The sequence below is a fragment of the Arvicola amphibius genome, chromosome 11, assembly GCF_903992535.2.
Source record: "Arvicola amphibius chromosome 11, mArvAmp1.2, whole genome shotgun sequence".
NCBI classification, from domain to species: domain Eukaryota; kingdom Metazoa; phylum Chordata; class Mammalia; order Rodentia; family Cricetidae; genus Arvicola; species Arvicola amphibius.
Window position 1 is genome coordinate 75,924,991 of NC_052057.2, and position 288,358 is coordinate 76,213,348.

The following is a 288,358-nucleotide window of genomic DNA, read 5'->3' on the forward strand; positions in this document are numbered from 1 at the left end:
TAATTTGTTTTCTGTGGCTCATCTTTCTGAGAAATCTTTACTTTCACATGATACAATAATCTACTCAAAGTGAATCCTAGACCCCACTCCCTGAAAAAAAAAAAAAAAAAGCTCTCTGAAACTGTATAGGGGAAAACATTTCAAGATACAGACATAGGCAATAATTGCTTTTAAAAAGGGCTCCAATAGCTCAGGAGATTTCAAAAGTTGATAAAAAGAATTCTATGAAATTATGTTCTGTTGTTTTAAACAGCACAGTGTAAAGACCAGAGAATGGTAGAAAATATTCTTCAGCTGTATATCTGACAGAGAAAGGATATCTATAGGATACAAAAAACTCAAAAAATTAAACACTAAAATGATTCAATCAGTAAATATGTAAAGGAAACCAGAAGCCAGTTTATCAAAGAGAAAGTAAAGTTTGCAACAAAACAAATGAAAACACACAAACAAACAAAAACTGGCCACATCCTTAGCTAGCAAGGAAATACAAATCAAAATGACACTGAGATCATCACACCTCTGTCACAATGGCTACTGTTTTTAAAAAAAAAGAAAACAAGCAAGCAAAAACAAATGCTACCCTGCTCTGCCTCCCTAGGTGGGCACCACGATGCTGAACAAATATGCGATAGGGAGGCAAAGATAGAAAGAAGGAGTGATCTGTGTGTGGAGAAAGGCAGGGCAGGAGACTAGCTGTCAGTGACAGGCGTGAGAGAGGGCTGAGGTCGACAGGGGAGCATGTGGGGTCAGTGGGTTATATGTAGCAAGCAGGTTGATGCTTAGGCAGATTGAACACACTGCCAGCAGGATTGTCCTGGCTCTGGACAGCAGCGGAGACCTGAGATGTGGTACAGTTCACTTTCCGAATCAGAGCTCCTAGAAGGACCACCATGGTCAGTGATGCCACGGTAGGCCACATTGGTGTCTGTAGTCCATGATGCTACCCAAGGCTGTGAAGAAGATCAACATCCAAGTGGGTGTTCACAGTCTGTGCCATGGACTGAAACCATGTTGATGTCATGGGCCTTGCTGCCACCGAGGGCCATATCTGGGTCCAAGGTCCTACTGCAGCCAGGGACTGTGTTGATGTCCATAGTCCAGGCTGACTCCAATGACCTCGTCTGGGTCTGTGGCACCACTGCAGCTGATGACCATGTTCATGGTCTGTGCTCTTACCAGAAACCATGAGGAAGTCCACCATCTGTGCTTCTGGTAACTGTGAAGAGCAAGGAAGATATCTGTGCCATGATATTAATGACTGCAGACACACAGTTGAGAAAGAGGAACATGGCAGGCTTCTGTGACAACCTGTACCCCTCTCTCCACTCCACCCACAAGTCACAGCCTAACCAGGATGCCACAGAAGAGAACTCTAAAGAGTGACAAGAATGCTGAGATGTGACTCTCCACAACTGATGGCCTCTGGTGCAGGTGCGGGGAGGGAACAAAGGACTCAGTCCCATTTAAGGGGAAGGCCATTGAGAGTTTGACCATGTTCCAGTGAGTATACAGATAACATAAATTGGATTTTTTCCTTTATTTTTCTATTTTTAAAATTATTTGTATTTTGGGGGGTCACAAGGGGAGGTGAACACAGAAAGACTAGGAAGTGATTGTGATCAGGATTCATGATGTGAAATTTTCAAATAATTAATAAAAGTACTATGTTAATAAACCAAAAACAAAAAAACAAAAAACTTTTGGAGGTGATGCCCAGGTTAGGAGTACTTGCTGTTTTTCTGGAAGGCTAGAGTTTGGCTCCTAACACCGACATTTGGTATATGCACACATATAGCTTTCACTCATTAACACACAATTAGCATACTGCACACACACACACACACACACACACACACACACACACGCACACACACACGAGAAAACAGGAAGAGGAAGAAACTTGGAGAAGTGTAGAAAGAACAAAAGAGGGTCATGAGGAGAGAATATGGTCAAAACCTTAAAAAATGCCATTGTAAAATACCTAATTTTGCATAATGAATGTACACTATAAAAGCATTTTAAATGGGAAAATTGAACTGTAGACATTGACATCTATTATTAACTTTTAATTTTCAAAGGTTGTTTAGATTTAATCTGGTGTACTGCACGCAAACCTGGAAATACCACAGTAAGCCCGATTAATATGTGCAATTAGGACTTGTTAGTAAATATTTTTTTTCTCATTTTTTTATTAAAGATTTCCATCTCCTTCCCTCCTCCTCCCCCTTCCTTCCCCTCCCTTCCACTCATACCCCCACTCCCTCCCTCTCCAGGTCAAAGAGCCATCAGGGCTCCCTTCACTATGTTAAGTCCAAGGTCCTCCCATCTCCCCCTAAGTCCAGGAAGGTGAGCAACCAAACTGACAAGGCTCACAGTGAGCCCGTCCATGCTGTAGAGTTCATGCTCATCGCCATTGTCCTTGGTTTCTCAGTCCTCCTCCACCATCAGCCACTTTCAGAGAGTCCGGTTTGGTCCCCAGTTCCATCAGTCCCATTCCAACTGGACTTGGTGGTCTCCCGTTAGATCTGTCCCACCGTCTCAACGGGTAAACGCACTCCTCACGATCCTGACTTCCTTGCTCATGATCTCCCTCCTTTTGCTCTTCATCAGGACCTTGGGAGCTCAGTCCGGTGCTCCTATGTGGGGCTCTGTCATTTTCTCCATCCAACGCCAAGTGAAGGTTCTATGGTGATATGCAAGATATTCATGAGTATGGCAATAGGATCTGTACATTTCTGGCACCCTCTCCTCAGCTGCCCAAGGACCTAGCTGGGGGCATCTTCCTGGACACCTGGGAACCCCTCTAGAGTCAAGTCTCTGCCAACCCTAGAATGGCTCCCTTCACTAAGATATATAATTCCTTGTTCCCATATCCACCCTTCCTATATCCCAACCATCCTATTCCCCCAAGCTCTCCCCATCCTCCACTTCACACTTTTCTCTCCCCATCTCCCCATCCCCCCATCCCACCCCACCCCCAAGTTCCCATTTTTTGTCCGGCAATCTTGTCTGCTTCCAATATCCAGGAGGATAACTATATGTTTTTCTTTGGATTAACCTTCTTATTTAGCTTCTCTAGGATCACGAATTATAGGCTCGATGTCCTTTATTTATGGCTAGAAACCAATTATGAGTGAGTACATCCCATGTTCATCTTTTTTGGGCCTGGGTTACCTCAATGGCCAAAAGACACTTAAGGGCATGCTCAACCTCCTTAGCAATCAGGGAAATGCAAATCAAAACAACGCTGAGATACCATCTTACTCCTGTCAGATTGGCTAAAATCAAAAACACCAATGATAGCCTTTGCTGGAGAGGTTGTGGAGTAAGGGGTACACTCATCCATTGCTGGTGGGAATGCAAACTTGTGCGACCGCTTTGGAATGCAGTGTGGTGGTTTCTCAGGAAATTCGGGATCAACCTACCCCAGGACCCAGCAATCCCACTCTTGGGAATTTACCCAAGAGATGCCCAATCATATTACAAAAGCATTTGTTCAACTATGTTTATAGCAGCATTATTTGTAATAGCCAGAACCTGGAAACAACCTAGATGCCCTTCAGTGGAAGAATGGATGAAGAAAGTGTGGAATATATACATATTAGAGTACTACTCGGCGGTAAAAAACAATGACATCTTGAATTTTGCATGCAAATGGAAGGAAATAGTAAATATTTTTTAAGTAAAAAATTTCCTTTAAGTCCTTTAGGATACTATCATGCATAATTTAATGATAGAGACACATTCTGAGAAAGGCAGGCTTGGATGATTAAATCACACCATGTATTACACAGACTGGGTAGGCTATGCCGACTGTATGACATAGTCTCATGATACAATCCAGTGAATCGACAAATGGCCATGTTGTTAGAATCTTTCCCTGTACAGGGTGGGGAACATAAACAGTATTTACTCCTGCCTCATAATATTTCAACAATAAATCAAAATATGACTCTGTCCTGGGGAACCAGTGCCCCCAAAGAAGTCACATTCGATAGGATTTACATAGCATAGATAATGGCTTTCCCATAGCTGTATAGACGAAGCCTTTCTTCAGTAAACTTCCCCCCAGCCCATATACTCTATCAATTTCTAGGAGATTCCAAGGTCATATGTAATTAGGACAGAAATTAGGATGGGCAGGAATCTCAAGTGAGGATCCAATGACCTCCCCTACTACCTCCTTTTATGAGGGAATGTCAACAGTCCATAGGCCTAATCTTGAGGACCTCCTGCAAGCAAACACAGGTGCCCTGGTAAAGGTGTTGGGCTGTTATGTTTGGAGGATCATATTCAACACCACTCTGTTCCTTCCTGTGCTCTTTCTGCCTACTCCATCTACAATGCTCTCTAAGTCTTGGAGGGCATGGTGTAAATGTCTATTTTCCTCCAGCTCCAGGAGGGTACGGGGAACCCTAATGTCTTCTTGTTGATCTATCTGTAGAGAATGGTGATGAGTCTCATTGGTATTCCTTCTTCCACAGAACTCAAGTGAGAAAGGGGACGGTAAGTAGAGATGGAAAACAGGAAAACACCTGAATGGACCCCGACAGCTGTAATAACCCACAGAAGTAAACACAAACGCTTAGAAAACATATTAGCTGCACATCACATCCATTTAGCCAAACAATTACAATTGCCCCATGAGTTTCCCAACCACATCTTTTTTTGTGAGCTCACAGCTCCAGCTGCCAGATATCATTTTCTCCCTGTAGAAAGGGCCTAATGTCCAATCAGAAAATTGGTTGTATCCATAATCATTTATGCCACTGATGCATTAGTGGGCACAACTTGCCCGACACTTCTACAGTTTAGCATGCAGGGTCCATAGATTCTTAGAACTCTTGGCATAATTCTCAGCAGGTTTCCAAGCACCTTTTGTCACTAATGTAGTGACCAGGGAGAGGAAACTTTCATCTCAGTCCCTGCTCAAATCCTCCAAGTCCTGCAACAACACAGTGTCTCAGCAATAGAGCCTTACCACCTAGTTCTTACATGTAGCCAACAGTGGCATTGCCCTTTGTTATTTTAGGGGCCTCTAGGACATCAGAGCCTAACAACTGGTAGGGAAAGGACATGCTCCCAGCACTAGGATTTGCAATCAATAAACTAACCCTTGAAGAGCTTGTTAGGCAATTGGCTGTCACAGTTCTCACTGACAAGTATTTCTTTCCCCACAGAGGCTGACCCAGTAAGACTCACTGTTACATTTCCAGGAGTCTGTCTCTGCCTCTCCACTACTAGGATTACAAGTGCTCTCAATCATGATGAACATTTTTTTTTAAATGAATGTGATCAGGTCACTGTGCTTATTCGCTGAACTATCTCCACAGACCTAGTTTATTTGTTCGGCTGTTGAAGGGTATTTAGGCTGGTTCCATACCTTGCTGTTATGAATAGTACAGCAATAGGCATGGTATATAGGTACACCTCTGGTATATTCCTTCAAGTCTTTTGAGTCCAACACTCAGAGCTATGTAGTTGTTTAGTTTTCTGGTTTGTTGAAGAGCTCTGATTCTGACTTACATGAACTTACATGATGGCTGTTATGACGGCATCAGTCCCCAGGGTTCTTTTTATCCAGACTCTGGCCAGCATTTGTGGTATTTTTGTTTCCTTGACAACAGTCATTCTTACTGGAATGATGGGGCATGGGGCCCATATGCTCACAGATAGCACTAGAGAGTGTTTAGTCGGACTTGTTAAACCCATGGGTTTTGTTCTTCAACAGAAGAAACTGGCAGGCTGGAGTGGATGTTGTTAAAACACCTAATGATCATTTGTTATTCTGTGGAGCCAGCCTCACCTAAACTCCCTGTATTCTGAGCATTGTTTCTCAGTCTATATATACAGCTCATCCTTATGTTAGAGGTCCCAAGTACTTTGCACAAGAGTTTGCTATTATGCTTACTGCAAACCCTTCCTCCATAGACTCTTATCCTGAACACTGTATTGCAGTCAATTGAACCCATCCTTATGCCTCTCCCTGAGCCCTTGTCCTGAGCATTGTTCCTTGGTCACCAAAACTCATTCTTGTGGAAGAGGCCACAAGATGTCCTTAGCAAAGGATACATGGAGTTTCGATGTAGTCTTTTCTCCAAAGTATTATTCTATTTAAATGTGTAAAAGCTAAATTGCTCAGCATCACACTCCAGAAGTCTGAAAAAGCCCAGCTAAGTCACGTTGATGCAGGTTTCCTTCTTATTCCAGTGCAGAACTCCGCCCCCCCCCAGCCCATGTCCACAAAGCTTGCAGGGACACCCACAGAGCGAGATGGAATTTCAATGTGGTTTTGAGTTTCTTTGTCAGTTAAAGATGTTGATCATGTTTTTATATATTATTGACCATTTCTCTTTGTTCTTTTGCGAGTTGTCAATAAAATTCACTTGAGCATTTATGGATTAAATTTTTCTTATGTTTAGTTTTTGAGTTGTTTACATATTCTAGATGTTCCCTGCCAGTGTATAGTATGAGTAGTATGTGTAGATGTAGTTTTTTCCCATTTCTCAAGCTGTTTTTTTTAAACTGCATATTATTTGATTTTACATACTGACAGTAATAGTGAATTTTACAAAAATAAAGGGGAATAGTGAAACATCCTGAGAGAATGTTTTTTTTTGTTGTTGTTGTTGGGGGTGCTTTGTTTTGTTTCTTTTATGCCTACCATTAATAAGAAATTTTGAGCAAAATCCAGGACACCTAAGGAATTTCCCTGGCATCTTTCAATTTGTAAACTTCTTTTTGTTTACTGCTCTAGCAGCGGTAAAACCCAGGAGAATAGAGCCAGAAAATGAGGCAGACTAAAGTCTTATGCAATAGCTGACTTTATTCTGAGCTTCAGACTCTGAGGATTAAGAAGACTCACCTGAGTAAAGTGTCTATTCACAAGGACAAATCGCATGGGCAAAAACATGTTTCTCCATAGAGACAGAAAAATAACTACAGCCAATTATAATGAATAATCTGAAGTAAACCCACTCCTATCCGCTCCTCCTGAGAAGAACATGAAAGCATGCTCTAAGAACAATTTCCTGTTCTGAAGAAACTGGGGTCACAAGAATCATTTCTTGCCTTTTTTTTGTTGAGTTTTCTCACAAGCACTCAGAAATCTCCTCACACAACTCGATCTTGGAACATGTTCCCACATTTTCTTCCGTGCCAAGCATTTTCTGGGTTATGTTCTTTTAAGCCAGAGTAACTTTCAAGCGTCCTCTGGTCACCAACACTGTAATGAAGTTCTGCTGTAATATGACACTTCTCAAATTTTTCTTCACCCAGTGAGAGGCAGGAAGTTTCAATGCGTGTCCCTTCCAAGACTTACATGGGGATTTAACTGCCAACGTAGCAGAACTAAAAGATAAAACATTTACCAGGTAGTTTCATCATGAGGGCTCTGCTCTCAGGTGCCAGCTAGTGCCCTTTAAAGTGGGCTTTCAACTTTAGTCATGTGAGATGCAGTTCCCTCCACTGTGAAGAACACAGCATTCAGGGTTACATCTAGAAGCCTGAGTCACCATGGCTTCTGCTAACTTGCTTTGGAGTTTCTCAAGTTCCAGAATCACAGAAGATACTTTTCTATTTAAAGTAAGTGATCTTTATTACTCTGTTATAACCACACAGAAGGACAAGATAGGGAAAGAGGTTGTCTTGTCAAGGAAATATTCACAGTATGCTCCCAGTTCTGGCGTGCAGAGAACTCAGAGTAAATGAAGAAGCTTCAGAGACTTGAGTGACATGTGAGATGTTATATACCAAAAAAGTTATGTGTGTTATACCACAGCCCATTAAAACAGAACGGTGGGTTTTCCACCATATTTTGAATGGTTCTATAATGGTTTTAAAAACCAAAGTGAAAGTTTTGACCCAAGGGTCTTCTCAAAAGAGAACCTAGACCAGAGTGGAGACAGGCATGCTCTGACATAGCACCTCATGGCAAGGGCTGACAGCGAGGGCCAGTCATGTTCTGGAGCAGCTGGAAGGAAGTGTGGCCCGCTGTTCATGTGACCGCAGAGCTGGACAGACTGGTGTAGAGGGTAAAGTGTCAACCTGAGGCAACATTGACTATTGATCAGAATGTGTATCAATTACGCCATGTATCATAAATTGCCAAGGACTGAGAAAGGAAAACAGGGTTTCAACAGAGGGCTTTGAACTGTGGAATGTGACACAAGTTCAGGGCCTGATGAGCCTGGAGAGTAAGGAATGAGTACACAGCTCCCAGTGAAAGTCTCTTTCTGCATTTCCAGAATGACTAAAATGGTTGCTGAGAGGAATCCTTGCTCCACCCCACCAAAGTGCATAGATACAACCCGAAAACTAAACATCAAAAAAGAAGACATTGAATCATAAAATGCCACCCACGGGGCTCAGTCGAAGAAAGCGAGGGTTTATATGGTGGGTCTCACCAATTCCCTAGACCACCCTTCCTCTTTCAAACATTCACAGGTACTCCAGTGATGTGGGAGGGTCTTCTGTTTGAGTTGATTTAATTGGTTAATAAAGAAACTGCCTGGCCTATTTGATAGGCCGGCCCTTAGGTGGGTGGAGTAGACAGATAGGAAGAAGGAAGTGAGGTAGATGGCTCAGTCAGATGCCCCACCTCTCCTAAGTGATACAGATGCCATGTCTCTCCTCTCTGAGCCAGACATGATGAAGCTCCAGCCTAAGATGGATGTACGCTAGAATCTTCCTGGTAAGGCACCACTTTGTGGCGCTACACAGATTATTAGATATGGGTTAGTCAAGATGTGAGTAAGAGGCTGAAACTAATGGGCCAGGCAGTGTTTAAATGAATAGAGTTTGTGTGTTGTTATTTTGGGGCATAAGCTAGCAGGCAGCCGGGAGTGGGATGGTGGGAATGCAGCCCGCAGCTCCCCACTACACTCCAGACCATTTTATCAAGCTTAGCCACTTTAAGAAGCAGTGGTAGATGCTATAAATGACCAGACCGGATTAATAACTGGATGCTGTCCTGTATAACGTACTTCACAGTGAGACTATCACATAGATATGTACCAGACAGTAAATGATAGCTGTTTAGAGGTAGAGGTGAAAAACAGTGTTTTTAAAAATAATTTTGAAAATTGTTGTAACTATATAACATTTTGCATGTGGGTATATTTTATGTGAAGGTGGCCATGCATTATGGAGATTTTTTCTTGGAAAGCTGGACAATATGAGAAGCTACAATATAAGAGAGTAACAAAAAGGAAGAAGATAGAAAAGGACTGCTACAAAGCAACACTGGAAGGGGTTAGGTCGGGGTTAAGAAAGTCAAACTAATAGAAGCAAAGTCATGATTCTCAGAAGAAGATGAATCAGATTCAGATGTCAATGGATAGTACAAACCTGCCACGGATATTGTCACCTTCAAAGAACTCCCCTTTTTCTTATGGTAGAAAAAACTCTTTTGCTCCATGGACCAACATTATTACTTAGACGTATGGAAGAGATACTGGTAACAGCAACATTCACACTCCCAAAGAGCGATCCATGCTACTTAACTGGTTGCATCTTCTTTCAGAGCAATTTGGAGCAAAGGCACAAACACAGGAAGTGTTAGTGGCTGGATCATCCAATGGGCATGGAGATACAACTGTATGGGTAAATTAAGTATAACAAAATTGCTAAAAATTCAACTTGTATTTAGTTTTTAAAATGTACTTTTTTATTGGATCTAAAAGCTGATCCCCAGGATGGAATCCACACCTAGTAGTAAAATTCTTGGCAAGAGTTCATTATTTGGGAGCTCATAGGCCGAGAGAGAAAACTACTACCACTATTTTATACATAGCCATGCTGGCATACAGCCTTCTAAATATTTGGATTCATATTCACAGATTTCTCTTGCTCTCTCCTTTGGCTTGACAATCATCTTCTAAGGTGGGCAACAGTTAATAGAGAGACTTATAACTGGTCAGAGTACTGAGAATGAAATGACCAATGGATGCTCCACCCTAAATGGGACATCTGTATGAGCCCACAACCCAAGGCTTAGGAAATGCTGTGGGAAAAGAGGCAGAAAGGTTGTGAGAGTCAGAGGATGGGGAAGAGTGCTCTGCTGTGTTCTGGACATAGCACGGCTGTTACACCCCACAGCAGTTGTGGTTACTTGCTCAAGATGAAGCCAGCTAGATCTATAAACATTCCAGCAGAAAGCACCAGTTGAATTCCAACTGGACTTAGTGGATGTAAAAAAATTAGAGGAAATCACAGTGGGAAGAGAATAAGTTGGGAAGATGCCTGAGGGAACAGGAAAGGGAAATTTGAAGTGGGTATGATCAATTTATACAAGTATAGAATTTGTCAGACAATTAAAGATAAGTAAAGTAGGTCTTTAATTTAAGTAAAAGAGATGATTTCATTAGTATAGAAAAGATGAAACATTGGATTTAAGAAATAAAAAATGAAAACGGAAAATTTTGAAAATGGCCTAATTTTCTAATGTATGTTTTTCTATCTTATCAGTGTGACTTACTGATTTGCATTAGTAAATAGCATTTAAACATTTTTTATCTCCATCCATCCATTCTCATTTTCTTTTTTTGCATAATTGGGTCCAGGAGTTTGTAGACAAGAGAGAGGAAACTACCCCAACAGCCCCAGCAGCAAGCACAGAAGTCTGCATAAACAGTATGAGACAGCACCTGCATATTTGCCCTGTGCTGTGGGAGAGTCCACTGGGAAGAATGGGGCTGTGGAGTCACTAGAGATGGGAACTGGCTACATAGATACATAACTGATCCAATGCAAATGTACTGATGAAGGAATCCGTTTCCTCATGTCAGGGAAGGCTGACACATATAAGCACACATGCATATGTATGAACATTAAAATCTTCCTTGCTAACTGACCTTAACTCTTGAGGTTTGCTTATCAATCTCTATAATACATTTACATTTATTTGATAAATTATGTATTGATTGTAGTTATAAAGATACCTTTAACCAGATAAGATGATAATAGGTCATATGGTAACAGAGAATATAAAAATTAATTTCAATTTATATACAAAACTTCATTACATAAAGATATAAAATGCTATCAATAAAACCCTCCAAGTACAAAACTATATTATGGGGCTGGAGAGATGGCTCAGCAGTTAAGAGCATTTGCCTGTTCTTCCAAAGGTCCTGAGTTCAATTCCCAGCAACCACATTGTGGCTCACAACCATCTGTAATGAGGTCTTCTGGCTTGCAGGCATACATGTAGACAGAATATTGTATACATAATAAATAAATAAATATTAAAAAAACAAAACTATTTTATGCTAGGACAAAGGTTTTTGGGTAAAATGGAAAGAAGATATGCAAATAATCCCTAAAGATTGTTGTTTCAACTATATTTAGAGCTTCATGAAAGCAAGTTCCTGAAACCACATAATGAAATCAGTGATGGAACTGGTAGATTGTCTGGCTCTAATTACATAAACTCCCCTCTGTGTCCTGACTTGCCCAGTGTCTTAGTTAAGGTTTCTATTGCTTTTATAAAACACAATGACAGGCCGGGCAGTGGTGGCGCACGCCTTTAATCCCAGCACTCGGGAGGCAGAGGCAGGCGGATCTCTGTGAGTTCGAGGCCAGCCTGGTCTACAAGAGCTAGGTCCAGGACAGGCTCTAAAAAAGCTGCAGAGAAACCCTGTCTCGAAAAACCAAAAAAAAAAAAAAAAAAAAAAAAAAAAAAAAAACACAATGACAAAAATATTCTTGGGAGAAAAGAGTTTATGCAGTTTGTGATCCATCATCCAGAAAAGTCAGGGCAGGACACACACACACACACACACACACACACACACACACACTTCTGAAAGCATGGCTATATAAATGTGTAATCTTCTCATGGCATCACCTTTGTTATTAATTGTTGTAGCCAAAGATTATTGTTTGCAGTATTTTATTTAATCCTCAGCATAGTCCACTATGACATATGGACTCATCTTGCAATGCTCTGATATCTTCTGATAAATTACCTCTCTTGAGAGAGTCTCTGTACATTGGTTAAGTTGACACTTTTCAGAGAATCGGCTAAGCCCAATCCAAAGAAAATATTTGCAATCTCTAAAATGTTCCTGTAGTGAACAGAGGTGGACAGGGAGCAGGATTAAAAGGAGAGGTGCTCATTGAGAGAAATATGTAAGAGCCTCATAATGTCACTTCTCAGAAATCCAGGTTCAGAGACACACTGGGACATGAACTGCTGGGAAATCCAATGTAAGCCAGGAACAGAGAGCATGGATTCCAGGACTTGGCGTGGAAGTTGGGTCAACCGTGAGAATGAATTGTTAGCCTGCGATTGTGAATTTATAAACCAGAGTATTCAAACCTCAACTGTGTACAATCAATGCCAAACTGTTAAACAAGAAACAAAAGCTCTCCAAGCCTTCCCTTCCTAGGGAGATAATCAGAGCCATCTGTTCTACCATTTTAAAAGATGTTTCAAAATAATATATGCAGATCTTACTAAAATTGTTCCTTATATTCAAGAAAGAGGTTTAAATGGAACTATCCTCTATTGTTGGGTCACTTTGCTTGTCCATCAGTCTTTTACTTGTTATGTCATTAATTTATTTAGAGCCAAGAATTCAGTTAGCATATTAGGCTTGTCTTGAACTCAAAAACGCTCCAGTCTCTGCCTCCGAAGGCCTGGTGAACACCACCACAGCCAGCCAACATTATATTTAATGAAGATTACTGTCTATACTGTCTCTATGTGACCTGCCAAAACTGGACTTTCAGTTTATAAATTATTACTCTATAGGAGAAAAGAGAACAAAAGAAAAGGAAATAAATAATATTGCCTAAGGTGTAAATGGCAAGCCAAACAGTGGTACTGCTGTTTAAGATACTTTCAGTCAGTTTTGGTTTATGCATTTACAGTGTCCCACCATTTGCTGGGTAATAACATTCAGGCTTAGCTGTTGTATTTCATATGGCTGTGGCTAACTCAGTGGAGATCAGAACCTTTGAGAAAGAAGAAAACAACAAAACTTACCTTTCATGGGGCAAAGTAATTAATCAAAATGGTAACACCTCAGCTAGGCTGAAAACATCTGGAGAACTTATTTGTACCCTTGTCCAGTGCAGCAGGAAGTGCCTGATTCTGAAAGCAGGAGTTCTGTCATTTCCACTGCTACAAGTTACCTGTGGCAGGCTAATGTTCATGTACCTGTTAGGAAGGGCAATTTCACACCTTTTTGTGTTTTCAGAAGAAAAAGGTCAGACTAGCCTCACAGCTTCCTAAAGGCCAAGGAAGGGCAGCTTAGAAAGCAGAAGCTCACGGTCCCCATGGGCTGTTCCAGTTATGAACAACACGGGGAAAAAACTGGACCCAGACAAACAGAGGCAAGAATGATGAAACTAATTTAGTTAAGGATTTGTGAAAGTTTTGAGGACAGGATGGGACAGTCTTAGACAGGTAACTTCACATTCAAAAATACAAGCTCTATAGTGTTGGTGTCTTGAAACTCTTAGTCTTGAGTTTCTTTATATAGAGGATAATTTATAATGGATATTCCCAATATGAAAAAATGAAAATTGAAATATTTAAACCCTAATGGATGCCACAATGGAAAATTCTACATTTGCCCTCATGTGACAAGTCACAACTAAAAATGTATTGCACTGGAGAACCAAGTGTTGACATCTGTCTCAAATTGAAGTAATAATAATTACAAAATTCAGAAAGGAAGAAATAAAAGTAGGTGAACCAAAAATACTGTGATGTCTTGTGAAGTTACCCTTGGGGTATGTGGATACACATATGAACCTTATTAGAGTAATCCCCCAAGATAGCTCCCTACACAATACAAATATTACAAAATCCGAAAAAGTCCAAACTTTAAAACATATCTTCTCCCAACTCACTGAACATTTCAGTTATAGAGCCTGTAGTAAGAAGATGCTAACCTGAGCTTTGAGAAGGAGCTGGAACTGTGTGTGTGAAGCCGGCAACCCATTTTTTCTTTGTCTCCTTTCCCAGCTTCAGAAGTTTGCCCAGTCTTCTTTCCAACAGGAAACAGAAAACCAAAGTTACTGCAGGAAGAAGAAAAAGGAAGAGGAAAAAAGATCACAGAAAGTCATACTTTGTCATCACAGAGAAGTGTGATTTGATAGAATTTTATATCAAAAGTTGTTAAGACTTTCCATGCTTACTAGTCAACTCTGATTTTAGATGCTTTGCTGTATCAGGAAAAGAATGGGTGGTATTCCTCTTAGACTTTTCCAAGCCCACTGTGAGGCCTTTGAATGTTTCTTTTCCTTCCTTTCTTTCTTCTTCCTCCCTCCTTCCCTCCCTCCCTCCCCCCTCCCCCGAGTCTTTTTTTCTTAATTCTTCTCTCATATCGTAAATCCCTACTGCAGTTTTCCCTCCTTCCAGCCCTCGCAGCCCTGCCACCTAAGATCCATTCCTCCTGTTGCCATTCAGAAAAGAGCAGGCCTCTCCGGGCTATCAACAGAACACTGCATAACAAGTTACAATAAGACTAGGCACAATCCTCATATCGAGGCTGAGAGAAGCAACTCAGTAGGAGGAAAAGGGTCTCAAGAAAAGGCAAAGAGTCAGAGATAATCCAACTCAACTGTTAGGAGTTTTACAAGAACACCAAGCTAGACAACCATACCTGTATGTACAGAGGAACTAGCTCAGACCCATACAGTCTCCCTGATTGTAGCTTCAGTCTCTGTAAGCCCCTATGAGTCCTGAGTAGTTGATTTTGTGGGTTGTGTTTTCCTGGTGTCTTGACCACTCTAGCTCCTATAATTGTTCCTCCCCTTCTTTTGTGGGGTTCCTTGAGCTCAGCCTAACATTTGACTGTGGGTTTCTGCATCTGTTCCCATGAGTTGCCAGATGAAGCTTCTCTGATGGTGATTATGCTAAGCTGTGGCCTGTAAGAGTAACAGAGTATCATTAGCACTCATTTAATTGACTTCCACACCCCCCAGAGAAATGTTTGGGTCTCTGGGCTCTCCTGCATCTGGTTTCTGGCCCTCCACACAGGGTCAGGCATGGGCTCCCTCTTGTGGTATGGGTCTTAAGTTGGATTGGTTATTAGCTGGCCAGTTCCACAAGTTCTGCGCCACTAGCAGCTCAGCACATTTTTCATAGAGCACAAATTGTAAGTTAAAGGTTTCGTGGCTGGGTTGTGTCCCAGTGTCCCAGTCCCTCCACTCGAAGACATGCTTGGTTACAGAAGATGGCCAATTCAGGCTGTGTCCTCCAATACTAGGAGTCTCTTCTAGGGTCACCCTCATAGAGTCCAGGGAGTTTCCATTGCACTAGGTTTCCACACTGCCCCAGAATCTGTCATGTAACAGATCCCTACCATATCATCTGCTTGGAAGAAAACTCAAGCGATTGAAACCATATTGGTGCATGCTGTTGAATTCCCCCATTGTTACTTCACAATCACGTGGTAACTAATTTCTTTTCTTACCTTTATTTACTATTAATTTCTGTTCACTTCATCTCATCTTTTTTGAAAGAAGAAAGACACTGTGTTTATATTCCACAGAGCCTGCAAACCAAATGTAGTCCTTGGACTAGGCTTACACTTATGAAATTACCCACAGAGGTAGGCTTAGTCCAATGCAACAGAATCTCTGAGTCTGAACAGGAAAATTAGATATACAAAATTGAAAAGTAGGAGGAAATATCCATTATTCATTTATCAGATAGGTCCCTGAGAAACAAAAGAGAAGTTCTGAAGGAAAGGAGGGACAGAATTAGTCTTTTTTTTGTTTTGTTTTTTTTTTTGTTTTGTTTTGTTTTTCAAGACAGGGTTTCCCTGTAGTTTCTAGGGCCTGTCCTGGAACTAGCTCTTGTAGACCAGGCTGGCCTCGAACTCAGAGATCTGCCTGCCTCTGCCTCCCGAATGCTGGGATTAAAGGCGTGCGCCACCACCGCCCGGCTTCAGAATTACAGTCTTAATATTCCATTTGAAAGAGAGAGAAAGGGCTAGAAAGTGGATCCTTATTAGTACATCTGGCCCCAGATTCAATGACTAGCAAAGAGAGAAAGAAACGGCTACCTTTATTTGCCCATTTTTGTTAGTGTAACAAAATAACTTGAGGCTAGATCCTTCATTAAGAAAAAAAACTATTTAGCTCAATTTTAAAGGCTGGAGTTTCAAACTAGATTACACCCATTGACTGAACTCTGTCTAGTAGGGGCCCAACTACAGATGGCAACATTATTGTTTAGGGGTCTTGATGAGATTCGTTTTCTCCTACCAATTAAGAGATTAAAACACCAAATCAGTAAAGCTAGCATATCCAGTTTAGGATCAGAGTAGGTCCTACTGGGTTTTTATTTCTAACCAGAGGCACCTGTATCTCATTTTGAGCATCAGAGCTTGGCCTCATAGTCTTACCTTAGTGGCTACAGCAACCTAGATGATAAGCATAGAGCATAATGCAATGTTTGCCAGGAAGTATGCCTTAAATGCATCTTTTATTTAAAAAGAACTGACTCTGGAAGAATTTCTGCTAAGTGTTTTTGTTTTGTGTTTTTACATTTTAAATCAAAATAAAATTACATCACTTCCTCCTTTCTCTTACCTCCCTGTGTCCCCTCCCTCAAACCCCTCCCATGTCCATCACACTAACTCAAATTAAAAGCCTCTTTTTCTTTGGTTGTTTTGTATGTGTGTGTATACATATATATCCTACATTGAAGCAATTGTTTATAGAGACAATATTGTTATATATATATGTACATATATAAAATTGTATAAATATATGCAACCTTAGTCATTGTGCACACACATGAGCATACACAGAAATATAAACACAAACATGCTGAGTCCATATGCAATTTTTAAATAAAATTTTCTCTAATGGAAAAAGCAGTACATTTTGTTTACATTTGCCACAAGCCCACAATGCCCCATTTCTCAACAATCTTACTATCACACTGAAGACTAAGTCTCTAGCACATGGGCCCTTCACGATGAACCACTACAGTACCATTATAGTGATGTGATAGATAAGGGAGACCTGCACAGCATGCTGATTTCCATGGCTCTTCTGAGACTCAAATGTATTGCCCTTCCTTTGACAGTCTCTGCTTTTACTTCAGTTATTGCTTCTCCTTGTCCCCACCCACTCGGCGTGAAAATGATCTGGTAATATATGCTTGTCACCTAATTCTGAAGATATTTCCAATTTTGGAGACCTCAGATCTTAAAGCCAAGCTATGATGACTTTTTGAGATTTGGCTGTTGATTGTGGTCAAATTTGAGTGTCCAAAGTACACAAGATAGTAATGCTGAAAACCAATGTTGAAATATTTGTGGCTGGCTTTTGAAGGGAACCGACAGGCGGCCATAGTCACAGAGTTCTCATAGCTCTTTGTACCTTGGAATTAAATGAGATTTTTCAGATTTAACAAATGAAAATCATTGATTTTCCATTTTAAATATAAATTGTGACTAGACAACAAATATTATTGAAAGAATTATTTGGCATCTATTGTTTTCCTTGTGTGTTTAGTTGTGGTAAAATGATTCTTTTGATTCTGACATAGTATCCCCCTATTATAGAAAGAGAAACAGACATAGAAATAGCAGATGTAATGGAAAATGAATTTGATTGGATGAAAATGGCAACAATGTACTGGAAGAAATAATTGGCAACAAAACTAGACTTTTGAATGATTTTGTGAGGAAAGAGGGATTTAAACTAGGCGAACATCTGTAACTCCAGCACGCAGAAAGCAGAGACAGGAGTTATCACCACAAGTTTGGGCCTAGCCTGCTCTACATATGGAGTTCCAAACAAACTTGTATTGCATGATAAGACACAGTCTCAAAAAACGAAATAGAAACAAACAATCAAACAACACCAACAACCCCTTAAACAGGGAAACTGGAGCTGGACCTGGATGAGGGAGGTAATGTGAACATTTAGAGGAGAGGGCACATTTTGTTTTCAGGAACAAGGAACTCTTAATCACAGGCATGTGTGGGTGGGATGTGAGGACGGAATGAACCAGGAATGAGTTTCAAGGAGACAAATTGTGGAGGACTTCTGACGAACTAGCCTGACTCCATCTTATGCTTGAAAAACATCTTGTAGTAAAGACAAACTCGATTCATTCTTGTTTATGATTTAATCTCTGTTCCTCAAGGATTGAGTTATGCCCTACCTGTAACCTTAACTACAAATGGTTCTCTGTACTACGTGTTCCAGGAAACAACAACCATGCCTTTGTTTCAAAAGGTTACATGACCACCTGTTCTTATGACCACCCATTGTTATGACTACCTTATGAGCACCTTGCAATCACGGCTTTGTTCCAAAAAGCTGTAATGACTGTCTTGAAACCCTACCATTGTTTCAAAAAGTTATGACTATCTTGTTCTAACTGTATTATTATGGCCACCTTGCAATATTCTGCTTCTATAACTCTGTCTATTTTGCCCACCACCCCGCCCCATTTGGAAACCCCACTACCTTGAGCTATAAAAACCTTGTCTTTCTTATGTCCAATGTTGATCTCTGAAACCCACCATAAGGGGAGGCAGCTCCTGTACAGGAATAAAAAAACTTGATTTAACTAATTTTGGGGGGGTTGGTGATATTTCTCCTCAAATCTTTGGGATTAACACTTTTCATTGTACATGGAGTATTTATGACTTTCTTTCAGAGTTTGGGACAGGGTAAAAGCAGGTCTGTGTAAAAAGGTGAGAGGCATAGAAACCAGTTTTGAAGCTGTTAATAGCGATTGTTCAGAGACAGGGTGAGGGCATAAACTGTGTTTTGCTCAGAGGAGACAATAAAGAGGATATGGAATAGGATTTAGATAGAAGGGTAAATACTCATCAACTGAGTCCACAGGACAACTTGATATCCTTGATATCCTGATATTTTCTATTAAATACTGCTAAAACAAGTTTTGGGAGTAAACTTGAATATCTGCTGTATAGTCATTACTCAGGAAAAAAGGTGTGTGTGTGTGGGGGGGGTCTATACTTGTGTTTGGAGTTAACATCAGTGAAGATGGACACTTAAAAGAAATCTGGCTCAGATTTGAGAATAATGGAGGGTTATTTAGTTAGGGGTAGACTCACAAATCAATATATCCTCTGCTAAAACGGAGAACAGCAACTGAATCCCACACCTGGAAAAGAGGCCTGAGGTGCACATTGCATTGGCATAAATAGTATAAGAGGCCACACTCCAGTGGACGGGTAACTTAACGGCTACTGGCAGTAGGAATTCCTACAGCAGCTTCTCCTTTTCTGTAAATAAGAGAATTCTAAGTCTAATACACAATTATATGCAATAAGAACAAATATATCAAGCAAGAAACGTGATAAATGTTTCAATAATTATCCTATTCTAATGAGTTTAAGTCTTGTATAATAAATAACTTGGCCAAGACATGAGAAGAAAGTCACTACAACTATCTAGTTTTCAACCCCATCGAAAATCCGAGAAGAGAAATAATATTACTTGAGTAAGCAGAACTTTCAAAAATGTACAACAAACGACAGAGACAACAGGCTACCTTGGCAATCACCCAAAGTCACATTTGCAACGTTGAAGCAACCAGCTTTGGCTAAAGCCTAGAATAACTGACAGACCATTTTCAGAGGCAAGAAATTTTTCAGAACCGTCTTACCCTGTCTTGGCAAGATTTGACAGTCTTTTTCCTTGTGTCCTGCTTACTATTTCTGGATACCATGTACCTTGTCAGTGGTTGAGGAATGGGCAGTTCCTTACCCAAAGGCCAATCGTGTCAAGAAGAAAAGAAACTCCGAGTGGACTGTCTTCGGTGCTCAACATTCTCTCTGGAATAGATAGGTGTTGCCAGGAGCAATCGTGTCTCACTTCAACAGAAGTTATTTAAATGCTATATTGTATGGCTCTTTGAAGTGGTTGAACATTACCTATCTATGCAGAATACAATCTCTATATATCTAAAGAACCTGATTAGTCTAACTGTAAGTATGACAAACATAGATGATTATTGATCTATAATTCTTAATACCTATATAACTTAAAGTCTAAGACTTCATATTAGAATATTATACAATACACAACTGTGTAACAAATGAAGACAATGACCTCAAAATGTAAACAATGCATAAGTATCTTGATCAGAGGTAGAAGTGTACATTGCAATATGATAAAAATGTCCTAAAATTGTATTAATATACAAAAATGTTTTAAGTAGACGTAGAAGCATGCATGCATGCAATCTGACAAAACATCAGGTCTCTTTCTCAGTCAGTCTCACTTTATGTATTAAGACAGGGTTTGACAGCCATAAGTAGCTAGTATCTACTAAACCATCATCCACCTCCCACCCCTCACCCCCACAAGTGTCTTCTTTCTCTGCCTTGTATAATGTGCTGTACACCTCTGCTTGGGGGCTTGGTGCCATTGCTTACTTTTACCTGTGGCCTCTTGCTGAGTTGTGCACCTCAGCATCCTTCTGGAAGATGGCCTGACCTCCTTATCCCAGTCTATGCTGTGAGCTTTTCCATTTATTATGCCCTTCACCTCAGTCTAAGCACGATAGGATGTTGGTGATGAGGGAGGTGGGGAGCCCATCCTGCAGTGTGCCCCGGCAGCTTAGGAAGACCCAAGCCACAGGGCCAAGTCCCTAAGGTGGTGAGGAGAGGCAAAAGGCAGGGTCCCTCCTGTGGGCTCACTGCTGACTCAGAAACAAAACCCCCCTCCTCCAGGACTTCGTGGCTCCTTCTGGGGAAATCCTAATCCTTTCCCTCTTCCTTGGCAGGGTTCCTGCCGCTGGAGCGGGAGGCGGTGAGAGGCGGTGCGCTTGGGTCAGGGGGAGGCGGGGGGAGGGGACTCCACTAACTTTGTAGTTCAGCTTCAGGGACCGTGGTGACATTCTGCTCGGCGCCGCGGGCAGGCCAGAGCCTCGGGTGAGAAAGAGAGGGCACCGTGCAGAAGCCATCGCCCCCTGCAGAGCCGCCAGCGCGTCTGGATGGAAGGAGCTGCGACCCCAGACACAGGCTCGATGGAGGCTTTCGCCCTCCCGGGCCTGCTCTTCACCATCACCCTGCTGCTCCTGGCCCTGTGCCTCCTCACCCAGCGCACCAGGTAAACACCAACACTGACACGGCCACGCATGCGCGGGGTCGTGGCCGCACGACCTCGTGGGCACCCGAGCCCCTTCGGGATGGCGGCTGCAGGCAGACCTTGCTCCGAGAGCCTCTGGGTGTCCTAACAAAGGCTCTGCACGCACCTCTGCACGCGCTCACGCCCAGGTTGCAGCTGTTCTGTCCAATCTTACTTGCTGCGCAGCAAAGTCTCAGGCTTTCCAGGTTTGGTTAAGCATCTTGCCATGGCCTTTGCCTGGGCCCATGCATGTTTTATGACCCAGAATTCCCCGCATTTCAAGGATTGAATTTTATTTGGTTCAGAGAGAAATGTTTTAAGAAAATGCTGGTGCGCAGTGTGGGTGCTGCTCAGTGCCTCAGTTTATCTAATTGTACCTCACCTGGAAAATTAGAAACAACAGAACCTACCGATCACGATCATGGGACTTTTGTGAGAAGCAAAGGTGTTAATAGTATTTATGCCTTCGACCTATTTATTTTTCTCAGGACAACAAATAGGAGCGACAGGGAAACTCAGAAGTGCGCAACTATCTGGCTGGAAATGTGGAAGCAGAGAAATGGGAATAAAATTATTCACTTCCCATTTATTTTGTTTTTCCCATTAGTGCCTTATCTTTTTCATGCAGTTTTCATGACTTTTGAAAACGAAACAGGTTAATTTAAGGAGAAGAGTATTACTAATTAAATATCTATCAATGTTTTGGGGACAATGACACAATTGTACCTCATACAAATAAATATCCGTGGGAGTTTCTGAAGTACCAGTTGAAAAATATTTAAAGTAATAGTGTTTGGATTTTCTGATATGAGAGTTTTCAGAGAACTTTCTGGAACTTTGCCTTTCTTCTTCTGTAGTCTTCTACACTCCTACAGCTGCAGAGCTCAGGGTATTAGGTCTTTAACTTCAGGCACATGGGACTCTACATGGTGTCAGGTCACAATTCTAGGAATATAGATGCCAAGGCTGTGTGTTCTAATGTCCATTTTCATGCAGAGCAGGAATAGTCAAAGCAAACCAGTTCATTCAAGAGCACTGAGGGTAACTGGATGAGAATGTGGAACTCAGGAGGTCCATGGGGAGGTAAAAAAGCAAGGCAAGCTTTCCTTGGGACGATTGGAGAATAGGCCAGTTTTTCTCTGTTCACTAAGTATTATTTGCTATAATGTGCATGTCATCAATTGCCAGTTTCTTCACACCAGGAAGACTAATGCAGGTCTGTGAGGAACTGCGTTCTAGATCAGTTCATAGGTTATAGTTCAGTATGGAAAGATATGAGAAGATACTGGGAAGACCCACATTTCTGATGGCTTCTCTTTTCTGTGTCTGGACAATTTATTCTATTACCGTAGGAAAGTCCTGTCTGATGTCACCTGTAAAAGAGAAACTATGGCTATAACAAAGCATTCTCAATGTTTTGTGTATAATCATATGTTTGAACACCTATTAGTGAAAATGTACAAATAGAAGGAAAACACTCTATTACAACTTGCCTTTCCCACTGTATGGTATTCTTAGGGGCCATTGATAAGGAACAGAGAGAGTAACTCTCTCTCTCTCTCTCTCTCTCTCTCTCTCTCTCTCTCACACACACACACACACACACACACATACACACACACACACACACACACAGAGAGAGAGAGAGAGAGAGAGAGAGAGAGATACATACACACACCTTTGGGATGTTGTAGATAATGGAGTTGTGATAGTTATGCAACTTCTCTCAGTTATAATTAATTTATGCCACTACTGATGATCTATTAAGTCCCTGTCATATCACAATTGATTTTGCTTCTGCTAGTCTGGTAAAGAAAAATAAAGCTTTGCCCCCCTCCCCTCTGTGTGTGTGCGCATATGTGTGTGTGTAGACATATACATAAGAGCCATTGAAGCTCAAATCCAAGGCCTTGGACATGCCAGGAAAGTACTCTACCACTGAACTACTCCACAAGGAAAGCTTCCTTTAAAATGTAAAAATCCCAATTTCTATTTACTTTTGATGGCGTTATCGCTGAGAGTTTCTTTAGTAACTTATTCTCTTTTAGTTATTTCTTTTCAGACTCAAAACTGACCCAGGGCCTTGTATGTGCTAGGTAAGCACTCACCTCTAAGTCACACCCTCAGCCCTTTCTTATAACGCTCACAACTTCGCGCCCTTCCGACTCTACTGCAATTATTTCACATTCTACTTCATAGAGTTTCTGCATACGCATCTTATTTAGAAAACGTTTAAAGTCATAACATGCTACAAATCCCTACCGGCGTTGTCCCTCATCACCAACTGATGTCTAAGGAGATGGTATACATATGGTGGATATATTCAGTTTTTACCCTGTGAGCAATTTTTTTTTCTGGAATGCTTGTAATACAGTGTTTTACAGGAACATGGTTTACCTACAAAACGGCTAAGATTAGGAGAGAACAGGGCAAGCCAGAGGTCGGTTGTTGCTCTTACCCGTTTATCAGATGTCTTCCATTTTGTTCCCCTCATCCCCTGCCTCACTCCCACACCTTTCTATCTCTGTTTCTTTTTTGAGACTGGATCTCAGGTTAGTCTGAACTGCTGGGACCAAGTGATCCTTCCACTTTAGTATCTGAGACTAGAGGGCATGTCTCTGCTTTCAGGCCACCTGGATTTTTTGAGGGGGTGGGGAGGGATTCCTTTTCCTTTCCAGGAAGATGATGACTAGTGAGAGTGTCAGCCACAGATACCATCACGGGGAGAGAGGAAGAGGGGTAGTAGTGGCGTAATGTCGAGCTATCACTCTAGCAAGGATGGGAAATGCTTAGAATCACCGTATATTTTGGATAATAGAATTAACAGGATTTCCTAGTGGCAGATGAGAAAAGAATCAAGAGTGAAGTTTACACTTTTCAGGTCCTTTTCTCTCTAGTTCTCAAGGTGGAAACGGAGATGGAAAATTATTACTTGTCCAAGGTAATTACATCACTTTAACCCTTTCAGCAGTAATATATTATACTTGACTCAATCAATAGCATCACCAAAATATGAGACTTTCTCCGTAAGCCATAGCAAGAAAACAGCTGCCTATTGACCAGAAAACAGGCCCTCATGAGATACTGGTATATAATTTTTATAGTCATCTATGGTGATGCCAATTTCCAGGCAACTTCACATTTCTAGAACCCAAGTACTATTTACCAGATATTCAGTGATAGTTCTAACCAGGTAATGTGGAATGTGAAAGCCTGTGCACATGCATGTTTTGTTTCTCTTTATTTCCAAGATTTATTTCTATTTACTTTATGTGTATGAGTATATTGCTTACACATATTTTTTCAGGCTTCAAATTTTTAATTAAGATCTTTGATCCACTTGGGGTTTATTTTTGAGCAGGTATAGAGAAAGGGAGGGATTTACTTTTATACACATGGATAGATAGTTTAAAAATCAATTTTTAAGTACATGGTTACTTGTTAAACTTTAACTCCCTAACCTTTTGGAATCATTGACCTTTTCCTTGACTTCTTAGCTTTGATTATTTTGGCATGATCATGTATGTAGCATAGCAACATCAATTCAAGGTCCTACGTAATTACTCTTCTTTCTCACTCATTAATATTCCTGTATATGAATGTGTACAGCAGGTTCTTCTACCCACTGAAGAACATCTTAATGGTTTCTAATTTTGGACATTTGTGAAGAAGGTTGCTAAAAATATTCATGTGAAGAATTTTGTGTAGGCTTAGGTTTTCAACTTTTTGGTAAACACCAAAAGCACCGTCTCAGTGGGTGAGCACAGTCCTCGCGGTCCTGACTTCCTTGCTCATGTTCTCCCTCCTTCAGCTCCTCATTTGGGCCTTAGGAGCTCAGTCCTGCGCTCCAATGTGGGTTTCTGTTTCTATCTCCATCCATCACCAGATGAAGCTTCTATGGTGATATGCAAGATATTCATCAGTATGGCTATAGGATCTGGCCATTTCAGGCTCCCTCTTCTCAGCTGCCCAAGGAACTAGCTGTGGACAGCTCCATGGATACCTGGGAACTCCTCTAGAGTGAAGTCTCTTGCTAAACCTAAAATGGCTCCCTTAATTAAGATATCTTCTTCCCTGCTCCCCTATCCACCCTTCCTCCATCCCAACCATCCCATTCCCCCAGGATCTCCCCATTCTCCCCTCCTTTTCTCTCCACATCTCCCCATCACCCCTTACCGCCACCCCATCCCCACCCCCAAGATCCCAATTTTGCCTGGCAATCTAGTCTACTTCCAATATCCAGGAGGATAACTATATGTTTTTCTTTGGGTTTACCTTGTTAATTAGCTTCTCTAGGATCAGGAATTAAAGGCTCACTGACCTTTATTTATGTCTAGAATCCACTTATGAGTAAGTACATACCAAACTCATCTTTTTGGGTCTGGATTACCTCACTCAGAATAGTGTTTTCTATTTCCATCCATTTGCATGCAAAAAGTTCAAGATCTCATTTTTTTTTTGTTTTTTTTTGTTTTTTTTTTCCGCTGAGTAGTACTCTAATGTGTATATATTCCACACTTTCTTTATCCATTCTTCCATTGAAGGGCATCTAGGTTGTTTCCAGGTTCTGGCAACTGTTTGGCTGACATTACTGTTTCATACAAGGAAGTTATTTCTCTTTTTAATGACAGTTGTCCTTTGCTTATCTTAAGAGTGTTTGTTACAGAGGGGTTCCTTTTACTATCAAAAGCTGCTATGTTCAAGTACCTTCTACAGAAAAATGTAAATTTTAATTGTCTCAAGGTTTCTTTAATACCTGATGCTATCTAAGTATCTAACAAGAGAAAAAGTCCATTCGGTACAGTGACTGTTTCTTCCGGGATTTTCACAATCTGCAACTGATTGAATATACAGTTTAGAAATCAGGAAATAAGGAACATTACCGATGTTTAATCCCTCCCAAATAAAGTTTATAAAGCTCTGGATTCATCCATTGCTATTACTAATCAGTGAAGAAGAACTGCGACCATCAACAGGGGTTATTTTACTTTCGTCTCTCCCATTTCTCATAAGAGTAGGAAAAGGTTCTGTGGCACTGCACCAAGGCTCTCAGGTGGAGTTTTATGTTTTCACCATACGCAAGAGATGTTGGGGAGCTCTCCATCCATGCCAGTGGCTCTTGGCAGCAGAGCTGAGCAGTGGCTATGCCGTGCTGTTGTCGTTCCTCCTCTGAAGCCCCAACTTTGGACTGGTCTCACCACCGTCCAAAACAAATCACCAGAGTTTGGAAGATGCTTAGTCGTGAAGTGCTTTCAGTATAAGCTTGAGCACTGAATTTTGGATCCCCAGTAACCATGTAAAAGCCAGAAAAGCTTGATGGTCTGCCTTGGAAGAAAGACATGGGAAATCCATGGAGCTAGCTGGTTAGCTAGACCAAGAGCCGCGGGTTCAGTGAGAAATCCTGTCTCAATATAGAAAATGGATACTATGGTGGTTTGCATGAGAATGGCCCCCACAGGTTAGTAAGTTTGAATGATTGATCCCCATTTAGTGGAACTGTTCGGGAAGGATTAGAGTGTGACCTTGTTGAAGTAACATGGCATTGAAAAGAGACGTGTTAGACATGTTACTGGGGTTACAAGTTTCAAAAGGTCACACCCAGGCCAGTGTCTCTTGCTCTGCCTGATCTGCTCTGTAGATCAGATGTGGGCTCTCAGCTAATGCTTCAGTAGCATGTCTGTGTGCCTGCCTGCCTCCCTGCCAACATGCTCCTACCATGATAATGATGGACTAACGTGTAAGCAAGGCCCCAAATACCTGCTTTTATCTTTAAGTTGCCTTAGTCATAGGGTTTTGTTAAGGCTAAAAAACAGTGACTAAGACAGAAAGTGAGGGAGAATAGCACTCAGTGTCTATCTCTGGCCTTTGTGCACACACACACATACACACACACACACACACACACACACACACACACGAATATGCCCACCAACACATTTGTACCCAAACCTCACACACATATAATTATATATATATATATGTATATATATATATATACATATATATATATATGAATATGTGTATAATCTCCATACCATACACATGTATGTATACAAATACTGGGGAAGAAAGGCAGAAACAAAAGAGTAATGGTTAGGATTCAAGAAGTAAAAAAGACTTCACTGTGGCTGACTTGTTTTTGTTTTTGAAAAGTTAGTTAGGTTTGGAATTTGGATCCAGGAATTTCCTTTTGACTTTACAGATGGATGAAGAATGAAGGAATCTATGGCCAAAGACTGCAGATAGCCTCTACCAGTTGGGACAGACAAGGAAACATTTCTTTTTAGAGTCTCCTAGAGACGACCTAGACTCTCCTGCCCTCTCAACACCATGATAACTCACTGAGAACCATGTTGGTCTTCTGGGCTCACAATCTTCCAGATTATAAATCTGCAGTTATTTGCTCTGGTGTTCATTGGGAAACAACCTATTTCCTGTGCTTCCTTCATTAACTATAATGCCTCTTCAAAGAAAACTCCCAAAGGGGAACAGGATTGGATTGTGGCTGACTGTACTGGTTTCCCCTGAGAAGCAGTGTTAGATACTCATAAATTCCATTTATTTTCTACCGTGGTCATTTGAAAACTCTCCATCTTACGCTTCCCAGGTGGTGATAAATTATCCATCATAATCCTCTTCCCTATCTAATAATTCACTATATTGAGTGTTTGTTAAGTATCTTGTACCTCAATACATCTTCCAAATATTTGAAAATGGGACCTAGGCTATAGGCATTGGCCCTTAGATGTGACTCAACCTGGAAGCTTCTTCTAGCAGCCATGATGTGCATCTATGCTGGCTGCCGAGAGAGAGAGAGAGAGAGAGAGAGAGAGAGAGAGAGAGAGAGAGAGAGAGAGAGAGAGAGAGAGAGAGGGGGAGAGAGGAGAGGGAGGGGGAGGGGAGGGAGAGGGAGGGAGAGAGGGAGGGAGGGAGGGAGGGAGGGAGGGAGGGAGGGAGGGAGGAAGGAAGGGAGGGAGCAAGCAGGCTGGGATGACTGAATATTAAAGGGGCCCTGAGGGACTACATTGCACTGTTTTTCCAAATGTAAGAGTAGAGGAGGCTTCATGCTGTGAAGAAAGGATTGACAGCTTCTTGCAAGAGAATGGCTCTCTGCTTCATCCAATGTAAAATCCCATTGAAACTGCTCCAGGTTACTGTTCTGTGAAAGGCAAAGGACAAAACCGTGGAGCTACCTTGCTGAATAAGAGAAAGGGACATCAATTTCATGCTGCGCTTTATAGCTGAAGGGCTCACTTTATGGTGTGGCTTTTTTTTAAACGCAGAAGTATGTGGAGTGGATATTTTGTCTACAGAAAAGTAAAAAGGATTAATTAATTCTTTAATTGCTGAATATAAAAATTAATAGAATTTCTACCAAAAGCATAGCTATAATATGATTTAAATCCATTGTCATTTCTTCCTGCAACTTCATCGTAAATAGTTAATGAACAAAAATTTACAAGTTTTACTGGATTAAGCACCTAGTGGAATGTGGGGCACTGAGTACCAAGTGTTCAGTCAGTTATTGTTCTTCAAGTATGACTATTTGAGGGTATCACAACATCACAATGTACAAATCATACAAAGTGATGTTCAAAGCCATGCAGTTGGTTTCTTCTTATTCAACATGTGAAGATGCCTTAAGCAAGTTCTTATCAACCAAGAATGTTTGTAAAGGAGACTATATTGGTGCAGTGATAATTCTTCAGCATAGACCCACTTAAAAACTCAGTAACTGAGTGCAGCCAACACCTAAAATTCCTGATCTTGCAAATTTAGTTTTAAAATCTGTCTAGTTAATTTTCAGTTTTAGGTACAAAATTTTTATGCCATATTCCCCTCCCTCATATACATGGATAGATGATTTATTTAACAAAATAGAATTTCTCTGTGACAAGGTTAGACCTGTTTTTGGTAATCATACTTGATCATTCATAAATGTTTGTCACTAAGAACATGGCCATGTAAATGGTTATAGAATGCTAAAGAGACCAGATGTTATCATTGAAAACCAAAGTTGTCTTGGAGAAAGCAACGCTTGGTAGTGTCTGTAACTTAGGACTCAAACCATTTTAGCCTGAGAAAACAAGTGGCTTATTACTTGATCACACTCATCAAGGGCCAAGTGTTGTTGAACTGTATTTTAGTCATGCTGGTCTTTGGGGACAGGATGTGAAGGAATAAACTACTTTGGATGCTAGACATCAATTTTAGAGTTGGCATTTGTATAACTGTTTCTCAAATAAAATAATGACAGGAAAAACATTTTGCCTAATAAGCTTAATGCAAATTCTTTGTTGTCTTTATTATGTTGCATTTTACTAAATCCTCTCTTTTAAGAACATTCTTCATCTTATACAGGCATAAAATAAATCTCAATTAAATAACGCTTCCAAAGTGTAGCTTCATTTGTTCATAGCTGTAATGTTAACATGGAAGGTTCTAAGTCGCAGTATTTGAGTAGCTGGGGAGACACCGCAGATGGTAAATAAAGTACCTGATATGCTGATTTCAAAGCCCCAGCCCTACAGAAGTCAGGCAGAACAGCGTGAGCCTGAAACTCCAGCACTGTTGGAATGGGAGGAGTGGGTGGAGACAAGAAGACCCATGAGGCTCATTGGCCAACCATGCTAGCCAAATCTATTGATTTGAGGTTCAGTGACAGACTTGTCTCAAAAATAAAGCAACGATTTTGATGAGCTTTGGACTCCACACACATGTATAAGTGCACGCACCCACACTAACAAGTATACACCACGTACATGACACATAATAGTGCACACACCCATATATACACACTCATGCACTGTTTGTGTTAAGCCCTTTATGCCATTATCTCTTCCTTTTTTACTGCTACTTTGTGACATAAGCACTTTCCCTTTATGAAAAATGAACAAATTAAGACTTGATACAACTTGAAAGCCTTTCTAATAGAAACCTGGCTAACATATGCATATATGGGTTAAAAATTTTCAAACCAACAGCATATTGCTAAAGAAAGCAAGCGGCCTGCAGTTTTCGTTAACACTAGACCATGTAGCTGAGATGTGTATGGTAAGATGGGAGGAGTGGGTCTCCTTTTTCTTGTCGCATCCCCTGTCTGACTCAGCAGAGCATTTGGGGTTCTCCATGTGTCCAGTTTGTTTCACATTTACATGACCTAGAGAACAGGACCCATAATTCTAGAATCTGTAATGCGGGGGGAATGTCCAAGATGAGAATCACAATTTTACCTTTTGAAAACTTTTGGAAATTTGCTTTGCAACCCATTGGTTTCCAATATTGCCTCTTGAAGAAACTAGAGCCAAAGGAGAAGGGCCTTTTCATCCTCTGACAATTTGTAAAAGATAGTTTTCGTCTCTCCTCTCCTAACCATGCTCCCTGAGTGGTCTGTGTGAGTGCTTGCATGTGACATCACTCTAGTTACTATTGCCCTTGAAAAGTGGCAGTAAACACTGAGTGAGGAAGCAGTACACAGTTCACTTATTTCTTGACGGGGCACAGCATAATAGCTGATGCGATATCTATGGAATACCTTGAGGTGAGTGAGAGACTTTTCATGTTGTTTCGTATTTTTAATGACATTTTATACCTGGGCAAAGATTCACAGGAACATATTGTATAGAGAATTCATAGCTTGATCTAAGTATCTTTGTACTTATACATGCTGCATCTTTCACCATACATGCAGTATACATCCATGTGTTTGCATGTGTGCATGCACACACACATATGCAGGTATGTATGTATATATCTCAGACTACTTCTACCCTTTTTGCTTGGCACTGTGTTGTCCCACATGGTGTAGGGCATTGTGTCAAAAAGATAACAATATTCCCAGAACATATGAGATCATCAGTCAGCTGAAGAAAGGTAATGACTTTTATCCAAGTCATTTGCAACTCTGATATCCACATAGGCAATAATGCTTGCCTCTAATACCCACAATCCTAAGCAGAGCAGATATTTTAAACTTAAAACGACTATGGCTTTCTAAGAGAGAGAATCCAAATGTGTTGTCCTTGTCCTTTTCTAGAGAAATGGACTAAAACATCTTCTATAGACACATGTGGAACTTGTCTCTTTTCTTTGATCTCTGGAGTAGCACACTCTTCTCTGGCTGCAGAAGCAGAGGCCTTCCAGTTGAAACTCACTGCAGGTAGATGGACTCCAAGATCAGAGACATGAGGATTGCAGCTTTCCCAACCTATTCCGGGGCGAGATGTTTCCGCTAATAAAAAGAGTCCAGAAGCTCAGTGTACAACCGCAATGTGCACAGGCATACCTTTGTGCAATCTAGTCCCATGTACAAACAGTATCCATAATGACATTTCAGATCAAAAGAAAGAAAGGTTCAGAATGCTTGAGTTCACAGCATTTCTTGGGTCTGTCTTTTTTCTTCTGTAAGGAACGAAAGGTCAGAGGTCACCTGTGCTTTGTCTTTTATTGCTTCCCAGAATTTCCTCATTTGAAATCTCAGATAGATACATCTGTGTCTAATTGTGCTATACTGAATGTTCTGTTCAACTACTTGATTAAACAAGAAACTTAAGTAGTTATTTCCTAGTAAAACATTGAAGATTTGCGATGGTGTCCCCTGAGCTTTCTTACTCTCTAGGGTATATCTTCCTAGTGCTGTTCTCATTGCATGATTGAATTATGGTGCATTCAACTTCTGCTGTTATCGTTCATATTTAAGCAGTGGTTGCTTCATCTTGAGAGTCATGCAGGTCTAAAGGCTGTCCAAGCAACAGTGTAACTCCAGAAATAACTTTCTTTTGATTATCAGAGATGTAGCACATAGCAGATTATTTGTCCCCAAATGTAATGAATAAAATTAAATTGATTGGGTAAAGATCCCTTTAATTATATTTTATTGAAAAAGACATGTATAAACTGTGTTCCGTCTTGAATGTGGTGCATATAAATGTAATATATACATATATGTAATATATATATATATATATGAGAGAGAGTATACAAATGTGCTCTCTATATTATATATGTTCAGTATGTTCACTTGGTTAGTCCATCTCTTTTAGACACTGCAGTGATCAATTTTGTCATTGCCATCAGTCTGCCTTACTGTGAGTAATCAAGTCAATTTTTTTTGAAACTCTGTACTTGGTCTCTAGTCTTTCTTGAAGAGAAAAGCTCAGTCACATGCGACGTCAAATAGAACCCAAAGCCAGTGCCTGCTTGGGGGTCATCAGAACTATTATTTAATTGCTAAAAGCATGGGATGAAATAGTTTATAGAACCATGCTCAGAGCTATAGGGTGTTCTGAGTCATGTGATAAATTTATAGTGTTGCTTATGTTATCTGATCCTGAAAAATTAGTTATTCTTTATTTGTCAAATGAATCAACGTTTTCTTCTTTTTAAACGTTATTTAAGATATGCATACATTTATTTGCAGATTTCTCTCTCTCCTCAAAGCAGGTAAGTATCCCTTGATGAAAGGGCAAAGGCATGTGCAAGCCCATTGTTTTGTTACAGGGTCACTCTAATAAGGAAGGAATTTTGGCTATGGCCAGAGCATACTCATTTCAGACTCGCTGGCACTCTTGTAAGATTAGCTGAAGCAGGACCTATGACAGGAAGTGCTTTTGTTCTCCTGTGTTTGTTTGCTAACATTCACAGAGATGCTATCAGAATAGCCAGGTCAAAAATACTTATCCCTACTGAGAAGGAAAAATGAGAGTAATGTTATTCCTGAAATAGCGGTAGTAAAACTTTCACAGGAGAGGAAAAGGCATGATGGCCCTTGTCACTTTCTATGACCTTTAATTTTCTCCTCTAAAAATGAGGGAGTTGGGCTGATGAGCCACTTTTGAAGACAAGGTCATTGCTATTTGTAAGCTGACCCCAACACGTGTATTTTAGCAAGGTGAATTTTACCAGACAGCAGACTGCACATGCCTCTTTATGCCTCTTACAGTCTGTACTTCTTGAGTCATAACAATGGTCTCTGTCTGTGGGATTTTCCCAGCTCTCTTAGGAAATGAGACTGTCCTCTTCCCAGAACCTCAAAATTCACATCACAAAAATGATTATTTAATGCCTGTCTCCACCCAGCTACTGTGTCTGAAATTTGATGTGAATCAATTTTTTTTTATTCCTTGCTATGACTGCAGGATTTAGAGAAATGCCTGGCACTTTGTAACTCATTGGCAAGCAATACAATCATAGACAAGCCTAGTTCTTAAATAGAATTTGGTATCCAAACCTTTGGACAATTTACACAGTCATTGTTACTTTAAAAAATGTTGATAAAGCTGGCAAACATAGTTTATTACCAGGAATGTGACTCATGACTCCACGTGTTAGTGAGAAGTCAGTTTTTGGAGATTTCTTTCGACTGCTTTTAACAGCAGTTTCAGGATTCTGTGTATCAAAAACCCAAGGCTCCAGATCCTGTAGTAAATGGAGGAGCAAGAGAAATGCCTAGTTCCTCAAGATGGGAGCAGAACTGGTTCTGAGAAACAGAGTGAGTATTTTATTGCTGCCCTTTGATGGAACTGACTAAGAATATTTGAAAGTCAAAATCAGGAACAAGAACTCAGATATGACTGAATTCACTTTGGAATCAAGACAGCCCGGAATTCAGATTAGTGATGAGAAGACCATTTACAAAATTAAGCTGACAGGTGTCACTCACATCTGTAATTTCAGCACTTAGGAAGCCGAGGCAGGAAGATCTGAAGTTTAGGTCAGTCTTGTCTACATCACAATATCCTGTCTGGGAAACGACAACAACAAGAAGAACAGCAACTAGCAACGCATTTTAATACATAACATATAAGATGGATGAACCCCGTGTTACTAAAGGGAGTAGAGGGTGAGGTATTTGAACTTCCCCACTTTTACTTGTACAGAATAAGCCAGAGAGCCATTGTCAGAGTGGATGAGAACAGAGTGTTCACACCACAGAAAATGGGGTTTGAATACTAGCCCCTCTATTAATTGGAAGTAAGGCTTTCAACAAGATATTTTACTCTGAGGACAGTTGTGGAGAGTCATGGATGAGCTTAAAAATAGTTCATGGCTTCGCCTACATGGAAAGCAGGCAGAACTTAACTTACTGTTCTCCAACAATGTAGGAAATACTGAGCGGAATGCAAAGCGAATGCACTCTAGAGCCTGTCTTTCAGAACTTTACAGTTGAGTTAGGAGCAAAGGCAACACACTGAGTCTTCCAACTTCACCCTTCCCTGCGCTATGAATTCAAGATTGCTTATGGCCTGTATTCCCCAGCTTAACACACTTGTTCCATTCATACAATCTCTTAAGGTTAGGCTTTGTATTGAAAGGAGAACCGAAACTATTAGTGCCGATTACCATAGGAACTCCCATCCCATTCCTTATCTCTCTCAATCTCCAGTCTCCTCATTCTGAGCAACAAATACTAATTGCCTGACTAATGTACGAGTGTGTTGTTAGCTTCTGACTATGCATCAAGAAAAGTCATAAGGAATCCAACTCTACAGAGACATAAACAGCCCAGCAATTCCACCCCACAAAAGGGTATGTTAGCAGGATGGTGCTATTAGGATAGACACTAAAGAAAATGAAGTATTAATAGTGGGACTAGATTGGAAAATTCTTAGAGTAGTAGCTGTTGATTGTGGTTGACGGAGGAGGAGGGAATAAAGAAAAGAGAGACTCAAATTTCTGTTTTAAATGGAAGGTTTTATTTCAGTTCAAGGATGAGCCTACTTTATTGGATGTGCTACATGTTCAGTACTTATGAGATACATGTCTTTGTATTCTCTCTGGAAGTGCAATGTATGGACATTAACTTTTATATTCAGTTCTGTCTTAGTGATTTTGAAGTAGGGAAGTAGAAATGAATTGGAGCAGTTGTCAGCTCAGGACAGGTCTCTCAGGTGCCACACCTTCCCTGCATCACATGAAATGTTATCCACTATTGCTTCTCAAGATTATATCTTCAGGATCAAAGTAATTGGCTAATAGATGAATAGCTAGATGATAGATAGATAGATAGATAGATAGATAGATAGATAGATAGATAGATAGAAAGATACATAGCACATGACCTTTGAGTATTTGCTTTGGAGGCTTCACAAAATGCTGTTGTTAGAAAAGTTCCTTTTCCTCCAAGTGCCAGAGTTATAAAGATGTAGGCCTTTGAACATCGATTAGCTATTAACTCTGCCTTGAGCGAAAAGAGAATGTGTGCAAGTGGAGGATTTTAGATAAAGTTTGTCTGATTCTGGGCTGACTTCAGTATTGTCCCGGGTTTGTGGCTATTGCATTAAAGCAAGGCCTCCCATCAGGTTCATACATTTCCCTCCATCCATCATCCATTGCCTGGATATGTGTGAGCTCAAGGCTATCTATCAGTGGCGTTTCTATTGCATCGAACTGAAGGGTTATGCTGATTCGGGTAGATGATAAAAAGGAAACCAGCAGGTGCTGAGCTAATGGCAAACATTCCAGTCTCCAAACAGGAGACCCTCAGGTCTCACGGTGTGTCATGGTTATTACTGAAGCATATCTGATTTTCTAAATACTCCTGTCTATGTTCCAGTCCTGAGACTGTGATTCAGTTTGTAGAGAACATGGTTTTATTTCCAAAACTTCAGCTGAGTTGAGACGAGCAGAGCAAAACCCTTAACTAAAATTATTAACCCCTCTGAAATTATTTAGAAGCTTTGAGCTAGATGACCAATAAATGTTTAGATTATCCCTGAATACTACTGTATGGGGAGGGAAGGAGAAGATATTCATCTTTTTCCAGGGCATCTTTTCTAGCTCCCGTGCCCATGCTTCCACAGAGTATAAAGAGGCAGACATACAGGCTGTGGGTTCATCCACTGTGGCAGGTTTTGATGCTGGTATACAAGTCACCATGAACACACTGAGGCATGGCTGCCACCTTGGAGAGACGTGGGACTTGTATTTGTGTTATTGTTTGTTTAATGTTTATAATGGTTGGTATATTGTTTTTCAGTTTATGGTTCAATAGTTTTATTCTATATAGTACATGAACATTTTATTGCAAATTAAGGCACCTAAAATAATAAGTGTATAGAGTATGACTTAATAGGCATTTAAAGTGTAGCTGTGGACTCTAATGTATAGAACTTTGCTCCATGTGTCAAAGTCACTATGTCTTTTTCCCCCCACTTCCTAACTCTGGTATTCAAAGTCAGTTCCTCACCCTCTTTATGCACTGAATCTCAAGTGGAAGGATTGGGGGGCCTTGTTCTGAAATTCTAAGATTCACTACAATTCCCAAACTCTGCAGCTTCAACACCACTCCCCCCTCAATTATTTTTCAGATAAGTGAGGTTAAAAATTATATTAAAAACATATTAATTGTATTAAGATCATTTCTATTAAGAATTAATTAATTGGGAGAGCTGAGCAGAAAAAGATGAAATGAAAATAAATGGTAAGAACGCTGGCTTGTCAGCTGCACTGCCGGCTGAATTTGCTAGGAAATCTCAAGGGAGGAGGTGATGCCTGACCCAGGGCTTTCAGGACAAGCCTCGGAACAAAGGATGTTCTGATAGAGCATGGTTGGCTGGAGGTAGGGAATGGAATTGGAAGCAGTCAGAGGTGTGGGAGTAGGAAATCGAAGAAAATGTGAAAAAATTATAAGTTTAACATTTGAAAAGCAAATTGCAAAGGATTTGCTCCTTTAAAACAAATAATTCCTTCTTATATGACCTTTTTGGTTTAGCTATTGGGCCTGTCTCTCTACCACTAGAGAAATGTGTAAAGAACAAATACTCTCCATCAATAATTGTAACAAATAAGGATGAAACAGAAAAATACTATGTTTAGGGAGCAGAAATACTACAGGATCCTTGGGCTAATTTTATTTATAAGATTGATACATAAAACACTTATCTGAAAGGTGACCTGGCGAAGCTGAATATTCATATATGGTACCATAAGAAATGGTTTCTTCTTTTAAAAAAGTGGACTATTCTGAAGTCTGCTTCTAATCTGCAGCATTGAGCTCTAGAAAACACAGGGTCACTGCATGAGTTAACTAATGAAGTGCACGAAAAGTTGTTGAAGTAGCTTAGTTTCTTACTCATGTATACTTTGTTGTCCTAAACTAATTTGACATAAGTGGCAATGACTCACTGGTTTCATTCCCTTGCATGTAAGTTATTATTGGTGTTTTAGAAGGTCTAGAGTTTGGGGAAGGGATGACAATTGTTTGGTCAGCATAATTAAAATTGATCACTAAACCTATTACTGTAGAGAAGGCAAGTTAGAAAAGTGCAGTATGGGCTCTTATTATCGGGTGAGCTTATTTTTACGTTACATAAACATAATTTGTATATAGCCCAACTTCGATTTAGACTTAGGAGCTTAGTAAGTGATTATCTGGGATAAGATAAAATTGCAATTATGATATTGCTAGTGTACGAAAACAACAGCAACAGCAACAGCAACAGCAACAGCAACAAAACACAATGGTAGGCTTCAGAATCCCAATTAGGATAACTGCCATCCTAGAGAGCATTGCATAAGCTGAGTGTGTATGCTCTGTGTTATCATTTATAACACTTTTATCAAGCTAAAGACGTTTCTCACATTTGAGAATTTGGGAAGTAGCTCAGAATCTCAATTTTGGAACGGACCTGCCTCTCTTATTTCCTGCTTCCTCATGTGGCCTGCATCCCCCAGCACCGTGGGTTATCACCACGAGCAGTCTGAAGACTGCGCTGGGTACAGTTCACACAAGGTCTTGGTAAGAAGATGGGACTCACATCTTCAACCATATGGAGTGCTGAAATTTGGGGGAACAAACCAAAATGTTAATCTGAAATCTTATTTAGGAAACAAAACTTGTGTGACTAGAAATAGACTGCGTCCTAAATAGACTCTGGTATGGGTGCATTCCGGTGCCTAACAAATGTCACTGAGTAAGACTTTAGGGGTCAGCAGAGAGATCATGGTGTGTTTCTCCAGAGAATGTGTCTACCATTCAGGGAAACTATTAGACTTTTCATAGTGCTAGAATTTCAAATCTTTTCTACCTGAGTCACAAAATATATATGTTCAATTCTTTGAGGAAGTGGGTATTCATTTTAAGATAACCCTCCACATTTATTTATGATTGATGAATAAAATTACACGTTTGTGGGAGCTGGAGAGATGGCCTGGCAGTTTAGATTGCTGACTGTTCTGACAGATGACCAAGGTTTGGTTCTAAACATTCACATGGCAGCTCCTTTTATCCAGTATTCCTATTTATGATTTCTTTTATATTTTAAATTCTTTTCTTAAAGTTTAAGTTAGTTTCAGAGCTAGAAAGATAGATCAGTGGTGACAGCACTTCCTATTCTTGCTGAGGACCTGGGTTCTGCTCCTTGGACCCTTATAGCAACTCATAACCATCTGTAACTTCAGTTCCGTGTGATCTTAGGCCCTCTTCTGGTCTGTGGCCATAGGATATGCATGTCATGCACATACATACATGCAGACAAACATTCATATATGTAAAACAAATAAATGATTTTAAAGCATCGTATATTTTATTTCACACAATGATACTACATTTGTGTAATCATTTTGACAACCATGCTAATTAACATGTCCATTGTCTTATAATGATGCTTTAGATTTTTAATTTAATAATTAGAATTTCCACAATGAGTTTCAAGTATATATAATTCACTATTACTAAATATTGCTAATAAGTTATATATTACACGTGTAGAAATCACTTGTTTTGTAATGAAAGTTTGTACTCTTTGGCCACCATCTCCCACTTTTTCACCTTCTAGCCCCTGGCAATCTTCATTCTACCGTCTCTTTACGTACAGTTATTTAAAATGTTATACACCTTTGCTGTTGAGCAGTGTTTGTCTTTCGGTCTCTGTCTTTTTGCACTTAGTCTATAATGTTCTCCAAATTCATGTAAGCGATGTGCACAAGAGTTCTTTTTTAAAATAAAAGATCAATGTTTTGCTGTTTGTGTAAACTGTGTGTTGTGAATTGTGTTGCAGGGAATGGAGAGACATGTTTATCTTTTTTGTTGGTTTGTATGTATTGGCTTAAATTTTTTATACAATATATTCTGACCATCTTCTTTCCCCTCCCCAGCTTCCCCAAGATCTATTCCCCTCCCTGCCTTCCCAATTTTATGTACTCTCTCTCTTTCTTTTTCCTTCAGTCTGTCTTTCTCTCTCTCTAAAGAAAAAGAAAGGAAAGAAGAAAAAGTAAGGAAATATCAAAATGATTAAGTTTTTCCATTTTTCATTATTTAATGAGTGTATGTGGTATATAAATGTGGCACAGGCACATAGGTCTATGTGCAGTCAGAGGTAAACGTCAGATATTTCTAAACAGCATTTCTCATTGAACCCGGAGCTCACCAATTCCTAGAGTAGCCGAGGAGCAACGCCCAGGAATGCAGTCCACCTCCCAGTGCTGGGGTTAGACGCTTATGCTGCCGTGACTCCTTCACGTGTTTGGGGAGATCTAAACTCAGCTCTCCAACCTTGCATGAATAATTTACCGACTGAAGAATCCCCACAACCCCATCTCCGCCACAGTTTTATCAAAAGGTTGGACCTGTTAATCATAAATCTTTGGGAACAAACACACTGAGCATTAGTAGTCCTGTTTTATTGATTATTGAGTATGTGTCAGCCTGTGTTCAAGGTCTCACTCTTAATTCAATATCCTCTGGATAGCTGGTTTCATTCTCTTGCCCTCACAGAGGGAACTTGTATAGGTAGCCGGTCTTTGGTGTTTAAGACCACTCCCACGGAGCAGCTGAGCCAGGATTTAAAGTCTCCAACATATTCGTAAACCCATATTCTTTTCACTTCTCAGGCTGTTTGACTGGTAAAGACAGAATGGCTTGGCTCTTGTTGGGCCAATGCTTCAGGCTCCGCCTGGAACTATAAAATGTGCTCACTTCTGGGACTCAGGCTTGTCAACATCCTGCAAGTGAGTGAACTGGAGGCCTGGCCGGTCTCCCACAGAAAGTGCTGGAAATCCCCATGGCACTTCTGACTCAGAATTGCAGTTCTGAACCTATGAATTTTTAAACACAACGTCAGCAAAGCTGACTCTGAAAGTTCCTCGAAACTGCGCCGTCCTCCATCTCAGCAAGTGCTGGGAAACCACGTTTTCTCTGGTGTTCAGAAGCACGAAGAGAAGGTACAGAGAAAAGGAGCGCCGAGGTCTCTGTGTCGTAGTGTTTTCATTTTTGAAATAAGGATGTGAGTTTGCAGTCTTGGAGGTCCCTTCCCAGCTGTATTTTATTAAGCAGAGCCCACAACAGAAGCAGACCGTGAAATGCTGTGGTAGGGTGTGCTTCCCACATTTCTCTTTCTTTAGCACCCGGACGGCTCTGTGTTTACCACGTGATGGTGGGATACAGGAACCAAGGCATTCATCCTGCTTCCCCCCCCCCCCCTCATAGATTTCCAACCTACCCTAGCACCTAGACATTCTGCTTCCAAAACAAATCCTGATTTTAAACAATGGCTGAGTGTTTACTCTAAGTTTTGGATGAAGGACTTATAGGTGGTATTTTTGTTTTTTGTTAGCTATCTTTCTATGTTGAAGTTTCTTCCTAATTGCGAAATTTAAAAGTGTGCCCTACTAATGACAATTTAACAAGTATTTTTCTTACGGTGCTTCACTCTCTTTGGACACTGGGGTTATTGTCCTGAGATTATAATAGTCTTCAGATTATCAGAAGAAAGTACTCAGACGAGGTTAGATACAGAGTTTAGGAGGAAAGACCTTCAGAAGTCTGTTATACAATGCTGAGATTATAACACACACAGAGTTGACAATATTTCATGCATAAATATTACACTAAATATCATACATCTATTCTACGATGACCTCTATATGAAAACAAAGGATGTTTTCTGCTTTGTTTTATTGAACTAGTGTGTGATAATTGAATCTGGTTACTCTCTGTCGTCCCCCACCCCTTTAGCTCTCTCTCACCTCTATCAACATTCCCTTCCCTATTTGTCCTTTTTCAAAGTTCCTAACTTTCGGGTTTGTTTTACCACCCACTTAGTTTAACCCGGGCCAGCTATATGATTATTGGATTGGGATTATCAGTTCGAACCTGGTGAGGTTACTCGTGCTAATACAATCAAAATGACCACACTCTTGAGGGGTCCCTGGGCCCTCCCTCCATCCGTATCTGGTTGTTGATGGTCCTATTCTCGTGCAGACCCAGCACAATTACATTGCTGAGAATTCTGCCTTATTTTTAAAGAACAGAGCATGTCTCACGCTCTAAATTTGTCATCTTGAAAAGAAAACTGAATTTACCTACACTTAACTAAGAAAGAGGGTTTTTTTTTTTCCATTTAGGTTAAAAAAAATGAAACTTGCAAATCTGGACATTTATGGAAATACAATTCCCTGTGAGATACCACGGAAGCCGGGCGGTCTTTTCTTAGTTATCTGCTTTGAAGTTACCAGATATCCAAATACATAGAGTGGCTGAATTGTGTAGCTGCGTAGAGCCGGAGTCAGTGCAAGGAGCAGAGGACCAGCGGTGCGAGGTTTTTGTGGACACCATGACACTGAAATGGGCGGCCAAGAGGAGTCAGCTAGAGCATGGCTGACACCAAACAGCCAGGATGCCGTGAGTCAACTCACAATGTACAGGAAAACCTAAACAGTCACGTTGTCGATTATATAACTACTTCTGACCACTGTGTGTGTGTCTGTCAAGCCATAAGTCCCAAACCTTTTCCTTTGTCTTTTTCTCTAGGTCTGCCTGTAGGCAGGAATCACATATTCTTCAGCCTTGCAGCTTCCCCCGACCCTCTTCCTTTCATGGCTTCAGGGTTTGGACCTTACAACCAGCAAATCATAACCTATGGGTCTGCTCAGCCCACCTTCTGTGCCTCATTTTGTTCAGTGTGCAGTCCAGGAATAGTGTTTTGTTACATGTAAATATTTGCAACTAATTTGATGACCAAGGGTACCGTACTCAAAGTTAGGCAAGCCACTGAAAGAATCTTATTCTCCTAATCTTTTTAATTTCGGGTATATTAATTAAGCCTGGAGCATAAAATAAAGAATTGTACTCAATTATTATACTGCAAATGTCATCAATGACAGATATATGACTTGTATATATGATCTATATACAAGTATCAACATACTGTGATCACTTTCGTTTCTTGGTTTGCAAACCCAGAAATATGCAATGTCCAAATGTTTGCCAGTTCCTGTTTAAAAGGGAAAGCTATCAGGCAATGGGAGGGCTTATAGGAGAATAGGAGAGGGTAAGGGAAGCCAAGTAAAAATGATGTGCTTTTGCTAGTGAGTGGGAAGAAACGGGTTGTTCTTTCACTAGCTATGTGAATGGAATCCTTCGGAATTGGACAATTTTCCTATACTCCAGCAAAACGTCATTTCTGCTCAAATGAAGCAAGAAGTTATCACATGCATTAAAGCATGACAAGTATATGCACACAGACAGACATGCACACAACACAAGCATACACCCGGTAGCTGGCCTTTTCTGAGGGAAACATGTCTGAGCCCAAATCCGAGGTAGACTGTGAGCTGATTCCTGCAGGTCTTCCCTGCAGTGTTGACTGCTCCCTGAATTGCTGGTGAAAGGCCTCATAAAGAAAGCTAATGAGTTTCATTCCTCATTCTCCCAGAAACTGCACTGTTCTCCATGTGCCTCTCATGGTTTGTCCTAACTCCTCCATTGTTCTAGAATCATCTACAGAAAAGCAAGCTTTGCCGAGGTTCATTCATTGGCTCTTTCTCCCCTTAACTTCTAGAAAATTTGACTTCTAGAATCTGATAACATCCCTTGGCTCTTCCACTTAAAACATTGCAGGATGTCAGGATGTCATAATACTGTTGCAAAGGGTTGATACCTGTAGATATACTGGGCCTGAGCTCCTTCCCCTCTGTCGCCAGCAACCCTCAGCAGCTTCTCGGCTTGCCACTTTCTGTCTGTGTTGTGGCTGGATTCACATTCTCCAGTTCTTCAGGACTGATTCAACTCCTACCTGTTATCCACTTTATCTTAAGCATTTAAATATGTTTATAAATTTAATGGCTTCTTATTTTCAACAGCTTGCATTGCTGTTAGGCTAAAAATTCCAGTATTAAAACATTCCCACACTCTGAGACCCATGTGACTTTTTTTGTGAAGATCTTAAAAACCCAGTTTATGGGTGTAGCTCATCAAGTTAGCACAGCTATTACAATGCTAAAAACGTGTTTATTATATCCACACTTTAGACAAGCTATTTGTAGCTTATTCAATATCCCACTCCAATTGCAGACACTCATGGATGGCTTCCTGTTGCTCTTAGAAGAGAATGATCACCCTAGGCTGGGATACAGGTGCTTTCAGAAGTCTCAGTTCTTCCTTTGCCCTCTCTTTTTCTAGGGCTCTAGCTATAATGACCGCTTTGTTCCTTGCATGCACTCAGCTGACCTTGCCCTCCACTTGTGACTGGGATTCGGTTGCCACTTTTTCAGGACTCGTTCACACTTGGAATCCAGAGAGACATTTAAATGTCGCCACAATTATTCATTATTCATCACCCTTTCTCAAATTCTCTCCTCTGTCTGCAAAATGAACCCTCCTCATTTTTCTTTAGAATTTAGCTTTCTGGAGTTTGTGTTTTCGTACTAGATCTTGTCTGTTTTTACTGACAAGCTTTAAGAAGGCAAGAGTCTTAATTCTAATGCTGCCATCTCCTATGATGTCCAGACATTGTTCATTTATTTCGAATAAATGATCAAATGTAACCATGAAGAGTCTGGTTCATTTTATGTGGGGGAAGCTCACTTTCTTTCCCTCTAAGTGAGCATCTTACGTGTGCTTGGGTTCAGAGAACTCTGGTTAATATGTAGAGGAAGTCATTTTTTGTATGTAAAATAACAGGACCTTATGTGATACTCAATACTGTTAGATAACTGTTTCAGACTGAAGCAGAGCAAGAAGATAATCTGTTTGTCATAAATAAATTAGAAATTTCACAAATCCATTCACAGTGATAATTGAGACATTATTCTCTTAAAAATCATTATTATTAATTTTAGGAGAAGTTCTTATCAGGATTTTGAAATTACAACTATTGTCTTCATTTTTAAAAGGATGTTAAACATTTAAAATGTTTACTACTGATGTTAAGATGTTAAACTACTGAACTCTGATATAGTTTCATTAAAATTCATTTCTCTAAAATTTGAATAAAATTTAGCATTTCTAATGCTTAAAGACCTTAATAATATCTGGATATCATTTTCTGTACTCTCCTTAAATTTCTGACTACTCATTGTATGTGTACTTTCTCTCTTATTTACTTAATCATTCATATTTACTTATAAATTTATATTTCTAAAAATAACAAAATAAAAAGGGGAAACAAAATAAAAAATTTATATTTCTAGATAGGTTCTTGAGCCTAGGCTAACCACAGGCTACCTGAGTAGTCAGGGATGAGCTTTTTGTCTTCAATCCTTGACTGATTAAAGGTGTGTGTTGCCATACCAAGTTTATAAACTCTTGGGAGTTGAACTCAGGCTTTCTGCATGATAGCTAAGTGCTCTACCAGCTGAACTATATCAAGAGCCATTCTTCTCACCCAGTCCTTTGTTTTTGTGTTTTTATCTATGTGTATGGAGGCCAGAAATTGATGTTGTGTATCCTCCTCATTTTTTTCCTCCACATTATTATTATTTTTTTTGAGACAGAATCTTCTCTTACTCTACCAACATCTAAAGGATCTGGCTGGCCATCAAGGCACAAGGATTATCCTGTCTCTGTTTTCCCAATGCTAGGATTGCAGGCACATGCCACTACACTATATACATACATACATACATACATACATATACGCACACACATATATATATATATGTGTGTGTGTGTGTTTGTGTGTGTATCCCTATGGGGTCAGTGTTTTAGACATATGTGTGTGTGTGTGTGTGTGTGTGTGTGGTGTGTATCCCCATTGGGGTCAGTGTTTTAGAATATATATATATATATGTATATATATACACATATATATATTTACTTATATAGAGAAAAGTACATAATGTTTAATAACTTCAAATACACACAGCAAACACTAGAAAACTATCCATTCCTTTAATCTCATTCTGTATCTCTTACACCATATCCCATCTGTCTTCCCTCATTACAAGCATATCTTTAAGTCATCAGAACTCAGTGGGTGGCAGAGATACACTGGGAAGCACCTCATAATTAATATAAGCCTCTTGGGAAAACCTTAGGATTTAACTTGACTCACACACACACACACACACACACACACACACACACACGCACGCACGCACGCACACACACACACACACACTTTATTTTAACAGAAATTGGACAAGGTATTTAATGATGAAGACTCATTCCAAAGTTTGGAAGAACTTCCTATCTGTAATTTTTACATATTTCAGGTGTCTTCTGCTAATGACCCAACTAGAACGCTGATTCTTCTTAGAGTATCTGGAACTTTACATTTAAGCTCCCTTTTCTCCTGTGGAGTATACATCATGGATCAGGTAGTGGCATCTGCTGGCAATGAATGATATTGCCTTCTAATTCTATAGGTGGCCTGGCTGTTCATCACAATTCATCCCAGGTGGCAGAATACTCCCACCCTCCCAAACAAATGTGTACATAAAACAATAAATAGCAATATGGGGTGGCAATGATGTTGTGTGGTATGCCACACGAGGAAAGGGGAGAATGAACTTGAAATGATTGTGAGTCTCCATGTTACTGTGATGTTTTGCACACTGTCAGTAGTGAAAATATCAGGGAGGTTCACACACTTGGCAAGGTCCCCAAACTGGTGTAGGTGAGGCTCAAAGTAAACCTCAATTCTAGAAACTAGTTAGGATGACTTCATGCTTGACACAGATAAACTATTTAGAAAGGAATTTAAATAGCAATGAACACTTTTATGTTCTGCCACTTGTATATAGCATCAGTTCTTCTGAAGAACAATTTTTCTGTAAGCATCAAAAGATTGAGTGTAGGTTACAAAGACCAATAATCCTAGGACTCACAAGATGAAGCTGGAGAATTATGAGTTCAAGGCTGTCTGGTCTACATGAGGCTGTTTCAAAACATCAGGATCAGAGAAAAAACAAATGAATAAAAACCTTAAAAACATGCATGCTCTTTGACTAAGCAGTGTTAATGTTGGTAACTTATCCTTGGAAAATAATCATAGATGCTCATGAGATTTATTAAAATATAGTTATTTCATCTCTCTATAGGTAAATGATGTCTATTATAGTATTTATTGCATAATGAAATATAAGTTATCTAAAATACTAACTAGTAGCAAGTGGTTTTCATATTATGACTTGTCCTTAAAATGAAATTATATTCGTCCACTAAAAGTACAACAGTATATGGTGGAATGGATAAATGTTTATGTCATGTTATTAAGGAAAAGATGAATTAACAGTACCATATGTCATTGTGGGGGGGGGGGTAACACTCTTTACATACATACATAGTTGTCTGTTTACAGAAGATGTACCCAAATGATTATCTCACATTGATTTTTTTCACATATCTATTTTTATGTATTGTCTACAATAAAAATACACTACTATTCAATTTTAAACTGATTTGTATATTGTAATGATTTGTTTTTGCTTTATATATATGTGTGTGTTGCCTAAATCTGTGCAGTAGGTACATGCCTGTGCCCGTGGAGGCCAGAAGTCAACATTGGAACCACTAGAACTGGAATTGCAGATGGTTGTACTGACATGTGGGTACTGGGGAACTGAACTCAACAGAATATTCTCTTAACCACCAAGTCATCTTTATAGCCCCCCCCCAACTAATTTATCTTTTAAGGAAAAATATATATTTTAAAGCAATCACTATCAGAAATTCTGAATAAAAAGGGACCTGTGGGAACAAACTGGATGGAACAGGTCTCTGCAATGTGTAATCTGAAGGAAGCTACTGTAAGGTAGTGAGAAGATGAAGCCTTTGGCATAAGGGAGCCATGTGACATGCTGCATGGGGACAGTCTGGAAGCATGCGAGCCAACTTGTGTCAGACTTGTCTGAATGAAGGATTCAGACATGCTATCTCTAAAGTAGCAGCAGAATTTAAATCACCTTTGTACTCCAGAAAAGAACATTAAAACAGAAATAAGGTTTGGTTCTAAAAGGCATACTAACCCCGGAAAGAGAGATGGTCAGGTTCAAATAGGAGTAAGTCATGGAACCCCCTGGATTTTTCCTCTTCCATTGATGAGATTCCAGCCTTCATCCCCTCACCTGCCACTGCACTGAGAAGTTAGAGAATCATTTGTCTAATAGCTGAAATTCCCAGTATATTAAGCATTGCTTAAGGGTACTCATGTCCTTGGAACAAGATGGAAAACAAACAAAACTAAACCAACAGATGGAACCAAGATCTTATTTACCCTATTTTCCTTTGGGAAGCAAAGGACTGTTGAAGGGGACAGGAGGCCATATGGGGCCAGGTTTTGTCAGTGTGGCACTGATAAGGATCTCTGGTACGAATCAACTAAAACATGACAGACACTGGACATCTGGGGAACCTGGAGCAAGTGGTGATGTAATCTGATATCAAACTATTTTTGGCACAATGCCACTTTTTAAGGGTTTTTTATCAATATGGCCTTTGCCTTGTTCAGTCTTCCTGTGTGTGTCTGCTTGTTGGCCTGTGTGCACACCACTGTGTGGCCTCTACGTGGGTCTGCATCTGCCCCTATGCCTATGTGTGTGTATCGTGTGTGACAACGTGTGCTTGGGTGTCTGGTGGAATCTGCCTGTCTGCTGGTCTACATCAGTAGCGTGTATTTATTACGTGCCCACAGATTCTCTTCAACTCTTGATTGGCCAAGTCTGTCATGAGCCTCTTCCTTGCCTAGCTTCAGAACTTGGACCTCACTACTATGACTACCATGACTTCAAGTAACCCTCTAAATCGAGACTGTTTACAAGATACAAGTGTTTTCAGCCTTGTGAAAGTGTTGAGGTTGAAAAGCTTGGAAAGAAAAACCAGTGGACTAGCAACGGTTATTATGCACACTGGTACTCTTGGATCCTTGGTGTCACTAACTAGAGTGAGACAAAGATAGGATGTCCATAACAACATCCTCTCCACACTGAAGTTTGCTCTTAGTTTAAAGGTTATGTCTCCCTTTGTACTTGCACACCCACCCATCCATCCCTAATAAGGAGCTATGGAGGGGAACAAAAAACCACAGTGAACCTGACTGAGGGTGATCTGGCTCTTTTCTTATTCCACAGAGCATCTCTCTGTACATATAGTATGCTTAAAAGTCTAGGAAGAATTCAAGAACTGTTAAGTAAGTGGTTTTGTGATTGGCACTTTGCAAAGACTCCGGTAAATAAAATTTAAAATTCCCTGCTGTCACAAAATGTTACACAAACAAAAAATGTCCATTATTTTAAATTCCTGTACATGGCATTTTTTCATTTTCCCTTCATTTTCCAATTTGTTTTTAAGAAAAAATACCTTGATGAAAGTATATGTGTGTGTGTGTGTGTGTGTGTGTGATATGATGATATATATGACATAAAATATATATTCATATATACACACACATATATGTAATATAATGATCTATATATGGCATAAAATGCTAGAAACCACTGGACTGGTGTAGGCCATAGAATTTTGTCCACATGGCAGTTAAAAACTGTCAACTTTTTTTTTCTGTTTCCATTGCCTCCACTTTAATCCAGTTTGCCAATGTTGTTTACTTGGATTATTATAACCCACTTTTTCTTATTTTCTCCTTGGGTGTTCTAGCAACTGATCTATTTAAAGTACAAGTTAGAGAATGTTTTTTTCTGAATTTGTATGCCTAAGTCTAACTAAAATAAGTTAGATCTGTCTTCTCCATGTCTCCAAATCCATGTAACTCAGTATTGTAATTGCCTGTGTAGTTATCCTTCTCACTGGCTTTATTGGAGCCTGCAGCTTATTCCTTAATAATCAAGTAAGATTAGCACTAGGGCTGCAGAGATTAGCTCTTCAACAGCACTTGTTGGAAAAACAAATATTGTCATTTTGGAGGTCTCATATAATTGGTGTGATAAGCAGAGATAAAATTTAGATATGGAAGGTGCTCAGTGAGTGATTTATTGAGTGAGCGAAATAAAAGACACATGTAAGGAAGGCAGATGGAACAAACAGCACCATGCTAGTGAGAACTGGCGGGGAAGCTAGGGGAGACTGTGGCCTAGGAGGTTTCTTGAAAAGGGTAGCTGAATGAATGCTTCCTTGGATTCCCAGGACCTAGGAGGTAAGAGTGGGGGCATGACTGGCAGTCAACAGATTTCTATTCTTCAGGAAAGTCAAATACCCAAAGCACCAATAAGTGCTCATTGGGGTCAACAGGTGTCAGTTTCAGTGGAAAGTTTTATACAAAGGAACTAAGGAAAGAGATGGGGAGTACAGACCACTCCCAAAAGCAGAAGGAAGAAGGATAGATGAGGTGTATAGGAAGGCATGATTGACCGTATCCAAAGCGAGAGTGATGTTAAGATCCAATCACTCCTTGAGAAAAACTCCACCTCCTGCTTTGCTGCCCATCTGCAATGAAGCAGACTCTTTGGTCTTGGAGAGATGGATGAAGTGGGTAAACTCCAAATCGAGGAGGTTGCTGTAGAGTATTTGTTTACACTGTGTGAAGAGGAGTCACTGTGGTTGATTTAATAAAGAGCGCAATGGCCAATAGCTGGAGAGAATAGGTGAGACTTCTGGAGAGAGAAAGGAAGTGAGAGGGGGGTATCTAGGTGAGTGGATTTTGTCATCAACCTGAGAGCAAGTTAGACACGCCATACCGAGGAGAGGTAACCAAGCTATGTGGCGAAATGCAGATTTAAAAATTATGAGTTAATTAAGTAATAAGAGCTAGTTAAAAACAAGCCTAAACTAAAGGCCAAGCTTTCATAATTAATAAGTCTGTGTCATTATTTTGGGTGCTGGCGATCCAAAGATAGTCTGGCAGGAAAGCTTGCTACAGGGAGTCCAGGTCTCTCATAGGACTAGGACTTGAGGAGATGCAGATGAAAATTGCATCAACACTGTTCCTCATTAGTATAGCTGTCATCTCTGGGTCCCCAGAAGAGTGTAGGTAAGACTATCAGACACGGATGCTATTTGCAAAGTGCTACCTATGCCCAAGGACTGCTTGCCAGGCTAGACCATGACCTCCATTCATCCTTTGGCAGGTTTTCGGCTTGACCTTTTGGGTGTCTTTGCATGCCTTCCTGTTCTGATTTTCTTTTTATTTCTCTAGTACTTGACGATGCATGTTTAGCTCCTTAAATACCTTTTTAAGCAATATCCAGTTTATTTCTATGAAACTTAATGAAACAGATAAAATTTATATTCAAATGTTATAGGACAAATATGTTAATATAATGCTGTGTATACTATAAAGATCATATACTGAAAATAAATAATAAAACACATAATTTAATATGTAACCCTCTATATTACCTAATTGTTATAACTCTATTTATAGTAAATCATGTACTGTTGTGTTAATTTAACCTAGCATACCTTACATTGATTTATTATAGTAAGCTATGAGAAAACTGTAGCAATAGAAACTTCATAAACTTATTGCAAAATCAGATTTTAATGTAGATTTACAATTGTAGATTGGGGTTGAAGACACAAAAAAGGACATTATTTACATATACTTATATGCATGCCCATTTTTTCTTCTGTGTGTTCCTAGAGTTGTGGTAAACACAACTTAGAGAAATATATGACATTGGTTCTTTTAGGGTCCTTTTCTAAATTCTTATGCTCTAAGTAATATTAATGCAATAAATAATCATAACTTCTTTACTCCCGCATTTCTAGGAATCTGTATTTGGAATACAAACATTTATCCTGACTCATAGTTAAAAGTTCTTGCTCTTAAGACTGACTGCAAAAATGCAGTTTAATTGGAAGGATAGCCCAAATATTTGGGCTACAGTTTGTTTTAAATTATCAAATACAAATACACTTGAGCCTTCACAGCCATTAGAAGCAAGTGATTATAAAATACATTTAACAAGTTTTCTAAAGGAGTAAGTGTATAGTGTAAGGAATTGACAGTGTCTCTTGCCTTATTCCCAATGCAGCCCTCTGGACTGATTTTTCTTGAGACTAAAGAAACTAGGAGAAAAATGCTCTTATCTCTGGAGACAAGCACTCTGAAGCCTCAACTACATTATCATTGCTGGGATTGTGTTTCAGGAATGCTACACGTATCATACAAGAGGATCTACATCAGGGATTTAACAAAAGACCTAGCTTTATGCACTTATTAAAGAAATTTTATTCTCACCTCCAAAACACTTCCTTTCTTTTTAATTTAGCATAGACTGAACAAGAGAATTTAAATACATTTGGACTTTTTAGTTGAGAGAAGTAGCCCTTAATATCAAATAGATTAAAAACCACGCATTGAATAGTTGACTCAAGGGCTTTCACTAAACTGGCCATGAATGCTGAAACCATCTGTTTTTCTGGACGTTGTCGGGGTGAGTGTGACAGAGGCAGCTGTTTGCAAAGGGACGCTTTGGATGATGAACCAGCCCATTGTTTCTAAGCAATTCACTTGCATTCAGAGGCTCTACCCAAGCGTACTATCAAGCAATCAAAATCAAACTATTGTTTGTACCAATCATATTGATCTGAAAAGAACGTGGTGGGGTGACCCCATTGTAGATGCAAAGAGTTGTTTCGAGCAGCTGCATGCTGGCCAATATGTACCTCAGTAGGAAACAGGCTTGGAAGCTAGAGGGCTCTCCGCACCCTACTGGGGGGAGGAAAAAAAGATTATACCAGATTGTACTGCAGTTCAAGGAGACTAGAGGGAAGGAAGACACAGGTCTGTTGGTATTAGTGCTAATTTTCTTTCACACACAAAAGATGTCAATATTTACTCCATGATGCAAAGCTATTTTTATATAAAAGCTTTCTGCAAACTATTATTACAGACTTCCTATAAAATTAATGGCCCAAAACTATCACAAAGTAGTAATTTGCTTTAGTTTCAAATATCAAGTCCTGACTAGATTTATAAATTAAAAAAAAAACACACACAATCCTAGCTTATCTGAAAATTTTCATGCACTACTTAAAGTTTTATAATTACATACAACTCTGAAAATGTAGAAAGCAATCTTGATATTGCAATATTTGCATGAATATTAAAAAGGACACTTTTGCCTATGCAGAGAGCAAATGGAAGCAGACTATTGAAAATTACACAGTTTAGTTTTTTAAGTAATCGGAACGCAGTGTTCTCTCCATTAACATTTCAGACTTCAGGTTGTCCTTGTCACTTCCTTGCGTGCATGCGAATATCTCCTCATGTAAAATTTAATCTGTTGAACTAAATGAAGGAATTAGTATTTGAAAGACATCTTTCATTAAGCAATTAACGAATCTCTCCAACAAATCTACAAAAGCATATGTGTTTATATTTAACAATTACTTGTATGACCAACCTGTTATTACATGCATACCTTTTGTGTTTCTTAGGGTATTACTATATCTCAACGTATTGCTTGCATTATAGAGTGCAATGAAGAGCTCATTTAAGGCTGTTTCTTTGCTAAAATTACAGCCAATTGTAGACTTTCCAACTCCTTCATGGTTCAGTTTTGAAAATGAAAAATCCTCAAGTAGAGGCATTTGGCTGTGAATGGAATTTTGTTTTATATTACAGTGAGATTCAGACATCTGAGTGGAGGTGAGACATTCATAGACTTCAGTTGTATGCATAGAAAAAGGTTGACAGCAAACATGAAGAGGCCTACTGCTTTTGTCAAGTATTTGGGGCCATGATAAGATTTTAGTTTGTGTGGTTTTAAAGAAGACATCTAGTTTAGCTTATTTCTGTGGTTTTCTTAATTATTTCTGGGGCAGTTTAATTAGCTGCCTGCATCTCTTTGTTTGAATACAGTTACCTCAGGGCCATTGTGATCTCAGTGTGGGGCAGAGTCTGAAATAGAGAACATTAGACTTTGGGCTGGATTATGAGACCCTGTTTTTAAAAACAAAAGAAAGTAAGCAGAAAGAAGCAGGCAACAGAAAAGGCAACAAAATAACTTTGTTAATTGGAGCTAACATTACATATTCATGGTTTCCTTTCAGTAACTCTTTTCTGAGTTAATTTATTCTGAAAACCACTTGTATTGATCTTTAAACATAGTTGTTCATATTTCTCTAAGTGCTAATAGTAAGAATTTAAGATTCTAATGAAAATATGTTAGACTATTAAAATGATTTAGGAAATTAATCATCTCATCTTAATGTACCAAATAGGGAAGCGTAACTTATTTGTACAGAAGAGATGAGTTACTACTCTAATGAAATATGTATATGTATTCCAAGGCTATGTTGTTTACTCATATGCACATACACACATATTATGCTTAGCTATGTGATTCAGAGAGTGGTTAGAAGTCAAGAGAGGAAACAGTAACTATACATTGGTGATGTAGAACATATGGCAAGGATCTCATAGAGGAGCAAACTGCTCACATTAAGCCAGTTTGGTGTAGAGAGCATAAGAAAGGTCTCAGATCTCAGTATACCCTTTGCCTCCAATGACCCAACTTCCACCACTAAGCCCATATCTTGAAGTTTCTATTCTCTCCCCAAAGCATCATAATCGGAGAGTCGTACTCAAAGAAATATAGGTAACCTAGGGCAGCTGAGACTTGGAGAGGTGGTCTTCCCCAGAGAAGAGCACCCCAATTGTTTGCTCAGTGCCAAATAATCAGCCCTGAAAACATACATACAAGTAACATTATACAGACTGAGCAGGCTATATTTAGAAATATATATGTATATAAGTATACATATATGCATACAATAACACTTAATGAGAAAAGAGGCCATGGATTTGTGGGAGAGCAAGAAAGGGTGTATGAGAAGACTTGGAGGGAGGAAAGAAAAGGGAGAAATGCAATTATAATCTTAGAAATAAAAAAGTAAAAAGTTTAATTCCAGAATATATTATATGAAATTCACTTTAAATTAAAAAAATTAAGAAGTTATCTGTGGGCATGGAACTATTTTAAAGGACTAGTGAAGTTTATAAATGTGTACAGTATGCCTTTTTGTAAGAGCAAATATTTAGTCCCACAAAATAACAGTGCACAAATATTTGGAATTGTAACATCCAATAGGTGAATTCTATTCTTTAATGAGTATGTAGTGTTCTTCCCCAACTCTGCTCATTAGTTTTGGCTTGAACTCTATTTGATCAGATATTAAACTACCTATATCTGTTTTCTTCTTGGTTTCATTTGCTTGGAACACCTTTTTACCACTTCTTTATGCTAAGGTTGTGTCTGTCCTTAATGTTGATGTATGTTTCTTAGAGGCAGCAGAAATGTGGATCCTGTTTTCTCCTTCCTTCCTTCCTTCCTTCCTTCCTTCCTTCCTTCCTTCCTTCCTTCCTTCCTTCCTTCCTTCCTTCCTCCCATCTTTCCTATACTTCTGAGACAGAGTTTCTCTATTATGCAGCATTGACTGTCCCAGGGTTCACTGTATACATCAGACAGGCCTTGAATTCCCAGAGATATACCTGACTCTGCCCACAAAGTGCTGGAATTAATGGTATGGGCTACCATGCCCAGCTGGATTTTGTTTTCTAATACAGTCTGTTAGCCTGCATCTGTTTGTTAGGGAACATATTCACTGCACAAACCCCAAAGCAGAACTACTCTAAGTATTAAAATATAGGAAATAAATATGAAACATGAAAAACATGCTTGAGAGAAATGCATTAATCTGTAATACTTTAAAATACCTAAATATTCAAATATCATTAGCTATTTTTTTTTTTTTTGGTTTTTCGAGACAGGGTTTCCCTGTAGTTTCTAGAGCCTGTCCTGGAACTAGCTCTTGTAGACCAGGCTGGCCTCGAACTCAGAGATCCGCCTGCCTCTGCCTCCCGAGTGCTGGGATTAAAGGCGTGCACCACTGCTGCCCGGCTATCATTAGCTAATTTAAGTCAATTATTTAAAGGTTTGAAGGTTACTAATGTTCTTAAAAATATATTTTAAGTAACATAATACATGTCAATCATAATTTCTATGATAGCAAATTAGTATAGTTTTAATTCAGTTTAGTTGAGCACCTAATCTATTTTTCGCAATAAGCTCTTATGTGAGAACGATGATAATCTATCTGATCAGGACATCTGTTTAAGATTGAAAAGTTTCTACTAATCAGCCTCTTTATTAAATGCTTACTGGGATTTGGTTACAGATTTTCTTGGGAGTGTAGAAAACTAACCTCTTAATATTATTGACGTGAAATACTTTTTTTCATTTTTTCATTTATTTAACTTTTTATTCTCTTCTATCAGAATCTTACAGACTTGTAAACAGCTTCTAGAAATATTTTGTTAGGTTTAATAGATGTCTCATTTGGGGTACCTGTTTATTGTGTTCTTCAATTAAAATTCCAATTTCATTTATTTGTTGAAAATTAGTTGACTTTTACATAGTAATGTTATATCCTATAATTGACTACAAGCTTCAGGAGTTTTTATTCATTTTTTTTGGGAGATCTTTGTAGTCATGACCTCTTAAATATTGGCCTTCAGTCCTAATATTCTTAGACTTTATCATGATAGATATTGGGTTTTTGCAAGTGTTTTAGTTCATCAACTGATGCTGTATTGTGATTTGGAGGATGAATTAGACTTTTTACTAATAAAACTTATACATTGACAATTTCATCGAGTTAATAAAGCATTCTATGACTCTCACTCCAACCCCTCTTATCTTCTCCCCATGTTCTCAATGATTTCTCCTCCTAATAAATCCTCTTCCCACATTTGTTTTCGTGACCTCTGCCATGTTTTAATCAAGGCCATCTCTGTGACCATGGGTTTGGTAGTATCCATTAGAGTGTGCTAGGATCACCAACGAATTTGAAACTGAAGGTGATGACTCCTTCGTTCCCAGAATCTATCCGTAGCCAATAGTTGAGAAAGGGTATAGGGCCCCATGAAGTCTTTCCTGGACATAATAGTCTTATGTAGGTTCAGTACAAGCAACTACAGCCTCTAGGAGTTCATTATTGTAATAGCTGTGTCATTCCCAGAAGATCCTCCCAGTGAATCATTTTAGGGTTGGCAAGAGTCTGGACTCTAGACGGGTTCCCAGGTGTCTAAGGAGATATCCCCAGCTTGTTTATTGGGCAGCAGAGGAAAGAGTGCCTAAACTGGCCTTGTCCTATAGCCACACTGAAGATTATCTTCCATATTACCATAGAACCTTCATCTGGTGATGGATGGAGATAGAGACAGAGCCCCACATTGGAGCACTGGACTGAGCTCCCAAGGTCCTGATGAGGAGCAGAAGGAGGGAGAACATGAGCAAGAAAGTCAGGACTGTGAGGGGTGCGTTCACCCACTGAGACAGTGGGACAGAACTAATGGGAGATCACCAAGACCAGTTGGAATGGGACTGATGGAACATGAGATCAAACCGGACTCTTTGAATGTGGCTGACGGTGGAGGCTGACTGAGAAGCCAAGGACATGGCATGGATGGGCTCTGTGTGAGCCTTGTCAGTTTGGTTGCTCACCTTCCTGGACCTGGGGAGAGTTGGGAGGACCTTGGACTTAACATAGTATAGGGAACCCTGATGAGTCTTTGGCCTAGAGAGGGAGGGAATGGAGGTATGGGTGGAGGGGAGGGGAGGGAAGTGGGAGGAGAGGAGGAGATGGAAATTTTTAATTAAAAAAATGAAAAAAAAAGATTCCTCCCAGTCATTCAGCTCTTACTTACTCCTGTGCATATCATTCCTTACTCTTCAGTTCCATGATATTTCCCGAGCCTTAGAGAAACTGGTTTAAATCTCTTATTTAGGGATGAGTATTTAGTTCTCACTAATTCTCTACTCCTAGAGCAACAAGGAATCTCTGAATTCATTGCTTTTCATTACAGAGAAAGTTTTTTTTTAAATTAAAGTTGAGAATAGAATTTGTCTGTGGGTATAATTATAGATCTGTAGAAGGCAGTTTGATTCTGTCAGTTTAGCTAAACAATAATAATATGCTCCCTTACCAAGACTCATGACATCCCCAGCCATATGTTTTTGTCTGGGTTTATAGTACCAGGCATGAATAATCATAATTTCCTGTGGGGTTAACCTTGAATCCAAGCAGAAAGTGGTTGGTTTCACCCATAATAGTCATGTTATTATTATACAAGGAGGTTTATAGTTCATAGTCCTTACAGCTTGGAAAATGGCTGTTGCCTTTTCTTCCCTGACATCTTCCATAACACCTTCCATCGCTATGACAGCCAGCAGGGATGTATATGGTGTATATGTGTGCATGTATATGTGTGTATGTATATGTGTGCATGTATATGGGTGTGCACATTCATCTGAGGTCAGAGACCAGAGAAGGACACTGGTGGTCCTGCTTGCTCTAACACTTTTAGCCTTATTAGTTTGAGACAAGGTTACTCACTAAACTGGGAAAGATGACAGCCAGGAAATACTAGTGAACCTCCCGTTTCCACCCAGAGTAGCACTGGGCTTCCTGACGTGTGTGTGGCCACACCCAGGTTTTTAGAAAGACACTGTGGATTTGAATTCAAGTCCTCATGCGTTCATAGCAAATGTTCTTATTTACTGAGACATTTCCCCATCACATTTCATGAGTTTGTGATTAACCTATTTAATGTAAATCATCAAATTTCTGGGAATGTGGGTGCCAGTAAAATGATTTAGCTGGCCACAGCATTTTCCCCTCAACCTGGTGACATGAGTTCAACCCCAGGGACACGTACAAAAGTGGAAGAGGAGAAATGGCTCCGCAATATGCCCTCTGACCTCCGCAATATGCCCTCTGACCTCCAGATGAGTTCTTTGGCGTTTGCCATCACACACGCACACATAATACATGTGAACAGTAATCATTGTCAGAACACAGTCTAAGAATGGAGCTGTGGAAGAGGAATTCTGAGTGCTTCTCAGTAAACTTCAAGAAAACAAGACATCAGTCTTGAGGCCTCCGTTTCTTCAGAAACACAGAAATGCTCTTGAAATGTGTTTTGTGCTCTTCCTAGTTGTAGTGGATAGGAGTGTATTTACTTTAGATTGTTCAGCTGGCTATTGCTATTTATGTCCCTCTATGGGGGGAAAATGTGTTTTTGTGACATGTGGCTTGTCTTTGTTATTATAGACTTTCCTCATGTGGCACTTCTTAACCCTCCATGTACAAATTAGCCGATGCTCTGAATAAAGTTAGCTGTTGCATGAGACTTTAGTTAAACTCATTTTTAGGCTCCATTCTCCTACATCCCACTGCCTTAGAGCAATAAACAGTAGTAATTATGATTTAGACCATTGTGTGAATTAATAATATTTCTATATCATTTTTTTCATGGATTTGTTCTTCATGGAGCTGTAGTGATGACTTCTTTTCACTTTTTAATGAAAAAAAATCTTCATTTTTTATTTAAAAACATTTTTTTATTTTATATACCAACCCCAAATCCCCCACCCTCCTCACCCACTCCTCAGAGGGGGTAAATCTTGTAACCTAGGTAAATTTTAATTAACTCTCATGTTTCTGGAAATATATAAAATTTATTTGTACTTCTAACCTGCCAGTTTTTTTATCTTATTAGTTGTTTTTTTATTATTACCCCATTTTAGATTTAATCCATTGTTGCTACAAATGATATTTTCTGTTTGTTTTGTGTATCAATTCTGTAACTCCTCTTCTAGCTCCCTGGCAATTAATATTTTTGATAAAAAGTTTTCTTTTGGAATATATGCTTTTGTTTGGTTGGTTGGTTTTGTTTTTGGAGACCAGAGTGCTCCTATATAGCCCTGTCTGTCTTGATGCTCACTATGCAGATTAGACAAGCTTCAAACTTACAGAATTCAATCTGCCTCTGCCTCCCAAGTGCTAGGATTTAAGGCATGCGTCATAACAAATAGCTTGGGATATATGTTTTATAGCTATATTTTTTCTACAAAGTAATGTATTTCCAAAAATTTTGATGAATTGTATTTTTTTTTCTTTCAGTTCAGTAGTGTAGGTGGGCCCTAACATCTTCGTCAGCAGAGGGAGTGAGAAGGCGTGTTGTCACTGACATAGATGCTGGAGGTCTGTTGCAAGTGGCACAGCAGACTCGTTGATTTAACAATGGGGAAAACTATATATCCTCTGAGTATCCAGGATTCCATGATGCTGATATCTCATGGTCGCCTCTCATTGGCCAGGCACGATCAGGACCTCTGACAGGACCAGGCAGACTCCAGGTTGGCTCCTCTTAGTCTGGTAGGCCTTAATTTTCTACACAGTGTATTTATGATTTTATTTTGTTCATCTGTTTTTTGTTGTTTTTGAGACAGGCTTTTTCTATGTTACAGCTTTGTTTGTCCTGAAACTCACTTTGTAGACCAGGCTGGCTTTGAACTCACAGAGATCCTCCTATCTCTGCCTCCTGAGTGCTGGGGTCAAAGGCGTGCGCCACCATGTTTATGATGTGTCAAGACTTCCTCCTAAAGTAGTTCCTCCTGTTCCACTGCACTATTGAAGTCTGTTTACATCTCAGACAGGCAGGGCATCTTCTGGCCTCCTTTATGATATTCATTTTTGTTAACTGAATGGTAGGATGGCAACATATGAGGTTTTAAAAATTCGTTGAGGCATATTTTATGGCTCATTGTGGGATCCATCTTGGTTTGTTTACCTTGCGACCTTGAGAGGAGTATTCTACTGTTTCTTCTTATCACTTTTTTTTGTGGAGTTCTTTGGGGTTCATCTTTTCTTTTATTACATATGTTATTCATATAAAATAACTAGAAAAGCACAGTACTAGTGCTTCTTATGTAGATTTAAGCTAATTTCTTTCTTTTCTTTCTTTTTTTTGTGGTTTTCAAGACAGGGTTTCTCAGCCGGCTTTGAACTCACTTTGTAGGCCAGCCTGGGATTTAAGGCATTCACCGTGCATTTAGTTAGGTTTCTGTTGCTGTGATAAAATACCATAAACAAAGAATCTTGCTCCGCTAGAAGCTGTGTCCTATGAAGAAGACAGACTACACACATTATCATACAATTGCCTGTGAAAAGCATTTCAGATGCTGCCAAGTATGGTGTGCTGTGAGGCATGCAACTTGGGGTATGTGGCATTGGCGGTGTGTGTTGGGGGGGAGGTAGGTATGCATGTATATGGTGTGCATGTGGTACACAAAACTATGACTATAATCTTGTGCATGTTTTTAAGTGGAGAATTTCTTTGTAGATCAAAAAAGTAATTTCTAGTATATCTTCTGAGCTTCCCTTGGACTTTCAAAGTAATTGATTTAAAGTAAAACTTTGCCAAATATAGGTATTTGGGGATAGAATATTTTGGTCTCCTACAGTACTGCTTATTACTCTAAAAATAAATATGCAAATGAGATGGTATCACAGACTTTAACCCTGGCACTCAGGAGGCAGAAGCAAGCAGTTCTCTGGGAGTTCATAGTCAGCATGGTTTACATAATGAGCACCAGACCAGCCAAGGGATACATAAACCCTGCCTCCAAAACAAGTAAATATGTGGATATTGGGGCAATATGAAAGTTTTATAAGTCAGCAGTTTACTGATAAATTTAGAGAGACTGTTTCGAGAATCTATTGCCCTAAAATAGTTCTCATTCTTTGTCTTGGTAGAAACAGATTTAAGCTTTGATACTGATCAAATTAATGACCAGGCAACCTATGATTATATAAGATAAAAATTGCTGTGACAACAGTTCATGCTTTTCTGTAGTGAAGAGGGAATGAAGAGATCGTGAGAACCAGAGGAGTGGGATGTTTTCTGTGAGAGTATGCCCCCATAAGTGTAAGAGAAGCTACACCCGTGATGTCTCCTCACCATGGTTGCCTAAACATGAGCTGAACCAGGATGATGTCAATAGACATGCTACTGTGGGTGGCAGGAAGCTCAAAAGATCTCGTGCATAGACAACAACTACAGGCAACTAAGAAATGCTGAGAGTGGGAGAAATAGTCTTCCCCGGGGAAGAGCAACTGAATTGGCCATTCAATACAAATGACATTCTTGAGAACGTATATATCAAGCAATATTATACAGACTGAGCAAGGTATATTTATATATGTAAGAATATACACACACATAATACCAATTAAAGAAAAAGATGCCATGAGACCAAGGTGAGGGTGTGCGTAGAAAGTTTGGAGGAAGGAAAGGGAAGAGGGGAAATGATGTCGGAGAATCTTCTATCTATCTGTTGTTTCATTGATAAATTAATAAAGAAAACTGCTTGGCCTGATAGGTAAGAACATAGGTAGGCGGGGAAGACAGAACAGAATGCTGGGAGAAAGAAAGCAGAGTCAGGCAACCACCATGAAGCTCCGGCCCGAGATGGATATAAGTTAGAATCTTCCCGGTAGGCCATGACCCCATGATGATACACAGATTACTAGATATGTGTTAAAACAAGATGTGAGAGTTAGCCAAGAAGAGGCTAGAGCTAATGGGCCAGGCGGTGTTTAAATGAATACAATTTGTTCATTGTTATTTCAGGTGTAAAGCTAGCCATGCGGAAGCCGGGCGAGACGAAAAGCAGGCCTTCTTGCCTCATCACTACAGGGAAATAATGCAATTAAGATCTCAAAAAATAAGGATGTATTTAAAAATAAAATAAAATATATATTTATCCAATAATTCAATACTATGTCATCAGAATGCTCTAAAAAACCCTGTCATAATAGAAAAAGATATGTAAAATATATATTTTAATTGAATTGAATTTGTATTTAATATTGAATATTCATAGGCACTGGGGCTCTGCAACAATGTGAATGCTTGTGTGTCTTCCAGAATTTATGTTGTAACTTAATCCTTGTTACATTGTTAAGTGTCCATTCAGGGGTGACAAAGTCATGGGTAGCCAAAACAGTCCTGTACAATAAAAGAACTTCTGGAGGCATCACAACTCCTGACTTCAAACTCTACTACAGAGCTACAGTACTGAAAACAGCCTGGTATTGGCATAAAAACAGACAGGAGGACCAATGCAACCAAATTGAAGACCCGCGCATTAATCCACACACCTTCAAACACCCGATTTCTGAGAAAGAAGCAAAAAATATCAAATGGGAAAAAAAGCATATTTAACAAATGGTACTGACATAACTGGATATCAACATGTAGAAGAATGAAAATGACCCATATCTATCACCATGCACAAAACTCAAGTCCAAATGGATCAAAGACCTTAATATAAGACCTGCCACCCTGAACCTCATAAAAAAGAAAGTGGGAAGTACACTTGAACACATTGGCACAGGAGACCATTTCTTGAACATAACCCCAGCAGCACAGACACTGAGAGAAAAAATAATAAATGAGACCTCCTGAAACTGAAAAGCTTCTGTAAAGCAAAGGACAACATCAACAAGACAAAATGACAGCCTACAGAATGGGAAAATATCTTCACTAACCCTACATCAGACAGAAGCCTGTTCTCCAAAATATACAAAGAACTCAAGAAATTGGTCATCAAAAGAACAAATAATCCAATAAAAAAATGGAATACAGACTTAAACAGAGAACTCTCAACAGAGGAATCTAAAATGGCTGAAAGACACTTAAGGAAATGCTCAACATCCTTAGTCATCAGAGAAATGCAAATCAAAACAACTCTGAGATTCTATCCTCTACCTGTAAGAATGGCTAAGATCAAAAACACTTATGACAACTTATGCTGGAGAGGTTGTAGGGTAAAGACAACACTCCTGCATTTCTGGAGGGAGTGCAAGCTGGTATAGCCCCTTTTGATGTCAATGTGGTGATTTCTCAGAAAATTAGGAAACAACCTTCCTCAAAGACCCAGTAATACCACTTTGGAGTAGATATCCAAAGGATGCTCAATCATGCCACAAGGACATGTGCTCAACTATGTTCATAGCAGCATTGTTTGTCATAGCCAGAACCTGGAAACAACCTAAACGCCCTTTGACTGAAGAATAGATAAGGAAAATATTGTACATTTACACAATGGAGTACTAAACAGCAGAAAGAAAAATGAGAACATCTTGAATTTTGAAGGCAAATAGATGGAGCTAGGAAACATCATTTTGAGTGAGATTACCCAGACCCAGAAAGACAATTATCACATGTACTCACTCATAAGTGGTTTTTAAAAATAAAGCAAAGAAAACCAGCCTACAAATCACAATCGCAGAGAATTTAGACAACAATGAGGACACTAAGAGAGACATACATAGATCTAATCTACATGAAAAGTAGAAAAATATAAGACCTCCTGAGTAAATTGGGAGCAAGGGGACCTTGGGAGAGGGTTGAAGGGGAAGGGAGAGGTAGGGAGGGGAGCAGAGAAAAATACAGAGCTCAATAAAAATAATTTAAAAATACATAAATAAAATAAACAAAATATATTTTAAGATAGGAAAACTTAAAAATGTATTGTGTTCTAAGAAAATATTAGCTTTAATTTACTTTAACTTCCCTTACGTTGATAAAGATAAAGGAGTTTCAATATCATTTTAGGACATTTTATTGAAAAAAAAAAGTCTTCATACAATATATTCTGATCTCGGATTTCCCTCCTCAAAAGTCTCCCAGAGGCTTTCCAAATCCTCACCCACCCAACTCTATGTTCCTTCTTTCTGTCTCTAGAAAGCAAACAGGCAAACAAAACCCAAACAAACCTGAACTTAAAAAGAAGAAAAAAAAAGCACAAGAAACATAATAGTTTATAAATCCAACGTAACCGTTCCCATCATTTACACATCATTAAGTTACAGCTTAAGTAATTTCATAGGGTCTGCAATGTCTGTTTGTAAGACTGTGTTTATGTGAATATGTTAGTATGTGGTGTGTGTGTGTGTGTGTCATGTGTCTGTGTGTCTGTGTCCGTGTGTGTCTCTGCGTGTCTTTGTGTGTGTGTGTATGCCTATGGCACATGCACATATCTGTGCATATGCATATGGTGTGTGTGTCCATGTGAGTGTTTCTACGCATCCTCAAGTCAAGTACTGATGACAGTAAATCCTGGGTTAACATGTTGCTGTACCGAATGACAAGACCTGCTGTACATTCATCTTCACAGCTGCAGATGTTTTTCAGCTTTTCGTTACTTTGTGACAAACTTTTGTTTCCTTGGCCTCCGACTATTATTATGCAGCATTTCCTTTCGTGAAAAGTCCTTGACAACTTAAGTATGTCATAAGAATTGTAGGAAGCAGGGAACTCCCTGAAAATTTTCAAATTCAGGTTCAGTTATCTTGCTGAGTGTTTCAGAGAAAGGTGTGATGATCCTTTGGAGCTTTTCACCAAAGATGATGATAATCACAGCGCTCAGAGCAGTTAACATTTACTGCACCTTTAGTCCATGTGATTCCTTCATGGGACATTCCATTCATATTTTTCTTCTACTTAACAAGTATAATAACTTAACTTTGGAGTATATATCTAGAATAAATTTCCTATTAATGAGTGTGAATATAATTTATACCTTAGAAATGCTCCAAATTGAGACAAAGCTTGGACAGAGCACAGAGAATGATCTGGTAGTAATTGTTCACAGCCTGCAATCAAGTGGCTCAGGAATCCTAAGATATCCTGAGAAGATCTGCAAGATGAGCCCTGACATCACCAAGGGGAACAGACAGGCGCAATCACCTTAGATTTACTAGCAATGTACCTGGCCATTTGGTTGTGTGATATAAAGAACGTAAGCGTGAAAACAAACCAACCTAGTGCCCGGAGATACAGACGGTGGCTGATAATTAAACTCTCCTAATATTCCCATAGAAAACTCAATGGGCTGTATTTACTTCTCATGGCATTATAAAAATTATATATCCTTTTATATGCAGAGTGAGTTTTGTGTGGGATAAAGACTTATGCAGGCTCATTAACAGAAGTACAGAGCAGGTGCTGCATGCTAAACCCAAGACTGAACACAGTAGAGAAGCAGCAAGCACTACTCCTGTTTCGTGGTGAAAGAGATTATGAAGCACTAAGGAGAAGGATGCGTGGGTGGATTTAAATGGTCCTGATCCAGCATGTGGCTAAATATTCCTATTGTTTTCAAATGAGCCAAGCTTCTTCATTGATTGGAATCAGGGTGTGGCGGAAGTGTCATCTTCTTTGCTCAGTTCTCTATTTTGTAATGTGAGCTATCTTTGGGAATCTGTCCGAACTGGCAAAAGACATTACTCTAGCCCCAAATCTTGAGTACTGGTTTTAAATCTTTGAGTGTAATTGATTACTCTTATTGGTTTTTCTAGTTTGACTTCCTGTATGAGCATAACCTTTCCTTAAAGGTTCCCACCTTGTCATCTGTAGTCCCTTTAGTTCAGAAGAACGGAGTAGTGGGGCAGATGCAGCAATGTGGTACTGCAATCTTTGCATAACTGTTCTTTACAGGAACTTACGTTCTCTGTTTTACTTACTATTTTGAATAATGTATATATTTTGTTGAATATCTAACGCATAAGAATTATCAGGAAAATTTGTTCCTTGGCTCCATATATATTTAAAGAAACTTAAGTGAGTAAAAACTAATTAGTTTCAAGGAAATATCAATGAAAGCAATAGATGCTCAGAATTATGCCATTCAGAAACATAGCAAAAACAAACAGTAAACTATTGAACGATAAAATTAATGAAACAACAAGTATGTGATTCTGTTCATAAGCTATGGGTTCAATAAACAGGGTTACGTCCAGATGGCTCTAGAGTCCCGGGTGCTTTACTGATTTCTGTTAATGTCTTTCCAAAAGAAAACTGTTGCAGTTGTTTGTCTCTGTGACCTGAGTTGTAGTGATAACTTGCTGTTGGCAACCACAGTGCACACTGCATCCTCACATTCTTTCTCTCAGGTAGTCTCTATTATAATTTAATAATATGCAATAATCATCCTTATGGATCAGGGAGCTAATGGTAAGAGTATGACTTGTTCAAAGATGTAAAGCCCAAAGTACAGAAATCCTGGGCTTTTGAGTGTGGCTCAGTTGGAAGAGCTCTTGCATAGCATACACAAAGTCCCGGGGCTGATATAATTTGGGGGTGATGTCACATGCCTGCAGTCCTAGCACTTGTGAGGTGGAGGCAGGGAGATCAGAAGTTTAAAGTCATTCTAGAATATATATCAAATTTAATACCACCCTAGGGCAGATGAAACTTGGTCTTAAAAAATATTCACAGTATATTTTAGAGCTTGTATCTCACACAGTACCAGTACCTGTGATCAAGTCTGGTCTAAGGGAGGGATGAGGGATTATATGAGAAGGGTCAAGATCATGGTGAGGAAACCCACCGAGACAGCTAACCTGAGCTAGTGGGAGCTCATGGACTCTGGAGTGACCATTGGGGAGTCTGCATGGGACCAAACTAGGCCCTCTGAATGTGAGTGACAGTGTGTGATTTGGTCAGTTTATGGGACCCCTGGTAGTGGGACCAGGATTTATCCCTGGTGCATGAACTGGCTTTTTCCTGGAGCCCAAGGCCTATGGTGGGATACCTTGCTCAGTTTGATGCAGTGGGGAGGGACTTGGTCCTGCTTAAACTCCCCATACCAGTCTTAGTTGACTCCCAGTGGGAGGCCTTATCCTCTGTGAGGAGTGGGTAGGGGTGTGGGGGGCAGGACTAGGGGAAAGAGGAGAGACTGTGATTGATATGTGAAATAAATAAAAATTTACAATAAGAATAATTTTTAAAAAAGAACTTGCATCAGTACCAGCTGCTCACATAGTAGGTTTTGTTTTCTGCAGTTTTGGTTACCTGTGATTAAGTCTGGTCTAAAAATATTAAATGGAAAATTCCAGAAACAACTTTAGAGGCTTGGATTACATTATTCTGGGTAGTGCTGTTCTGGGCCCTCTATTATCACAGTGTAGTGTTAGAATTGTTCTACTTTATTATTAGCAACTGTTCATCTTTGGAATATATTCATGGGAAAAAGCACGTGTTTGACGTGTATGTGTGTTTGGTATTCTCTGACGTCCCGGGTATCCACTGAGGTTTGTAGTTGCTGACTTCTGGCACACTGAACTGAAATGAAGGGCTTCTGATTCTACTGTAAGGTTCATAGCCAGACTTGAGTTTCTCAGAAACATGGAACTTTATGGGGCTAGCCTGCAGGTCATTTAAAGTTACCCCTGAAGGGGCTTTCCAAGTATAAAGATGAAAACATTTGGGGAAAAGGATTCTCAAGTTCTAACAATCAGGGAGTTGAAAGAAGCAAACTCTTAGCTTATGTGTCTGTGCTTGCTCCATAAAAGGGGCCCAGTTTCTGCTAGTTTCACCTCAAGCCAACTACACCTTAATTAAACTCCAGTGGGCCAGTTTAATTAAAATGTGTCACTCAGATTCTCACAAGGGGACCTGATACCCATGAAGCGTGCCTTCTGCTTCTTCTGGGATTGTTTATATATCTCAAACCTTGCTCATACTAGGGCCAGGTGTGGTAGCTACAGGCTGTGAACAGGCTCAGTTCTTGCTGAAGGAAGCATAGGCTTTGCCTGGCCTACCAGTGGAGTTGGCCTGTCAGACAGACCATTAGGACTCAGATTTTGAATCAGCACAAACTTTCTTCTCTAACGCTATATTCGCCAGAAGATCCCTGTCATTTCTGTTCGTCTCATAACCAAGAAGACATTGAAAAAGTGTTTCAAGCCTTCTCCTTTTCACCTGTTTTTCTCTCTCCATGCCCTGCTTCCTTTGTCTTACCTCAATATTTATGTATATATCTAAAAACCTTCTGAAAGCTGCTTTCCCGGAGGCTGCAAGGAAAGATGGGAGAAACTGGGGAGACGATTAGAAATTCTGATGTTCTGAGGGTTCGACACTTCTCTGCCCTCTCGTTCTCTAAATACATTTTAATTTTTTATTAGATTTTTTTAAAAAAGTACCCATCCAAATTCCCACTCCGTCCCCTCCTCCCATTCCCTCCACAACCATCTCACCCCCATCTAATCCTAAGAGAGGGTAAGGCACATTGCTTTGTGGAAGGTCCAAGGCCCTCCCTACTACATCTGGGCTGATCAAGGTATACATCCAAACCTGGCTCTAGAAAAATACATTTTATTTTATGCCCAGATGTTAAAAGAAATGCAGCTAGATCTTGCAGATTATAAAGGTCACAAAAAGAGAAGCTGAGAATTGACCTCCAAAACTTCTAAGCAAACTGACTTCTAAGCCAGCTCGTCTTTTTTATTTATGAAACTAGCTTTATGGTTTCTCTATGTAAATGTGAAATATTTGTTGATAAATTCGGAGATGACACAATAATATGATGCTTTAATTAAAGGCCTTTAGGTGAGAAAATCCTTTTGTTTACCAACCCACGTTCCTCATCTATCCCCTTCCTCCTTGCCATTTGCCTCCCATGCTCAGTATTGTATTAACACCTTGTTTTGTGGTCTTAGGCCCCTTCTCCACGAGTACACAATGACAGTAAATCTGTCTGTACACATGAATGCATAGGTGTTATGTTATCTTTTTATTTTTTTTAAATCTGTCTTCCCTAGCATCTTTCCATTAAAAACTTTTAGGGAAAAAATTTCCCAGCCAACTGGTAATATATAAATTTCCACACTTTCAATGGTCCACATGTTTCTCTTAGTTTCTTTTCTGGATTTATTTCTGTTGTCTCATTGTTATGCCCTTTTCTTGCACAGCTCCATGAAACAATTCTGATCTGACTGCCTTTGCTTCCATATGGTTTCATATTGCTGTTTTCATGTATGTGTAATTTGCGAAGTTTGGGGGGTTGAAGAGTGTGCATATTAAGGAATTTGTGTAATTGTGCTTTCATCAAAAGTTGCTCTTAGCCAAATATTTTTTTCCAAAATGCCTGGGAAATATTCATCTTGGCTTATGGTTTCTGAGAGTTCACGACCACTTGGCTAGAACCTGCCCTGAGAAGATGGGAACATATAGTAGAGAAAAGCAGATTGTGTTATAGCAGCCAGGAAGGAGGAAGGGAGGGAGGGAGACCTAAACACACACACACACACACACACACACACACACACACACACACAAAGTGTAGGGGGGGATCCTAACATCCCTTCCAGGCATACCCCTAGTTATCTAAAATCCATCCAGGAGGTCTCACCTCCAAAAGTTCTAGCACCTTCCAATAGCCTCACAAGCTGGGGACCAAACCTTAGCAAGGACCTAACATTTGGGGGACATTGAGGATCCAAACCAGCCAGGTTTAGGGGTACTCTTTTTCCTTGTTGTTGTGTTTTGAGATAGGGTTTCTCTGTGTATCTTTGGCTGTTCTGTAACTCACTCTGTAGACAAGGCTGGCTTCAAACTCACAGAAATCCACGTGCCTCTGTCTCCCGAGTGATTAGATTAAAGGTGTGCTCCACCACCTCCCAGTTTGGTGCTGCTTTTAAAATCTCAGTATTCAGAAGACTGAGGCCCAATTATCCTGACTTCAAGACCAGAAGGGGTTGTCAAGTGAAACATGAACAAACAAATCTTAGCCAAAATCAACGTTTTTCAGTCCTTAGTTTTGGTTCAATGTTTTTGTAGGTATTTAAAACTTGTATTAGGTACAAACTAGGTACAAATTAGGTATAAGAAGAGCCATGAATTCTCTAGAATCTGTGTATCATTGTCCTGATGAGCTGTGTTCATGGAGCATGCTGCAAAGGTGTTTCATGTGGTGCTATGATCAAACCTGTCTCCAAAAGGTTTTAAACACATGCATATTTTTAAACAGAAGAGAATTATTTAAGTTTAAAGACACCGATTGAGGGTTAATGATTGTATAGTTTATTAATCAAATGTGTTTATCAGGGAAAAAACAGCTACAATTCACTTACAACTGAGATTTTACTCCATTTTAACATTATTTTAATGAGCTACAGATTTGAATGTGGGCTTTGTTCATCTGTTGCTTCCGCTCAATTGCAGTTTCGCCCCAAGAAGACACAGGACAGATTGATCAGGCTTCTAGTCATTGTGAGGCGTAAATGGAGTGAACAGGGCCGTATGTTTCTAAACCAAATGAGAGGATTAAGGCAAAAAGGAAAAAGAAAAAAAAGGCCAAAAAAGCACCCCTCCCAAAAGAAAACCAACTATTCTACACCACAAGCTATTTGAGTCTGTATGCCGATGCTGAATTCACTACTACAGTATCCCGGGTTTCCTGGGCGAGCAACAGAGGAAAAAGTCATGCAAGTAAAAATCACACATGTCCCGCACAAACCCTGAACATGTCATGGACAGAGAAAGGCTCTGGCTTTTCAAATTTCGCTGAGCTAAAAATTTCAGTGTCAAAGGAATAGTAGTATAATTATACTGGGTATTTTTCTTAGAACATAATGCTTTATATCTGAATGTAGAAACATATTTAGCAGCTGATGGTTTGTTAAAGATTTTTCTACATGGATGTGACTTATGTTAAAGCTTATTTTAATGGTTTCTGTGGCTGATATTCATAACTACACTGGTGTCTAGGTAAAGTTCTTTAGTGGGAAACAGAGGCCAGACAGGTTTGGGCTGCTTTTGTTACCATCTCACATATGTGAGTTAGAAAGCCCATGGCTTCTAGCATGCAATTTTTCTTTGTAATTATATGCAAGCCATGCTGATAACCATGGACGGGGCCTTTAGAAGCAGGAACAAAACTGACGCTGATTATATTAAAATGGATTCTCTAAAGCAACTTTAGTCAACTTTATTAAGTGATAAATTCATTATTCTTTCTGAGTTTCCATGGCTCAAACTTCTGATAACAAGAAAATCACTTACATTATGTTGTCTTCTAAACTTATTAATGATTTGCAATTAATTAAATTAATTAATTTAAAGCTAACATTTAAAAAATATCCAGTCTTCTATGAGGAATATTCATATTCTTATAAATCAATACATTTGGAGGAATAGATGGTGTAATAGGTCCTGTGGACTTGTTTGAATGAAACATCAATAAAAATATTTGTAGTTGATAATGTTGTATATGCATAAAACAATTACATATTTCATTTTGAAGTATGATATAATTTATTTCATTATTTCAGTTACATTAAGATATGTTAAGTCTGCATTTGAAAGTGTTTTCATTTGTATGGAATTTTATTTTGTGTGTTAGATATTACCTGTCACAGTTATAAATAGTAAACCTTTGAAAGACTGGGCATTTATTTCCATAGGAGAGCAACTTATTACTGCAGAAGTCTTTTGTTACTATCATGGATTAGGATGTTTTGCTGTTGTGTGTTTGGGTTTTTTTTGTTGTTGTTGTTTGTTTGAGACATGTGGACCTGGAATTACTATGTGGTTCAGGCTGGCCTCGAACTCAGGACAATCTTCTGGTTCTGCCTTTTGAGTGCTGGGATTACCAATATGAGAGCAAGTTGAGCACTGTATTATATATTTTAATCTTTTTTCATTGTCTCCTCCTACTTTGTATGTTGATTTTGCTTAAAATGTGGTAGACCTATTTTAATTTTCTCTGATTCTTGTTTTATTTATCATATTAATTTGTTTGGATGTCCTAAGGAATATGTGTGCCAAGACCAAACCAATATCAAATAAGATATAGAAATTAAGGAATTAGCAAAATCTATGTGAATGAAGTCAAGGAAACGCTTAGTACTTTCTGTCAGTGAGAGCTGGTCCTGAACTGTCCCGGAGCTGCTGTATGACTTGATGAGTGACAAGATTATCATTGCAAATGATGGTAGTTTTGATTCTTTAGTTGCTTTTCAGTTTAGATTAATGCCAACTTTCAAATGTATCTCATATTAAAAAATTGACAAAAATCCCTCAAAGAATGAGACAAAAATAAAGAAGGAAGTTGAGTTTGATTTTATTGTTAGCAATTAGGTAAGGATCAAGAGTTCCTATTGCTTGTCATTTGTAATTATGTTTGATTGTAATAATTTTGGGTTCTGTCCTTCAGTTTTGTTTTTAAATGATAGATTTTGTTTACTGCAAGAATGTTTTATTTATGTATTCAGTTTTTGATAGACTTTTGCATAAAGAGAAATAACCCTTGGAAGCAATTTACAAATAGATTAAATTCGAAATGTAATTGGGAAGCTTTTACTAAACTCTTCTGAAGATTTATGTAGTGTATTCCTTACACAGAGATCATTATGCTAGCTATTAATTATAATAAAACTTAAAATGAATCCCTAATACTTTTATAATTACATATTTTAAAGAAAAGTTTTAACAGAAGATATTTATGCTTGTTTAACTAATGTCTTTCAGAATCTGCACATGACAGACATGTGGGTGTCACACAAAGAAATGCATTAAAGCTATGCAATGCCATAGCCCATCTTTAAGGGCTTATCTTCATTTTCTTGATGTGTATACACAGCCATTACAGGAATGTTTTTGTCTTGCTTTGAATATTAAAATTTTCTCTGAATATTCTATGGTCTAAACATCCATAATTATGGTTCATTTCACTTAATGACCATTCATATAAAATTAAAATCTAAAATATTACTATTTGCTTCAGCTAATGCTATTTATGTAACTTTTTATAGGTTAGCTGATGTTTACACAGAGCACAGAGTTTTCCAAGCCTCCTGACTTTTTCATTTTAATGAGTTTTTCCTTTTATTGATATTGTCCTCCAAATTATTTCAAGGTGAAGGTTTTGGGCTCAAAGCTGTACGTCATTTATGAAATTGTTGTTTATCCGGAAATAAGCATCTTTGACATTATTCTTTCCTTAGTCAGCCTTGTTTTCTCTTAACGTAAAAGACCATACCTGTGTGCTTTTAAAAATCACTATTTCTAATGGGCACGTTAAAAAATCCTTAGCTATTCAGTGCTTTTCTTCAAATAAATGTAAAGTGGGTGCATTGTGCCTTAGATTAAAGGCCAGTGAGGCAGACAAAAGGGACACCATTGCAAATTAAACCATAAAAGTCTGAAGTATTATTAAGCGGTTCACAGATACTATGTTCCAATCAGGTTCAATAAGGACTGAATTCCTATTATGTTCCCAAAGCCTCCAAAAAGACATGGGAAGGCACCAGAGCTAAAGTCCTCAAAGGGAAAGCACTGGGGCCAAGAACACATGAATGTATGGCTGGGTAATGGGCTTTTCATCTTTGAAATAAAAACAGTGTGGTTCAATTGGAACCGAAGTTTCCCCTTTGAGAAAGTTTATTTTAATGAGTTTCCATTTTATGCGTGGGTTGCTCTTTAATCGAGGCTGTTCCATTGAAGTCGCACCCGATGAAGACGCAAGACAGATTGTCCAAGCTTGCGGCTATTGTCAGGGGTTGATGAAGTGTGTGGGCCCTTATGGTTGATAACAGAAGTAGATGGTCAAAGCCAATAAATAAAACGTTAACTCTGATTGTTGGGTGCTTTATGCAGAAAGGCTTCCGTTAGCATGGACCTTTGGTTTTGAAGGACTTGTGAACCCAAAGGCAGCGTGTAGCTCTGTCACATAAACTAAGTCCCTTGGACATGTAACAATATGTCTCGCTGGATAAACTCAGTGTAGTTTATATAATTCCGAACGATTTGTTTTTAATTTGGAAGCCACTACTGTAAATATCTTGACAGGCAATTAATGCCGTGTAAATCTGCAATATTCTTTACTGATTTACAAAAGATGGCTCCAGAAGGAATTGGTTTGTGCTTTGCATTCTGGGGTTTTTAATGGTACTCCTTTTAGAATTAACAGTTTGATGTGCTTTAGTAGTTAGTACTTGAGTGTGTGGAAAGGATGAAGAGACTCTATAAACAGTTTAGGCCACAGAACTACCTTGGGTTTTATAAGTGAAGTTTCCTTACCCAAATGATATTCACATCCTCTCAAATGGGTTTTTATTCTTTAATATTCCATCTAATTTAATTTGGGGGGCAATAAATACTATGCTGCATATAGATACTTATCCTAAAATAATATAATAAATAAGTTGGAACTTCTTGTCAGGAGCTGAGGTTTCTTAAAAATGGTTTCTTATGACCGCTTAATTACACTGTAAGAATTTAGAAGTTGCTGTATAACATGTCAGTTTAAATCATGGTTTTGATAGTAGACTGTGCCCAACTTTGATAGGTGATCCTAAAGAGGCAGCCTTACTCTGTAATCACCTTAAACCTGAAACATTCCCTCTACCTTATATCCCCTTCTCCAGCTACTTTGAACACTTTAGCTATAGATACAAGTGCATCTTTCAGCCAACTTATTGTTCCAAGCTTTCTATAAAACCATTTCCTCTTGCATGCCTTCCTATCTCCAGGAAGTTTTATCAGACTTTCATCCTAATAATGACTTTTGGGTAAACTTGAGTGTTCAGGGGATCATGATTGATTTCATGACTAAACCAGGGACGATGGATATAGGAGACCCACATTTGTACAAGAGGGGCTATTTTGTTGAGGCAACCAATGCTGATATATGACCACCTAAGCATTTGACCCTAAAGAGGACTCTTGAGGGAGCCTGAAACATCAATATCATACCTCACACTCAGAACCATGATAAACAGGCTGCTAATAGCTCTCACTTTCAATCTGTAACAGTGGGAAAAAAACCAAGCACTCCTCATTCTGCTCTGGTGTAAGAGGTCTGCTTTACATATATGAAGCCAGGTATACATATAGATATGCAACATAAAAACTTAAGTCAGTGGCTTAAACTTTATCTAGGCCTTTGAAATTATTTATCTTAAAATGTTGATATTTTCATATATAAGTGGCCTGAGTTGTATCCCTAATGCTCTTACATGGCCATGCAGGAAGTACGTGAACATTTGTCTGTATAGTAATTTACACTAATACCTGGTAAGGTTAGCTGTTTCCTAACTCTATGGTACTATTACAATGATTTGATTGATTTTATGCCATCATGTTACAGCGTTACAGTGATTTGCTAGAACATTCTAACTTCTTTATTCTGAAGAGTTAAGACTCTTCAAGATCACGTGAGTCAAGACGGACGTGATAAACTGGTAAGGTGTCAACATGTTATTTCATACTTGCAGACTTCCTAATGGTAGAAAAAATATGGCTTGAAGGGTTATTCGATTTTGCTCCATTATGCAAGTACATCTTAGTGTCTCTCACAAATGCAGAGGTTGCAAGTTGAGCAGTTTGCACAGCATTATAGAATATTCAGTGAATATGGTTGCAGGATTATGTATACTGCTTAACAGTAACAACATGGCACTCCTCAACCCCCTTTGAACACCAGAGAGTAGTTTAAATTCCTGTTCCAAGACAGTGATATATCACTTTTTCCTCCTAAAGATTGCTGTTATTTTTAGTCTCTAATGTATATGTCAGACAAATTTTAAGATTAACAAAAACTGAGGCTGGAGCAATGACTTAGTGGTTGAGAGAGCTTGTACTGCTCTTACAGAGGATCCACATTCTGTTCCCAAAACTCATGTCCAATTGCTCACAATCAACTGTATCTCCAGCTCTAAGGAGATACAGTGCCTTAGGCATTCTAGGGCACCAGTATTCACATGCACACATCTCTAAACACACGGGGACACACACACACACACACACACACACACACACCTTAACATAAATCTTAAAAACTAAATTTGAAAATAACCAAATGAATTGTGTGTATCTGCCACATGTGTTCCATGTGTGCCATCAGAATCAGAAGGAAGGCACAAATGCTGTGCTATGAAGTTAGAGTTAAAGGTAGGAGTGAATTACTGTCTATGGAGGCAGGGAACAAAACTGGGATCCCCTGGAAAAGCGGCAAGCACACTTAACAGCTAAGCTGTCTCTCTACCTCCTAGAATATTAATTGAAACACCGTAGGTTCAAAAAGGAACGACCAGTAATGAACTGTCTTTGGAATTTTTCTGCTTCATGGAAATGTCTGCTGGATACTGTGGGCCTGAAGCCCGAAGATGGATGCCCCAACGGTACAGAGGAACTTTGGGTGACTGTCCAGGCAGCGAGTTGTCTCTGTCATTTCTAGAGTTTTATAAGTTACTTATTTCTTGTTTACTTAGGTAGCATTGTATCCTTCTGGAGTCTTTGATGGAGTTGAAGAATAAATAGATAGTTATAGCTTTCCTTAGTTATGATAAAAGATAAAATAGATTTAAATATTGTAACTGTAATACTTGCTTGGTAACTGTTTTGTTATATGTAATTTTGCTATGTTAAAGTTGAAGCCTTTCTTTTTTTGTTTAAACAGAAAAAGGGGAAATGATGGAGGAGAGTTATCTGTCTATGTTTATTTCATTGGTTAATTAATAAAGAAAACTGCCTTGGCCCTTTAAGAACAGAAAATTAGGTAGGTGGAGTAGACAGAACAGAATTGTGGGAACAAGGAAGTAGAGTTAGGGAGACGCTTCAGGCAGGCGCGATAGGAGTCTCCATGCTGCTCCTCTCCGAGATGGACGCAGGTTAAGATCTCTCCTGGTAAGCCACACCTCGTGGTGCTACCCAGATTACTAAATATGGGTTAAAGGAAGATGTGAGAATTAGCCAATAAGAGGCTACAGATAATGGGCCAGGCAGTGTTTTAAAAGAATACAGTTTCCGTGTAATTATTTTGGGTAAAGCTAGCCAGCGGCGGGTGGCGGGACACAGCCCCGCCGCTTCACACTACACAGTAATGCTGATAAAATTGTGAGGCAGCCTATAGTCATTAATGGTAGGAACATACATCAGTTGAGTCACTGTGGAAACAATGTGAGACTTGTCAAACACTTGAAAACAGAGCCACCAAAGGGCCCAGTGATACTACTCCTCGGCATATCCCCAAAGACTTCTGCCTCCTACCACACATTGCTTGTCCATGTTCGTTGCTGTCCTATTCACAATAGCAAGGAAGTGTACATCAACAGATGACTGGGTCATGGGGGTGGGGTACATATACACAATGGAATTGTGTTTAGTTGTGAAGGAGAATGGAAATATGGAATTTGCAAGAAAATAGATGGAACTGGAAGCTGTTGTGGTAAGGGAGTTCCTAGGCTCGGAAAGACAAATCTGTCTGTTTTCTTGCCATATACAAATCTTTCTAAAAGTGTGGAAACAAGTGTGGGGTGGAGGTAGGGGCCCATGAGATGGCAGAAAGGGGCTTTAAGGAAAGGGCTACATAATAGGGTGCCTGAGATAAGAAAGAGGAAGGGGGAAATCACTGGGGAGGGAAGAATACAGTGGTGGAAGGGGCGGAGAGAGGGGTGAGTGGGAGAATAGTGTGTGTTGAGTGTGCACGTTTCACATCACGATTTCCTCAAGTTGGTATTTATATAATATTTATACTGTACTAGATATTACAAATTTTAAAGTTAAATTTAAAAAATCAAGAAGCTAGCAATATAGTTCAGGAACAGAATGCTTACCTGACATGTGCAAAGTCCTGGAATCAACCTCCAACACTGAAAAAAATGCAATCCATAAATAAAACAAAAATTTAAATAAGATAATAAAGTATTTTCTCTTTATCTGTTAGAAATACATACCAAGACCCCCCAATGAAGTGTCTGGAGCTCTAAATAGTACTGAACATTGCATATACTATGTTTTATCTCGTATATACACATTTGCAATAAACTTTAATTCATGAAATTAGGCCCAGTGAAAAATTAAGAATAACGGTAGCAAGATGGGATCACTGTAACAATATACTGTAATGAAAGCTATGTGGATATGGTCTGTTTTGTTCACAACATCTGACTGTAACACCCTGCTGGAGATGATACAGTTCCTGATGTGATGGGTGAGCTGATTCCTGCAGCCGCTGTGACGTAGTGTTATCCTATCAAAAGAGGATTCCTTGAACATAAGTATTGCAATTCCTCAGTTTATCTAAGAACTGGGGTGGTTAATGGGCAGGTGTGTAGGCTATACCATGTGGATACACAGGACAGCCAGGAGGAACTGAGTGAGTGTAGAATGTCAGAGTGTGAGATTTCATCAAGTTTCTTAGAACAGTATATACTTGAAAATTCATGAATTATTCCTGTAATTTTCCTTTCCATATTTTCAGATCATAGTTAACCACTGGTGGTTGAGACAGTGCAAATTGTAGAACTTGGGGGGGCGGGGGGGACTAATGTAATAATATTTCTGGTATGTTAAACAGTAGAAGTTCTAAAGTGTAACACAACCCTAACTTCTAATACATTTCAACAAGGATGTTTCCAGATATCCAACCTTTAAACTACTGGCTGGAAACCTTCAGCACATCAGAGCCACAGGTCATTTACCAGAAATGCCCCCTTTCTCTATTCCTTCATTAGGAGGTTTAATTCTCAACTAGGAGTGTGACAGTTTATTCATAACATGGTGAGAAGGGATTCTACATCAGTTTTCAGTATCCATTCTCTCTCCAACATTAGACTAACAATTGTTTAAAGTCGTTAAGTATTGAGTTTATCTGATTTTTTTTTTTACATTCAGAAACTTACATCATCTTTGTGTGCATCCATCCATCCTGAGAGCAGGGTGATAGGGACATCAGTTTTCATACGGTATGTGACACAGGACCAGAAATGGGACACGGTTGTGTCGAGACCAGTCTGTCACTGAGAGATGACCTACAACTTCCTGATCAATTCTGACAAGTCACTGGCAGTTTTCAGGGGAAGCACATATGTGACAAAGGACAAGCAGGATTTCATGTTGTCAGCAAGAACCCTCCGGTCCCAAATAAAATTCAGATTGCTGACAATTTGGGTTTGTGGGTACACTTGATTTTCATCTGAAGTAAAACCAGAAAATCCCACATGCACATCCCTCCACAGTTGCAGTATATTCTTCAACTTTTTGCCAGTTGGCTTACGCATTTTCTCATATTTACTCACTGGTGTTGGAAGTCCTTTTGTATATGCACTGCTTTTATTGGTTAATGAATAAAGCTGATTCAGCCAGTGGATTAACAGAATAGAGCGAAGCAGGAAAACTAAACTGAATGCTGGGAGAAAGAAGGCAGAGTCAATGGGACACCATGTTACCACTGCAGGAGACAGATGCGCCAGAACCTTACCACAAGTCTTGTGGTAAAATATAAAATAATGGAAATGAGTTAATTTAACATATAAACGTCAGAAATACGCTTAAGCTATTGGCCAAATAGTATTGCAATAATATAGTTTCTATGTGGTTATTTCAAGTTTGGGTGACCAGAAACAAACAAGCAGCCTCTGCCAACAATTTACATCATCCTGGATCCTGAATGATGAGAATTCAGGAATATTATTAGTTAAATTAGTGTGTTTAGGTGTATGTGCACAATATGTCCACGTGTGTGTGTGTGTGTGTGTGTGTGTGTGTGTGTGTGTGTAGATATGTCTGTAGAGGCCAGAGGTCAACCTGGAGTGTCATTCTTCAGGAACTGTTTTTGTTAGTTTCAGACACAGGGTCTCTCACTCTCACAGTAACCTGGGCCTTGCTGATTAGACTAGGATGCCTGCTCAGTAAACTCCAGGGATCTTTGCCTTCTCCACTTACAGCTAACACAAGTGACTCCTTATATAGAGATTGTGAACTAAACTGATGTCCTTAGACTTGTGTGGCCAGCACTGTACTGGCTGCTAGCTCTATAACCTCTCAGTTGATATTCTCTCCAACATCCCAGGAAATATCTTTGTATTTAAAAATTATTGTTAGCATAAAAAGGGACATTTCTGGATCCTGTCTTGGTTTTGAGCGTTAATACCTTGTGCATTGCATTGATTATAAAGAGATCATGTGATGTGATTGTGTGACTGCTGAAGCCAGACCACATGGATTTGAATTTTGGTTCCTCATAGGACTCTGGTGGAGTTGAGCACAGCACCACTAAATGTCCCTGGAAAGAAGTGGCCTCATATGTAAAAAATGGATAACAAAAGCTCCTGTCGCTTTATTTTCTATGTTTAGTATTTGAACATGGCATCAAGTAGGCGTTGCTACAGTAAGTGCGGAGGAGATGGGAGGAGAGTTTGCAGGCATCAGTTTTCTTCATGCATCTTGTAGGTCTTGGGGATGGAACGCAGGTCATCAGGCCTGGTGATTGGTTCTTTTACCTGCTGAGCTATCTTGCTGGCTCCTGAGGTTTTACAGCTCCAGAATGCAATTTTGGTGGGATACTATATTGCATTAAAAAAGAGATATGAGATTATAGCCCTAATCACATTTGAACAAACATTTCCTGAAAATTTTTCTGCCTACTCATACTCTCTCCTTTTGGGTTTCTAGTTACTTGTATTGCTTATATTATTGTTCTGATTTTCCCACTGTGTTGTAGTAAGGCCACTTGTTGGTTTTCCGGCCACCCAGACTCCCAAAATAATCACATAGAAACTATATTAATTAAAACACTGATTGGCTTATTAGATCTAGCTTTTTGTTGACTAGCTCTTTCATCTTAATTTAACCCATCTCCATTAATTTGTGCATCACCACGAGATCATAGCCTACCAAGCAATGCTTCAGCATGTCTGTCTCTGGAGGCAGCTCCGTGGCTTCTCCTGACTCCGCCTCCTTTCTTCCAGCATTCAGTTTAGTTTTCGCTACCTAGCTCTACTGTACCCTACCACAGGCCTAAGACAGTTTCTTTATTAACCAACGTTATTCACAGCATACAGAGGGGAATCTGACATCACCACTGGATAGTATCACTCTTATTCTAAGTTTTTAAAAATCATTTTCTTCTCTTTTGGTAATTTCTATTACTATTTCATCAAATCCATTCATTTTCTGCAGCATCTGGTATGATCTGTTCCTAATCCCGCCCAGTCCCCTCTTCACCTTCCATTTTAAAAAAATTTCCACTTCTTTGTGTCCACCACTTTGGGGATAAATGGAAAGCATTTGAACAAATGCTGTATAAACCTCTCCATCTACTCATTCCGTGCTCTCTCATTTGGAAGTGTGTTTAATTGACTGCTTTTTTGAGCACCTGATAATATTTGATTGGAGACTGATTATCAAACATTTCATGTTAGGCCATGTTGCCCTTCATTATATTTCTTTTAAAAGTGTGAGACTTTGTTCTAACATTCAGCTAAAACGTCTGGATATTAATGTGACTCATTTGAAATTTAAGTTTAAACTGTGGAAGGCTGTATCTGGCCTTGGATCATGGGACAAGTATCACATACTACCCTGGCAATTTGTTCAGTAGTACCAGTTATTAACTAACTCACTATCTATCCATTATTCAATAGATATTATATCCAATTTATTGGGTATTATCAATTAATGATGAATAAAAATCCTCCAGGCAATTATAGTTGAGAAAGCCCAATCCACACAAGCATAAACGTTATCAGATAGTAATATGTATTAATAGAATAATATGAAAAGTGCCGTAGATCTATCTGCATATTACTTTCCCATGTGTGTATGTTAAAACATAGTCATCAAATTTTACTTCCTGTTTAATATTCTCTTTTATACCTAAGGTCTAGAAAATTATTTATATAATTTTTTGTATTTATAGATACACACACGGAGTGATGTGTAATGTAAATACATGTATATGTGTGTATATAAGTATATATGGAGAAATGTATGTAGATATGTATACATATTTATGTAATTGCATATTAACAAATAACAATATATTTACTTCCATAAACATTCAAAACTCAAGTCATTCAACATATATATATATATATATATATATATATATATATATATATATATTAAGCTGTTATTGGAATTCAGGAATTGGAGCCACCGTCATGAACAAAATCAAGGCCTTTCAAAACACAAAAACAAAACCAGAAAATGAAGTGGCAATAACACATGAAACATTATCAAAGAAGACTACGTTTATCTTCCAGCAAGGGATGTGGCGACACTTGCATCCTGTTAATGGCAGAAAACTTGCCCCAGGCAGGCCAGCTTGTTTGTGTTCTGGGATCCGGATTCCACATGCTAACATTGCAAGTTCCAGATAAGTGTTTTCTTTTAAAGGACTACAAATGTATTGATATTTTTGTCCTTTTGGTGCTATTTCTGTAGAATAGTGAATTTCTAATTTTGGAGTCTTAGAGTTTGGATTTCCAGAAGATTCTACATTGCAGAAGAGAAGCCAGCCGGAGTAGCTACACATGCTGCTACTGCTTTCTGGTGCCTCTGGTTGCCGCTTTCGGCTATGATTCCTTAACTGTCATTCCTTGCCAGTCCTGTGCTGCAGGCTCTTTGTTCTAATCCCTGAAAGAACAGTGATGTGAAGGGCAACTACAGCACAGAAGAGGAAACTGAGGACTGGCCATGAAGTCAGTTTATGAAAATGAAACATAACCACCAAGACAGAAATAATTCTTAACCTGCTGTATTGAAAGTGCTACAATAAGACAATTAGCACGTGCTACATTGCACATTGCAAATTGCAATGAGCATTGTTGATTTGACGACTGAGTTGATGGCCTTCTGAGAAAGACGTATTTGGAAAATTCAGATCAAGTTCAACATTATTTTCTAAACAAAAGAATATCACAAGAATATTTAGAAATTAGAATGAGTGTCTCATTTCTGTCCAACTGAAAGGCAATAAAGCATTCAAGTTGAGTAAGGGAAAGATGGGCTGGGTGGGGCCAACAGCTGCTGGGAAGAACCTCAGCTTCCACGGGCTTTTGGAGGGCTGAGTTTCCATCAGAACTTCAGTGATGGGGAACTGAAATATTGGGGGCCAGAGTCTAGTTAGAACTTGTCCTGAACTGTCTTCATCCCTCCTAATAGTAACATTTTGTTCATCTCTGTATGTGACCAACACCTTTCTGACTAACAAGTGAATTCTTTTGGAATTATTAATTTAATGGACCACTGATGTCCAGCAACAAAAGCTAAGAATGTATTAAAGTAGTATCTAAAGGCCTTTAAAAGAGATGTAACCACTTAGTTGTAACCCATGTCCCTGATGCTTCCACCAACATATTTGAAAAATGGCTTGATTTATGACTGCCATTTCTCTGTCACAGTGAAAGCTTCATCACACTGCTACCACACTGGACATGCAATTGGAAGTGATGTGATTCTGTGTGTCCGGGCGTGGTGACTCTTATTTCTCTCCTGAGCAAACTGCTTCCTATCCCCTTTGTGATGAGAGCTATGTGACTTTCCTTGACAGTGCTCAATGTAGCTGGGCCTGGAAGAACCTTTTTTCTTTGACTACCTTCTCTAAGACAGGGTCTCATTTCAGGAAGGGACTGATGATAAAACCAACCTGGCCAGGTGGTCTTTCCTTGGACCCTTATCTTCTCTGTGAGTGCCCTGATGGTGGCTGTGGTGACTGTATTAGATAATGGGCCCACCAGCTAGGACCAGTGCCCGGAAGTTTACGCCGTGAGATCCTTTCTCAGCCCAGTAGGCTGTGTAGAGTAAGAGATGCTTGGGTTTCAATGGTTGCTATCCCAGATGTTCTAAAAATCTCTGTGCCGAGCTGGTAGAAGCGACGATGGGTGGTAGCCTCTCCACAGTTGTTCTGAGGAGTAAACTTTGAATAATTTGAAAACGGGACTTTGTCTCATTCCTTTGCTTCAATCAGTCATGAAGATAATTTAACCTCTTAAAAGAATGGAATAAAAGTGAGTGGTCTGTCATGTACTCGCCTCTCTATGTGCAGCTTGTGGTAATGGTGGAAAACAGGCTTGATGACGGCAGGAAAGATTTTGCAGATTTGTTCTTTAAGATCATGTAATTTTCCGGTTTTAAATTAGAAATTAGATGCTTCTAGAAATTAGATACTTCTAAAATTTAGATACTTCCTTCTAGTTGAACTCCTTTGGAGATTTAAATGATTTTAAACATGAAAGTAAGATTTCATCTTTTTATGTGCCTTTATGTATTTATTATATTATGCAGATTAATTTAATATAGAATTACATGAATTAAAATGTGCTTGCAAGTTTTACCTACACTTTTAAAGCATTTGTCTTTAAATGTATAAAGTACAGTAAAACTTACTGCATTGCTGTTATGGTCATTCACTGTAGATCTATAGTTATATATCAGTAGGTTTCTGAAAGTAAAGTAGTCATTGTCCTAACAAATATAAAGCACTATCAGGGTTGACAGAAAAGAAAGATTGCCTCTGAGGTGGGAGAAACTGAGACTGTGTGGGGCGTGGATGATAGAAAGAAACTGATGTTCACGTGCTCCCCGGCAGTATTTCCTCCATGAGTGTGAAATGACGGGCATTTGACCCTGCGAGATGAGCCTGTTGAAAATGACCCAAACCAAAGGCAGCTAAGGGGTCAAAGGACTAGGGAAGTTAAAAGTCAAAGCGAGTTCAGGAGTTTAGGAATACTTGGTTGCTACTGGACTTTGAGGATTAATATTTGAAAATTACAGTTGGTTCTCCATATCTACTGTTTTGCACTCAGGAATACAAACTGAAAATATTGTTTAAAACACTATATGTGTGAAAACGTTGTAATGAAATCTCTTCTTTTGTACAACTAACATATTACTTCTTATTTTTAAACTTTATTTTTACTAAGCATATACATTTTCCTTCTCGGCGTTCCCCAAACAAAATACGGCATAACAACTTTTTGCATTGTATTAGGTATTATAATTGATTTGGGAATTATTTAACTTCTGTAGCTAGATATGCTAGGTTATATAGAAATAGTACACGATCACACTAGTCATTTGGACATCCACGCGTCTTGGTACTTGTGTTGTGGTCTTTGGCAAAATGCCCCACTGACATTCAAAGAATAGAGGGACTCCGACTCGGCTCCAGAGAATCTGAGTTTGTTTGTAAGGTGATTAATTGCAGAGTTTCTGACCTGGCTGAAGTTTCCCTGAGACTGCCTTCCCTGGGGACAGCTAGTAGAAGGAAATGGTGTGATTCCAGAGTCACAAGGGCTGGTTCCCAGAGCAGAGCAACCCGGGAGGTGCGATCTATACAAATGCCCTGTGTTGAAATGTCACCCCCAGCAAAATGAACTGGGACCGAGCTTGATGCCTCCCACACAAAAAATGTCTGCTGAATACTGTGGCCTGACACAACCAGTCATGAATGCAGACATATAAATATCTCAAATAGTGTAATATGAGATGAAGCTGTGCTTGAGAAATAAAAGTCAGCCCAGTGAAAATAACTCAGGAGTGAATTTGCGGTTACTCCTGTTTTATTTTCACCTGTCTCAAAGGCTTCTGGGAGAGAACTAAGTTCATGTTGCCTTTTTCTGGTTTCGTCTTTGAAGGGCTATACATTATTCATTATCTTTATGTCTTTTCTTAAGCTTGTTACCTGAATTATGGTCACATCTAAATTAGCTCTGAGGAATCTCAGTTTTATTATGTTTGAGAGTGGCTTAAGTCTTTATAAGATATCAGGATAATAATTATAAGAAATATCCCATACTTTTATAAAAAATCCTAATCATTCTAGATGTCTAGATGTCAATAATTTTCATCATACTACTAGTATATTTATTTACATTTTGAATATAAATGTAGACATAAGCAACTAGACGTAATATAAACAATATATTTGATTCTACATTTCTATACATATATCCATATGATTATGAGATTTTTTTTCAGTTTCTTATCTTCTCTTTCAAATCCATATAATTCAGAAATATCTAATAAATAAGACACAAGGTAGAAATATGGAGATCTAAATATCAAATGTATTGTTGTTCCAACTGGTCAGGAAAATGAGGTGTGGCATTTGAAAGGGCTTATGGGATATTCACCAAGTTGGGCTCTTGCTCACCAAACAAGCAAGTGATGGTCCACCCAAGCCAATATCTTTGCTGTATACACAGCTACCATACCTTTCCTGATCTGTAGTTGAGAGGGAATCCCCAATGTCTTACTTTTTGGAGATCAGCTTTAGCTTGTGAAATGACATGAACCATGTATGTTGGATCACTCTGGTCCAGGATTAGATGAGTCACGTCTTTCTGTGGAGGGAGGCAAAGGAAGTGGCAAGGGATAAAACAACTGATTATGTGAGATCAATGTATGTCTAAGGCTTCATTGGAGGATAAAATATCTTTTCTGTGATTTTAGTATGTATGATTGAGACTTTTACTAGTAATTTCAGTGTTTTAACATTGGATAGAATCTGAATGCATATAGTATGTGGTGGGTTGGATGAGAAACGTCTGTCATAGTCTTTTGTATTTGAACACATGGTCCTAGGTTAGTGATGCTCATTAGGGAGGTTGAGTCTCTAGGAGGTGGAATCTTGCTGGAGGAAGTAGGTCCCTGGGGGTGGGCTTTGAGGATTTAACGACCCCCTTCCTTCCAATTCTCTCTTTCTACTTGTGGATAAGAATGTGATCTTTCAGTTTCATGCCCCACTCACCTGCCATCTTGTCCACTTCTCTCATGGACTCTCTTCTGGAACTACAAGTCAAATAAATGCTTCCATAAGTGGCTTTGATCTGGGTCATGATATTTTATTATAGCAACAGAAAACAAACTAGGACATCGTATATATACATGTACCTTCAATAATAGAGAATGCTTTCTTATTTTAAAATACTATGAATTTCCACTAGAAAATTAATTCAGAAAAATAATGTTTAGTTTAAATGTTATTATGGCAGTTCCTACAGCCATAGACAAGAAAGGAAAAATAGCTTTATGACAACATGAAATGTGAACTTGTCAAACTCTCTCAGAAACGCTAGCTAAGCTTATTATTGCCAGTTTAAAAGTATCATGTCAGTGGCTCCCAATAACCACAAAATATTTGGCTCGTTTGACTGTGTTTACATATATTTTGCTCTTTTTTATCTTTCATGGAAGCTTTGAAAATGAACCAGCATTTTATTATATTGATAATCATGTTATTAGTAATATTATTATATTTGAATTATAAATTATTACTGTTATAATTAATAACAGCATGTTATATATTACTTTATTATGTTATTATTTATTATCATTTTATTGTATTATTATTGCAAATATTTTAACTTACTGCGAAGCACTCAATATACATCACTGGATGGCTAACTGGGAGGACATTATAGGGCATAAAGAATGAACTCAGAGGACCAGGAATTCTGATACCAACATTATAATGCTAAATATTTTATTACTGTCTTGATGGATTCTCATGGGAGACTACTTTCCTTAACTGTTTCATGTACAAACAAAAGTATATTTGCTTTTGCAGAATACCAAAGGAAAGCAGCCAGGTGTAGTCTGTATGTGAGAATGTAACAAGTGTCGTGTCGCATAGGGTTCCTGGTAGCTACAGTGAAGACGAAGTAGAGAGAGGAAAATGCTATGGTTTTACTCTTTTTTAAGTTTAATTTTGAAAATCTTTAGAAAAAAATCAAAACCTAGAACAATGTAAAACAAGTATGTTAATAAAATATCAGTTAAGTGACTCTCCAGTGTAACCTGCTATGCTAGTTATTTGAGAAACTTTATTTGAGATGACAGGTGAGTTTCTATCCCCAGTGTGAGCTTTTGATTATAAGTTATATTTGCAACTGAATTTATTAAGTTTGAGAGTGGCAATAGTCAATAAAGTATATAAGGTCTTTGTTTACTTAAAAGAAAGGACCATGGGATGAATTGATTTTGACACTCTGGACCCAGATGGTAACCTCTGACCTTCATATGTGATTTTAAAATTCAGAAAGAAAACAAAAGGAAGTGAGGGAATGAAGGAGAGATGAAACAGAAGTCTAGTTTAATGTCTGCACTATGTAGTAAGTCCTCCCAAGTAAGTTTGGCCTGCAGTTTTAAATGAGAAGGAACCTGGACATGACCTGTACAAATCAGAGATCTGATTGACTTTTAGTGGTCACAGTCAGTGGCCATCAGCTAAGCAAGCATACCGGGACATATTAGATCCTAGAATTTGGAAAATACTGTTAGCTCCCATATCCCATCTTGTTGACTTCCCTAGCAACCGTCAGGACAGAAGGAAAATGAACTTCATCAAGAGTGGGAGTTTCTTTATGCCACTTCTAGACTCTTTTATCCCTGGAAAATTTGTTAGCTGTACAGATATGCAGTGCAGCTATAAAGATACTCAGTACAGCTGTACAGATACACAGTGCAGCTGTGCAGAAATACAGTGCAGGTGTAGTTATGTAGTGCAGCTGTACAGATATACAGTGCAGCTGTGAAGATGGATGTGCAGTGCAGCTGTGCAGATATGCAGTGCAACTACACAGATACACAGTGCAGCTGTACAGATATGCAGTGCAACTACACAGATACACAGTGCAGCTGTACAGATATGCAGTGCAGCTGTACATATACACAGTGCAGCTGTATAGATATACACTGCAGCTGTGCAGATCGATATGCAGTGCAGCTGTACAGATATGCAGCACAACTGTGCAGATAGGTATACAGAGCAGCTGTACAGACATGTACTGCAAATATGTTTTGAGTTCTTTAGCTGCAGGGTTTTTTTTTGAGACAGGGTTTCTCTGTGGCTTTGGAGCCTGTCCTGGAACTAGCTCTTGTAGACCAGGCTGGCCTCAAACTCACAGAGATCCGCCATAACTGCAGTTTTTAAATGGATGCTAATATGGTCTTAGTTTCTTTTCTATGTTATGATAAAATACCATGATCAGGGCAACGCATATAAGAAAACATTTAATTTAAGGCTCAAAGTTCCAGAGAATTGTAGTCCATGACCATCATCCCGGGGAGCATGGCAACAGGCAAGCAGGCATGGTCTGGAATGGTAACTGAGAGTTCACACTTTTACCCACAAGCAGGTGAGAGAGACGCTGTGGGAATGGCACTGGTCTCTGAGAACCTCAAAGCCCAGCCCCAGTCACACACCTCCTCTAAAAAGGCCCCACCTCCCAATCCTTCTTAAATAGGTCCATCATCTGGGTACCAAATATTCAAACAAATGAGCATGCAGAAAAAGTTTCATTCAAATCACTACAAATGTGTTAATGTTTAAAGCTGAGCTCTTGAGATTTTCTATTAGCAATTCTGTAAGCTACAGGAGGACATGGATGGACTGGCTGATTACCCCCTTTCAATGATTACATGGTATTCCTGTTTCTGCTTTTAATAGCAATATAAATTTCCTCTGTAAGCAAATTTTCCCAGTAACAGTGGCCTTGGCTCTTGTTTTCTGTGTGCCGGAGAGAGCTCTTCCTGTGTTACCCAAGGGATGGAATTCAGAGGAAAGCCCTGACCTAGCACGGACAGCTTGAGAAACGACTCGGGTTTTTCTACTCTTGCCGGTGATGCAGGATAGACTCTTTTATTGTAACGACCAAGTTGTCATTGTTTTACTGGTCTGGTGGGGATGTCACAGCCCTCACTAACGGCAAATGATAGCAGCATGAGGGCCCTTGTTTGTCTCCGTGGTCTTGAAGCGCCCACAGGTTTGTGCTAGAGTTTTCATGTCGGAAAGCAGACAAGGGGGGAACTGTACCTGTTAAACCTTTGACAACTAATTCTACCACATTACAATAAGGGACCTGATTTCCGAGGTCCATTATATGAGGAGATATATGCTTAAATTGTGAATAACTTCTCAAGGACATTGGGGGAAATGGTGCTTTGAAGATCGCTTCCTAGAGTGGGTATAAGAAAAGCGCCTAAAGTTCAAACTTTCCTTCAGTCTGATTCGCCTTCAGCATGTTTCACTCAGGGTTTTGTATTTACCTTTACCATGAACCCTAACTTCAGCTTCGACCCTACACCCCCAAATTTTCCTTAACTAAGGGAAATGTTACAGCTTAACATGATCTATTGGCTTTAAAGGCAATTTTTACAGAATGTTAGTTCAGAAAGAAATCTGCCTCCTAAAAACATTCACAGAGGAGTCTGCAAAGGATGCTTGGGAATGGCTGAGCACTGCAAGCATGTGCTGGAGACGATCACCTAAGACAGTCAGAAGCAATCCGTTGCTGCAAAGATCAGTCGCAAAGGCAGCCTCTGTCTGGGATTCGGCAAATGGGTGTGGAGCAACTGTCTTTGCTGTAGCGTTTAGAGTGCGGCTGGGGTAGCCTCTGCACAGAGTTGTGATTCTATCGGAGACCATTGTGAACTGTTCTTAGCACACACAGTCATTCACAAGAACCCTCTCTCATTGCGTTTCAGTTCTTTCTTTGTGTTAAGATTGGCACAAGACTCCATTTTAAATCTGCTACATTTCCTACGTGTTATAGGCTAAGATCTAATAACATTTAATTAGAGGGGGTCTTAATGCTGTTTTCATTTCTTTTGTCAGCAATGCATCCTTGTCAGTGCCTAATAAAATGATTCTTATGTAAATAAAAGTGTTAGGCTCAGTGTATGCCTTTTGGCTGTTGTGAAATGCAGAGAGTTTATTTATACATGTCAGAGTTAAGTTCTCAAAATATTAAAATACCATGTTCCTGACTTTGACTGTTCTGGCTGAATTGCTTTATCATCTTGATACTTTCTAGCATTTTCTGAGCAATTATTGAAACAGTTATGATGGCTCTAAAAGGATGTAATTGGAAAAGAACGATGGCCTGTACTGGATGAAATTCTTAATTAATCTTTCACTGTTAAATTGTCCCAAATTAATCAAGTATATTGCCTACACCGAAGGCAACTACACTTACATATCTCACTCTTATCGCTCACCAAGCCATATATTAAAAATTAATTTCTAATTTAAACATATATTTAACTGTGAAACCATCCATTCTAGATAACTTTATTAACTCTTTCCCCCAAAATATCTTACAAGATTTCATGTTAAAGAAAGGGCTTTGTGCTTAGTATTTTGAGATTTTTGGGGGGAGGGGTAGGCATGGATGCTGAAACAGCAAATTAGAATATATATTTTCTTCTTATGGATAATCTTCTTTGACAGATACTATTCATTTACTTACTGGTTGATTTCATTCATTTGTTCATTACATATTCATCTTAAAATGATATCTTAGGTGCTGAGAATGAATGTGAAAAAAAACCACAATAGCAATGTTCTGGTATGTGAGTAAGCAGTCGGCAAAGTAGATTCTAATCATTTTGTACATAAATATTCTTAGAGCATTCAAGAAATTGTGGAAGGTGATCACTCCCCTTCTCCAAACTGTTTTGAATAGTGCATTACACTTGCCCCTTGTTCTTGCTCTATTATTTATTACCATCACACACCAAAGCAGTGACATACAGTCTCCCAAACACACTCATTCATGCTGTGCTTCTCCGCTGGAAGGTTGTCGCTTTTACCTCTGCAAGAACTGTATGTGAGTTAGGGTCCCTTAGCTTTCTGCCCGATTTCTAGGTTGTGAACCATCAACCTGTCTATGATATTTAGTTACTGATGAGGGCCTGGAGATAAATGTCATATTTAGTTCAATGCAAGGTGCTTAATGGGTTTAATACAGTCAGTACACCTATGTAGTTAATTCCTCTGCCCGCCCCCCACACATAGTCAACAAACTATTGATTCAATCAGTTAAGTAGAAGTTGTATGACATACATAGACCGTATGGTAACATAAAATGAGTTTATTATTTAGTCAGATATTTTGTTAAGGTGAGATCACTGAGCTGTGGAACACTTGAAGATAAGCATGTAATAGATCTTCCTTACAGTTACAAGATGGTGAAAACCTGTATCTCCTTGAGTATAAGAGCTGAATAAGACCCTTTGGTAATATAATGCGGGGACCCTGTTTATCTTACTGCTTGGCATCCTGAGAATATAAGAAGCTTTTCAATAATATTAAAAATGCACCAATGACATACCCTTCTTAGACTTAATGCAATAAGGTTATATCACTTCCTGAAAGTTGTCTGTGTTCCCGGAAGTACTGTATTCTTAAGCCCTCAGGAAAAATACATGCAATGTTACTCATCAAGAAAGACAAGTTGTTCAGACAAACAGTATCATGTGGATCAAACGAAAGCCACTGGGATGAGTGAGATAAATATCTGTAGTCTGTAGGTGTTAATGATATATCCGATTTAAATAATAGGCTAAATTTCTGGCTTTGGTTGAGTGAGTAAATTTGGCTAAAATCTTTCCCAGAACAGGCTGACAATTCAATCAAGGTGGCTGTGGCAGAGTCAGGAGATAATCTGTTTAATGTCTTGATATAACAAACTTAAATAAGTTTCATTTCTTCATGTTAAAGATAACCTCTGACTTTCTTCTTTTAAATAGAAGTGTATCTTTGAGCTCTAACATATCATATTCCAACTTATTTTTTCCCCTGACCAGAAATAAAGAAAGAGAAGCCCATAAAACATAAAGGAGAACACCACAAGACTTGAGTCCTCAGAAACTGAGAAGGTCCTTCTATAATCAAAACCATTCACTTCTGTAAATTTTTGACAGGAAATGTTGCCCAATCAATAAAAACTCCTTTTCCCCCTTTAGGAAATAGACTTTGCAATAATCTTTCATATTTACCTAAAGTTTCCAAAATATGCTCTTTTGTTATAGAGAGCAGAACTTGACCAATTAAAATGACGACCCATGCTAATTAGATTTGTTTTCTGATTGTTTGTCAGTCTCTTTCCCTTTCTGGATGTAGCTAGTAATCTAGCAGCTGCTTCTGCAGGTCGTTTGGGATGCTGTGTTTCCAGGTGTTTGGCTTCTACCTGGCAGGTTGTAACATTAATCCTGGAGAGAGCTGCCGGTCATGATGGCCTCTTGGCTACCTGCATGTTGTTGATTCCTTTTACAGGGTCCTAAAAATAGGATTTCACAGTGTCATTAGATGAAATTTACATTAAAGAAGATTAAAACAATCTGACGCGCGAGAGCTGGCCAGCTTTATGAGAGTTGAGTATGTGCCCGTGCTGAAGATGGCTGTGCTTTGGTTGCGTTGTTAAGGAATTCAAGTAAACGAAGATAATTTATCTTAGAAACTGGGTTGTTTGTCTCTTTTTCATTGGAAGCTGCTTTGTTCAGAACGTACTCTAACCTTCTGTTTCAGAACAGAATGAGAGTTTTAAGAGATGGATGTTGTTACTGTTGGAAAAAATAGGAGGTAAAGCTGCTGACCCTTCTCGAGGCCTCTTCCACCCGTCTCCAGACACAGTGACATTGGCACAGACAGGGGTTGTCACCCAGAAATTTACAGCTTATTCCCGTCTCTTCATAAATTGACTAAGATTTTTGAAAGAAAAAAAAATATATAGGTGTATTAAATAGCCAGTTACAGGTCGTGTTCTATTTAGCCCTTGATTGAAATGTATTGCTCCGTAGTATCTTTTAGCAATGAAAATTATAATATGGAAGAGAGATTAGAATGAAATTATCATGGCTAGGAGGCATTTACTCAGTGGTGGCAGCCACATAAACCTGGGTCCCGAGAATGATGATAATGCATTAGGTTCTGCATGCCCGATATTATTGCCACACATTATGTATGTTTCATTTATACTATTTCGCACACACCAGCAACGCTGACAGATAGGTAATTACTCTCTGCGCCAATGAGCAGTTATCAGCACCGCCGCTGTTTATTGCTGGAGTGAAGTGCGCTTGTCAGTCAAGGTCACTTGTTTCTGTGTCCTCCTTCATAGTTCATTCACAGTTGCTGAACTTTGCACACGGATCTCCCTGCACGGCCCCTGGAGGTTACTTTACCATATTTCTACCGCAAGCGGGCTCTGACTTGTGTTTATCACCCTAATTGGTAAACAAGGAACTCAAAGAAAGCAGAGCCAAAGATGTGGGAAAAAAACGCATTTGTCTAGGCAGCTGGTCCCAGGAGAAATGTCATAATGAGTGACCCAAAGGAGGCGCCTTCAGCACCAGCCCTGTTGGGCTGGCACCTGCCAACAGCCTAAGTAAAAATTCCTAGGAAGATTTCATTTTATAACGTTAGCCTTAACTTCGGCCATGGATGGATACAGACACGGTGTCACAAAGAGGGCCGGTGGTGCATTTGCTCCCCTAGAGGGGCTGCCGTCTGTACGCTTCCTGTGCTGCACACACAGGTTATTTTCATTCCTTGTACTGACGCAATGGACAAAATCCATTTGGCTTGACTTCCAGACCGTCGCGTTTATTTTTTAGATATGTGCCATTAACTCTTCCCTGACTATAAAAATACTATTCGTCTAATGCTGGCCCTCCTCTTTGTGTGGAAACATTAGCCATCTTCCAAAATGAACACTGTACAGTCTAGTCCTGAGACTTTAAACACATTCAGTGTCATTGTGCTGATCCCATGCAGCCTGTAATTTCATCTGTTACAGAATGAAGAGAATGGCTGATCTTTTTTATATTTGTTTGTTAGCTACAGTGCTTTATTAGAAACTGGAATAACCTTTAGGGTATAATAATTTATCCAGTCAAGATAACTGGAGCTATTTCCTTAAGCCTGTGATCAGCTTGAGTTTGTGTGTTGAGAGATTTATATTGCCGTTGCTTATTACCAAAGAACCAGTTAAAAGGGATTTATGGCAGCGCGCTATGTATGTGTCTGGAATTTTTGTGTGTTTAACTTCTCTCCTTGCCTATCTCTGTTTCTTCCCCCCCACCTCTTAACATTATTGTCAAACAGAGAGACTATCTATACCTACAATTAAATGCAAATTTATTCAGGCATTTAAGCAGAATCACATTCATTCATTAAACCAAATGATTCCTTTATTTGAAAAAATATATCAGCACATGGCAATATGACACCCCGCTTACAAGAGACTCTAGTTCTCTGTCAGTGCAGGAGTTTACTATTTTATTATTAAAAGATTAAACTGTTGCAAAAGGTGCCTGGTGACTGTGAAGGCTTTAGTTAATTTGATTATGCTCATAAAAGTGGAATTTAATTCCGTAGCAGCCACCGAATCTTACGCCTGGCAGAGTGGTTCCAATATATGTCTGGCCTGATCTTGTCCTGGGAGAGACTGGATTTGGCTTTTGGGTCAGGCTAGGAAGGAAGAGATGAGCCATGCAGATCAGCGGTGAACTCAGGTTAACACCATGCCACGACATTTTCAAAACGCTTCCCCTTCTTAGTTCTTAGTTACCAGAATGTTACAAAGAAAGGGTTTTGATCTCATGTAGATAGCATAGCATTAATTACCCGGACACTAATTAAACTGCATCAAACAAATACCACCGTGTTCCTCAGGGGGACAACAGAAGGCAGTTTAAAATAATTACTGAAGCTTCATGCATGTGTGAAGTTTTCATTACTCTTAGGACATAAGCAAAAGAGATTTGATATCATTAAAATAGCCACCCTTTAGTGATTGCAACACCACCACCAAAAACAGCGACTAAAATTTCCTTAGAGCATATTGATGTCTAAATAGGAGTGGCTTCACTTCTTGTGAGTGGTAAGTTTTTCTTAAGAATTGGAAGTCTGTGAAGCAAGAACAGGTGTTGCAGTCACATTCTGGTATGATTATGTATTAGCTTATGTTTGTCAGACCGTTTCATTAACCACCCACTGCTATCACATATACATATACTTTGTTCTTTCTGAACCATGAAATGAAAAGCGTCTATCTTCCCCAATGCTGGCTATCAATGTAAATGAGGGAAAAAAGGCTTATCACCAATCATGGCGGCCGTAAGGCCCACACCTCTGTGCCCCTACAGGTAATAAACATCTTTCCTAAGTAGGAAAGAAAATGCATTGAGTTCTCCCTCCAGGAAGGCATGCTGTTCTCGCCCCAATATCATAATCCTAGATGGCCCTTGCCTCACACTGTCGATGCATTGCAGGGGACCATTGTCCCCTCTCTTGAAACCAGATGTGGTTGTTATCTTTTAAATATTTTGCCCTTGTTGAGGTAAGCCACCTGTTCTGGTCATAGAATGTTTTGAGCCACCTGGTCTCTAAGAGATTGTGGTAGAAAGGGCTGACGTCAAATTACAAAACCTCGGGTAAATGAAAGGCCAAAGAGATATTGCAAGGGACATTGTCACTATATCAGGGACGGTTGTAGTGACTGCAAAAACTGTCACTGTGTGTGTGTGTGTGTGTGTGTGTGTGTGTGTGTTTGGGCATGTATATATGTATGTGTTATATTCTCTACTCACAAGCCCAGCACAACCCCAGACTTGTCCTCACAAGGTCATATGTCAAGCAGCAGGAATCGGGCTACCTGGGTTCTAGCACCAGGTGCCAACCAGTGACCAGTGGTCACTTCCAGACTTCTGTAGTATATATCTCATCCAGTGAATGACTCTGAATGCAGTTGTGCAGGCTGCTGAAAGTGCTGTGTGTTATAAGCCATTTCTTTTTTTTACTTAAATTATGCAATTTAAGAAAATTATGCATCATAGGGGTTTTCCATTGATTTTTTTCAAAAAATTAAAATAATACCAAATATTTTAGGAAACTAATGCTGAATTGATGTTTTATAATTATTATACTAAGCAAATGGGTAAAAATTCAAAGCTGAGTATAACAGAATAAGAAGTAATGAATCCAGTTGTAAGATTTGATGTGTGAATACTTTTGTTCTGTGATAGCCAGATGGTTTGTCCTATTTTGGGAAGATAGTATCTTCATAATTCTTTCTTGAATGTCAGTGGTTTTAACTGGCAGACAGTAATGACTATTAGAATTTTCCTTCTTTCTGGATGATCTAAAGTATATTTTTGAACATTTGGATGATCATACTGTACAACAAGAAATTTTTTTCATTACGCTTAGCTCATACTCAAAAAAGTGTTTATATAATTTTTAACAAACCTCTAAAAATGAACAGTTCTTTTGACATGATGTTGACAGAAGTCACTTTGATCTAGTTTAGAGTCATGAATTCTCTGTCTGTTCCATTCTTCCTGGGGCTTCGTCAACTCAGACGTCCTGGTCTGTCATTTTGAAACGCCCTGTGAAAGCTTTGACAGATAGAGGTTTTGACAGGCGCTGGACATTGGCAGCGATTCCGAATAAGCCGTGTACATTTCTCCAGGTGAAGTGACAAGACGTCTCAAAGCGTCAGAGGAGCCGAGCGGGCTTCGATCATATCGAATATTCCAAAGCAAGTCTCTATTTATGTTCTGTAGTTCAGCATGATGGGGTGGCTAAGATGGAAAACCCTGTCAGAATCTGAGAGGAGCGAGTGTTGGCTAATTTATGAGTGGCCATGATACTGAGAACACGGGAGCCGGTGACAATCCTGATATTTGTATCCAGTGAATAGTGGCAATGACCATGTCATGCATGAGTCCCTAAAACTACAAAATCGTATCCCGCGTTTACTGTTTGAGAAATTCTGCTTGTTGCAAAGCCGCTTTCTCTTGCTATCTTTTGAATCCATGCTTAGAGTTCCAATAAAAGACACTTGGTTGGTTCTAATTTCTCCTGCTTACAAGCCCTTCATTTTTCAGACACGACAACTGCCTGTCCTTTGTGTACCCTCTCAAGGGCCAAAGACCACATAGACATTGTCTGCGTCTTGAGTTTGTTGTTCTTCTCATATAATTATTTGAGGTCTGCACTCACTCAAGAAACAGCTGTTGAGAGTGGAGTGGGATGGAAATGGCACAGCCTGGAGACGTTCTTGTTCACTCCGTCAGCTCCCTGCTGATGTGATCCCAACTGGCAGGGTAGGGTGGTAAATTCAGCTTCTTTGACAGCTATCGGCACTACTGACCAGTGGTTTGGGGTTTTTTTTAGCGAGGGAAAGGAAGGGTAGGAAAGAATTCCATTAGTTCACGGTTTTTCCCCTGCTGCTGGAGAAGCTTCTGCCAACAGCCATCGAAATCAACACCATGTCCCCGTGCTCTGCTGACCGAGGTCACACCAACATCTGGCCCCACTGTCTGCTACTTTCAGGCTCTTTGTTGGGATTTATCTGCTGTGAATTCTTTCTCAAGGTCTCTTTGATTTGTCTGAAAGTAAAAAGACGCTCCTTTTACTCAATGAATGTTGAGATTATTTTTAAAATATTATTTCAGAAGAGGACACTGGAACTGCTCAGATTTCTTTACTGTCTTCCTTCCTCATTTTATCCTGTAAGTGGCATGGAAGATGGGCTGAGGTGGAACCTGTCTACACACACACGCACACACAAACACTTGCACAGGCAATCCATGACACACACGCAAATACACACGGAATCCACTTATGTAGAAGCACCTAGCCCAGCAAGCCTGGACCTGTCTTTCTTGGCCAGATGTTAAAGGCTTAAGAATGAAACACCATTCTTCTTATGTTTCTACTTGCTTTATGTTCACTTGAGAGTCCATGTTGCTGTCCCTTGCCTCTTTTTCTGTCACACAAATCAATGACAGGGATTTCATGCATCTTCTTTCATCCAATTTGGAAACTACAAGGCATTTGAGGAATGCTGAGTAACTTCAGGACGTGTGTTGGAAAATTCAACCAACCACCTTTACCCAGTTGGGACCCTGGAATGCAGCCAGGAGTTGATCAGCCTGTCTTCAAGAGGAGACAAGTATCCCTGGATACTGTTAACTTGAATTCTCTTAAGTTCTTCTGCCCTTTACCCTGCAAAGTGGAGTTCAAATTCAGCAAGTATGAGTGCTTCTTCCACTCCTGGCTCCATCCTATGGAATGGGCGGGGAGAAATGCACAAGGGCTCATGTCAGTGCTCATCATCTGAGTTGATAAGAAGGCATTAATTTTTTTTATGTCATAAAGCCTCAATTTTCCAAGCATGCGTGATATTCTCAAGGTGTTGGCAACTTATAGTAGTACTTATGTGTGGGCTTAACTGCAGTCTCTCATAGTCATGATTGTACGAGGATCTTAACACTATTGCAAACCAATGCCAGAACTTTAAGGGAAGCCGTTAGACCACATTGTCCAGCACCTATCTCAGAGCCTGCCGTGCCGTGCCTGTCCCTGCTGGGATCCTGTGATTGTATTATCTATCTACTGGTCTACGAGATGACTGGCAATTTTCTTCACCATTGGAGAACTGAAAGCTGCAGATAAAACAGGGTTTGTTTTTTTTTCGGTGTGATTTAATTTTGACTAAGACAGAAATTTATTTTTATAGTGTTTGTCACAAATTTCAAAACACTATTTACTAATTTGGCACTGTTTGCTCTTCCCCAAACCTTGTAAATGTATAATAAGCAGAGAATTGTTGAACTCTTAAGTCTTCCGTAACTAGGAGAGCCTGAGGATCAGAAATTGGCTGATATTTTGATAATTACTAATTTTAATTTCTCATTTTCATTTTGTAAAACAATTCTCTGATAGTTCAGCCAGCTACCAAATGCTTCTCTAGGTGTTGAAATAATCAACAGAATGTCAAACAATGTAAACCTCACAAGAAGGATCTAGACAAGATGGGATGGAAGCAGTCCGAGATCACGCTGAGCTGCAGACCATACAGGAATGGGGTGACCAAAGCAAGGCCTCTCTCGGGAACAGTAGTGGATTTTTCCTGATCTTTTTTTTGCTAATTCTGTTACTTGGGGCAAAATCGTTGTATGCCATGGTTCTCAGCATTTTGTTGTTCCTCTGAAAAGATTTTAAAATTAGACGGTGAAAATAACATTTTCATGCAATTGTCACCTTTTTCTTCGTGGTTTAGAACTTTCACACATTACCACCCTTAATTGGGTTAAATGTTTTCGTGTTGAATAAAGCTTCCTTTTCAGGCAGCAGGTCTCAGAACCTAAAGAATGACCCATTCTTTTTCAGGAGAGCATCAGTTTGTGTTAACAGCCACTAATCATTATTTTATCGAATTCAAGAGTTCAATAGTGTATCTTCTTTTTCTGAATACTTGTCATTTTATCACCTCAAACTCAGAAAAAAAGATCTCATCTCTAATAAACTAGCAACATTATAAATTGTATTTAACCCTTTTTTATGTATATATATGCATATTGTGTACATTTTAATGTTACGAATACAATCTAAATTTTCTGTTTTGAATATTTATAGTTGTCTTATTTAAGGTATTTTAAAAATATGTACTTAATTTTGCTTTTCCCTTTGAAAATATCCTAACTAGAAAAGATCACCCTTTTTTTGTAACGGAGAATTTATATGTTATTTCTTTGACCACTAGAGGGAGCGTGCATTGTCAGGAAAGCCAGAAGCGCAAGGGAAAAAGGTTGCTTGGTCTGTTTGAGAGCATAGGTAATGTATCCATTGTCTGTCTAGGACATGATGTGCATACAGAGAGCCGCGATAATGACAGTTAATTTCATCAGGCACATTATTTTTTAAAAGAAAATTTGAGACTTTTTGTCCTTGTTGTCTTAAAAAATGTACAACTTTCAAAGGACGACCAACTTAAAGCACTGCCTGGAAATAAGGACTCAGCCAAAAGAAGGCTCAAGGAGAGAAATCAGTGCTACCTGGTCGCTCAGTTTGTCATTTAGAAATGGAAACTTCCCCGCACAGTGCCTCGCGTAGGCAGCAGCTGTGCCTCCTGCTTCCTGACCTGCTGTGGCGTCACCCCTCCAACCCTTAGGGACTTCGAGGGTGAGAGGGTAATCATGTCTCATGTTTGGTCAGTCCTCGGCCCCTCTTCTGAGACTGCCGAACAAGTGGCTTTGTGTGCCTGCGATCGCGGAGACCGTTTATAAATGAGGAGACCGAGTGAAAACACCTGCTCGGTACACCTCAGCTTGGAGGAAGCAGGGCGGATGGGGGCAGCCTTTCTGGTCTCAAAGTGCCTGGCTCCAGCCTGCAGTTTAACAGCGAACAACTCCCATGGTTGCTTTCCACAGCCGGGGTTGCCTGTAACGTCTTGCCTAACTCATTCTTACATTAGCTTTCATTCACTTCTGGGGTTGTTTCCCCGTTGACCTTGAGCTTGGAAATCAGCCAGTGGGCCATGAATAATGCGTGATCAAAACTCACGTTTGCAAACACAATATACACTTGTACACTTGTCTTTTACGCTTGCGCTTCGATCCTGGTGCCTTTCCAGTTATAGAAGGTTATTCCATTATTCCAGTACAGCGCATCCCAACTGTCTGTAGCAGCTCTCTCCAGGAATCGGTTCTCTAATTTCTTTACCAATTTGCTGAGGGCCAAAATTTCCTTAAATTTCAATAAAATCAAATGACTAGAAAAGTGAGATAAAAAGCACTTAAAATACTATCCAATTATATTGTATTAGCCAAATAAAACGATTCTGTAGTTGCCGTGGGAGTTTCTGTGCCTTCATCAAAGGGCTGGTCACTAGTAACCTGAAATTAACTAGTCAGCAAACCTTAGAGACCACAGGCATGTGGCGCTCTCATACATGTTTCTATATGTGCACAGCTTTGTGTACTTGCAATGATTCCACCTTTCTATTAAAGTGGTATTTAGTTTTCTTGAGTTCTCTTGAAATACATATCCCAAGTTCATTGTCAACTCATTGTGTGTGTTTGTGTGTGTGTGTGTGTGTGTGGTGTTTTTTAACTTTATCTCCAATCTATCCCTAACTTTAATTACATGATTGTTTTCATTCTTGTTTTAAAAGGTAGATGACATATCAGAATCATTTTTTAAAAGAGAAAAGGATTGTTTAAATACCTTATTTAAAGATACTGACATTTTTTTCAGTGAAATTTCTCAGAACTGTGAGGCTCAGCTTTAACATCAGGATAAACGGAGTCCAGGCCCTGAGAATTCAGTGACCCACTCCACTGTCCATCCTAGATATCACAACATGTGCATGGATATGCCAACATCTATGTGTCCATACATGACCACAAACATGCACACATATGTGTATGCACATGCATGTGTGCACAAACATATGCCTGCATGTATATATACATTCAGGCATATGTGAATGTGACTGTACATGTTCATGTTCATGCACGTGTGCTGCAATGCATACAGGCACTCACATGTTCCAAATGCCTGGCACTTGGTTGTCTTTCTCTAGCCACTGCTAGGCCTTCAGGCTCTGCATGACAGTCCCCACCATTCTGGCTACACCCCAGGAATGATTGTAATGGAGCTTTCTTTGTGGAACAGATTTCAAATGAGATCACAGGTTATTGCCCTGGGAGCAAAGAAGCAGGCGGCCTTCATGCTGTGGCATTTGGCACAACCTCATCCTCCTCAGCCTCTTCAGTCCCCAAGGAGACAGATTTGAACAGTTTGACTTCAAAAATGAAGCTCTGAAAATGGAACCAAATGCATGTCTCTCCCCCTGGCTTGTTGAAAAACACTATATTAATCCCCAAAAGAGTAACGAGGGCTTGAGAACATTGGGAACAGCATGGGACCTCATTCATCTATCCAGATACACATTTGAACATGTATCGAGTTCTTTCACAGTGTTTGGCGCTGGCTGTGAATAGCATAGGCAAAACAAACAACAAGAAATGCAAAATGTAACTCTTCAATTTCATGGAAAAAACACAGATAATAGCTGGAGATGAAGAAATGGTATCCGAGGACACGTTCCTCTTCGGCTGTATTTGAACTTGTACCCAGTGTAAGAAATTCAGGAAGAAAGGGTATCATGGGAATCCATCTTTACTTTTAGACCTGTGTGCCTCTCAGTTCCCTGGGATTGGACTTCTCCACTAACACGTTCTCAGACATACCTCTGGTCATCTTCTATTGGTCCTTGTGATGACTGAGCTTGTGCTGTGGAGGGAAGTGTTTAGCAGACTGGAGTGTGGCCCACGCTCCATTTGCATGTATCCAGGTCTGAGTCAACTTGCTGTAGTCTAAGCAACTGAGTTGATCAGTAAACTGACATCAACCACCCACAAAGAGAATGGAATGCATACACTTAAAGACTCTCAAAAGAGACAGAGACAAATGATACTGTCTGCTTATTTACAGTTGAGGGTGAATTATTCCGGAGTTGGATGATTTCATGTAGTAATCAGCAATTGCCTTATTAGTGTTGAGAGGGCCTAAAGTTCACATTGTTCTTCCAGAGACTGATTCACGGGCGACACTGAAGCAAAGATAAATCCACAGTCCTGTGGCTCTTTGAGGCGGGCTTCACTGTCAATGAGCCGTGTATTCATTGCTCTGATTTGTTTTCTCATGTTTTGCCCACTAGAGGCCTCGGTAAATACTAATTCACTGGAATATTTTGAGATAGAATCTAGAAACTACTCCACACTTTCCAAAATGAAGACTTTCTCTGAAAGGCACAGTGTAGCCCTCTGGGCTTTCTCTGTGTCTCCATAATAAGCACGGAAAGCTTGAGAGTCTTGATCAGGAAAGGTACTCTGACCCAAGGTTCATAGACTATAAGCTTTGCTCAGACCCTCCTCTCTCTGCTGATGTGTGAGATTAAACAGGAGAGCAGAAAGGCTCTGCCCAACCTCAACACTAATAACCCCATGACCGCTGCTACAGAGTCCAGGCTTAGCTCCTCGGTCCAGGTGAAATGGATGGCAATAGAGAACCTGAGGTAGCCTATGACAGTCAGTGCTGACAAGGACTTTGGAGGTTAGTCACACCCCACCCCAGCCACCACTGCCTCATGGGCACTTCTGTGTGTTGGTGCCTTTTGGATGTGTGGATGTGTGTTTGTGTGCACAGACGCTTCTGTCCCTGTCTGTCTTTATTTTTATGTTGTTGTTGTTTTTTGTTTTTGTTTTTGGTTTTTCAAGACAGGGTTTCTCTGTAGCTTTGGAGTTTGTTCTAGAACTACCTCTTGTAGACCAGGCTGGCCTCGAACTCACAGAGAACTACCCACCTCGGCCTCTGAGTGCTGGGATTAAGGCATGTGCCAGCCACCACTGCTCAACTGGTAGTCTGTCTTTAAACACTGGACAGAGGCCGAGGCCTCCTCCTGCTTCCCCATCCCCTTCCTCTTCCCTGTCCTCTTTTTTTTCAAACTATTTGAAGAGCTATGTCACCAAGCCACTGTAACATAGCAAAACTACATTGCCCACTTCATGATTGAATTTATGTAAGGTAATAAGAAATTTTAGATTAAGTATACAGATTTGACGAACATTTCTATCTGTTTCTATCTGTTTAGGCTAGTTAAGACTCTACCAGCTGGGGAAGTTCTTTCTGTGTTGGAATAACACCCTGCATTGGCCTAACTCCTTTGTAGCCTTTGCTTTGCCGCCTCTGTAGCAACCTGAGAATGGTTCCATCCTGGGCCTCATTCTATCCAGAATGGTTCCAGCTCAGGCATGATCCCAAGAGGAGGGGTAGTGAGTCTCCTCACATGTGTATGTTATTTTGTACATGGAAATTTGCTTCTATTTCTTACTGGAAGGTATAATATTAATGCTTATGTGTGTGCTTAAACATAGAAAACAACAGTCCTAGCTGAAAGTGAACGTCTGGAAGTATCTGTGTTCACAGCCATAGACACAGCTGAAGTGTGAGAAGCAGGATCCTGTTGGGAGACATTGTGCACTCTTTGAAATTGACTTCAGGTATCATCGAGTAGAACAAGTTTCATTAGATATGTTGTCCTAGTGTCCCCTTCTAATTTTTGACTTTTATTAGACACTACTACTTTATGTATTTTCAAATTATTTGAGAATTTTATAGATGATCACACCGTATTTGAAGATTTCTACACACCCGCCCTCCATGCCTCCTATGCCCCTCCATATTCTTAGATAGAGTCACAGTGCATAGCAGTCTGGGCTAAAACTTGTGATTCTACTTTTTCAAATTTGGGAAAGACTAGCAGATCCCACTTGTTTTCTGCGGTGTTTTGTAAGTATGGAAGGAAAAGACAGTTCAAGATTACAGGAGTCAAGTTCACTAGAAGGTCACATTTCCCATTTTCTCCTAAAATATACCACAGTCTGGGTTTGTTCATTATTCTGAATAGACCATAAACATAGGAAAGTAGTGATATCAAGTATGGCTTTTCATGTTTCTACAGTGTTGGGGTCCAAACCCAGGATTCTGCACATACTGAACAAGCATTCTACTTCTGAACCACAACCCCAGCCCTGGGCTTTTTGAGTCAGGTTCTTCTCTGTGTTCCAGGACAGCCTGAAACACACAGTCTTCTTGCCTCCAACTCTTAGGTGTTGGAGCAAGAAACAGGAGTCACCATGCCAAATGCTGGCTGATTCTGCCGAGTGCCCAGCACTGAGAACTTCTTTCAGGATTTGAAAGAATCAATATGTGATTTTCCTTTTATGTAATTTGACAGGGAAGCACACAAGCTATTCTCCTCTTGAAGCCTTTTCCAAAGAACAGTGTTACCATCTAAAACTAGAGTCCTGTACAGTAATTGCTCAGCAGGACTCTTGGGTAGTTAGGAATCATAAGTGACTCACAGAAGCAATGGCAGTTTCAATTAACTGTCCCAATTCAAAAGCAACAAGGAGAAATAAGATGACCATGCTATTTGTGATTGGGGGGGTACTTTCAATAAGGGCTTACATAGGACATTGTGAATATAGCCTTCATTTAAATTTCTATAGACAGGTAGATTTAAATAATTTAGTTCAAAGGGGATGCTTTAGGAGCTGGAGAGGTGGTTCAGTGGTTAAGAATGCCTGCTGCTCTTCTGGAGGACCTGGATTCTATTCCCAGCCCCACTGGCAGTCACAACTCTCTGTTAGCTCCAGTCCTGGATATCTGGCGCCCTCTTCTGACCTTCCTAGGCACCAGGCACATGTTCAGCACACTTAACATACTAGCAGGCCAAAAGAAAGACACATAAAATAGCAATATTTTTTTCAAAAGATGCTTTGTATTTGCTGACAATGTTTTTGAAAGATAAAAGATTGCAGCTATTTTATAAAACCAACGTTAAGAAATAATGTACAGCCAGGCGGCGGTGGCGCACGCCTTTAATCCCAGCACTCGGGAGGCAGAGGCAGGCGGATCTCTGTGAGTTCGAGGCCAGCCTGGTCTACAAGAGCTAGTTCCAGGACAGGCTCCAAAGCTACAGAGAAACCCTGTCTCGAAAAACCAAAAAAAAAGAAAAAAAAAGAAATAATGTACATATCTTAAACTTAAGAGCAAGTACCTCAGAGTTTATTTTTTAGCACTGGCACTGAGACCAGAATCCCAGGACCTGGCTGGTAGCCGAAGTGAGCTTTTGAGAGGCACAAGGGAGAGGGGTGCATCGTTAACCCCTTCCCAGGGTTCCTACTGAACAAGAGGGGGGAGTGCACCATAAGCCCCTCCCAGGGCCTTTATTGTCAGTGTGTCTTCAAAGTCTCGCATCAGACCTGGTACACACTTTATGTTATATAAGAATTTATTGCTAAATAAGAAAATACAAAAGTAGGGAAAGGAGGGAAGAGAGGACCTGAGATCGAGCCCCTCCTGAAGCCAGTTTAATTTCTTTATGTAGTAACTGTAGACTCTGTAGCCACAGGCTCTTAAGCTTTGCTTAGAGAGATGACCAAAGAGTAGAAGCTGCTGGCAGGGCCAGTGGTCCAGCCTGTGCACTGGGTTTCCTGTGTAGCTGTTTGATGATGACATTACCAGATGCATGCTGAGTCAGGAAGTGGATTTGCTGCTGGCTACCGGGGCTTGAGGCAGAGGAGACAATGACTGAGCATCATTTCTCAGTGCCCAGTGTGTTTACTCAGATTGTCACAGTGAATGAGAGGACGCTGCAATCCAGGACATGGACTGGGAGGAAACAGGACGCGTAGGATACTAACCAATGATGGACTAGCGCTGTCTCCAATCCAGAGGTGCTGGCTCAGACCAAATAGAGTCTTGCGAACAACCTTGTGTGGTGGCAGAATTTGAGAGAGGCTACAGTGGGATCGTCCATTGCTTCTCTCTGATTTTACGGTGCTGAAACCAGCTGGAGTTCTTCCCTAGCTCTAGAAAGTGGCGCAGGCATGGTAAACACTCAGAAGCTTGCAGTTGTCCGCGTGGTTTGTTGGAAGGAAAGCAAGTTCTGAGTACCTGTTATGCACCGTGTGCTTTGAAATGCTATCATACCTTTGTTTCGTTTGCAAGATTTTAAGGTTTTTCAAATGAGTAAAAATATCACCGAGTGTAAAGTTCAGTCTTTCCATTGTGTGGCACAGGCACTACAAGGCTGTGGAATACTATGTCCATCAATGCAAAAAGAATTAGGAGTCACTTCTCCCATCCCTACTGATCCTACTTTCTGTGTCTGTGGATTTGCCAGTTGTGGACATGAAGTGAAAATGGAGCCACAAGTCACACATCTCTCTGAGCCTGTTTTCACTTAGCCTAACAGTTTCCAAGGCTTGCCCTTGCTGTGTAGCTCACCTCAGTGTTTCATGTTTTTAACAGCTGAGTAGCATTTCACCATGCGTTTATTCACTCCTAGGGTTGTATCTTATTGTCTTTATGGTTAGCCCCTTTGAACAACAATGCCGATATAAGTTTTATGTATAACTTTTTCTATGGATGCCTGTTTTCATTTGGGTGGATAATTAAAAGCAGGGCTGCTGGGTCAGTTGGTAATTCTGTGCTTAGATTCTTGAAGATCTGCCAGAATAGTTTTCACAGTGGCTGCACTATTCTACATTCTCGCTAGCCATGTATGTGGGCTACTGTTCCCCCATATCCTTGCCAACACTCGTCGCTGTCTGCTAAGGGTAGCAGCATCGTGCTGTGGATTTGCTCTGCCTCGTCCTGTCACTATGACAATAAACTCCTTCTCGTGTGTTTGCTGGTCAAGTCTACAATTTCTGTAGAAACATGTCTAAAGGTAATGTTTTTTTGTTTTTATGCAACTCTGGATTGTCTCAGAGACAAATACTAAGCACTCAAAAGTTGGGTGTGGTGATAGACACCTGATATCCCAACACTCAGGAGGCTGAGACAAGAGGTTTGGAGTTTGATGTCAGCTTTGGATTTGTAGTGAAACTCCGCTAGGAAACGTACCTTGCCCGCTCCCTAGAAACTCAGACCCTACAAGGACTGTCATGTATATGTAGCCAAGTGTGTGTCTTTTAGTTTCTTCAGATTCTGTAAGAGTACCATTCTCCTGTAGTAAGACATGTCTGTGAAGTCTCCATCATACTCGGACAGGGTTCTTCCTGCAGTATAACCTGCCTGTGCCCACAGACGTGCTTGTCATAGATAACCTGTCCTTGGAAGGGATGTTTTCCTGTGCATGGAATGGGTATCCCTAGCAGCAACATTTTGATCAAAGAGCAACAATGGCTTTGTTCTTTCCAAGTATTTTAACAAAGAGGCTCAGCTTGGCTTAGCACTGGCCCTGTGGTGTCCGGGAATGCTGAATGGACATGGACAGGTTAATTGTGTTGCACATGTGTTGGGAGGCAGTTTTACCGCGTCTGAAACATGTCCTTTTGGAGAGAGCCTCATGAGGCCCAAGAAACTTACAGGACTCCAGGCAGAGTTTGTGCACACAATAATTGCCTGTGGGAGAAGGCACATCCTTCTGTGATCCCCGCAAGATGTGCAGGCATCGCAGGGATGCTGCTTTCACTCCAGGCTGGGACAAGCTTGGCAGTGATGCAGTTTCCATGGTGCAGTAAGTAACCTCAACCAACTCCTCCATCTGCTAAGATAGACTTAGATTGCACTGTTCCTTGGGTGTGTCTTTGTCCTCTCTATCAGGGGTTAATTTTAGAAAGAAAAGAAAACCAAAAACCAAAAATCTCCTGAGGAATAGTATCAAGAAAGACAAATGTCATCTCTTAGGGGGATGTGGAAAAGATTACTTATTATAGCAGCCCTGAGTTTACATGACTTTCTGTCAGATGGGTTAGCATCCTATTGTTAACTAATAAATTCACTTTGTCCTAGAAGGAAGGCTTTGATCTATACAGGTGCTTTCTTTTGTTTTCAGGACTCTCTGGGGTTAAGGAGCTGGAGATGTGGTTCCACGACTGAGCGCTAAAGTGTTGATGCTCACTATGGCAGGAAGAAACAGGTCTCAGTACTGAGTCAACCTTGCTGGCTTAGTGACCTAGAGAACCCCACATTCCCCTCTCATGGGAGGTCAATATCTAACATTCCCATTAGCTGAGGGCATCAGTAGACTCAATCTTAGAATATGCAGACAGCAGGCAGGGGAGAGGTGATGCAGAGGTTACTCGAACTTTGCTTCTCAACAAGTAAAAATTTGAACATAGTCTTAGGCTACAAGCATGGTAGGTTTCAACCATAATCCCTGATATTGAGGAAGTACAGAGTACAAATGAGGTTGATATAAAGTGGGGAGGAAAGTTAAGATATACAAGCAATAACTTAGGACTGAAGCCTCTCTTTAGGCAGAGAGAAAACTCAGGTCTAACTCAAAGGCCTAAAGTACAAAACTAGAACACATTTCTCCAAACAAGGGCAGAAACAGAAGTATTAGATGTTTATTATTGTTACAACAAGGAGACTGGATGTGGTTCAGCATTTAAGAGCATTGGCTGAGTTTAGTGTCTTCCAGCTGGTCACCGACAGCTCCCTTACATATACACATGAATAAAAAAATAAAGTTATGGTTTAGCCATAGAAGTTCTCCTATTAACCTTGAGAAGTGACCATGGCAAGAAATGAGATCCTGATATTATCATATAATAAAAATAATAATAAAATTATTATTATTATGACAATTAACAACTTCAAAAGTCTAACAATGATCTCATTTGGCAGACCAGACTTCGTATTTAGTTTATACTAACATGGAAATTTTACACTATATTTTTTTACAGAACAGAATGTAGGAAGAGTGAATGTTTCCTTTTGGATATTCATTTTATCACATAACCTTTGGGAGATATTTTGATGAATCCTTATTTTTCTGATATGCAATGATTAATGATTAGATATTTAATGTGATGGTGATAAGCCTTTTATGGCCTGTCTTCCTCAGTTGCTTGAGAATATTCTGGAGAAGTGCAAGTGCAGGGTGTAATTGTCATTTGCCTGGGAAATGGCTGATACAGTTATCAGAGGACATCATTGTCTCTCCCCCTCGTTAACATACTCTGTTGGCCTCATTTTGGTAGTTTGAGTGACAGAAATGTTTGTCTCATTTTGGTGGTTTGAGTGACAGAAATTCGAATTCTTATTTAGCTGTTACTCAAACATTACAAGAACCTCATGGTTGTTCATACCCTAATACCGTATATTGGTCAACATTAGAATTTAGGCTTCCCCTCCCTCCCTGAGGAGTTCCGATTATCTAGTGGGTATCTGAGACTACATTGTTCTGGATTTAATGGGCACTTAGGGTAGGAAGCTCCACCTTTGGTTCATCATATAGTCTGTTACCATGTATATTTATTTTCTTCCTGTAACTCAGTATATATGCCCACTATGTTGATAACAAGCTTAATTCAAAATACACTTAAAATATTTTGTCTAGTGAGCTTTTCTATTAGCATTCCTGAGTTGTTGTTTTTTTCATTTTTTTTTTTTGTTTTAGCATCATAATGTGTTGCTTCTACATTGGAACAAAAGCCCCCACATGTCTGTTCATCAGCTGACAATACCAGTTTTGTCTCTTAATTAGAAAAGAGAATAAAGCTGTTTAGGGGTGTCAATAAAATGACAGATGCATCATTAGCAGGCGGCTATGGTGGATCAGTTCTGTGCAAATACTTGGAATGGAATTAATAGGAATTTCGCTAGCGAATTTGAATTGGAAGCTTGGGGGAAGAAAGGCACGCTTTAATACAATGCAGTAGTCAGAAGAAGTGGGAACAGACGACCGTGGACTGAATAAAGACTAAAAGAGAATTCAGACTGAGTTAGAGTATATGTTACTGAGATTTTTATATACCATTACAATATCACAAATGATTAATTAATTTAATAAACAGTTATTGAGGGCCTACTATGTTCGAGTTGTAAATTAAGAGCCTGTGTAAGCCATAGTCCAAACTCAATATGTTTGTCCCATATTTTCGTTGCCATGAAATTTCAATTCGACCACGAGCATTTGAAGAGGTCCTCCAGAGGTTTTGTGCTAGGTAGTCTGACACTGTATATAAAACCCAGATCATGCAGGACCACGCAAAGGAGAACTCCACTGAGTTTATATTTCCAGAGCGGTTACCTTGATTAACAGGTACAGGCAGGTGTATGTGTGTGTCACCCACCTGAGAGCCCGTGTCCTGAGATACCAGATAGAGCTTACTCCAGAGACTGAGGCCTTTTGTCCTTCTCGCTGAATCTAATCCCAGTCCTGGAATCTGTGACACTGTGCAGTAGCTCCCCTGTGAATATTTACCAGCTGGTGGTTGACAAGAGTCCACACAAGCTGAAAACAAGCAAGAGGCAGATAGACAACTTAGAAGCAACTTACCTGACAGCCCAAAGAGACAGCTGAAGTTTCCTCTGAAGTCTCTGGCTGTTGATTGGCTCTGTCTCTGATGTTCTGTGACAGTTAGCAGGGTCGAAGATAGAACAGTGAGATGTGACACCTGTGCTCTCTAAGAGCTCTGAGTTTAGATGTCCTGAGCCCAGTGACTCCAATCAAACCAGAGGTCTGCGCAGAAGAGTACCCAGCAGCAGAGACCTCTAAGGTTGGCCTTGGCACATGCACAGGGGACATTCTGTGAATCTCTGCAGGGAAAATGCATTGCCCTTGCTCTGGAGCTAATTGGGTAGCATCATGTGTGTTACCCTAACACGATGCTTGGGGAGTGCAAGGGCATGAGGCATGACCTGGCTCACTCTGCTCTCCTCTGCCTGTGTCCCAGGGTCACACTCATGACCTTAACACTCGGAAAAGTTTCTAGTCTGCTTTCTATATGTCCAAACCAGGTGCTGACTCCAATGAGCAATCAGTAGAAATTATTTTCCTTTTTTTTAATGGAAAAATCTGTATTATAGATAACATACATGATTAACAAATCTCTCAAGTAAGAACTAAAATCTGGATTTAGCAAACATAATTCATACTTCAATTTTCATCATTCGAAGTTTAAATGCAAACAAAAATCTGGGGATTTAATGGGATGGTGGTATGTCTCCTCACAATGCAGTCCTGGTGTGCTTGGATGGATCTAGAATCCACTGTTTTCACAAAGTGTAGAGAAAACTGTTGTGTTAGGAAAAAGAAATTACAATTAAAAATAAGTGTACCCATTTATTTTTTCAACTTAACATTTTGTTTGCATGCATAGTTGTGAGTTTCATTATGGCACTGTATACCTAAATCATCAACATTTTGCCTTACTCAGTCCCTCCTACTACTGCCCTCTTCCTCACCTCCCTCCCTCTCTCTCTCTCTCTCTCTCTCTCTCTCTCTCTCTCTCTCTCTCTCTCTCCTCTCCCTATTCCTTTACTATATCTCTGGTTCTTAAGATCTTTTCCTCTTCTCTGCTGCCTCTCTTAGTGTTTCCTTTCTACTTTCATGCTTTCATGCATACGCACACACACTCACACACACACACACACACACACACACACACAAACACACTTTCAAACAGCTACATACTTCCCCTTGAAATGAATTTCTGTAGCTGAGCCTGGCTATATCAGGATGGTTGGCTGTATAACTAGTGATATCCAAAATTAAATCGCATTCAGAATGCCGTGTTCATGAATGAAAATGTAAGAATTTTCGTCTTATTTTGCATATCCCCAGCAATTGTTTAGATCTTAGGTCAATGTGAGAGTTTTAGTAGAGAGTGCATTTTTTTCCATAATGCAATTTGGAATCATTGGTGCGTGGTGACAATAAAAATCAGACTGACTTTGTGTAGCTCTGTCACTGTTTGGAAGCTCTCTGTAGATACTGCCCAGATTATTGTCTGCACGCATGGTGGATGCACCACATACACATTTGTTCCCCTGATCTGCCACTGTAGTCAAATCTTTGCTTCTGCATGTGTCTGTAAACCTGCCTAACAGTAGAAATGGGATTTCTTGCAGGCGGTTCTTACCCAGATCCTGTGCAAATCCAAGGGACTTCTTGGTCTGAACCATGTGATTCCACAGTGTTTGTCTCTGTCCCTTGTTGGCTGATGTGAGGCTTTGACTTATTTGCACCCTACTCCCCACATCCCAGCACCTGCACCTCCTGCCCTCTTTTGCAGTTTTAGGCATTGATCAGCTCTTTTGGTATCAGTTGGTTCATCCTGCCTTTTGCTTTGTTTGCTCTTCCAGGCCTATCATGATGCAATTTGTTTTCTCGAGTTTGAGATTCAGAGAATACACAGTAGCAAAGTGATGAGTAAAGGGATATTTCATCAGATTGTTACCCCAGTGGGTCTGTAGATAATGGTGGAATATGTCTAACCAGTTGTGGATATTCGGACTGACTCCCACCGGTCAGGAGTCAGAAACAATGAATATTCTAAACTAGCAGAGTGTAAGTCAATTTAAGCAGTCTTCCTTCCCATGAGAAAGGGCTTGCCTATGATACAGCATTCACCTTTGAACAAATTCAGTTTCGAACAAGGCAAGGTGTAAGAAGTGATCCCCAACTCATGTCTAAGAGTCACCTGACTTTTCAAAGGTGCCCATGCTTGCCCTGTGTCAGTAGGTTGAATAATATTCTCTCAACATAGGACCCTGGCAGCTCTTCTTTAACATTCTACAAGTGATTCTCACCTGGAGCCAGACCACAAATCTCAAGTGTCAGATTTCATAGCCCAAGGCTTAGTCTGCTGCAAAATTGGGCCCTGCCAGAAATGGCTGTGACTTAGGAATCCACGGGACTCCCACGGTCATGACAACTGACTAGGTAGGAACCAGAGAAGCTGAGTAAGGGGCTGATGGGGAGAGCAAACCGGGACCTCAATGCAAGTGGCAGCAATGGGTTGTTTACTCCATTCAAGAAGGAGGACTCTTGAAACTCAACTTCACAGAAGCCATGGTGCCCCTCCTGTGGGCAGGGAGCACAAGGTGTGATTAGGCAGATCACTGGCTGGGTAGTGGGCCTGAAACCAACCCCCTTGGGTTGGAGGGGTTTGATGGAAGGTTTGCGTTTGGGATGCTGCCCGGCCTGCTCTCCCTTATCCTCTCTGTGTGGTCCACCTCTGGGGACTCAGAGTGAGCTGTCCTGTGCTTTCCCTTGACTCTTCGAGCTCACCTCAAGTTTGTATATTTTTTCACATTTGTAACAGGACTTTTTCTTTGCTTTGGTGGTTTCGTCGCTTTGGTTTGTGTGAGATGAGGGTCTCACTTTGTAGACCAGGCTGGCCTGGAATTCACTGTGTAGACCAGGCTGGCCTCCCACTTAAAGAACTGTCTGCCTCTCTGCCTCCCCTGAGAGTTAGAATTAAAAGAAGGCAGTGACACTGTGGCCAGCTTTTGGCTTGTTTTTATTTTGAAATACCAGAGGGTCCTCTCTCCCATGCCCATCCCAACCAGTTCCAGACACTGTACTTCATTCTGACTCCTTCTCTTGAAATTCTGTTTATGTCACTTTCCTTTTCCACCAGCTGAAACTTCATTTACTCTCCAATACATCATCGACCTGACAATCTGATCTCTCCCCTCACTTCTGTGCTCCATACACTATGGTAAACTTTGTAGGTTTTTTTTTTTTTTTCCTTAGAGAAGACTTTTATTTCCTGGAATTTAGGGTGACGTTGTTCTAAGTGATACCAAATGCCACATTGGGAATGATAATATCACTGTTTTGCAGTACCTCCTGCAATAACTGATTATGCATGAAGGTGACTCCTGGCCAATAGCAAACGTTTAAATAGTTATCATTGTGCAATAAAATAATATCAGTCCAAAACGCTGATAAAATGTATAAGTATTGCTATGCAGAGCACTTTGGGAGAGTTAGAGCTATACCATGCTGACTTACTTAAAAGTCGACATTTCTCTATGATCCAAAACAAAGCTACTTATTGTGAATTAACAGAGCTGCTGGTTTCAGGTGGACAGGAATTTCAATTAGCCGTGGGTTTTTCAAAGCCAGGTCCCCCTGGAAGATGCTTTTATGGACTACAAGATGTTGAAAACATCGTCCTGCTTCATTTCTGCAAGGAAGAAAATGCCCCAATCTCGTCATCTGTCTTTTTCTTCCATGCTCCCTCCCTCCTTTCTTTTTCATAAACTAAGTACGAGGTGGGAAGAAAATGAGCTGCATCATCAGTTCCATGACTTATCATCAATTATCGACAATCACTCCCTTTTGTTATTTCATATGCTCATTCCTTTGACAGATACGTATCAAGCGTGTATGTCAGACACTTTGCCAGGCACCAGGCAGTCAGAATACAGCAGACACAGAAATCCGAAGTCTTCTTGTATATAACAGCACAGCCAGCACCAGCGGAAGGTATGCACACACTCAGCCTTGGGAACACAGGCTGTCTTGAAAACGGAAACAACAAAGCAACAAAGGCAACATGCAAAAGAACTAAAAATATTTGTCTCCTTGTGCACTATCGGTATAGTCGGTACTCAGCTGTTAAATCCAGCAAAACTTTCATTGCTTTAATTAATTTCTTTGTGCCGATTCTTCCTGGTAAGCCTTAATTTTAACAAAGTTAATTAGGTTGAAGATTAAAAATCCCATTAGTGTCGATCATTCACTTCTTGGCTCTGTCAACAAGGACTTCACTCTGCTCTGCTCCAGAGGGGAAAGCGGAGGGAAGGAGGGAAAAGAGCAGCTACTTTCCACTGTCTTTAAGGCTTTCGGTGGATTTCAGCTGTCAGCATCTGTTTAAAGCATATTTTGTTTTTTTTTGTAGGCATTGCCTCTATCTTTCAGAGGTATGGCTGTTTATTTTCTCCATGGTTCGTGGTAATGGTTACACTCTGAGAACCTTTCCCATCTACTCTGATTATCTAATTTGAAGCTTTGCAGGACATGGATTTTTAATCAAGCAACTGTTTCTACCGTCGCCTCGTCCAACTGTTTATTATGCCTAAGGACTCAATGGTGGCTAATATCTCACTCAGAACAGGAAAGAATAAACAATTAATAGAATCATGAATTACTTGCAGGTCATAATTCTGTTTAACGTGATGGTGCATTTGAGTTATGCTTTCTGCTTTGGCTTCCACACCTGACTTACAATGCAAAGAATTGCTGAAACTCTCAGTTCTTGTTAAGGCCTTATTGAGGCAGTGGCTATGGTGCTCATGTGGCAGCCATAGAGATGGAAGGGAAACGTGGAACGTGGTCAGAGTGAAGGAGCCCACGCTTCGGTCCTGACACATAAACACTTCACAGTGTTAAGTCCATAATGGTGAAGAAGCCAAGGACAAGTGGAGGGGATGGGGAGCCATCTGTAGTCAGGTCCAAAGCACACTGCTTTCGGAGCAGTTGAAGGCCAGGGGAAATTCGGTCAAGGTTTAGCATGAGATAGATAGACTACACACAAAGAACATGGGCACCCTAGCAAATGCATCTCAAAGCAGATGATAGGGCTGCTTCATAAAACTTGTCTGAGGTTCCAGCATGTTCAAAAGGTGGAAGATTCCAAGAAACTGGAAAAAGTGGGGAAGCTAGGAACTTGATCCTTTGGGGCAGGGGAGTAGTGTGTTTCATCAGAGAAGAGGTACAAGCTTTAATATAATTTTCTGCACACAATGAGCTACCCAAGGATTGGCTTCCTGACGGAACCCACCGCTATATTCCCTACGGTACCTTTCCTTCAACACAACCTGTAAATTCCTACCATAGTCCTTAGCATACATGTCTGTTTTGATAGATGTATTGCTCGTTATCAGTAGTATTACAGTGGTATGTAATATCTATGGCAGTGTAGTTAGCAGAGACCACAGCAGGCTGACACACGCAATATGAAAAGGGCAGGATTCCTATAGTTTCTGACAATAACACCCTAGCATAGGGCAAGCTCTGAATAAACAGCTTTCTCTTAAGAATTTATTGAGCAGCCTGGGCAGCTTCTACTTAAAGAATAGAAATACCTGCTCTTAGCATGAAAAACTGGGTCTTCTTCAGGAAAAATGTGTTTCAGACCATCGTTGTAGTAATGTAAGAAAATGATCAAATTTATCTACGGGGTCCATTTTCATTCTGAAATAGTCTGATTCAAAATAATAAGCAAGTATTTTTATCAACTATGCTTAATTATAGCCTTTTCCCCTTCCCTCCCCTCGTCAAAAAAAAATTAAGATTACTACCCATGAACCCATCCCAATACAGTAGAAATTCTGTTCAAGCCTGTTGGGCAAAGCATTCTGTTTCTCCAAGCAAAAGTGTTAATTAAGCCTTCAGCAGTGCCCCTTATCTCTCCGCACAGTCCTGGTCCTGGTCAACCTCTACTGCCTAAGAGTCTGCCTGGAAAGTCTGCAGACAGCTCTCATTAGATCAGAGGCCTCTGCTCCTGCTTTCTGGGCCACAGCTGAACCAGGAAGGGGAAGGAGGTTTTACAGAGAGACAGCTTGCAGATGCAGGCCTGGAAACCTCCCTTGCCTCCTCTCTCCCACAGGGATTGTCTCTGTCTTTAGACTCGGTGTCTTGACCCAAAACACTTTTGAACCTACGCCATTCCCAGTGCGCCCACAATAGAATAGTTACAAACCTATGGTTTCCAGGCTAAACAAGGATGATTTCTCTGGAGATGTGACCTGAAGCAATGTTGTCTTTCCTGCATAAACTTCCATAGTGATTTCAGTCTTGTCCTTTACCTCGTTTGTTCATTTTCTCTTTCTTAGTATGGGATAAAAACTCTCTTTTCATATACAACACAAAACCTAGCTTATAGGAATAAAAATGAAGAATTTTCTTCCTTTTGAACATTTGAAGGCCAGGGACAATTAGATGGTTCTTATTTCTTTCTCAGGAGTCTGCAATCCAAGAGACAGCCTGAAGGGAGCTCACTTATTGCTGGTGGACGCAGCTTTCATTCACAGTTAACTTCCACTTATGTATGTACTATGCACTTACACACAGAAGTCAGCCTATATGTGCCAGGACACAAACTGCACATCAGCGTTGCTGGAAGGTGGAACTGGAGCTTGCTATGCCTTCTGAAATACCTGGCCCACTGGTAAAAATTGAGGTTATTATATAATGAGGACATCTCCTAGATTCAAGTATGGAGAGGTCTCAAAGTTATTTTGAACATCTCGTTCCTTACACACACACACACACACACACACACACACACACACACCAGCAGTAAAATCAGTCGGCATGACTAATCATATAGTCAGAATTTCAGAATTATAGACGATTGTGGAATCTTATTTAAACTATGTAAAACTGCATTACATATGTTTATGCTGCACTTGTTTAAATATATAAAGGTGTGTTGCTGTTTCACCTTGCCTGCCTAAGGCATCTGATTAGTCTAATAAAAAGAAGAATAGCCAATAGCTAGGCAGTAGAGGGGTAGGCAGGGCTGGTGGGCATAGAGAGTAAGAGAAGGAGAGAAGGAAGAAAGAGGGAAATGCTCAGGGCCGGGCATACAACGGCAAACCAGCCACCAGACAGACAGACCTGGAAGAAGCAGGTAGAACACACAGCGAAAGGAAGGTAAAAGGTCCTGAAGCAAAACATAGACGAAGGGAAACCGGGTAAAGTAAGTTATGAGAACTAGTAGACAAGCATAGGATAAGGCCAAGAAGTCATAACTAATAATAAGTCTCCACACCATAATTTGGGGACTGGCAATTTGAGAATTCCTGCTACAATAGACAAACATAGTAAATGCAGAACCGAGTCTTTTCTCCGTGGATCATAATCTTCCAATCCGAACCTTACAGCTTTCAGGTGGGCTTTATCGGTGCTATGAAAGAAAAGAAAAGTAGATAAACAGGAGACAAAACAGGGGCACAAAAGGGAATGTCTCCTGCCTTGTTCACTGTTCCCTGCTTTGTTATGTCTGTGTTTTCCAATTAGTGCAGCTTAAAGCAATTGCATACTTACAACGACTTAATCAGTCTCCTCTGTTCATTAATCAAGTTAGAAACAAGATCCTCCAGTGCTGGCTTGGTGTAATTTCAGCTTGGAGGAAATATTCTTCTTATTAAGGCACCAAACGTAGCTCGTTTCTTACCTCCCTGAAATTGGAATAGCCAGTCTCCCTTAAGATCACGTTATTAATATATTCATTATTTATTCCAAATAATTTATTATGTTCATACTATGTAAATTTTTTTATGAAAGATCTGTGGAAGAAAGAAAACAGTAATGAGACTGTCACTCTTGTTTCTGTTTGAATGTCACTGCTTGGAAGAGGCCTTCCCTGAGCACCCAGCCGGTGCAGCTCACTGATCACAGGCAATCACACTATCACACTTAGTTTTCAGTACAGCCTGCTCACGGTGTCTCTCAGGGTTACTGATTCACTTAAAAAGTTTGCATTTTCCCCTAGAAGAATATCAGCTCCATGATCCCGCATGCATCATGGCCTCCTCTTCTACTGACTAGGTTTCATAGGAAATAAAACTAGTAGGAGACAGAGACACATGTGTGCTCTAAGTGTGTGTGTGTGTGTGTGTGTGTGTTACATTGTGGATTTATGATTTATAAGGAATTAACTCAAGAGACTACAGGAAGTGTCAAGTTCACACTCTGTAGGCTGCAGGCTGGAAGGAAGTGGCAGAGGTTTTGAGGCAGAGTTTTACTTTTTAGGGAAACTCAACTTCACTCTTTTGAATTTATTTTTAACTGACACATCAAAATGTTTTTTACCTATTTACAGGGTGCCGTGTGATGTTTTGATATATATTACATAATATTTATATCAAGGCACATCTATAGTCTCCAGTATTTACCATTTCTTTAGGGTAAAAAATTTCAAAATTTTTTATTGTAGTTTTTTAAAAAACACACAGCGTATTATCACCATCCCCCACCACACCACAGCACATCAGATCTGCTCCCTCTGGTCCAGATGTGGGTATATTATCATTATCTCCCATCACCCTACTGCACACGGGAACTTCGCCCTTCTGTCTAGCTGCATTTTAGTATACATAGGTCAATTAGTTTTGCTGTGTGTGTGATGAGGATGTTCACATTGCACATGCCTGTGCAGGTGCATGTGCGTATGTATATGTGTATGTGGAGGCTAAAGAACAACCCATGCTGATTCTTCAGGTATCATGACCAACAAGCCTGCCTGTCCCCAGATTCTCCACTGCTAGGACTGTAAGTATGTGCCACCATGTGCAGCTTTTTTTTTTTTTTTTTTTACATAGGTCTTGGGGATTGAACTCAGGACTTCTGGCTTGCACTTTACCATATGAGCTCTCTCTCCAGCTCTAATACATTTGGTTTTAAGGTATTCAGTTTATTAGATTAGGTCACCCACATCCTCAAGAGTAATCCTTTTTATTTAAAGTGAACTGGTTGTGGCAGTTCACCTTGTCTAGAAACACTTTGTCGGAAACGTGGATTAGTGTCTGGCTACCTGACTTGGTGCTTTAGCCAAGCTAACTAACATCACGCCTCATTCTCTATGATTTAGAAGAGTGTATATAGTACAACAACAGTGATATTGTCAGCTTTCTACTAATTAACCTATTGTATATTCCTGACAAGACACCCCACATAATAAGACTGACATTCTCCTGCTTATAGTCTGGAGGATACATTCCCCATAAGGAATAATTAAGCCCCAGAACTGAGAAGTATATGATTCAGCACTAAAATTAATCACAACAACACAGACTTAAAAAAACACACACACAAGAATTCAGTGAAGGGAAGAGTCTTGTGAGTGCAAGAACAGGGAGGGGCCCTTTTGTATGTGTGTGTGTGGGGGGGGGGTGTCTGTCAATGTATGCTTTTATTTTCACCACAGCTCTTCACAGGGTGGCAGTCATAACCCGAAAAGGCACTTTTTCTTTGCCTTCTCAGAGTCTATAACTTGACAGTTCAGTTCATGTGTGCTAGTGGGGCTGGCGACACTCTTTTCTTGGGGGAATGCTTGCTCCCTGCTGCACCCAAGGTCCTGCATAATGAATGGTAGGTCTGCCTCCTGTGAGCCACTATGCTCAGCTAATAACCATGTGGGGAGGAGACTTATTTAGGTCTTTTTGTACACAGCAACCTCAGCGTTATATTTCACTGATTGTAATAAATGTCATCTTGTTCGTTAGGTCATCTTTGCTGTCCTTGAGGGAACTGAGAGTTCTCTACCTTTTTCTCGTTCTGTGGACTTACTCATACCATCAATTATAAAAGTTATTCTTAGGGAATCTAGAGGACTTTATGATATTGCACACACTCACACACATGTATGATTGTACACACATATGCACATATGATATTAAATACTAGAAAACAATATGCAATGATAAGTGGATAGGAAAGGCATTCCCATAGTTTTGCTATAACTGCTGGCTGAGCTAGTCCTTCAAGGGAAAATGTATGTATATACAATGAATGTTTCTGAGTTTAGAAGGAAGCAGTGTGCTGCAGGTCACTTGACAGACAACATTCCTAATGTGCTTTTCACTCAGCCACTGACTATGGCCCTGGGCCAATCATGTCAGTACAAGGATGAATTTAAAATTTGAAATGGAGTTGGATTAGCCTTTCAACATGTTTAATTCTTAAAACATTGCTCACACAAAATCTTACTTTTAATACTAATTTGTGCCAACGGAGAAACGCAAGGCAAGAGGCTAGAGTAGACAGAGAAGTGTGTGCTTACACTCATACGTGTGCTTGTCTAAAACTCACTAGCTTGAATTTCCATTACCTGTCCCCCCAAAAAACTGTAGAAATTCCTAAGTCTTCAGATGAGTTTACAAACAATTGTCGCGAAGGAATGGAATGAAGCCTTCAACCACCCTGAAATTTCTATGGAGTTTGAGGTAATTCATCCACAGGTTGTCATCGGTCTGTGCTTTCAAATGGTAATTGCTGAAGAAACATGGGATGAGTCTCGCTATAGTCTGATCAGCCCAGGAATAATACCTAGAGAGGGGAAGATCTTTCACCTGCCTCTGCTTCCTCTGTCCCTCACATCATACAGCTCAGTGGAGATATTGATATGAATCTTTACATATCTTCAGTTTTACACTGTATATATAGAAGGTGGAGACTTTCCCATAAACTGGGTCATATTCTAGTCTATTGTCCATGCTTTCAATTAACAGAAAGCATTAAATATCTTTCCTTCTTGGTGTGAAATGCCTTATCCTTTCGGAGATGATCAGTTTGAATAGTATGAGAAGTATCTCTGCTCATGGCATAAAGAGCATCTTTGAGATGCTGCCTACAAGAATGGCAAATGAGCTATCTTTGTGCTGTTTTAATTCATTCTCTTGGATTCTTTTTTACTTGGGCATTGCATACTGGCAAGGTAAGGACCCCGTGACCTGTTTGTCCATGTTAACATGAAATCTGTTTAGTTGAGTCACTGACGTCATGTTTGGACTGTCTGGGAAATTAGACCTTATAACTTACAAAGGAGTTTGATTGGTTTCAAATGTATTTTTGTGGACTCATTTTCATTAGTGTCCTTGGATAAGAAATATCTTATTAGAAGTTTTCATTCTTGTGATAAAATGTAAATAGAGTTTTAGTACATAAACATTATAATTATTATACTTACCTGGATTTAAACTGCCAAGTCAGAAAGTACAATGCCACCAAATTCTCCTTTATTGTCTGCTTTTAATTTGCGTATTATTTTGGTGGGAACTTTTTTGCCTATGCAAACAAAGCAAAGCAAAGCTGAGTGTCAAGATCTTCCAGTTTCTTCTTTTACCCAATGTTTTGTCAAGTAAGTTGCCAAACCAATCCATCACAAGGAGGTACGGAACTCCTAAATAAATGCCAGTAAAAAGGAAGAGACTTAGTAAGATTAATAATCATTTTAATTTATTGTGCCTATCCAGAGACACTTATGAAGCTTTACAAACATTTGAGCTAAAATGCAGTTTAAGCCACTGGGAGACAGATATGTAAAGTTGCCGAAAAATAAAATATGAGCCTCATACAGTGGCCCTTCATATTCAGAGATGACACATTCATATTATATAGTTATCAGCTCAACAAGTTTTTACTGCATTTTATTTGTTCTCGCCGAAGCTTTATTTTTGATAGATGATGCCTAAGATATACAGGGAGCTTCCTTCCAATATCCTGTGAGTGATGAAAGGCAAAACAAAGCAATTTATCAAATCACACTGCATACATCCCTATAAATTTGGAGAGTGATGAATCCGTAGGCTCATAGAGTGTGGCATGCCAGGTATTCATCAAAGGTAAAGCCCCCGGCATCTCAAACACCGCAGTTGACAGGAGAGCTGTTCTTTGCCTGGAAAAAAGAAAGAGGAAAGAGGAAAGGAGCTGCACTGTGGAGCTGCATACTGTGTGAGTTCTGACGAAGACTGCGCAATTATCTGAGCCCACTGGGCTCAGACTCACAGAGAATTTCATTGTGACTAGTTTAGGAGAATTTCTTGTTTAAGAACGTTTGGTGCTACTATATGCGCTGCAGTTACTTTTTCTGGATGACAATGAAGATATAGTAGAAACAGTCTCTTCAGATGTAACCAAAGGAGCAGTCCTGCATTTCCCCGTCATTCTCACCTACACCACAGCCAGGGCTTTCTTCTGTCACTGAGATCTGACAAGTTGGGATAAGGAACACACGTTCTTAACTTCATTCCATTATGGCAAGGAACCCCCCCCCCTTGGTGCACACTTAGTGGCGAGTCTTTGCTTGCATCACTTGGTCAATGGACGGCTATGTTAGCACAGTGTGATGGGTCAGATCATCTTTTCATAAGCATGGAAACCTGAAGATTTGCAAAGACTGCTGTTGCCATCAAGTAATGAAAAACTTAGCTTGTTCCCGGTGAGCAGCATAGGACAGTGGTGCCTTTTTAGGGTCTTCTGTGTAGAAAATGAAAATTTTTGCCTTTTCTCGCTTTGGTTTGCTTCTTGCACTAATGTGCTACACATTAGCACTTTTTTCTTCTGATCTAAGGGTTTAGCAGGAAAGCCATATAGGACTAATTTAATTCTGCTCAATTTCAGATTACTTATCAGGGCAACATTCCTAACTTTGAAAGTCACTTCTTGCTTGTTTCTTTTTTCTTTCAAACTTATAATTTCATTCACACAACTTGGTGCATAGTGATAAAGTTGGTTTTCTGTTTGCCTGTTTCTTTGTTTGTTTTCCCCTCTAGCTATTGAAAAAAGAAGTTACCTTTTGATAATATATGCCTGTACTGAGAGAAAATATCTTCTAGATTGTCTTAGCTAGGGTTTCTATTGTTACCATAAAAAACCATGACAGTGGAGGAGGACTGAGAAACCAAGGACAACGGCGATGAGCTTGAACTCTACAGCATGGACGGGCTCACTGTGAGCCTTGTCAGTTTGGTTGCTCACCTTCCTGGACTTAGGGGGAGTTGGGAGGACCTTGGACTTAACATAGTGAAGGGAACCCTGATGTCTCTTTGGCTTGGAGAGGGAGGGAGTGGAGGTATGGGTGGAGGGGAGGGGACGGAAGAGGGAGAAGAAGGGGAGGAGATGGAAATTTTTTATAAAAAAAATAAAGAATTAAAAAATACCATGACAAAAAACATGTTCGGGAGGAAAGGGTTTATTTGGCTTACACCTCTTTATTGCTGTTCATCACCAAAGGAAGGCAGAACAGGACCTCTAACAGGGTAGAATCCAGGAGGCAAGAGCTGATGCAGAGGCCATGGAGGGGTACTGCTTACTGGATTGCTCAGCCTGTGTTCTTATAGAAACAGAACCACCAGTCAAGGGATGGCCCCACCCACAGTGGTTTGGCTCTTCACCCATCAATCATTACTTAAGAAAATGCCTTAAAGCTGGATCTTCTGAAGGCCTTTTCTCAACTGAAGTTCATTCCTTTCAGATAACTCTAGTGTATGTGTGAAGCTGACATAAGATTAGTCAGCACCCTGATCAACTAGAAACTTCACTTTGGTTAGAAATCCCTGATCATGTAAAAAGATGGCCTCAGTCTTGAAGATGTTGGTAACTTCAAAATTAAGGGAGAAGCTTACAACAATGAAGAAATTAGATTCCACTCTCTTATAGAGCTAGAAGTTAAGAGATGGGATAAATTCACATGATAGGGTGAATAAATTTCATTTGAATTTTCAAGACCAGAAACAAATGCTACCTCTACACAACATATGGGGCAGCGGGTGGGGAGTCGGGGGAGTAGCTAACATTTGCTGCTCGGTGCTGTGCTCATCATTACTATAGCTAACCATGCTGTTGAGCAACAGTGGTGCTCCACACCTTCGAAGGGTGTGGATCCAAACACATAACTCAACTCTAAGCTGCTTCACTTCAGTTTAAAGCTCTGGCAGCTCTCTTTATTCTCCCTCATTAAACTAGCTGAACGTTAGTGTCGTCAAAGCATAACCATACAACAGAATTCAAAGCCGTCCTCCTGAGGAGTCCCGTCCGATCCTTCTGCTGTTTGCATCTCCCCAGGCTGACAGAACACTGGGGTTATATCCTTTCTAAAATACATTGTGTTAACATAAAAAAATAGGTTCAAATGGAACATAATCCATCTGTTTAGCTTGAGTCAGTTAAATTTGGTGTTGCAGTCCTAAAACAACATTTTCAATGAGAAAAGTGGTCCTTGTATGCATGTATTTGAGAGCATATATTATTTAATCTGGACTTTTTTTTTCTTTTATAAAACTGACACTCTAAAATCAAGTTTTTTTATTCTGGAGCTGTCTTGTTTAAAATGAGTATATTAAAAGAAATACATGTTACTATTGTTTTTCAGCTCCAAAAAGATGTAGAAGGAAGTTTTTTCTACAGTTTACTATAGGTTGGCAGAACATTGTAACTATTATGTATAACATGATGCTTGGAATGATGAATAGATGGATAGATGGATGAATGGATGGAAGGGTGAGTGGATGGATATGATAGATAGATAGATAGATAGATAGATAGATAGATAGATAGATAGATAGATAGATAGATAGAGACAGGTAAGTATAGATAGATAGATGATAAACAGACAGATAGATAGATGATAGACAGACAGATAGATGATAAACAGATAGATGAATGGATAGATAGATAGATAGATAGATAGATAGATAGATAGATAGATAGATAGATCAATTCAGAAGCCCTCTTAGGGGTAGACCTCTAGTTTACAAAATAAGGATACTTCATCTCCTTCAGAACCCACCCCCTTCCTGAAAATGACTGCTAGGAAAAGATACAGTCAGATACAGTACATCTCAGGGATGCTACATAACGGAAGCTGGAGCTGTACACCCTAGAGTTAGCAGCCAGTGGACGTCTGCTGCAGTAACTTAATAATTATTAATGTGTATTCTATGGCTAGTCATGGATGAGTATCATTTTTATATATGACACATTAAAGTTTCCAGAGTCCAATCACAGTCCATCTGAGAGCTGAGTATTTTTGTCATAAGAATTTTAATGTGAGCAGGGGAGACAAATTTTAATTCCCTTCATACTCAAATCAAGTTGCAGTTGGTTTGGATTCCTTTGGACAAATTATCCAATTTTTCTGTCAGTATTTCCACTCTGTCGTTTGTCACAATGTTTCTCATGCTTCAATGCCCTTAGGACAGACAAGAATTAATAAAGTTCAGCTACCACTCCCAAGAAATGAGGTTGAGCTCAGAGCCTGTCCCATCTCGGTTTTCTCAGAGGTTTATAGCTGCACCCCGAATTCTCTGTGCTTATTAATGGAAAGTCAGTGAGAGCACATCAGCTCAAAAGAGTGACAACCTGGGGTAAGACTTCTGCAGTGCCTGACAATTGAGTCTGTGGACCTGAAAGCCAAACACTAATTTCCTGTGAGGGCTCAATTCCAATTCCTGCTTCCCTGATGCTGAAATTTCTCTTCCTCCTCCTCCTCTTCCTCCTCTTCCTCCTCCTCTTCCTCCTCCTCCTCCTCCTTTCCTCCTCCTCCTCTTCCTCTTCCTCCTCCTCCTCCTCCTCCTCCTCCTCTCCCCTCCACCTCCTCCTCCTCCTTCTCCTCTTCCTCCTCCTCCTCCTCCTCCTCCTCCTCTGCCTCCTCCTCCTCCTCTTCTTCCTCCTCCCTCTGTCTCTGTCTCTCTCTCTCTCTCTCTCTCTCTCTCTCTCTCTCTCTCTCTGTAGTGATGAGCTACGAGCAGGCCTGCTTTTCATCCCGCCCGGCTCCCACACCCGAAATAACAGCACACAAACTGTATTCATTTAAATACTGCCTGGCCCATTAGTTTCAGCCTCTTATTAGTTAATTCTCACATCTTGCTTTAACCCATAATTAGTAATGTGTGTAGCACCAAGAGGTGGTGTCTTACCGGGAAAGATTCAGCATGTCTGACCTGGTGGCTGGCTTCATGGCGACTGTCTCAGAGAGGAGAGGCAGGGCATCTGCCTGAAGCATCTGCCTCACTTGCCTCTTCCCAGCATTCTGTTCTGTCTACTCCACCCACCTAAGGGCTGGCCTATCAAATGGCCAAGGCAGTTTCTTTATTAACCAATGAAATCAACTCAAACAGAAGACCCACATCATATCTAAAATAGGATAATGTTAAAATCTGATAGGGAAGTTGTCTGTAAAGATTAAATTAGATATCCATTTTAAGCACTTAACACACAGTCTAACACAAACTGGTTCTATAAATGATGGCTAGCATTATTAAAATTGATATATATATATATATATAGAGAGAGAGAGAGAGAGAGGGGGGGGGGGGGGGGGGGAGAATGTTTGTGAGAGAGAGAGACAGAAACAGGGAGAGGCAAACAAACATAGACCTAGAGAATAATAAAAGGTTATAAGGTTCTGGAGAATCTTTTTTTGTGGGGAGCTAGCAAATACCTTTAAGTTTTCAACTTGAAAGAGCTGGAGGGCGCATTGATTATTTACTACACTCCTTGAAATGTTGTTAGATCAAGCATGCCCTCAGCACAAATGGTGAAGGAAAGTGAGTTATGGTTGAATACATTTTAGGAGCTTCTGATTCAGAAATGACTGCTGTTGATTCAGCCCTTCTTGTTCCCCAGGGAAGTCTCTATTTACTTAGTCATTTATTCATACAGCCTTTCTGTTCTTTTCTTTTTAGAATTTCAGTGTCAAACCCTGTGGTAATAGCTGAGTAAACACAGATAATATAAGTTACATTCATAGACATTCAATGACAATTATTGAAGAACAAACTGAATCAATTTGTCATGTTTTTACCCTTGCAAATAAATATTGATGACATAGGTATGGTCTCCTTACATGTAGTTACAAAATATCAGGGAAGAATACAGACTTCTCATCTTCTGGCAAGACCCTTAAAGTTAGAGGGAGGAAGCAGCAGGGGCCAAATCCATCAGAGTAAACCCATTTTTGCCAATCAGTAAGAGCTACTGACCTTGACATTCCCTCTGGCCTTCCATTTCCTCTTCCACTCTGAGAAAAGTGCACATTTCTTTGTCCTCAAAAAGAAATGGAAGAGAAGTAAAACCTGACTCAGTTTCAACTGAATGATGACAAATGACCCCAGAGCTGTTGAACTGACAGACAGCAACTCTCAAAGAGACTAAATTGTCCTTACAGAGAAGACTTGGCTGTCCTTTTCCAAATGTTTACAAGATGTGTTTAATTTTTTTTAATGTAGAAAACAGTGTTTAAGCAAGAAGAGTCCCACAGCTGGATAAGACTGTAAAGGTGGGTGAACACCTGCTGTTTTACAGCATTGGGACTTGACCAATAGCGTTCTCTGAGATAGTACTAGCTGCAGTTCAAGTTCATGTGGTTGAAGAGCTCACTGCAAGTCCTCAGTCATTGTCTTCTTTCTCATTCAAGCTTTGACACAATTTTTGAAAAGTTCCAAAGTGTTTTTCCAACATCTTATTAATCAGCACTCTGAGTTTCCCGCGTTAGTGTCTCTACACAGCAGAGCTAAGCACTGAAATGGCATCCAGATTCCAGTGTTGCTCGGTGCTGTGCAGCTCCCACACCCGGTTCCGCAGTTTCTCCCGCTAGCCTTTCTCAGAGGTGTAGTAGACTGTGCTCTGCTTGCATGCTGGGAGTCCTGCCTCGGCATGTTCCTCAGCTGTTCCTGTTGGTGTGTGTGGCTTTACTAGTTTGCTTCTCTTGTTAGAAGGTAGAAATTTTGCATACATGTATATGTTACACTTACATCATCGCCTCTTCTTTTCTCTCCCACTGATGCTTTATTTTTCCTAGTAGTTCCTCTGTTGCTTTCTAGTTTCCATATGTAAAAGAGAGAGTACCTAATGATACTGGACCTTCTGAGTCTGATTTGCTTCATTTAGCAAAATGATTTCTGATTTTATCTATTTTCCTGAAAATAATTTGATTTATTTTTTTAAAAACTTAGATCTTCATGGGTTAACAATACTCCATCTCTCTCTCTCTTTCTCTCTCTCTCTCTCTCTCTCTCTCTCTCTCTGTATGTCTCTCTCCCTTTCTCTCTCTCTCTCTCTCTCACACACACACACTATATATGTATATGTATATATATATTGAATAGTGTGGTAAACATGAGTATGCAGATATCACTGTTGCATGTGAGCTTCCTCTCTTTCTGGTACACATCCAGGAGTGGTATAGGAAATTGATATGTTAGTTCCATTTTTACTTTTGCTTAAGGAACCTTTGTAGTGATTTCCAGATGTGTTGGACAAATTTACTTTCCTGCCGAGGTATAAGGGTTCACCTGTCCCGCTCCTCTCTTCTCAACAGCATTTGCTCGTTGCTCTGGTGGCAGTCATTGTGACCAGGGTGAAAGGACTCTCACTATAGTATTGACTTCTATTTCCCTGACAGCTAAAGAACCAATTTTCCATGTGTTTATTGGCCATTTATATTCATTCCTTTGAGAAGTGCCTGTTCACAACACAGAGGGGAGGGGGAGGCACAAAGCAAACATACCACAGTTGATCCCTGCTCCACCCTTGCAGACTGATTTCACTCCTCAGCACAGACTGCAGCACCACCAACCATTGTGTCCCTACTTTTTGAAGTTCTCCGTCAGCTTATAGCAGACCTTAGCTTTATCAAAGACTGTTTCTTGAGGTTGTCTCTCAAAGTCAGAGTGACAAGGTATCCCCCAGAACCCTGAAATTATAATTATATTGTTTTTTTCTGATCCTTTGAAAAAAAATGTGTCTTATTTAGAGTTCTTGTCAAATAGATCTTTCAGTTCCTTGGTTAAGAGTTACTCCAAGATAATTTATGCTATTTGTGGCTATCGTGAAAGGTGATGCTTCTCTGATTTCCCTCTCTGCTTCCTTATCCTTTGTGTATAGGAGGGCAACTGATTTTTTGGAGTTGATCTTGTATCCTGCCACGTTACTGAAGGTGTTTATCAGCTGTAGGAGTTCTTTGGTATAGTTTTTTGGGTTGCTTATGTACACTATCATATCATCTGCAAATAACAAAAGTTTAACTTCTTCCTTTCCAATTTGAATCCCCTTGATCACTAACCAAGGAAGTGAAAGATCTATTTGACAAGATCTTTAAGTCTTTGAAGAAAGAAATTGAAGAGGATACCAGAAAATCTCCCTTGCTCTTGGAATGGAAGGATCAACATAGTAAAAATGGCAATTCTACCAAAAGCAGTCTATAGATTCAATGCAATCCCCATCAAAAGCCCAACAAAATTCTTCACAGACCTTGAGAGAACAGTAATCAACTTTATATGGAAAAACAAAAAACCCAGGCTAGCCAAAACAAGCCTATACAATAAAAGTACTTCTGGAGGCATTACTATTCCTGACTTCAAATTCTATTACAGAGCTACAGTAATGAAAACAGCTTGGTATTGGTATAAAAACAGGGATTTTGACCAATGGAATCGAATCAAAGACCCAGATATTAATCCACAAATCTATGAACACCTGATTTTCAAAAAAGGAGCTAAAAGAATACAATGGAAGAAAGAAAGCATCTTCAACAAATGGTGCTGGCATAACTGGATGTCAACCTGTAGAAGAATGAGAGTAGATCCATTTCTATCACCATGCACAAAACTCAAGTCCAAATGGATTAAAGGCCTCAATATTAATCTGAACACACTGAACCTGATAGAAAGTGGGAAGTAGTCTATAACACATGGGCACAGGAGACCACTTCCTACGTAGAACCCCAGTAGCACAGACAGAGTAACAATGAATAAATGGGACCTCCTGAAATTGAGAAGCTTCTGTAAAGCAAAGGACACTGTCATTAAGACAAAAAGGCAACCTACTGACTGGGAGAAGACTTTCTTGTTTTAAAAAAATATTTTTACTGACAAGAAAATAGTACAACCAAGAGTTTCCGGGTAAACTGATGACTGTGTTATAACAATGGAAAACTTGATAGCAACCAGTATCTTAGAAATATGATAGGCCAGGAACCAAGTTGCAGATTTATGTAAGTATAGGCTATTTGAATGTCATGCTACTTTCTTGCCTACCTTATTAAAAAAAAAAAACATAAGGAAATAAGGAGGTACTTTGGCATATGGTTTGGGGGAGCAGTCCATCATGGAGGGGAAGTCACGGAGGCAGATGCTTGAGTCAGTTGGTCACATTTCATCCACAGTTAGGAATCAGACATTGGCAAGTGCATGCGTTCAGTTTGCTTTCTCCTTTTTGTTCAAACCAGCTTATGGAATGGCATCGCTTACTTTTAAGATGGCTCTTCCTGCTTCAGTTACCCTAATCAAGAAAGTCCTCACAAGTGTGTTCATTTCCACCTCAGTTCATCTCATCAAGATAGTCCTCACAAACGTGCCCAGAGATTTGTTCTTGTGGCGACTCCAATCCCATTGAGTTTACAACCAAGATTAACCCTGACATGCTTCATTTACACGTCTGTAACTCAGTGCTTTTATCTGTCAAATCTCAGGTCAAGTGCCGAGATTACCTGTGATGGCTCCAATTAAGAAAACATCTCTTAGGAACACGGATGTTCTTAGATATTGTGTTTTTATCATCAAGTGAAGGAAAGAGAGTCTTTGACTGCAGTTTGGGGAAAAGAAGAAGGCTACCTTCACTCATTCAGTTGTAGCAGAATTTCTGAGTCTCTTCCAACAGAAATATGCTTCTTGCAATTCTAGAGGCAGGAAGCTTATGACTAAGCTATCGAAGATTGGTTGTCTAGTGAGAAATTGTCTCCTAGTTCACAGGTGGCTTTCTACTATGATTTGACATTGCAGAAGAGGAGAGAAAACTTTTTGGGGTCCCCTTAAAAACGACAAGCCCTTATACCTAAATCATATTTAACCACCTGAGGCCCCAACTTCAATATGGGGGTTTAATTTTAACTTGGAATGGGGGGGGTAATAGAATTCAGTTTAGTTTATAACAGTAGCCCAGATGCAGAGAGAGAGAGAGACTTATTCCCAAATTGTATGTTGAGTAGAGGGTGAATCCTAAAGCCAAACCTGGCTCTTGATGTTGCATTCCTCACCTCCAAGACTGTTAGAATTGGCTCACAGAAGAATTTGAAACATGTGTTTTAAATTCTGTAGTATTTACATGTTCATCTGTTCCTCCCAGATTCTCTCAGGGAGATACATGAACACCTTTTCTCCTTCAGCGTTATTTAGAATAACTGTGAATTCGAGTCATCCCAGATGTCCATCAATAGGTAAATGGATAAGGAAAATACTGGTATATACATACATATTATGTAATCAATAGAAGTTAGAGAAGTCTCCAATATCATGGTATACCCATTAGACTGGAAGAGTATGCCAAGCATTGGTCCTTAAGGTGAAATACACATAAGAACCAACCTGAAACAGGGGTTTCTCTATATGTGGCTTTAACGAAGTATCTGTAGCTGAGAATGTGTTTCTTTTTCAGTCTCTGTGTTCACTATGAGTCATTATGTTCATTTCACTTTCTAGATTTATGAAAAATCCTCCACAAAGGATGATCTTGATTTGTGGAAACTGTAGAAACATTGGGGTGTTTTTACTGGGGCATGCCATCATTCTTCACAATGCATACACAGGTCAAGAAAAAAATCACGTGATCAGCCAGGCATCTGTGAGTTCCCTCAGGCAGAACATCTGATGTATGTCCAGTCTTCATCTTCATTACTTGCAAGGTTTGCAGACACATTGGTAGTATGTAGCTTGTATGAACCTTTTGCTGTTTCTAGTCACTAACAACTTTGCTGCCACAAATCCTTCAAGCTCTTCTTCATTTTGTTACAACAACAACAAAAACAAAAAACAAAAACAAACAAAAAAAAAAAAAACCCAGAATCTCTGAGTGGTGATGCTGCAGGTTTAAATTTTCTTCGCTCAGATATTCCCCTCTTTTTTAAAAAATGCCTAATCTTTGTGTTATTTTTCATTGTTCACAGATGGCTTAGAAACAGGTATTTAACTAGAATAAGACACAATGAAAGACGTATTTAGTGATGTACTTTTGAGTGTAACATTGGAAGAAAGGTAGTGATGGGTTGTAGGGTGTGGAAGTCTTTTAGCTGCTACATTCTGGCTGGTATTGAGTGGATCATTTTGTTTCCAGAGAATAAATGCTGTTTCCAAAAATTAGCTCTCATATGGCTCATTCAGGTAACCTGTGTTGAATATGGAAATTAGATTCTTGTTCATACAATTTTATTACATTATGGTTTATGAATTACAGTGGCTATGCGCCAGACTCTCTTTCAAGCTAAGCGGCCTCTTTGCTGTGCTATTCCAGCTGAGTCTTTATTTGAAGTGTCTCTTCATCTTGGCTCATTTAGCCACACACAGAAGTTGCCCTATGGGAGATAACATCTTATGCTTATTTGCTTTATAGAATTATCACTTCTAGGCTCTGGGCAAGTGCAAAACGTATCAGGAAAGAAAAACCTCAGATTTCAGAATGACAAGATGCCTGCAATGCTGACATGTGTCTCTCTTTCCTTGTTGCAAAGAAAGCAAATCCTTGGAGTTTGAGTTAGACGACCTGGCCATTTATTTGTTCGTTTGTTTGCTGATTTATGCCAGTGAACTAGATACCATGTGCAACCCCATTCCAGTCTCAGGACACTCTTCTGCTTTAGAGTTTTGCAGAAGTCCAATGATTATCAGCAAAAAACATTATAGAGTTGTGTTTGCAAATTAGAAAATAAAAATATTTCTTCACGTGCAAATAAAAATGGTATAGGATTGTTCACACTACCTCAGATCATTTTTATCAATACAATCTAAATGTTTAAATTCTGTAGAATAATCCTAGCTTTTACTGTGCCTAATCATAGAAATTTAAATGTCAGTTCTGAGGGGTATATATTTGTCTGACAGTTGAAAAATGAAATTATCATGGATAATTCCTTGTGTTTTTTCATAGGTTCATTGTGCTGTGGTTTGCACACCATGGGGTTCCTCCACTTTCATTGTACAGTTAGATGCATCTTAACTGGTACAGTACTATACTCATCAGCATAACTTTAGAAGACTTCTTTCTATTGGTCCTGAGAATTTCCTTATGCTCTACTGTGGTTAATCCCCGAGTTTACTTAAAATGACTATAGAACACCAGTCTTTCTTCAGCCTCTAACTTATATTTTCTAGAAGTTCCATGTAAATGAAAACATGTATCAGGCTTCTTTCTCCTAGGATATTCATTTTGGGAATCATCAACTTTACCCACTGAGATGTCTCCCCAGCCCCTCTGCCTCTCCCTTTAAAACAAATTAGCATACAGAGTAACAGGGCCCATTAACACGTTTTCACACGTAATTTGTTGTTGCTGATCAGTTCCCCCTTTTCTCTCCCTCCCCCAACTCTGTACCCCCAGTAACCTCTTTTTCATATGCCAAGGGCTTTCTGTTGCCTTCCTTCTAGGTTTTTCCTTTCATGCATGCCCCCTCTTTCATTTTCCATAACCTAAACCCTACTCATTCTCCCATATATATATATGTGTGTGTGTGTGTGTGTGTGTGTGTACATATATATGTGTGTGTGTGAGTGTATGTGTATATATGCATGTATGTATATATATACATATATATATATACACATATACATGTAGGGTCTGTATATAAGAAAAAGAAAAAATTGTGGTATTTGAGTCTGGGTCACCTCACTTAACATAATCATTTCCAGGTCCATCCATTTTCCTGTAGATTTCATTTTTGATTATAGCTGAATAAAATCACACTGTATAAATATACTACACTTTCTATCCACTCATCTGTTGAGCTACATGCAGGCTTATTCCATTCCCTTGCCGTTGTGAATGCAGCATATTGCTTGTATATTTATTAGACAAGAGGAAGGATTCTTTGTATTTACCCTAAATGTTATATCTTCCCCTGAACCGTCATCTGTATATATGCAATGCAAGGTAAATAAACTAATTGTTTCCTTCTCACTCATTCTTTGGAATGGACATTTTAACTTTGAGAAAGAGGCAGGATCAATATTTAAAGGCTCTCTAACCACCGTTAAGTAAGTGTCTCTGGACACTTACCTGGGAGTGTTTACAATGGTGGAATGATCCTTGACAGGTCCAACAAAGGCTTCTGCTTGCTTAAGTTGTGTTTTAAAAGAGAGAACAATACATATTTAATAAATTCATGGGTCTATTGGAATCCAACTATTTTTGAGGAGATTGGAGAAAGTATCTGAGACACTAGAATCCTAATTTATTTAACCCTTTCTGTCTAGTAGGACTTAAGACATCTTTTTTGGGAGGGAGGGGGTGCTCTGTGGGATAAATTAATTAAGTATTGACTTTGGCATAATCTTCAAAGAGAAAAATAGCAAATGTGTCATTTCTTTATTTTCATCTTTAAAATTTTTTGAAATAAAGTTTCGTTATTTTGAACAGGCTAGCCCTAGCTTCCCCAGAGCTGTGATTACAAGCCTGCTTGCCAACCTGTGTCTTACTTTTTGAGTTTTTCTGTGAAATTTTTTGCTCGTGTTTCAGGAGTATTAGAGTAATTTTGAGAATAGTGCAATGGAAAACTAAAATCCTTTATATACTTATACTTGGTGTAAGAAATACACTTTGTATATCATGCTGTATTCTCAGAGTTCCCAAACAAAATTAAAATAAAAATATACAGCTTAACTCATGTAAGTAGTAAAGAATTAATTAGCACATCAAAATAATGAGATTGCCGGGTGGTGGCAGCACACACCATTAATCCCAGCAATTGGGAGGCAGAGGCAGATGGATCTCTGTGGGTTCGTGGCCAGCCTGGTCTACAGAGCAAGTTCCATTATAGGCTCAAAAGCTACAGAGAAACCTTGTCTCAAAAAAAAAACCAAAACCAAAACCAACCAACCAAACAAACAAATAAATAAATGGAACAGTGACATCATCTTCCAACCACCATGCCTGGCCCCACCAGCACTTACACAGCCTTTCTTCGGTTGCCAGAGAAAGCCAACAGTCATGAAGACGTGGATAAAGTTTCCATCACAAAAGATAGAAATTCAACAACAACACAAGCAGAAAAAGACTGTCAGAAGACACGCAATTGTTGGAACATAGCAAAAGAAATCCTAAATTATTATCTTTAATAGGCATAGAAAGAAATAATTTGTATTCATAAAAGAAGAACACAATATGATTGTATAATATAAACTTAGCGATCATAAAGGACTATTGGAAATTAAAAATATAAAATAAAATAATTTGCAAAATGGATAGGTGTAGAAAATATCTCAGAAATGGGAAACAATAAACAAAGATGGAAAACAGAACAGAAATTATATGAAACATGTCTGGCTATATTGAAAATTGGAGTGGGCCAAAAGGGTAGAATGAATAATGGACTCTTGTAAAAACAGGCAAAATAGGAGCAGATATATTGGACACCATTTAAATAAGTATAATGGCATAAATGATGAAAATACATAGCAACAAATAAGAGGTGGAAAGTCACATAGAAGAGCTTGAACAAAAATAAATAAATAAATAAAACTCTACAAGAATTATATTTAAAGTATATTAGGGTTTCTCTCAAATAGGATTTTAGAATCTGTGGTTCCTCCTTAGAGATCACTACACATGAGTGTGATGTCTACTTTCTGTATGTCATGATCCAGTAGTGGTGACAGTGAATTGCCTGAATCAGTTGTGAGTGACTACAATCTGTAGCCAAAGGTAGTTCTGAAAAATTTTCTCTAGCAAACAGCAGTATGGAACATTGCCTTCTATGCTGTGTGGTGTATGATGAAGGTAAGGACACTCACCTTTGCCCCTTTGACAGCACCCACTTTTTAATGCAACACTAAAACATGGTTTGGGTTATGGTACTGTTCAGCAGATGTAGTGCATGGTGTGATGGTTGATCTCGACTGTGGACTGGGTTGATTGAGAATCATTCTGAGAACAAATATTTCCACAAAAGTAAAAGGAAGAGGGAAGACTTATCCTGAATGTGAGAAGCATCATTTATGGGATGAGCACTCAACCTTAATAAAAACAAGGGGACAAGCTGAGTACCCAAATTCATTTCTGTCTGCTTTCTTACTGTGGGCATGATGTCACTAGCCCGCTCACACGCCTGCCATCATGCCTTCCCAGCTCCAATGACCTATATCCCCTTCCAACTAAAAGCTAAAATACAGTCATTCTTCTTTACGCTGCTTTGACATGGTCAGAATGATGAGAAAAGGTAACTAAAACATGTTCTCTTCAGGCTTTTCATTATTTCCACCATAGCAAACCAGGAAACCCCTGATTCTGTATTTGACAATCTGGGTGCTGATTTGCAGTCTGGGAGCTTCATGTCTTGATTGGCATAGGTCAGGAGATTGGCATGTCATCTGATTAATTGACCCCACGTTTATACAGCACTCGTATTCCCCTTTGTTGTCATTGCTCAGGCTCTCTCATCCAGTTTTGTTATAATTTAGTTTTCACAAAACTATGGTTTCTAGTTTTCTATTAATATTTTTAAATCAAATAATTCAATCAAACGTAAGGAATGATGAGTTAATGGAATTGATATCTTTCCCATGGAGTTCAATCAAATCCCATCTGCAAAATAAATTAGCGACTACCATCTCAGAAATTACAAAGCCAATTGCATGGTTTTCTATTTTTATTAAGGAATTGAAATAACTTTCAATTATGAATTTGTCCCCCCTTTTAGATTGGCTGAGGTTGTCTACATATTTTTGGCTAGCATGCTTCTGAGATCTAGTGGCCTCTTGAGTCACTTCTCTCAGGTTATAAGTTATTGAAATAATACCAAAAAATTACACATTAAACCTTCCTTTGGAGAAGCAGGTCATTATGTGCCTGATTCTCTGACCAGTCAATCATATGTGGGGCTATAAATCAAAATGCGAACTAGATAAAATGAGGTTTGTGCATGCAAATGAAGGGGAAAGATTTTGAAAACAGGTACTGTACTATCTTCGTTTAGGAAGAAGTCAGTAGAAAGGTGAGATGACATGTCCACATGAGGACAGTGGCAACTAACATTCTGAGTTTGCATTGTGCTCATGCCATTGTCTTTTATTCTTTACACCCACCTGCTTATTTGATTCTTACATAAAGAAAGTACTGCAGTCAATCCATTTCACAGACTAGAAGACAGAGGCAAAGGTTAGTCCATTGGACATTGAGGAAGAGTCTGAGATCTAAGCCATACAATGGCCAGAGTCAGTGGGTTGAAAATAATTTACAGGCTATTGGACTTTCGTAATAATATACAAGGAAAAGCTGGAAGACTTGAACTATTCCCCATAACCAACTTCACATAGAGACCCATTGCAAGCGAGACATTCCTGATAGCCTAGCACTTGGAAGCAGAGGCTAGAGGATATTGAGTTCAATTCCAGACAAGATTATGTAACATGATTCTGTGTCAAAAAAAATAAAAATAAAAGATACACTGTAGCGGTGTGCTTATTCATTACTTCATGGCTTGAGAGTCAAGTTTTAAGTAATATCATATATAGAACACCAAATAGATTCTCAGTGAAATATATCTTGTTGAGGCTAAACTTCTTATCAACAGAAGCCCTTGCAAATACTCAGTCTGTCCAGGCATTCGTATAAAGCTGCCAATGGTGCCAACTTTGCAAGGGACATTCTGCATGGAATATTATTTGGATCGTAGGGTTGCATAGATGGACTAAGGGCTGAGGGTTCACGCTGGGGCATGGCTTAAAAGCTGCTTTCTGGAGTGTGAAGAGGGAGTCAATTATGTTCTATTGGACTTTCTCAGAGTGCATGCTAATAACGGAGGTGTCTGACCACATGGTGCTGTTTATTTTACACTTCCCTCACACAGAATGATTTTATCAGAAGCACTTAAATTGTAGCCACCTTTGCTGCCAGGACAGTACATTTACTTTCAAATCAGTTGCCACAAAATAGCACCAAAACCTTTCAGTAGAGAAGGCCTTTTTCATCATTATAGATCTTTTTAGAAGAGTATGCAAGCATCATCAAAGAACAGAGTAGAATTGTTTAGACAGTCTGGAGAGTGACATTTTTATCCACGGATTTTTTTTTTATGTGTTTGCTATGAAGCAGAGGTTCTGTGAACACCAGATGCTGATCACATAACACCAGTGGATTTGTGAGATTATGGGACCAGGCAGGAGAGATGAAGGTTAAGAACAGGACACAATAGAGATTACTTATGATAATGAATTGCATAATTTCTCTAGGCAGAGTTGGATTAACTTTCTTTGTGAAAAGAGATTATAGATAGTATGCCTGGAGTAAGCAGATATTTAGCAGTTTGCTTGTGTTTATTTGAGTCACAGTCCTAAAGAATATGTTATACGTATCTAGGTTAGGTGACAGGGAATAAAAGGAGGGGAGACTGGGTATCCTGTGTCAGAGGGTTTTTCAAGTAAAGAGTCAGGTTGGAGCAATCCTTACTCCCATGACAGTCATTAAAGAAAAAAAATGATGTTATGGAATATTTTTTGTACACCATGAAGATGTGTCATTCTGAATGATTTAATGAAAAGCTAAATGGCCAATAGCTAGGCAGGATTTACAGGTACAAAGCATTGCTGGGAAGAAGAATGGGGAAGTTGCCAGCCAGATTGGAAGGAAGCAGCATTGACAATATAGAGTAAAAGTAATAAAGCCATAAAGAGTTTGATTTAACAAAATGGGTTAATTTAAGTTGTAAGAGCTAGTTAGTAACAATCTTAATTACCAGATGAGCTTTTATAATAATTTCATTAATTATAAATAATTATAATAATTTTATTAAGTATCCATGTCAACACTGGAGAGTCAGTGGTTTCAACAAAAAGGTCCAACTACAAAATGACAGTTCCTGACTCATTATCACATCCCCTGGATCCACTTTGAGTCCCTAATTACAGCCTCTGGCCTCAGTTGTCTATTCTCGAGTGCAGGTCACTTGGATTTTGATAGTCCTTACTGCAAGTCTTAGGCTGATTCTTGCCTCATCCACCTTAGAAATGCCAAACAGATCTTCAGAATCAGCCTGATTCACTGGTAAAGGTCATAAACAAATATCTCTGGAAAGAATATGATGGACTCTGAGTGCTTAAGGGTTCTAGTGCCCCATGTCTGGATGTGGATTCAGTGTGGACAGCCGCCAGAGACTCTACATGTACATGTTATCATCTGCCTGTGTACATCTGTCTCTTCTCCTGACTCTCCATCACATCACCATCCCTGGACACCTTTTATTATCATGGTTGGGCAGTCAGCTAATGGCTCTAGTAAGGCATTCTAGACTCATGGTGTCGGCATATAATGTCTGTGACATGTTTTTCAAATGTCGTTCTTGCTCGGGTTGAGTATGAGTCATTTCTAGAATAGGTTTTCAATCTCCATGCACAAGTACAAGGGAAGATGCTATATTCCACCCAGTGTTCCTGCCTCTGCTCATGAAAGTTCTGCTCATCAAAAGATAGGGATCCCGTACCCTAATAATAGCTGCAGGTTCTGCACATCCTCTATAGAGCCAACTTACCTGCCTGAAAGAGTTCTGGTTCAGCACAAAGAAGCATGCCACAAAAATATGAAACTTCTGCTCAAAGCTACTTTCATTGCAATAGCTAACATCTGCAAAGTTGGTACTTAAGAGAGCATCCAAGAAGCAAGGTCCCTATGTTCAATATCCTTCCCTTATAGTGATTATACTGCCTAGCAAACATCACCCGGTAGACATTGCCTTGGATCTTTTCTTCCTTTGGGATGCTATGTTTTCACATCTAACGTCTATGTTCTAGCATCTTCTGTGAAACAGAGAAGTGTCTCTTCAGCCACAATATGGAATGATTTTCCAGTCTTCATGGTAGTGTTTAGAAGATGGAAAATACTGATAACGCTTGCTAATGGTTTTTGTAGCTAGCTCTTTTCCAATCAGGATATCCTGAGCTGACTTCACCTTGGCAAAGGTATTATTGCTAGTGGCCTAGAGGAGCCAGCTGGAGACAAAGTGAATAACTATAGCAAGTCCAATAGTATAGTGCCCTCACTCACAGAGGAAAAACTGTCTTGTTATGTGAAAACCAGGCAAAATTCTAGGGATAAGATTGATTCAAATCAGTCTGAAATTAAACTCACTTCCAAATGCCACCTATAAAAGCTCTGAATAATAGAATCAAGGCTAAATACCGTACAAATAAGAATGACAACAAATTCTAATGAACTACACTTCAAATGTAGGAAAGGGAACAAAAACAAAATGAGAAAACAGAAAGATGAAAAGAAACAGTAATATAAAATAAGGAAAAACATAAGAAAAATGAGAAAATGCTGAGATATATTGTCTTGGTTATTATATGTTATATATAATAGATTCTATGATTAGAATATATACATATATACATATATATATGTATATATATATATATATATATATATATATATATATTGCTCAGTTGGTAAAATACCTGAGTTCACACCCCAGAACCATCATTTTTACAAATATGTCTGAGGGTTGGGCTATGTGCTCACCACCCTAGCACTGGTGATAGGAAGAGCAACAACAACAAAAACCCCAAGATTGGAGACTGGACAAATGACTGCATTAGCAAAGTGCATGGTGCACAAGCATACGGACCTACATGCAGATCCTCAGCACCTTACAAAGCTATCACAGCAGAGCCTGTCTGTACCTCCAGCACTGAAGATGGAGAGTCAAAGGTGTCAGGGAACCCCTGGAGCTCATTGACTAAGCCATCCTAGGCCCATCAATGACCCAGATTCAAACTGTGAGGGACAGTGACTGAGGAAAACACATAATTTTGACCTTTGACCTCATTGTTGTATACATTCACACTTACATCTTTACTGATGTGAATACACACAGAGATTTGCATGCACACACACATGAATTAAGACATTATTATTATATTATATTATTAATTATTATTATATTATATTAATTATTAATGTATATATTAATTAATAATGTCTTAATATAATAATTAAGACATTATTATCTGAAAAATAATATATTAAAATTGTAACTCAAGGGAGAAAGGTAACTTCAGCTTAAGTCCCCCAGGTGTCTGAAACCAGCATACAAAATTAAAAGGGACAGAAACCTCAGCCCAGCTAGGGTCTTATGTCCCTGCTTGAAGTTCCTTATGAGCAGAAAGCAGAATCATCCTGCCAAGAACTGGGATGCTGCACAGTGCTTCACTCTGTTTAGTTTCTCTGACCCCTATTTAAGCAATAATATGTAAGCTACGGATATTAATGGTGATCTTATTTGATGCTAAACCCCACAGAATGGTTCATTGACCTTATCATTTTGAGTTAGGGAAGTGGTAATAATTGGCTTTTAAAGAATTCATAATGTTTATGAATGATTAGCCAATTCTTTTTAAATTATAAGTAACTACTTCAAAATATTTTCAACTACTTAACTCTTAGTGTTATATCTAAAAACCTATCAACAAACCTGATGTCATGTAGATTTTCTTCAGTATTATTTTCCAAAGATGATTTAGTTTAGAAATGCGTCTCTCATTTGTTTTGGGTTCATTGCTGTGAAGGTATAAAAATGTCACTCATATTTTTGCATGTAATCATAGTTGTTACAGCTCTTGTTGAAAAGCTACCCTGTGGGTTCCCCTTTATTTTTATAGTCTGCTTACTATCAATCCATGAAGAAAAAAAAACAAAATCAAAGACAGAGATCCTTGGATAACCTTGAAATAGATGGAGATAGCCCTTAAAAGATGACTTCAGTGAATGAGTTCAGTTTTATTCCAGAGTATAGGAAATACATAGGATTAGGAAACCTGGGGACAAACCCTAATTTGCTTTAAGTGGCATGGTCCTATCATATATCTAGCTTAGTGGAAACATAGCCCTATCAAAATGGCTAGAACATTTGCCTGATTATCATGTGGGCAGCAAGGGAAGAACATTTGCAGGGAACTGTGTCAGGGTGATCCTTGAGATAACTCAGGAGTCTGGGCCTAAAGACATCTGCCAGGTAAGGTGAGGTAGAGAGCAGGAAGGCTTTGCTGGCAGGGCGTGTAGCAGGGTGGTGTGGAGGGGGTGCAGGTCCCTCCATGTTTTCAAGGTTAGAGAAAGATTGCAAGCTATGGCAGACTTCAACATCTTGCCCACAAAGCCTCCCAACACAACAACCCTCTCTCCATTGAACTTCCTTTGCTGCTGTGTAAGGCTAGTTGACAATGTTTATGTGCTCAGCTTCTGGGTTCCTTACTCTCCCATTTCATCTATGCCACTTTTTCTTTCATTAACATCACACAGTCTTAGTTTCTGCAGCTTCTTATTGTCCTTAAGTCAGGTGCTATAGGTCATCCAATTCTCTTTCAATAGTGCATTGAATGTTTGGAGTGTTTTGTTTCTCCAGAACAAAAATCAAAAGTCCATTTTTGGTATTCACAGGATAATTTATGGGAATTTAAGCATTTTTTGCATATTCTTTTTTTTCTAGCTCCCATTTGTTTTCCTCATAGAGACTACACAGTATTTTTTTTTTTTTGGTTTATACCTAAGTATGAAGTTTTGTAGTAAATTACAGCATAATATTTAATTTTGTGCCAATATAAATGGTATTATGTTCTTTTTTATTTCAAGTATCAGTTATTTGTTACATGTTTAAAGAAAATCAATTGGGTTTCTTATTTTTGCTTTTCATATTTTATTTATTTTCTTTTTTTTTTTTTTTGGTTTTTCAAGACAGGGTTTCTCTGCAGCTTTTTTAGAGCCTGTCCTGGACCTAGCTCTTGTAGACCAGGCTGGCCTCGAACTCACAGAGATCCACCTGCCTCTCCCTCCCGAGTGCTGGGATTAAAGGCGTGCGCCACCACCGCCCGGCTATTTATTTTGTTTAATGTGTATGAATGTCTTGCCTGCATGTATATATGTGCATCACATGCATAACTGGTGCTTGTGAAAACTGTAAGAAGTCAACAGATCCCCTTGACCTAGAATTACAGATGATTGTGCTCTTTTTGCTTGACTCAAACTTTATTTCTGTTCATTAGAAAGTGCCTAGTTTTCCCTCCTCCCTGTCATAATAGCCATTATTATTTGCTTTGCTTATGTGAATTTGTCTGTTTTACATAGGTCACGTATGTGAAAACATGTCATGCTTTTCTTTCAGAAACCGTCTTCTTTAACACAGTGCTCTCCAGTTTATCACTGTTGTCCCAATACCACAATTCCCTCTTTTTACAGGTTGAACAATCTTGCACCAGATTCACATGAACATTCTCATTGTGTTTATTCCTCTATGGTTACATTTAACTTATTTCCACCTTTTGGCTCTTGTGAGTAGCCTTGCAATAAGCATAAAAATACTAATATCTCTTTTAGATTCTGATTTTGTTCTTTTCAATAAGGAAGTGGGGTTGTTGGATCATATGGTAACTTTTTTGTTTTGAGTAATCTTCATATTATTTTTGCATCATTTTAGATTCCAAGCATTAATGTGGATGAGCTCTAATTTCTCCACAGAGTCAGAGCACTGGTTGTCTTTTGTGAAGACAGTGAGTGACATTTCATTATGAGCTCTTGGTTTTGTTTGTTTGTGGTTTGTTTTTTTTTCCTTTCTTCAAATACATGTTGACTATTTGTATGTGTTTCTTGGATACATACCTATACAAGTCTCCAGCCTATTTTTAAAAGAGGTTGTTAAGGTTTCACTTCGAATTTTAAGAACTCCTTATATATTTTGAAGATAAGTTCTGTATCAAGTGCATAATTTGTAAATATCTTCTTCCATTCCATTATTTTCCTCTACCATATAGAAGCTTTCAGTGTTTCTGTGCTCTGTTTATCTTTTGTTCTTGCTCCTTGTGCTTTGGTGTCAAATCTCTGGACACATGCCAAGACAAGTCTCAAGGAACTTTTCCTTTATGCTGTCTTCTAAAGTTTGAGAGCATTTAAGTATTTTATCCATTTTCAGTTGACTTTTACGGTATTAGATATTGTCTAACAGTATTTCCCCTCTACCTATTGATATGACCAGGTGATTGTTTGCTTTACTCTGTTAATGTGATAGGTTACACAGAAGATTTTGAATGTTGAGTCATGCTTGAATGCCTGGAATAAATTCTACTTACTCAAATATTTGTTGAATTTGGTTGATGAATGTTTGCATCCACACTTATAGATACTGATTACTAATTATCCTTCCTTGTGATGTTTGCAATTTCTTTTTCTTGTTATGTTGTTTCATCTTTTATCTGACATCAACTGTAGAGAAATTTCTCAGATATTTTGAACTCACCAGTAATATTCCCTAGACCTGATGCTTTCTGCATTGGAAGGCTATGAATGATAAATCCCGTGTTTTAGTAGATATGTTTCCACTCTTAGATATTTTTTTCCTTTGGGTAGAACTCTGAAAACCTCCTTTGGGTTGTGTCCCTAGGAGCTTTTCTTTCCTTCTCCTCATTCAAGTTAGTTTGTCCTCAGACTTTATCAGATAGTTTCTCTTTAAATGTTCCTGCTAGCTCCTGGCTTCAGCAGCAACCTCCTGTTCTTATCAGCTATGACTCTCACAGTTGCCTCCCTCTGCTTTAAGGCTGATGGCTCACCTTATGCCGTCAGTTGTCTTGTGGACTGAAATTTCTTGACTGCAAGAATGTTCTGTGTTCTTCTTGTGAATATGGAAGTGGTATTGTTTTCCCACCTCCTTACGTACCTCACCCAACTCAAGAACTGGAAGTCCCAAGATCAGATTTGATGGTAATCATTTTTCATAGCTTCCCCAAACTGGTTGTCAGATTGGTTAACAATCAGCTATTGATTCATTAGAACAGTGCTTGTAAGACGGATTGTAAATGCATCAGAGTTTGCATGTTCTTTTTCCACCAACAGTTCTTGTTTGAAACTCTGTGATTTACAAAGTGCTGAAGTAGGGTCATACATTTAGAGAATTGGAATAAGATAGATACTAACTGAAGTCCTTTCTCCTTCTTCTCAAACCGGAGCACTAAAGTTGGTGCAAGTATTCCGAGCGTTGATGTTGGTATAGGCTTTGATATCTCAATAATATTATTTACAAAAGTGCTTTAAAGAAATGTATCTGAAATTCCAATGCCGTTGACTGTGAAGACCAATGTTGCTCTCTTATCAACAAGATTCTTTTTTTTAACTTAGAATTTTTATTGCTTCTCCAGATTTCATGTGAGTACTATATTTATGTCATTTATGCCTGCATCTTGTCCCTTCAGCTCTTCCTGTGTCCCCCAACTACCTTATAAATTCATAATCTTGTTTTTTATTATTCTTAATATATATATACACACTTACACAAAGACATGCACAAATACATATATTATGTGCATATATGTATATCTAATAAAATATATATGGGCACATAACATATGTGCATATATGTATATATGCATATATAATGAGTCCATTTAGTGTTGTCTTTTATGCATATATGTCTGTGAACCTGCACTCATGAAATCTCAACAATATAGTTAGTTGCCTAAACAAGGCCTGCATAAAGACAACACCAGTTGAAATGTCTAATGCAAATGGGGGAACTATCAGAAGGCCTTACCCCTAAATGAAGAACTACTAGTGTTAATGACTGCTGAGAGTAGGGGGATCAATACCCTTTAGGGAAGAACCCTAATATCCCCTAATGGGATAACCCCTGATAGGGTATCCCATACCACAAGATTCCTTATGAGGGGATAAGAAGTTGTTGTTCTCTGGATTTGCAGTCTGTTGACTGATCTCAGTCTACCACCTATGTTCTATATGTATAATGTCACCCTGTTCCAAATGTCACTGAACACTAGACAATGCCTTAGTTCCACTTTTAAAACCACTACTAAAGAATCATAGCCCTTTCCTGAGGTCATCTTTTTGCCCACTCATCTTAACCTATCAAGTCCATGTCTATCTGGACACTCACCAGCTTCATTAGGCCAGTGGCTTGAAGGATGGCGAGGTTCTTCAAAGCTGAAAATGCCCAGGAAGGGTGAAGGTATGGAGGAAATGTTGCTGGCTGAACAGCTTACACAGACAGTGAGTGAGTAACCACAAGCATAAGCAACTGCATGTGGGGTAAGACAGTGGTGGAACCAGCCCTGCTTTGTGTACCCACTCTCTCTGTCTCTGTATGCTGCTAGAACATGAAAGCTGTTATTCTCATTTATTGGTAAAAAAGACTGAGAATCTGCATTGTATTAGGTCAGATGTACAAAATATATGGTATTCCTAGGTTTTAAGAACACAATATACACTCGGTAGCCAAGAAATCTAAAATAATTATTTTTATTTTATGTGGGTGAGTGTTTGTATATGGGTACCAAACACATGTGGAAGTCAGAAAAGGTGATTGAATCCCCTGGACCTAAAACTCTGCATGAGCCACCATATGAATGATGGGAACGGAGCCTGAGTCCCCTGCAAGGGAACAGGTGCTTTTAACTACTGAGCTCTCTCTCTCCATTCCCAATAGTAGTAGACACATATTTGAGTCTCTGCATTCATCTCTAGGTGTAACATAAAGATAACCTTCAAATATTGTGTGTAATCAATTTTTCCATGTTGGTGTACTCTCAAAGGGACAAGTCTTAAACATTTTGTATGCTGTATTTGGATTTTTCTCCAGTATTTACTTTCAGAGAACTTGGACTTGATGTTTTACGTAGATCTTAAGATGTACCCAAGCACCTATGGAAGAAATCTCAGGTGCTGATGAAATTGTGTGTGCAAAGAATTTGGATTGGATCTTTGAGGTCACCTAAAAATCCCAAGTGAATTATATCATTTTATTACCTTAAGTACTAATTTGAGAGTGTATGCATTATTAAAATGAGATAAAGAAAGAGTAGATACAATAGGTTTTTAAACTTCATACACAACATCAGGCCCAGGTTTAATCCAGCCTTAGAATTGTATTAGCCACAAGTGGTATTGAGCATCCTGTGTCCTCACTCAGTAGAGAGCACCGAATAGTTCATTTGCAAAGTCATGGAGCATGAGTGGGACAAACAGCAGTAGTTGCCCTGTGCCATGTATCAACAGGCCTTTCTGAACCAATATAGTGATGGCTCTCCTCCTTACATAGTTTCTACAACTATCACAATAAATATAGATTGCTATTTGTTTTGGATGGGTTGTAAGCTGGACAAGCACTATTTTCTGCCCGTAACTGTGTACAGTTGTGGAATAGTGCTTAATAGTCTTAAATTTACTCCTGCCAAAATAAATACAGCTGTAAGAAATAATGGCCCTGCCATATCTCTAACAATAAAATGGCGTCCTCATGTGGCTTTGTAATATGGAACACAACTAATATTCCCTTGGATTTCTGCATCCCATCCTCTCCCCTGTTTAGGCGCCATGAAGAATACAACTTTTGGTTGAATGACAGCATAGAAGATGACATTAGTTGTTTTAAATTAGAATATGACAAAAGGCCTTACTAAATCGCATTCACAATGCAACATTAAACCCGACACAGTAAAAGAAGATCAAGGGAATGAGTTGAGCTAGTATTTTGAAACAGGATGCTGTGAATTAGAATTCTTAAAAACTTCAAAGGATCCTGGACCAGTTGTGTAACAAATTCCAACCTGAGGGTCCTGCTGTCTATTCATATGTGTACTCTCTTCTCCAATGTTAGGATAGACCTGGCTGGGGAGATGCTTCAGTGGGTGAAGTATCTGCCCAATAAATATGAGCCCTGAGTTTGGAACCCCAGCATCCATGCAAAAATAGGGGTGTGGTGACTTGTGTCTGTAACCCTAGCACAGAGTGAAAAGCTGGATTCAAGACAATAATGAGTTAGTCATGAGTTGGTTCTCCAGTCCCATAATCCTAATACAGAGATTTGGAAGCAGAGGTAAAAGCATACTTGAGTTCAAGGCCAGTCTGGGCAATACCATGTCTCAAAACATGTATTTTTTCAATTTTCTTATTAATTAAATTTATTCATTTATTTTATATCCTAACCACAATTCCCCTCCCTCCTCTCTTCCCATTTCCTCTCCCTGACTCCCCATTGCCCTTCCCACAATCCACTCCTTCTCTTTTTCTGTCTAGAAAGAGACAGATTTCTCATTAAGGTCAACAAAGCATGCCATATCAAGTTGAGGTACGACAGACGATATGATCCTATACATAAGCAAGACCAAAAATTCTACCAGGGAACTTCTACAGCTGATAAACACTTTCAGTGATGTAGCTGAAGATTAACTTTAAAAAAAAAATTCAGTAACCCTCTTACATACAAATGATAAATTAACTTAGGAAAAAAACAAGAGAGTCAGCACTCTTCATAATAGGCAAAAATAATATAAACTCTCTTGGGGGTAAGTCTAACTAAGCAAATGGAAGAGCTTTATGATCAGAACTTCAAGTCCTTGATGAAAAAAACTGGAGAAGATAGAAGATGGAAAGATCTCCTATGCTCATGGATTGTTAGGATTAGCATGGTAAAAATGAATGTCTTACCAAAAGCAATCTACAGATTCCATGTAATCCCCACCAAAATTCCAACACAATTCTTTTACAGACCTTGAAAGAATAATACTCAACTTCATATGGAAAAACAAAAAATCCCAGGATAGATAAGACAATTATGTAAAATCAAACATAGTTTTTTAAAAAAAAAAAGTTAAAAGAAAGAAGAAAGAGAATAGAAAAAAGTATGAAGAATAAGGTCAAAGTTGTTTTTTTTTTAACACTGTGGCTTGTTTCCACCCGTCCATGCAGATATACTTAAATACTGGCATGTCTGCTACATTAGAAATAAAATAAACTGTCTTTCAAATAAAGAATACAAAATCTTTCCTTGATTTCTATTGCAACTCAGTTTTTATTTTGACCACTCCCCCCCCCCCCGCCACACACACACGAGCAGTGGCAAGATCTGCTGCTTATATTGTTGGTATGTGGGAAGTGAAGACATCTGATAGGGTTAATACAGCTGCATTAAAGCCCTTGATGAGATGATGATAATCTTGACCTTTGATTAAATCTGAGTTAGTAACATTTGTGATTGATCAAAGTGGAATCCATGAAGCACGTAGTATCACAGATGGACCAGAGAATTGAAGTCCTTCTGAATATTTGTTTTGATCCCTTCAAGGATAAAAAAAAAAAAAGGATTATTCAGTTTGTCTTATTTTTATCTTAAATCAGATTGTATTTACTAGATAAATGACTGGAAGAAATTTTGCAATACAAGTTTGCTCATGTCAGAGATCAAAAGCAAGAAACTTTTAATTCATAGTATTTTAAGGAATGTTTTACATGCTTAAAATCACTTAATTGGTAATATTTAACAAATAATCCTAACTGTAGTCATTATTTTAAAAAATCTTCATAAAATGGTATCAAAATACAAAATTCAGTAAAAATATACTGAGGTTTTGTGGGTTTCTTTTTCTTTGTGTGGTGCCAGGAATCAAACCGAGAGTCTCATTCGGACCAAGTGAGCAAGCGCTTCACCTCCATGATCTCCCACACACTCTGCACTGACATCTTTATTGTTTCCAATAGCATGCCATATTTTTCAAGCTAATTCATTGTCATTCTTCTGATTATGTAATTCCAGCCCGATTGACAGCTGATAACAAAGAGCTTCATGTTGGCAGCTAAACTCTGTGACATTTGACACCCGGAGTACAGCAGGAGCTCTCGGAGTTGCAGTAGACTGTGTTCACTGCGTGTGTCTGTCAGTGCAGCCAGAGCTCTTCATTGCTGAGATTTTTTTTTATTGCGTTCATGGATTGACTGATTTTCCTGGGTGGGTGAAAGCAGAGCTATGGGGCTGCAGAGTGTACAGAATGTTCTTAACCTTTAGGCAAATGTCTTCACATCTGAGACCTGAGATCCTTTGGCCACGAAAACAAGGGAACACACTAAAGCCTCCAAGGTGACATCTGGCTCTAAACTCTTTGATCAACCAGATGGATGGAAAACATACACAGTGAATAATGTGGCTTGTTCATTCTAAAGAGCACACCTCCTTTCAATGTGTAAAATTCACTAAAGTGTTTTTCAAAACCTTGAAGTTCCATGTGCATCATTACCCTAAAGCTTTAACATACATAAATACGATGAAGTCTTATTAAGATTTAATGAACTCATACCCTATGTTTGTAGAAGATGTAAGTGCTTCTGCATACAGTTGGGAGGTAAGCGACCTAGTCCACGTAACTGAACACCCCATGCTACTATGAATTAAATATGGGAGCCTATGAAATTAAATACTCAGTAATTGAAATGCACAGTTTATAAGCAATTTAATTCTATCTTAGATTAGGCCTATCACATAGCAGTTTGGTGTATTAATTTGTTTTCTGTTGCTGTGATAAAGCGCTAACCTAAAAGCAGCTTGGGTGAGAATGGGTTATTTATTTGGCTTAAAATCCCATGCCACAGCCTACCATTCAGAGGTATTGGGGCAGGAATTTAGCCAGGAACTGAAGAAGAGACCATAGCTTTCTCTCTGTCTCTGTCTCTCTTTTGTCTCTCTTTCTACCCTTCCTCTCTCCTTCTCCCTTTTTCTGGCTAGGACCAATTGTCTTATAATTTCTTAGATCACCTATCTAAGGGAAACAGCCCGTGGTGGGCTAGGCTATCTCCCATTACTTAGCAAACCAGAAAATATCCCACAGACATGTTCACCGGCTAATCTGGTGGAGGAAACTCCTCAGTTGATGTTTTCTCTTCCCAAGTATGTCAAGTTGACAACCAAGATCAGCCATCACACTTGGCAAGTACAGAGCCAACAACCACAAATGTTAGTTAACACTAAGTTGGGGGTTGCTAAAGAAAAAGTTCAGAGATTAAAGACATTTGAGCTCTCTCAGAAGACCCCAGTTCAAATTTCAGGACCTACATGGTGGCTCACAACTGTCTTTAATTCTACTTCCAGGGTATCCAATGCCATTTTTGTCCTCCTTGGTCACTTGGTACACAAACATACACGTAGGCAAAACTCCCATATACATACAATAAAATTGTAAAAATAAAATAACCAAGTTTAGTTCTTACTAGACAAAGTAGGTAACATTTATAGCATGAACTGTAAAAGACAAAAGAGAAATCAGACAATTAACTTTTTTTTTTAAATCAGCATTGTACCAAACTGACAGTTTTGCAAAATACATTCTACAAATCGATTTGGTTACCTACTGATGTTCTTAGCCACAGACCCTTCAGGTGTACAGTGATTAAAAAAAAAACTGGACATATGATAAATCCATCAGACTGTGATTTAGCTGTCAAGCAGCCGTGGAATCCTTCTAAGAATTATGGTATCAAAAGTTGATCGACAGAAACAAGGAACTGAAGTATCTACCCAATATCCACACAAACCGAAAGCACTATAAACCCATGTAGATGACGACTCAAGAACTAAGGAAGTCCTAAACCGAGAGAGCCTGTGCAATTCATGCATTTTTATTTAGACTGTATATATAGCCTGCATGTATTAAAACGTGAATGGTTTCATTTTTCTCTGATTTCTTTCCTCTTCATAGGCGACCTGGTGAACCTCCCCTGATAAAAGGTTGGCTTCCTTATCTCGGCATTACTCTGAAGCTCCAAAAGAACCCGTTAGCTTTCATAAAGACTCTCCAAAGGAAATACGGCGACACATTCACCGTTCTGCTTTCAGGTGGGAGGCTCCACTCGGAGCACTTTGCATGTGGCACACACTCTTGCTGGCTCTTTAGTGCCTCACGTTTCCTCACGGGCAACATGTGGAACATTCATCTAATCTTGTGGAGCAAAAACAAAAGATTGGCTCGCGGGAGTGCAGTGATAGTCATGTATGCAACCTGGTTACAGGCCCCGCCCCGACTTCCTAAAGACTCCTTTCTCCTGGTCCGACTTGTCAATTTGTTTTGGGTCGGCTTGGGTTATTTGGCAAGAGTTTGAAGAAAAGAGCTAGGATGTGTTTTGAATGAATGATTTCTTCACAGAGCAGCTTTAGGAGTGTAAGGAAGTTCGGCAGACAGTTCAGAGTTGGCATACCAAGTCTCCCTTGGTTACAGACTCCCAGCTAGTACATTTCATCTCAATATGGCACTTCATTCCAATGAATGGGCTGATGTGGTACACTAATTCACAACTCTAAACGTCTGAATTCTCCACATAATTATTTCTCTTCCCCAGCCTTGAAAACACTAGTCTGGAGTAATTTTTCTACATTTAAACTCTTCATTATAGTTCAGGCTTTCAAAATGCTTTAAATACAAAACATGTACCTGTTCCCATGACTCTCCTTGTTATATCACAAGTCCTTCTCATTCCTATTATTTCTTCACTTGGGATCTTGGTCCTTAACTTGGAGCCATATTATATGTCTCCTGCTTGCATTTTATTTTCAATATTCTCTCTCCTTCCCTCCCTCCCTCTTCTTTCTTTCCTTCCTTTTTTCTTCTTCCCTCCCTTCCTTTATCTCCTACTTCTCTCCCACCCTCTCTCTCCTTGATCCTCTCCTCTCTCTCCTTGTCTCCATCCTTCCATCCCTCTATCTTTATTTCTATATCCATCTCTATCTCTATCTCCTAGATATTTTAGGAAGCTACTTGCATTTGCTGTCTCTAGCAATTTATCTTCTAGAGTTTTCCTAATAGTACCCAGCTATCTACTCTTATTCATGGTCAAGTTTATTCTAAAGATCCCTTCTTGGTGACTTACTGATCTCTAGTTTCTTCTTGAAATATCCAGTTGCTTCCAACTGTCTGGAAACTGACCCTTCAGCTTCCTCTATTGACTCTGAGTGGCCTTATTGTGCCGTATATATGAATGTATTTCTATATAAGTACATCTCCTTTAAGTTTTCCAATTTTGTGGAGTACAGGTTTTCGAAATATGACCTAATGGTTCTCTGGATTTCCTCTGTCTGTTGTTATGTTCCCCTTTTCATTTCTTATTTTAATTAATTTGTATATTCTCTCTCTCTCTCTCTCTCTCTCTCTCTCTCTCTCTCTCTCTCTGCCTTTAGGTTAGTTTGGATAAAGGTTTGTCTATTTTGTTGATTTTCTCGAAGAACCAACTCTTTGTCTCATTGATTCTTTGTATTGTCTTCTTTGTTTCTCATTTGTTGATTTCATCTCTAAATTTGATTATTTTTTGTCATTTAGTTCTCTTAAATAAGTTTGCTTCTTTTTGTTCTAAAGTTTTCAAATGTTCTGTTAATTCACTAGTGTGGGATTTTTCCAGCGTCTTCATGCAGTCATTTAGTGCTATGAACTTTTCTCTTAACACTGCTTTCATTATGTCCCATAAATTTGGGTATGTTGTATGGTCATTTTCATTGAATTTTAGGAAGTATTTAATTTCTACCTTTACTTCGTCCTTGTCCCATAGATGATTCAGGTGAGCATTGTTTAATTTCCATGTGTTCGTTGGCTTTCTGGAATTAGTGTTGCTGTTGAATTCTAGTTTTAAGCCATGGTGATCTGATAAGACGCATGGGGTTACTCCAGTTTTTTGTATCTGTTGAGGTTTTATTCTACTCCTAAAGAACTAGTGCTACCTTCTGCTTGTAATGACTTCACTGAGGAGCAGACACAACCTCCTGTAAACATTTGAGTAATAAAAGGATGGAGATTCAACCTGATTGACCCATCCACAAGGTTAGTTTTAATTCACCCATGAACAGGCAACATTAGTTTTTGTTACAATTTACTCTTTCCCCTGACAGCCGACAAATTCTTTCCAATGACAATTGCACAAACTGCCATTTCAGAAAAATAGAAATGGAAACAGTCATGCATCTTAGAAAGACTTTTTAACATTTCATATGATTTTCCCAAGACCCCTATCCAGTCCACTCCCACCCCTTCTTGTTACTGCCATGTGCTTACAGTCCCATTAATATGCCTCCTTACTGGAACATTCCTGCACACATCCATACCTTTGTGCCTCTGTCCTCCTCTTGCCCGTCTTTCTGCTAGAACTCTGCTCTCAGCTGACCTTTGAGTTCCTATTGCTCATCACTTTCTCTTCAAATCCTTTCTTGTCTGTATCAGCCAAAATTAGGAACCCCTTCACTAGGGCCCAGTTACCCACAGTACCTCTGCTTGGTGTGATTCAGACAACCAGGCTTCACAACGTACTCGCTGTCCATCTCCGTCTTTTTCTGTTAGTGACTCTCTTCCAATTTAGCCCAGAGCTCAGTGCTGATTTAGTCACAATAAATGTTTGATGGGGGAAATTGCTAACATCTTAAAACGGATGAAATTCTATTAGGTAGACAAAGAGGATGTGGCAGGTGTTGCCTTTCTACTCGCACTTGGAGCTAATCCAAAGCTGCAAACAAAGTCTTCTTTGTAAATAACTGCTAAGATGAAACCTCAAATTTCCAATGAGCAGTACAAAAATTATTATAACTTCTAGATTTCTCTTTTTACGAACTTATGCAAAGGTTGCCTAAAATGATTCAACAAAAACTTGTAGACTGGATAGTTTTGTTCAGCATTTGGGAGATTTAGGCGAGAGAGTCTTGAGTTAGAGATAAGCCAACACCATCCTGTTAAAAAAAAAAACAACCTATTTTATAAAGGAGTATGCCTGAGAAAATAGGTCAGTTGGTAAAGTGCTTGCTGCATGATGCTATGTACTTAAAATCCCAATACTGGGAATCTGGACGAGACAGAGGGATTTATGGGTTCCCTGTCCAATTAGCGGACACCAGGCAGCCAGCAATAGGTTCTGGTAAGAGACCCCCTCTTCAAAAAAAGGGGGTAGCACTTGAGGAACAACTGTGGTTAACCTCTGTTGTTTACAAGCATACATGTGTACATATATATGCATACATAAACACATACACAAATACAAACCTAACAAACAAAAACAATCAATCCATGCTCACTTATGATATCTTAACCGTAAATTCTAAGAAGTCTAACACTGACTTAAATACTGACCGCCTAAATAATTTAGCCATCATTATACTTTTGAACTCGGTAATAAACAGCCACCATGGAATAAGCTTAGCTGCCTGTCCCCCACCCCCATCAGTTTGAATATGTACTCTTTGAAAAGGTCTGTGAATTCACAGTTTTGATGATCAGTTGGTGATAGAGCTCATTTAAAAAATGAAGGACAAAGTCACCCTTGTCCCTGACGTGTGTGCTTCTTGCAGGGCACGCAAACTATTGTCGTCCCCAAAAGTCTCATGGGACACAATTGTCACCTTAATAAAGAAATTGAAAGGTACAGCTTTCCATGAAAAACGTCATAAATTCGAGACCTGCTCCAGAAAATAGTTTTCTAATTGATTTTGTGTGTTAGTGCAATGGAATCATTTTCCTTAAATGTCACCCCAGAGAAGCTCTACTGTACATCATTGTCAACTGCTAGAGAAATCTCCCTAATAAAGGGGACTGAGTACACATGGTGGTCTCTCTCAGCAGATAAAATACTGGCTGCCTATTCAGCTCCCAACTGATGCTTACATGGTGACATTCAGCCCAAAATCTGATGGAGAATTACCTGCACGAGGAGATTGAAATCTTATAATTTTAGAAAATTAGTTTGAAGTCAACTTTTTTTCATATTTTATAGACTAAGCAACTGACTTGAATTCCCAGGCCTATGTCGATGTGGTATCAAATTCAGCATATAAACAGCAAAATTCATTTATTATCTAAAAGCCAGATTTCTTGTGTGTAAGACTTCAAGGTGCTTAGGTATTTGTTCAAAAACACATTTAGCAAACTATTTTGAATTATGTAGCATTAGCTTCCCAAGGAAAAAAATATAAAGAAAGAAAATAAGAGTATTGGGTTGGCAAAGCCTTGACGGGTTATCTAAGAATGCTGGGACTAATAGTCGCAGTCTGTTCCAGAAGAGGGAAGAAAAATGGAATAATTGGCATGGAAGATATTAAAATTGTTGGCCTAATTTCAAACTTAATGGGCAGAAAACATTATTTTATATTGTATCTTTTCAGGCATAGGCCTCATTTTGACATTTACGTTTTAGACAAATGCAAACGCTGAAATTCTTAAAATCAATATTTTACATCTACTTCTGACAGCATTCTCCTCTCTTTTGAAAACATGGCAAAGGGTATTGTTTCTACACTCAGATCCCTGTGAACTAGGCTGCATGCCTGGTGACACTTGGCATTCATTTACATAAAATTTCGCTGAACCAAGGCTAATTTCTCTCCAAGCATTCATAGCCTTCAAGATAACTTTTCAGAAAAATTCCTTTGTTAGGAAATTTAAATTCATTTTATAAATGTATATGTATTTTCCTGTCTGATTACAGAACACAAAGAAACTCTGGTTTTGCATCTCACATTAGCAGATGGTGGACAGATGGTTTAAATTAATATTAATTTTGGAAAACTTAGCTTAAATTGTTTACACTGAAGATTAAAAGTTGGAAAGCCAGCTTAAATCTCCAGGGTTATTGGTACTTCCAACTTGAAAAGTAAAATCAGAAAACCAAAATGTCCAGTTCTAAAGTAATCCACATCTCCTTCAGGAAGGTAAAAGGCAAGAAACAATGTCTTGTTGGGGAAGAAAATTAAAATTGGAATGAAGAAGAAAAGGTGCAGATGCTAGAGAGAAGTTACTTTGATTTTCTTGGGGGATGATCCTTTAAAAGAACTACTGCAAACACAAGAATAAGAACCTGATTTTCAATCCCTTCACCAACATAAAAGTCAGGGATGGAGGAATGTGTCTGTAAGTGTGTGGAGACAAGCGGATTCCCTGGAGCTCATTGGCCAGCCAGTCTAGTGGAATCGATGAGTCCCAGGTCCAGTCAGAGATCTTGTCTCAAACGCTAAAATGGAGAGCTGTTGAGGAAGACGTCTGGTGTCTGTTTCTGTGCTTCAGGTACACACATGTACTTGCACATACACACACACACACACACACACACACACAACCTGAGACTAACAACTATGTTTTTTTGAATAAATGTATTAACAGGGACCTGGTTCAAAGGGTGAAAGTCGTAGGTAGAGAAGCATTATTGAGTTGGATACCCAGATCCACTTAAGAATCCTGATACAGCTGTGTACATCTGTAATTTCAGCATTCTAACACACACACACACACACAAACAATGGGAGGCAAAGAAAAGAAAATTGCCTGGAAGCTCATTGGCCAATCAGCCTTGGATACATAGCACAACAGCAGAAGCACCAAGGTGAAAGGTGAAAACCAGCTTCCAAAAGTTGTCCTCTGACTTTCACAGGCACACTGCGACACATGCACATGCACAGCACATGTGCACCTGTACACTGTATAGCACACACTGCGACACGTGCACATACACAGCACATGTGCACCTGTCCACCGTACAGCACACACTGTGGCAATGTACACCAACAGCACATATGCACCTGTACACCATACAGCACACACTGCGACACGTGCATTCGCACAGCACATGTGCACCTGTACACCGTACAGCCCACACTGTGGCATGTGCATACGCACAGTCAATCAATTTTTATAATATGTTAAATGTGTTTGCTGGTTTGAACCAGTTATTTCACATACCCCATTTATACTTTTATTTGCAATGAGCTTGCTTTTATCTTCTATTAGGGGCAAGGTAAAGAGGGAGGGGGAAAGTAAAAGGGGGGCAAGAGTGAGGAGAGAAAGTGATAAGAAAGATAGAAATAGAAGTAATAAGCATGTGTCTGTTTCTCATGACTTGTGGACAGAGCAGAAATCTGGCATTAATCTTGTCTCTACTTCAAAAGCCAAGTTGTAGTAACTGATAGTGTCTGGGATGATACATTGTTTAAACATTCTTTTTGGACTTAGATGAATGTAGAAAATTAGTTCAAAATATTTTCCAAGGATTGTGATTTGCAAACAAAACTTAGTGCATACACGCTCTGAATCTCAGATACTGCTTTTAAAATTCCTATTAATGTTGAACAAAACCCATTCATTTGAGACAAAGAGTACATGAATCATCACCTGTGAAAATGCACAGCTTTGCCTAAAATTATCTCTTCTGAAAAATGAGAAAACTGACTCCCGCATTCTCAATTTTTTGCCAGGCAGATGCTGGCAATTTTAGTTAAGTTTTAATGGTAAAGCAAGTTATTGAAAGTGCCCAAATTTAATGGAGTCCTTTCTGCTGTTTTTGAGGCAAAACAAAGAACTAATGAAAGCAAAACTCAACTTACTTTGCAGAAGGCAGTGCTAGTATCTGACCAGGATGGACAGCTAGGTCTGGACTACCCCTCGCTGTCTTGTCTTGCTCTGTTAAATGAATCAGGGGGAAATGGAGTGAATAAAAATCACTGTAAGGAAAATGAATTGCATCATAAGTGTTAAAGTGCATTTAACACTTAAGTTATTTTTTTTTAATTGCCTAATAAAAGCATTTATACCGTCTCTAGGATTTGGTTCACAATGTTTCCAAATCTTTATCTAAAATAATTTGTACCAAATTGATCAAGTTTTGCAATACATTTGGAATTACAATAAATCACGAGAGGAAGTTTTTCAACTAAGAAAACTACGAACCCACCCACCCACACACCCCCACACATGGTGGGGGGGGGATGCAGACAGACAGACAGACAGAGACAGAGCAAATGGAGTACAGACACTAATAGCTGAACATGACCACTGAAGGGTTACCCTAACGTAACTTGTGTTTTTAGGAAGAAAAGGCGTACTCACTGTTGCTATTGGGCGCGATAGCTCTAACCAGAAGGAACCATAAGGCAGTAGTGCAATGAGAAGCCAAAGCTGAGTGAGGGCAAGCTGTGCTGTCTCAGTTGTCCCGGCTCTCAGCTGCTCAATGCAGGGGTTCGGCAAGGAACTCTCCAAAGTTTGTGCCCATTTTGAGAGACAGGCCATAGTGAGTGGTGAAGTTTAGAACTTGAAGAAATTTACCTTCAAACTTTGAGAGATTTTTTTTCACAGCATCCTTCATTTTCAAAGCAGACAGAGTAGGCATTTGAGTGGAATGGATTCCTGTTAAATATGTGCAATAAAACTATTAACTTCTTAATAAAGTCTCTAATTCTGATTTAAATATTTTCAGACTGAAGATACATGTTTTGCCTTGCTATCAAATAACTATATTCTTCTTTTTTTTTAGGGAAGTATATAACGTTTGTTCTGAACCCTTTCCAATACCATCTCATAATGAAAAATCCCAAACAATTCAGCTTTAAGGAGTTCAGCAGACAATTATCATCGAAAGCCTTCTCCATCAAGAAGCTGAAAACAGACAATGACCTTAATGAAGACATTCACAGAGCCTACCTGTTTCTTCAAGGCAAAGCTTTGGACAGTCTCCTAGAAAGCCTGATCCAGGAACTAAAAGAAATCCTTGAGCCCCAACTACTAAAAACCACAGACTGGAATACATCAAGACTCTTTCCGTTCATTAGCTCACTGGTATTTGAGACCACATTTTCGACTATATATGGAAAACTTCTTGCTGGTAACAGGAAGAAAATTATCAGCGAGTTAAGAGATGACTTTTTAAAATTCGATGACATGTTTCCATACTTAGTATCTGATATACCCGTTCACCTTCTAAGACATGTGAAATCTATGCAGGAGAAACTTATAAGATGCCTCACGTCAGAAAAACTAGATCAGATGCATGGATGCTCAGAAGTTGTTCAGGAAAGGAAAGAGATTCTGGAAAAACACTATGAGCGTGAAGACTTAGAAATAGGAGGTAAGAAAGTTCTAAACGATTACTCACTAAAATAAAATAATTTCCAGGAGACCTTTGAGATAAAAAGAAAAATGGCGACCTTGAAAATTTTTATGCTCTTTCTAATTGGCTAGTGATAAAATGTTTTACTCTGAAACAACCCTCTGTGATAATTGATTTTTTTTTTTTTTTTTTTGCTGAGGTGGTAAAACAAGATACTTAATGATGATAATGAGAAAGAGTATAACTAAGCGGCATTTCCTCCCCTTATCTCATCCCCACCTTCCTGCCCCCCCAACACACATTACATTTTAAACTATTCTCATTAAGCAGAAAATTAGACTTCAGAAGCCTATTGGTTCTCATTAGCATGCACTGATCCTTGGCTGGGTCTGTGTCCTAACATCTTTTAATTAGCACACTGCAAATCTAATCAGTGTAATAAACGCTATTAATCTTCCTTTTCACTTATTTTCTCCCAGCACATCATCTTGGCTTTCTCTGGGCCTCGATGGCAAACACCATTCCAGCTGTGTTCTGGGCAGTGTATTATCTTCTTGGGCACCCAGAAGCTGTGGAAGCGCTGCGTGACGAAATTGACAGCTTCGTGCAGTCAACAGGTCAAAAGAAAGGGCCTGGACTTTCCATCCACTTCACCAGAGAACAATTGGACAGCTTGGTCTGCCTGGGTAATTTATTTTTATCTGTTATGAAGAGAAGAAGGTAGCTCTCTGCAAACCCAGTTTATCACTCATAGCTGTTTACCAAGAGGTGGGGGACACAGCTGTCTAATTGACATAATAACACCCATTTACATCAATTATAAATTATGTAGTTTATAGCCGTAGATACTCTCATTGCATGTAAACATTAAGTCCTAGCTAATTAACTATGCAAGGTATGAAAAGGGCTAAACCAAAGCTTTGCAATTATTTGGGGAAGAATGTGTATGCCTATTAAGTCATTTGATTCCAAGCATCTGTTGGCCTGCTGATGCTTCCCAAACACTGCTGCACTGTCACAACAAGAAAAGGATTCCATGGCTAAACAGGAAAATATTCCGGGGGGGGGGGGGCAGTGTGCGTGCAAAAAGCACTTATTCTTCCTTAAAATGGTGTCTGCATTTTCGGGCACAGGTCGTGGTGTTTTATGAGGTTTGGAGTATATGGTTCTTAAGCGGAAATCCTTTCGTTGTAGGTTAAGGGTTTAAACACAGAAATAAAAGGATTGAAGCAAAGAAAGAAAGGAGGGATAAATGGACAGAGGGGTGTGAGGAAGGCAGGAGGAAGGCAGGGAATTAGAAGAAAACAAAACAGCTGTAGACAGCTTCCTTTAGACATTGGTATTTTTAAAAACTATTACTGATTTATTAAATAAAAGTAAACATTATTTCAAGTCTACCTGAGGCCCATAGGAGCTGGTTGTTTTGCATTCTTCTTCTCCCTCCCCCTTTTTTCCTTTGCTTTTTCTCAGTCAGCCTTACACCTGCCTTGAACCCTTGATCTGCAGCAATTGTATTTCCATTTTCGGAGTTTGAGCAGGCTGCTTGTTACCATGACGTAGGGAACTCATATTCCTAAAGCTAGTTCCCTCTGTATTCATGTCTCACCTTATGACATTCTTGATGATATAGTACTTCTAGTTTCAAAATGCATTTCAGAAAAAGGCATTGTTTATATGTTTTCTATATCCTTGGCTATTTGACTTAATAAGACTAATTAGTCTGCGTTGGCTTCAAGTTCTCATGCATCAAATATTTCCCCTCTCGCTCTCTTGGAAAATTCTGAAATATTAGGTCCTAATAGTCTTGATCACAGTTAACTGCTTCTTGGCACTAATAAGACAGACGGACTCAAGTGTTACAAGGATGGATCCCCTGGCCTGGCTGAGAGCCATAGAAGGGCAGCAGCCACTGTGATTTTTACTGTAGTCCATGATGAAGGCTGTGTCACATGTAGTGTGAATTATCAAAGAGATTTCTTGTTCGGAGGAAGAAAATACTCCCATCATTATCAAAATGCTAACATTCTTTTCTTTTTATTGCAGAACTTTTAGGGAACTAATACACAAAATGTATGTAAAATATGGGTAGTTGCCTATACTTGGATGAGTAGTGTTTTCTGAGTTGATTGGTTTCTATGGAGATCTAGGTTGCATTTTCCATATATCCAGGTAATTAACCCCTTCATTTTAAGAGTGGGATGATCAGGAAACAATGAAATGAACTCCAAAGACTATGTATTCTGCACATAATTATTACTTTTGACAGTTTACTCGAAATTCATCAACTCTTTATTTATAGTAGCAGTTTGTCCTTGAAATAAAAAAATTGTTTCTTTTTTTAATTTATTATATTTATTTATTATTTATTATGTATACAATATTCTGTCTGCGTGTATGCCTGCAGGCCAGAATAGGGCACCAGATCTCATTGCAGATGGTTGTGAGCCACCATGTGGTTGCCGGGAATTGAACTCAGGACCTTTGGAAGAGCAGGCAATGCTCTTAACCACTGAGCCATCTCTCCAGCCCGAAAAAGATTGTTTCTTAAAATGCCATGTTAAGAAAGAATTGCTTGGATTTATTTGACCAGAAGAGCTAAGTTTTGAAGTTGTAACTTAGGTCCTTGTAAGTCCACAACTCGACTTAGGAACTCTCACAAACTTGCAGTTCTTCCATGCTCAACCAATGAACATAAATAAAAAAATCTTTATTATTATTATTATTATTATTATTATTATTATTATTATTATCAGACATTACATCCTGACAGAATTTCCCCCTCCCCCCACTCCTCCCAGTTACCTAAAACCTCACTTCTCTCCCAGATCCTCTCTTCCTTGCCTTCCCTTCAGAAAAGAGCAGGCATCCCAGGGATATCAACTAAACACCTCCTTACAAGTCACAATAAGATCAGGCACAAGCCCTCATATCAGGGCTGAGTGAGGCAACCCAGTAAGCTAAAAAGGGTCCCAAGAGCAGGTAAAAGATTCAAGAATACCCCCATGTCCACTGTTAGGAGTTCCACAAAAACACCAAGCTGTACAACCACAACATAAATGCGGAGGACCTAGTACAGACCCATATAGGCTCTGTGATTGCTGCTTCAGTCTCTCTGAGTCCCTGTGAGCCCTACTTAGTGGATTCTGTGGGCAGTGTTTCTCCTGATGTCCTAGAACCCTCTGGCGCCTGTAATTCTTCCTTCTTGGTAGGGGTTCCCTGAGCTCCGAGGGGAAGAACCAGAAGGAGTTCTCCAATTTGGACTCTCTTTCCACCTAATGTCAGAAACAACAAAATCTTAACCTGTGCCAAAGCAGTTCCTTCCATAGCCAGTCTGACGCCCTGCAGCCCAGGTGACCAGCAGAGGTCAGTGTCATGTATTGAAAGAACTTGTGATAGAGGTCATTACCTTCTGGAAAAGAGTATGTATTCTTTCATGAGATAAAAGGTTTAGTGAGGTTGAATCAAACTTCGGTGGATCAACAACACACCAAATAACCTCTGCATTTTGTGCTAGTTCAAGCAAGAGTTTTCCTATGTCAGAAGAACATAAAGTCATTGGAAAGGCAAGACTCACTCGTGTGCCACATGAATTGAATGCACTGCTTGCCTTCTTGTGTCCTTAAGGAAAGGGTTTGTATGTGTTTTGAACACATTCATTTTTTTAAATGGTATCTTGAATGTTTATCCCTATTAGGAAAAAACGTTTTTGTAATTCAATAAGTGCTATGCTTTTTTGCCTGGGAAGGGAGGTTTTGACAGAGAACAAAAATGATGGTTTTATTTGCACTGGCTTTGCTTATGGACACACCAGTTATAAAATGATGTGGAGAAGGGGAGCTGGGATGTTGTAGGCTATTGGAGTCATTTAAAATAATCTCTTTCAAGACATTAATATAGATTTGTGCCTTTCCTAATGAGAATTTTTTCATTAAAACCCTTTAGCCCTGTTTTCTAAACAAAGGAACTACAATGCTGTATTTTTGAATATTTATATCTCATTAAAGTTTCTGCTTATTACAAACTTATTAAAGTTATGCATTTAGTAATATTTAATACATATCTCTAAAAATAGGTTGAATAAAAATTTAAGGTGACTTTATAAAATATGATACAAATAGAGATAACAAAGAAAAATATTAATGGTTCCTATTGAAAGTCAACGAACTAAAAAAGTTGTCTTGATGAATGCTACCTACAATTTACATAAATGAAGTACATAAATATCTTAATATAGCAGACACAATAAATGTCACCTAGTAGTGTCACAAGAATATTTGACCTGCATGGCATCGCTACAAACTTTATACTGCTTTCTTCCTTTTCCAGTAGGAATGAATTGAGCTCGGGTCATATTAAAATCGGACTTGCCCCTTAGGAATGCTAATTCTGTGCATTACTACCCCAAATAGCAAACACAACTCTCATTAAAAACATAAAACTAATATATTGTAACTTCAAACCCCTCACGAAAACTGCAGGTACCTGATTTTATTCAGTGGCATATCCTGAAATTGAGCAAGTTGTTGACATGGTGAGAGATAGTAGAATAAATCAAGGAGGTATAAAATAGAAGTTGGATAAATTGTCATGTTTCTTAAAAGAGAAAATTATGCATTATAATTATATCACATTGCACATTTTAATGCACCATGAGCTTATAGTGCTTGTCACCAAAATTTTACTAAATAATTTTAAGCCTATTTATCTTAATTTAACTTTCCAATAAGTGTAGTAGTCATTGAAATACTTATAGGCATACAGAAATTACAAGATAATTAAGTTGGCTACATAAATTTTGTTACAATGGAATTTTTTAATAATAGCTAAAATTAAGGTAAAATATTCATTATGCTTCCCGATACTTGGGGAGTTCCATAAACTGTAAAATCCTGGGTGTATAAAATCCTGGGTGTATATAAGTATAGGGTGGGCTACTATACTTATTTGTTTGCTACAATTTACCTATTAATTTTTATAGATCATTAATATTTATTTTCTCCTTGATCACTTCTTTTGTTTTATTGAAAATAGATTTTTTTCACATAATATATCCTGATTATTCTTTCCCCTCCCTCACTCCTTCTAGTTCCTCCCTTAGTCCCCTCCCATGTGGACCCGCTCTCTGTTTCTCCTTAGAAAACAAAGAAGTTTCTAAGGAATAATAATAAAATAAGATAAAATAAAGACTACCACATTGGACAAAAAAACAAAAACAAAATACAAATGAATAAAGAAGAACAGAAGGCAAAGAGTGCAAGAGAAGGCACAAGGAACAAAGACCCACTCATACCCACACTCAGGAATCCCATAAAATGTTTGGAAACTACAATGTGTACACAGAGGACCTTGTCCAAACCTATTCAGGCCTTGGGCATGCTGCCTCAGTCTCTGTGAGTTCATATTTGTGTCCGTCTTGCTGACTTAGAGGTCCTGGGTTTCTGGTCATCGTCTATCTTTAAATTCTCTGCCTTTAAATTCTTTCTGCCTCCTATTCTCTGGGTTTCCCTGACCTCTAAGGGGAGGGAGTTGATAGAGTCATTCCAGTTAGGACTGAGTGTTCTCTGCATAATGCCAGGCTGTGGATTTCTGCAGTTTTTTTTTTATCTTACTGCAGGAGGATGCTTCTCTGATGATGGCTGAGCAACAAATTACTGTGAATACAGCAGACTGACATGAAGAATCATTTTATTGCTACATTTAGTTGTTTTATGGTTGTTGTTTTCTTTTTCTTTATTCCTTTCTCATACAATATAACCCAACCACAGTTTCCCCTCTCTCCACTCCTCCCAGATCTTTGTCCCACCTCCAAGCTCCCCCAGATCCACACTGCCCCTCCTTTTCTCTTCATAAAAGAGCATGCCTTCCAGGGATATTGACTGAACAGAGCATAGCAAGATGCAATAGAATAGGCACAAACTCTCATATCAAGGGTGAACGAAGCAACCCAGAAGGAGGAAAAGGGTCCAACAAGCAAGCAAAAGAGTCCAAAATACCCCCACTCCCAGTGTTAGGAATCCAACAAAAAAATCACAAGCTGAATAACCACAGCACGTATGCAGAAGGCATAGCTCAGACACATATAAGCTCCATGATGTTTGCTTTAGTCTCTATGAGCCCCTATAAGCCCTGCTTAGTTGATTCTGTGCATGGTGTTCTCCTGCTGTCCTTGACCCTCCTGGCTCCTACAATCCTTCTTTCCTCTTTTCTGCAGGGTTCCCTGAGCTCTGCATAATCTTTGGTTGTTGGTCTCTGCATCTGCTTTCATCAGCTACTTGAGGAGGTCTCTCTGATGATGGTTGCACTAGGCACCAACCTATGAGCATAGCAGAATATCATTAAGAATCATTTCATTGATTTTATTTATTTATTTAGTCAATTGTGTTTGGTTCTACCTTAGGTCTCTGAGTCAATCAGCTTCCAGTCCCTAGCCATTCATAGAATGTTGGCTTGAGCTCTCTCCCCTGGCTTGGGTATCAAGTTAGACTAGTCATTGTTGGTCACTCCCACAAGCGCTGAGTGGCCATTCTTCCAGTGCTTCTTGTAGGCAGGACAGGTTGTGGGTCTTAGGTTTTGTGGCTGAGTTGATGCCCCAGTCCCACCCCTGAGAGTTCAGGTTCCATATTCTCCAATGCTAGGAGTCCTTAGTGGGGTCACCCTCACATTTTCCAAGTACTTTCCATTGCACTAGGTTTCCACATCTGATGTGGGAGAGTCTTCTGTTTGAGTTGATTTCATTGGCTAATAAAGAAACTGCCTGGCCCATTTGATAGACCGCCCCTTAGGTGGGTGGAGTAGACAGAACAGGAAGAGGAAGTGAGGTAGATGGCTCAGTCAGATGCCAAGCCTCACCTAAGTTAGTCAGACTGCCATGCCTCTCCTCAGAGAGAGAGGCCAGACGCAATGAAGCTCCAGCCCAAGATGGATGTACGCTAGAAACTTCCTGGTAAGGCACCACTTTGTGGTGCTACACAGATTATTAGATATGGGTTAGTCAAGACGTGAGTAAGAGGCTGGAATTAATGGGCCAGGCAGTGTTTAAAAGAATACAATTTGTGTGTTGTTATTTCTGGGCATAAACTAGCCAGGCAGCCAGGAGCTGGGCAGGATGAAAAGCAGGCCTGCCCACAGCACCTCACTACAGAACACATCAACCCCTAAATGCTCGGCTATTCCAGTAGTCCCTCCAAGTACTCTTTCTCTCGATACCTCCCTCCCTGACCTGATTCCTCCTGTTCCCATTCCCTTCCACGTCCAGTCCACCCACAAGATATGTTCTGTCTCCTTCCCAGGGAGGTCCGCAATACTCCCCAGACCTCTTCTCTTTATCTAACTTCTCTGGATCTGTAGATTATAATGTGATTATCCTTTACGTAAAAGCTAATATACACCTATAAGTGAATACATATGCATATGTTTGTCTTTCTTGGTCTGAGTTGCCTATCTCAGGGTAATTTTTTTCTAGTTCCATTTATTTCTTGCAAATTTTATGACATATTTTTTCTAACACTTGAGTAATAACTTATTATGTAAATATATTACATTTTCAGTATCTTATTATTTGGCTGAGGGGCATATAGATTCCTTCAGGCTCCAATTTCTTGCCATTATGAATAAAACTATTACAAATATAGTTGAGCAAGTGGCCTTGTGGTAGGATGGGGGCATCTTTTAGGTATATGTCCAATAGTAGTATAGCTGGATCTTGAGGTTGATTAAACTCTAATTTTGTGAGGAACCACTGTATTTATTTCCATGGTAGCATTCCCACCAACAATGGATGGGTGTTCCCCTTGCTCTACATCCTCAACAGCATGAGTTGTCAGTTGTGTTATTGATCTTAGCCATTCTGACAGATATAAGATTGAATTTCAAAGTACTTTTGATTTTCATTTATCTGATGGATAAGGATGTTTAACAGTCCTTTAAGTGCTTTTGAAAACCTCAAACCATTTGAGATTCCTCTGTTGAGAACTCTCCATTTAGATATGTACCCTCCCGCTTTTCTTTAGTTTGAATGTTTGGTTTGTTGATGTCTAGTTTCTTGTGTTTTTTTATATATATATTTTGATATTATCCCTCTATCAGATATGGAGTTGATGAAAATCTTTTTCCATTCTATAAGGTGCCAATTTGTCCTATTGATGGTGTCCTTCGCCTTACAGAAGCTTTTCAGTTTTATGAGGTTCCATGTATTCACTGTCAGTGTTAATGCCTTCACGATCAGCGTTCTGTTTAGCCAGTGTCAGTGTGTCAAAACTATTTCCCATTTTTTTCTTCTGTCAGGTTCAGTGTGTCTGGTTTTATGTTGATGTCTTTGATCCATTTTGACTTAAGTTTTGAGCAGGATAATCCATATGGATCTATTTATTTGTATTATTCTACATGAAAATTCCCAATTAGATCAGAACTATTCCTTGAAGACAGTTTCCTTTTTTTCCACTGGGTATATTTGGCTTCTTTATCAAAAGTCAGGTGTCCATACGTATGTAGATTTATGTCTGTTCTGGGTTTCAATTCTGTTGATTAATGTGTCTGATTTTATGCCAAAGGCCTGCAGTTTTTGTTCCTGTAGCTTTGTAATATAGCTTGAAATCAGGGATGGTGATGCCTTCAGAAGTTCTTTTGCTTTTCAGGGTTGTTTTAAAAAAACCAAGATAGTTTGGGTTTTTTTTTCCATATGAGATTTGAGTATTGTCCCTTAAAGTTCTGTGAAGAATTTTGTTGGAATATTGGTAGGGACCGATTTGAATCTGTAGATTGCTTTTGGTAAAGTGGCTGGTTTTATTGTAATAATCCTACTATAATCGATAGGCACTTCCTTCTGATATCTTCAGTTCTTTCTTCAGTGTTTTAAGTTTTTGTCATAGTGTTCTTTCACTTGCTCGGTTAGAGTTATCCCAAGACATTTTATATTACTTGGGTCAATGTGAAAAGTGTTGTTTCTTTCATTTCTTTCAAGATCTGTTTGTCATTTGCACAGAGGAGGGCTACAGTTTGTTGTTGTTTGTTTGTTTTGAGTTTATCTTGTATCCTGCTGCTGTGTTGTGTTTATTTGCTGTAGGAGTTCCTGGTGAGATTTTTAATGTTACTTGACATATCTGACATCTTCCTTTCCAGTCTTTCTGCTCTAGCTAAGACTTCAAGTACTATGTTGGGTAGGTATGGAGTGAGTGGACAGTCTTGATTTGCTCCTGATTTTAGTGGAAATGTTTGATCATGTCTCCTTTTAAATGGATGCTGGCTATAAGCTTGTTTTAAATCACCTATCTTTTATATTCCTAGTCTTCCCCAGGACTTTTATTTTGAAAGGGTGTTGTATTTTGTCAAATGCTTTCCTGCATATAATGAGATGATCACTTAGGTTTTTTTTTCTTTCAGTTTGTACATATGATGAATTATGTTTATCTATGTACATGTTATGGACCACCCTTGCATCTCTAGGATGAAGCCACCTTCTTCATGGTGCATGATCTTGTGTGTGTGTGTGTTCGTGGATTCAGTTACTGTTTTGTTGAGGATTTTTTGTATCAATTTTAAAAAGGAAATTGGTATATAAACTTCTCTCTTTTGGAGGTCTTTATGTGATGTGAGTATTAAATAACTGTTGTCTTCCTAAAATTAATTGGGCAATGATGCTTGTGTTTCTCTTTTGAGCAATAATTTGAGAAGTATTGGCATTATCTCTTCTTAGAAAGTCTAGTAGAATTCTGCATTAAAACCATTTTGACTCTGGGATTTTTGTTTTTGTTCTTGTTTTCTTTTTTTGGTTGGGAGACTTAATGATTGCTTCTATATCAGTAGAGGTTAAAGGTCTGTTTCACTTGCTTATTTGATATTTACTTGACTTTGGTAAGTAATGTGTATTGGAAAATACACTTGTATTTTCTTGCTTGTTCTCTCTCTGCCATTTGATTAGTTTGGCTAGGGGTTTGTCAATCTTGTTGATTTTCTCCAAGAACCAGCTTTTTGTTTCATTAATTCTTTGGATTGTTTTCTGTGTTTCTAGTTTGTTGATTTCTTCCCTCAGTTTGATTATTTCCAGTCTTCTACTCCTCCTAGGTGAGTTTGCTTCTTTTTTTTTCTAGAGCTTTCAGGTCTGCTGTTAAGTCTCCAGTGTGTGCTTTCTCCGTTTTTTTAAGTGCTATGAACTTTCCTCTTAGCACTGCTTTCATAGAAGGAATGAATTTCACTTCATGTTAGTAATTTTTTTCTATTTTCTGCCATATTGAGGATTGAGCCAGGGTCTCTGCGTATGCTAGGCCAGTGCCTTCTGACTGCACTCTATCCCTCTTCTCCTGTGGGGAAATCCTAACCCAAGAAAGAGGTACTCCAGAAGCCGACAGCAGAAAGGCTTTTGGGGTAATATTATTGAAACATCAATGAAAATCACTGACTTCAATATTTATCAGTTTTGCGTTTTAATACAAAGCTAAGAAGTTCAGGAAAGGAATGTAGGATAAAAACACAAGCTGATTGGAAGGTAAGGTTGATGCAAATTAAAGTAAATTCATCACAGGAGTGTTGAAAGTAAACCAACACAGAATAGGATGAGGGTCTTAGAAAACCCTTTCCATCCACAACGCTCTCAACTTGATTTTCCTTTGGAATCATCTGGAAAACTGTAAAAACACTCAGCCCTGGGCCTTTCCCCAGAGAGTCTGCTTTTATTATTTTGGAGTGAGGGTTGATGGCTTTAACATCTCCCCCAAGTGATTCTAATCTGTGGTCAAGGTTCAGCACCCCTCGTTTCAAGGTTTTCGTTAATGTTGTGGTTCTGGTTTCATTGATCTGGGATGGAGATGTTATCTTTTTATCTAATCCTGGGTGAGTCTAACAGCCGAAGAAGCTGGTCATCCCTGCCATGTAAGAAAGCTTCAAAGGAATATGTGGTTATTTCAAAACGTCTCTCCTCATCTGCTTCCACAAGAGGAACACTGAGAGAAGTCCGGGGTCTAGGGCATAGGAAATGAAAGTCCCTCTCTGCTTCCCAACTCAAGCAAGCAGTGCGTGTAGTTCTGGTAGACTGTGGTAAACTCTACGAATTTACTAGGCATGTCAAAAGGCTGATGTCATATCATCTCCGACACAGAGTACAAAATGGTTGCAACAGCCTGGGTACAGCACAATGGTAGAGTGCTTGCCTAGCATTCACAAAGACCTGGAGTTTTTACCCAGCACCACCCCCACACCAAAAGAAAATGATAAAATGCATATATGTGTATTTAAGGGGTTGTTAAAGGTTAGAAGAAGGAGTAGATTTGCTGCCTGAATTTTTATAAAGGTTGAAATTAAAGGAAAGAAAACTTGATTTCAGTTTGAAAAAACACCTTTCCTCCAAAATATGCTTTCAGTAAACTATCATTAGAGTTATATGTTCAGAAACGATGTCTATAAGTAAAGCATGCGTTATGTGCTCTAATCCCAAAGCCTGAGAGGCAAGAAAGAAGGATCATGAGTTCAAGGCCTGCTTAGACTAGAAAGCCAGACCCTGTCAAAGAAATGGAAGGAAGAAAAGAAGGAATGAAGGGAGGGAGAGAGGAAGGGAGGGATAGAGGAAAGGAGGGAAAGAGGAAGGGAGGGAGGAAAAGAAAGAGGGAGGGAAGGTAAAATGGCAAGTTATAGTTCAATAGTAGAGAAGTTACCCAGCATGTGCAAGGCCTTGTGCTCAATCCCCAGCAACACACACACACACACACACAGACACGTACACACACACTTGCACACACTACTTGTTAGTAATCCATGCAAACTTTGATTGAACTGTGGATGTAGCTCAGGGGCTGAGCACTTGCCTAGCAAGCACAAGTCTCTGGGCCCCCCCCCCATACCTCAAAAAAAAAAAAAGAAAAGAAAACTGCAAAATCAGGAAGCTGACTCAAGAGTTTTCCTAACAATTAACTGATAGAGAATACATGTGCTGATTAAACTGATGGAGCTGTTCCAGAATTATTCATGTTGCCAGACAAAGCTCACAGTCCTTGCCAATTTAAGAAGTATTCAATGTCTAAAGTAGTGGGGTGAGAGCCAGTGAGTGGGCTCAGTTGATAAAGGCACCTGCCATCAACCCTGACAACTTGAGTTCCATCCCTGGGTTCCATGAGTTGGACCTTTACTACCTTCACACATTTGTACATTTGGTCATTTGTGCACACAGCGCACACACACACACACACACACACACACACACACACACACACACACCATCGAGAAAGAGAGAGGGGGAATGAGTAAGGAAACAATTTGAAGTCCTCACTTTGGAGCCTCTTGCTCACATGTAATTTTCAATTTGGAATTCTCAGTTTGTTGCAGGAGTGCAGGTCAAATCCACATGTTGCATTTCTTTCCTCCAGTCACCGTGTCCCAGTACTTTGAGCAGAGTAAGACCCTCACAAAATTCTATTGAGCATACAAGTGTTTAACTTACGTGTGTCTAAATATACAGCCGAAGCCATAAATAGCAGAAACCGAAGCCTGTTTCTGCAATGCAGTGTGAAGGTAGGCATTTGTACCAATTCGGATTTATTTTTAACCTTATTCAAATATACAATTGTTGATCCAGAAATTTGTGATTTTTCTTCAAATTATATATTAATTATCACAATTTCTTATTTACTTTCTCATCTGTCTAAAAAAGCTATATAAAGACAGCCAAGCATGTGTGGTGTATCCTGAGCTGCGCTGCATTTCACCACACCTTCTAGAGAACACCATTTTCATGTCCTTTCCCTTCCCCTTCCCCAGGCATTTTCGTTTTAAGAGCATCCATGTGTTCAGCCCCAGTGACCGTAGTGGGGCTGGCTGCTCATTTTGCTCCTGCCATCGCTGCTACCCACTGATCGCCATGGCTAATCAGCCTGCACGCCAGCCTGCACCAATCATTAAGATGACCCAAATTAGCAGTCCGGCCATGTCACAGTACATTCATTCCACATATACAGACATGGCCTAAGTATGAGGCGGAAACCTGCGTGCGCCTCTCTGTGTTTGCATTGCACCAGGCTTTATTGATTAGCGTGATCTGCTTTGGCACTTGAAATCTGCAAATGGGAATCATTTTGTGAATTATTCTGAAGACAAAGCGGATGTGCCTTTCCCTCCCAGCAATTCCCTTCATTTGTCTTTTTCCTCCAGTTGGATTGTAAAACATCACAGCTTAACACGTGCCCAGCTCTTTACTTACAAGGGACTTTTATCATTTTCGTTTTCTTTAAAAAAAAAAAAAAAAGAAAGAAACTCATTTTTTCCAGCCAGGTAAACAAGGCAGCACAGTCTCAGAATTGTTAAGTTCGTCGTCAGAATTTTTCTGACCCGGTTGTCTTGTGGATTGCAGTCAGTGGAATTCAGCTCTTAGCACTTCTACACGAAGCCTTCTCTTTACCACAGCTATGACTGTTGGCACCTCGCAATGCCTGTGTAAATTCATCCCCCAAATATTTGCATTCCCGATAGTCATTTTTCTACAATACAGTCTAATAATTAGAGGGTCCCATTACCTGCTAAATGTTTGCATGAATTACCGGTCCATTATGCACAGTAAGTTTTATAAAACATTTACAGATAGAGATCATGTTTAATTAAAATTAGCTTCCATATGTAAGCCAAGTGTGCACTAATGAGTCACAGTGACCTTTTATTACCTATAGTCCCTTGTTTTGGATGGATGATTGACAGCTTGCTGTTTGGCTACCATGTTGAATTTTAGCTGACAAGACTTTTCATTTTAGCTCAATTTGCCCGCCTATCACAAGCTGGTGGCAGGCCAGACCCCAGTCACCCAGCTTTGCCTCAGCAGCTTGCTCTAGTTCTCATTAGTACGCATTTATTCAGTGGGAATTGGAAGACAAATGCTTGAAGGCATGTGAACTAAGTATAGCAAATTAGGTTTAAAGACTGAATATTTATAAGTGTATGGAAAGTTGGGCTTTTTTTTTTAATTCTAGAGCAAATTGAGAACCAAGTGCTAGCTTTAGTATAAAAGAAATGAAGATAGAAGGGGGACAGTTCTAAGAATAAAATTACTATAAGCTTTTTTTCTTTCCATTTTGGAACTATGTAAAAATCTCTCTGACAACACCTTATCAAATGAAAACCTGGCTTCTCTTTCATGGAATGCTTGCACAATGAAGTTTAGCACCTCGAGTGTGAGAAGGGGGGAAAATGAGGGTCACGCTCAGTTGTTGCTTGGTTATCCCTTGGTATGTTTTAAACTGTCTTGTTTGTTCGGCACTAGCACGGAAACAGATGCTGCTCTACCGTGCAGGATAATTTACTGTACCTCCCGGTGTAGCATGGAAGTCCTCCCAGGGCCCAGCTGGTCTGTCAGTGGCACTGCCTGGTGTCTGCTCAACTATGACAACTACAAGGAGAAGCTGCAGGGTTTTTTTGCTCTGTGCTATTGTCCTTCTCAATGTATAGCTCTGCCCCCGTTCATTCTGGGGCTGGTGGAAGTGGGGCTGGCTTTTGTGTCTTGATGCTGTGCTGCAGACCCCACAAGCTCCCTTCTCCACTGGCGATAATAACACAACTCGTTACTTTTGTCAGCTAATGATTATCGGCGTGATCGCTCAGAGCAAGAGCCAACCTCGCCTCGCACTCATAACTGGTACTGGAAGGTAAAACAGATTTGTCACTTACGATCTGACTGCTGAGCCACACTTTCAGCTCCATTATTGTGATTAACTTCTGCATAAGATATGCTTGCCCAATTGTCATTTGTGATACTGCAGTGGGCACAAGCTGCCATGCTTCCCAAGAGCACACCAGCCAATCAGATATGACCATGTTATTCGGACTGTTAAATGCTTACCCTGTCACAGCAGCCACCCCAAGCGTTGTTTTGCTTTTGTATTTCTTCTTCCCAAACCCTACTGGACTTGTGTGAACAGAACTACCACATATGTCAGCTACTATTTCATACCACATGTTAAAATGATGCTGTGCTATTGTTGGTCCAACAGGGCCAGCAGTGGGACATGGGAAGTGGTCCCTTGATTTTCACCATAGAAATGTTGGTTGTTGGTGTCTTGCCAGCCAAAATCTGTCGTGTCAGGTGCCTCGTGGCTATCTGCAATAGAGTCCATGTGCCCAAACCAAAGTTCTCTTCTAGCTCCATCACCAGCAAACCGATTTGACTCTGCCTGATTAGAATAACGAAGGCAGTCTAAGAGAATATGCACAGCCTCACTATACGTCACATTGAATCACCCCACTACCCACACGAAACTGACCGCAGCCTCATTTCTTTAGACAAACGCATGCTTAAGGAAAATCCTCCTGGGAGAAGGCACCCAAAGCTACTTCATGTCCCTGGGCGAGCTATTCAGAGGTTTGCATTTTACCTATTTACAAAATAATGTTTATTTCTGTGTTTCCCATTAATGGGTCTGCCTTCGATAATCTAATAACTAGGGACTGGCTATGGCAGAACTGTGCTCAGCACCAAGAAACCAGGCTCTAAACATGTGTATGTGTGTGAGGTTTCTAAATTGCAAGTCATAAACACAATCATTTATTATCATCTGAAAGGGGGGAGCTCCATTTGGAGCGCTTTCACACTGCTGATTAGAAAGAATCAAGCTTTATATTCCAGGATCCATTCACGCTGGTGGAAACATAGTCAGTTTTGATTATGAAGGGAGAGATGCAGCCCTGGACAGGAGCTACACACTGATATGCATGCTATCAGAATGATTTATGCAAATTATGCATATTATTCCCAAAGGAATTCCTCCTCAAACTGCCAGGATAAATCGCCGGAAATTAGCCATAAAATCTGCCGTGCTAGGAGCAAAAGGTGAAGGCCACTGGGATAGCAAGGACATTCGGCTTCTGGAATCTTCCAGGATGTGATGCTGGTGAATGTTGTTCTCCCTGGAAAATGAGAAAAATGTGGTTTTCTTCCGAATCCTATAAAAATGTGTTCCTTGGAAAATTTTCCAGCAAATGCTGACTCATTTTATTTACAGCTAGCATAGAGAAATTTAGTGATACGCTGTCTTCAAAGGCACCTACTACAATTACTGCTAACTGCCCAAGTACTGTTAACTAGATAAACCTGGCTTTAAAAAAATCACTCCTCTAGAGACTGGAGGCGTAACCCTATGTTTGTGCACCGAACACATCAGTCCCTGGAGACTGGTCTTTCTTTCCTCTGTCCATACACAGCACGGCTGAAACTCCCCAAAGGATGTCGGGGCAAAGCCACCAGGTCCTTTACTCTCAGCATCCACAGCCTCATTGACTCCCTTTTAGCTCGCAATGGATGTGAAGAGAAGTTATTTCCTACGAGACGAGGTTGCTGGTAATGTGTCCTAACAGACTGCAGTGAGAGCTTCTCGAAGCACTCTTGTTACAAAGAGCTGTTGTTTGTTTCCTCAGAAAGCACGGTCCTCGAGGTTCTGCGGCTGTGCTCACACTCCACCATCGTCCGAAAAGTTGAAGAGGATATGAATTTCAACTTAGAGACTAGCAACTACTGCCTACGAAAGGGAGACTTTGTGGCTGTCTTTCCTCCCATCCTGCACATGGACCCAGAAGTCTTTGAGGCTCCAGAGGTAAATTGACATCACGTCTGTTATGGCTGTCGGGAAAGCACCCCTCCCCCCTCCCTCCATCCCCCCCCACCCTCGTTTCTCATCCTTTAGCTTACTTACTCTCACTGGTGATTTGAGGCAGCAGGGTGATATGACTTCTGTACTTCCCTCTAATAGGAAGATTTTTGCCGTTACAGGTTTCCCCCTCTAAGAATCTGCCTTTGACAGGTTATGTGATTTGTGAACAAAAATTCAGATAAGTCTAATTATTTGCTGCCTAATTCAAATGAAATGGACGTTTTACCTTGGTCACCGTTGCTTTTGCCACTGAATTAAGAGTCTCTTTGACAAGCAATTACTGAAACCCAAGAGGGCTGGATATTGATATGTAGCTTAAAAATTAAATAATAGTAACTAGTTTGCTAAGCACTTCCAAAGTGAAGCTGACTTCAAACGTCAAATACCATCATCACTATCGTTAGGAACAAATAGTAGTTAAGTCCCTTTAGCTAAAGGTATGTGCCCCTGCTTGATCAATTAGCATGGCACTATGAACTCCAAATTGCAAAGCTGCTGCTCTCGGGTGAAGCTCCGAGGGTAATTGTGTCATCTCCTTGTATTTTTTTTTTCCGAAGCTGGAGTTAATGAATATCAAAGACTGGAAATTAATCCACCCCGGTTCATCCCTTAATACCACTTAAGAGAGTCACCCCCTGCATGCAAATGGAGTGCAGTTATATTCTGCTGTGCTTTGCATGGAGGATGCTGCTGACTTGTAGTGTTTACCGTCCACCCTTAGTGGAGGAAACATCTGTCCTCTGCTCAAAGGCTTCATAGATGGGCCGCTTCCAAACACAGGACCTCAGATAGATATTCTGCACTCAACCTGAATTATAATATTGTTGAATTTAGGAAAACAATAAGAGGAAAAACTTCAAAAGCAGTGCCAATTTGTATTTATTGAGTCAGCAAAGCCAGTGTCTTATTACAAGGGGAAGGTTCATGGTTTCTTAGGCGAGGCCTTATGCAGACAGTGACCGCAAAGAGGATGTAGAATTTCAGCCAACGGACGAGCATCTCCAGAGAACTAGCTGCATTTCTGCATCTGTGAATAATTCCTGTTGTTAGGCTGTATTCGATAATCAACACAACTGAAATTAATATCTGAAAAGTATTTGTGAACTTCAAAATAGCAACACTTCTTATAATTTTTCACTTCTGCCTAGGTTTTCTTTGTGATTATTCGATTAGTAGCCAAGTTTATTTTTCATGTCATGAAGAGTTAAATCAGAATTATTGTTGTCATCAAATAAGAAATGATCACCGGATTGCCACCATCTTTATGAGCATGTTTCTTTGTGCGTTCCCCACATCTCACTCTTCTATCCCCTTTTAAAAAATCTGAGCTGGGCAGTGAGGGTGCAGGCCTTTAATCCCAGCACTCAGGACGGATCTCTGTGAATTCGAGTTCCAGGACCATCTCCAAACCTACAGAAAAACCCTGTCTTGAAAAAACAAAACAAAACAAACAAATAACAACAAAAAAAATCTGATTGATAACTTTAAGAATTTAAGTCAAAATTATACATGATGAGTGTTAGGGTCAGGCATGATGGTACAAAGGCCATCAGATCTCTGTATGCTTGAAGCCAGCAGGACTACAAAACACATTCCAATCCATCCAGCACTCTCTCTCTTTCTCTCTCTCTCTCTCTCTCTCTCTCTCTCTCTCTCTCTCTCTCTCTCTCTCTCTCTCACACACACACACACACACACACAGGGGGGAATTGTGAGTGTTAATTAAGGACTAGTGGTACACATCTGTAATCTGGCATTTGGAAGGTTGGTATAGGAATTTAGCAAATTCAACCCCAACCTTGGCTTTATTGCAAAACTGAAAGAGAAAGATAGGGGGTGGGAGGCAAGAGGAAGCCATAGGAGGAGGACGTTAAGGAAAGGGAGTGTGTGTATATATTGCCCTGTGCAATGCAGACCTTTACCCGAATGATACTAATAGTAAACAAAAGGTTTGCCGCATACAAAAATCACTGGGAGAATAAAATTTCAATGTTGTGAAAAGTAATTTAAAATCATTAGGATATTCCGTGAATCTGTTATTTAGTAGGTTTGAGCATCATTAGTAATACCTGGCTTGTGTTAGCATCAGGTAACTTTTTCTACAGTGTTGTTGGTTTTTTGTTTTGTTTTGTTTTTTGTTTTTGGATTTAGTAGTAGAATGATGATCATTCCGTGTACAAAAACAAAAAATGCTTTGGAACCATTTCTTTTTGCTGATTTTGCCAGCTATTATTTTTTTATTCTGTAAACATTTGCTAAACACTTAGCACTGTCAGGTGATATATAAATGTATTTTCTTTGGTTCTTTCCTTTTAATCGTAAGACTTTTATTTTAATTTAAAAAAATCTTTTTTCTTCATTTTATATACCAATCCAAGTTGCCACTCCCTCTACTTCTCCCATTCCCTAAACCTTCCCTCCAATGCCCCCATCTGCTCCTCAGAGAGGGTAAGGCACATTGCTTTGAGGAAGGACCAAGGCCCTCTCTATTATATCTAGGCTGAGCAACGTATCCCTCCAAAGAGAATGGGTTACAAAAAGCCAGTCCAATCAGTAGGGGTAAATCCTGGTGCCACTGCCAGTGGCCCCACAGTCTGCCACTGCCATACAACTGTTACCCATATTCAGAGGGACTAGTTTGTATCTATGCTGGTTCCTTCCCTGTCTGGCTGGAGTTGGTGAGCTCCCATTAGCTCAGGTAAGTTCTTTCTGTGGGTGTCCCCATCATGGTCTTGACTTCTTAGCTCTTATTCTCACTCCTCCCACTCTTCAACTGTACTTTAGGACTCAGCCCAGTGCTCCGGCTGTGGCTCTCTGCCTCTACTTCCATAAATTGCTGGATGAACATTCTATGGTGACATTTAAAATAGTCATCTGTCTGACTACAGGGCAAGGCCAGTTCAGGCACCCTTTCCACTACTGCTTAGGGTCTTAGCTTGGGTCATTCTTGTGGATTCCTGGGAATTTCTCTAGTGCCAGGTTTCTTGCTATCCCCATAATGGCTCCTTCAATCAAAAATCTCTTTCCTTGCTCTCCATTTCTGTTCTTCCCCCATCTTGACTATCCCATTCCCTCATGTTTGCCTCCCTGGTCCACTCTTTCCCTTCTCCCCTTCTGCTTTTCCTTCTCCCCCGAACCCCATGCTCCTAGTTTTCTCAGGAGATCTTGGTTCTTAACATCTTAATACAGCAATTTGGGGTTTTTAACTTCTTAATATGTCAATAAGAAAACATGTTAGAAACTTAGGTTTCAGATGCCCATCCAAACCATCACCCACTAGCAGTAATAAAAAGTCTGAAAATCTGGACTGTTTGCCACTCAAGTCACTGCTCTTGAGTCCACAAAAGAACTCTGCTACTCACTATAGACTATATAACCTTCAACCTTTGAGTGGAAAGACAATTATAAGTAGAAGATAGACAATAGCAGCCAAAAGTATGACACATACTAGCTCCAAAAGCAGGTTTACTAGCTCTAGGAAGACACAAAATCCCAGGATCCTTAGCTAGCCCAACACGGGTTCTTAGCACACTGAAGTGTGGTTTCAGAATATCTGAATGACACTTCCCAAGACATGTCCTGCTTCTCCTTCACCCATCTATCCCTTTGCTAACTGTACCTCTCTGCTCCTGAAATGACCCCATTGCTTATCTCTCTGTTCCTGGAAACTCCCTCTTTACTTTCCTACCCAGAAAATTCCAAATTCTCCCACATTAATCACCTTTGTCATCTACCTTTTAAAAGTGTGCAATTTCCACCCAGTTTGTGAGGATGTACCATAGTCTACTGCTCACCTATGTGTGCTTTTGCTATCGTCAGTGACAACAGGGTATTCCTACCTTGCAAATTTTATGTTACTTACTCAAGTATTGTCCTATCAACAGGATACTATACATGTAAAGTAATTAAGGAAATTTAAAGATGGGTGAATGGGATGAAAATGAAACTGTACATAATTTAAGACAGAGGGGTACATGTAGAAATATGGATGATATGCAAATAGATCATTAACAAGTAGCCTGATCATAAATAGAGTCGTGCTAGTAAGAATGGTAAGAACAATGGTGAAAGGCTGCCTGAGGGGGGCTGGAGAGATGGTACAGTCATTAAAACACTTCGCTGATCTTGCAGAGGACCCACGTTCAGTTCCCACACCTGCATGGAAGCTCACAACCATGAGTAACTCCAGCTCTGGTGATTCTCTCTTCTGATCTTGTCAGGTACCAGACACATACGTGGCACACACAAAATAAAAATATAAAAAATAAACTTTTTAAAATCCTTTCAATGACAGAGAGAGAGAGAGAGAGAGAGAGAGAGAGAGAGAGAGAGAGAGAGAGAGAGAGATGGGGAGAGAGAGAGAGATCCATAGAAGGCATTTAAATAGCACAGCAGGGTAATCCTTGACCTTCAGCCATTGCAAACATTAAGGATAGTTTTTTTTTTAAGATTTTATTTAAATGAATTTTAAAGAATCTGAAAAATTGACTTTGAAATAAAACGGAATTTTTAAATATCCAGAAAAGTAAAGTTTCAAGCAACATGGGGGTAAACAAAATGTGTTCTGAACTCTAATCTGGCCTATAAGCTACCAACATGTAACTAGTATATTAAGGATTATTTTTTTCCCTTGATACGGGGTGCTTATCTTGTGATATCACACATTTGGATGGCTCTTCCCAGTGTGTGAAAACATACAGGCAAATAAAATATATAGCATGATAGTAAAACAAAAGGAAGAGCCCTCCTTGACTCTGTCTTGCTTTGCAAGAAGCCATGCTATCCAGCAACGTCCAGATAATCTGTTAGTTGCCCAGCAGTGAGGTGCTTATTAAAGATTTTCTGATGTCTTCCCTAAATTCACACTGTTATAGGCCAGAAATCCTGCAGGTGGTCATCGAGTAATGGGAAAGCAACAGTGATGATTTCTCTTCTGCCAAAAGCCCAGAGCTGGAGGTGTAGAGTGAATTAATGCTACAGGTCCATTTTTCTAGGTCCAAAAGCTGTCAAGAACAGGGAAATCTGTTGACAGTATTAGGCTATAGAGAACACACAGCACCATTTAAGATGTCAGTGAGTCACTATCGCCATGCAACTCCTGAGGTAAACACACAGTAACATGACATTTTGGAAGCACAGCCCCTTCAAATATTCCAGAAAAGCTCTGCTATTGAAATGTCTTGTTTAACCTCAAGCACTGTGCCCCCATCTTCAGAAGGTTGTGGGTGTAATAAAATGCTAAATACGTTGAAAAGCCCTTGGAAGAAAATAGGAACTTCAATGTCAGAATTATTTTAATTATCATCAGTGCTTTTTGAATAGACCAGTTATCACACGTGAGTAAGTGCTATAAATAAATGATTCTCTATCTCCAACAAGAATAGAGAATATGCCTTCAGTAGAGCTCAAAGAAGCAACCACATAATGGTCTTCTGCCAGGTTCTCTGGCAGAATGACTTGGGAGAGGGGGCAGAGACAGACCTGCAGGACTCTTCCTGGGGCTGAACATGATGGTGAGTGTCACAACTCAGCCTCCCACCCCCCACGCATCGCAGAGAGACCCACTGAGTCAAGAGTCTGTCAAAGCAGGAACTCATTTAATGGCATCAAGCAGGGACTTATATAGGGTTGTGATGGGGGTGGAGAAGCTCGGGATGGGTTGAGGCAAAGCAAGGAACAAGGGCCATGTCAGCTGTGACTGGGCAGAGGCGGACTTAGGTTGGGTAACCAGAGACAGGTCTCCAAACTGGAGCTAGGCTCAGAAAGTTACACTAGGCCTCACCAAACTCAAGTTAGGCTTAAGAAGTTACACTGGGCCTAATGAGGCCTAAGAGTCTTCTCTGTTCCAAGAAGCCCTTTGATAACATAATAACAGAAAATCAAAGGTCCCCTTGTCCTGTGTAGTTTGCAATATATACCTTATCACATGGCTTTTTTGTTCCTCAGAGCCAAGTCCTTTATATTAAGGGGGTTTCTGCTGTGCTAGCACATTGACATTTCACACTGACCATCTCGAAATCCTTCTGTCTGGATGATGCAATTTTGAAATCCATAATCTGTAACATTGATTCATTGTTTCGGGTGCAAACACTACTATACTGAGGAGGTGCACACCCTCTCACAAGCCAGTACTATCTGGAAACAATCATGATTGATTTGAACCCAGACCATGGAGGTAACAAAGGACTTCTCTGCCATAAGATCCTGTCTCCAGGAAGACTGGAATCCACAGGCAGCACTGCCATCCCCTTAGCTTTTCCACTGAGAGGTTTATTTGTTTGTTTGGTTGGTTGGTTGGTTGATTGGTTGGTTTCATTACTAGAGGGTGGTATCTTTTGTCTAGTTTAGATTCCTACACTCAAGTCATGAACTGAGTGGACGAAAGTCATGAACATATCAAGTGATCCACCTCAGCAGGGATGTATTTTATGCTTTTGTATTTGCAATGCTTCTTATGCAGGAAATACTTTTAAAAAATAAATATCTGTTGAACTGCACTAAACATAGTATTCAGAAAACACAAATGAGGTTGTTATGCAATTCTTCTCTGTTGTGTATATTAAAAGTTCCTCTTAATCCAGAAAAAACAAATGGATCTCCTATCCAAACTGGGCTTCAAGTGTTTCAGTGTTGCATAATTAAAAGAAAGTTCACGATAACCCCTAACATGCCTGTAATGCCTGGCTAGGTCAGTAGTTGGCAGAGCATGGAACACTTAATCCCAGAGTCATGGGTTCAAATCCCTTGTTGGGTGCTAGAATGTTGCATAATTTGAAAAAGGTTCATGAGAGCCTGTAATAAAGGGTAACAAATGTTTATTGGGGATCACTCACAATAAGAGAGCCACTGTGTTCCTCTACTATCTGGGCCCTGGGAGCCCCAGACCAAACTCTGACCACCAACAAAGGGAAAAGAAAAGGGGCTAAGCAAGCTTCCTGTTTGTACCTCAGATCACACCCTAATGGGCTGGTATCTACAAGGCTATTGGCTGAATGAATTCCCAGAATGCATTGACGTTGTACACTGTGAAGGGAGTGTCACTGCGTTGGAGGCTGTGAGGGGTAGATGAAGAAGACCCTAAGGGAGTCCCTCACTCTGTCGTCTTCTGTGAGCACTTTCTAGTTGCAGTTAGACATCCTCACCTTTGCATGAGGTCCAGGGAGAGACTCATCTCAAGCCATTTGTCTCTCTGTTCTGCTTTCTTTCCAAGCAAAGGGTTTATTGAGGACCCCACAGACTTTCCTCTGTGCCATTGGACAGATTGTTTCCTAAACCCCAAGTCAGTCAGAGGTTGTTACTCAATTGAGTGAATTTGACTACCTCCAGTACAACCCCCAGTGGGCAGCAGGGAGGTTTGGTAGCTTTCATACCAAGTCCTTCCAGCACCTTCGAGTGGAGCTTGTTGACCTTTGCTTTACATTCCTGTTATCTTCAATAGCTCAGGTGAGATTCTAACATGCTTCCCTTTAGGGGGTAAAACTGAATTAACTCTTAAAGGAGATTATAGGCCTTCCTAACATGGACCTGCCAAGGTTCTCTATGCGCAGGCAGTGAAACAAAAAATAGCTGAGCGGTGGTGGCACACGCCTTTAATCCCAGCACTTGGGAGGCAGAGGCAGGTGGATCTTTATGAGTTTGAGGCCAGCCTGGTCTACAAGAGCTAATTCCAGAAAAGGCTCCAAAGCTACGGAAAAACCCTGTCTTGAAAAACCAATATATATATATATATATATATATATATATATATATATATATATATATATATAATTTTATTTAATTTTATATATTTGTATTCTCATGGTGACAGTCACAGAGAAAATGCTAATAGTTTCCCTTTTAATTTTACTAAATAAACCATTAAATGGAAATTTCTGAGATATTAATTCTGAGGAAACTAAGAAAGAAGGACAGAAAAGTAAAAGGGAAAAATTAATGATCTGCTAGAAGTTTGAGAGAGGTGCCCTAGCCTCTCACAGGGCTGCCAGTGAGGTCACTGAGAAAGGACAGGGCAGCCTTGGTAGCTTCGGGCTTACTTTACATTATCTGGATAGATGCCATGAAGTCATAACTTATGTTAAGTTTTCTCTTTTGCTTTTTCTGGCACAAACAACAGAACTACAGTGAATTCTCTTTCCTCTGGGATTGTGCTTCATGTCAAAATTTACCTAAGCTATTTGGCCTTAACAGGAAGCTGTGGGGAAGAGACCAATCTTCTAAATTAGTCAACAGGAAGAAGAGTGCATCAGCACTGAGTTTAGGATGGAGTCATAAGCCCCCAGAATGGAAGATCACCAGGGGAGGGTTCCACGTAGCTCCTCTCTTTCTCTAGAAACACTGCGTGCACACAGAGAGCACCACTGGGCTTACTGTAGAAATGAGCAGATATTTTCAGTTCTGCATTGGTTAGGTCACTTTGGATACATTCCCTAACGGTGCTAAAATACACTCCTACTCTAGCGTGTTTAAAGTATCACTTGTTAGGAAATAAAGCAACTATAAAATGCTAACTGATTATGTCAACATCGTTGTACTGGCTTGTAAGTTGGGACAGAGTCGGAACAGGGCAAACTTTCTCAAAGCCCAAATGCTTAGCAAATTTAGTATTAACTAAGGTAAACCCAGATAAAGGAAGTGACTAGCCTAACATTACTAAACTTGCCATTGAAGGAGTTTGAACATTTGTGGTGCACTTATAATTTATTCACATTGGAGTGTTTCACCGTAATCTGAAACATGTTGGATCTGACCTACTTCTCTATATTTCTATATTATATATAATTTCTATATATTCTATGTTATATATAATTTGATGTAGCTCATATCAAAGTTGTGGTAGAGAAGATATAATGAATGCCAATGAAATGAAATAATTGGTTGTCTTTATTCAAACCACAAGCATTAATTTAATTGATGGTTTAATTCACAATGGACTTAAATAAGGTCACTCAGTACCCTTTACCAACTCAAGTGAGAGTTAAGCCAGGAAATTTTGGCAGCATGGCAAAATTAAGGCTACAGGTCAAAAACCCTAAAATAACCAGCTCTCTAATCTTCTGTAGCAAGTAGTATAACTTATTTATGAAAATACGTCATAACTTTCTGTTATCTAGAACTAATCCAAGCAGAGTGCACTCTAATAGAAATGTCCTATGAGAAATCTACCTTAACATAAAAAAAAGACAAAATCTGTTTTTCTACTTAGGTTCTCTTTGGGGCTTTGTTTGAATCTTATTATTTTCTGTCTCTTTAATTCAAACATAAGCACTGAATCTTAAATTCATATTTGTCCATCAATAGATAGTTGGGAGGATAAATGAATATTAGCCTGTGGCTACCAAGATGTATTATGTCATAGTGACAATGGCAGCCGTCTAGGAGACCCCTTCTACCCATAATTGGTATATTAATGATCTTTATAGCAAACACATCATAGAGGACAGAAATGGAGACAGATGTAGTCTTTATAGTTAAAAAAACTCACTGTAATCACTGTGATTTGAGCATTGAGCATCCTATCCAAAACTCCTCCTGAAATCTAAAGACCTTTTTGGTGGTTAGGGGTAAGGCCTTTGCCATGTTACTTGTTATCACTTTCTTGACACCATTTTGGCTGCCAGAAAATTGGCCTATTAAAGCAATAGACTGCCTCTCTTATCTTTATTCTTCCCAACGTACCAAATCATTCTGTCATTTTCCATTGCAAGGAGCAGCACAAGGCCCCATTAACTCCAGGCTCTTAGATTTTTGGACTCTAGAATCATGAGTCAAAGTAAACTTCTTTTCTTTGTCAGTTACCCAGTCTTCACTAGTAAGTGGAAACACAGACACCACTTAAGAAAAGACAAGAGAAATGGGAGCAGATCAGTGCTTTAGGTATTTAAATATAGGTGTTCCCTATAACATTTGAATTTTCTGAAAATTTGAGTATGCTGTTTCACGTATTCATGTTTTACTTCCTCCTATATGTTTTCAGACCAAAAAAAAAAAAAAAAAAAAAGACAGACAAGGAGATACAGCAGCCTACTGGACCTAACTCAAACCAATCAATGTAAAATTTTAATTTTAACAGTGTCTATTATTCTTTATAGGAATTTAGATTTGATCGATTCCTAGAAGACGGCAAGAAGAAAACAACGTTTCTCAAGGAAGGGAAAAAGCTGAAGTATTACGTTCTGCCATTTGGATTTGGAGCCAGCAAATGTCCAGGCCGATATTTTGCAATTATTGAATTAAAGCTACTATTGGCTATACTTTTAACTTATTTTGATTTAGAAATAATTGACAAGGAGCCTGTAGGACTAAACTACAGTCGTTTGTTGTTCGGTATTCAGCATCCCAATTCTGATGTCTCATTCAGGTACAAGGCAAAATCTTGGAAAAGCTGAAAGGACGGCAGAGAAACTTACCAGAGTGAAGCTACGTGCGCTGAGCTCTGTGGTTTGTTGTACTCCTGCAAATGCAACAGCTATGCTTCTTTGTTTGAAAATGGCAAATTTATATTTGATCTAAGATTGATTCAGTTTGTTCTTAGTCACAAAACCTATCATAAGATAAAGCAGGGCGGTGGCCTAAAAAATGTCAGGGCAGTCATTTCAGGGTAAGTTTAAAGTAACAATTTCCACTTTGTACTTACTGTGCTTTTTATCATTCGTCGTGAATGTGTTTTTCCAGTAATAAATTTGGCCTCTGGGTGATTTTTCTTAAGTTACCGAAATCCTCTACTAGGATTTTATGTGCTGTTGGAAAAGTGTGTCTTTGGACAGCCGAACAACTTCCAAATTCTCAGAAGAGAAAGAAATTAATTCCCAGGAGTTACACTGTATGAAATGTCCCCTTCAAGTGGAGTATCAATAATGTCTATATTACCAGCGTACCTTTGCATTAAATGAGTGTTAGAATAGATTAAATGTTCCAACTTCCCTTCAATATTTAACTGCCCATAAATGATTTTTATAACTTGTGTATTCTACATTTCAATAGAACAAAATTTCTTGTTATACAAAAGCCTTTCATGTTCAAGTTAGATACTGCTAAAATTTAACATATAAGAAAACACAAAACGTAGTACATATTCAGCAATTGCTCTAGACATTAGTATTAGGTTTATTTTAGAGGGAAATGTTGAAGTCATTATAGCATTGATGGTAGTATTGCTCTTTAGAATAAACTGTGTTATTCTAATTATAATAAACTCTTTAATAAATGTTTCCATTTATAAAAACTGGGAATTAGGTATTATTACTTATTCACAACCTTTAGGTCTTGGAGGTTAGTTGTATTATTTTAGACTATCACACTAAACTATACAAAATAATTTCATATGATACAATACAGCCTGTATCAATAATTAAAAGATTTCTACTATAAAATTTCCCAGTGATTGACATTTGGCATAAATGGAGACACAAAATGCAAACTCACAGGCAAATAATTAAGCCAGATTATTCATGCTGCATTAATTAGAAATTCTAATGCTTTGGAAATTTTATATTGCTGTTAGAAAGGAAATTGATTTAAAATAGCACTCTAAAATGCTTATCGTACTAGATAAATACAACAAGGTAGCATTTATTTTCTCCTTCCTGGAGCATATGTTCATTGCATGCTCCTTGCATGAAGGTCTACTGGCATGAATTGTGTTTTTGCTTGATTAAAGTGGTCTTTATTCCCAATCTCCTTCCTTTTAAAAGTTGCAAAATGACCATTTATAATTATATAAATTCATAGAATACAAAGTAAGTTTATGGTTTATGAAAATGATGTAGAATGATTAGACCAATCCAAATGATTAAATCAACCCAGATATTTATGCAACTTTTAGCGTGCTCTGTTATTAACAATATTCACAAGGCAATGTTCTAAAACCCTTCCCACACACACCCCCCTCAAAAGATTATATTTCTCCTGGATGGATGTTTTTACTTTTTGATCATTTCTTCTACACTTCCATAGCCTCTACAATCATTAATTCACTCTGTGCTTTGATAAGTTTATTTTGAATTTCATATATTCTAAAAATTTTTCCTTGTTATGACAAGAACAGTTACTTGGGGAGAAAAGAATTTACTTGGTTAACACATCCAAATCATAATCCATTATTGAGGGAAATAAAGCCCAGAACTCAAGGCAGGAACCTGATACAGAGAAATGCTGCGTACTGGCTTGCTCACTGGCTCATTCTTAACTAGCTTTTTTATTAACCACAAGTACCAGCCCAGGAAATAGTATGCCCACAGTACCTGGACCCTGCTACATTAATCATGAAGGCAATCTTTCACTGGCATGGCCACGGGCATCTGATGAAGGTAATTCTTCAATTGAGGTTCTCTCTTCCTAGATACTCTAGATTGAACCAAGATGACATTAAAACTAATACATGAGGTAGAGTCCATAGTATTCATCTGCCTCTGCTTGCTTTTACTTCATGTTCTCTAAATATGTCTATGTTGAATCAAATGACAGAATGGATTTTTCAAAACCAAGCAATATTCCATCATGTGGATATACCACTTGGTCTTTTTCAAAGGCTGTCTCTAACCACCCCTACCTCCTCCATACAATTTCATGACACCCTTCATTCTCCTGAAAACAAAGGACACTTGTGATGTCCCATTTCCCAAGCCCATCTATCCCTCTTGTTTCTTGAGAGTCTCTCTGGTTGAATTTTGAGTCACCAACATGTCACCTTTCAAATTTTCCATCATACGAATTTTCTAAGTTCAGTGATTGCATTTTTTAGTTGGTAACTCATTGTTCTTCATTTATACCTGGCCATATTTTGAAAAATCTTGTTCCTTTAATGTATTTCACTATCCCTGTAACTACAGTCAGCATGGTGTATATACTGCACCTGGCATCTCCAGCCCACTCCTGTTTTATGCGTCTGATTTTGTAGTTTACCTTTCCCATAAGCGCTTCCAATAGTTTAACTACTGAGTCCGTATGTGTTTCTTGGAATTTTGCTTCTGGAAAATGTTTCTGATCTGGGTTTAATGTTCATTCCTCAAAGTATAAACTGTGCGTGGTTTTGTCTTATGGTTCATGTTTCTGTCAAATTCAGATTCCTGGGGATGCTCAACTAGAATATTTTGGAGGCGACAGGGTACACTGCTAACTGTGAATTCCAGCCTTAAAGGAAACACTGTGATTAAGGGCATTTTGTTTTGATTGAGGATTTTGTTGTTGTTTTGCTGTATGTTTGCTTGCTTACTTGTTTGCTTGTGAGACGGGGCCTCATTGTAAAGCAAAGTTATGCCTCACGGAATTTTGCCTGCCTCTGCCTCCTGAGTGCTGGACTTAAAACCTGTGATTAGGAAAGGGCAGGAGCCACATTTGATTGCTTTTCTGTTTCAACCAGAAACAGATTAAGACATGCAAATATGTCTAATCCTGCACTGTAGAGCAATGTTTCTAGTGCATCTACCAAGGATATTGGCTCTGAAAATTACTGACTTTGTGCAGAGGTCTTAGATTTTATGCACATATATGTGCACATGCACATACGTGGATGCTTGTGCCATGGTGAACCCTAGACTTTCTCTTCTACCTGACACAAAACCCAGTCTATTCCATTTGGATTAGGATATGTTGTCTACCTTAACATCTGAATGAGATCCTCCATATTGTAGAATTCAAAAAGCAGTATACTTTCAGGATGTTGCAACAGAGAAAACAAGAAATCATTGCATTCTAACTTCTGCTTAATATATAGTTAAAAGTGTACACACAAATTTTAAAGAAATGAGAAGAAGATGGTTGAAGAAATATTAATATTATATGGATAATTAGAAAGCAGCAAGGAGCATAACTGCAACTCTAGCTTTTAGGAGACTGGGGTAGAAGGAGCCTAAGTTCTTGGACTAAGTAGTAAATTCTGTGTTTTACAAACATACAAAAAAAAAAAAACCTGAAAGGAAAGAAAAGAAAGGCTATGGGGGTCTACCTGGCTTGTTATCATCAACAAATGTCAACTTACTTTGAAAACAGAATTGGAATGTTTAAAAAAGATACTTAAGCAACTTTTTGTCTTTTAAAAATTATTCTTTAAGAAAGAGAGATAGCACAGCCCTTTAAAGCACTTGCTGCTCTTCCAGAGAACTGAGTTTGATTCTTAGCTCCCATAGGAGGCAGCTCCTAAGGCCAGCTCTAGGGGATCCAGCACCCCTTTTGACCTCTGTGGATAGCCACACAATATGACATTCATGTGTACAAACGCAAGCACATACACATAAAGATAAATGAATCCTCGTTTTCTTATGTTCATTAGTTCTTTGGGAATTTTGTACAATGTGTTTTGATAATATTCTTTACCCTCCCCCAACTTCTCCCAGATGCATCTCCATCTCCCACCTGGTCAAATTTGTGTCCCTATTTCCCACCATGTACAATTTATGCTGCCCGTATATGCTTGGATATGTGGCCATACAGGAGCTTGGTTGATCCTCCAGTGTCCAGACCCTTTTACCCAGCAACGTTCAGTTTCCAGTTGCTCCTCAGCTAGGAGTGAGACTTCACTCCCATCTCCCACAGGCCCTGTACATGCTATCCTAACCACCATTGTCCATATCTCCAACTGCACTGGTATGTTCAGTAAATACTCACCATCATCAACTAACCCTGGATCTCACACTCTTTCTGCCTCTTCTGTAATCACCCCTGAGCCTTGGAAAGGGGGAAATATAATACAGATGCACCACTAGGTCTGAACATATCACAATCTGCTATTCTATGAACCTTGACCAGTTGGGGTCTCTGTGATAATCACAATGTATTGGAAAAATAAGTTTCTCTTATGATGCTTGAGATATTCATTAATCTTTGGCAAGAACAGTAAAATAATAAGAGACTGTTTAATACATCATGTTCATTTAGTAATAGTAGTAGGTTCTCCCCTATGTCATATGCCATGTCTTGTCACAAGTTTTTGGCTACAATAACGGTGCCAAGCACTGGTTTCAACTTATGAACTGGGTCTTAAATCCAATCAGAAAGTGATTGGTTAGTCCCATGATGTATGTGCCACTATTGCACCGGTCATCATTGCAGCTCATCTGGGTAAGATTGTTGGATGTGCTTTTCTCCCTGGTAACACTCATCTTCGAGCACTATGAAAGCTAGCAATTGGGGATGAAGTTTCCAGGCCAGTACCAGCTTGGTTTCTCCTAGCTACATAACCCCAATTAGGCAGTGTCTTTACCATCAAACTGTAGATGGTATCCAAGAATATTGCAATAACTGTAATGTTTAGGGGTCTATGTGACCTCAATGACTAGCAATTCCAAAGGAGGTAACCTATTCCTGACATTGGGTGGGGCTTTTTATTTGTTGTTCCATGGTGTATAGTTGGTATATTGTTGACTCATTATAGGATAACTCCATCAAAATTCATTTTATATATGTGTGTGCATATGTTTTAGAAAGATCCTACAGTGCTAGGTCATATACTTGATACATGAATATTTTGGAGTTATTGTTTTCTCGTTCATTTATTTGACAAAATATTTAATGAGCATTTTCACTAGTTAATATGCATTGGGTTAATGTTTCCCTTCATGAATATCCACTTCACTCGAGAAAACAACGTATAAATAACTTACCTGTTGCTAGTTTGGTTGTAAATAACAAATTTCATTTTTAAACTATTTTAATACCTTATTTAGAATACCTTCTAAATAGCCTTTTTCCTGCAACTATTAGAAAGCAGTGTTCCATAATAAATTATCATATACAAATTATACAAGCTATATAGAAGGACTATGGAGTCACTGAGATGGTTCAGTGTGTGATTCTGCCTGCTCTCAAGTCTGATGACCTGAGTTTTATCCTTGGGACCTCAAATGGAAGAAAGAGAGAACTGACCCCTACAAGTTGTTCCTTGATTTACACACACACACACACACACACACACACACACACACACACACACACATGTAGATGTGCATAGACACATACACATAATTAATCAGTGCATAGATAAATGTAATTTTAAGGTGTTGTGATGATATGATAAAAAGTATAGCCAAAGCCAAATAGTCACTGAGTCTTCAGAATTTTGTAACTATTTCATATATCCTAAATTTTCATCTTTTCATGTTTACAGCTTCACAAAAGTTGTGAGTAAATGGAAATATACTATTGTTTTACATCAGTGACCACTGTAATTATATATATGATTGGCACCAGGACTTATCCCTACTGCATGTACTGGCTTTTGGGATCCTATTCTCTTTGGTTGTATACTTTGCTCATCCTAGGTGTAGTAGGGAGGGCCTTGTACCTTCCACAATGCAATGTGCCTTACACTGTCTGAGGATTAGATGGGGGTGAGGTGGGAGGGTGTGTGAAGGAAATGGGAGGAGATAATAAATTTAAAAAAATAAAAACCAAAACAATGTGCATTCTTTTTTTTTTCTTTCGAGACAGAGTTTCTCTGTAGGGTTTCTTTGGAGCCTGTCCTGGAACTAGCTCTTGTAGACTAGGCTGGCGTTGAACTCACAGAGGTCTGTCTGCCTCTGCCTCCTGAGTGCTAGGATTAAAGACATGCACCACCACTGCCCAGCAAAATGTGCACTTTTTAACCTACTAAGTTTGTCAGTGTTGCAAACCATTGCTTAGTTCCACTACACACTATTTGAAATTTGTACTTGAATACTCAGTAGGAAAACATTATCATGCAAGATTACTCTCTCTGTCACACTGTTCTGAGTTATAGTGAGCAACCTAGTAAAGCTGGGTCACTTACCTCGCACAATAATATCTCTGCTTATAGAGTTGGGTCAGCGGCCAATGAGTTTTGAACTTCTTAGCTTGAGTGTATTTTTATACTAAATTTCTAGTGTAGATTAAATTCAGTTCATGAAAAATTTAGGTACACAGTTTTGAGTAGGTGAAGATTTGTGAACAGTTGCATTTCAAGATGTGTTGAGACTGAAATGTTCTACAAAGTATGAACTATTGTCTTGATACATTTTCTTACTATGTTTTGATTTTTAAAAGATACTTGTGGATCTATAAAAAAGTAAATTATCTTTTAAAAGTGTTGAATAAATTAAGACATTTTGTAGTTGAAATATTTAATATTCTTTAATTGGCATTAAAAATTAATAAATCAACCTTTAAATTACAGATGAATGATTATGTCTCATTTCTGTACTAAGAGTAAATTAGTTGCTTTTGGTAACAAAAAGCAGGTTTGTCTGGGAAATAATTACGCTATATGAAATAACTCAACTTCATCCCTCTTTTTCTTCGTGTATATGTTCTCATCCTTTCTTCTCATGATTTCCCTAAAAGGGGTCATATTCAAAGTATCTTCAATACAGTTTAACTTTGTCTTTATGTGGGATAAAAAACAGGTCCAAGAAACAGCACTAAATCTGCAATGCTGACCAGGCTGAGCTATAGTTGTTAGTTTGTGGGGAGAGAGAAGTCTAAGAATGGGAAGTGGAGGGAAATCTCAGTCTAGCTGGGCTTGCTTCTCTGCAGCTCTCTTCATTGCTCAACAGATAATGAAGAAGCTGAGAAATATTTGGACAGTCCTCCAATTATTCATAAAGTTGAAATGCAAATGCTAAGCTAAGTCTACGAACAGAATAGTGTTGCTGAGAATGAAGAGTCTCTTGTGGGAACTTACTGCAGTGTTGATCTGGCACACTGGGCATTTCTAGAAACACTGTGGGTTTGGAGAGGCTCTGATACAAGCCTTCTAGGAGACGCTCATGCTCCTATTAATAGATAACAGAAGCCCACTGTTGCCGAAGGGGCACCTGACCCTTTGAACTGGTTGATTCAGTATTCCTTATTTCCTAGTCAGCGTGACTTGCTCATTGAATGGACGTTTGGTGAAAACGCTACCTTGGCTTTCATTCACACTCTATAGAACACTTACTGAGTGCATTAAAGTGTGTAGAACTATCTGGAATTAGCATGCTTTTGTAAGTAATAATGTTTATTTTCTATTTAGAGTAGGGCTTGATAAAAACATTTTATGGTTATGTCAGATTCTAAAGAGTATTAGATGTAAGAAAAGGCTATATTACAGACTACACAGAATCATTATCATTTTATATATAACAGCAATTTGTGATTATAGCTGAAGCTAGGAGAAATAGATGAAAATAACAGATAAAGGTATTAGTATCTAGCATTCGTCACTGAAATGATATTAAATATTTGTAAATATGATGTGTGTACCATTCAGTTTTACTTACAAAACAAAAAAACAAACAAAAATACTATTCCACATAACTTCTACCTCTAAGAACTAGCTATTGTAGTTAACATTAAATGTGTGACATTAATATTGGACAGATGAACATTTTAATAAATGCTTGTCTTTTATTTTTGAAGTTAATGTTAAAATCAGGCAGAACTATGTTCTAAAATTATAATTTTAAGGACCTTATAATGACCCACATAATTAAGAGATTTCTTAAGTACCTTGGCCTTACACATTTAAAGGAATGTTTGTTTCAGTGTTGAACTCATCTGAATTCTCAGTGACGATGGTGCTCTTCATGCTACAGTGCTTTTACTCTTTGTTATAAGCATAGATTTTCAAATTCTAAACTAACTTATTTTGAATTAGCTTAACCCTGCTGAAAAGTTATAAAAATTCTTTTCACTTTTAAGGAAGAAAGTAGACTAAACAGTACTTTCAAATAATTAAACCTAAGGAAGGCCTCTTGGACCATCGGACATTTTCGTTAACCTTTGACCCTAGGTAATGAGCGTCCCGAGCTTTTCTTCAGGGTGAGAGATCACAGATGATGACTGAGCCCCTGGCATACCTTACCTTTGCTGTCACATCCATCCCCATCCTCCAAATCATTGGTTTACTTTCGTAGAAAGTAATTTGTAATTGTTCAAAGAGCACACTTTGTTGAGCAATTACAGATTTTTAAAAATTATCGCCTGTTTGAGATACTTACACTTTAAATATATGTATACCTGATGTTTATGCGAAAGCAAGTTACAGTTATATAAACCCATGAATTGGCTGCCCCCACTTTCTGATAGACCAAGCTTGCCTGGTTAGGAAAACAATTTCTTCTTCCCATCGACATCTGGGATGAAGAGCACAGGCTCCGCCTGACCCCTGATTTTGAATATGATCCCTCAGAGAGACCATGCCTAGCAAATGGAGCTTCATTTGCTTGACAGTTTATGGTTTAGCATTTTTAACTCCACCACCATTACCACCACCACCCGGAGAGGGGTAAAATGTTGTCTTTCCAAAGAATACATAAGGAAATTCTTGCACCAAATACTTTGATAGTTGTCAGAGTTAAATAAAAGTATAAAATCAGGTTGGGTCATGAGGTATTTTTATGTTGAATTTTGAATTCTTATCTTTTATTAGAATGACAGGTTTGAGCTGAAACCATCCTCCTAATAAAAATGAATCTTTAAGACGGAGAAGCGTTTGTAAATAATAGATATTCAAGTACACCTAGACCTAATCCTAAAATTTAGAAGGAAAAATAATAATTACTTTATATAACCACTGATACCATTTTAACATTTGATGAAGATGTTAATTTATGGTTGGTTAGCAGTTTATGACTGTCATTAGGTTTTCAGTTTTATCCACATTAGAAATCTATTTTTCTTCTCTCTTTTAATCTGTAATAATTATATAAAGATATGGTTATGTTTTATCTCAAATATATCACTCTACTATAGCATTTCAAATTATTCACAGATCATAGTTCTTATATATGCATATATGAATTTAAAAATACAGCAATAAAATGCTTGAAACAGATCATAAATTTGCTCCATATTTTATTGCATCTGTGAATCAGGTTGAAAGACAAGGACAGCTATGGTCTTTGAGAAAGAATTAACTCTTTCCCAAGCTGGGAAGGAGACGGTGCCATATTGAGGATAATTAAAGTTAACTCCCCATCAAAGCATGCTGATGACCTGTAAGAGGGACATCTTTGGCAGGGATGGGTTTTGGGAGGTGGTCAGTATTTAAAATCGTCTTTCTTTTTTTGCATGTTGACCCTTCCAATCCTGAAATTTCCTTCTTATGCTGTCTAGTCTGTGTTTCTGTGTTGCATCACAAGAGAACGTGTCAGAAAAGGGACACAGCAAACAAATTCTCCCTCCCTCCGCCCCCACCCCATTTTGAGACAATCCAGAAAAATATTAAGAACAATACCACTAATTCAGAAAAAAAGTGACAGGATTGAGTCCACACAAATCTGCAGAAAAGGGAAGGGGGAAAGAAGAATTTTCCTTCCCTATAAGAAAGTAAAAGCTCCTCCAGATTTAAAAGTGGGGCTAGTTCCCAAAACAACTGGGGTTGACTAAGCTGGAGAGGTGCTCCTTAAAAGGAAGAGCCTGAAACTTGAGACGCAGGGGGCATCGGGATCTGGCAACACCTGGGAAGAGCACCTTAAGTTCTCTTTCTTTCCCAAGAAACCTGGAGATTGGACCACAGTTGGCCCGAGGGAGGGCCGGGAAATGCCAGTCTTTGGGAAGCAGAGGAGAATGGTGACTCAGTGGCCAGGGATAGCCACCCTGTCACCGGGGGCAAAGTGAGACCAGCTCTGCTGTTGCTCACATGGCTGTGAGGTTTGGGTTTCTCCACCAGCAAGCATTGCACAGCCTTCTGCTTGCACAGGCTGAGGCTAGGTGACAAACACTAGGGTTTGCCCCCGACCTGGGCTGGACCAGACTCCTGTTTATCCTGCCCAGTCTGCAGCCTGCAGAATACAGTTGACCAGAAGAACCAAAGACCTGTTTTAGAGAAAATAACTCTCACCCTAAAAGTTGCTTGTAATTCAAAAACTGACATTACTACCTCCTCGTTTTCCTTCATTCTGTGTCTATGTTTGTTTGGCTTAAAGGCAGAGTTTAAATCAGTCTGAAATTCATTGGCTTGGCCAATCCAGAGACACAGCAGTTACAAAGGCAGGCATAGATTGCAGGAGACAGACTCAATTATTTCTTCTGCCCTCAAAACAACAAAATTATAAATTGATGTAAAATCCCTTGACAGTGCATGATTTTCGTCTGATCTGCATTTTGGTTGAAAGAAAGCTCATCTGTGTTTCTGCTGCCTAGGTTTTTGTGATTTCATTTTGTGTAGAGGTGTCATTAAGTTCTTCCCTCCCGGTACCACCCCTCCTCCTCAGGCTGAATCCCGTTTTCATTGAAGGTTGGAAGAGGAAGCTTGGAAGCCTCCCTGACCAGGATCCTTTACCTCCCTCATTTCTGGGAAACAAGCAGACCTTGGATCTGTACAGGCTCCCTCGTTCAGCCAGGCAGAGTTGCCACAACGTGCTGCAAGCAAGACGGGAGCTCCCATCATTATTTTTCAAAGTCTGGGAAGTGTATTATCTTTGTTCCTAGTGGTGATTAGTTACCATAGCATTTAATACGTCAATGTGCCCAGAGCACACCATTAACAGTTAAACGGAGTATTCAATTTAACACATGATTATATCTTTCATAAGTCATTACATTGCAACCATCACTGCCACTCATGCCAGGTCAGGTCCATAGGCAGGTGGAAAGGGCGAAAGGGTTTGGTTCAGGTGCCGCTTACCAAAGGTGTAGAGGAAAGGAGATTCAGAGGACCTGGGTTTGTTCTACTGGGTTGTGGGCTGACAGTAGGAAATGCGTGTAATTACAGGAAGCAAAATCCCTGTACAACACAAAATCTTAGAAGGGTTGCTCAGTTGGAGAGTAGAGAGGGAAAAAAAGAGCAATGCAGTGTGTGCCTGTGTGTGTGTGTGTCTGTGTATGTGTGTGTCTGTGTGTGTATCTCTATACATATGTGTCTGTGTATGTGTGTGTCTGTGTGTGTATCTCTATACGTATGTGTCTGTGTGTGTGTGTGCCTGTGTGTGTATCTCTATACGTATGTGTCTGTGTGTGTGTGCCTGTGTGTGTATCTCTATACGTATGTGTCTGTGTGTGTGTGTGTCTGTGTGTGTATCTCTATACGTATGTGTCTGTGTGTGTGTGCCTGTGTGTGTATCTCTATACATATGTGTCTGTGTGTGTGTGTCTGTGTGTGTATCTCTATACGTATGTGTCTGTGTGTGTGTGCCTGTGTGTGTATCTCTATACGTATGTGTCTGTGTGTGTGTGTCTGTGTGTGTATCTCTATACGTATGTGTCTGTGTGTGTGTGCCTGTGTGTGTATCTCTATACATATGTGTCTGTGTGTGTGTGTCTGTGTGTGTATCTCTATACGTATGTGTCTGTGTGTGTGTGCCTGTGTGTGTATCTCTATACATATGTGTCTGTGTGTGTGTGTCTGTGTGTGTATCTCTATACGTATGTGTCTGTGTGTGTGTGCCTGTGTGTGTATCTCTATACGTATGTGTCTGTGTGTGTGTGCCTGTGTGTGTATCTCTATACGTATGTGTCTGTGTGTGTGTGCCTGTGTGTGTATCTCTATACGTATGTGCCTGTGTATGTGTGTGTCTGTGTGTGTATCTCTATACGTATGTGCCTGTGTATGTGTGTGTCTGTGTGTGTATCTCTATACGTATGTGTCTGTGTGTGTGTGTGCCTGTGTGTGTCTGTATGTGTATCTCTACTTGTGTGTGTGTATGTCTGTGTGTGTGCCTGTTTGTGTCTTTTGTCTGTGTGTGTGCCTCTGTGTTTGTGTGTGTTTGTATGTGTGCCTGTGTCTTTTGTCTGTGTGTGTGGCTCTGTGTGTGTTGTGTTGTGTTCAACACACCACAGGCACAGACATCGACCCACCTCAGGAAGGAGGAAGGAGAGGTGACTTTTCCAAGATGTTCACCTGCAGGAACCTCAGTAAGAGAAGAGTTGAGGAGAATGTCAGGCCTCGGGGTGAACTCCTGCTGGAATTCAGGTGAGACTTAGGGGACAAGTGGGGCTCCTGTTCTCAGGTGTCCATCCTCAGTCCCCTGAGGATCTGATGGAGGGGTGCTTCTGACAGAGGCCCCTAGGTCTGGTGGATACCCCAGTGAGCTCGTGGATGAGACACTAGTGGCAGGCACATGCAACACTTTTAGGACACGTGAATAAGTTCACTCTGAAGGCCTGGTGCCCAGCATTCAGTTCTGATGCAGGTGTCCTACCTGGACAGAGACTATGGTGCAGCAGTGAAGGGGCTAATTCTCCAGAGCAAATAGAAAATAGGACTCAGAAGAAGAGTGGCCTAGGGTGGGGGTGTTGAGAGGTAGAACATTTCCCCAGCAGGTGCTGGAGACACTATGGAGGGGTTGGAGTTGAGGCAAAGAGGGGCACCTAAGTAAATCCGCAGTTTCTCTGCTTTCTCTTTTGACAGCTTGGGTTTCCTAAAAGCACTTGCTGGAAGAAAGTCTGGAAAGAAGGTTGTTGGCACGTCAGAAAATATTAATTTGAAAATGACTATCATTGTCCCTGATGCATTCAAGTTACCCCTGTGTGACATTTTCTGTCAATCTCCTCCTCCGTTCTCTTCCTCTTGCACTTGAGTTCTCTTCCAGACTAAGCTCAGAGCCTGGGTGATTCCAGGGTGACGGGAGAATCAGAATTTCTCCTTCCTGAAGTTCAAGATTTGTTATTCTGCCCAATTTCTGATAGTGGGTGCACAGTGCAAAGGTTGTAGAGTAAGTATTTCAAGGAGGTTTTCTTAATAATGCAAAACACTAAGCAGTGAATCTTGCAACAAATGTGTCCCCTACAATGTTAATATGCAAAAGGGAGAAAAAACCCCTGACTAGTGGTGGCTGTGGCTAATTCCTAATCAGAATGATGGACAGCAGGACCAGAACAATACAAACTAATGGCTGTGTTGCTGATCACTTTACCCCTTGATTAAAGACACCCAATTATGGTGCAGAACAGTGTCGTAATTATGTTTCTTAATCACATCCAGGAGGTTTAATTGCCTTAACGATGTGTTTCATTAAATGAATTTAGGTATTATAGTCGACAGTTTTCATACACAGTTGTTTTCAAATTAACATAATATTAGACATCGTCATGGAAATTGTTTTAATAATCATAATTAGACGCACCCAGGCTTTGTCTGGTAAATGCTGAGAGACAGTCTTCTCCTGCCTGGGGGCTACCCTGGTCCCTTCCTCCTGTCTACCCCCCTTCTTGACTGGGAGGGCTTGACTTTCAAGGCCTTTTGCTCTTATGTTGTCCAAAAAGTTACAGGTTCTGATTAATCTTCTTTGATAGCAAGTGGAGCAGAAAACATCCTTCCTTACCACCACCCCCCACTAAGTTTGATGGCATTTAGGGATATCTTTATGGGCTGAGGATGCACAGAACCCACACACAAATGCATTTAGGCAACCAGGTCCAGTAGAAGCTCTGTACCTTCATAGCTCCACATCAGCAGCACCATCTCTATGATGTGGTACAAATTTAGATCTTCCACACTAAAGAGCAAAGGTCTGAATACAAGCAAACATATCATATCTTAGTAGATTCCATGCATAACCCAATTCAAACACTAACATCTCATTAACAGGCAACTGAATAAACTCTGGGAGTCTCTATGGACATTACTTACACTTAGGTAATTCAACCAAGTTGACTTTTTTTGCCACAGGAAAGTAGAATGAAGCCACAATAAAGCTGGTGTTCAGAGAATCCAAATCCATCTTTTCCCCTGGTCTTCAAGCCTTTGGAGGCAGAACTTTTTATTAAAATGCCTTTAAGAAAGTTTACCCCTTTTGGCAGGCCCTAGCATGGCCTAGATACCATACCTGTAGGACAGACTTCCAGAAGAGTCTGGCTTTGTACATTCTTGCCAGTATCAGGAACTCTCTGGGCCTGTCCTGGGTAACACACCTCTACTTCCATGAAATTCCAGCTGTTGTCCTTTCAGTAAGCATGTGATCTAGGGCTGCTCAAAACTGCCCAGCACTGACAAAACTTTTGGAAACACATTTCCTTTTCTGTCACTTCTCAGGCAAGAATAACGCAGGAGAGAGGTGGTGTCTCCTTCTACAAAGCACAGCATAATAAAATGTTTGATCAAAATATTTTAATAAAGATTCTTTCTGACATAGATACACATACAAATGGTCGTACATAACTGTCATAGTCTGCTTGACCTATTTAATATATATATATATATTTAATTCTTTATACATCCAAACCCCACCGACAGATCCATCACAGCTCTGAAATCATCATCCAACCTGACAAACTGAATTTGTATTATCTGTAAGAAGTGGAAAAGAGCAAGACCCCATTTCTTCAGCGGTTTTTCTGGATTTTCATAGGACGAAAGGCAGGCAGCTAGCCATGCAAACTAAACTGAAAGCTTGCTTTGGGTACACAGCTTCTTGCTCTTCCTTAGCTTTATTTCATTTCTTTGAAATTTTTATAATTTTTTTAGAAAAATAACAAATGATTTCACACCATAAGCAAATCAAAGCAGTCTTTTAACATAATAATTCTTCACAGTTATAATAACTTATATATGTACATCTATAGTAAAAGCAATTAAATTAGACCTTTTAAAATGCACAGCACAACCTGGAAAATATATTTGCCCAGCATGTTCTTACTTATAAGATCTATTGCTGTGATTTTTTTCCCTTTTGGAATGCAAATAGATCCCCTTTTGAAAAAGAAATCAATTCATTCATTAATTAAGAATACACCTTTCCTGTAATTTTTGGACTGAAGCAATTTATTAAAGCTCAATTTAAATACAGGGATGATGCAACTGAAAATATCCAGGTGACCTTTCAAAAACCTAAGCAGCTCAAATACATCAATATTTCTCTTCTTACTTGTTGGCAAATAAACCTTTCAACACTTGGCACACAGTGTAAGTTAATATATAAAACAGAATTTTAGAAGCATCAAAAAAAAACTTCACATAAGACCCAAGACCTTAACACATAATAAATACTGATGATGTGGATCATTGAAGGATAACAAATAAATACCATGAATTGTTAATACATCATTGCAGAGTAAAAAGTAACAAGGTGCACATAAATATTTTAAAAGCAATTCTTTCCGCCACAGCCTGCTTTTTATATTACTCTCACCAAAACTTTGAGCATTTTCACAGGATTTTAAGTTCAGAGACGATAAAAAATACAAGTCCTTCATAGCAACGTGTCTCTCTCTCTCTCTTTCTTTCTTTCTCTCTCTCTCTCTCTCTCTGCTTTCCCCTCCAGTTAAGCCTGCATTTCAAGTTTTTCTCCTGGCTCAGGGTCAGAAGTTATTTTCGAGTGCCCTTTCTGATTTGTCTGAATGAATATCCTGTCCCTTTCACACCTTTCAACCTGGGACTCCTCTCGCCTTCAGTACTAGCCAAATTCTCAGCTATTAGTAGGATTAGTATTTTGCCAGTCAATACTTTTCACGTCTAATAAACAAGCACTACTAGTTTTCAACTTATGTTTAACCTTCAAAGAAGACTGCACTTCCTCGAAGTCTAGGTTACCACCAAAGTTGCCACTTTTCTGAGGGAAAAAGAGACATCTGCACTCCATCCCTCTCCCCTCCCTCCCCACTCCAAAGACCAAGATTGGGGCCGCGCCAAGGCTGAAAGTTCGGTTCGTCTCTGTTACTGCTCAGTTCCTGCCTCTGCTTTGTTTGCCCTGCCAGTATTTCGCAACTAGGAGAGGAACAAAATAAAAGGGGTGGGGAGCAGCATCTCGCTTTCCTCTAGCTTTGGGGTCGGTCTCAAGGCTTCCGAGGGAGGGAATGTTTAAGGCTTCTCCGTGCACTGTTTGCAGAGGCTGGAAGAGACGCTGTTGAACAGGGCGCACTTTTCGGGGCAGGAGGCAGCCGGGGGTAGCCCGGCGCTGAACGGGTAGCCGGCCGCCTGCTCGTAGGCGCCAAGCGCTGGGTGCAGGGCAGCGGCCGCCGCCGCAGCGGCCGCTGAGCTGGGCAGAGAGGCGGCTGAGATGGCCTGGCCTTGGTTGAGGTAGGCGACTAGGCGCCGCATCTCCTCCAGGGCCTGTGCCTGCATGAGGATGTAGTTCTTGGCGAGGAGCAGCGTAGCGATCTTGGAGAGCTTCCGCACCGAGGGGCTGTGCGCGTAAGGGATGACCGCGCGCAGCTCGTCCAGAGCATCGTTCAGGTCGTGCATCCTCCGGCGTTCGCGGGCGTTGATATTGAGGCGCAGCGCCTTCTGCTCTTTGGATTTCTTGCTACTGCTGCCGCCGCCACCGCCGCCGCCGCTTCCTCCGCTGCCACCCGTAGGGCCCCCCGGGGGGAGGCCCGCGCTGCCGTGCAGGTGGGCGTTGGAGCAGCCCTCCACCACCTTGGCGCCGCCGCCCCCCGCTCCCGGGGATGCCCGCGGGTCGGCGCCCCCTGCTCGCAGCACTAGCTCGCAGCGGCCGTCGCTGTCGTCGTCGGGGCTCTGCTCGCCGCCGCTGCTCTCGGCCACCGAGCCGCGGCTCGTGTTCTCGCCGTACTTGAGGCACAGGGCAGCCCCCGCCGGCAGGCTATTCATGCTCGGGTCGCCCCCCACGCCCGCTGAGCCCACGAGCATCCCGGGGACACTCACCCCGCCACCGCCGCCTCCCGCGCTGCCTCCTCCTCCGGGCGGCGGCAACAGCAGCCCGGCCCCTTCGGGGTCAGCCGGCTCGAAGCAGGCTAGGGGCGATGAGGACGAGGACGCCGGGCGTTCGCGAGGTGGCGGAGCCAGGGACAGGTCCATGCCTGGGGGCGTGGAGCGGAAAGCCGCCTCCAGGCGCTTGGCGGTGGAGGCGCCCAGGCTCTTGTGCAGGAAGAGGTCGTCGTCGCTCGCGGTCGCCGCGCCGAGGTGCAGCCCGCGCTCCATTGCCATGACCCGCCGTGCAGCCCCGGCCGGCCACCGCCTGGGCTTGGGAGTCAGGCGGCCGCACAGACGCGCGCCAGCCGGGCTCCGGAGCTGCTGCGCGCGTCGGTCCCCTCGCTGCCCGCAGCCCTGTCCCCTTCTTTCTTTTTCTTTTTCGCCTTCCCCCGCGCTCGCCGCCTCCTCTTCTTCTTTTTCTTCGTCTCCAGCCGACGGTGCTGGCTGCTGGGGCTCACCATGGGCCGCGGCCCCTCATGGTGGGAGGGTGGTCGCGGAGGGAGTGGAGCCGCCGCCGCTGCCGCCGCCGCTCTGAGTCCAGCCCCGCGCCTCCTCTCCGCACCGTTTATCTTGCTTGGATTCACCTTCAAGAGATTTCCGGACCCATCAACCAGCCGCCGCCACAGACGGGGGAGTCTTTTACATCATTATCTCTGAGTAGGTTATTATGAAGAAGACTCGCCTGTTGGGACAGCGCTTTCTACCCAATCAGGTTAACGTTTTAATTAATAGGATTAAAACGGTAACAAACAATCGCAGGCGCTATCTGGCCACGAGTCTGAATAGTTTCATTTCCCAGGTCTGAAGACAGGCAGCAGCCAGAGCTTTATAAAAGGCGCCTGCTCCATTATTCTGCCTGCCATCTGTATACACAGCTTAGCGCATATGTTTGCAAGGCGCTGGGTCCTGTTAGTAACCCAACAACTGCCTTTAGCTTGACATGTGTGGCGACTTTCACTCATCAATGAGCACACTAAAAGCCCTACTTAGAGCCGAGGATGTTCTTTGCTCCTTCAGCAAATTGTAGAACTGCGGTAAAGACTGGGAGTCCGGTGGAAAACAGACTCCCCCACCCACCCCCACTGCGCCCCACCCCCCACTACACTCCACTTGCTACTACTGTCTCAGCTTGCACAGTTACCCTCAGAGGAGAGAATTACATTCCACCCTGTTCATAGCATGTCTGCATTTGGAGATGGGACCTGGGGGCGAGGGGGGTGGTGATGTCCCTGCTGGCTTGCTCCGAGTTTACTCTAGATTTTCAGCTAGTGTGAGGAAAGCAAACCTAGATTTCCTCCCCACCACGGCTTTTTCCCACACCTCTCCATCGGCCAGTTCCTACACAGATGAGAAAAATAACAAATAAAGCACCAAAATGATGGTCAAGTTGCTCACACAGCCCGTTTGATTTAAAACTGGAACTGGGTGGGGTGGGGGAGGCTTTGGCGTCGTCCCCTCCCCCCCACACTGCTAAGATGTTTGGGGACAGAAGCGCACTGCTTCATGAACAGAAAGAAACTAGTCTCAAACTTTCCTCAAGATTTAAATCCAGTTGCTTCGCAAGAGTGAACACGGAGACGAATCTGCTCACATACCAAGTGGGGGCATTCGTGCATAATCATTTAGCCATAAACGTAACCGCCGCTGCTCAGAAGCCATTTGGGGACAGCTGGATCCATCTGGGCTGTTCCTGGAGGGTTAGTTCAGGGCAGAATTATGAAAACAAGTGCTCTCCGGATGGGGACAGTACAGGCGGTCCTCGCGCGTCTGAGTTCAGTCTCTGGAAGCACATGCTATTTAGCGACTAGTTTTCATTTTTATAACATAAGTAAAACCAATATTCCCCAACATTTCCAATAAGTCTCTTTCTTGAGGCAGAGTTACTGACGGTTGTGTAGTTTGTGGCTTCTCTGGTTTCATTTAAAAAAAAAAAACCTTTTAATTGTGGCTTTCAGAGTTGGCCCCAGGTGTTGGACTCTTTTCATTATATTTTCCTCTAATGTGATGAAATTCTAATTCTCTCCTTACCATATGGTTAAATTTCCCCACTGAGAATTAGTTGAAAAGGGAGAAATAATCTATTAATCTCTGTAATAGATTCACAAATGAGGTTCACCACAGAACCTGTTTTTGAATGGTAATAACAGAACAGTTGGGCACCTTATTTCATACAGGAAGCTTGAGGGCGACACCGAAATGCCTGCGTTGTCACCTTGAAAGTGTGGAAAGGAGCCTAGCTTTGCTAGTCCAGAATGATTGCCTGAGATACAGCCTCTAAGGGAGAGGAACACTCCCAGGTGGTCCGTTACTGGTGTTCCTTCAGCGGTGTTGGAACCCAAACACTCAGATCCAAAAAGCAGACTGCCTGAAGATCGACTTCTTGGCCTGGCCTTTACACAAGGCTGGAGCCAGCCCACCTACGTGTATAGGTGTATAGTTGTGAACCAAAGCTTCTTTGGTGTAAGGCTTGCCATCTCTTGCTACTTGCAACCCCCTCTTTCACTCTTCTGTTTCTAGCAGCTGTTAACCTGTCCCTTTAGGAAGCTAAAGACACGCTAGTATTATTGTTTGTCAATTAGCAGTTTTGTTTTCATAGGGATCGTAAAAGCACAACCTCAACAAACACAGGTAGGTCGTGTTAGTCTGATACCAGGATGCTAAATATAAGGATGGAAGCTAGCGCCTTAGTGGTTCAGGGCAGAGTGACTGTAAGTCTTCTCTAAAGTCTGACTTCGTTCTCCAGTGTGTTTTCCTTGTGCTCTCAGGGTGTATGGATTCCTTCCGGGGGATCTGATGAAGATATTTAAAAGGCATAGGATGTACCAAGTGCCAGTTTAAGAAAAGCTCTTAACTTAGCTGTTGGTGTCTTCTCGGGAGGGCTTCCAGGAAGGACAGGGTGATTAAAATACAATCTAAAACAAAAATCAGACGGGTCATTGGCAAAGATGCCACCAGCCTCATAGCAAGACCTCAGCAAATCCTGGTTCTTTTTATAGGTATCCAATTACTCATTATGTGAGGTTGTAATGTCCTCAGTTCCCTAGTCCCACCTCTGTGCCCTTCAACACCTTAAGTTCTACAGGAAAGTTTTGCTCAGCTTTACTGCCCTAGGTACTAGCGGCTCACCTCTTCTGAGATTAGAGAAAATCCCCCCAGCCTCCCCGAAGGAGGTGGCTGTTTAACAGTCGCCGAGAAGTTGTGCTGCGGAAATGGCCAGAGAATTTATGGGAGCTTTAAATGCGGGCCCTATAAGCAGCTTCGGGGAATGGTCTTCCAGGTTTATGCACTCGTAAACTTTTGCTGATTGCTTCTGGGAAGTTGTCAGGCACTTAACACTGCATTTATCTTACAGGGCAATGAAAACACATCTGCCCGACGTCTTGTTACCTGGTTTAATCATCACCAATCCCAAGTCACTGCCTCAACTTCCTTTCCCTTTGGGTAGAATCAGGCCCAGCCGAGAGTGACGTCAGCAGCTCTGTCAGTGTCCTCAGGCCGCGGGAATTCTAGAAATCTTAAACTTTGATCCTGCTGGAGTTGTTCAAGAAAAGGCCGCGGCTCATGAAGCAACGGGCAAGTTGCAAAATTGAACAGAAAGTCCAAACCAGAACTCTCTTCTAAGGAGAGTGAGGTCGGGCAGCAACCCAGGGCTTGATCTCCTTACCCAGACTTGATTTCCCTCCCTCCCCATGGATCGTGAAGCATCTATAGAAACCTTCCCTCCACACTGCCCTGCTCTGCACAGTTTAGCCAAAGGGGGTTTGGGATACCAGAGACCCAGGGGACAGATTCTTTGGCCAGCAAAGCGGAAGGGTGGGACAGCTAGGGATACTCAGGCAAAATAGTTCGTGGGGTCCGAGCTGTTCGTTGCCTCCATGAAGAAGCTCGTTGGCCAACATATTCAAAAGAGGGTGCATTTTCGGCTGAGTGCTGGATTTCAAAAGTATGCACATCAAAGCGCTCTCATAAAGATGAACAAATTTTATTATTGTTGGAGGAAACACTCCGAAAGCCTCGAAAAGCATCTAAAATATTCAGCAAGCATCACGGCATTGGAATCAGAGGGCGGAGTTGCAGATCTGAATAATGTGTAGGTCAAACTTATATTTCTTAGAGATGATTCTAATATTTGTTTGGATTTGAAAATAGCTCAGGCAGAATCATAATGGAACTCACCTTCCCTTAAAGTGGGGGGTGGTAGGGATTTTGCTGTGGCATTTCTGCATCTCAGATAACTTTATGACTTACCTAAATTAAGCAGCCAGGAAAAGTCTGGCTCTGGCTGTCTGCGTGTTTCAAATTTATCTATTTCAGAACACTTTGGAAAATAAAAACAAAGTTGAGCAAAAATAACATAAACTTTAGCTAGGGAGCCTCTCTGAGGGGAAGTGAGTTCTCTAAGAGCTGTGGGAACAAAGTGACAGACTGAGGGGGGTGGTGTGCCTCCCTGCTCTGAAGGTCCTCTCTGGCAGCAACTGCCGAGTCCCCAGGGACCCTCTCTGATAAACTGCTCCTAGCTGACAAATCCAATGCCCTGAGGCCCGAGCCCCCCCCCCACCCCCATCCCTCTAGGCCAAGGCTCTCTTGGCCGTCCCCCAGCCCCAGGAAGAGACACCTTGACCTTGAAGTTGCCTTTTGCTTCTTCTACCCTGCAGTGTTTGGTTAGGCTAAGGTCGGCTAAATGCTTGCTCCGCCCCCTGGTCCCTTGAGATCTCAGTGGCACAGAGCAAGTCCATCAAAGTGCCCAAGTTCCTCCCGCATACTTTTGCCACCAGTATTTGTTTCGCTTCCTTCAAAGCTCTCTGGAGAGGTGGGGGTCTGCGAATATCCTAGGACCTTCCGGGTTGAAGAGAACTAACGGAGAGAAAGCAGGGACCAAGACAGAGGTCGGAGCTGAAACAGTTCCGGCAGCACTTCAAGGGGCTCAAACTTCTCATTGCCTTGGGCTTCCCAATTCCCAAGATTTCGACCTTGGGATTTGCTACAAACTCTATCCACGGAGTTCTTCTCATTAGTCTGTTTTAAAGAAAGGAGGCTTCCCTTTAGTACTATTTGACTTTGGCGACGCAGTGGTTCAAGCTCGAATATATACCGGCAGAAATCCTCCCCATCCAAAAGCTGTTTCCTGTATCCACACAAACCGGCCCGTGCCCGCTGAAGGGAAACTCCCAATCCTGGTGACTTTCAAGGTCAGGTAGTCCCTGCGAAGGGACAGTAATAGGGTGCCTGCTTATCACTGGTGAAACTCAAAGGACGACCTAAACTACGTGGCTGAAATAAATGGAACACTAGTGAAAAGAACTTATGAAGAGTTCCCTGTTGCCTTTCTTACTTTAGACATAAAATGTAGCTGTATTCCGTGGGGACTGGTAACAATAGACTTCTTTGTCCTTACAGGAATCTCGCCCCTGCAATCTTATCTTCATGATGTTAGAAAACACTCGGAAAAATGTTTAAAGTCATTCGAACAAAGATGATGGATACTTTAGGGTTTGACCAGAAATAAGAAAACTAAAGATTTAGCTGGGCCGTGGGATTGTTAGCTCTGAGATTTAAAACCCACAGCGCCATCTCCTGACATCAAAGAGAATATCATGGGTATGATAATATTTGAATACTAAAAATCAAAATATTCAAGTACATACAGACACATTTTATTTTATGCTTCAAAAAATCATTTCTGTGATAGCCCGGTTATGATTAAAAAGCATTATCTAGACATCATCTATGGCCATTGAACATTGTCAGGTACAGTTCCCAAAGGGAATTATTTCTAAAGAGAACTTTGTGTTCTAGTCTTATATACACATCAGTTTTATGCATTCAGATGTAGTTCTGCTGGGGACTTATAATAAAATGGTATTTAATTTTTCAAACACAGAATTTGTTCACAGAAATTACATCATAGGTTAACGCTAAGGCAGACCAGACTATTTTGATGTGAAGGATGCTGCAAACTTAAGTACTGCCAAGAACAGACAAGTCAGCAAACACCAAGGTGTTCAGTTGCCATTCAGATGATTTATCACCACGTTTCAAAGAGTGAGTTCTTTCAGAGAGATTTCTCCCCCTTGCTTTGGAGGATGGTACCTACTCCCTCTGGAGGAAAAAGAGTAAAGGTGATTCTTCCAGACTCAACTCCTCCTGCCTCCTCATATGCAACCTCATAGAAACCCTTAGCAAGTAATCTGGATGCGTCTTCTCGATGACTTTCATTTTCTTTAGGCAACAGTTTCCTCACCACCCAGTCCTATAAAATGTCCATTTTAGGCTTTGATCCTGAAATATCATTTAGGGTAAATAATTTTCAAGAAGAGCATAGTGTACATACTAGAACTGCAGGTACTTAGCACATGACATTTCCAACTGTATTTTTGAAAAGCTTGCTCCCTCTTATTAATAAAACTGGAACCTGCTCAGACACAGAGATAGGACTGAAGTAGATAACCAATTGATTAATAAAGTGCTTGCTTGCATGTCGAAGGTGCTGCCTTTGATCTCCAACTTTGAAAAAAGAATTAGAGATGATACCCTTATGAAAGCAGTTCTCATCTATGATTGCATTACACAGGCCAGCTGCTCGAACACAAATAAAAGTAGAGATGCTTTTTGTAGTGTACAAAATATTATGAATATCATTCAAAAAACAGCAGATCAAACAGACAAATGCAAATGTCATTTCAGTGAAGGATTAATTTTATTAATTGCAGTGAAGATCTATTAAGCTAAATATTTGGACTCATTTACTCTGTCAATGTAAGAGCTCCTGTTTGAAAGAAATTTGATTATATATAGGAGGAACTAGATAAACAGATGGGTAGCTAGAGAGCTTTTCACAATAAATTTTGAAATTGAACATGGATAAGTTTGACACATTCTCAAATGTTTTTGATGAGGTCATTTGATCTACTTTAGCAGTTTGGTATTGTTGCACATAATCATATTCACTAACTCATATTAAAAAGACATTTAGCTTGACTGTTTTGTTAATGTATTTCAATGAAAAGTATGGATAGAATTGTCTAGTTAGAACACAGAAAGAGGGGGAGGGAGGAAAAGGGGAAGGGAAGGGGAAGAAAGATAACATTTGTGTTATATATACAGTGTTGTCACTGTATATTATAATAGATACATGTATATACATACATACGTATGTATGTATGTATGTATGTATGTATGTATGTATGTATGGTGGCTCAAGCCTGGAGTTTGGACAATAGCGCCAAGTCAGCAGGGCTACGTCTAAAGATACTGTCTCAAGATAACAAAAACAAAACAGGCACTAACAGGTGCAAAGTCTTCGTGATATGAATGTCAATACATAAACAGTGTCCTCTTATGGAAATTTCCGTGTCAAATTTCTGACGGAGGTCACCCTACAGTATCATAAGTTCAGATGATGCCCACGGAGAAAATGGCGTTACCATGTGGGTGGTAGAGAGACAGCAGTACACATTTCAAACTGACTTGAAAAGCGACTGGACCATAAGCACTTCTCCCAAACAAAACAAAATAAGCAATGACAATAATCAACCAAAACCACTCTTGTCATGGGTGCAAAGTCTGGATTTGTCCAAAAGGTTGTTTGCATTTTCATTCCCTTGAGTTACTTCCCACATTTGCAAGAACAAAGCTCATGAGGAAAAATAAGAGAAGGCAACTGCCGGGTGGTGGTGGCGCACGCCTTTAATCCCAGCACTCGGGAGGCAGAGGCAGGCGGATCTCTGTGAGTTCGAGGCCAGCCTGGTCTACAAGAGCTAGTTCCAGGACAGACTCCAAAGCCACAGAGAAACCCTGTCTCGACAAACCAAAAAAAAAAAAAGAAAAGAGAGAGAGAGAAGGCAACTGGAAGATCAGAAAACACGTATTTGAGTTCAAAGAATGTATATAGTGTATACAGAACACGTGGGAAGGACTCTCTCATAGAAGCAGTCTGTTTCTTCTGGGAAAAAGTTTCTGAACTATGATTCACATGTCTGTTGAATTGCACTGCTCTGTAAATTGTCTAATGAGGTAAGAAAAGCGGTGGCAGATACAGCAGATCTACGGCAGAGTGACATCTGTAATATGTAATATTTGGCCATTCCCTTTAAGCATACTGAGGTTCAAGAGGAAGATGGCCCTATTCATCATACCTTTCTTGACTTCCTCACGGTATTAAATAATGGAGATTATGGAAGAAGTTTCTAAGAGACACATAAATTTCGTCTCAACGCTATAGTATGTTTCTTTGGCTATTCAATCTAAACCAGTTCACTGACCGTTCACCTAATAGTTTGTTTCTGGTTTTTATCTTATTGACATTTTTCCTATCAGAACTTTCAGGTACTAGCAGATTTCAGAGCACTTTTCCTTGAGTGGGCCATGGCTGAGTCTTTGGATGCAGGCAGGCAGGGTCCAAGGCTCTAATTTCAGCACAGAGCAGGCAGAGGAGTCCGATCTCTGTATGTCCTACACAAGCCAGTTTTAAACAGCAAAACTGTCAAATAAATAAATAAATAAATAAATAAATAAATAAATAAATAAATAAATAAAACCAGTGGAGTCATGGGATGCTGGATATCAGAGCGCTTCCCTGTAATCCCAACATGTGAGGCATAAACCATTAGGATCTGAAGTCAGCTTTGGCTGCATATAAAGTTTGAGGTCAACCTTAGCTTTAGGAAACCCGACCTCAAAAAGTAACCAATAGCAACCATGTCACATAATTTGCAGCCTACATTTTGACATTTTATGTTCTCAGATCCTCAGTGTTCACACCCACCCCTCTTTTTCTCTTCTGCTATTAAGAGTACCCTCTCTCCTTGTGGAATGCTTGCTGAATGGAGCAAAATTGTCTGTAGTCTTTTACAAAGGCTGTAAAATCATCTCGATAGCAATATATTCCTACACTCGGTTGCCAGTCTTCGTGTGAGGCTTGTTTCTTCCTCCCTGTGCTGTGGGTATCAATGCTGTCAGTCCTTCCATTGCTTATGGTTCATCAGGCACTTTTCAGCTCAGTGAGAGTATCCACCACAAAGAAGCCACCCAGAATTAATTTTTGATAAAAAGATTTATGAAGACAATGCAAGTCAAAGGTACAAATTTATTATAACTATTGCTTTTGGTCACCAGCTAAGACTGTCATTTTTATTGAGAAGAACATGCTTGTCTGAATTATTTTTTCTTTTTAAAGCTTAGCTTCTTTCTGGGCCATCTTTCGTTATTCCTCAAGATAAATTCTACTATTTTTTCTTTTGTTTTTCTAGAATCAAAATTAAATCAATCTAAAATCCCAGTTAAATCAGGCTTCCTATAAACTGGGAAATACATGTCCTGTGAGTGAAGAACTCCATTGCTACAAAGATGCTCTCACAGTGGGAATAAAGACCTCTCCGCACACACTGGAAACCAGAGTTCACAAAGGGAAAGGCCAATGCACTGGAAAACACTAAATCTCCTGTTCAAAACAACTGCAAACAAAGTAAAGACGAGTGACGTATTAGGAGAAATAAACACACCGCACATAACAGAGGCCGTCTATAAAACCAAAGGCTATTTAACAAGAAACATGAAAAATAATTTAACCTGGTAATTAACAGAAAAGCAAAAATGTTATAAATGGTATAAAAAGAGATTCAGGATTTTTTTTATAAAAAATCAAATAAAGGTTAAAAAGTAAGCTAAATTTTAAAATAACTATATGCAGAATTATAAGAAATACTGTTGTAGTAAAATTTGTTGCAAATGTAAGAATCTAAGTACCTGCAAAAGCACAAGTCCATGTAGAAAGATCTCTGAAGGTTTTCTTAAAGGGCAGAAAATATGAAACAACCTACAGGCTTGCAAATGGTTAAATACCCTGCAGGGCCTCCAACTCACAAAGTAGTTACTATGATGTAAAGTAACTTTGAAGTCAGATGTAGTGAGATGTACCTGGAATTGCAGCACTTAGAAGGGCACAAAGTGGGGACTGAAAGTTTAAGGCAAACTAGGCTCCAAAACAGAGACCCTTTGTTAAAACAAAAGGTCAAAACTGAATGTGGTAAATTTTTAGAAGCCGTGGCCTGAGAATTCTTTGGAATATAAACTGAAAAAGAAAGATATAGGATAAAACATATTCAGTACGTTTCAAAAACTGTAGGATCATTTTCAGTGTTCAAGACAATAAACACAGTATGCATGGGTTTCCAGCAGAACATTCCAGATTTCTTTGGAACTTTCATTAGAGCCATCATCATCTGAATGACATAGGAGTAGGATCAAGGGGAATCTGAACTCACTACTCACTGATGGAAGGGTGGCATTGTGCCTCACATAGGCAAAGAAGGCAGACTGGCACTCAGAAGGATATGTGGTCTCAGTGACCACCTACACTGTGTGACAGTCACACAGGAAGAATGACAGCTCTTACAGTTGACAGCTCACTGAGAATGCCAGCCATCAGAGGACCAGTTACAAAGTATGAAAAAAGCCATTAGCAATTAATCTGTAGGCCTGGTGAGCTGGTTGGCAGCTGGAATTCCACTTCTGAGGTAGGTGGATTGCAGCTGGTGGGATGCCAGCCTTGGCTACATGGCGAGAACCTATAGCTATTTCGTTTCCTATTTGGTAGAGATTATTTGATAGTTAATTTTCTTTCCTTCTTGAAAACAGAGTTTGGGAGATAGAGGGTGGTGCACTTTCATAAATTTCTTTAAAACATCTCGCAAAACGTGGAAAGATCACTGGGGGATTTTTAATTTCTGCAAAAGAGTAAATGAGGAAGAAATACCAGTGTCTTCTCTGGAGCCTCCATAACACAACCCATTCTCTTCTCCATTTAGAAACAGATCACCTTTCCTAAATTTAAAACGATTCTAAAATGGTTCTCTTCCAGTAATCATCCTCTTAAACCACGTTCTTTCGTTGTTGCCTTGATCAAGAAGGTGTTTTTAAAGTAATCATGGTATTTATCAATATCTACTGCCTGACCAAGCACATCAGCTTCTCCTTACCATTTGTTACACAGATGAGGAGCGTTTTCATCATTCAAAACATGAAATTATTATAATGCAAAAGTAAAGACTTGTTTAACTTCAGTAAAGAGTATTTAGGACTTAAACTTTGAAAATTAAGCCATTTTATGCACACAGTTTCCTATGATCACAGCGATATTTTCTAAATACCAAAAGAAATACAGATTTGCGGAGCAGGGATTCCCACTTACTTTTTCGAAATATAAAAGTGATTTCTGGTGAGATTTTACTCTTTCCAGCTATGCACACTTTTTTGTGTTGTGGTTCACCCATCGTAGCTCCTGGCTGAAGAACAAGAGTCTGTGTCCAGTTGCTAATGTCCTCACTTCAATCTCCCAGGGGCGGTTATTTCTGCGTCACACTCAGATGTCTGATTGTCAGCTTTATGTCTCAGAAAGTGTTCCTGCAATTCAGGCACAGTAAAGCATCTCCTTCCAGCTAGCCTCTGAGTACTATATAACTTTTATAGTCATTATAAAAAATAATTTATTGAAAAAACCTAAACCTTTTCCAACTCAAGTGACTTTTGATTTAAAGGTCTGTGGTCATGCTTATGGTAATCACTTATGGTAGATTTTTTTTCCTGAATTAAGTTTGCTGTTTAAATTACAAAGTTTAGAAAATATAAAAAGCAACATCATCTCAAACAGTGCACACTGGGAAAAATGGAGAGTCTGTAGTTCACAGTTATCATTACTTGCTTTTGATTTGTATTTAATACAGGGCTTGGAGAAATTTCTTATTCTTTGTGTCATATTTTTCCTCTTCTATGTATTCTTTATTTTACTTGTATGACTACATAGTAAACTCCCAAGTACAATAAGCTTCACTCTGCTATGATTATTTGAAACTCTTTGTTTGATAAAATTAGGAGAAGCAATTTCAGGTATTAACAACACCATTGGCTATTTAAGGAAACAATGGCTTATTAAAAGAATTTTAGGAGGTTATTTAAAGGTGCTAGCAGAAACAACAAATCTCCGTGGATGCTTAACCGTTAAGCCTCTGAGACATAAACTCTCGATATACTATGGTCTGAATTTGAAGGCACTACCCTGACAGTGTTATTTCCTATGCACACAGGTGTAACTGACAAGATCAATGTGTCCCATACAACCCTTAGACACATCAATCAAAAAATTGCACCTTTCTTGCAAGACATACCCCCTCCTCTGTTGCTTTGTTATCTCGACTTTGGGCATTAAAATGAAATCATTCCTTGCTCAAATGCAAACAGCACCGCGCTATTTTTATATTTGCCAACTGAGCTATTCCGACTCGGACTGTGGTCAAAGCAATTAAGTCATCTTTCATCTGTGGGTAGTTTGATGTGCCAAGATCCAGAAATATCATTTGTTATCATGCTACCATTTAAAATAAAGCAATCTGCATACTACTTAAGCTCAGAACAGCTCTTCTCTGCTGCTTCATTTGGGATTTTTGCTTTGATCAAATCTCTGTATTTTGTAGCTACCAAAGCTGATGTTATGGCTTTCCTTCTTTTAAAAGTGGGGCCTTGTATTTGAAAGATATTATGATACAAAATTAGACATGCTGAAAATAATCTCAGACTATAGCAAAGGGGAATTTTTAATAAAATGAATACAGGTCCCTTTGTGTGTGCAACTTAATACTAGTGCTCAAATGAAAGCATAATTGTTAGTTTTAACGGTTTAAAAATAAATGTCTTTTGTCTACTTCACAGACAATAGGAGGCAAGAGGACAGCACTTCTAACAGGAAAGATGTGAAGAGATTTGAAAACTGTTAACTAAGTGAACAAACATTTTAAAGACATAAGGACCTGATTTTAAACTCCAGAACACAGGTAGAAGCGGGGTGAAGTGGTATACATCTCTAAACCTTTGGAGGACCCTGGAACCTGCTGATCAGAAAGCTGGATGACCCGGGGGCTCCAGGTTCAGTGAGATACCCTGTTTCAAAAAAAAAAGTAGGAGGGGAGAGGTTGTGCAGGAAATCGGCATGGATCTCTGTGTACACAATGAATGTGTGTGTGTACACAACACACACACAAATGACAAGGGAGAAAATGTTTTATATTAAAATGAGCTTCAAGCAGAAAAATAATAAAGAGACTTGCAGATGATGATGTATCTAAGGGAGCATCGATTCTCAATGAGTGTAACCCATAACGGAAGTGACAGTTTTGAGCCATAGGTTGATTTGGAAGAGAAAAGAGGAAGGCAGCAGAATGCTTCCACTAGACTTTCTTCAGTCCATTTTTTTAAGGAGCAAAGGTCCTGCAAGGTGAAATTGCCTCAGAGCTCATTATGAAGATAAAATGTGATGCTTTGTCTTCATGAGAGTAAGCTGTGAGTTTAAAACTCACCTGAAAGAGCAGCTTGGAAAGCTCCTGCCTCCGTGAAGCATGTCACAGCAATTTCGTAACCCAAATTAAACTAAGTGGTGACAAAACCTATTTAAACATCCCTGCCCTGCCTGTGCTAATGGGATTCATTGTGGAGCAATAGGAGTCAGTTCCACAGAACAACATAACAAATACTCAACAATAGCCCACGAGACTGTCTTTAAAACTCGCTATCTAATTAAAGTTCAATCTGCCAATACAATTGCTTTTTAAGAACAAGAAGCAAATTCTGAATGAGAAGTGTGAATTGTCCTGAGACCCTGGATGCTCTGGAGGCATGGTGACCTGTAATCCAGCTGAAGTTTTTGCAAGAGGCTAATAGTTCCTAGATAGTGCCTCTGCCACCTAGTGATGGTTCTGGGAAGCTGGCTGAGGTGGTAAAACGCTTGCTATGAAAGACTGATACCTCAGGTTTGATCTGGGAGCCCAAGGTAAGTGTGAAAAGAGAAACTTCTCTCTGTATATATCATGACACATGCATCCATATATACCATAAACACACACCATAAAAAATAGAAAATAATCATCAAGCTGGAAAAATGCCTCATAATTTAAGAGTACTGACGACTTTTCCAGAGGAACCAGGTTCAATCCCCAGAACCCACATGGCATTTGTAATTCTAGCCCTGGGCATATGATGCCCTGTTTTAGCCTCCCTGGGCACTTCATGTACAGAGTCACAGACATATATACATGCAGACAAAAGACCCATACATACAAAATCATAAAAGTCGTTTTGTATCTTTTTATATGGTGTGTGTGTGTGTGTGTGTGTGTGTGTGCATGTGCGTGTGTCTGTGTGACAGCATACACTCTTCCATCTAGATGAGCATGATCCTGTAATTGCAGCACTCTGGAGAGGCAAGAGGCTTGGGAGTTCAAGGCCAGGCAGGGTAATTTAGTGTGCCAAAAACTCAATAAGGGAAGAGCAAAGATGAATAAAAATTTTAAGTCTGTTAAGAAGATAATTTTATACCTCATCCTACATGAGCTTGTCTTTCTTGTGAAGCATTTGTCATTCTGGCATCATTTTTATCTCGATTGCCTTTTAGTTCAAGATCTACATATCCCACCCTTGTTTATTTTATGTCACCTCCTTGTCAGCAACAACAGCAACTCAAAGGAAACCAATGATATGTACATTCCATCATTTTCAACATCTTATCGTAATAATTTTAAATCTAGACCATTGCAGAAGAATGACGGAGGAGGGTCATCTGTCTATGTGTTACTTTCATCGGTTAATAAAGAAACTGCCTTGGCCCTTTAATAAGACAGAAAATTAGGGAGGTGGAGTAGACAGAACAGAATTGTGGGAGAAAGAAAGCAGAGTCAGGCAGAAGCCTCAAGCAGATGCCATGCCTCTCCTCTCCGAGACAGACGCAGGTTAAGATCTCTCCTGGTAAGACACCACCTCGTGGTGCTACACAGATTACTAAATATGGGTTAAAGCAAGATGTAAGAGTTAGCCAATAAGAGGCTAGAGCTAATGGGCCAAGCAGTGTTTAAAAGAATACAGTTTCCTTGTAATTATTTCGGTTAAAGCTAGCCAGGTGGCAGGAAGCAGCCCGCAGCTCCTTCAAAAGAAGAACACAAGACCTCGGCAACAAAATATATGAGTCTAATCATTACCATCAATCTCTATGGGTATAGTTCAATAATATTCAAGTGATAATCAAAGTACACCTGAAGAGAACCCAGGATAATTTATTTTGTTTTGTTTTGAATCCCTGGGTTTGACATATCTAATAATAATAAAAAATAGAATATTGGAGGCAAGAATAGGTCCAAAAGTGTAAATCATATTATTATAAAAAATAAATATTTCATTTTAAAAACATCATGTCTGTTAATTGTGTTCTGAGTTTTTCTTAAAACAAAACAAACCCCCAGAATTTCTTGATTGAAACTACAAACAGCAACACTGCAAAGTGAAAACCATCTTGTTCACCAAAACACTGAGGGATATCTAAAAACCTAACTCATAGTTAGGAGAAAAAGTCTGAGTTTAGAAGAAAAAGGCTTAAGTTTTACTCAACTAGAAAGAATCAGGCATGGAAAAAGCAGGGCCCTGACGCAGAGATAATAGATGCTTCGCTGGTTGAAAGTTCAACTCATAAAGTAGAGAGGTAATTAAAATATCTCAAATTTAATAAATAAATTTCTTGAAATGAACTAAGAATTGAATTTACAGAGACAATGAGCACGTCCTGTTCCAGAGGAGGTTAAGACGGAATGAGAAGGCCTGGAGAAATGGCTCAGTGGAAGGACTGCTTTCTCCCTCACAGACAACTCAAATTTGGCTCCTAGTGACTGGCTTCATGTGCATCAACTACCTGTAAGTCTAGATTCAGATGATTTGATGGCCTCTTCTGACCTATACTTGCTCCCACAATTTACATTTGTACATATTCGCACACATATGTAGATTTTATGAATAAAAACCTACAAAAACAAAACTAAATATGGGGAAACAGTTTATTTGATAGAGTTTGGCTTTGCAACTGAGCACCTGAGTCCAGTCTCCAAAAACCCATGTAAAAAGTTGGGCATGGATACAAAGAAAAGCAGTTTTGCTGGTGAGGCAACTGAGTCTACATGGTGAGTCCAGTCTGGACAAAGATAACCCTCACATGTATGTCTATGTACACTCCTACATACAGGGACACCTGGATACACACAAACTCACATAGATACCTGTATACACCCTACACACAGAGACACCTGTACACATACAAACACACATATATGCTTGTATACACTCCTACACACAGGGACACCTGGATACACACAGACATACATGGATACCTGCAAAGACCCCACATACAGGGATACCTGTATATGTATAAACACACATGTACGCCTGTATATACTCCTACACACAGGGACACCTGGATACACAGAGACACACATAGATACCTGCATACACCCCTATACACAAGGATATTTGGATATACACAAACACACATGTATGTCTGTATACACCCTTGCACAAGGGACACCTGGACACACACTAACACACATGTACACCTGCATATACATAAACACAGATGGATTCCTGCATATAACCCTACACACATGGACACCTACATATATACAAACACACATGTATACACAAATATACATTCACCCAAGAGTGAATAATCCTGATGTACATCTTAAGTTTCAGTATTTCAGATATAAAATGATTAAGGCTGGGCATGGTGATGAATGCTTCTAATCTCAGCATGTGGGAAGCAGAGGCAGGAGGATTACTGCAAGTTCAAAGCCAGGCTGCTCTACACAGTGAGTTCCAGGCCTTTTAGGGTTATAATGTGAGACCTGTCTCCAGAAAACCCAAATAAATAGATAAATAAGACATGGTGGCGCATACCTCCTACATTTTATTTCAGCACTTGGCAGTGGCGAACACACCTCTGCTTGAGACCAGTCTGGTTTACATGAGTCCCAGGCCAGTCAGAGTTATATAGTGAGAATCTGTCTTAAAAAATAGACAACAGGGGGCTGTAGAGATGGCTCAAGGTTAAGAGCACTGGCTGCTCTTCTGGAGGTCCTGAATTCAATTCCCAGCAACTACATGGTGGCTCACACCCATCTGTACTGAGATCTGGCACCCTCCTCTGGCATGGGGGCATACATCGAGGCAGAATGTTGTATACATAATAAATAAATAAATCTTAAAAAATAGACAACAAAATTCCTTCCTAACCTTTAAAACTAATAAATAAACAAAAATAAGAAATTATTTAGACACTTAAGTAAATTTTTAAAAATCCAGCAGCCAGAAGATTCCTATAGAGGAAAAGTCAGACCTGGTTTTTTTTTTTTTTTTTTTTTTTCCTGCAATGGCCAATACTCACTAACAATGGGGTGTTATAAGCTTCATTCAGAGACAAAGCTGGCCAAAGGATATTCTGGCCGTATAAAGCTGTTTACTATATGTGGTGGTCAAAGGCACCTATTCCCAAACACAAACTCCTGCATTGTTCCTGAAAGAACTAGTTGACTCTGGGACTAAACCAGCTACACAGTGGATTAGCACACATCAAAGGATCTGGGAAAAGAAGCAGCACAAACTAAGAGGAAAAAACTATAGGAATTCCATTAGGACCGGATGTCAGTGTGGTGATCTTTGGCAGTTCACGAACAATAGTTAATTAGCACAAACAAATAAAAGGCAGGAGGAGGTATGACCATCTTCCTTTCTTTCATTTTTACCAAATAGTACTAATTAGAAACTAAATATGGCTTTAACAATAGCCATAACTCAAACCACTAATTTCTTCTTTGTGATTTTGATTAATTTTGGTGGGAGAAAAACAAGTTTTGAAAATGGAATGTTTTATATTTTAGCTCTAATTTGTTGAACAGTAGTAAAAATAGATACTTAAAATACATAAAATGATCTTTCTTTTATAAGCACTTATGACTTTATTATTTATTTGTATCTGTACATGTAGAGCTGTCATGACTGACATTCACCCATGGTAGAATAATTGCTGATTAGATTTGATATCTTGAAATTTTTACTTAAATATTTACTTAAATGCATCATCTTATAAACTCAATAAACTAATTTTAAGTTTTGATCTTTGTGTATGTATGCATGTCCGATCTATGCATATGTGTACCCATGGGCATACTCATGCATGTATTTGTAGATGAATATGAGGTAAGAGGAGAACGTCAATTGCCTGATCTGTTGATTGTCACCTTATCTTCTGGAGACATGGGTTAGGGAGCTTACATTTTTCAGTTAAGCTGGCTGACCAAAAAGCTTCAACTGTTCTCTTGCCCTAACCACCAATGTTGGGGCCACAGTGCTATTTCCAAATTGTAAGTGGGCACTGGAGATCTGAACTCAGGTTCCCATGCTTGCATAGTAAGAGATCTTCTTATCTGTTGAGAAAGCTCTCATGCTACAGCTGAGCACACACATACACACACACAGACACACACACATGTTTGGTGCTGGGAACCTAAGATCTTGCACTTCTATAACCGAGTTACGTAAAAAGTTCCATTTTGACTTTAACTCGCACCATCCCCTCTACTATGATTCTGGATTTTGGAGCTTTGGTGATTGTTGGAAGCATCTTAAATACTTTATTATTTAAGGGGGCTTGAAAAACCTGGTGCTATTCAAGATGCTGAGACATAATGCAAAGATAGTATTCAAATTAAATATTACACCAGATGCACTCACACCATACGTGTGGTTTGCAAATGCTGCTTATTGTGCGTTATGCATATTATGATTTCCTTTGATACCTAAAACTGTGAACTTTCATTAGAATATGCAATATTGTGATTCCAAACTCTTAACTCCATCTTGTTAAAATTGTATATATTAGTGTCTGAGATTTAAAAGGCAGTTGCTGTGAGTGTTCCAAAATGGAATTTGGAAGGGTTAATTCAACTTAAGTAAAAATTATTATTTATAGTACAAACATGAACATGGAGTTTTAAAATTCAATGGAAGTTTTCAGAAAACAAAACCATTTTGGGAATATTTGATAGGTGTTAATGGACAACAAAATACTGTTTAGACTTTTGGAGTACCCCCTAAAAATATTAGGATCTGGCATAAAGGAAAGATGTTATCCTTCTTCAATGACAATGCCATGAGCTTCATTGTTAGTAGGAAGTGCTAATTACCTGGATATCTATCCCTTCCAATGACCTGCTACATGGGAAGCATACCACCCACTGCTATTCCATATCAGCGCATGAATAACCCATGTTTTTCTTTACACTCATTTCCTCTTGCACTTGTGTTTCTTTCTAATATTTTCATTTTGCCATGATATGAATGCTGAAATAGGCACGAGGAAGTTGAATGTCTATTCACATAACAGGCACCTTCAGTATTCTTAAGCACCACACTGTGCATATGTGATATGAAGACATAGATGTAAGGGTAACCTCAGAAATTTAACAAGATGTGAAGGGAGATATCCATTATGGTTTGTCTCCCAAATGATAGTCCTTCACCTAGTTTTGAGGGATGATGAGAATGTGCGTGGAGTCAGACATAAGTGACTTTTTTTAATTGAGTATCTGTGAACTCCAATTCATTCAAGTTTAAAAAAAAGTAGAAATGAGTTGTGAAAGGCAGGCTTTGATGAAGCCATCACAGTTAGCACTGAGTGCTTTAATAGCTCTCACTCTCTGCACATTGATCCACTGAGGGTCTTAGTGTTTGTTCTGGTCTTCTGCAAGAAGAAACTTCTCTGATGATGGTTGAGTCTATTTATGGGTATAGCAGATTGTTATTAGGAGTCATTTTATTGCGGTGTTTCTTAAGCAGAATGTTATTAGGCTTTCCCCTAGATGCATGACCTAATACAATTTTAGTTCTTGACCATTTAAGCAGTGTCAGGTGTGGGTTATATTTCATGGGGTGAGCCTTAAATCCAACTAAAAAGGATGTAGGACCTATGAGGAAGAGCAGGCAGAAGACTGTAAGAGCCAAACGTGGTAGATGACTCCAAGGAAACAGCATCTTCCAGATACAATAGGACTGATGTACTAATGAACTCAGAGGTTGTAGCGGCACACATAAGACCCTTGCAGGTTCAAAACAGACAAAATCTAAGAAGGGGACGTGAACACAAAGCCCTAACCCTTAACCAAGAAGCTGTTTGCAATTGATATCTCCTGGGAAAGACAGCCTTCTTCAACTGAGTGTCCCTGAGTGTATCAATCACAATTCAGGGCAGACTCCAGGACTAGGAATAGTTGTTCAACTCAAGACGGACTTGGTATGTTTTTCTTATTCTTCTTTGTGTTGGCCTTTGTGTTTTGTTTTATGGGTTCAATTTTGAATGAAAGAGAGAAAGAACACAAAGCTGGATGGGTATGGAGGTGGGGAAGGATCTAGGAAGAGTTGAGAAAGAGCAAAGAATTTGGTCAAAATATGGTCTACAATTTTAAAATCAAAAAACACGAAAACAATACCTTGTGACAGTGCTGAGAAAAGTAACAAAATGGGAGAGCATTTCTGAAACTATCCTACCCTCAGGCACTTTGTATCTTCTCTGTAATAATTTCCTTGCTTCTTCCCTACACAAAGAGTATCTGCAAGGTTAGTGTCAAGTAGGTGCCAGTGAATATGTATCTAAGAAAACACTTTTTTTTACATTTACATTTTTTCACTGCATTTCATGCCATACACACTTTCTTATTTTAATTTTTATATTCACTTTATGTACCAACCACAGTTCCCCTCCCTCCCCTCTTTCACATCTCACAGCATTCCACTTCCACTGTGGTATTTGATGGAGACCCAAGCATCCAGCAGTCACTCCAAACCCCAAAATAAAGGAACAGAACAAAGCACGACTTCAGTCACCCCTATGGAGTCCCCTAGCCAGCTTCTTCTGGCTACCTTCACCTTGGAAAAAGTACTTGACCCGCCTCTTCTCTATTTTACCTCCCCCTCAGTCCTTTACTCATTGCGGTTTCTTTCATTCTTGATTAAAATTGATTTCATTAGGTCTGTTATGACATCTTCATTTTTAAATCCAGGGCAGTGAAGAAATATCCATTACAATTTTTACTGGAGGGCCTGTGCAACGGCTTAGTGGGTAAAGTTGTTGGAGGACAAGCCTGATGACATGAGTTCCACATGATCTCAAAGTTATCATTTGATGTCCACAGAGGTGTGCATGAGTGTGAATATGTACGCATGGGGACCTCTGAGAGCCAGCCTCAGTGTGCCCTTCAGTGTTCAGAAGATTTACAGCAAGCACGGGACTTAGATCTGACAGCAAAATGAACTCTCCTATATGTATTTTTTTTGCATAAGTTTCTTTATCCTTCTCCTGCTCTTTTCTCTCTATTCTGTGAAGTTTCCACTTTATATACACACGCAAAACAAAGGCAACTCTTTGAGCTGGGACGTCCCTTTATCTTTCACGGTCCCAAATAGACTCCTTTCCTGACTATATATCCTGCCAAATGGAAGATAGTTCCAGGGAGGTGACTTCTAATGTATCTCAGGAATGAAGCAGAGATTAGACTGGGGGAACTAAGGTTATTATGTGGCTATATTTACCACTGGAGGTCCCACAAAGTGGAGGGGGGATACCAGTACATGAGAAAAAATTGTGCTCAATAATCCGTACTCTGCTGAATCCTGCACCAAGGGATAGTGCTTATGCTTTCACAAGAGAATCGGCTGACATGCAAAAGGTGGTAGCCCCAGAACCTTGCCAACTGGGTTTATCTCCATAAGAATGCATTCATTCTGGTGGGTCAGCCTTCTGCTCTATCAACTGAAATCTCACTATACGAGTCCTGCAGGCTGCGCGTGAATGCCCCCCAAAATAACCCTAAGAAGATCAGTTATCATTCAGCCTCTCTACTCCACTTAAAAATAGGCTTTTGCCAAACTCCTTCCCTCCGGCTGTCCCACCCCACTTGCCATCTTGTTCCTCATTTTCTCTGGTGCAGTGTGCACGTATTGGAAGTCGATTTTTGCTTTCATCCCTTCATCCTTGTCATGCTCTCTTGTGCTAGCTTTCCTTTTGTAACAGCTAGATGTTTGAACAAAAGAAAGTTCGTGGTAGAAATAAAGACCTAGGACTAGTGGTGCAATGGTATGACGTGCCCGAGTAGTTCCGCAGGCGTGATTCTGGCCACTTTCCTCATACTTGCCTGACTCCACGGAGGGAACGTTAGCTGGAAACTCTTTCTTTAGAGACCCTGGAGTTTTGGTTCCTTACACTATTTTGATGCCGTGATTTTTAAAATAAAGGCTATAAGGTGACTACGAGAAGAAAATGTTTAAAGTCAAGTACCACTAATGATTACATAATGGGGGTCTGGACTGACCTGTGTCAGATCTCTGGCATGCCATGAGCTGGACCAGCCATCTACTTAATTTCGATGCAGAGTGGCTGTGTCCTTGATGGTCAGGTACCCCCACAGCAACTTTAAACTATGGAAGGGGGGCACTAACTCTTTTGAGTTAGCCAGCCACGACTTATTACATTTTTCAACTTTTATATGACTTCAACAATTCTCAGTAACGACGGCATTTGCTCTTCCCAAAGGGTAATTAAGTGCTCTTTTGTGTCTCAGCAATGATCGTCATTAACATTCATGTTATTGCAGATGCTGATGCATTTAACGCTGTAATTAGGTACCAGGGAATGCGGCAGATTGTCTAAGGAGGGACCTTGTCAGTATCTTCTCTCAAGTCAGACAGCTTTCCAGCGTCTCTCTGCCTCATTGATTCACCATCTTCTTCCAGGTCTCGTCTGAAAACATGCCCTTTACTTTGGACTGTGCCTCTTAATTCATTTCTTCCTCTGCTCTTTATTATTTAACTGTGTGTGTTGTTTAATTAAATCAGATTACATTGCTGCATGTTGGCGATGGCATTCCGAGGAAACTGTTACGCAGTGTTTAGCCTTTTTATTTCACACTATGTTACCAAAGCACTCTACAGTATTAATTAGTAACTTCTCACAACATTTCACAGGGCTGATTTAATTGTATCTATCACTTTTTCTGACGAGAAGCCCATCTAAGTGAAGGACGAAAGGAGGCACACTCTGCTTCTCAGGCACATCTGTCTAAATTCCTTCCCTTTGGTCCAGTCCTAATAGACGCTTATAATGATACACACACTAGCAATTATTTTCTGAGATTCTTTGATAACATTATGGTAAACACGTTATGTGGGTTAGACCTGCAGTCTTCACAATATCCCAGTTAGGTATTGTGAGGGATTAGATAGACTTAGAGATGGGCTTTGAAGTCCTGGTTGACTTATTTATATTTAGAGAGGGTAGCCCAGAGCAGTACTGGGTGTAACGCTGGTTACCATGCTCATAGAAAAGGATGGTTAGGTAACTTAAAAATCACCCTTTATTTCTGCCCCTTGCCATTTGCCTCTAGTTGTTTTTCTCCACTATCCAATCCCATGCCTAGACCCAAGAAATGCTTTCTCTACCACGCTGGGTAATGGAGTGCTGAGCCAACTTAGAGAGGAGTAATGCATCACGAATAGAAATTCACTGATGGATGTTCAGTCCTTACTCAGTTCTTGACCTGGAACCTTAGCTACCGCAGAACTCACTTATCAGGATTTTCTGTGGAAGGATGGTATCAAAAGAGATTAATCTAAATGATGTTTATTGTGGATAATAACTGCCTGGGTTTACAGTTTGCTTAGATAGAAAGGCTATGCAATGAGTAGTTTCAAACGGAATAATAGGATACTTGTGTGAAACAAAAAATACTTGTGTGTATCTAAGTAGATTTTGATAGAGGTCCATAACTAATAATGAAATCAAAAAAAGAGACAAAATTTAAAGTGTTATCTCTCTGCTCAGTTCCCCCCGGCTTTCCCCTAGTGATGAGCCCATGCCAGTTAGAGAGTCCCTTCTCTAGTCATGTTCACTCCAGCTTGGTTGGACTAGGAAGAGGTGCTATAAATGATTTCAGAACCTCTGGCCACATTTGTGAGCTCATTCTGGGGGAGGGGGACTTATTCCTTACTTTTTGCCTTGATTTTTCCCCAGTGTGATATTTTTTTTTATTTTTTATTTTTTTTGTTTTTTTCCCAGTGTGATATTTTAAATAAGAAAATAACAAATAGAAAAATTAAGAATAGAAAAATTTATCATTTTCATTCTCTGTTAAACTGAAAGCGTTACAAAATAAAACTATGAGACACTATTATTTATATATTAAAAGCCGAAATACTAAAACAAGTGTTAAAATACACTGAAAGCAAAGAAAGGGATAAGACCTGCCCACTGCCGGTGAAATACATTGTCGAAACTTAAAAAAAAAATGTGCATTGAAATCTTAAATGGGAACACTTGACCCAATAAATCAAGAACTCAGAATTAATTTTAAAGCATTAATTGCAAATGTGAGCATAGATTTATTAGGATGCTTTCTGAAACATTTTTAAACAAAAACAAAGTTTTGAAATGTCTTTGATGTTGTCACAGACACTAACATGTCACTATTTGGCCACTTAAGCCCATACTAGTGAGAATCAAACCTAATTATGTAGGTTCATATGAGTGAGAGAAATTGCTTTAAGGTAGATGAACAAAGGGAAGGTGACTCAAGGAGAAGGTGACCCAAGGGGAAGGTGACCCAAGGGGAAGGTGACTCAAGGGGAAGGTGACCCAAGGAGAAGGTGACCCAAGGGAAAGGTGACCCAAGGGGAAGGTGACTCAAGGGGAAGGTGACCCAAGGGGAAGAATCAAATACATTTAGGTTTCTCAGGAACCCATCACTAGGTTGACATTAAAGTTGAATATTTAAGGAAATTTCCAAGAGCAAGGGTCTTGGGAAAAGGAGAAAGGCCAATTCTAGGTGTTTCCATACATGTTGACCATGGCCGTCAGAGGTAGCATTTTATTGAAAACTGAGCAGCTCCTAGAATTTCAGCTTTTAAACAGGTTTGCCAGTCTGAAATGCAAAATAGCATTTCATAGTTTTAAGATGCATTTCCTTGATTATTATTGTTTTATACATGACATGTACATGTACTGGTTGATCTCATTGTGAAGAGATTTTATTTGAAATTTTTCAGATATTATTATATAACGTTGTTTTCTAATTTGGAGAGGATTTTAGAACCAAATATTGAAATTATCCTTTTTCTTAAAAATTCAACATTACTATAATTTTTTCACCATGCATCCTTGAAGTTCTGTATTTTGTGTAATAAAATTTTAAAATATTTTGAAAATTATTTGTGTCTTTTGACAAAATCCTTATGAATGCCCTTTATGTATATTTTTTTAACATTTAAGTAGCATTTCCTTTATTTGTGTTCTGCGGAGGAGGCCTGATGTATCATGGTGTACTTGTGGGAGTCAGAAGACAACCTTTGGGGATTTGTTCCTGAATTCTGCCGTGTGGATGACTTGGGATCAAACCAAGTCATCGGGCTTGAGTCATCACCAGGCCAATAAAGGCCTTTCAGCATACGGTTATGTAAATCATCACTACCGGTTTTGTTAGTATTTTATATTTATACTTTATGCTTAGATCTGTAATCCATCTGAACTTTATTTTGGCACTATATGCTATATTAACTACCCCTGTACCAGACAAATAATTTGGTGATTTGTTCCAAGACCATGTAATGAACAAATAGCATTTCTTCAGTGACTGGGAGCTCCAATATTTTCAAAAAGTGTTATTTTTTCAATATATATTATATATTCTCTTTCAGTTGCTTTGCTGTTCTGTGATAAAACACTAATAACCTTCCCCCAAAATGTATAGCGGTAATGGTTTACTTTGGGCTTAGGGTTCTAGAGGGATGAATCCATGGAGCATGGTGACTGATGCTGGACACTTGAGTTGAAGGCTCACATCTTGAACAGAAAGCATGCAACAGAAAGAGCACACCAGAAACAGTGCATAGCTTTTGAAATCTCAAATCCTTGCCACAGTGACAAGTTTTTCTTCTTTAATTAAAAATTTATTTTATATGTATTAGTGCCTGCTAGTCATAGAGTGCAGAAGAGGACACTGGATCCCCTGGGACTGGAGTTACAGAGAGTTTGAGTTGTCATGTGTGCGCTAGGAATTGGGCCCTCTGGAAGAGCAGCTGGCACTCCTAACGACAGAGCCATCTCTAGCCCCTCACAGTTTTCTTTCTTTTTCTTCTTTTCTTATTATTTAAGTGTACTTAAAGTTTGAAAAAAGGATTGTTTTTAAAATATTATGTGAATGGGGAACCCTGATGGCTCCTTGGCCTTGAGAGGGAGGGAGGGGAGGTATGGGTGGAGGGGAGGGGAGGGAAGGGGGAGTAGGAGGGGAGGGAAGGGGGAGGAGGAGGGGAGGGAGGGGGGAGGAGGAGGGAAGGAGATGGAAATTTTTAAATATATAAAAAAAATAAACCATGAGGAAAAAAAATTGAAAAAAAAATATTATGTGAAGTCTGTGAACAAGTATATAATTATAATTATTTTTTCATGCACATACACGTAGCAAATGAAAGACACACTACAAAGATCTTATCTCCAGAAATGAATGCAGATTTATTGAAGCCCATTTTGCCTTCACTTCTACTTGAATGTTAATTTGAAATTTGGTAATGCATTTGTGATGGTTATTCTTAATTGTAAATGCAGCATGATTTATAGTCACCATGGAAACACCCCTCCCCCCGGATTTTTCTAGGAAGCCTTTACTGAGCAGGAAAGACCCACTTTGAATATGGGTGTCACTGGCTCACTAGAACGGGACCTAGGAGCCAGTTAGTCATCTCTCAGCACTTATGAGAGCCGTCTCACCTTTCTGCCAGCACGCCTTCCCTTCCACAATGGACTCTAGCTCTTTGTAAGCCAAAGTAAACCCTACCTCCTTTAAGCTGCTTCTCATCAGGGAAATGGCCACAGCAATAAGAAAGGCAACTAATACATTTTCCTTCCTTGGGCTGGTAAAATGTTATGTTCTGTTCCTTTAAAGTAATTTATGGTGTTTGTTTTCTCTTTCTTGGCTGTCATACACACGTAGCTGACCACTAGCTGACCCCATCTGCTCCTATGTGGACAGTCTCAGAAAGACACATGGACAACATGTGCCAAAAGATGCTGTGAAATCTTGAAAACTCCCCCACAATGCCCTGGGAGAAGGTGAATAAAAATGTGGCGGGTTCCCTGAGCTCCACCTAATGTCAGGCTGTGGGTCTGCATCTGTTGTCCTCAGTTGCTGCATGGAGCCTTTCTGACGACAATTGCGCTAGGCACCAATTATGAGTACAGAAGAACATTGTTAGAATCCTGCAGAAGACGGAGTGGGGTAGTACGACCCAGAGGGGTCAAGGACACCACAAGAAAACCCACAGAACCAAATAATCTGAGCTCATTGGGGCTCACAAAGAGTGAATTGACAACCAGGGAGCCTGCATGGGATGGATTTGGTACTCTGCATATTTGTTACAGTTTTATAGCTTGGCCCTCTTGAGGTACTCCTGATAGTGGAAACAGAGACTATCCTTGATTCTTTTACTAGCTTTTGGGACCCTACTTCTCATATTGAGTCGCCTTGCCTAGCCTTAATATTTGGAGAGGTGCTTAGTCTTACTGCAACTTGATATGCCATGTTTTTTTGATACCCACAGGAGGCCTTCCCTTTCCTGAACAGAAATGGAGGTGTAGATTCAGGAAAGTGGGAACAGAAATGGGGAGGTGGGCCTGGGAGGAGAGGAGGGATGAGAAACAGCCAGGGATGTAAAATAAATAAATGAATCAGGAAATAATTAATTATCTAGAATGTAAAGAAAAAACAGAGGAATTCAGAATTATGTGGCTATTCAGTATATCCTAAGCTATACAATTTGAGGACAGTGGAACCATGTTCAATCTTGGGAAGCTCTGCTTTGAGGCATCAGAGGGAATTTTATTTTCCTGATCAATGTGAGGCTAGTTTCTCTCACCCATCTCTTTCATTTAAAGTTAGGAAGGGTAATTCACTTCATGCCGTTGAAGCCTGGATTGGCTCTGAAAGTTGCTTTCTCAGCTGAAACTAAATGATACTTTATGTGTCCTCCTCAAATAGCGAGATTAGAAAGCTGCATGTACATATAAAAAGTGGTAGTGAAGCACATTAAATATGTGATAAAGTAAGTGGTTTTGTAACTGATTTCATTACTGAAGTTCAAATACTTTTTTCTGAGTAGTCTTTGTCAATTATAAATTAAGATAAAAGAAGCTGGAGAAGGGGCAGCCAAAGCTGTGCAGAATGCTTCAGGGATCACATTTTAAGGACTATTAAACACAATTTGTTTTTGTCAGATTTCAATTTATCTGTATCTTAGCCAACCCAGGGCAGGCAAGTTCTGACACTGTGTACATCCTTATTAATTATTTACGCTTGGGTTTCTGTACTTGCTTGACCTTATGGACGACAAGCTGTTTACTCTAGTGAGAACTGAACAGAATATGTAGAATATTTATTTTAAATAAATAGAGCTGGCCTCTCTTTGCCTTTCTGGTTGCAAACATTTTAAATATTTGGTGCTCACTCTTTCTAGTCACAATTATTTCTTTGGAGAAGAAAACGTTAGTAATAAGCGGAAGTGCTTCTGTTTCTGTTAAGATCATTTAAGCACTCGGAGTTCGCTTTTTATATATGCAGTGATTTCTGGGAGTTCTAGAATGCAATGTCTCTTCTTTACAATCAGTCTCTGGTGTCCTTGAGCAGCAGAACTCTTCTTTCTAGAGAAGTAGAAGCATAAACTTCAAATTTCCAGGAAAGTATAACAATTTCCTCCAATTCTTAACCTTTTTGATAAAAATTGAACCAACTTTAAGATATATGTTCAGGAATATTTCTTCTTTCATGAAAAGAATTTTCTCAATATTAAAGAAGATACTACATGATAGAAAGATGTTCTATGCTCCCAAATTGGCAAAATTAGTATCAAGAAAATGGTGAGGTGATGAAGAGCAATCTACAGAATTTGGCATCATTCCTATAAAATTTCTGATGACATTTGTACAGAACTAAGGGATAAAACAATAATCTAAGGCTCATTCTAAGCCCAAAGAACAATGACTAGAACAGTCAAAGTAATATCAAAGTTGAAGAACACACCCAAATGCAACATAATACCTTAGCTCAAATTGTATTACAGGGCTATAGTGGCAAAGGCAGTGTGGTACTGGAATAGAAACAGGCAATCAAACCAAAAGAAAATGAGCCCAGAAAAATGAACCCAGAAATAAGGCAACAAAGGTATGGTCATACAATTTTTCTTAATGAAAATAACAGAAACAATGAATGAAGAAAAGATAGTCTATTCAAAAAACAGTGCTAGAAGAAATGGATGTCTATCTGCATGATAAGGAAATTAGGTTAAGATCTTGCATAAAAAAATCAAAATGGGCAAATATCTTAATGAAAAATGCTGAAATAGAATTCCAGTACCACAGAAACTAGCTTCTAGAATCAACAAATGGCCCATTTTATCCCCAGCTTGGTATCAGGTCATCTGTTGCAGCCACTTTCCTTTCTCTGTCCCCATTCCCAGTGGGTGCTTTTCTTCAGCACCCCATCACTTTGTCTCAGACTCTTAGGTCAAAGTCACAAGAAATATTTTCAACAAAATCAGAGAAGAAAATATCTGCAAACTAAATAGAAAGAGGTGCCTGCCAAGGGGCGTAGAGAATAACAAATAGACTGGATCAGACAAGAAATTTTCCATGACACATAATAATCAAAACACTAAAAGTACAGAACAAAGAAAAAGGAAAAAGACCAAATAACACATAAAGGCAAACCTATTAGAAGAACAACCAATTTTCAATAGAGACTCTAAAATCCAGAAGAGTTTAAATGGATGTTGAACAAATTCTAGGAGACCACAGATACCAGCCCAGATTACTATATCCAGCAATTTTTTAAATTTTCAAAATTTTCAATAAAGAAAATAAGATTTTCATAATAAAAACCAAATTTAAGCAATATATGCCTTCAAATCTAGCCCTGTAAAAGGTGCTAGAAGGAAAACTCCAACTTCAGAAGGTTAAACACACCCAAGAAACACAAGGAATAAGTAATGTCAGACAAGCAAATCAAAAGAGAGGAAAAAGCCTGCACTACCACAACAAAGTAATGGAAATCAATAAACACTGCTCATTGATAACTCCCAATGATGATCTTAATTCTCCCAATAAAGGACACAGACTAATAGATTAAATTGGAAACAGGATCTGGCCTCCCGCTACATTCAAGAAAAACACATTAACATCAACATTACATATAACCTCAAGCTAAAAGGATAAAATATAGTCCGAGCAAATGGACCTCTGAAGCAAGCTGGTATAGACATTTTCATATCTGACAAAATAGACTTCAAACCAAAACTAATCATAAAAAGATAGAGAAGGACACTACATACTCATTCAAGGAAATATTCACTAAGGGTGTATTATAATTCTTAACATCTATGCACCAAACACAAGGGCATCCAAGTTTATAAAAGAAACACAAGATACAGCTGAGACTGCACTTTGACACACAGTAATAGTGGATAACTTCAATACCCCAATTTTGCCAATACACAGAAAATCCAAACAAAAGCTAAACAGAGAAATGTTGCAGCTAGATGATGTCATAAGTCAAATGGACATAACAGCTATTTGCAGATCAATTCACCCACACACAAAAGAATACACCTTCCTCTCAGCACCTGATGAAACCTTCTACATGACTGACCACTCACTCAGATGCAAAGCAAGTGTCAACAGCTGCAAGAAAATTAAAATAATTCCCTGTACCCTATAAGACCATTACTGATTAAAGCTGGATTTCAGCAACAAAAGAAAGAACAGCATGCTTACAAATTCATGGAAACTGACAGCTCTCTGCTGAATTAAAAATGGGTCATGACAGAAATTAAGGAAGAAATTAAAATTTCTTTAGAAGTGAATAAAAATAAAAACACAACATACCCAGACTCATGTGACACAATGAAGATGGTTCTAAGAGATAAGTTCATAGCATTAAATGCCTACATTTAGGGGAAAAAAAAATAAGAATTTCTCTTTAGTCACTTAATGTCACACATTAGATTTATAAAACAAAAAGAAGAGATAACACCCATAAGGAGTAGGTAGCAGGAACAACCAAACTAAGGGCTGAATACAATAAAATAGAAACAAACAAACTTAAAGAGAATTTAAAGAATCAATGATACAAAGAATTGGTCCTTTGAGAAAATCAATAAGAATGACAAACCCTCAACCAATTTGACTGAAACTCAGGGAGTGAACATACAAATTTAAAAATTAGGGGCAAAAATAACAACAACCACTGAGGAAATCTAAAGAATCATAATGACATACTTTAATATTCTATACCCCACCAGATTGGAAATGCTGCAAAAATGGATAATTTTTACAATGGACATTACTTATCAAAGTTAAATCAAGAACAGATGAGTCAGAAATAGTCAACACTTTAGTGAAATACAGTCATTAAAGGTATCCCAACCAAAAAATGTCCATGGACAGGTGGTTTCAGCACAGAGTTCTACCATATTTCAAAGAATAGAAACAGAAAAATATCACCCAATTCATTTTATGAGGACAGAGTTACCCTAAGATGCAAACAACATAAAGACCCAATAAAGAAAGAGAATTACAGATCAATTTCCCTACTGAACATAGATGCAAAAATTATCAATAAAATACTTGCAAACAGTATTTTGCAAAATACTTGGTGGCGCACGCCTTTAATCCCAGAACTCAGGAGGCAGAGGCAGGTGGATCTCTATGAGTTCGAGGCCAGCCTGGTCTACAAGAGCTAGTTCCAGGACAGGCTCCAAAGCTACAGAGAAACCCTGTCTTGAAAAATTGAAAAAAAAAAAGACAAAAAAATACCTGCAAACTGAATCCAGCATCACATCAGGAGAATCATCCACCATCATTAGATCATCTTATCCAAGGGAATTAAGGGAATGTAATAATGGTTCAACATGTAAATCAAGAATAAAATCCACCAAAATAGCAAACTGAAAAACTAAACTCACATGATCGATCATCTTATTAGAGGCATAAAATACCTCTTTATGACAAAAGTCCTGGGGGAGATGAGAGAAAACAAAGGACATATTTCAAAATAATATAGATGATTTACAAGCCCATAGCCAACATCAACCTAAAAGGAGACAAGTTAGAAGCAGTTCAACTAAAATAAGGAGCAAGACAAGGTTTTTCAGCCTCCATACCTATTCAACATAGTGCTAGAAAACTTATGGAATAACCAACTAGTAACTGAATGGATTGAAGGATTGCTGAAGGAGATAGAATTCATCTATGGTACAACCTGATGTTCAAGAATGTGTGATCAGATTGGTCAGGAACCTAGAGAAAATTCAAAGACTACTTTTGGCTATTCTATGAAACCATACTTTAGCCATAAAATGATTCCTAATGCCATTCTGCTTTGCTCAATCATTATCAGAGAACCTTTCTTTCTCTTGCACTAGACAGAAACAAATATAGATATTACCCTCCAATACTCCTTGCACTGGGCAATGTATAGAGAATGAGAGACATTGGAATAGTTAGTCTTAAATGAAAACTTCATCAAATCCTTCCTCTCAGAACTCAGGCAACTCTGTAGAAGAGGAGCTGGAAAGCATGTAATAGCCTGAGGTGATAGAGAAAATCAAGGATAAAAGGCCCTTTAAAACACAGTGGGACCACCACCCATATGCAATCCCAGAGACTCTGGCAGCATCCACAGGGCCTGCATGTGTCTACACCAGACGGGCTTGAAGAGGTCTTGCTTAACATTTGTGCAGCCAAGATAGGCTGCAAATGTTGGGACAAGGCCTCACCCTTACAATAACTAGAAGAAACCAGATTGAACCCTGTGGGGGACTGTTGTGGGGAGACTGCTTGTTTATTTCTCAGCTTCCCAGACTCATGAAATAATCACACAGAAACTTCTTGGCCCATTAGCTCTAGCTTCTTATTGGCTAGCTCTAACCCATTACTAGTAATCTGTGTACTGTCACTTGGCCGTGGCTTATTGGGTAAAGTTCTGTCCAGCTCCAGCAGGGCTACATGGCTTCTTTCTGACTTTGCCTTCTTCCCAGCCTTCAGTTTAGTTTTTCCCGCTTAGCTAAGTTCTGCCCTGCTATAGATCCAAAGTAGTACTTTATTAACCAATGGTATTCGCAGCATATCGGAATTCCACATCACCTCCCCTTTTCTGTTTAAATAAAAAGGAAGGTTTTAACTTTAACATAGTAGCATTACATATAACAAAATAGTTATAAAACTATAAGAATAACTATTCTTCAACTCCATCAAAGACTCCAGAAGGATAGAATATCACCTAAATAAACAATAAGTTCATTGTAAGCAACTTCCAAAACTCTAAAATTGACAGAGACATCTTGCTACCTGGACAGTCACTCAAAGTTCTTCTGTACCACTGGGGGCATCTGTCTTCAGTCTACAGGCCCATAGTATCCAGCACACTTCTCTATGAAGCAGAAATTTTCAAAGACAGGTCCGCCTATACTGGCAGTTTGTCAGTCACTTTTTTCTGTGTACTGCAGAATGTCTAGCAGACTCTTTCATGAAGCAGGAACTCTGAAGGATCATCTCACTTTTAGGCAAGTTCAGAGTGTCCTGCATGTCCAGCTCATGTAAGAGTTAGCAAATAAGAAGCTAGAACTAATGGGCCAGGCAGTGATTTAAATATTATAGTTTCTGTGTGATTATTTCAGGGCTGAGCAGCTGGGAACCAACAAGTGGCCTCCTTACAATAGAATTGAGACAAACAGGTACTAGATACTCCAGAACATTAAAAATAGTTTACCTAACTTGTATATAGGTTGCCCATTTCCTTTCAGCAATGCCAGTACCAACACCTGTTTGACAAGAGTTCTGTTATCACACTTTTGCCCAATCAGGAGTTCAACTCTCATCTGAATATGGAATTCCCCTCCTCTGCCCCCATCCTTTATTCTTTAAAAACCCTGCCACAGCTGAGCTGAATACTCTCCCAAATCCAACTGCTGTGTTGGAACAGATGGAAGGCCCAAGCTAGAAGAGCAATAAAGTCTCTTTGCTTTTGCATATGAATTTGGACTCCAGGTAGTCTCTGGGGGGCTCATGATGTGGGGATAATGGATTTCAGCACTAAGAAATGCGAACAAGTTATCTTGCCCCAGATCTATCTCTAATTGATAACCACTCACAAATAAAAAGTTCTCTTCAACAGAGTCTCATTAGGGTTACAAACCATTCTTAAGGGAAGGCCCTATGTCCAGCAGTGGATGGCCAACACAAAAAAAGAACTTAACTGTATTTTCAATGTCCTTTGTCTCCTACTGTTTTTTTCAGGGCAGTTTTAAAAACCTTACATGTCGAAAAACTCCACCAAAGAACTCCTACAGCTGATAAACTCCTTTAGTATCGTGGCAGGTTACAAGATCAACTCCAAAAAATCAGTCGCCCTCCTATATACAAAGGATAAGGAAGCAGAGAAAGAAATCAGAGAAGCTTCACCTTTCACGATAGCCACAAATAGCATAAAATATCTTGGGGTAACTCTAACCAAGGAAGTGAAAGACCTATTTGACAAGAACTTTAAGTCTTTGAAGAAAGAAATTGAAGAGGATACCAGAAAATGGAAGGATCTCCCTTGCTCTTGGATTGGGAGGATCAACATAGTAAAAATGGCAATACTACCAAAGGCAATCTATAGATTTAATTCAATCCCCTTAAAGATCCCATCAAAATTCTTCACAGATCTTGAGAGGACAATAATCAACTTTATATGGAAGAACAAGAAACCCAGGATAGCCAAAACAATCTTATACAATAAAGGAACTTCTGGAGACATTACCATCCCTGACTTCAAACTCTATTACAGAGCTACAGTATTGAAAACAGCTTGGTATTGGCATAAAAATAGAGAAGTCAACCAATGGAATCAAATAGAAGACCCAGATCTTAACCCACAAACCTATGAACACCTGATTTTTGATAAAGGAGCTAAAAGCACACAATGGAAGAAAGAAAGCATCTTCAACAAATGGTGCTGGCATAACTGGATGTCAACCTGTAGAAGAATGAAAGTAGATCCGTGTCTATCACCATGCACAAAACTCAAGTCCAAATGGATTAAAGACCTCAATATCATTCTGAACACACTGAACCTGTTAGAGGAGAAAGTGGGAAGTACTCTACAACATTTGGGAACAGGAGACCGCTTCCTACGTATAGCCCCAGCAGCACAGACATTAAGGGCAACATTGAATAAATGGGACCTCCTGAAGTTGAGCAGCTTCTGTAAAGCAAAGGACACTGTCACTAAGACAAAAAGGCAGCCTACTGACTGGGAAAAGATCTTCACCAACCCCACAACAGACAAAGGTCTGATCTCCAAAATATATAAGGAACTCAAGAGACTAGACTTTAAAATGCTAATGAACCCAATTAAAAAATGGGGCACTGAACTCAACAGAGAATTCTCAACAGAAGAAGTTCGAATGGCCAAAAGACACTTAAGGGCATGCTCACCCTCCTTAGCAATCAGGGAAATGCAAATCAAAACAACGTTAAGATACCATCTTACACCTGTCAGAATGGCTAAAATCAAAAACACCAATGATAGCCTTTGCTGGAGCGGATGTGGAGTAAGGGGTACACTCATCCATTGCTGGTGGGAATGCAAACTTGTGCAACCGCTTTGGAAAGCAGTGTGGAGGTTTCTCAGGAAATTTGGGATCCACCTACCCCAGGACCCAGCAATCCCACTCTTGGGAATTTACCCAAGAGATGCCCAATCATATTACAAAAGCATCTGTTCAACTATGTTTATAGCAGCATTATTTGTAATAGCCAGAACCTGGAAACAACCTAGATGCCCTTCAGTGGAAGAATGGTTGAAGAAAGTGTGGAATATATACATGCTAGAATACTACTCAGCGGTAAAAAACAATGACATCTTGAATTTTGCATGCAAATGGAGGGAAATAGAAAACACCATCCTGAGTGAGGTAACCCAGGCCCAAAAAGATGAACATGGGATGTACTCACTCATAATTGGGTTCTAGCCATAAATAAAGGACATCGAGCCTATAATTTGTAAAAATCCTAGAGAAGCTATATAAGAAGGTGAACCCAAAGAAAAACATATAGTTATCCTCCTGGATACTGGAAGTAGACAAGATTGCCAGACAAAAAATGGGAACATACGGGTGGGGTGGGATGGGGGGAGGGGGAATGGGGCGAGAAAAGTGTGAAGTGGAGGATGGGAAGAGCTTGGGGGAATAGGATGGTTGGGATATAGGAAGGGTGGATATGGGAACAAGGAATTATATATCTTACTTAAGGGAGCCATTCTAGGGTTGGCAGAGGCTTGACTCTAGAGGGGTTCCCAGGTGTCCAGGAAGACGCCCCCAGCTAGGTCCTTGGGCAGCTGAGGAGAGGGTGCCAGAAATGTCCAGATCCTATTGCCATACTCATGAATATCTTGCATATCACCATAGAACCTTCACCTGGCATTGGATGGAGAAAATGACAGAGCCCCACATAGGAGCACCGGACTGAGCTCCCAAGGTCCCGATGAGGAGCAAAAGGAGGGAGATCATGAGCAAGGAAGTCAGGACCGTGAGGAGTGCGTTTACCCATTGAGACGGTGGGACAGATCTAACGGGAGACCACCAAGTCCAGTTGGAATGGAACTGATGGAACAGGGGACCAAACCGGGCTCTCTGAATGTGGCTGACGGTGGAGGAGGACTGAGAAACCAAGGACAACGGCAATGAATGTGAACTCTACAGCATGGACGGGCTCACTGTGAGCCTTAACCTTCACCTGGCGATGGATGGAGATAGAGACAGAGCCCCACATTGGAGCACCGGACTGAGCTCCCAAAGTTCTGATGAGGAGCGGATGGAGAGAGATCATGAGAAAGAAAGTCAGAACCATGAGGGATGCGTTCACCCACTGAGACGGCAGGACAGAACTAATGGGAGACCACCAAGTCCACTTGGAATGGGACTGATGGAACATGCGACCAAATCGGACTCTCTGAGGGTGGCTGATGGTGGAGGCTGACCGAGGAGCCAAGGACAATGGCGATGGGCTTGGTCTCTACGACATGGACGGGCTCTGTGTGAGCCTTGTCAGTTTGGTTGCTCACCTTCCTGGACCTGGGGGGAGTTGGGAGGACCTTGGACTCAACATAGTGTAGAGATCCCTGATGGCTATTTGGCCTCAAGAGGGAGGGAGTGGGGGTGTGGGTGGAGGGGAGGGGAGGGAAGGGGGAGGAGGAGGGGAGGAGATGGCAATTTTTAATAAAAAATAAATAAACTGGAAAAAAAAAACCTTACATGTCATTTGCATCTACATTATGGCTTCTGGTTTTGTAATTTTATGGGATTTCTGTGTGCAGGAATATGTATGATTCTGTGTCTATGTATTTCTTGTGTGTTTTCTTCAGTTCTTTTTTTCTGATTGCTTGTTTTGTCCCATACTAGCTGTTGTTTATTTTGTCTTACTTGTATTCTTTAAATGATTATTTGTTTTCTAAGGAGAGACCAAAGGGGTATGGATTCAGGTGGGGGGGGGGGGGGGAGTACAATCTCATGGGAGTTAAAAAAGAGAAAATCACTATTAGAATAGAGACTGAAAAATCCATCTTCAATAAAAGAAAATAGAAAAAATGATAACACCCTTTCTCCAAGAGAATCAACAAACAAGGCCATGGGAAATCATGAATTTTCTGCTCATTAAGAGAAACTATCAGCAGAGGACACGGGCTTTCCACAGAATTAGAGAAAGTCTTCAAGCATGGGGCTGATATTCAGAGTTTGCAAATGACTGTGGAAACCACACATATACACACACAAAATAAAAACTCCAAATTTCTAAACTGCCAATCAATAAACAGGTTAGTATAAGGAACAGATTATTCTCAAAAGAAGAAGCACAAATGGCCAGTAAGTATTATAAAGAACATTCAACATTGCTTGCCCCAGAGAATTGCAAATACAAACCACATTGAGATACCACCTTGATCCAGCAGGAATGACTAGCAACAAGGAATCTGACAGAAAATGTCAATGAAGATGTGGGGAAAGAGTACCTTTTATTCTCTCACTCCTGATGAGAGTCCAAATTGCTATAGTCATTATGGAAATCAATATGGAGGAGTCTCAAAGAACAGATAGAAATAGTACATGATCAGTTGTTCCACGGAGATATTTGCACATTTATGTCTTTGCTTTTTTTTTCATAGCAAGGAAATAAAACCAGTCTAGATGTCTATCAACAGATGAGTCAATAATGAGAATGTGACATTTAAACACAGTGAATGATGAATAGATAGCAAAAATGTGTTATATAAACATAGTGGAATATTATTCATCTGTAAAGGAAAACAGTTATGAAATTTATATTTTATACATTTTATAAATAAAAGGCTGGGCATTTGTGGTGCACGTCTTTAATCCCAGGACTTGGGAGGCAGAAACAGGTGAATCTCTGTGAGTTCGAGGCCAGCCTCGTCTACATAATTTGTTCCAGGACAGTTAGGACTATTAGATGGAAAATCCATGTCTTATGAAACCAAAACACAGATTTTTTATAAATACAAATGGATGGATATGAAAAATATAATAGTAATCTAGGTAACACAAATTCCTCAGAAGGTCAAAATCTAAATGTTCTCTCTCATATGTGGGTCACAGACTAATTAAATATGCATGTGAATGGGGATTAAACACAGGGAAGGAGACAAAAAGACTCAAGATGGCTGCTTGAGAATGGCAGTGGGGAGTACATGGGGAAAGGTCCCATGCGACATGAAAAAGGAAAAGAAACTGGTAGGTGGGGTGGGGGGCATAGAGAAGGGATGGTGGCAAGGAATGAGTAGGTAATGAGAGAGAAGAATTTACTAAAAGCAACCTTTCTTCAAAACAAGCAAAGAGCAGCAAAATAAAAACAAACAAACAAACAAACAAACAAACAAAATAAACCCCAAAGCTAGAATTATGTGTAATGACTTTTGTTAAGTAAAAATCTGTCTTTAAAAAGAGCTTCTCCCCCTTTACCATGATGTGTGTGATATGGAAAGCTAGTCAGTTTGTTGGTGGGATGTATGCAGGGGACTCTGGCCTGTGTGCTGTTTTCTGAGAAATGGCTATTCTTCTTTAAGTTCTCTGCTTCCTCAGAGACAGTGGGCACCCAATGCCGTTCCTCACTCAGGTCTGCTCTGATTTGCCGCTGCCTAGACAAAAAGTCCTTGCCACCATAGCTGAACTCTGAGGTTATGGTGTAAGGGTAGCTCTGTAAGATTTGGCATTGTTCCCAGGGTCTTCTCTTGCTAGTAGAGTTCCTGCAAAATTCTTCAGCTTGCTGTGCCTACAATCTGCCACTGGGCTCGGTCTTCGCCATTGTCACCCTCCTGCATTCTTTCTCCACAGCACTCTCAGAGACATTTTGGGGCACAAGACGGAGTGCATTTTGGAGAAAATATTCAGATTATTTATTTTGTACTTCAGAGACCTTGGGGGAGGGGTAGGTCCTTCCTAATCTTCCAGCTAGTCTCACTTAATGGAGGCAGCAATGAAATTAAAGACACAGCTTCCAATATTTTTTTTTCTTTTTTGACCATTTCCTTCACCCTCATTATGGCCTTAAAATAGCAGTTTTCAACATATGGGTCACAACCCTTTGGGGGGTCTAATGACCCTTTTGCAGGGGTTGCCTAAAACCATAGGAAAGCACAGACATTTACATTATGATTTGTAACAGTATTAAAATTAATTATGAAGTAGCAATGAAAATAATTTTATGGTTGGGGATCTCCACAGTATGAAGAATTGTATTAAAGGGTCACAACACTAGAAGATTGAGAATCATTGCAAAGTGATGATGGTGATTGTGATATTAATGATGTTGGTTGTGCTTGCTGTTTGCCTAGTGTAGCCCTGGCCATGTATTAAGTGTTGTCCTGATAATAACCCTGTGGGGCAGATTGAGAAAGTTCAAATAAAGAGCTAAGTGGCTTAGCTGAGTTCACACAGGTATACAAAGAAACAGGGTATGACTCCGAGAAGCCTGGCTTCAGATTCAATTTCCGTTGTAAGATTCTGTGATTGGCACCTTCTCCTTTCAGGCTGCCACATCTTCTCCTCCTCCTTTTGCTCCTCCTCCTCCTCCTTCTTTTTTTCTGATGCAGGGTTTCTTTAACAGTCCTGCCTGTCTTGGAAATCACTCTGTAGACCAGTCCAGGCTGGTCTTAAACTCACAGAGATCTGCCTGCCTCTGCCTCCTGAGTGCTGGGATTAAAGGCATGACCCACTGCAGCCTGGCTTATATTTCTACTCTCACATGAGATCAGTGTGTCTAGCTAGTTTCTCTACAAATCTGAGCCTGAACCCCAACTAATATGCTATCACTGGCTTGGGAAAATCCAATCCCAAGGAAACAGGAGTGAGACAGAGAAAATGTAGAATATGTATTATGGTTGACAGTTGTAACCTTAGGAAGGATAAATGAAAGTACTGTATATCTAAGAGACTAGGAGAGCGCAAAAGAGAGTATTTGCTTCTGAATTTTGCATTCCAAGGTTCAAAGTTGGCAGCACAGACTTTTGAACTATAGTGTGATTGAAGAGGAAGTCTTGGTGCCTCCACACAGCACCCACGAACGAAGCGGGATCCTGGAGGAGGGACACGAAAGGATTAGAATGCACTGATGTGCTCAGTTTGGAGCCACATCAGAGTGGAAGATAAGTGGCTGTCTGTCTGCATCGTTTTGACTTATTTAGCTCCTATGTAGCCCCCAAGCTCCTCTCTACAGCATCTTCTTGCGTTGCAGTTTTCCTCTTTCTAGTATAGTTGACATTGGTCATGTTAAATCTTTCTTAGAAGACTTCTGTGTCATGAGAGGGTGGCCCTGTAAAGTCAGGGCAATTAGTTGCATGGATGCACAAAATTGCTAGCTTTCTGAGTCTGGATTCCTTAGTTGTAAAAAGAACATGTGGGATAACCACAGGGTAGCCCAAACTTCACAGTTCAGCAGCTTACATTTCCTTGTGTTTTTAGAACATGAAGATGTATGGGCCTAGTCAATGGCTAATAAAGTGGATAAACATGCTACTTGTATTAAAGTCTATTTGGTGGTCCCTAGTCTCAAACTCAGCCTGTTTCTGTCAGCAGCAACAGGCTAAAGATTGTCTTTCTGTAAGCTTCTGACACAGTTCCAAGGCACAGGAGCTACTGAAATGAGAGCTAAAATGTTGCTCTCCCCAGATTTTCTTGGCTTACACATCTTAGTCTGAATTAGTGTTTTAGGGCATGGTGTTGAGGTATCCACTTCTAGTGGCTCCTCGGAGGATATTTATGTAGAAAGAAGGTACCACGTTCTGATTAGGAAGACCAGGTTCGAGAGTGTAAGCGAGTGGTTTAGGTAGAACAGGTCTTAAACCTAGTTCTGCCATTTGGGACCTGTGAGCATAGGTAAGTCCTGACATTTTACCTTTATCATCTGCAGATGGCTCAGTGGTTAAGAGCATTGCCTGTTCTTCCAAAGGTCCTGAGTTCAATTCACAGCAACCACACGGTAGCTCAGAACCATCTGTAATGAGATCCGATGCCCTCTAGAGGAAGAGACCTGGTCAGTCGTCCTCACCAACTTAGACCATGAATCCCAATATGGACAAGTTCAACAGAACTGCCATATATGGGCTGCCCATTCATGCTTCAGCATTGCCAAAGTATACATTTCATTATCTGTAAGACAGTTGCTGGGAAGTCACTGTCAGCGCAGGTGCTCCCAGGTTCTTCCTGCCTTCTGTGCAGGACTGAAGAAGATGCAAGTGAAAAATATACAGCACCAGGAGGTTTTATTAAGAAAATAATTAAGAAAATCCAGCTTTTTGATATTCAACAAGAAAGGAAGCAGCCCACATGTATGGACAAACACTCAAGGGCCATTGCTGTTCGTAGCTTCTCTTTCGGGAGTGAAGAGCAGGAGGAGCATGTTACTATGAGGGTAGCTTGAGTGGTTCTTTTTTAAAAAAATCTTTTATTGATTCTCTGTGTATTTCACATTATGAATCATGATCTCACTTGCCTTCTGCCTATGCACCTTCCTCCCAAAACAAAACAAAATTTAAAAGAACAACTAAAAACAAAACAAAAAAAGGAAAAGAATCTCATCTTGGAAGCTGTAGTGTGGCCATTGGGTCACACAATTTACCCGTTAGTTCATTCATCCTTACTTGCAAGAGTTCACTACTATGAGGCATTGGTCTGGTTTGAGGCCTCTAGCCTCTGCTGCACTATTTATAATTTTCTCTCACTGGGGCTCCTCTTGAATTGGCTATAGTTGTCCTGTGCTGTGAACATCCTGAAGTTTTTTTGGATCTGTAAGTTCATTCCCTTCACATGCCACAAAAGTTCATGGTTGCTGTGGATGTTGGGGTGGGCCAACTCATAGCTCTGGTTCTGGGCCTGGATGCTAGCTGGGCTGGTCAGAGTACCAGTTTGTCCTCAATGTGGGCAAACTCTCCAGTACTACCTCAACGAGTCCATCCAATGCAACCTACAATAAGGAGCATGGCCAGGTCTCCTGCTCTAGGATGCTGAGATCATTGTTGCCTTCACTCATATCTCAAGGGCTAGCTCTACTGTTTTGCCCAGGTGAGGTACATGGTCTTCTCTCTCAATGGCTGTTGGGGGCGTATAAGGAAGAGGTGGTGGTGGCAGCTCTCCTGCCTTCATGCCTTCTGGGCTGACTGACCTGCACCCCTGCCCTCTCTCCTATGTGTTGTAGCAGGTGAGGGGCATGGCTAGTTCTCTCATGCCTGTGACCCTGGGGCCAGTTCTCTAACCTGCCACAGGCAGCAAGGAGTAGAGGGGTGAGGACATCTTTCCTCACTCATGCCACCACACGGCACACATGGGGTGGGGTGGGGTCAGCTCACCTGTATCTCCAGCAATAGGATCAGCTCCAGTGTGCTAACCAGGTGAGCTGCACACCAATGGTGAGGGGTAACGCCATCTTTCCCAAGTGTGGGGTTCAGCTCTCTAGCTGTAGCACTCAGTGAGGGGCAGGGCCAGCTATCCCAGGGTCAGTGAAGGGTGGGGCTGGCCCAGCACAGCCCTGGGATTTCCACATGAGTGGTTTCTCTGACTTTCTCTGCTCACTCTAGCCATAGACACCATCACAGACCCTAGCTGCAGCAGGACTATAGATCCAGACCTGACCTTTGGCAGCAGCTGGGGCCTGGAAGTCACTATGGCCCCATTGACAGCATAGGCTACCCAGATCAGTATGACTCTGATGGCATCATGGATTTTGGCCACTAACATGGTCTCTGGTGGCTGCCCAGACCATCGGCAGAGCCCTTGGTGCTAACAGGAGGTATGGATACCACTGCAGACCCTGGCCACTACAGGTCCATAGACTCAACCCTAGGCAGTGACCTGGGCTCAGATGTCTCCATAGCCCCCAGTGGCAACACAGGCTACTCAGATGTTTTCCATGGACCCAGATGTCAGTACAGGGTATCTAGATTGATATGACCCCGGGTAGCAGCACGGCTGTCAGACACCAAGATGGTCTCAGGTGACTGACTAGATGACCCCAGTCATCCACAAGGACCTCGGTGGCAACAGGGTTGTGAACACCAACTCCGACCCTGGATGCCATAGGGACACAGGTCCAGACATGTGTGGTTCTGTTTTAATAGACAGACATGCTATGTAAGCTTTTCTTTACTGTGCAGGTCTTTTCCCCATGATGCATCTGATTTTAATCATATTTATTCAACTATTCATAGGCATATGATGGTAAACAGGAGATTCTACCTAAAAGCTCACTCATTGACAGAGTTCGCCTTACTGCCCATGTAGTTAAAACCAGTCCAGACTGTATTTGCTCCCACTATCCCAGTCCTGGGGAGATCCAGGAGCATGACTGAATAAACTTGAGATGCCATCAAACAATTGCTAAGGACAGATCTTGACTTACATCTGCTGTCTGAATCATGAATACATGCAGTCTGATGGGGTGACTGAGATGCTGCAATGTCACAGGTTGCTAACAGGCAGTGTTGAAAAAACAGTGCGCTTATCTAAGCCCAGTAGGGTCCCTAGTGGCCCAGCTTTTCCTGTGATTGTTTTCTTCAAAATTAGGCTGGGCTGAGAATTAAGTAGCAGTATTGATAAAGTAATAAATGATGGCTCAGAATGGGATGAAGTTTTCGACAAGTGTTTTTTAGTGTGATTTTATTATTGATCCTCAGAATTCTAACTGCTGGAGCTCGGCCAGCCTTCCTCTAAAATGATGTTTTCCCTTCTTTGTCACATTGAATGTCAGTGTGGACTGCATTTCAGGACTTGAAAATGATTCAGCAGAAGTGAGCCTTTTGGTTAATGTTGTTTACTGGAGTGGGATTTGAGCAGTGGCAATTTAGACGCATAGCTGGCAGATGGCGGGCAGCCTTCGGAGGCTGCACCATTTGCTTGGAATACAGAGTTTGAACTCTCTCTCTTCATCAGTCATTTAAAAAATGAGTCTTTCTTAGAATATTTCGGAAGCACAGTAGCTTCGTATTTATTTCCAGCCTGAAAACCCAGCAGGTATGATTCCAGCAGGCACTTAATCTTAAAAGCAAATTCCACAGGTCTCTTAGAGTTCTTGTTCTTTGTGCATCTAGGAAGATACACTGGAAAATCAGTTTCTGCCCAGATCCCAGACCCATGGCAAAAATAAAAATCGAGGAAATAATTTTCTCTCTAATTTGTAAAGCAAACAAGAGAAATAAAAAGAGCAGGAGGAAGCCAGCTGCTGGAGCAACAGCCAAGTGGGATATTGTTCAATAGGTGAGAAACCAGAGCCTGGGTGGAACCGGGGAAAGGGGCTCCCAGGCTTTCCCACCTTTCATCCAATAGCTAAGTGGAAGGAAGGAAGCATTTAATGACAACGGAGGGACACTGATGACAGGACGGAGGAAAAATAATGGCTCCTCTTTGTGCAGTCAGAGCACAAGAGCAGAGCCCACTGAGAAGACTCATCTGCCAATCAAAGGAGGCTGACAGCTGCGATTGGAGCTTGGTGTGGAGAGCACTGTGCAGAGACACTGTAGGAGTTTCCTTTGCTCACCATGGAGAGTGGCCCCAAGCAGGCCCTTCACCCTTCTGCTGCTCTTCTTCCAAGTGTGTGCCAGCTTGCATAAACTCACCTGCCCAGTGCTCCTTTGAAATGCGAGCCTCACATCTAAAGGGATGGGAGGAGAACACAGCTAGTAAAACGGGAAGTCACCTTTATCACACCTTGCCTACGTGCAGGGACCTTTACAATAAAGGCTCACCATAGGAAGCCTGTGCAGCTAATTTCCCACATACCAAGGAAGGCACCACTTTCCTAGCTACTAGCAGCAAAGCTCATCTTACATTCTGCCATTTCTGCTTCTGCAAACTATTACCTGAACTTTTGCCTTATCCAGGGTGGCTCCAGGGATGAACCTGACTGTGGCAGCAAGGGAGCAAATAAAAAATAGACAAATAAATACACAGACAAAGGCTATGATCTGGTGGTCTGGGCTCATGCCTAGAGAAACCACAGTACCCTGGAAGCTCATCAAGTATATTGTATAGAGCTGAATGGGAGCATCGGTTATTGTATATAGCTGGACAAGGATACGTACATACAGATAAACAAGGATGCAGGGTTTATGGTAAAAAGACATATTTATCTAATCTAGGTAGTAGCAGTCTCTATAGGAAAACTTTCTTTGGGTTGTAAACATCCTGGGAAGAAAAATAAAGTGGACATATTCTGCTTACATGGTCAATACTCACTATCAGTTCCCCAAGGAAGGCTTTGTTATGTCTCTCAATCTCATCCTATGTGAATGAGTTTGCCATTCCTCCTTCGGCCTAAGACTCTGTGCTCTCTGGCATGACCCTCTTGCTTTCTTCAGATGCACAGTTTCTTCAATGCCCTTACAATGTCTGAGGACACAGGGTGAAGAACCATACTCCGAATCCAGATGCTTCTGGGAAGAAAGGTACCTAGATTACTTTAAGTGACGCTTAAAGCTGCCCAAAAGCTGTCCTGAACGGTTTTTGATGTGCACAGATCTTTTACTGCTGACAGAGTCCAGTTATTAACATTTCCTTTTCTGTGCTATATGGCTTGTATCTTCCCTTGTCCAAGGGCATGGAGACTGTTCCCCGGATACCTTGCTTTGTAGCTGAACAGGAACCTGCGCACACATCTATTTCCTCCTCTCATCAGAGCAGTTGTTTGGTTTTTATTTTTTCTTCTCTTACTTTTCTCCCAGAAGCAGTTTCTCAGGCCTTGCAATCTGTGCTTTCTGATGGGTTTAAGGGATGCAACAATTGTAAATCACCTGGATTTTCCCACTTGTTTAATGTAAGAGTGCAATTCTCTTCTGTCCCTATACATCTTATATTAAAGTCGAACTCCTAAGACAAATGTTGTGAAATTTGGAAAGTTATTTATTTGATTTTACTCACTAGTTGCAAGACTGAAAATAGCCTACAAAACCATACCTGCAGTATAATCTCAACCTCAATACAACTCCTACGGCGCTGGGCCTTTTGGCAGAAAATATCAGCAAATCTGATCTTTTCCCTTCTCTGTAAAGAAATGATGAGGAGACACAAGCCAGATGAGTGACCCACTAGCAGTGGAACCATACCTTCCACTTTCTGTCCTCCATGATCTTTCCCCAGGCAAATAAATGCCATCCAAGTTCTTACTAGGCCCTGCTGCTGCTAAACACCCATCCCCAAAGCTGGTGGACTTCTGCCACTGAGGCACAGAATCCAGAATGGCTGCACCCTGCCCCCAGCACCAGGTTGACTTCCATCACTGAGGCACAGATCACCCTCAAAAGCACCCTCACCAGTGGATGAGTGGTCCTTCCCCACAAATCCACCAGATTCCATAGGCCCAGATATAGTTCCATACCAGTTGGAAGAACAGATCACATAAGCCCATGTACAGTCCATACCATTTGAATGGATATCCCCAGCAGCTCTAGAGAGGCCCGGTTGGTCCTATGTACCCTAGATGAATACTCAGGCTTTACTGAAGGTCAGGCTAAATCTAGAGGACCAAGAAGAATTTGGCTTAACCAGAGACCAGACTGGAACAAGGAATGTGAGCCCTCCCAGCCCCAGAGGAGACACCTTACTAAACCTGAAGACTCATCAGTCACCAGAAGCTTTGGCTACTTAGGCCAGAAGACCAGAAGGGAAGCAGAAACCAAGGAACAAAACAACCATTGCATAAAGACAAACACAGTAATCAACAACTAGACTGATAATCACCCCAAATTCAATTGCTGAATGCTAGTGTCAATAACAGAAAGAATCAATAACAGAAAGGTCAATATGTCACCCACCAGAACCCAGGTATCCTACAACAGGAAGACCTGAACATTCCATTGCAACTGAAACACAGGAAAACAACCTTAAAAATATCTTAATGAAAATAATAAAGATCATTAAGGAGAATTTTTTTTAAAAAAATCCCTTGAAGAAATGAAGGAATAAACAACCAAAAAATTGGAAGAAATCAATAAAATTTAAGAAATTTCTTAAAGAATGTCAGGAAAACAAATAAAAAACAATTGGCAGAAACAAATAAAACTGTTCAAAACCTGAAAGTGGGAATAGAAACAATAACACACATACAAACACAAACACAAACACATACACACACACACACACACACACATACATAGATGGATGGAATTTTAGAAATGGAAAACCTAAGTAAGTGAACAGGAACTACAGATGCAAGCATCCCCAACAGAATATATGAGATGGAAGAACGAATCTCAAGCACTGAAGAAACAATAGAAAAAATAATTATAATGGTAAAAGAAAATGTTAAGTTTAAAATATTCCCAACACAAAACATCCAGGAAATCTGGGACACTTTGAAAAACCAAACCTAAGAATAATAGGGATAGAAGAAGAAGAACTCCCTGCTCAAAGGCCCAGAAAATATCTTCAACAAAATCATAGAAGAAAAATTTCCCAACCTAAAGAAGGACATACCTATAAAGGTTCCAAGAGGTTACAGAATACCAATAGACTGTACCAGAAAACAAAATCACTAGCCACATAATAATCAAAACACTTAACATACAGAATAAAGAGAAAATATTAAAAACTGTAAAGAAAAAAATAAAGCCAGACCTATCAGAATTACACCTGACTTCTCAATGGAGACTAAAAGCCAGAGGAGCATGGACTTGCAGAATCTAACAGATCATGGATGCCAACCCAGATTACTATACCCAGCAAAATTTCCAATCATCATAGATGGATAAAACAAGATATTTTATGACAAAGTCAAATTATATCTACAAATCCAGATCAAATGAGGATCCTAGAGGGAAAACTCCAGCCCAAGGAAGTTAGCTATATCCACAAAAACACAGTCAATAGAAAATCCCATATTAATGGGAAACACACACACACACACTATCACCACCACCACCAACAAGAGCAACAACAATAACAACAGCAACAATAATAAATTCCTAATAGGAATTTGCAATCACTAGTCATTAATATCTCTCCATATCAAAGGACTCAATTTGTCAATAAAAAGACACAAGCTAGAAGAATTGATATGAAAACAGGACCCATTCTTCTGCTAAATATAGGAAACACACCTCAACCTGAAAGACAGATATTACTTCTGAGTAAAGATTTTGAAAAAGCTTTTCCAATCAAATGGACCAAAGAAACATGCTGGTGAAGCTGTCTTAAAGTTTATCAAAATAGATTTCAAATCAAAATTAATCAAAAGAGATGAAGGACATTTTATATTCATCAAATGAAAATCCACCAAGATAATGACTTAATTCTGAACATCTATACCCAAAATACAAGGCGCCTACATTTGTAAAAGAAACATCACTAATATTAAAATCACATATCAAAGCTCATACATTGATAAGTGGTAGACTTTAACACTCCATTCTCACCAATGGACGGGTCATCCAGACAGAAACTAAGCAGAAAATAATAGAATTAACAGATGTTATGGCACAGGAGAAAACTTCCTGAATATAATGTCAATAGTATAGACACTAATATCAACAATTAATAGATGGGATCTCATGAAACTGCAAAGCTTCTGTACGGCAAAGGACATCATCAATAGGACAGAAAAGGTAGCCTATTAAAAAAAGATCTTTATTAAATCTCATCCGACAGAGGGCTGTTCTCTAAAACATATAAAGAACTCAAGAAACTAGACATCAAAAACAAACAATCAAACAAATAATTCAATTAAAAAATAAGGTAGTGACCTAAAAAGAGAATCCTTTCTTTCTTTCTCTTTCTTTCTTTCTTTCTTTCTTTCTTTCTTTCTTTCTTTCTTTCTTTCTTTCTTTCTTTCTTTCTTTTTTTTTTATGTATACAATATTATGTCTGTGTGTGTGCCTGCAGTCCAGAAGAGGGCACCAGATTCTATTACAGATGGTTGTGAGCCACCATGTGGTTGCTGGGAATTGAACTCAGGACCTTTGGAAGAGCAGGCAATGCTCTTGACCTCTGATCAATCTCTCCAGCCCCCAAAAGAGAATTCTTAATATAAGAATCTCAAAGGTCCTCAAATGGCAGAGAAACACCTAACAAATATTCATCATCCCCAGCTATTAGGGAAATGCAAATCAAAACCACTCTGAGCTTCCATATTACTGCAATCAGAAGGGCTAAGATAAAAAACAAATAACAGTATATGCTGGAGAGAATGTGTAGCAAAGGGAACACTCCTCTATTGCTGGTAGGGGTCAAACTCCTATAGTTACTCTGGAAAATAATATGGCATTTTCTCAGAAAATGAGAATTAATTTACCTCAAGACCCAGTGATATCATTCTTAGGCATAAAACAAAAGGATGCTCAATCATACCACAGAACATTTGCTCAACTATGTTCACAGCAGCTTTATTTGTAATAACCAAAATCTGGGAATAATCTAGATGTCCCTCAATGGAAGAATGAATAAAGAAAACATGGCACATTTACACAGAGGAGTATTACTCAGCTTTTAAAAACAATGACATTAACGAATGTGAAGGCAAATGGAATGAACTAGAGAAGATCATCCTGAGCAAGGTAATCCAAACACAGGAAGACAAACATGGTATGTACTCACTCATAAGTGGATGTTAACTATATAATAAAGGCTAAACATGCTAAAATCTACAGATATAGAGAGGCTAGGTGTAGCTTAACTAATAAAAATCCAGAGACAGATATTGGGGTTCAATATCTGAAGGTCAGTAAAGCAAAACAACCACCCACTGGTTCTTACCTCTACCTCAGTCTGAAAATGGAAATTCTGCCTCCAAGAATCTCAGAATGAGATTGTGTCTAAGAGCTATGTCCTCCTGCCTTACATTCCTCTCTAGGGCTGGAATTAAAGGTGTGCACCACTACTGCCTGGTTTTTATGGCAAACTAGTGTGGCTACTGGGAATTAAAGGTGTGTGTCACTACTTCCTGTAAGTACTAACCTGTCTGTAAGGTTGAACAGTGGGACTGTTTTACTCTCTAAACTTTAGACAAGCTTTATTTATTAAAATACACATGAAATATCACTACAATCAGGTAACAAGGAAGACCCAATGGGGGGAAAGCATGGGTCTTCCAGAGAAGAGAAATAGAGGAGAACTCCTGGTTGGATTAGGATGGGTGGGCCAGGGAACTTGAGGGACTGGGTTGAGGGTTAGGCAAAGTGGTATGCTGAGAAAGATGACTGTAGACAGAAGTTTCTGTCCCACTCAGTCCCACAGCCATTCAGTCCCAAAGAAACACACAGAGGCTTATAACAACTATAAACTCTTTGGCTTATTAGCACAGGCTTATTATTAATGAATGGGCTCTTACAAGTTATATTAACCCATAATTCTTATCTATGTTTAGCCATGTGGCTTTGTACTTTTTATCAGTAAGGCCTTTTGATCATGCTTCCTTTGCATATGGGTGTGGGTTGAAGACTGTCCTCTTCACAGAATTCTCCTAGTCTATCCACCCAGTTCATACTTCCTGCCTAGTTACCAGCCAATCAGTGTTTTATTAAGCCAATACAAGTGACAAATCTTTACAGCATACAAAAGCATTATACCTGAGCAGATGACTGTAAAGGGAGCCTTTATAGAGATGGGTAGAAGCCTGCTATAAGAGAAACTTCCTTGAGTCTACAAAGATGGCCCCAGCTAAGACTCCTAGCAGTAGTGGATGCATAGCTTGAAATGGCTATCCTTTGTAATTGGATTGTTGACTACCCCAGTTGTCATCAGAGTCCTTATCCAGTGACCGATGGAGGCAGATTCAGAGACCCATCGCCAGACATTGGGAAGATCTAGGAGTATCCTGTTGAGGAGAAGGAGGAGGGATTGTAGGAGCCAGGAGGGTCAAGGACATTGGAGGAAAACCCACTGAAAGCCTGGCTGATGGGAACTCACAGATTCTAAACCAACAACCAGGAAGCCTTCATGGTCCCAACCTAGGACCTCTGCATATATATGTCACACTTGTATAGCTGGGATTGTTTGTGGAACTCCTTGCAATGGAAACAGGACTGTTCTTGTTGCTTTGGTTGGCTCCTGAGAACCTATTCCTCATGTTGGAATGCTTTGTTCAGCCTGAATACAGTGGTAGGTGCTTGATATGCCATGCTTTGCTGATACTCACAGGCGGTCTGACCTTTTCTGAGTAAATATGGAGGAGAGATGGTATTGAGCAGGGTGAGGAGAAGTGGGGGAGGGAGTGGGAGGATAGGAGAGAGGGGAGGCTATGGTCAGGATGTAAACATAAATAAATAAATAATTTTTGTATAAAAATGAAGGTAAACAATCTTCTACATAAAGATTGAGGACATCTGAATATTGAAGAAAAGTACCATAATTGGAATTAAAAGTGACAACATGAGTTTGGGAAGATACTGACGTGAATAGCAAAAGCTGCTGTCGGTGCACACAGAGCATATACAGGATGACCAATCATAGCAAAATTATAGCAAGCACTGTCAGTATTTACCTCACATTTCCTTGGACACTTGGCCTTTGATTTTTACAGGTTCTAAACTCTGTTAACACTATTTCTTATTTCTTTGTTAAGAAGATAATACTTTGCATAAAAGTCAGAACAACCTGGGAATCCGTTCCGTCCTCATACTCAGGAGAATCATTGACGTGTGTCAAGAGACAAAACTACCTTGCCTTGATAGGGATTTACAGAAATGACCTCTATCATTTGGCACTTTTCCAGGTAGAAGTATAAATTTTTCCACCCCTTCCCTTCTAACCCACTTCCAGGCTCCCCCGTTATATTTTCTTAGTAATATTTCCTACAAAGCTGTTTTGTACAAACCTTCATCCCAGGACCTTATAGACAAGCCATTCTTCTACTTGTGCTAATGCATAAATTTGAACTAACATATCAAAAGCACAAAAGAAAAAGCAGTAAGCTAAGGGCACAGATTAGGACATTAAAAAGGGAAATGGGGGTGGCAATATGGTGACTCAGTGGGTAAATCATTTGCTGAGCAGGCCTGATGACCCGAGTTTAACTCCTGAAACCCAGTGTAGACCAAAGTGACTCCTGAAAAGGTGCTCTGTGTCTTCTGTGTGTGAACTGTAGCTCCTGGGAGCCATGGCGTGTGTGTATTCCCATGCATATGTGTGCCCCGAAGACACTAATAATAAAGTAAAATGGTAAAGAAAGTATGTCCTCCTAATGTTATTAGTATGTTTTAAGAAAACAGAGATATTTTCCTTCTCTGCTCTTAGTTCTTCCATGTTTTCTAACTTCTCACCATACTCCTATCTCCTGTACTTTAGTCTTCTCTGGGGATATTACTTTCCTGGCCCATTTTTCTTCCTGAAGTTCGTGCTTCCACTACAATGAAGGCCTATGTGAATGGGTGATGGTGGAGAAATACACTTTTATTTATTCCCTTTGTCATATATTAGTAACATGCTAACATTTTCTACGTTAGAACATTTTTTTCATCTCATCATTGAAAGCAAAGCCCTTACACCCAAGGCTAAATATGCTGATGCCCCAAATCAAAAAGGATAAAAACTATTGTACTTTTCTTGTTCTTAAAATGCATTTAACTTTAAGAAAGGTTCTACCCCTCAAACCAAGCCAAGCAACTTCTACACTAAAATTGTCTAAGGATCTTCTGTGGAGCTAAGCATTCTTATCTCTGCTGGTTTAGCCGAGGCTTTCATTGCGTTACCTGATTCCATAACATTCGTAGTTCTGATGATTACTATAGCAAAGGGTAAATATTCAATGAACTAAGCAATCAAAATCTTTGCTAGGATTTCTGCTGAAATGATCAAGAAAGAAAACTACTTTCATTTTGGTATTTTGGACACTAATGTCCCTGGTCACACTGAGCTGCTGAGGGCTATGCAGATCATAATGTAGAGAAGTCATACCTGGAAGAGAAAATGCACAGAAGAAAAGAAATCATAGAGAGAAGATGGCCAATGAAAGCACAGAAGAAAGCAAGGCTTACAGAAAAGACAGCCAACCATAAGATTGCGGTTATTTTAGTGACTGGACTGAGCTTCTGTATTTCAAGTTACTCAAGATAACAACTGCCAATTTTCTCCCCAAATATTTTGAGCTCAGTTTCTGTCACATGTAACTGTATAGATTTTGAATTGTGTTATTGTAAAGAAAATATACATGCACTCACAAGAACACAATCTTGCAAAGTCACACAATATTTCTCAGAAAATAAAAATGGGAAACTTTCTTGATTTTATCTCCATTATCATGGTTGCTTGTTTAGTTTTGTTTAGTTCTTCAATGCAAAGGGCTGAAAGCAAGGCCTTTCAAAGGCTAGGGAAGCACTCTTTGCTGAGGTGTATCCCGCTCCCTAGTGCTAGATAAGTTTACTACAGAAATTAATATTCTCCCTAGCAGAGCAGCTTTTTCAGAAGCATAGAGGTGTTACTATATGTGCCATGAACAAGACAGAAAGATCAGTGACTACTTCACATCAACAAGAAATATTTCCAAGCATCTACTAAGTAGAATAATGTCAGTAGAACTGCCTGTTTATCTCATGATCTGTGCTGATACAGGCGGAGACTGTTCCAATACCTTCAAGTGTTCCCATCAGCTGAGGCTTCACCCACTTCCCCATCTGGCAAATTCGTTCTTTTCCTTCACAATCTAGCTTAGATACTGTACTTTCTATGGGAAATTTCTCTGGAATGGTGAGACCTGGGGAGACTAAACCATTCTCTGCTGAGGAACAGGCCACATTTCAATAAGGATGCACATCTTCCTCTCCTACATTAGTGTCACCCATAGGCATTACTGCCAGAGGTGAGAATGTTAATCATCCTGTACCTGTGCTGTCCCAGGGGACTACTATGGACTAGAGAGTCACAGGATTCAATACCTTGATGTTCTGAACAGGCCTGTGGTAGATGCACATCATTTCGAAAAGACCTGTCTAGTCTAAAATTCTGTAGTTCTTAACTGGGTGATGTTGATACACATTAAAAACTGTGGACTTGTGCCATTTTTAATGTGTCAGCTGTTGGGTGGATTCCATGAATAAAATCAGCCAAGCTATAAAAATATATGTTATTGTCTCTAGAAACCATAAGGGAGTCATGGAAATAACTCCCTGTTACTAGCATACACTCCAGCAAGGACCCTGCTGCCTCAGGCAATTGAAACCACACATGGTGTGACAACTGTGAAGCAGGAAAGCCCTGACCCCATTCAGAGGTCTGTACTAAACAAGGAGCAGGAACTTCAGCATGGTATCTGTGCTTGTACCCAGGGGACGCCTTTTCCACCAAGGACCATTGTTGCAGGAGCTCCTTCTGCTCCTTCAGCCAATAGCTGCTGAGATACCAGCCCTTTAGGGGCATGGTCTCTCTCTCTTTAAAAAAGCTACCACTGCCCTCGGCTCCCTCTCTGGCTTTCGGCTCCCTCTCTGGCTTCCGGCTCCACTTCCGGCGACTAGTCTCCCTTCCTGATTGCGCAGAGGGCTGTTGTGTGGGACGGTGATCTGTAAGTTTTCCCCCTTAAATAAAAAACCATTCTATTAATCATAATTCCAAACTGGTGTGGGATTGTTTGCGACTTATGCCTTCAGGCCATGATGCCTCACTTCCACCCATGCTGCTGCACTTCACTTATGATTATGATGCTCTTGTCACCATCTTCATTACTATTGTTTCCTTACTATCAGTAGCATTAAGGTTTACTTACTGAATATACTATTTCCTAAAGATATGGCTTTCATATAAGACTTCTGCCCTTCTTCATCTCTGCTGCCCCACGTGGAGGGCGCCACATGGTATTAACCCTTGAGGGATAGCTGGAAATGTAGCAAGGAATTCTCAGGATCCATAATGAAACCTGGTATCTGGCAGAGAATCTGGAAGGCTCAGAAGAGATGTTTTATACATGTGATGGTTTATTTCTGTGTCACATGGCAAATGAATCAAAGTATGCTTGCCATTCTTTTCTATGGCTTTTATTATTAATTTCATTGTTGGGTAACTATAGGAGCAAATGGTTCACCCACTCATTAGTCAAGGTAGGTTCTCCCTGGTCAAAGTTGAAAAAGGAAAACAGTTGTGTAATATTACTTTAAGTAGGTAAACATGTGTTGCATCTGTTTCACCTTGTCTGCCGAAGGCATATGATTGGTCTAATAAAGAGCTTAAATAGCTGAATGGCCAATATCTAGGCAGAGATAAGGAAGGGTGGGGCTGGCAGGAAAAGAAAATAAGTTGGAGGTGAAGTCTAGGCTTGAGACTAGGAGAAGGAGGAGAGAAAGAAGGACATGCCTGGGGCAAGAATCCAGACAGATGCCAGCTAGCCAGGCATAGGGAATCACTGAAAGTAAGATAAACAGAAGAAAGAATGCTAGTATGGCCTGAGGTAAAATGTGGATGAAGAGAAACAGGTTAATTTAATATAAAAGAGCTAGCCACAAACATGCCTAAACTAAGCTGAGCATTGGAAACAAGTAAGAAGTCTCTGGGTCATGATTTGGAAGCTGGTTGGTGGCCGAAATGAAATAGTGACACAGGAATGATTGAAGTTGACCTTGTGGCAGGGATGGTAATGCCTCCAGAAGTTCCTTTATTGTATAGGATTGTTTTGGCTATCCTGAGTTTTTTGTTTTTCTATATAAAGTTGATTATTGTTCTTTCAAGGTCTGTGAAGAATGGTGTTGGGATTTTGATGGGGATTGCATTGAATCTATAGATTGCTTTTGGTGGGATTGCTATTTTTACTATGTAGATCTTTCCTATCCAAGAGAGTGGGAGATTTTTCCATTTTTCTGGTATCTTCTTCAATTTCTTTCTTCAAAGCCTTAAAGTTCTTGTCAAATAGGTTTTTCACTTCCTTGGTTAGTGTTGCTCCAAGATATTTTCTCTTATTTGTATCTATTATGAAAGGTGATGTTTCTCTGATTTCCCTCTCAGCTCTTTATCCTTTGTGTATAGGAGGGCTACTGATTTTTTTGAGTTGATCTGTATACTGCTACATCACCGGAGGTATTTATCAGTGGTAGGAGTTCTCTGATAGAGTTTTTGGGTTCACTTATGTATACTATCATATCATCTGCAAATAACAAAGTTTGACTTCCTCCTTTCCAATTTGAATCGCCTTGATCTCCTTTTGTTGTCTTATTGCTAGAACTTCAAGAACTATGTTGAAAAGATATGGAGAGAGTGGACATCCTTGTCTTGTTCCTGATTTTAGTGGAATCGCTTTGAGTTTCTCAAAATTTGGAGTTTGGGGGTGGGGGAAGAAGTGAGGGTCAAAAGGAAAGAGGAAGGGAGAAGGGGAGGGTTGAGAAGAACTTGAAGGAATGGGAAGGTCAAGATGGAGGCTTTACACTAACATACTACAGAAAGGTGGGTGTTAGTGAAGTAACATTAGATCTATCTAGCTTTGGCTGATATTTTGATGGAAATACCTGATCATGTCTTCAGTAATTGCCTCTGATTTTGAGTATGGCTCTTCTCCAAAGGGTGAGACTTAGAGACAACAGAGGAGGCAAAGTTAATATTGCAGAGATTTCTAAATTTGTTTTCTTGACTTCTCTACTCTTTTGGACACTGTGCATATTTGTATTCTTACCAGGAACTTCTTTTGTTGCCCATGCACTTGAAAATAGAACTTAACATTTTGACCATCTCTTTCACTCATGATATGAAATCCTTTGTGATCCAAACTGTGGCACCACTTCACACTCCTGACAAAATCATCTGTAAACTGTGCAGATTCTTCTTGTTTATCACAATTGGCATGGCAGGAGCCAGAAAAGGAAAATGGTTTTGGTCCCGTTTCACTTATGGAATTATAAGCCATCCAGTATTTATTTAAGTTGCCTTTTATCTCAAGAAGAGTTTTTCTTTTGATGTCATTCTATAGTCCACGTGTGTGGTCATACAAGTATTGCTTATCCCCTAGTCTTTACTGCCTTTAAAGAAACCTTTGTTAGATACCCTACGCTGCTTTCTTCTTTGATCTTAGCAGGGCCCAGAGCTCAGTTTGCTCAGGCATCAGTCCCAGTAGCTCCCAGTGCTCCAGCTTGACCTGCATATATGCAGGTACAGAAAGGCAAGGATCCAAGGTAAGGGCACCGTAAACCGTCTCCTAGAAGCCCCACATGATAACCACCCAGTCACTTGCTCCAGGCATCAGTCCCAGCTCCTATAGACTCTAAATTTATAGTGGCCCATTTCTTCGTGTTTTCCCAGGGGCCTTCCACATGACCCTCTGAAACTGTAAACTCAAATAAACTCCTTCTTCTGTAACTCACCTTGGTCGTGGTGTTTACCACAGCAACAGAAAAGGACTAATATATCCAGTAAGCAATTTTCTTAACATCACTGCTTCATAGAGTCATAGGTGTGGTGGTAGTCTGTAAACATCTAAATGACAAGTTGTATTTAAGTGATAAGAGTCTGATGCATAATGAAACAAACCAAGAGAATATCAGTCTAGGATATCTGAGTTTGTTTCTTACCACTCTTTATTCTTCAACTCATTACTACTTCTCCACTAGGTGGCATCTTTCTTCTTTATTCCAGAAGCTAATTAAAAGTGGAGACCATTATTCACATATTCAACAAATACTTACCAAGCAGTTCCAATGAACCTACCAATTTGAGGGACTAGAAGTCACACAGCTCTCTGGTACGTAAACAGATAGGGAAAAGAGGTTCTCTGTCTATTTAGTGTATTTTTCACTTAAACATGTAAAATTTCTGACTTCCTGCTTCATCTCTCTTACAAGAAAAAAAGTTGGTGGACTTTTCCAGCTGGGGGAGGGAGGAATTGTTGTATGAGATTTTCAAGTAGTCCATAAGGTGAGGGGGAAGACATCTGTCTGGGTTTTCCAACACTCCCTCTACTTCCATGATAGGTCCATGATGACTACCAGCTAGTCACTTCTGAAGTAAATCAGAAACTCATCCTACATACAAGCACATATAATTTTTATCTCTGCTACAGAAACTCTCACACCACCTTTAAATTCCATCCCCACTTAGTGAGTTGGTCTTTTTATGTGCTTTGTTGCCCCTCTCTTCTCATCTCTGTGACTGTATTTCTGCTTTCAATAAAAAAAAAAAAAAACTTTGTTGACTGATGAGACCTTGCATTGTCTTCCTTATTATTCATTAAACTGGAAAGTAAAACTCATCTCTTCAACTCTAGACAACCTAATGTTGATAATGCATTTTGAGTTACTAGAAGACAGTTGAGATATAACTGTTTTTCAACAAATTTTCATAAAATAAATGTCAAAATCTACATGGTGTTATGCCACACGGAGTGAAGAATGCCTGTAGAGATGGTGTGAAAGGCCATTGAACAGAATGAAATTTCCTCTACAATACAATTAACTGTTTTATGTAGCAAGAGACTCACTGAGCACACTGATGGCAGTAGACAAGAAAAGAGATGTGAGAAAAAAAATATGGAATGTGGATAGATACTAAATTTAGATAAAGCTAACCTCTGGGAAAGAGGTACGAATAGACAGTTTTGAAAAGACTATATTGTAGGATCTATATACATGTGCATGAATGCATGCATGTGTGTACTTACATGTATATGATGTACATGCATATGTATATATACCTACATCTTAAAATTAAAAGGATAATTTTCCCTGTGACACTATTCCTAGGGTGATGGTAACAGATGCATAGTTACCTTAAATAGAAAACTGATGATAGATCCAAAGTAAGGATAACACCAAAGTCCAGCTTGGCAGCCCTGTGAGTTTTGGCAGAGGTATTGACAATAGTGTGAGGGAGGAGGCTCAGGAGTGGAAATGACTCACAGACAGCTGCATCACCAAGACCCCACCCTAGCATGGATGATGACGTATAAAAACTGGATCCCTGGAGCGCACTGTATGTCTTTTGGTTCATTCCACATGTCTCTTCCAGGCAGCTTAGTAGACCTTAGAGTATATTTCAGCAATTTTTAATTTATATTTGGGGAGGGGAAAGACTAGACTACGTTCTCAGGTCCAGAGGCTTCCTGAAGCTTTTGAGTTGCTTGCTTCCTGTGTTTTAATGAGCTTTCCTATAGTAGAGAATGTTCCAATTCCCATTAGAACATCCTGAACATTACAGAGATTTCCCTCATAATGGAAGGGTTTATATTGAAAGAAATAGCTACACAACATTGTAAACGTTTCACTGTCTTGGAGTGTTCTTTGCTTGCTTTACGTTTTTTGAGAGTTCCATGATTTTCCTTTATCTCTAGGCTGTGTGGCCTCCGTGCTTGACTTCCTTCAAGATTTTTCTGCCCAAGGTGTTTCTAAAATCTAAATGATCTATTTTATTTTTTTGTTTTATAAAATAAAGTCTAAATTTTCCACCTTGGATCCAAGGAATGTGTTAACTCTTCCTTTCCCTCTGTTCTTTTTTCCACTGTATGATCCCACTGTTATCAAGAGAGCCCATTTGTTCCCACTGCCCAAACCTGGGTAGCATGCTGCCATCGAACTTTATGCTAACTCCATCCACTACACTTGTAAATAGGGGTATAAAACCTAATGACTTCACTTTGTTTGAGGAAAGGCAACCTCAGAAATCATAGCAGATACTGCTCTGTGACAGCCACAGCTAAGGATGACACTAACACTAAGTGTAATGTTAATTAACAAGTAAATAATAATTTGGCAGATTTTAGACATACACTGGCATTTATAGGGCTAAAAATAGTATATTTTTCTCTTACACTAATAAGCTTTCAATAAAATAAAAGAAAATATAAAGCAAGTATTAAGAAAACGATAGTAGCTGTACTTAAATTAAGATATATTAAACTGGTTAAAAGTTAATTTTTTATTGATTTTATTGAGCTAAACATTTTTCTCTGCTCCCCTGTCTTTCACTCCCCTCCCCTTCAACCCTCTCCCATGGTCCTCATGCTCCCAGTTTACTCAGGAGATCTTGTCTTTTTCTACTAGCCATGTAGATTAGATCCATGTATATCTCTCTTAGGGTCCTCATTGTTTAGGTTCTCTGGGATTGTGAATTGTAGGCTGGTTTTCTTTGCTTTATGTCTAAAAGCCACTTATGAGTGAGTATATATATTTGTCATTCTGGGTCTGGATTACTCAATATGATGCTTTCCTAAATCCATCTATTTGCCTACAAATAGAATAAAAGTTAATTTAAATTAGATGTTTTGTTTGTTCGCAATATTTTTACCTTTCATTTCTCTGTGTGTGTGTGTTTGTGTGTGTGTGTGTGTGTTTGTGTGTGTTTGTGTGTGTGTTGTGTGTGTGTGTTTGTGTGTGTGTGTTTGTGTGTGTGTGTTTGTGTTTGTGTGTGTGTATGTGTGTGTGTGTGTTTGTGTGTGTGTGTTTGTGTGTGTGTGTTTGTGTGTGTGTGTTTGTGTGTGTGTTTGTGTGTGTGTTTGTGTGTGTGTGTGTTTGTGTGTGTTTGTGTGTGTGTTTGTGTGTGTGTTTGTGTGTGTGTGTTTGTGTGTGTGTGTTTGTGTGTGTGTTTGTGTGTGTGTTTGTGTGTGTGTGTTTGTGTTTGTGTGTGTTTGTGTGTGTGTGTGTGTGTGTGTGTGTGTGTGTGTGTGTGTGTGTGTGTTTGTGTGTGTGTGTGTGTGTGTGTGTTTGTGTGTGTGTGTGTGTGTTTGTGTGTGTGTGTGTGTGTGTGTAGGTCAGAGGATAAATTGTTATTCTCTTTTGTCCTTTCATTATAAGAGTCCCCAGGAGCAAGCTTAGATTACTGATTTATCTGTCTCCCAGTTTCTTAACTAAGGTGGAGGTTTTAAAAATATTTTTTTACATTTATTTATTTTTGGAGAGGGAGGCACACCAGTGCCATGAATAAATGTGAAGGTCAGATGACTGCACCAGGGAGTTGGTCCTTTTCTTCTACCACATGGGCTCAGGCTGTCAAGTTTTATGGCACGTGCCTATAACTGCTGAGCTATATTGCTGGATCTCAATGTTTTATATAGAGATTGTGTGATCAGTGAGTAGAATGTCCTACCTGAGCCAAGGCGCTGACTCACAAATATTGATTTTTTAACTGTAATTTTGAAACAGAATCGATTTTGATTAAATGTTCCTTGTACGTTTTACTGATTGGAACATTCAGAATCTAACCTCCCTTGTTCAGCTGGGAACTTTTCTTATTTTATATTCTAAAACAACATTTGATCTCCCTGTCTATTACCTACTACAAAACTGCTTGTGACAAGGGATGAGTTTGCTTTTAGTGTTCTATGAGTCCCTTATAATTATATGGGTGCAAGGAAATGGTCTTAATTTGGTACAAGAGCTATTAACTTAACAGTCCTGCGTGTAGCGAATGACATCTCTGCATGCTCCCCAAGCTTAATTAAACACATCCTTCATGGGTTGTCTTAGTGATCCCTGTTCCCAACAGTGGAGTTGTTAGCAGGAATGGCATTTACTAGCTCCGCGGCTGGATTTTGGAGACCCGTCCACAGAGGGTTCATTGTTGTTCCCCTGCCCCCAACCTCCAAATGACATTGAAAGCATTTCCTTTATTTGCATGACTGTCATCTCTAAGAAGACTTGGGAAATGCATGTGGCAGTAGTACAAAGCTTTAGTACCAGCCCTCAGCTGCTTGAGGCAGGAGAGTCGTGAATTTCAGGTCAACCTGCGATGTATAGTGAGACTAGGTCTCAAAAACAACAGCAGGGGACATAGTGCTGCCATGTAATTGGGAGGAGCTGAGTTGAACCCCCAGAATCCATGTAAATCTCAGTATAGTAGTATATGTCTGTAAGCCCGGTTCTTCGACGGCAAGGTGGAAGGCTGGCGATCTCCAGAGGATTACCAGCCAGCTGGCCTGAAATATGCAGCAATATAAGATCGGTGTTTCAATAAAGGTGGAATGCAAGGAGTGATACCCCAGGTTTTCCTCTGACTTCAGCATGCATGCCACAGTAGGCCCACCGCTTTGCAGTAAACACACACAGGTGCGCGCGCACGCGCGCGCGCGCGCGCGCGCGCGCACACACACGTATCGAGACTCATCATGAATTAAATTACAGGAGAGAAACGCCAAGATAATGAACCCCAAAGAATTTTTAGTGGTGGGCAGTCAACATGTCTGCCTTTTATTTGAGAGAAAGAACTGCTTTTGGTTTGCCAAGGATCTTTGCTTTGCCAATTTCAAAAGAAAATCTGGAACCAAGCAGGTCAGCACCGCTGCCAACGTGCAAGCATATGAAGAAACCATGAAGCATTGTTGCCTCTCACCAACCCTTACATGTCTGCTGCTATGTGGAGCTAAATGAAGCAAAATTATCCCCTGACATAGAATCACCACAGTCAAATATATCTTGAACCATACTCAGTGTAGAATATATAAAAATGAGAACAAATGAAAATAATGTCTGATTTGGGCATGCTTTGTAATGTGCCGTTGTTATAACAAATATTAATTGATAAATTAATGGTGGATGAGATGCTTACATACCAAACCTACAAGTATCTGACTCCAGGACCAGATAGTGAGTAATAAGGAAACTTATGAGTGGCAACTAAAATAATATATCTATATTATAAACAGCAAAGTAGTTGATACAACTGTTGCCTGTAGTAATTAGAAGACAGAAAATGCACTTAATAAATTTAGATTATTTGGGGCTTAAAAACAGACATCAAAAGCATAGGTAGATATGTAGACATGTACTAATTAAGGAAGATAAAGTAACACAGAAAAACATGAGCTCATCAAAACCTGGCTCTCTTGCAAATAAGATTTAATAATACTGAGAGATCAGTTTGGAGAGTAAACTGCGTTTTTGTAAAAAAAAAATAAAGATGTATTGAAGAGACAAGTCTAAAGCCATTTTAAACCCAGGCCCCATTTAAACCCCATTATTGTAAGACTATAACCTAACAGGCAGCCCACCCCAGGCGCCCCACCCCATGTACCTAAAAATTCCCAGAGAAACCACAAACAGCCCCAAAATCTGCCTGGCTGCCTAGATACCTGAAGACAGCAAATCCGAAGCAAGACAAACAAGTTTTTACACTTACCAGGTATTTTGTGGAAAGTTACAAAAATCCTCTCTTGACTTAGAGCCAACCACAACATCAGTATAACTCCCTACCCAGTCCTGTAATGCTATGGCATGTAACTCTCTGCTTGCGGTTTTTCCCTTTAAAGACCTCTTGATGAGGTGAGCTAGGGGCCTTTCTCCCTCACATAGGATGAAGCCCCTACTCTCCAGCTTGTAAAACAATAAAGAAACCTCTTGAGATTGCATCAGAAAGTTGACTCCACGATGGTCTCGTTGGAGGTCTCGCAACTCAGGCATAACAGTACCAATCAGTTATACCAGAAAGACTAAGCCAGCAATATCTTTGTTATCATTTATGGATGTATCAACAGACTAAAGCTTAATCAGATTCATGCAAGGTATTGTGATACCTCAGGAGATATCAATGTTTATTTAATCCAGACTTGGTGCTGACAAATGACCAAGGCAATTATTACACACAAGTCTAGGCTAGTATGCTGGCTAATTTTATGTAAATTTGACACAAGCCATAGTTATCAGAGAGGAGGGAGCGTCAGTTGAGAAAATGTCTTCATAATAGCTGGCTATAATGAAGCCTGCAGGGCATTTTCTTAATTAGTGATTGATGTGGGAGAGCCCAGCCCTTTTGGGGGTGGTGTTGTCCCTGGGCTTCTGTGCCTAGGTCCTATAAGAAATCAGTCTGAGCAAGCCATGAGGAACAAGCCAGTAAGCAGCACCCCTCCATGGCCTCTAAATAGGCTCCTGCCTCCATGTTCCTGCCCTGCATGAGTTCCTGTCCTGGCTTCCTCCAATAAATGAACATCATGTGGAAATGTAAACTAAATAAACTCTTTCCTCCACAGTTTGTTTTGTGGCATGGTATTAGCATCACCGCAATGGAAACCACATCTAAGACAACTTGTGAACTAATGAGTTTACTGGGGTTACTTACAGGAATGTGGGTGAGGGGCTACTTTTAGAAGCATAGATAATGCTAAGACAACTGCTCAGAAAAGTCACCCCAGCTCACTGAGACTGCTTCGTAGAAGCTACCTGCCCAAGTTATAGGCAATGTCTCTTCCCCCGCTAGGAAATGTTTACTGTTTATATTACTCAGAGAACAACCTCAACTCTCAGAAGTTTCTGAGTTTTGTGAGACTTACACATGCTGTAAGCTCCCTGAGTCTTGGAGCTGTCTTTATATTCTGAGTCTTGGGAGCCTCCGTCCTTCTTCTAGGGGCCTTTGTTTTAATTTGGAAGGAATCTCTACAGAGGACCCCATCTTTTCCTTTATCTCTGATGTTGTTCCCACTCTTCTTCTGCAATGTTCTTCAGTTTTGAAAGGGGTGATGTAAATATTTTGTTCCTTTCTTCCACCTATAGCTGAACTTTAGGTAGAGGTCATCACAATGGACTGCCTGTTTTTGAGTGCCCACAGCAACTACTGCCCACTACCAAAATGGGATTTCCCTCAATGGCTGAAGCTATAGCAGCAGTAACATAGAAGTTACTAAGCCCACAAGTTTAGAAGGGCACTTGGCAATGATGTCACATCCATTTAATGAAACCACAGCTATGAACTCCCTAATGGGTATCTAATCTCTTAGACCAAAGGTCTTTGTGGGGGCCTTAGTGACTCCATCTTGGTCTGACTGGTCAAAAGTGCATACTTGTTTTGCTACTCTCTTTGCTGGAATACTACAAACAGGATGTGTTTTGCCAACCTCTTTGTAAACAGGGAAGTGATTTGACTATTCACTGAACCCTATGTACCCTCAGATAAAGAAGTCTATAACAATGGTGGCTGTTTCTGAGCTGTATATAAGCACAGAGCCGAATAAACTCATAAACTCTAGGCTGCTCTTTGCCTTGTCTGTTTCACCTTTAACCCTCACATCCTATTACAGGTGCTGTTCAACAGGTCATCGGGTTCCAACAATCCTTTGTCTTCGCTTCTAGTACTTGATGTGTGTTCCTCCCAGTCAAGTACACCTTCAATCCAATCAGAAAAGAATTAGTTGCATCTTGAGCCGTCATAACCACTATGCAGTATGTTGGTAGTGTGTGCAGTATGTAGAGCTCATAACTTATCAGGACTGTTGGAGAAAATTCTACCCCACCATCTTTTATCTTGCCTGAACTTCTTCCAGTTCAGTCCAAACCTGATTTCTCTACACCCTGTGGCCAAGCTGTATGTGTCTTCACCAAAATAGACTTACCATCCAGTTCTAGCAGGCTGTCAACAACTGTCGGCCTTTATGATTTATGAGGCTTCAAGAACCACCCTGATTAACAAGTATAGGAAGATAATACGCTAGGTAATAGGGCTTTATTCAATAAGCTACCTTCTGCAAATGACTTTCCCCATCTACCCAGAGTTCGTTTGTTTACTCTTAACTGCTGACTTTTTTTTTTCAAGACAGTCCAGGATTAGCATTATATTCAGAATTCCTCACAAAGGATGGGCAGATCTCCAAAGATCCCACTGCCCACTCCAAGGAGGTGCCAAGTGAATTGCTTCGTTAAAAAAACGTGTTTGGTAGTGATATATATGTGGGACATTACCTCACATAGTACTCCACAATCCACAGTCCCTTCATCTTGAGCCATTGCCACAGGGCCACTCCACATCTCTACGTCCCTGGTGGGCATGGTGGGACTGGCCCTTACTGCTCAACCCAACTCCCTAATTCTCACAGACTCTTGGAAGGTGACATGGTGACACCTAAAAGATACTATCCAAATGATAGTTTCTTGTAGGAAAAAAATGTGCACAGGATGGGTGGAGGGTGGTAACTATTCACTCCTTGTTGAACTGTTTTCACCCGTATTATAATACTCTGTTCTACTCTTTCACCTCACTGGTGCACCGCCCAGCAGGCTTCAACTGACAAGCACAGTATTTGCTTTTCTCTCAACGTCTTTTCACCAGGAGCTTTGGATCAATGCTAATGATATTGTGCTTGATTTTGAGAAAAACAGAAAGACTTTTTTTTTGTCTGTTTGCCTTTCTCCTATCCCTCTTGATTGATTGAGCCCTGAAGAAACGTGATTCAAATGCTGGTCTAAATGACTGAGATAGGACCGAACCTTGCCTAAATGCCATAGTCTAACAAGTCTCTTGGAGACTTTCAAAGCAGCACACTGTTCTCAGGGATTCTGATGGGTTAGTTTCTTAACTGCCTATGAACCTGACCTGGGAAACTGGGAATGAAACAATGCCTCTCTCACATCCAGTTCTCTTGGTAATGCCTGTCCTTCCTCTGTTATCTTCTAATCTCTGATGTTCATGAGGGTCTCAGCCACAATAATCACGTGTCCATAATGCTTTTATTAGACACTGATTTCCCTCAATTTGTCTGAGCTTAGGCAGCCTTTGTCTTAAGAACATGGAACGTTATATTGCCCAGTCTCTCTACTTCCATACCTCTCATACGGACCCAATGTACCCCCATGCTTCATAGCTCCATGAGCCAACCTGTGAGAGGTGTCTTATTATTTGTTTAAATGTCTTTCTCAATTTTTAAATTTTCATATTATTTAAAAGAGTACTTTACAATTTAAACGGTTCAAAGACTGATCTCTGGCTTTTAAAGTTTCCTGTACTAAGCTATTAGTAAAGTTCCCATACACCCACCGAATCACATCTTTTCTCTTCTTCCGACCTGAGGGATATTTTCTATCACTTCTGCATCATTGTCTTTAAATCTTCTCACTGGTTCCAAGGCTTTAGCTCCCAGGAAGGACCCTTTAGTGTAGCCCTAACTTGCGCATCTTTCCCTTACTCACCAGGAGGTGTAAGAAACAGCTGCCTAACATCTCCATCTCCTCCTCCCACTTTTTTTTTTCACTTTGGTTGCCAAAATGCAATGGATAACATCCACACACATTATATTCTTTGTGATTCCTCCTTCATGCCAGCAAGTTCTTTCTGGTCAGATAGCTGAGCCTCAGTTCCATGTCTTTTATTGCCCACAGCAAGGCCACAGAGCTGCTGACACAATCTGTTTATGATCTGTTTCCATATGTAATCCTTTCTGAAATCGCGGCATGCTCTTTAGTCTATCAGCCATTTTGGGACCATGCTCCTATTGACAGGCGGACTTTATTCACCGAGGAGGCATGATACCTCTCTACTTTGTAGAGGAAGGTGGGCACACTAGGATTACCCCCCCCAGATGTGCCATTGTTAGACAAATTGATCTTGGTTGCATGGAGTATCATGTATTACAGAAAGCACACGACTGTCCCTACTTCAGGGAGGAATGCTATCCTATTCCATACGAGAGAAGATAGCCATATTGAGAATGTCTCTGCAGAAGCAACACCCTCAGATGGACCAGCCAATGCAGGGCTGAGGCACCAGCTTTCCCCCAGGTCATCTCTGGATGTGTTGGTCCCTGTGCAGGGATCAATTGTATTGCATTACTCTTCCTGGGGAGACATGGACAAATAAATATATTTAGCCCAGATAAGGTGCAAACTATATTTCAAAGAAATGATTCCACCAAGATAGGGCTTTGTGAATCAATGAGTTTATTAGGATCACTTACAGAAGCATGGGTAAGGAGTTAAAAGGCAGCTGCAACATCCCAGAAATCCACTCACGCATTAGTAATGAATGACTCATATAATCTGTGTAACCATAGTTACCTATACAACTTTCAGACAACCCCAACCAAAATTCTCCCTTTCTCTAGAAACTGTTTACTACTTATACAGTCTCAAGGAAGGGGCTTGCATGCTTTCTCACCTCCAGGAACTTTCTGTATGTGATAGTTGATACTGATTTTCAGCTTGATGGGATTTAGAATCGCCAAAAGGACAAAGCTCCAGGTATGCCTAAGAAGGATCATCTTGATTAAGCTAATGAGGTAGGAAGACTCATTCTAAAAATGGACTTGAGTCCTGGACTGAAACAAACAAACAAGCAAGCAAAAACAACGAGAAAGTGAACTAAGCACCAATATCTATCTCCCTCTTCTACCTGACTGCAATTCCTGCAGCTGTCACTACCCCACCTAGTGGTAGGATCTACCACTTCACAATGGGATAAAAATAAATAAGTTTAAAAATATTCTACCTCTTTTCTTTTAAACGGCCTCTTTTTTTGATATTTTGTCTTATCAACTAGGAAAGCAATGCACTGACCCTTGTAAGATTTGTTAGATTCCTCTGTCTTCTCAGCCTCTCCTCTCTAGGAGAAAATGCTTCAACTCAGAGAAAAAAAAATGCCACAATTCTAGAAAAGTTCAAGGAAGGGTAGCACAGAAGCCTAATGTATTACAAGTACCCATAGTTATTCTAGATGGAAACATGCCTTGAAGACTGTGCTTGTGGCTCTTGGCAGTTCGTGCTGAATTATAATTAGGCACATTGAAAACAAAACAAGTTTCTGAAAGACATATTGGCAAAAGAACCACCAGCCTAGACTGAAAGGCACAAAATCTGTTGTAGATATATAAAAACCTTCTGATCCCCAGCATTATATTGTCAAGAATTAAACACACACACACACACACACACACACACACACACACACACATTAAAACACTGAAAAAAGCTTTTCAGGTGCCTGTTACTATAATGTGATGATAATGTCTGAGAGTGGGACCTCCAAGAGAACTAATGAAGATTTGTGCAAGCAATGAGTAGAGAAACTTATCACAGACTGTGGCCATGATTCTATTGTTTGTATACTCTGCTTTCTCAGGGCACAAAGGAAACCACCTTGTTTGAACTGAAATGATTATGTAGAACAAGGTCCCAGTGAAATATCATTGTTTAGGAAGGCTCACCCTCCTCTAGTGTAAGAGTATAGAGCTAGAATTTGGTGTTAGTCTCCTTCCAACTGGCTTCAGTGAAAGCTACACATTATTTTGGCTAATCTGCGAGTCGTGATTTTTTTTTTTTATTTTAGTCAAAGGTAGTTAGCCTAGTGAGGACTCATATATCTTGTATCTTTCTCTTCTCCTTTGCACAGACTAGCCAACTCTGTCAGACTGAGAAGTTGAGCTACCACCAGGATAATGGGACAATCACCATCTACCCCAGGGATATAAGACAGGAGCTATGTTAGTTTAGGGGTGTTGCTAGCCCCATTTGTCCCCCAAAGGAATTATCTTGGTGAGATAATTTTGTTTTGTATGTGCATTCCTTTACATTACACTGAGAGTCCTGATATTTTTGGTGCAGGAATGGCTAGCAAGCAATGATTTAAGAGCTGGTGACATTTGTTCTGCTGGGTTATAAAATTACTATGGACCAGAGGCTGACAGGTGCTTTCTATTTCCCCCTTTTAATGGTAGGAATATTTACTGCCTATTTTCTGTCCAAGTAACACAACTACAGTCAAGGGTGTATAGGTCAAAGAACTTGTGTTCTTAGTTCATAGATGGAATCATACATTTTGTTTCTGGATGATATGGTTTCAAATATAGAATAGTGTGGATATATTTTGTATGTTGGAAGATAGACAATAGAGAAAAAATGGCTGATTGTGCTATAAATTTCCATTCTTTTTCTTTACCTCATTGCGGATAATATAGCTCATTTTTTGTATCATTGTGGTTAAAGAGATACTAAAATATGTGGTATAAATTGAGGTTTCAAAGGCATTTGTTTGATGGTCATGTTTACCCCCTTGTATTGTGGCTAATGTCGTAGGATGACCAGATAAAATAGATTCTATCCCTCCTCCTTAGGCCCCAGTGTTAGATGCAAGAAACCTGGCTGCCTCAACCAATAAATCTGCAGCCTAATGTAGAGGTGAGTGTGTCAGTGAATTTACAGATGCATGAGAAAGTCATAGATGAATTCTCTGCTGTGCAAATTCTATTTTTGTGATGATGTACATTGCAGAAAATCTGGCCTATGGTTTTGATTTAAGAAATTATGAAATTAGCCGGGCGGTGGTGGCGCACGCCTTTAATCCCAGCACTCGGGAGGCAGAGGCAGGCGGATCTCTGTGAGTTCGAGGCCAGCCTGGTCTACAAGAGCTAGTTCCAGGACAGGCTCTAAAAAAGCTGCAGAGAAACCCTGTCTCGAAAAACCAAAAAGAGAAAAAAGAAAAAAAAAGAAATTATGAAATTATTATATTGTAAAAACAATAGCAACGATATAGCATTTTGGTGCTGGAAAGAGAGGAGTAGCAAAACCTAAATACAATCTATAGTCCCAAGAGAAGATCAGCAATGAACGAAAATCCAGCATGAGGCATGAGGAAAGACCAGCCTCTTTCCAAGTTGCTGGTGTGGAGAGTCCAAGAGATCCTCAGAACAATACAGGCTATAGCAATTGCCCATGGTTGTGTTCTAGAGGTTGAAGGTATGTCTTTATTGCTGATTACAACATAAACTTTGGACACAGAATTTGAACGATTCAAGCTGGAGCTGACACGAAATCTTCCTCCCCAAGGACAAACTTTCCCAGTACCAGAAGACACTATGTAAATTGCTTAAGGAAAAATGCAAGTAGTAATCTCCCTAAACTGTGAAATTTATGAACTATAACAATGACCAGCACAAGATATTCCTATAGGTTCAGTGATAGCACTAATATCTGGATGGTAGCTAACAGTCCTTTAATTGGACTTAAGGTCCTTACAACTGGAAAAAAAAATCTTGCTCTAGTATCAATATTAGAATCAATATCAATTGGTCAGTCACAAGCACTAAATGGATGCAACAGGTTTTATACGTATAGATATATCCAAATAAAAGGGGTCATGAACTTGAGAGATATTAAGGGGGCATGGGAGAAGTTGGAAGGAAGGAACATGGGAGAGGTTAGAGGGAGGAAAAGCAAGAGAGAAATTATATTTTAATCAAAATAAAGATGTCTGCCAGACTGGGAGGAGACAACAGGAGCCTGCCCAGTGCTCAGTTAAAACTGAGCAAGAGACAAAGACCTAAATGTCCACCTGGGCTTTCCATAGTGACTGGGAGGAGACCAGGCAGTCAGGCTCTATTTCGGTGAGCAAATGTATGGTTGGGTATGAGAGACAGAATGGTTCATTACTGGTGGGGAAAGGCAGATTCAATGAGGTGAAGGTGGTGAGGAGTGGGCTGAGTGGGTGGCTTACTTGTTACCAATGGTCTCGGGGATGTCAAGGCCTGGACTGCTGCCGAGGGCCATGTCTATGTCCCTGCCTCTTCTGCAAACATGGTCTGTGTTGATGTTCATAGCTCCTCTTAGTATTGGAGGCCTACAGGATAGGGCTGCAGAGTTGACCCTAGCTGACACCCACTATAGCACTGGAGAGAGCATGTCTTTTACCTTGTCTGAGCAACATGACAGAGCTGGCCTACTTGGCAAGAGTAAACAGGCCTTGGAGGCATGAGAGTGTGAAAACTGGCCCTGCCCTCCTCATCTACCATGTGATGGGCAAGGAAAAGATGCTCTCTGCCCCACCCCCCCGCACTCACCCCTCGACATTTGCATCAGTTCCCCCTTGCCCCTCATCTGCCTTATGGTTGTGGTGGTATGAATGGGGTGCAGGGGAGTTGCCCCATCTCCCACTCATCTCCCCTGACAGGTGTGAGAGCTGGTCCCAAGATCATGAGAACCAGTGAGCTGGCCCAGCGCCTCACCTGCTGCAGCACTTGGGAGAGCATGCCCTGCACCTCAGGGTTCCAAGGGTCTTATCTATCATACTCTGGCTACCTGTAGCAGGTGGAAAAGTGGTCCCCTGGGTCATGAGAGTGGAGAAGTTGACCCTGCCACTCACTAACTGCAGCCCCTGGGAGAACAGGCCCTCCATGCCTCCTAGCCTGCACAGTAGTTCTGACCCTGTTAATGAGGGTGAGAGTGAACCTGCCCTGAGGTTATGAAAGTGGAAGAGCTGGCCCTGTACCCTTCTTCTGCCATGTGGTGGCAAAAATGAGGGAAAGATGCCCTCCTGACCTTTGGCACCTGTGGCAGGTGAGAGAGCTGGTCCTGCCCCTCATCAGCGGCAGCACTCCAGAGAGCAGGCCCTGCACTTTACCTGGATGTCAAAATAGAGATGGCCCACCTCCTGCTGATTACTGCATAGGGGGATCTAGCCAGGGTGGAGCTGGAGAGCTCCTGGTGTTGAGGATGAGGAAGAGCTGCTAGGTTAACCAACCCAACAACCATCCAGTACCAGGACCAGGGTTATGAGTTGGGCTGTCTCAACATATGCCCCATCTATGATCTGCTGAAACAGCAGGCGAAGGAGCCTGTCTTGCAGATCCAAAATGCAGAATCTCCATGACACAGGACTATAACAGGATATCCATGAAGTGCCCCAGTGAGGACCGGATTCCATTAGTGTAGCAGAAGCCAGAGGCCTTGAACCAGACCAATGCCTCATTGCAATGAGCGCTTGCAAGTAAGGTGCATGGACTAAACATGTGAAGTGTGTCACACTACAGCATCCATCACAAGATTTTTCTTTTTTTTTAAATTTTGGTTTATCTTGGGGGAGGGGCAGATGGAAGATTTGAAGGGACAGAGAGATGAGCGAGATTGCGAAGCATGACATGAAATCCACAAAAAATCAATAAAAATATAAAAGAAGTCTGGTTTTTGAATATAATGGATTCTCTGTTTTCTTTCTCTTTTTTTTTTTTTTTGAACTGGATGATTTTGGTCATCTTCTATCCTATGACAAAAATCATGGTGCGAATGTGAGATATTATCCATAGGATCACATGTTTGCACACTTGATCTTCAGTGTTGAACTCTGTTTGGGCAGATCATAGAACCTTTAGCTTGTGAAACCTTTTATTGAGGAAATTGGCCACTAGGGTGGCCTTGAGGTTGTATAGCCTAGTTTCATTTCTGGTTCCCTCTCCTTTTCCTGAGTATGGATGTATTATAACAGCCAGCCACTGGCTCCTGCCAGCTTGCCTTCCCTTCCTACCATGTTTTCTAAACTCTGTCTCTCGGAAGTTGTATTGCAATACAAGCCCATTCTCCCTTAAGTTGCTTTGGTATCTTACCACAGCCACTGGCACAGAAATTAAGGGAGTGTTCCCTGTCTGCAGGGTCCAATCACTTCGGGAATGCAGAGTAGGAGTGAAATTGGGCCTCCCTTGAATGCGCTCCCTTAGTAGAGCGTGCTGCAGAATTCTATTTGTAAGCTCAGAGAATTGCCACACATAGTTCACCATATGGCACGCCTGACTTTGTTAAGGGAGCTATTGTATTTGAAAAAAAAAAAAAAAAAACCAGAAACCTTCACTAAATCCTCAAATTTCTCTTTCCCCCTTACTGTCATAGTTTCCATGACAACGTTTCACAGCCCCCCTGTTCCACTTTAAATGTAAACAATTTTTACAAAAGAATGCTCTGAAGATTTGCCAGAAAGATCAAAATAAAGAGCGGTACTTCACCTTCTGATTACATGACGGAGGTGTTATTACGGTATGACAAAGGCTAACAAGGAGCACAATTTTAGGGCCTGAGTTATCAAACTTTCTAGATAGTTCCAGTGATACATAAATGTTAACTATTAACGCTTAAATTCTAGATAATTTTTGATGAGAGCAAATATCTATATATTACACTGATGTGTTTGAACAATCCTTCAATGTTTTGCCTCCCTTAGTGATATAACTGACCTTTATGTCTTGCTGTATAGTAGACATTGATCTTTGTATTACTAGATGAGAAACAGAAGATGGCTGTGTAAACTTCTCCCTCATTAATTCTTTTTTTTTTTCTCCGAGACATGGTTTCCCTGTAGTTTCTAGAGCCTGTCCTGGATCTAGCTCTTGTAGACCAGGCTGGCCTCGAACTCAGAGATCCGCCTGCCTCTGCCTCCCGAGTGCTGGGATTAAAGGTGTGCGCCACCACCGCCCGGCTTCCCTCATTAATTCTTAGGATGCAAATATTCGGGTGAATTTTCTCCCTTTTTTATTACAAAAGGATAGTGAATGTATTTCTATTAGTACTTCTTAGGAACATTACATAGACATAACCTTTTATACTGTACCTTACACTTTATTGAAGGTCATATGTTGTTTTTGTTTGCAAAGTACTGTCTATTCCACGATGTTATTATTATGTACCTCATGAGTAGTACCAGATTCTGGTAGACTACATCTAGTTCCAGTGGTCTTTAGTGTTGTATGTTCTAAGCTTTGATGCAAAGTCATTGTAAAGTTGGTACTAAGAAAGAAAATTCCAAATATGTCTCATCTTACGAATACACCACACTACATAGAAGCTTCCCATTCTCTGTAGAATAATGCCATACTACTTTAAAAGGAATGACATTTGATGGATATGTTTGATGTAAATAGGCATTGGTTTTTTTCACCTGTGTATTTCAGTGTGTAGCACTTTTTCCTGGCTAGTAATTAGCATAACTAAAATTGGCTCAACATTAACAATGAAATAACTATCTAGAGCAGAAGAATTTTATCCAGGTTTTCAGTGTTGTTTCTCAGATGAAGATTCAGTATTAGGCAGATCAAGAAGGGAGTGATCTGAAAATGCATAAGATACCTCAGAAGCTAGTCTATGTGTAATAAGTCAAGCCTTCTACCTTTGTCTTCTAGTTCCCTTGCAATATGTAGGAAAGGAGTACCATGATCCAGAGATCTTTACTGCATTTCCATTTTATTTTCTCTTCTACTATTAAAGGTCAAGATTTCTGGCGTGAGTTGAAAGTTGATGGCATGAGGTGGTGCATTGATGATTCTTGTAGGAATTGCTGCATCTGTGAATTGTTTTCTCTTTCTGAGTAATTAGAGAGCATCAAGTTCAAATATACATTAGAAACAGCAAGTTGTTAATGCTGTGGTAAAGTAGGAACTCTGTGATAGACAAAAGAGGCCATCGTCAAATGTTTGCAAATAGCATGTTGCTTTTTGTAGTGTGCATACATTGGTACAAAAATTTTCTAATCATACATACTAAACTAAATTCTTTTTTTGAGATAAGTTTCTTTGTGCATTCTTGCCTGTCCTGGAACTCACTTTATAGACCAAGCTGTCCTTAAACTCACAGAGATCCACCTGCCTCTGCCTTGGGAGTGCTGAGATTAAAGGCATGTGCCAACACCACTTGGCTTTAAACTAGATTCTTAATAGATGGGGAAGACCTTTCATGCTAGTAGACAGTACCTTTTGGTAACAGTCCAGACCGAAGGAGGTCTGATGGAGGAAGATAACTCACCTTTGCCTTCTTCCATCCTACTGGGTACTGATTCATCCTGTTGCTACTGCTCCTGATTCTGTCACTGACATGACACCCAGTGTTTTCAGGATTCTATCATAGACTGAGGATCAGCAGCTTTCTGGAAATCATCTAGGTTCTCAACTTCACAGTGGGATTGCTGAGCAACCCTACACTTGTGAAGTGAGCAACTGCCAGGTTATAACTGGTCTAAGAGTGGTAACAACTGTAGTCTAATAACTCAAAGAAGAAAAAGGCTAAAATAAATGCCAAGACATGAAAATAAGAGTTTGAAATTTTTAATGAAAATCCAAACTGAAACAGTGCTGGTAATGGAAAAATGCAATGAGCCAATTAAAAACATTAATAAAATGCCTCATTAACAGCATATGTGACATTAAAAACAGAATCAGGGATATAAGAAAAAGTAGAGAAACTGGATTATCCAGTAAATGTCAATATAAAAAACATATGAATGGAATATATTTTTGGGAAACCATGAAAAGATATAACTTCCAAGTTGTTGGCATAGGAGGAAAAAAGCCATAGTGAAGGCAGAGAATATCTTCAGTAAAATTAACCCCAAAGATGCAGTAGTGTCACACACACTGTGGTGGTAAACAACATCTCTCTGATCGGCCATAGGACACACTCAGTAAGAGGGAGACCTTTCCTTTGGTCAACAACTGGATTAGATGTAACCCATTTCTGCAATAAGTGTCTTCATTTGACAACAAGAAATGTCCATCTGGGGCCCTGTCTCCTCCAGTATTTGACAAATCCTTTTAGATTACTTTTATATATTTTTACATTACATTTTACTTTTTTTTGCCTAATTTCCTTGGCTAAGACATTAAGTGAAATGTTATTGAAGAGGCAAGAATAGTCAGCCTTCTCTTATTTCCAAACTTGGTTGGAAGGCTTCCAGTCTTTTACCCCTGTGTGGTACTTAAGCTTTTTCCCTAGCATGCATACAGTTTATTAAGTTGGGAAAAATTTCTTTTCTAGCCTATTGAGTGTGTTTTATCACTAAAGGATGCTGAAATAAGAGCAGATACAAACTACAGTGCTTGTTAAACGGAATATATAGCTTACATGATACAGGGAAACATTCACCAGAGCAACAGCTGCACAAATATTTGCAGAGATTTCTTTGATAAATAGATCATATCTTTATGTGTAATCATATTTGTCTATAATAATTCCTTCATTGTCTGCCTGCCATGATTTGTTTATTTACAAACATTCCAGAGGGTGATGAAAGTGGTAGTAATCATCTGTCCTGTGATGGTCTACAATCTCTCTCTGTGTCTGTCTGTCTGTCTGTCTGTCTGTCTGTCTGTCTGTCTGTCTCTCTCTGTCTCTGTCTCTCTGTCTCTCTCTGTCTCTCTCTCTCTCTCTCTCTCTCTCTCTCTCTCTCTCTCTCTCTCTCTCTCTCTCTCTCTCTCTCTCTCTCTCTCTCTCTCTCCTCCTAAGCTCTTTCCAGTACTAGAGCTTGAACCCAGGCACTTCTTCGTGCTAAAGAAGCATTCTATCATGGAATTGCATCCACAATCTAGTGTACAACATGTTGATGACATTACCATATGAGATTTGCAAAGGAATGTCATATAGATTTTGTTTATAAGATTTACCTTTACAAAACAACCAAATGCATCAAATAATTAATGTGAACCTTTTATTCCATAATAGGCTGTATTCATGAAGTAAGTAGAATACCCATAAGTAAGTAGGTGATATTGTGCCTATTGTTAGGGATGTAAGAATTTTTGCTCAGGAACTGGGTTGATGCAATTTCATAACTTTAAGCTCCTTTCCTACGATATTCCCTGAGTCTTGGAAGTAATAGTACAATATTCACTCTGTTTAGTGCTGATCACCCAACTATCACTTATTCTAAACACCTGAGTATCCACGAGTCTCATCCACTATCATTTATTGCAAAAGAAAGCATCTCTGATTAAGACTGAGAGGAGCATCTTCCTATAGGTATAACCACAAATAATTAAAAATATTTTAGCACCATTTCAATGCAGAAAAACAACATCATAAGCTCCCCCCACCCACCTATGGCTTCTTCAATAATATGTTTTTGCCTGGATCTACAGTATCAGAAATGATTTTTCTCTTGTGGAATAGGCCTAACGTCTCATGAAACATAAATTGGTTACCTCAAAGCAATGTGCCACTATGGCACAAATGGACATATCTTATCTGGAAGAGTAGTAGCATGGTTCATAGGATTCAAGGCTGTGGAAAACTGATGGTGGCTCTTCTCCACCAGTATCCTGTGCAGCACCTTCTGTCACCCTGAGGCTACCCAGTAGAAAGGCAGCTTCCAGCTCAAGTCCAGATTGATTTCATTATATCTTGCAATGGAAGTGTGTGATGTCTTCATCAATTGTTTGTTTTTTGAATATCAAGTTCTAGTAGGCAGCCAATCGGAAAGGCAAGAGCTTGTATTGTTTTGTCTCTGAAGAAGAACTCCTAAGAAGCTATCCCATATGTGACACGGGGATTTTTGCTTAATAACCCATGACTTTTAGGAGCTGCATAGAAATTTTAAACTAATGGAATTGATAAAGAATATATGGATTTTTGAAGTTGGCTTTCATTTTACATTATGAGATGGAAAGATTTTTAGGTCATGGTTGGGAGGTTATGATGTAATGTAATGTGTCTAGGTATCAAATTGATAAGGCATGGGAGTGCTTAATATCATGATGAAATCTGAATCACCTTGGAGATAAACCTCTTTTCTTACTTATTACTTAAAGAAGAATATCTCCTTGAAATTGATTGAGCTGGGAAGACCCGCCCACTATAGGTGATACCATGTCTTGGACTGGAATCCTGGACTGTATTAAATAGAGCGAGCTGAGCACAATCATTTATTTCTTTCTGCAATGTGACCAGCTTCTGCAAAATCTTACTGCCATGTTCCTTGTGAGAATGGATTGAAACATAGAGATTTGAGCCCAGATAAATAATTTATACCTTAAACTGCTTTTCAGACTATCTTTATCACAACTGGAAAATAAAAACAACTTCTATACTTGTCTCTGGGAATCAGTATAGGTGCTTGATCCTCTGAACAAGAATAAACAGCCACATCGATAGCATATTTTGGAAGTTCTTGGATGGTAACTGAATATAAAATATTGAAATTCACTCTAGAGTGGGTGGTAATTTTTTTTGTTAGAGCTTATAAATCTGCCCTAGGAGAGATTTCTTTCTTTTGTTCTGTAGTATAGATTCCTGAGGATACATTTTTCTCACTGTCCATTTAAAGTTTCAAATTGAGGTGAGTTGATAGGAAGACTCCATTACATGGACAACACCATTGCAGGGCTCTTGACTGAAGTCACAAATCTTTTCTGGGATGGATATAGTTTAGTGCTGACCACCTACAACATGGAAGCCCTAGGGATCAATTCCAAGCTCTGGGGAAAGGGAAAAAAAGAAAGAAAAGAGAACTATAGAATCTATTTGCCTTCACGAGGAAATTGGAGAAAATGAGAAACCTATGGATTTATACCTTAAAAATTAATTTAAATCATAGTTTACAAGATTTGAGGTCTCAGTTCGTACTCTTATATTAGATTGAATAATGCATATTGAAATGGTAATCATCCCATCACAGGCCTCCTCTAATCAATCAGCAATCACCATTAATTTATTTATACCATTCTCATTCCAGAATAGTTAGCTTGTGCACTGTAGCGAACAGCTTACTTTACGCCTAATATGAGCATGTTGTTATCACTATATTACCCAGGGATACTTAAGCTTCCATAAAGTAAGCCCAGTCACAAAACACTGCCACATTTCTCTGTTTCTCTGCCTGTGTGTGTGTGTGTGTATGTATGTGTGTGTGTGTGTGTTTCTTGTTCTCAAAAAAAGTGTTTTTACCCCTTTGAAAAGCACAGTTAGGGGTTACATAATAAACTCCAAATATTTTTTGAGTGAACTTATTTAGAGAAAATTACATACAGTCAATTTCATTCATTTTAAAGCCACAATTATAATCATAACATGAAGTATTTCTACTTTGCAAGGCAGATCTTTCATTGTATTGTAATCAGTCTTCTCATCACTTCAGAAGCTGCTCATTTTATTTTTGTGTAGGTTGATTCATTGTCTCGGTTAAAAATTTTCATATAAGAAGACTCACTGCTGTGCATTTTTCTATATAAACCCCATATAATATTTCTTCTCTGTGCCATTGATTAGAAGTATGTATTAACAATTTGCTTTCTTATATAGTAATAATAGATTGTGTAAATAAGTCATTGCTTATCTATTGACCTATTGATAGCCTTGCATAATTTATAGTTTGTGACTATAATGATATAACTGCTTTGATGCTATGTCAATATGTGTTTTTGTACCAATATTTAGCATCTATTTCTATCTATCCTTTCTTTCTTTCTTTCTTTCTTTCTTTCTTTCTTTCTTTCTTTCTTTCTTTCTTTCTCTGTCTTGCAGTGGGATTTCATTTATATTTTAATAAATGAAGCTTGCCTGAAGATCAGAGAGTAAAATAACCCCACTGGTCATTTTCACAGGCCAGGCAGTGGTAGCACACACCTTTAATCCCAGTAGCCACACTAGTTGCCATAGACACCGGGCAGTGCTTGCCTTTAATCCCAGTTGTGCACACCAGTAATTCCAGCCCTAGAGAGGATTATAAAATGGGAGGAAACAGCTCTCAGATATTCTAATTCTTAGATTCCTTGAGGCAGGATCACCATTTCTAATTGAGGTAGAGGTGAGAGCCAGTGGCTGGTTGTTTTGCTTTTCTGAACTTCAGGTTGAACCTCAATTTCTTTCTCTGAGTTTATTATTTGTGCTTCTCTCTCTCTCTCTCTCTCTCTCTCTCTCTCTCTCTCTCTCTCTCTCTCATCTATCTATATATCTTCTATCTATAATCAGGTATCTACATATCACCTATTAAGAAGGGATAAAATGTTTATTACTCACAAATGGGATTTTAAAGACAAGGGTAAGGCCCCAACACGGTGCAGAACAGCCTGAGCAGGTAGGGGAGGATTTGGTGTTGTGATTAGAGAACATAACCATGATCAGTGTTCCGACAAGTTGATGTTTCCATGGTTTGAATCTTTCTCTTTATCTCCATTCACAGTGTTTAAGCAAAGGATATATAGGGTTTTTGTTAACTTGCTCAGATATGGGAATCAGTGGGCAAGATATGCATCTCAGTTGATAAAGTGCTTGTCTAGCATGCATGAAGCCTTGTGACCACATAAAGTATCCATGGTGGTACATGCCTGTATTCATAGCACTGTGAGTTGGAGGCAGGAAGATCAAGAATTCAAAGTCATCTTCTACTGGGTAGGGAAGATCAAGAATTCAAAGTCATCTTCTACTGGGTAGGGATACATAAGAGTCTACTGAGAGAGAATGAGGAAAGCATGACAGGGTGGGAGGGATTTGATACTTTCAGTGGTGAAACAAACAAAAACATAGCAAAATTGTTCCAGACCTTTTAGAGTTCATGTCTTCCTTTCTTTGTTGTAAAAACAAATTTGGAAATGTCAAGTAATAGAATAAGCACATACATACATCTAAACTTCTACTTTTGAATCTTTTCCAAATCACACTTTACTTATTCTATTTTAAAAGTCAATATTTTAATTATTTGAGAATTTAATGTAATGTATTTTGAACACATTGAGACCCCTCGAAACTCCTCTCATGCCGTCCCTTTCACCTTCACATTCTTTCCCACCGAAATTTTTGATTTCTTCTTTTTTTCTCATTTTTCCCATCAAGTCCAAGATGTATTGCTCAACTAGTTTTTGGGGTGGGGACTTCCTGGACATATAGCATATTTTAAAATTTGTTCATTTTTATTTTATGTGTATGAGTGTTTGCCTGTGTGTACACCATGTATATGTCTAGTGCTTGAGGGAACCAAGAGGGCATCAGATGCCCTACGACTGTAGCTTTGGGTGATATTGAGCTGCATTGTGGGTGCTGGGAACCTAATCCAGGTCCTCAGGAAGATCAGCAATTGGTTTTACCTCTTGAGCCACTTCTGCAGCCTTAAACCGTATTCTGTGTAGCTGTTGCATGTTACCTTAGATTACATAGATGATCGTTTCAGTTTTGTTTATTCTCTGTTGTCTTTTATTTTGAATATTAATGGCTGTGTTTTTACATTCACTAATCCTTTCTTCTAAATCTCATTTTCTGTCATAGAATCCTCGGTCAAGTTCAGCTTAAGGGAGATAACTTGTCAACATTTCTGTTCTTTAGGGAAATCACAGGAGGCAGAGAGAGCTTCTCACAATGCCTCCATATCCAAGAGGCAAAAGAGCAAGGAAGGAACGCTAGAGCTCAGTCCACTTCTCCATTTTACACAGTTCGGGATTTCCTGCCTAGGGAACAGCCTCATTCCCAACTAATATGGGTCTTCCCATATCAGCCAAGGTGATCAAGTCCCCCGTTGCCAGAGGAAGCCCATCTCTTGGGGATGTCTGTAGAGATGAAAGTTTACCCTAACTGCCACACCTTCCTTCTATAGTAATTTATTTTCAATTAATCCTATGTATCCAGTGTATTTTTCCAACTCAGATATTCTAGCTTTTATGTCTAGAAGTTCAGTGCATGTTATATGTAATTTATCTCTAAAAATATCCAATATTATCTGATTTTTCCTGACCATCCAGATAGTTGGTACAATACTTTAATGCCTGTTTTCTAGTTTCTGATTAGCTTTACTAACTTATTTTTTCATGTCACAGTGGCATTTTTTCCTGCTCTTTCAGAGTTGATAATATTTTACTGGTGAGTAGGCACACTGTGTGTTTTGCCATGTTAGGTCTTAGGAATGTTAAGTCACTGTGGTTAAGTTTTGCTTGAGGTTGCTATTAAACTTCTTCAGAACTGTTTGAGACATAGAGTTCTGGTTTTGGGTTTTGTTGGTTGAGAGGGAACTAGCACTGTATTTAGTTTAAGGTTAATTTTCCACACTATTGAGCCATGACTCTTCTTGGTATAGTAACAGATGGCTCCCCACATATGAGGTGTCCCATTATGGCTGCTGACAGAATTGCTGCTTTCAGCCCCATGCTCCGTCTAAGCACCATTCCCTTTATTCTTGAAGTTCCTTCTGTTTCCCATCTTCCTTTCCCTCACATGCATGTTCTGACCTATACTCCACTCAGTGCTTAAAGAGAACCTACATGGACCTTGCAAGCTTTTGTATGTTTATCTTTTGCCTCTTTGGTATTTTTTCTCAGGGACTCTAATATTCATGGTGTCTCAAGACAGCAGGATATCAACCCAGGGTGACCTCTGAGATCTGTCTGGGCTTCTCATCTCTTGACTCACACCCGAACACTTCCTCCAGACAGTTGGCAGGGAAATCACTTGTTTACATCATTTTCCTTCAGCCTTTCAATAATTACCACCCATCAATGCCTGGTGTCTAGTCTCCTACACATCACTGATCCTGTTATTATAGCAGCAAATTAGATTTCAAGTTTCTTAATACATATTAATTAGAACATTAGGTTTTTTTTGTTTCTTTGTTTGTTTGGCTTATTTTTTGAGATATGGTTTCTCTGTGTAACAGCCCTGGCTGTCCTGGAATTCACGCTACAGACCAGGCTGGCCTTGATTGAGCTCACAGATATTTTCCTCCTCTGTCTCCTGATTACTGCATTAAAGGTGTGTACCGCTATACCCAGGTAACACTAAGCTTTTTTTCTTTTCCTTCAATTTATTTTTATTGAGCTCTACATTTTCTCTGCCCTCCTCCCTACCTCTCCCCTCTCCTTACACCCTCACCCAAGGTCCCCATGCTCCCAATTTACTCAGGAGATCTTTCCTTTTTCTACTTCCAATGTAGATTAGATCTATGTATGTCTCTCTTAGGGTACTCATTGTTGTCTAGGTTCTCTAGGAT

The 288,358-nt window shown here is 39.9% G+C and overlaps 2 protein-coding genes across 4 annotated transcripts; one reads left to right on the forward strand and one right to left on the reverse strand.

Annotated features, from left to right (window-relative positions):
* Nucleotides 1–7,408: 7,408 nt before the first annotated feature.
* On the forward strand, nucleotides 7,409–188,487 carry LOC119826373 (cytochrome P450 7B1). 3 transcript variants are annotated; one of them, XM_038347650.2, is made up of 7 exons: nucleotides 7,409–7,587; nucleotides 20,840–21,072; nucleotides 152,536–152,672; nucleotides 160,100–160,690; nucleotides 161,152–161,358; nucleotides 177,050–177,225; nucleotides 187,371–188,487. In XM_038347650.2, exons 2-7 carry the CDS (start codon nucleotides 20,957–20,959, stop codon nucleotides 187,665–187,667), a joined length of 1,524 nt encoding a protein of 507 aa, XP_038203578.1. In that variant the 5' UTR covers nucleotides 7,409–7,587; nucleotides 20,840–20,956; the 3' UTR covers nucleotides 187,668–188,487. The 3 variants fall into 3 exon arrangements, with proteins under 3 accessions (XP_038203578.1, XP_038203580.1, XP_038203579.1); XM_038347652.2 differs by lacking the exon at nucleotides 20,840–21,072 and having other exon boundaries at nucleotides 7,411–7,587; XM_038347651.2 differs by lacking the exons at nucleotides 7,409–7,587; nucleotides 161,152–161,358.
* A 13,847-nt stretch (nucleotides 188,488–202,334) lies between these two features.
* Bhlhe22 (basic helix-loop-helix family member e22) lies at nucleotides 202,335–205,818 on the reverse strand. Its single transcript, XM_038347653.1, has one exon. It carries the CDS (start codon nucleotides 205,034–205,036, stop codon nucleotides 203,951–203,953), a length of 1,086 nt encoding a protein of 361 aa, XP_038203581.1. The 5' UTR covers nucleotides 205,037–205,818; the 3' UTR covers nucleotides 202,335–203,950.
* Nucleotides 205,819–288,358: the final 82,540 nt, after the last annotated feature.

Bases quoted from the DNA above. Each gene is read 5' to 3' on its own strand.
- Bhlhe22 (XM_038347653.1), bottom strand. From the start codon at position 205,036: ATGGCAATGGAGCGCGGGCTGCACCTCGGCGCGGCGACCGCGAGCGAC.
- LOC119826373 (XM_038347650.2), top strand. From the start codon at position 20,957: ATGGAAGGAGCTGCGACCCCAGACACAGGCTCGATGGAGGCTTTCGCC. The intron at 21,073-152,535 runs GTAAACACCAAC...TCCTCTTCATAG, and splicing joins CTCCTCACCCAGCGCACCAG to GCGACCTGGTGAACCTCCCC. The intron at 152,673-160,099 runs GTGGGAGGCTCC...CTTTTTTTTTAG, and splicing joins ATTCACCGTTCTGCTTTCAG to GGAAGTATATAACGTTTGTT.